Source organism: Jaculus jaculus, chromosome 13 (assembly GCF_020740685.1).
Source record: "Jaculus jaculus isolate mJacJac1 chromosome 13, mJacJac1.mat.Y.cur, whole genome shotgun sequence".
NCBI classification, from domain to species: Eukaryota; Metazoa; Chordata; class Mammalia; order Rodentia; family Dipodidae; genus Jaculus; species Jaculus jaculus.
In genome coordinates this window covers 78,587,411-78,875,768 of record NC_059114.1, presented here as the reverse complement: position 1 = coordinate 78,875,768, position 288,358 = coordinate 78,587,411, and the positions used below count along the sequence as shown (strand labels likewise).

At 36.3% G+C, this 288,358-nt stretch overlaps 1 protein-coding gene and 1 pseudogene across 2 annotated transcripts; both read right to left on the bottom strand.

The window, feature by feature from the left end:
• Positions 1–38,855: 38,855 nt before the first annotated feature.
• On the bottom strand, positions 38,856–39,789 carry LOC101604434 (annotated as a pseudogene).
• Positions 39,790–139,229: 99,440 nt separating this feature from the next.
• Positions 139,230–269,799, bottom strand: Cdh9 (cadherin 9). Of its 2 annotated transcripts, XM_004652528.2 has the most exons (12): positions 269,574–269,799; positions 224,934–225,211; positions 164,488–164,782; positions 160,759–160,878; positions 159,914–160,081; positions 157,288–157,475; positions 155,854–156,107; positions 148,277–148,413; positions 147,646–147,767; positions 144,306–144,423; positions 143,320–143,571; positions 139,230–140,551 (listed from the first exon to the last, which is right to left on the bottom strand). In XM_004652528.2, the coding sequence occupies exons 2-12, from the start codon at positions 225,159–225,161 to the stop codon at positions 140,064–140,066; spliced, it is 2,370 nt and encodes a 789-aa protein (XP_004652585.2). In that variant the 5' UTR covers positions 225,162–225,211; positions 269,574–269,799; the 3' UTR covers positions 139,230–140,063. The 2 variants fall into 2 exon arrangements, with proteins under 2 accessions (XP_004652585.2, XP_044988477.1); XM_045132542.1 differs by lacking the exons at positions 147,646–147,767; positions 155,854–156,107; positions 157,288–157,475; ... (3 more) ...; positions 224,934–225,211; positions 269,574–269,799 and having other exon boundaries at positions 148,277–148,399.
• Positions 269,800–288,358: the final 18,559 nt, after the last annotated feature.

Here is a 288,358-nt window from a genome sequence, read left to right as displayed (position 1 = left end):
ACTGTTAATGCCAAAAAGGGATGACAGAGATAAAAGGGGCTTCTGCTTCGGGGTGTGCTGAATATCCTCAGCAAATGTCCCTTTCCCCCTGGTGCTGACTGATTGCCAGGCTCGCCATCAAAGCAGCACTCTTGATGGTCCCCCCACTTCTTTTGTGGTTTCACCTGGGCCTTGGCTGAAATGTGAGGGATGGTTTATCTACCAGGTCTCACTACTCTCTGAAAAAAAAAAAGAAAAGCAGATTCGACAATGAAGAGTGAAGTCAGCATAGGTTAAATTGGGTAAACATTATTAATTTAGGGAATATTTGATGGATGTAGCTCCTCTTTGAGCCAAAGACTAGTGGGAGCTTGACACTGGAGAGCAGAGAACCAGAGGCTCCTAAGAGCTCATCACTGAAGTAGACTAAGAGTCACTCACCACTGCTCAGGAAATATTGTGGAAGAAGAGGCAGAAAGCTTATAAGAACCACAGATTGGGACTTCAGGCCCACAGGCATTCTCTCCCCCCAATAACTAGTGCGCCCAAAATGTATAGCTGACATCCCCATGGGGAATACCAGCAAGCCCACTGAGGAGGGTCCCAGTGGAATGGGACAGGGACCAGTGAAAGGATGGTGCCAGCATAGTATATATCCATACAATGCATTTCTTAATAAAAGTAAAAAATGAAAAAGTGAAAATTTAGAAAGTGATTAATGGGATGCCCAGTGAAAGCAACTGTTCCATAGTCTGCATCTCCAGCCCAGGGAATATGAGCACGGAGCCCCACACCTCATTGGAAACAGAGAGGCAATGAGAATTTGTCCTCTGAGAGTGTCTTGGGGATGCCTAGAAGATAACACAGAGGTCTTCAAGGAACAATTGTCATCTTCCTGGAAGGATCTCAAGACGTTTTTAAGACTCACAGTATTATGAAGATTTTTTCTTCTGGAATATATATATATATATTTTTTTCATATGATATATATGAATATATATATTATATATATTAATATATATATTTCATATATATTCATATATTCGTATGATATATATATTTATAGGATATATATATATGAAATATATATTCATATATTCACTTATTTCATATATATATATATGAAAGGTAAACTCAGGAAGAACAATTATTAACATAAAAATTGAAGATGAGAGAAAATCCCATTTTTGAGATTGCATATGGTAAGAATATACCATAAAAATCCAGGTAATTTGTTATTAAAGGATTCACTTTTCATGGAATAAAACTGATAAAATACAAAGAGACCAGGTAAATTAAAATGGTTTCCACTCTAAATGTATAAAATTAGTTATTGTAAAATTAGTCACAGTAGCTTTTCCAATAGAAATAGCCATGATCCCTTTTATAGACTGAATTTTAGGTATGATTACTATATTACTATATCTATACTGTATTACTATATATATACCATATACATATATATGTATATGGTATATATATTATTATTATTTATTTTACTAAGGCATAGTGTTAATATTATATGAGAATCCACTTTCATTTGTTATTGAAAAGTTAAAAGTTCAGAAAATAGGAGGTAATTCTTGCTAATTTAGGGTTACATGATTTCCATATTAATGTGTTAATAAGCTTTATGAATAGGTATGGACCAAACCATTTTGATTTGTACCTTGAAGCTATGGTACTGCAGTATAGAGATATGGTGACAAGTTCAACCAGAACCTTACACTCCATCTTTTCCATATCAAAAAGCAATTGCTTTTATTTTGTTTTGTTACATTTTGATTTTCTTATAAAAGCACATTGTCAAATAAGTGTTTAAAAATTTTCTCTTTCTTTAAGTTAAGTATGTGGAAAAGTTAATTAGCTAATAAATTAATGGGATGACCAGGGGTGTGTTATTTTGAAAATTCACTTCTTGTAGCCATGTAAAGATAAGGATGATGGCGCATGAGAGAGCCGTGCTGCCTTAGAGTGGAGTGTGTTTGCATCTCTGTATCTGAACTTGAACTTCAGCTTCATATACTTCTTTGCTATTTTTTTTTTTTAATTGGCCCAGAGAACCCAGACACGAGTTTTTCCTTTGTTTGCACTTGTAGTACAGACAGGCTCTTCAGGATACTCCTATAGAACCCTGTTATTAACCTGTTCTTTGTCAGCTCATGTTCAACCTATTTGCAGCAATAGAAATCCCCGATGTTATGTTTTTCAGTACCTTTGCGAGGGATTTCCAAGCACTTAAAGGTGAAGCTAACAGGTGAATGAATTGTAACCATGAGATACCTGAACAGAGAGCGAAGCTGAAGATGGCAGAATGGATGCCGGCAGCTAAAGAGGAGGTCGAGCTTCCAGAAAACAACTCCTGAATAAATGACTACATGCCCATTTTCATGTTTAGATTACAAGCTCTAGTAATAACATGAGAAACAGTAGAAAGTTTTCACTTCTCAATTTTTACTCAAGAAGTCCAAGTCTGCGAGTAAAAAAATAAGGTTTAAATATAGTGGATATATGTTTTATATAGCCAGAATATGACATTGTTTTCATTATTTAGTCTTTGATAGGAAGAAAGGAAGGAAAGAAAGAAGGGAGGGAAGGAGGAAGGGAGAGCAGGGGAGGGCAGGGGAGGAGAGGGGAGGGCAGGGGAGGGCAGGGCTGCAAAAAGCGTTCTAAATTGAAAAATCTATGCTAAGTGGTTTTCAAGAGTTCCACCATTTTACATAAGTATAATTAAATCACAATAAAATATATTGTGCTTAAAATAATTTATATATATATTATATATATATTATATAAATATATATATATATATATATATATATATATATATATATATATATAATATATATATATATGAGGTTGGAGAGATGGCTTACAGGTTAAAATGTTGGCCTATGAAGCCTAAGGACCCAGGTTCAATTCCCCAGGACCCACATAACACAGATGTACACGATGGCACATGTATCTGGGGTTCATTTGCAGTAGTTAGAAGCCCTGGTGCTCTCTCTCTCTCTTTCTCTTTCTAATAACTAAATAAAAATAAAGTATTTTTAAAATAATTCACATAATATTTTCACTAAATGACAAATTCCTTCTTCAGAACTGCAGTCACTATTTTTTTTAATTTATTTTATTTATTTGCAAGCACAGAGAGAAAGAGACAGAGAAGAGAGACAGACAGAGAGAGAATGGGCACTCCAGGGCCTCCAGCCACTGCAAACGAACTCCAGATGTGTGCACCCCCTTGTGCATCTGGCTGACGTGGGTCCTGGGGAATTGAGCCTCGAACCTGGATCCTCAGGCTTCACAGGCCAGCGCTTAACCGCTAAGCCATCTCTCCACCCCATTGTGACTATTTTTTAATGTGCGATCATCCTCTTCATATTCTCATGTTAAAATTTTAATTAAAATTTTCACTTTTCACCCCCTCATTGTTAGTTGACTAATAAATAAAATGTGTTTTCTGGATATTTTAGAAATTCGTTCTCATCACATATTCAACTAATTCACTTCAATATTCAAACTAAAATTATTTTGCGGAAACCTCTTGAATGAGAAGGTCATTTTAATTTCATCAGAATATGTAACATCCATCTGTATCAGAGAAAGGCATAAAGGAGACCTTTTATTATAGTATGTAAAGTCTAAATATCAACACAGAAAACACTGTAACAATACAGTAAACTATAGTGAAATCTCTTGACAAGGGGAATGAAAGGACCACTACTGCCCCCAAGTGGCCGACTGGAGAACAGTGCTGTGGACACCTGGGGATGAGCAGAAACTGCTGAGAATGCAGCTTTCTAGTTAGGCAGAATCTCTGTCACATAAATACTTCGTCTTGTCTGGGTGGGCCGAATTCTTTGGTGTTACTCAATGAAAGAGCCAAAATATGAAGTCATTATGTAGTTCAAATTTCTTACCCCCACTCGGGAATATCAGCATTTGTCGTTAAGAATTTGCATCAGCGTATTTGTCCATGACTGCAGTTCAGGTGAATCCTAGTGGAAGTCTGAAGTCCGGTATCACCTCCGCTAGGACAGTGTTTGACCGTCTCCTTATTAGGAAACTAACAGAGATCCATGTTTTCATTATATTTAGTAGTACGGCACAATATTTTCTTCCCCGAAATAAAGCAATTTTAATATAAATAGTTATTCATCTTATTTTTTCCAAATCTGCTTTTATTATTCATTGCACAAGAGGCTTTATGATGGTAATTTTCTGGTACTACTGGGTATTCAATGCAGACCTCCCTCATGCTGGGCAAGCATTCTACAACTGAGTGAAAACCAAGCTCATAATATGAATATCTTCAACTGTCATTTGAATAAAGTAAATAAGCATGAATAGACATGTGCTCTATTTTAATCCACAATATGAATGTCCAATGTGAGCAGAAGGCGTGCAGTCTGTAAATCCTCCCACTGGTTGATGTCTAATATAATTAGCTGTCAATTTTAGGTACCTGTGTTATTATGAGGCTTTGCAAAAAGAGCCATTGAGATGATTTTTATTTATTGTCAATTTGACAAGACCTAGAATGACTTGGGAAAATAGCCTGTGGGCCTACCAGCAAGGGGTTATCTAGATTAGGATATCCTCTAGGGATAACTCTGAAGGATTTTTTTTTTTTTTTTCCTTTAGGTAGTGACTGACCTGGAATTCACTATGTAGTCTCAGGTTGCCCTTTAATACACAGAAATACTCCTAGATTGGCCTCCTGAATGTAGGGCTAAAGGCATGCACCACTATACCCAGGAGAGAGAGAGAGATAGAGAGAGAAAGAGAGTGAAAGGGAGAGAGAGTAGATAGAAGATAAATGAGCTAGGCATTTCAGGACTCGGCCTCCTGCAAACAAAATCCAGATGCGTGGCTTTATGAGGGTGCTGGGGAATCAAAATAGAGCCATTGGGGTATGCAGGCAAGTGCCTTAACCACTGAGCAATCTCTCTAGCTCAGTCTTCATTGTGTTGAGGTGGGAAGACTCATGTTAACTACAAATGACACAGTTAAGATCCCATAGACTGGGATCCTGAACTATATACAAGGTACAGAGCTGGCAGAATATCAACCTTCAAAGCTCTCTGCTTCCTTGCTGTGGACTGAAGGCGTTCGGTTGCCCCAAAGTCCTGCTGCCTTCTCGATGATAGACCGCAACCTGGGGTTAAATGCTGAACTCAATCCTTCTTCCCCTAAGTTCTTTTGTCAGCTATTTGATCACAGCCAGTACAAGCACACTGCACGATGGAAGCAGTCCACAGTAGTGCCTGCGTCCACAGGGAGCTCAAAGCATCTGACAGCTACGGAGGCATACACCAACACTGGAAAGGCAGAGGCAGGAGCATTGCAAATTTGAGGCCAGCCTCCTGTTCAAAACAAATTTCAGCCCAGCAAGGTTACATCACAGAAATACAACAGAATAGACAAAGACAAGAGAAAATCAAGTTACACAGAAGGATAGGCATAGTTCACATAAGAGGTTATCACTTTATGTGAATGATTACAGCATCCACAGAGCTTAGTTTCTGTGAGGGGTAAGGGAATGGAACGCGTCTTTAAGGTGATAGCGCTATTTTTAGCTCTTGGCTGGGTTTTTTAATATTAGGAGTTTGGGTGCCATACTGTCACAGCTCCACAAAATTTCCAGTGAGTCAGTGGCCTCCAGGTTCTTATCTTATGAATTAAAAAAAAAAAGAGATACATGCCAGGTGTGGTGGCACATGCCTTTAATCCCAGCACTGGGAGGCAGAGGTAGGAGGATCACCAGTTCAAGGTGACCGTGAGATTACAGAGTGCATTCCAGGTCAGCCTGGGCTAGAGTGAGACCCTACCTCGAAAAAAAAAAAAAAAAAAAAAAGTGAAATACACAACCCATAGAAGGTTCAGAAATATTTTCTTATAGATTGCTGTAGAGTTTAGGAGAATGACAGAAGGCAAATCTCCATAAAACAGGAGGGATCATGAACACATAATATGTCTGCTCATTCTGATCCCATTATCTTATAGGGAGAGGAATTATTTTAGCCAGGAAGAGCTCTAAAGTGAGGATTAAGTTTAAGGTAAAAGAGATCCTGGAGGGGGGGGTATCTTTTAGGGGAAAAAGAAACAGGGAAAAGCAAAAGTATTCCCCTTACGGGATCAAGGACATTTTTCATCCTTGACCACTTTTAGTTCACTTTTTTCGGCCCTGTTTACTCTAAATTGCTTCATGAGGAGACCTGTCACTTATATTGTGTGGATACTGAGCAGCAAGAGTATAGAAATGTGGAAATACATGCATGGCATTATATGTGTATATACTTACAAATGCATACACATAGATGTATATACATTGTTAATGAATGATACTGAAAGGAAAACCTCAAAATCACTAATGTGGAAGCTTTCAATGTAATAGGAAATCCAGATGAAATTGATCCATGGACCTAAAACTTACAGAGAGAAGCATTATAAGGAATAAGCCATTTTGTGCTGTAAAATGAAAAAAACTCTAGTATTAACAGCTAATTAATTTTTTTAAGGGGCTTGAGGGATGGCTTAGTGATTACGATGTTTGTCTGCAAAGCCAAAGGAACCAGGTTCGATTCCCCAGGACCCATGTTAGCCAGATGCACAAGGGGGCACACATGTTTGGAGTTTGTCTGCAGTGGCTGGAGGCACACTCATTCCCTCTCTCTCTCCCCCTCTTTCTCTGTCAAATAAATAAATAAAAGTAAAAAAATAGTTTTAAAATAAAAAAAAAAATGAGAGTCACTAACAAACAAATGAAGTAACAGCATGCCTAGAGACAAATTGGCATTTACTTCCTCCTGACACAGCTCAGCAAGTGTTTTAGATCTGAAGAATTTCTACCGGTTCGTCTGGACAATGGACAAGCCTCTCTACCTAAGTTAAAGTTATAGAACAGAAGAACACATCATTTGACAAACATTATCTTTTGCATGTAAACTGACGTGACCTTGACACGAAATTAATTAGTTTGAAACACCATGAAGAACTCCACACAATATTCAATGTCCTATATACAACCAACTTAAGAAAAACCAATAGAAGGTGATGAGGACAGTTCACTGGAAATAAGAAGACCAGTGGGACCCGAGAGATGGCTCAGTAGAAAAAACACTTGCTGTGCAGCGGTGACAACGTGAGTTTGGATGTCTACAACACACATAGAATGCCAGCTGCTGAAGCATGGGTCTGTGATCCTGGCGCTCTTATGACAAGGCGTAAGGTAGAGCAGCTGCAATGGCCAGCTGCTCCTGTTGTGTGCAATGGTGAACAGCAAGGAAACCCTGCCTCAAATCAATGGAAGAAAAGGACTAACACTGGAGGTCGTCTTCCTAACTTCACATACTCATCGTGGCACTAACATGCTTAAACCCACATGTGAACATGAGCTCATGAACACACACACTCAGGTGAGTGCACACCCAAAACGGGGAGGAAGAGGTGGAGAAACAAAGTTCAAACCTCTGGTCTCTTACATTTGCAGGAAAATAAAAAGACTAAGAAGAGGGCTTGGTATTTAATCCTTTGACTAGACAATCTCCAAAGATATTTAAACTACCAAACAAAGCAAATGTTTTGAGGCATCATCAGAATTGTTCTTGGAAAAGGACTCCTGAGATACAGCCTGTGGAAATAAGACAGAAAGGTACCAGATGTTCATATCTATATTTTTCGATAAAGCAAAGATCATATAGAAGAGTACAACTTCTCCACATACTTGGGCTGTAAGGTCACTGAGAAATCCTGCTCGAGCTGAGCTGAAAACCTGCTCAGTGTAGATCAGCTAACAGAAAGCTGGAAAAAGCTACAGCCATGCTGCATGCTATTCAATGGGAGAGAGAAAAATCACCAGTGGAGATCCTGGTGGATACAGTGGAGATATAGTGGGCATGACAAGGCTTAAATTTGGCCATCCAGTCCAAATGAGCCAGCAGGTACAATAGTGCCATGTCTGTTATGGGGGGAGCCAACTGCTCTCCAATTGGACTGTAGGCCTGCTGCATGGGAGGGAATATATACCAGTTACTGAAAGCCTATGGCAAGGGTGCACATGAGCCCTAGGGTTGTAACATCTGCTGATGTCTGGCTAAATGTATATACTGTGCTCACCAAGCTGCCTGGTAAGCACTTCTCTCAATGTTCATACCCATATGCTAATGGTACTCTCACTTTTTGTTAGAGAAGCTTCTCTTCAGATGATGGTGACTTTGGGATGACTCCGAAGGCGTCATAGTGCTGAGAAGTGACAGAAAAGCTCTCAGCACTGACACATCTTGAAAGAGGTGGCAGAAAGAATGTAAGAGCCACCAAAAGAAGCGTAAGATTCCTTACAACGTGCTCCTCCAGCCACAGAATGGCCTGGATATCCATGACTCAGTGCCTGACACTAACTACACAAGACCATCATAATAGAAGAAAAAGATCATGACATCAAAATAAAAGAGAGAATGATTAAGAAGGGGAAGAGATATGATGGAGAGTGGAGTTGCAAAGGGAAAAGTGGGGGGAAGGGAATTATGATGGGTCATTGTCTATAATTGTGGTAATTGTCAATCAAAAATAAATTTAATAAAAGGTAAAAGAAAGAATAGCACCACCCCTCTTTTCTGGGAAAATATCCATGAGAATTGTTTTAAAAAAATATTTTATTTTTATTTATTTGAGAGAGTGTGGGAGAAAGAGAGAGAGAATGGGCATACTAAGGCCTCCAGGCCATGCAAACAAACTCTAGAGCATCTGACTTATTTGGGTCCTGTGGAATCAAACTTGGGTTCTTTGGCTTTGCAGGTAAACACATTAACCACTAAGCCATCTCTCCAGCTCAGGAATGACTTTTGGCAAGAAGAATAGAATATGATATTTGAATAAGGCCAAATTTTGCTAATTTACAATTATGATTCCAACATGCCTGCTTGTATTGGTGCTAAAGGGGAGGCAGGATGTTCAAGAGATCGAGGTCAGCCAGTGTTTCACATTTTGTGGCCAAGTGGTTAATGCAATGAATAAACTACAATATCCTTTCAAGGATTCTGGGTGATGGTAGAAAATTGTGAGCTGGGAGCTCCAATAAGCACAGGCAGATCATACAGTCAGTGCTCAGTAAGACTGATATACACAGTGATGATCATAAAGGAGAGGAGTATGTTTCTGAAACATGCATAAAGACAACATAAACATATTAGACTGAAGTTCAAAGAAGACTTGTAAATGTAGTATTTATTCACAGCATTAAAAATTGACCTATTAGATGGGCTGGAGAGATGGCTTAGCCGTTAAGTGTTTGCCTGTGAAGCCTAAGGACTCCGGTTCAAGGCTTGATTCCCCAAGACCCACGTTAGCCAGATGCACAAGGGGGCGCACGCGTCTGGAGTTCGTTTGCAGTGGCTGGATGTTTTGGCACTCCCATTCTCTCTTTCTCTCTCTCCCTCTTTCTCTCTCTGTCGCTCTCAAATAAACAAAAATAAACAAAAAAAATGACCCATTAGAGGAATTAAACATCACTGAGAAGCTCAGGAGTAGCAACATTTTTCTGTGTTGTGTGTACTCATGATGGAAATTACTGTCTTGTGGGGGCATATTCTACCACTGAGATATCTGGCCATAAATCCCTCTTGCTTGGTACGCCTATCAGATATAAGGAAGCACAGGAGAACACCTCACCTGCTATTTCTCTCTGGCTTCTGGAGAAAGTATTTTCTATATCTAAGAATACTGTTCAAACTGGTGTGAGGGGTGATATGCAGTGTTGTAACACTTATGATAGAACCAGAACACAAACCCACTCATCAGTGATGAAGATAGAAATACTACCTGCGTGTGCGCTTCAAGTTTGAGGCCAACTGGGGTTTTAAATTGAGTCCCATGATCATATTGGCTACAAGTATGAAACCCTGTCTCGAAGACCAAATCAGTATATGCGTAAAGGTAGAAGGTGTAAAGATGTTTCATGGAAGGTATTATGTGACCTAATGAGTGTGGCCTTAATTGAAGCACTATTCTTAATTCTTTTAGTACTTTAGAACACTGAGCCTTTCTTGTGTTCAGACCATGCCAGAGAAAAATTAATGCCACAAGTGCCATCATCTCCTGGGTACTCCCTGGAGGACTAATTATTGGCTGCCAAGCAGATGCCCTGGCTCACAACATTCGCAAAGTAACGTGCAATCAGTTCCTTTGCTCCTTAAATTAAGATGAATATTAACTTAACTGCCAGGAAAATTATCTTTCCCTTACAGAAAGCAATATAATTTAGAAGCTTCCAAGTTCTGTGTGCAGTGTTCAACCATCATTTCAAATTAGTATACATGTCAAGACAAAGAATCAAGTAACAAAAAAGAAAACAATTAGACATACATATTCACAGATTTTTCAGATATTAAATTATCAAAAGAACTATAAATAAGTAAAAAAAATGTATCATGTGTGATAAGGAAATACAAAAAAGCAAAGCAGAAAGAAACATGGAGAATTCTACCAATAATCTATTTTCAAATCACAAAGATTTCTGTGACAAAAGCCTGATTATATTTCATTCAATATGTGAGCCTATTGGAAAACTGGAATAGAATGGTAGATTGGTATGTGAGGAGATATGTCAATATCAAATGCCTAAAGACAATTATAAATAAAATAAGAATTTAAATAGTGGTGTTATTATGGCTCAGTCAATAAAGTTCTTCTTGTACAAGCTTGAGGAGGTGAATTTGGGTCATTTGAACCCAGGAATGAGAAGACAAGGAGAAGCAGGAGGAGGAAGAAGCCTGGCGCAGTGGCATTCGCCTGTGATAACAGCTCCGGAGAGGTGGAGACAGCAGAATCTCTTGGGTTTGCAGGCTGGGTAGTCTAGCCCATTCAGTGATCCAAATTCAGTGAGATTCTACCCCCCAAAAAAGTGGAGATCATTGTGAAGACATTTGAACCTGACTTCTGTCCTCCAAATGCACAGTGAACACACACGTATGTTCTTTGCACACACATGTAGCCAAAAGTACACAAACATGCACAAACAAAAATAAAAACAAAAATATGAAAATCAAGTAGTCTTCCCAATGGAAGAAAGTCTTTGTCAGTTATTCTTCGGGAAGTGGGCCAATATTCAAAATTTATGAAAAACTGGAAACATGAAACACCAAAACATAAATAAAATAAAATAAACTTGCCCATTACCAAATGCAAATCACAAAAGCAGAAAGAAAAAAAAAATAGTTCGTAAGTACTTTTAAAAAGCTTCACAATCCTTAGCCAAATTCCATCTGATCAAGAAAACTGACAATAAATGCTTGTGAAAATTTGGGAAAAGAGGATCTGTTATTCACTGTTGGTAGGAGTGCAAACTAGTAGAGCCATTCTGGAAATTAGTGTGAAGGTATCTTAGAAAATTAGATCTAGACCTCCCATACAACAATACTATTTGGTTATGTACCCAAAGAACTCTATACTCTAGTGCAGAAATATTGGCACATCCATGTTTATTGTACCTGTATTTATAACAGCTAATAATTGGAATCAACCTAGGTGCCTAGCAACAGATGAATGAATAATGAAAATGTTATACGTACACACAATGGAATTCAATACAGAGGTATGGAGAAATGTGGATTTTCCAGGACAATGGGTGCCTAGGAAAGAATCATATTGAAGGTCCAGACTCAAGCTGGGGAATGACAGAAGCACTTCTCTCTCTGATATGGTGGGCACATAAGGACAAAAACCTATAATTACAGAATGACAATAAGAGAGAGTATAAAAAAATTGAATCAATAATTAGAATACTATTTCATTTAAAAATAATATTTGTAATGTCTTCAAAACATTAAGGGTGCTGGAGAGATGGGCCAGCAGTTAAGGCACTTGCCTGTAAAGACGAAGGACCTAGGTAGACACCTCAGACCATACACATAAGGCACAAGCATATGGTGGTACATGCATGCAAATTTTGTTTTCTGTAGCTACAGATCCTGGCATGCCCGTTCTCTCCCTCTATTTCTAATAACTCCATCAATAAGTAAAATAAAACATTTATGGAACAGCATAACAAGTTTGCCATGATAAATATAATATCACCAACATGAAAAGCATATAACATTTATGAGAAAATTTATATGACCAACATAAATAGAGAAATGCACTGTGTCACTCAATGTCACACTGATGTTTATTTTTAGCTAAATTATGGGCTTCCATCCAAAATTATAACTTTTTCCTCAATGTCAACAATAAGAAGGATAAACCTAGCAGGAAAAAAAATGCCTTAAAAAGCAATTTCAGTTAGAAATTATTTAAGCATATTACTTACCATTCACAAAAAAAAAGTGTTGCAAGTCTGGAAAAAATGGGAAATGTTGACTTGGGGCAATGACAAATAACAGTAAAAGACAAAACGTGCAATAGACTTCTTCCCAGTGTGGCAACATGTCTCTGCTGTCCAGAGGTGGTAAAGGATGATGAAGTGTGAGTGCCTAAAAAATTAAGTTGTATCTGTAGCACAGCTGGAGTAGGATGGGTCTCTGGAATCAATCCACACATTGTGTTATTTCCTTGCTTTACTGGTTACTCATCCTGATGCCGATAACCTCACCTATGATCACTGTGTAGTCTGAAATCTCCCGGTGGACATCACTAATTTCCATTCCTGCAGAGTTGAATCACTTCACTGGTTTGTTGTACTCTTTATATCTTACCAAATGACACTCATCTTTAGTTTATTTATGATGCTTGCCATCTGAATATATTGGTTTTGTTTTCTGAATTTTCTGAGACTCTCCTCCATGACATAAGATCATAACTCTGGTTCTGATAAATCCTCCTGCAGCACCTAAGCCTAATATTTACCTTAGCTGTCTCTAGGGGTCACCTCTGAAGCTGAGCTCTTCCCTCCATTTCCTGTCAAACTAACTCCAGTCCATTACTACACCACCAAGTTCTTTTATCAAAGACTCAAATGCTTTCTGCATAAAGCCATTCAATGATAGACAGGCATTCAATACTTAAACCAGTTTGTTTGAAAAACCACATGTTATACCTACAAAGTAACTCTTCAACTTGATATATATAATTTGATGATGATACAAAAATATTGTCATCAAATTATATGTCTCACAAAATGGTCCAAAAAAACTTATCTTCATAGAGAAAAATATACAGAGTATAACACAATTTCCATTAATACTGCTTTTAATTTTTCCCTAAAATATTGTTTTCAATATTTTGACTGCTTTGTCTATTAATAATATGTCAAATATAAAATATTGCAAACAATTTTTATGCCCAATATGTATGATTTATCATACTTACTTTATTTTGTAAATTTTCTTAGGTTTCTTCATGGGTGTAATTGCACACAAGTGGTTTTGGTTATTAGTTTTATAAATACTAATACCACATTCATCAAAGCTTACACAGGCACTAATTAGGGAACAAAATTTTTATTTTTTATAAGAATGAAGTTGATGACAGAGTGAAAACATACCCAAGTCATATGTGGTACATAAGTTGATGTATTAAAAAGATAGTTTTTCACAAAGTAGTGTGATATTTTAGAAAACAAGGTTAAAGTGGCAGTGATTGTCTTATTCAAAGAACCACCATGGTTTTGGCCTTTTAATAATGTTCCTTAATTACATATTAAACTTAAAGAAAATTCATTTGAAATGTCAGAAACAAAAAATACATGTTAATTTATAAAAATAAAATTATCATTCACTCAAAAAATGTAGTTTTGAGGAATTATGACAGGTACACCTTGAAAAATCACCAAATAATTGACATTTTTTCCATAATTTGAAGCTTAAAATATGTAAAATAAAACAATATATAAGTTAAAATATATAAACATTTAATTATGTTTTCTAACTCATAAATAAGAATTATTCTGAAATGAACTTTGATGTGAAGTGTTTCTATTTGTAATGTTACTTTGTCCCATATTGCCATGCAGACACATTTAATGTTGACAAATTATTTCAAATAGTTAGAGACAGCATGTTAAAAGGATCTAAAGAAAATGTTATATCTCTATGATGAATAGAGATACTGTGAGTTATACACTCCTTAAAATATTCTGGTACATGTTATTTAAAATGACCTTATTATTCTTACATCTTAGAGTTGGACATGTAGTACAGCTCTATTAGGATATTTACCAATGTTCTGGGGATAAAGATATTGATGTGGATCCTTGAACATTAATTCAATAATTTTAAATCTGTTATCAACATTTTAAAAATACAAGATGCTAATAAACTTAATTGAACATTATATTTGCTTATAGGAGAAATGAAACAAATTAGAGTAAAATTTAGGTGTAAAACACAGGAATCTGAAGTTACCTGCCATCGATAATATCAATTTTTCATGTTTACAAAGTAAATGAGATGTTTGAAAATATTATGATGTACATATGTATAATGAAAATAAGTTCTGAATAGTCAGTTAATAGAACATATAAAACATTTATGTTAGTACTGACTCTTTAAAAGCCACAATACAATTTTGAAATTTTCATACAAAATAATGAATCAGGCCTGGAGAGATGACTCAGTAGTTGAAAGCAATTGCTTATAAAGTCTGATGGCCAAGGTTCAAATCCCCAGTGACCATTTTCTTTTTTTTTTTTTCTCTTTCTCTTGCAAATAAATAACATAAAACTTAAACATTAAAATGAAATAATCATTTCATTAAAGGCAATGATATGATTAATAATTTGTTTCATATGATGATCTACTTTAACATTTCTGCACAAAATCATCATGAGCAATAATCTTTTTAAATATCTGTTATAGTAGGGAGTGAGTATTGTGTTAGTATCAGCAACATGAATGATTTCTGGATTTTTCTCTCATTTGGTCTTCCTGAAAATAAAAAATCCTCCACATAATAAAAATTTATTCTTGTTAGCTATATAAGTTTTGGATTCTTTTTTCCTTTTCAACCAAGTACAAAAGGAAAAAATTGAACATGGATAAAATGCATGTCATGATATGGATAACCATTAATTATTTAGTGATTAATTTTAGAAACAGATAGTTATACTTTTTATTTCTTTGAAAGATTCAAAAATTGATTAAAACTTACAATGATTCTTGCTCTCTACTACTACTAAAAGAGTATAAATTAATTACCAATATATATTAATCTGATTTCTTTACAAAAGAAACATGTGATAGTGAAAAAAATGTCAAGTCATTTCAAAATACACTTGCACAAACCTTCCCGTGCAAAACAATTTAAGTGTGTTCTACTTGTAAAACCATGCGATTATTAAAATATTTGCAAACAAATGACAATTAGTACATTACAGTATGGCTAGTCAAATGTTTGACAGGGAAATATTGGAAACATTTAAGTGTTCTAACAAATATTTTGAAAAAAATTGTTTGTGTGGCAAAATTAACATTTTAATTTAGGATAAGACACAAAAAATAAATTCCTTAAGCCTTATTTTTCCAACATAATATTTTCCACAGAAGTAAAATTAAGTTTATATTACCCCAATGTCTATGACATCTAAGAGTTACTTGTTAAACACTTTATCAATGATAATTAATCTTATTGAAACTATTGAAATGAAAGCATAAGTATAAAATGTGAATCACTAAACATGGCATGATGGTAGAAATACTCTTTGGAATAATAGATAAGAGGAGATAAAAGTGCTTTTAGCTTACTGCTCTTGCTCTCAAACCAGCAGTTAAACTTTAGTCCATCTAGGTTCTTGTAAACATGTAAGATGCAGTGCCTGCTTATTTGGAAAGACTTGGGGAAGCCACATCTCACACCTGAACATGCAGCCATTCTTGCCTAAGTCAGAAAGGGATGGAGTGAGTGGAGAACTGTAATAGATATGCAGTCTTAGGGAACTCTAGTTACTGTGCCACATGAAAAGCAATGGGCTATTTGTTCCGCCTGGAAACTGCTAAATGAATGGTCAAGTGCCTGGTGGCACATGAGGCTGATCATGTGTGTGATGATGGATCCTCCTTTCTCAATGGACAGTCTTTTCTGAAAACCTACAGATTTTAGAGGCTGTCTTCTCGTTCCGTAGTTGCACAATCCTATCTTTATGGTTTTTTTTTTTTTTTTGAGGTTTCCTTGAACAACAAATAATAAGTAATGGTTGTAGTATTGAAATGCATTTTTTTATTATAGAGATGAACTATAAGAACAAATTTTAGGAATGAACTATAAAAATAAACTGTGAGGGAACTGAGGGAATATTCCATATGGACCTTAGCAGTAACTTTTGTGATATTATTGCTGTGAGATGCTAAATTCGTTACGTCTAACTTGCCCTAAGGTTCATCTTACAACTGCGTAACCCATCTGCTTAAAAGCAATGTGACTATGTTTCCTGTCTTGGTGTACCTATGTTTTAAAAACACAGATGGCCAATATTAACAGGCAATGCTTATAGATGCTGACTGATCTTAAGGTATGTTCTATATGCTCTGTTCTTCAGAGGCCTTGTTGAACTCTTGATTCAGAACAAACATACCTGCATAAGAAGCGCTGTTCATAGCATTGAAGATAACGAGGTCAGTAACTAAGGGCCCACAGATCTGTTAAAGGCAACAGGGAGGCTTAGTGCGATTGCGCTTGTGACCACAGTGCATTTCGTTCTGGATGAACACAACCCAGCAGATCATACCACTGCATCCCTTCCTTTAAGAAATGGTTAAGGATGCTCCCAGGGGCTGGAGAGGTGGCTTAGCGGTTAGGCACTTGCCTGTGAAGCCTAAGGACCCTGGTTCGAGGCTCGGTTCCACAGGACCCACGTTAGCCAAATGCACAAGGAGGCGCACGTGTCTGGAGTTAGTTTGCAGTGGCTGGAAGCCCTGGCACGCCCATTCTCTCTCTCTCTCCCTCTCCCTCTCTCTCTCTCTCTCTCTCTCTCTCTCTCTCTCTCTCTCTCTCTTCTCTCCCTCCCTCCCTCTCTCTCTCTCTCTCTCTCTCTCTCTCTCTCTCTCTCTCTCTGTCTCTCTGTCACTCTCAAATAAATAAATGAGAATGGACAAAAATAAATAAATTAAAAAAATAAATTTAAAAAAAGAATTCTCCCAGGTTGAAAGTTCTAACCCTCTGCTCATACAATGTAGTTATTTTTTTAAACATATTACTGTTTTTCCCTGTCCAATAAATTGACAGTGAGTACCTGTATGCAAGAGAAAGAGCCATAGAGTAGCAGTAACAGCAGGTTTACTAATCATTTAAAATAAATTTCTCCTCTGTTTCCATTCTCCTCAGGCTACTAGAGGTAGGCAGCCTATTCCTGGAATGGTTCCACCAGTTGCTAACTCTCTCACCTCTCTGGTTATGCTCCTAGAAATAATTTTACTCCTGTGGAAAACTGAGTCACCCAGAGGTGGCACCAGAGACAGTGGAGAATGAGAAAAATGTATTCTGATAGCTCAAAATCTTTATAGACACTGTGGTAGGCAGTTGACATCACCTTAAACTATTGGTTGGTTACAAGTTTCTAAAGGTACAGGATTTGGGGGACATACTTGTTCCTTAACAATCGGTTAGTGAAAATGAAGTACAAAGGTAAGACAAAAATCTGTTTGTTCAGTGGGGTTTGTGCCTGTGCTGTACAAACAAAGTAACATACGAACAGGGTGCAGCTGCATAGAAACGGAGGTGACTCGGGGTCAAGTCTTGCACAACAGAACCTGTGTTTCAGAGTATCATCTGGGTTTGGTTTCTTTGTCAGATTTCTTCAACCACATGCCCACTTCTGGATAGGAAAGTTCCAGAGGCTAATCTACTCTAAATTCAGGGCAGTCCTTCACACTAGAGGGCAACTATTATGATTGAATATGATATTGTTTCATCCAGATATCCTTTATAAATACCTTAACAAATATTTCAGTGCCTAAGTAAATGTGTTTTAATACATCTTGTCGGCAAAGCCAAAGGACCCAGGTTCAATTCCCCAGGACCCACGTAGGCCAGATGTATAACGGGGCACAAGTGTCTGGAGTACGTTTGTAGTGGCTGTAAGCCCTGGCGTGCCTATTCTCTCTCCCTCCTTCTCTCTCTCTAATTCTAATACATGAATTAAAAAAGTATACTTCATTTATTCTTACTATTGCGAACAGATATTTATTACGAAATCAAACATTTTCAACTCCATTTCTTTGTCTCCAAAATAATGTCTGTAGCATCATGTACCACATGTGGTCTTCCCACTTATCTTGGCCCTATAAATTTTCTCTTATAATCCAGAAGTAATTTACTGTCTTTTTTTATTTTTATAAAATACTGCCAGATGTGGTGGCACAGGCCCTTAATCTTAGCAGCAGCAGAAAGAAGAAATAGGAGGATTGCAGTAAGGTTGAGGCCAAACTGAGACTACATAGTGAATTCCAGGTCAGCCTGGACTACAGTGAGACCCTATCACTGTGAAGTTACTGAAGAATAAAGTGGTTCTCACGTGAAACAAGCTTCCTATAGTACATAGGAAGTGCTTAAAATAATCACTAATAATTAGAGGAGAAGGATATGGATAAGATATATCACAATTCAAAATATTAAATTTTGATTGAGTTATATACTTTTAGATAGGGAGGGTAAGAGGGGTGGTGGGTGGGAAAAAATACTAGACCCAAATGGAAATGGCACCATAAAATCCTACTTCCTGAAAGACATACTAAAGAGTCAAACCTTCATTAGGTGCTAAGAGAGAACACCTGATTCACAGGGGTCTGGAGAGTGTAGGACAAAGACTATCTTCAATCATCTCCTGTTTCTCTCTTTCTCTTCTATCTTACCTATATTTCTCTTCCTTCTCCTTTGGCACTGGCCTGTTACTCCCAGTACCAGCATGTCGGTAAGACCACAATGAGGTGTTGATCAGAGAGACCTACAAGGTTCCCCCCCAGAAAAGACAGAATTTTGTCAGAGTACTAGAAGACCCACCAAAGGTTAATGTTATTGTATCTTTTGACTCCCCCCCTTTTTTTTTCTTCCTTTTCTTGCTAAGTGGTGGACACTTTAAGAGAAGCATAGTGGGGGATTATAAAACACTGGACATTTCCTCTGAGGAGACTTTTGAGACTCTGACCTCTTCTTTCTGTTGTTCATTTTGTTGCCATTAGGTAAGCATCTTTGGTCTACACAGTGCTGCCCAACCATTACGAGCTGGTACTTGTCCAGCCTAAATGCAAAGAGGTCCATACTGCAAAACTGTGATATATATATAGCAAAACAGTGCTTTAAAGCTACTCATATATTTCTTATAAATATGAAAATCTGACCTACAACCTAACTGTCCATCAGCAAACAAGTATACAAGAATGTGGAATAAATACATTTTATTTTACCAGTATGCCATGCAAAAAGGAAAAATATTCTGTCATTTCCAGTAATAAGAATGAATGCCCCCAAAATTCTGTTAGATGATATAAATGCAGCCACCAAGTACCAAATGATATGTCATTTCACAAGGAAACTTACAGCTTTCATCTCATAGAAGTCGCAAGTCAAGATTGTCAGATGTCAGAGTTTGGGGAGAATGGTTCCATATGTAAAAGTTTACAATGAGATTACATAAGCTCTGGCATTCAGTTAAATAGTAGAGATAATATGGTAAGAACAGTGGAACACACGTTTCAAAATACATAGTAGGAATTTTGGATGTTTTCATTACAAATATATGATGTTCAAGGTGATATGTGCTATTTTCCCTAATATCTTTCCATGATTTAACTATATTTAGCAAGTTACAAGATAGTACACAAATATGTACAAGTATTTTGTATCAGTTAACATAAAATAAAAATTTAAAAATCACTCATCTAGGTCGCTACTTCCAACATGAATTTTATCAACAACCACGACTTTTTTGAATTATGAATGGTCAATGAATTGCATGATTCTCATAGTGTGCTGATTTAAAATACAAATGAATGCTGCCCCAAAAGGAGTTACATAGCATTGAGGATGAGACTCACTGAGATTTAATTAGTTAATTAATTAATTAATTATATTTCTGGCTAAAAATTACAAATGCTCCTGATAGAAAATACTGTTGAAATCATGTGCTATCAATTCCTTTGATTTTTCAATTAAAATTATTTACTTGTTTAAATGTGAGAATTTTAAAAACAGTAATCTCTTCCTATCAGAATTTTTTAAGATGGTAAATTGTTACTAGAAAAATAAAATCATTCTACCATATACATTGAAGAGATATCCTTATTGTTAAAAATTAATAAAAATCCGCTGCTAAATTTTAATAAACATGTTCTAAAACTTTGTTTTCTATTTATACTACAATATGTGACATGTTGTCTTTAAAATAGATCTGCTTTCATATACTACTGAGAAGTTACAATTTATTTCAAATTTTAACAACCATTTTCAGTGCTTTGAGATTTTATTTTTCATTGCTAATCTTTACATCTGCTGTGGATAAGTTCTTTCTATATCCAGGGTATATTCTCAACAACACTATACCTTTCTGTATTGAATCTCACTTTTTAAAAAAATTATTCTTGAAAACTTGGCTATCTAAGTCTATGCCAACTTCCTCTTTTTGAAATCTGTTTCCCTATCTTGGCCTCCCATAGGTCAGCTATTGTGAAACAAGAGTATTCATCTCAACAACTGAAAGGTCACACTTTTAATACAATATTTTAGGTGGCAGTTGTCCTGAATTCCCACTATTTATATATCAAGTCCTTGCTAACAGTCTGTCAGCACAACATGACTCCTGTTTGATGGAACTTCCTGGACATGTGTCAGTTATTTGAGATTCTGATATTCACTTAGTATTCTCCAAAACTGTGAGAAGTCTATTCTTGCATGCCTCTGATATATTTAATAAACCCATCAAGTTCCACACATTAATTTTGTATAACCTGTACAGAACTGACAGATACCAGAGGCTATAGAAGCAAATTTACAATATGTTATTCACACCAAATATTAATTATTTGTGATGTTAATCATGAATTGATTTTTATTTTTAAACAAAGCTCATACTCTGATGACTATTATAGGTGGAATTAGGAGTAAAATGAGCAATATTCTGTAAATCACAGTCAAAATATTAGCTTTTCATTTAATTACACGAGCTCTTGGAACATATATTGGCATAGCTCCAGTAGTAGGAAAAAAAAATAATATTTACAAGTAAAAAAGAAAACTTCAACCATTAAAATAAATGAACATTAAAACGAGGTCATTTTATTATGTATCATTTAGTTTTCAGATTCTTAGTAGAAAAATTTATTAGTGGTCCAAAATCATGAGCCCTCTACTGTTTGTAAATTTGTAATATTATTTTAAATCAAAATCAAAATTCTATGACTCTTGTAGATAGTTAACTAAGGTAAGGAACACAATTCTTCATGTATTTTCTGTGTCTGTGTGCATGTGATGTATGTTGTAGATGTCCTGTAAGCAGACCTACACATTTCCCCGCCCCACTTCTGCCTTGTTTTCTAAAGCGTTTGATGCCAACTTCATAATGCTTCTTACTGATTCAAATATGTTTTTGTTATCATACCCACTAACTCATAAGTAATGTTTATTAGGTTTAATATTTCTCTTCTATATTTGTTTAGTAGAATGATTTGGAATTACAAATCTCTTTTTGTGAAGAAAATTTTGTTCAAATGACAGTTATTATTTTCATAGGATAGCACTTCTATTTTTTTTTTCTTTCTGACATTTCTTTTTTTTCAGCTCTTGAACATACACCAAAATTGGATGAAGACATTATTGTCTTCTGCTTATGTCTGCATTTTCTGTGATTTCATGACTTACAAAGGAAAGGTTGTACAAGTTAATATCTACATGGAACCTTCCATATGCTCATAAACATTTAATTCATGTAAGTCCCAAACTGAACTCATGGTGTATCTCTACCAATCACAACATCACAGCCTCCATCTCCATTATGAGGACTTTGATTTTCCCACTTACAGATTTCAGTGATCTTGGAATGTCCTCCTTGAGAACAAAACATGAAATTAACCTGCAAAATTGCACATACTTTCCCAGGACACATTCTCTTCAAACCAGATACCAGCTAGCTTCATTAATCAGAAACCAAGTGCAGCAGTTTCACATATGATAACTCCATTCACAAATAGCTAAAATTCTACTTAAGACATTGTATCTGTACTGAACTTAGATTTTTTTTTCCTCATCATTACTCATCATCACCAAAATGGACAACTATGTATAATGCTAGTATATTAGTTATTGCAAAATAATGTACGGATAAAGTACAAGGTTTTGGAGAACATGCTTTACTTTTATACAAATACTGTTATTTCTTTCTAAAGGAACTGAGTATTTGTGAACTTTGATATCTGCTGAGGGTCCTGTAGCAAATCTTCCATGGATACTTACGAACGACCCTATTTTCAACATGTTGTCTGCATGTTTGTGACATATATGCAGTGGCCCTACTGTTAATCCATATAAATAGTAGCAGATCACAAAAATGGTAAATAGGAATATCACAACTGTTCCACATCATTAATTGTTATTGAAATGCAAATCAAAATTACAAAGAAATATCAGCTTGCCCCAGTAAGAATGGCTGTTTTCTCAAAGAGCAAAACACAACTGGGAAGGAAATAGAGAAAAGAGGGTCCTTGCCCTCTGTTCCTAGTTATGGAAATCACTATATCATCATGGAAAAGTAGTATGAGGTGTATTCAGAAATTTATATATATATATATAATCCCACTATGCAGCACATGTTCAATGAAATTAAATCACCATGCCAAAGAAGCAAATGCATGTTTATGCTTATTGTAGCACTATTCACATTATCCACAAGATTCAAATAATCTATGTTCCCATTAGCTGATGAGTGGATATAGTGTGCTTAATGTATATAATGGAAAACGATTCAATCTTTAAAAAATGTTAAAGGTTGAACTTCTGTTATTTCTGACAATGTGGAAACTGGAAAACATTGTGTTTCATTAAGTAACCCAGAATAAAACAAAGCAATTATACTCAAATATGGAATGTAAAAGCATGAATATCAGAATTTGAGTGTGCAATGATGGTTTTTAAAGGGTAGGGAGATTAGAGAGGATGGGAAAGATAGGAGAGGTAGATTAATGCATACTACATTTCATCTGGGCTCAAGGAGCTCTTAACTTCTGGTATGCATTATGGTAACTATAGATATCTATGTACAACATAACTCATTATTTCAGCAACTTCTCACAGAGATAGAAAACATCATCTAAAAATTCATATGGAACTATATAGAAGGCCTGAGATATCAAAAACTACTCTCAGCAAAAGAAATACCTCAGGAGATATCAACATACCTGATTTCAAATTATACTATAAAGCCACCATAGTAAAAACAGCATGATACTGGCACAAAAACAGACATATAGATGAATGAAACAGACTATCCAGGCCTTAGTTCAAGTAACTACAGTGATATGATCTTTGACAAAGGAGCCAACAATGCATACTGGAGAAAAGACAGCATTTTAAACAAATGATGCTGGAGAAATTGGATATCCACATGTATAAAAATTAAACTAGTCCAACTATTTATACCATGAACAAAAAATCAATTCCAAATGGATTAAGGACCTCAACATAAGACCTGAAACTCTAAAATGAGTAGTAGAAAAATAGGAAGAACTCTCCAAGATACAGTAGTGTGGGAAGATTTCCTGAATAGGACCCCAGTAGCTCAAGAAATTAAACAATCACTCAACAGTGAGACCTCATGAAGGTAAAAAGCTTTTTGCACAGATAAACATACAATAAACAGAGTTAAGGAACAACCCACATATTGGGAGAAAATCTTCACCAGCTATACCTCTGACAGAGGCCTAGTATCTAGAATCTACAAAGAACTCAAAAAGCTAAGCAATTCAAAAAGAAAACAATCCATTCAAAAAATGGGGCACAGAACTGAACAGATAATTCTCCAAGGAGGAAATACAAATGGGAAATACTCATTTAAAAAATGCTCAGCATCACTAGCCATCAGGGAAATGCAAATCAATAAAATAAAAAATATTTGCTTCTTACAGAAATGATGTGTAGGAGAGTGAACTTTTTTTCAGATTTCTTTCTTGTACTTTTTAACAGGCAATTTTATGGGTGATTGATTTATTTTTATTGTTTTGTTTCTTTTCAGGGTTGGATATACTGAGTTTTCATAGAAACACATACAGTTGAGTTTTAGTATTTCTGCATGCCAGACCTCAGTATTATAACACTTCTACTACTTTAGCTTACACAAGGCTTTAATAAAAATTATTTTTAGCTAAAAATAACAGGGAAATATAAACAGAAGTAAAAGTTAAAATAGTATTTAAAACAGTGATCTTATCTGGACATCTGTCTGTATGTGTTCATGTGTGTATATGTGTTCATGAATGTGCAAATACACATGCATGTGAGTGTGAACACACAATCACTTCTCTCTCTCTCTCTCTCTCTCTCTGTGTGTGTGTGTGTGTGTGTGTGTGTGTGCACGCGCGTGCGCGCAGGCAGCCAGATTGTGAGTGTTGGAGTCATTACCCATCTTTTGTGACATGTGGCCTCTCTCTGGACTGAAACTCACCAAGTAGTCTAGATTTGGCCATAATCCCCAGGAAATTGGCTCTTTCTGTCTCTCCAGTGTTGGTATTAATATCATTGTTACCACCCTTGTCTTTTTTTTGGGTGGGGTATGGAGATCAAATTGAGGACTTCAGGATTGAAATGCAAGCATTTTATCAATTGAACTTTTTCACCCCAGCAGAGTTATATCCCTTGGGTGATTATTTTGATTCATATAATCTGAATTGGTTTTCATTACCTATGTTTTTATTGAGAGGTAAGAGTTGATAGAAAATTCTCATAATAATTATTAATTCTCATTAAAACAAGTGCCAACATTTGTAGAGAAAATGGCACAACAATTTTCTGAAGAGGGCTACACAAAGAAGAAAAAAATCAAGCTAAAATATTCAAATGATAATATATCTAAATTAAAAGACTACAAAACAAAGATAATGTTTATTAACTTGTCAGAGGGATAACTTCTAGAATAAATACTAAATTGAAAAAAATGTAAAAGTTCTGAAAAATCCAATGAAATAGTCACTCTATGAATACCCAATAGATACATGCAAAAATGCTCAATATGAAATCATTTATAAGGCAAGTGGAAATGAAAAAAATATGGATATAAAGTATCAACCTAATTACAATGTTTATTTTCAAAAACTGAATGATTAAACAAATAAATATCTATTATAATGTGTAGAAAGGGAAGTGATATACTGTGAGGCAGACTATAAATTAGGATACATATGATAGAGAAAAGTAAGGAGGTTCAGAAAAGATTTACATATATATATATATGGTCAGTCCTTCTTTCCATATTGTAAGTAGGGAATAGGATTAGCTGCTAGATACCTAAATGTCAATATTTATTGCAGTATTATTCACATTAGCTAAGATTTGGAACGATCTGTGTTATCTATCAATTGATGAATCAATAAAATTACATGCACACACATGTGTGTGGGTGTGTTAATGTGCTATATTGGCTATAGAAATGATTGAAATACTGCCATCTTCTTCAAAATTAATGGGAAATGAGGACACTATGTTAAGTTCAGTGATCCAAACACTAAAATATAAGTATCATATTTTCTTTTGAATTTAGAAGCCTAAAACTATCAACATGAAAATTCAGTGGGAATTACAAGAGACTGGGAATGCTGTGAGTCAGTAGCAAAAGAATGTTGGATTTGGGTCAGTGCACACTGTCTACATTTAGGTGGTGTTACACTAAATCCCATGAACATGTTAATGTAAGTGGCAATTATTTTCATTCTACTTTCTTGACAAGGTAATATATTTATAACTCATTATAAGTTGGATTAATATTTCTGATCTTAAGTGACACAGAATTGCCTCAAGTACAGCAACAAGTTGACCCATCACAGTTCACCAATACTTGAGCAAACCCTTCTGAAGGCCGAACAAAATGAGGCTCATGTGAACTCCAACCAAGGCACAGGTGTTTTGAAGATGTTATGTATCCTAACAATATTTGGCTGCTATATACTCAATATTATTTCTCACTAACCAGTGAGTTATTTGAAAACAAAGAGATTAATCTGCTAGGCTTTTTTTTCATTTTTATACTTTTTTTGTTTTGTTTTGTTTTGTTTTGCTTTTCAAGGTAGGGTTTCACTCTAGCTCAGGCTGACCTGGAACTCACTATGTAATCTCGGGGTGGCCTTGAACTCACTGTGATCCTCCTACCTCTACCTCCCAAGTGCTGAGATTAAAGGCGTGCGCCACCACGCCCGGATACATTTTTATACTCTTTCGAAGCTTAATAAAATTTTTGCCACTGAAGAGCAGTCATTGAATTTTCAATGCCATAGTATTTCTTCATTTTTAGGATACAGTAGGTGAACATTAGGTTATTCCTTTAATTCCCTCAAATAATGTAAATGCATATTTACAGATATAGGAGACTGATATTTACAGATTAAGCAGGTTTAGCAAGCTGTTCTGCATATTGTAGAGTTCTAGAAACCAGCACAAGTATAACCTAATCACTGTACAATTTTAACTGTGCTGATATTTGCTTCAATTTGTGGAGAAATTGCCAAGCTAAGTCAAGTCTAAGTGCTTGCATATTGTATGGATCATTAGTGTACATTTTGGAAGGAGAGATGGTTAAATAATAGAGCTAAAACATTGTAACTTCATGTTTATTATGGACAAGACAAGTGCAGTTAAAGCAAGTGATCTAGTGAATTGTTGTCTTCTTTTCATCAATACCCTCTAGCAAGTCTTTCCCATCAGCCATAGCTATATGCACATGTGTATGACTTTCTGTGTATATATGGAAGGTTAGTGAGCATGAGTAAATGCAAAATGGTAAGCATAAATAAAGATAGAAAGATAGGAAAGATTAGCCCACTAAAGCTAAAACAGACAAAAAGAGGAAAGTGTTGAGTGAGACACGGATCCTTCTCGATAGAATTGAATAATACATGTCCTTTGAGATACTGTTTTGTATTTGCTGAAAACAATAGCCCAACGTCTCATATTTTATATTGACTCCAGAAACATGCACAAGATTGATTCACATACTGTGAAAGGTTACTATTGAAAAATTACTTTTTAGGTAAGGTGTTAAAATGACTTAAATATTTCTGTTTTTGCTCACGGACCCTTTGCATATTCAGGCTCCTTTGTGTTCCCATATAGATTTTCTTACTTTTTCTATTTATACGAAGATTGCAATTGGGGTTTTATTGTGAAGTACATTGAATTGTTATTTTTTTATTTGTTGACATTAACAGTTTAATATTATTTATCTACCAGTCCAAGAACATGAAAGTTCATTACATCTTATAGTGCCTCTCAAAATTTCAATTTTTTTAAACATTTTTTCACTTCAAGCTCTTAATTATCAATGGTAACATTTATGAGCAAATATTATATTGCATTTTTTCTTGTAGGAATCAAATGAAAAGAGTTTTAGAAAATACAAAGGAAATGGGAAAAATGAAAGTGGAAAGATGATAATACATAGTCATATAGATAAGATAGATAGATAGATAGATAGATAGATAGATAGATAGATAGATAGATAGATGGATAATATAGACATAGATAATACAATTGGATGAATATGTTCTATATAACTTTATGGAAATAATGAAATCCATACTTGTACATTACATAAGTACAGTAATACACATTTAAGAAAAAGAAAAAAATATATATTTGTGTCTTCGAAATAACTTTGACAGTCTATTTTATCAAATGCTGTCATATTTAACCTAACATCTTTTTTTTCTAATTTCATTTTTTTGGAAAGAATTTCATAACGTTTTCCCCAAAACTTTAATTGACGTTTTCAATGAGTTAAGTTTACACAGGAAGGGGTTTCGATAGGTGAGGAGTTGTGGGTGATGCGTTATGAGAGCAGCAGCCTGTCAATCTTGGAGGGCGGGACTTTGCCTCTGGATCTTCCCCCCCACACTGTGGCTCACATTCTTTCCACTCACTCTTCTGCAAACTTCCGTGGGCCGGTGTGCTTTAAGTCTACTTTGTTGTTGAGCTCTCGACAGCGTCTGGATTTCTGCTTCAGTGCATCTCTAGTATACTCAGCATCTATGTTCGTCAGAGTGGCACAGGTGGTTTGAGAAAGCAGCACTCTTGCCCTTCTTGCTAATTCTTCTGCCATTTAACCTTGGCTTTAGCTGCGGGTGGTTCATCTCCTTGGCATACCCCACCCCCGATTTCTCTCTGTCTCTCTCACAAATAAATAAATAAATATTTAAAATATTAAGAATTTAAAAAATATTAAAATTAAAAATATATATTAAAGCCCTCTCACCCCTCATTCTCTCTCTCAAGTAAATAAATATTTTAAAATATTTAAAAAATTAAAAATATTAAAACTAAAAATATATATATATTAAAAAAGAATTAGAATGTCCCTTTGTTTTGTTTTTGAGGTAGGGTCTCTCTCTAGCCTAGGTTAACCTGGAATTCACTATGGAATATCAGGGTGACCTCAAACTCATGACGATCCTCCTACCTCTGCCTTACGAGTGCTGGGATTAAAGGCGTGCACCACCACACCTGGCTTAGAATGTCCCTTGCTTCTCAAGTAAGGTAAATATTCAATCTAATATCCCCTGGTACTTAATGAAAAATTCTATTTCTATTCCAAACTTTGGGATCCAAATATGGTAGAATACACAGGTATCAGCTACTTTTCCATTGATATGAGCAAGTACCTGACAAGAAGCAAGTTATTGAAAGGAAGGGTTTAATTCAGTGTACTGCCTGTGAGGAAAGGTGCATAATGCCAGGAAATGCAAGGCAGGCTAGGCTGTGGGAGAGATCTTCTAGTAGGCTTAGAACTTCCCAAGCCAGTGGCTATCAAAGAATCCATCAAAACACCAAGCAGGGGGCCTTCAAGTGTTTGTCTACTATTTGCAAAGAATTGAAAATATCAGACAAGGAGAAGGATAAATTTTGAAATATTTATTAAGGGAGACGCGAGTAAGTAAGATACAATAATAAAGCTTCCCAGCCAAGAGAAGTTCCCTACTTCCCAGCTATGGTGGGAATGAGGAGATGAAAAGTGAAAGAAATCTTCCAGGAAGGCTTTGATCAAACCTCTTAATGTATTAGGCATCAACTTAGGATGTGCTTCATTGACAAGCTCAAATTCGCCTTATTATGCTATTTTAAATAATGCCAATAATATGTGAACAATATGTGAACAAAGAATAGTATGATATGAGTTATAATACTTGACTTCTGGGATTAACAAGAAATACTATGCTAAAAGATTGAAACTTGTTGGGCGTGGTGGTGCACGCCTTTTATCCCAGCACTTGGGAGGCAGACGTAGTGGATCGCCATGAGTTCGAGGCCACCCTGAGATTACATAATGAATTCCAGGTCATCCTGGGCTAGAATGAGACCCTAACTCAAAAAAAAAAAAAAAATGAAACTTGCATCAATGAAGAATTATATATTTACCAGAATGGGTTTTGTGATAATTGGCCTTCATTTAAAGGAAAAAAAAAATGTGTTGACTGTCTGGGGATTGATTCTCTTCCAGCTTCCAGCCATGACATTCAATTTTTTGTGTCAACTGCATAAGGTGTCTTCAGCAGTAGGGTCTTACCACTAATCTTTGGTGGGTCATCAAGTATTCTGACAGACATCTGTCTTTCTTCTAGGAAACCTTGTAGGTCTCTCTGATCAAAAGCTCATTGTGGATGATAGCCACATGCTGGTACTGGGAGTTACAGGTCAGTGGCCACTAAGAAAAGGAAGAAAAAGATAACTAACATAAAACATTTAGAGAGAAGAGAGATTGAGAGAGAGACAGTAGAAGATTAAGGTCAGTCTTTATCATACCCTCTCCAGTGTCTTGTGGGTCAGGTGTTCCTTCTAAGGGTCTGGTGAAGGTTCAGCCATTTGGTTTGCCTTTTAGGATGTAGAATTTTATGGTACCATTGCCATTTGGGTCTAGATTTATGTTCCCCACCCCCCTTGCCCTCCCCTCCCTCTCCACCCATTCTATTGTGTAGCCCACAAGAAGCTTGCTGGGTATGTAAGGCATCCTGTGTAGATTCAGGTTAGGTGCTATAGATGAGTGAGACTATGTGGTGATTTTTTTTTTATTTTTTCTGTGATTGGGTAAGTTCACTGAGAATGATCTGTTCCAGGTTCAACCATTTTTCCTGAAATTTCATTGTGACCAATATCTGTCCAAGCAATTCGTGGTCTAACCTACTTAGCAGCAAATAACCTGCTGTGATGCTCACACAAGTGTAATAGTGGCACACAGCCATGGTGGGGAACCAAGTGCTCTTGATTTGGCTAACTGATCCCCTCAGTGGTATGGGACCCATAGCTGGAGCTGGGAAACAACTCAGAACCACATCCAAACATAAGTCCACTCTCCATTATCAAGCGATCAGCAATCGTGGGCTAAAAGAATGGCCTATACCTATTAAATTCTCTATAAAAAAGTAAGGGTTATCTCATTTGCCTGATGTTAACTTACTCTTCATTGGAGAATGTGCTTCTCTTTTGCAGAAAGATGTAGATCCTAAGGAGAGCGCCACCCCATCATACCTCAAAAGGGCCCCAGCTGAAACTAAGAACAACTGGCGAAACAAGCAAGGGTTCTGTTTTCTTGATGAACCAGGTACCAGCACAAGGGGGAAGGAGACTAACACAGAGAAAAATCAACTCCTACCAAATCAGAGAGCCAGAGCCCCAGAGGCCCCCAACACCTCATCGCTGAAGCAGACCAAAAATGAATCCAACATGACTCAGGGAAATTTTAAAATGTTTTTGTTTATTTTTATTTATTTATTTGATAGTGACAGAGAGAGAAAGAGGCAGATAGGGAGAGAAGAGAGAGAATGGGTGCCCCAGGGCCTCCAGCCACTGCAAACGAACTCCAGACGCGTGCGCCCCCTTGTGCATCTGGCTAACGTGGGTCCTGGGGAACCAAGCCTGGAACAGGGGTCCTTAGGCTTCACAGGCAAACACTTAACTGCTAAGCCATCTCTCCAGCCCGGCTCAGGGAAATTTTGCAGAAGAGGGTACAGAAAGAATGTCAGAGCCACATGTTGAGTCATGATATGCAGACATTCATCTTACCCATAACTGTGGGCTAATTCCAGCATGCATGACTCATATACCTCAACAAGGAAGGGTCAAGGGGAGGGGATAGGTAATGGATGAGCCTAATAATGGTACCAAATTGACTGTATTTACTGAGTAAAAAACTAATTAATAAAAAAATGTAAATTAAAAAAGAAAAAAATGCATATGGATTACGAATATGTAGTCTCTTTATAGATTTGACAAAATGAAAAACCTATTAAATAGTCTGTCATCATGTTTCTATGATCAAATTATATTGAAACATTCATAGATAAGTGATATTTGTTATTTATTGTAGCTAAAGGACATAATTAATTTGGTTAGTAAACCTGAAGAATATTTATTGAATGAATTTTACTAACATTTTCACTTCTTCACAGAATAAATATATCACTTAATTTTTTATGTTTCTTTCACTCCCTTCTATTAAAATTAGTACATAAAGCCTTAAATTTTTAATGTAATCAGAGCTTATTTAAAGTCTAAGAGTGTATCTCTGAACAAGGAAACAATTTGAGTAATTTTAGCATATACTTTGATATACTATTCAATATCCTTCAGTGAATAATGTACAATTGTGGGAGCATCTGCATTTGGATAATTTATTGTTTTTCTACAAGACAACAAGATTTGAAACAGAAACATTTTGCATTTTGTATCTACAACTAAACAATTATTTCATGCTTCTTTGACACTCATCATGAATATAAATTCTTTTGTTTCTTAAAATCATACAATCATAATTGCAGAAAATTTTATCCCAATCCTCAGCAAAACTGTCAGTATATTAATTGTTTAGCATATAAGCAACTTTCATAAAGTGATAACATTGTTTAAGATATAATGAGCAGAAATGGCATTGCAATGGATAATAAACATTGCTGCTTTCTCTCTTCACAGTAAAAATAATGCTCTTTGATTCGCATTATAGACATGGAATATTCTATGCAGTTAAATAAGAATCTTTTCTTTCTTTACATGCATACTTCATCATTTTTGTTCCATATAAAATATGTTTCCTTTTGTGAATGTTGATATTTATATAACTTGTGGAACAAATATTAACATGTGCAAATATATATATTTATATATATTACATATATATACATATATACATATACATATACCCATACATATCCATATACATGTACATATGCATAAAATTGTTCAACGAATGAAGCTTGGTTTATATCAAAAGATTTAAACCCTTATGTGAGAATACCCAAACTGCAGTGTCAGGATTTAGCTGTACCAATGGCTTGTCTGCTTAGTGTAAAGTTTTATATGTGCAAGTTGGATACATAAACAGTTCTCCATTTTTCTAAGGGGATGAAATAAATGTAGCATCATGAAAACTTATAGCTTTTATAAACAAATAGAATTAAGTTATTTAATCGCATAATCTGCTATGAATTTCCTATTAGAGCTTGTTTTATTTATTTATTATAGCACTTTTGTAACCTTTTATTTCACATGAACAAAAAATTAAATTCAGAAATTTAAACAATAAAGAAAATTATCAAGATTTGAATACAGACTACCTCCAACATCATCAAACTGTGCTACACTATAACACAAAACTTTCCTTGTATCTATTAAAGAAGGGTGTAATGATGAAAATAACAATTATAAAGTTGTGTCAGCTGTTGACACCTAACAACTTGTTACAGCTCTGTAAACAAATGATATATCACGTCACAAGTGAAAGAAACCTGCCTGGGCATTCTTAAAATAAAATGATGATGATTTATATTATCCACAGAGTTAAAATAGATTACATATGTATATACATGCATATATATAATTAATAACTAGAATTCTATAGGGGTATAAAAATCATGTAGTTATTATATTTCTTAGATTATGTAAATATTGCTCAGTTGAAAAGTCTTGAAGCCCAATAAGATGAGCTCAGTGTTAAAGCCCACTAAACAGAGTGCTCCTCCAAAAGTGTGTTAATGAAGTTCTTCAGACTTATGGCAAACATAATTATTACTAGCCAGCATGTATGAACTTGAGTGGGCTAACAGACCTGAGGGAAGCAGAACTCCAACCAAACATACTTGATTGATGGTAGTTGGATGCTAATTGCAAGGCAGTTAGGAATATAATTTAATATCTATTCTGGAATAAAAGAAGGTCTTTGTAGCCCAGTAAAGGCAGTGCCATTGTTAAAGCATGAAAGCGACTTCCAAGGCAATTTGGGAACCAAAAGGAAACCAGTTGCCATGATTATTATGTCCTGGTTGGTTACTTTACTTATACCAATATTGCTTTCTATTCAAATATTCTATATATAAACATTGTATTCCCTGAAATATTGTTTCATTTAATGACTTTAGAACATACACACAGCATACATACAAGACAAATAAACATGGAATAAATTTACATACAGGTACTAATATAGATAATGGCATTTTTACTGAGGGAACTAATTGTCCTTTAGTAAAACATCATTCAAGTTAAGTGTATTGTTACATTTCATTAAATGTATTAGGTATGATATTTATTAAAGGTGTTAAGTAAGATAACTTCAAATTAAAACTTTGTTCCATAAAATCAACACACACACACACACACATATATATATAATTATATTTATTAAATTTTTCATTTGTTAATTAAAATCATCAATTTGTAATTCAACTTAAAATAAACATGCTCCTCCCGACACAAAATGGCCTGAATATCCATGACCTCACAGTGCCTGACACTCCCTACACAAGACCGTCATAACAGGAAAAGAAAGATCATGACATTAAAATAAAAGAGAGGCTGATTGACAGGAGGAGGGGATATGATGGAGAGTGGAGTTTCAAAGGGAAAAGTTGGGGAAGGGAGGGAATTACTGTGGGGTATTGTTTACAATTATGGAAGTTTTCAATAAAAAAGATAAATAAATAAACAAAATCAGTGTTCTTTGGTTAGCAGTATGTTTGTAAAACCTGATGGCCTGGATTTGATTCTCTGGTACCCACATAATTCAGAAGCACAAAGTGGTGCGTGCGTCTGGCATTCATTTGTGGTAGCACAAGGCCCTAGTACGCCCATACTCACGCTAATTTTCTCTGCCTCCTTCTATCTTGTGCTCTCTCAAATAAATAAACAATAATATTTTTAAAAAAGTTCAACTGTAAACGAGAACCTGATGCTGGACACTAAATTATTGTTTCCATGTGTGCGTACCAGGCAGTGTGAATATTATACATGTACTGTGTCAAAATTAGAATTTAATTTGAACATCTTTCAAAACCCAAAAGGATGCTTTTAACTTGATCTTCTGACTCAAAACATTTAAGCTCTATGCTTTAAATTTTTAATGTCTCTTGTCCCACCATTTCTCAGTTGATTATTTTTATAAATGAGAGAGCTTAATGTTCCATTACTTATAACAGGTAAAAATGTAGATATTCCTAATAAACTAGTGTCTTGCATTAAAAAAAAAATGCTCTGAAAGTACACACACAAAATAATGGGCATGAAAGTACTGAAAAAAGAAGGACGATAAAGGGCTTTTAAAAATAGATGGCTTGGGCTGGAGAGATTGCTTAGCGGTTAAGGGCTTACCTAAGGACCCTGGTCCGAGGCTCAATTCTGCAGGACCCACATAAGCCAGATTTACAGGCTGGCATGCCCATTCTCTCTCTATCTGCGTCTTAATCTCTCTGTCTGTCCTTCTCACTAAACAAACAAACAAACACACACATAGATGACTAAATCTATCAAACCACAATAAAAAAATTAATAGTAATAATAATGTGGTTAAATGTAACATATCTCCAATATGTTATAAGCACATACTCTCCAGAGTGTGGAAAGAAGGGGCCTTAGCTCGGCGTGGTGTGCACGCCTTTCATTCCAGCACTTGGGAGACAGTGGTAGGAGGATCACTGTGAGTTCACGGGCCACCCTGAGACTGCATAGTTAATTCCAGGTCAGCCTGGATTAGAGGGAAACCCTATCTCGAAAAACCAAAAGAAAGAAAGAAAGGAAGGGAGGGAGGGAGGAAAGGAGGAAGGGAAGGAGAAAAGCCAAGACGGGTCCTCTCTGAAGGAAATAGATCACTATGGGCAGACCTTGAGGCTTGAAGCTGGGTCCCACTTTCTGTTCTCTCTCTATTTCCCAGCCTGGGCTGCAGTGTGAACTTTCAGCTTCCCACTCTTGCTGCCACACCTTCCTGGCAATGACGGACTATATCCCATTGACTGTACTCCCTCCTTTACTCACAGAGATGAGTAAAATAACTGGTGCAAAAAACAGAGCTGACCTGAAGCTGTAACAAACAATGCAGCAGAGCATGCGGTCCAGAACTGTGTAGATCCTCATTTATACAGATGTTGTTTTTATTTATTTATTTGAGAGAAAAAGAGAGGGAGAGAGGGAGGGAGTGAGAATGGATGCTCCAGGGCCTCCAGCCACTGCAAACAAACTTCAGATACATGTGCACCCTTGTGCATCCCCTGGCTAATTGGATCCTGGGGAATCCAACCTAGGTCCTTTGGCTTTGCAGAGAAATGCCTTGACCGCTAAGCCATCCCTCCAGCCTTAGATCCTCATTTTTGTTGTATGTAAATTTAAGTTACTGTGATATTATAAATAATATGTTAATGAGATAATTATTCAAAGAAGCTATATGAAAATACAAGCTGTGCTTATCTTTGGGCAAATGATTTTATATTGTTCTGTTTCTATTTGCTTATCTTTTCCCTAGCATGTTGGTATTTTCCTGAGCTTTCCATATTCCTATCATTGTGAATGTTTTGGTTTTATAATTAGATAAAATTCATAAATGTTATATTAACCAAAGAAAATCCTCTTTTTCTAATTCAGCCCTCTAGTTTTATGCTTTGCAACACTGCTTAGAGTTGGAATCATACTCTGTATGTCTCAGACTCATGGTCTTCTTTCCCTTTGTTCTATCCATTTATGGTTACTCCACATAATTCCACAGGTTGTGTTACTAATCATGCAGGAACAGAGCCAAGAGAGGGGATATGTATTACAAAGGAGGTTTATGAAATTATCTTACAGGGCTAGGCTGGGAAGTCCAACAAGAGCTGTTTGCAGGCTGTATTCTTAGAGAACCAGGTTTCTGCTCAGTCCATGGGGTTGTATGCCTCAGCAGAAGCTGGTGTGAAGGCGTTGAGGTTTCCTGGAGAGCCACTGGTCTTCGGTTTTGGTTAGAAAGCTGATGAAATTGGGTTCCAGTGTCTGAGGAGGCTTGCAGCAGGACAGATGCATGCACCAGCTTGCCTCATTTTGGAAACTCTATATAGAGAGGCTGGACCAGAAGGGCCACCCACTCTGGGGGAAAGTCTTCCCTGATTTTTCAAACAATTCTGGGAACACCCTTATAGACACACCGGAATGGTGTGTCTCTTGCTTGCTACCTAATATGATCAGGTTACAAGTTGATAGGTCATTACGTTTTACCCCAAATAACACCCCACTATCTTGCTGAGTGTTTGTTTAACCCATCCACACTACAGCACATCAGTTTGGTTCCAAGCTTTGGAAGTTACAAATAAAGGGGTAATAAATGTCCCTGCTTAGTGTTTTTCATGGCTATACATTTTCAAATCATGTGGGTAAATACAAGCAGTGTGACCAGTGAGTCCTTTGGTAGGAGACTGCTCAGTGTTATAACACTGTACCACATGGACTTCCAAAGTACTTGCACATTGCAAAGTCACAGTGAGTAGGGAAAGCACTCCTCTACACACATTTGCAAGCATTTGGTGTCATGGGAGTTACAGATCCTGGACACGGCCCTAGTGTGGAATTAGTTATTATTTATAATCATTATTTGCATTTCTCTATTTCATGCTGAGGAGCACACTTGGCTATGTTTATTGTAAAAGCTGCATGTTTATATGTTGCTCTTAGAACACCTGTTGGGCTGATGATAAACTTTGGTGTTTTTTTTTTTTTTTAATTGTTGAATTAGAAGTTTCTTTCCATATATTGGATAAAAGTCCCAGAATGGTATGTCTTTTGAAAATATTTTCTGCCTTGTGACAGTTCTCCTGTGTTGGTTTGATTCAGGTGGCCCCCATAAACTTAGGTGTTCTGAATGTTAGGTTACTAGATAACAGGGATCTGGGAATTAATGCCTCCTGGAGGCAGTGTGTTGCGGGGGGTGGACTTATGGGTGTTACAGCCAGTTTCTCCTTGCCAGTATTTGACACATTCTCCTGTTCCTGTTGTTCACCTGATGTTGGCCTGGAGGTGATATCCACCCTCTGCTCATGCCATCAATTTTTCCTGTCACCATGGAGCATTCCCTCGAGTCTGTAACCCAAATTAAACTTTTTTATTTTTTTTTAACCACAAGATGCTCTTGGTCAGGTGATTTCTGCCAGCAACCGGTACCTGACTGCAACGCCTCCCATATCATTAATCTGCATCCCAAAGCTGTAGCTGAGGGGCAGGCACAGAGTCAGATGAGCAGTGATTTTCAGGCGTAGCATCCCACAGCAGGATTGAGGTTATAGGAGCATGTGGCCACACCAACTATTTACATAGGTGCTAGGGAATCTAAGTCAGGATGCATCAGGCACTCATGCCTCTGAGTCTAGCACTGTTATCGACTGAGACAATTTCCCAGGCTTTTCTTAACTCCTTTTTAAATATATATATAAATATATATATATAAATATATATATATAATTTACTTACTTGAGGGAGAGAAAGAGGGGGAAGAGAGAGAGAAAGAGAGAGAGAAAAAAAATGGGCATGCTAGGGCCTCCAGCCACTGCAAATGATCTCATACACATACGCCTCCTTGTGCACCTGGCTTACCTGCGTCCTGAAGAGTCCAACCAGGATCCTTTGCCTTTAAAGGCAAGCCCCTTCAAGGCTAAGCCATTTCTTCAGTCTCCGTAACCACTGTTTAAGTAGTATTATTTAATCTTATTTATTTTGAGAGAGGAGAGAGAGAGAGAGAACAGGCACACCAGGGACTCCAGTCACTGCAAACAAACTCCAGACGCATGAGCCACCTTGTGCACCTGGCTTCCCTGGGTCCCGGGGAATAGAACCTCGGTCCTTTCACATCACAGACAAATGCCTTAACTACTAAGCCATCTCTCCAGCCCACTTAACCATTTCTTTTGAAGAAGTGCCTCATTTGAATAACATCTAGATTGCTAAACACTTATTTTATGATTTTTTTACTTGATGTTAAGTCTAAAGAATGTGTTATTTCTAAGATTATATAGATATTTCCCATTTTATTATTGCTGGTAGCCTTTTTTCTTTAGGTTTGTCATTCACTTTGACTTAGTTTTGTAAAACATGTTCTGAATTGGCTGAGTCTAAATGTATTTTTTGTTTGACAAACATTTCAAACTGCTATCATAACAGTTTCTTCTTTTTGGGGGACAGGGACCTGAACACAGCTGGCAAGAAAGGTCACATGTTACACCCCACTTGAAGCAACTATATTCATGCAGAGTGAAGCAGGAAGCTTTCCCTATCGGGGATGGAGTTCTCAGGCCGATTGTTCAGTATGAAGGAACACAGTAGTGGGGCTGAATTTTCTTAGCCAAGCCTTCATGTCTCCAATGGGTACACTCCCTCCAGCAACCGCCAAAGACTGACCAGGCTGCCCAAGGCTTTCTCACAAGCCACTTATACAGGGCTGTTGAGGGACAGGGATGGGCGAAGAGAGGCCTGGGAGGTGGCTCTGGTGGTGGTCAGAGTAAGAGTAAAGATGGCCAGGGGCAAGGGGCTGCCCTAGTACAGGCTTGCAGACGGCCGATGACCAGCTTGGCCAGGAAGAAGGCGGCCATGAGCTGCAGTCGACTGCATGGCATTGACCACCAGCGAGCGGGACACAGCGAAGGGGCGTGTGCAGCTGATGCCATGCTTCATGACGGCTGGCACGAGCTGTCCACGTAGTGCCTGGCTCAGCACCACAAGAGCTGCCCAGCCAGAGAACCCTTCTAGGAGGCCTGGGCCTGGGCCGCTGCTTGCATGCAGACCACGGTTCAGGATCTCACCAACAGGGTAGAGGATCTGGAGGCTCTGAAGTGCCAGGGGCAGCTGCTGTCGCTTCCTCAGCAGCTCGGTGGGAGGGGAGGACCACCCGAAACCAGGCAGTATAGCATGAGGAGCAGCAGCCCCCGTGGAGGGACGTGCAGAGGCATGGGGCTGTTGGCAGCAGTCGAAGGGGGTCCAGGAAGGGTGTTCACAGGGTCCTGAAGTCCACCTGCCTCAGAGCAGGCCCCTGCAGATGTCAGCAGTAGCAGCAGCGCCAAGCCCTGGCGTGCAGTGCTCCCAATCTTGAGGTTGCTCAGCACCTGACAGGTGCTGGGGTCCATGTAACCCGGTAGATGGTAGATGCCTGTTGTTGGCACCACAGAGCGGGACTGATAGTGCAAGGGGTACTGCCTGAAGCCAGGGTGGGGACCCCGGGGCCATGTTTGCCAGTCCACAAGGAGGGAGATGGGGCCCAACAGTGAGCTTGGTCAGCTCAGTGAGCACTACAGAGGAGGAGGGGCGGAAGGGCACTAGGCTATCCACATGGCACAATGGAGCATGGACACCATTCATGGCCCTGGATAGAATTAGCATCAGGGTCCAGCGGGCTTTCCTGGGGTGGGTCAGGCCTGGCATGCCCCCATTCATGGCCACACCAGAGCCTGGGTGGACTGTGTAGTTAGCAAGGAACTGAGGGACTGCGAGGTTGTAGAAAATTTGGGGGAGGTGCTGGATCAGTCAGAGGGACACAGCACGGTTGGGGCTGGAATAAGAGGATAAAACAGTCTTTGTTTGATAAACATCTCAAGCTACTATTTTAACTCTTTCTTCTTATACTACTTACCTAATTTGGACTCAAAATTCTTAGCAGGATTAATCATTAACAACCCACCTAATAAAACAGCCATTTAAATTCAGTAACACCACCATTAGTCTTTGTCAGTAAATGAGAGATGTTGAAGCATGGCCAGCCATAATGGCAAAACACCTGATGAAGAGCAGCTAATGGGAAGAAAAGTTGTTATTTCAGCTTACTGAATCTAGGGGAAGCTTCCTGATGCCAGGAAAAATCATGACATGAGCTGAGGCTGGTCATCACTTGCACCACCGTTGGTGGATAAAAGCAGGATCAGGGACTGAGCACACTTTTCCAGCAAGGCTCCACCTCCGAAGTTGCTGTCAGCTATGGTCCAAGCCTGCAGAACATGTGATTCTACGGAGAGGCTCTAATTCAAACCACAGTACCAATCATGTAGCATATGGCTTATCGGCTTGATATCTTCTTGGTGTTATAAGGAGATATTTATAGTACTGTGATAACAAAAAGCAATCAGGATATAATCAATTATAGAGAACAGCATCCTGTGATACTGAAATGTAATTTGATGAATGTGAATTTATAGAATTCCTTTTCATATCGTTTTAGTTACTTTTTTATTCTCATTTATCAGACTTAGTCAGTTGTTACTACTACCTTACTGTTTCTTTTGTTGATATATATATATTTTTGTTGATATATATATATATATTTTTTTTTTTTTTTCAGTGCTGGAGACTGAACTCAGGGCCTTGTATATCTTAGGCAAGGATTCCACCATTAAGCTACCCCCTTAGATATGCATTTTACTACTATATTATTAATGTTGCATGAAATTATGTTTGATCTTCTCTCCTATGTTAATAAAGGGTAACACCTGGGAAATCAATAAATTTCTTAACATATGAATAGAATGCAAAATTATTTGTAGTTAAGTGTATGATAATGAATGAAATGGCACTTACTATTCCATATATAACAGTTTGATCTTATCTGAAGTTATTTTACAATTTGATATCTGAAAGCATTGGATACTCATAGAATTATGAATATATACACATTTAATTTAAGTTGCTCTCTCTATATAAGTGTGTGTGTGTGTGTGTGTGTGTGTGTGTGTGTGTGTGTGTGTGTCCCCAAAAGAAATAAAATAATGGTAATTTAGAGAGCATTGAAATTTTAGTCTGAAAATTGTGATAGTGAACCCTGTAATCATAAATAAATTTTGAATAAGCCCATGATTAATCATACAGTCATTGAAACCTCAGAGTTATTCAGATATTTTTTCAGAAAATATTTTAACCTTGATCATCAAAATCACTGGCCAAAATTTATATCAATTTAGAAAATTAAATATGTTTTTTTTAATTATTGTTCAGTGAAATTCATATATTGAAACAGAATGTAAGCATTTTATAATTATGTGGTTGCTGTTTCTAGGGCTGCCAGCACAGGTCGGGGTGGAGGGTCTTTTCTGCCATATGTAAGGTGCTAGGTTGACTCCTCAGCATGCTGCCCTAGATCAAGTCCTTGTAATCTTTTGTTTTCTTTTGTGTTATTCCCAAAATAAATGTTATACAATTGCAATAATCCCATATGCTCAGGAAATTATGACAATCATAGCCAAGCAGCATGCTATATAAATAAAATATGGTTACGTCAATATTTTGAACTTACTTTAGAGGAAATTATAGTGTATAAGCACAAATTCATCATTTTTTAGTAATTTTACCCACTTTAAAAAAGTAATATATACTTCCATGACTGTGAATATTTTTCATGTTTCTAATCTGTGCTCTGATGTGTCCATAGTAAAATAGATATTTCATTAAAGATTTGTATTTATATTTGTCTTCCAGGAAGCTATACATTTTGTTTCAGATTTCTAAACTTTTAACATTTCAAATTTAGTAACACATTAAAGTATCTTAGAAAAATTTGAGGATGGTGTTAAAGGCAAAATTAAATTTTTCTAGTGCATAACTTAATTTTAAATACTGCTTACTTCTAGCTATGGTACAGTGTTCATAGCTACCTTCCTCCTTGACAACAACCTCTAGATATGTGCACATACACATCTGATACAAACATCACGAGCACAAATAAACACATACCATGCGATGTAGTTCACCCACTTAATTTCGCTAGTACTAATCTTGTATTCATCAATTAATTAATTTGCATGTTTTAATTGAGAGGAAATTTTCATCATGGGATTATAAGCTTAAATGCTTATCAGTGTGTGCATTTAGGCCACATAAATCTAACATAATAGTGCTACAGTTAAAATTAAAAGTTAAAGTTGAATGTTGCGAGAAAGCTAAACACTTGTTCCAAAACAAGCAGATGCTGGGTGAAACTAAAGTGATGATTTGGATTACTAACAAAGTATGACTGCAATTAAGAAGTTGTAGGTTTATATGACATTATTCTTATTAGCAGCATTAAATTCTTAGCTCCTTTTCTTGTTACGAAGCAAACTTTCAAATTCATCCTCACCCTACTCAGTGACAAATTTATTAAGGTTTTTTTTTTTCTATGTAAGACAGTCTTAGTCCTTAGAGAGATAATTAAATTTAAGAAAGTTTATTTTGAAATTAGATATGTCAGTTTTCAGGCAATTTAAATAGTAGTTACTTCCTGTGATAACATAAAAACAAGCCATTGTACATAATGACTGCATAAAAAATAAGCCGCAATAGATTCAGTTTATTCTAACGCTTTCATCAAAAATTTGTTCTGACTGCTTTGTTTCAATTTTGTTTGTTTTTGTTTTTCGTTTTTGTTTTGCAAGGTAGGCTCTTGCTGTAGCCCAGGCGGTGTCAGTTTTTGAGATGCATGTTTCTACTCTACTTAGGCATATCTAGCATTCATTATGTTCTCCATGTTGGCAACAATTAAAGAAATCCTCCTGTCTTAGTCTTCTGTATGCTAGAATTATAGATGTGAAGAGCTATGCCCAAATTTATTTTGACTTCTTGATCAAAGTAAATAATTAAATCAAAGTAATGGCTCTGGACTATCATTTGTAATGATTGACTCGCCTAACAAAATATTCATCTTAACAATGTTTACATTTAAAATGACTTCATAATTTTATTTTAAAGTACTCTACTCATGTTTATAATGCTTTAAACTTCAAAGTAATTTAAAAAGAAAAAGTAGGCTTTTGATATAAAAAAAAATCAAAGTATATGACCTTTATTTAAAAATTAAAGCCAGGTGTGGTGGTGCACACCTATAATCCCAGTGTTTAGGAGGCAGAGGTAGGGTGATCACCATGAGTTCAAGGCCACTCTGAGACTACATAGTGAATTCCAGGTCTGCCAGGACCAGAGTGAGACCCTACCACAAAAAACAAACAAAAAAAATAAGATTACTTGGCTTTCATTATATGATAATTCTAATTGATACAAACACATATAAATATATAGTGTAGGCTAATTATATATGTATATTGCAGCATAAAAAGATAAATATTTTATTTACTATGCCAAGCAGTGTATACATAAACACATTACAAACTATTCAAATTCAATTGTGAGCTTTGTCAGTTTTTGTGTGTGGTGTATGGTATCTATACGTCTGTGTACAAATGTACACACCTTGCACACACTCATACAGAGGCCAGAGAAGAACACTGGGTATTGCCTTGTATTATAGCTGTACCTTATTTCCTTGTAATTGGCTCTCACTGAACCTAGTGCTAGGATTTTTTAGTTGCACTGACTGAAAAGTGAGTCTGAGTGATTTTCCTGTCTCCTCTCAGCAGTAGTGATACAGGTGTGCACTGACACATCCAACTGAATAGGTGCTTGAGACTGAATTCCAGTCCTCAAACAATATAGCAAGAGCTCATCGTACATTTTGACATCTCCCAAGGCCCTAGATTACATTATTATTTATCAAACACTGTCAGCTGCCTGAAGGGTGTATGTGTCCTCAGATACAAGCAACCAGGCATTAAAGAATAGTTTAAATGTATATCTACATTGACCGTGCATAGACATTGTGTTCTAATTTATTAAACAATCCAAAAAAGATCTGTATGAGACTTTTCTTGTGTTATTATTGTGGATATTATTGAATTATTTAAAGCACACACAACTGAAAGAAAAAAACTGCAGTTACAATGTTTTGTTAGACACTCCTTATACCTCAATATTTCCATAATTGACTTGAGTTTCCTCTAACTACATTCATGGCATACTGAAACAAATCTCCTGGGGCTGTGTATGGATGTCCACCTTTGCTATAACCTTGGTGATTTTTTTTTTAATCCCTCCCCTTGTTTATGGGATTAGTCATGTGACATTACTTGACAAATGAGATATGATTTAGTATGATGTAACCAGATGTTTCTAGCCTGGTTCTCAGGTTAAGCTTATGAATTCATACGTGCTATCTGCTAGAAAGGTTTTCCCTGGATCACTGATGCTTCCATTAGCATGGGCCAAAGACTGAACAAAGTTGCAAGAGACTGAAGCTTGTCTTAACTTGGCTTTGTGATAGCAACAAAGATAGCAATGCACATTCATTAGAATCAGTTGACCTGTAGTATATATAAAGTAGATCTATAACAGCTCTATAGACTCATAAGTCAGGGAAGAAATGCTTAAAGCTGAGTGATGCTGAGTTTTACGGATGAATCTTTCACAGCATTTTGAAACCTAATACTGTCCACCCTGAGTAGTTGCTGAAATAATTCATGATCTGCTCTTAATAGTTTTATGTTTGGAAAGTAAACAGTTAAATTTGAATTCAGATATTAAATGAACTATGTACTTATGACAAATTTTCTGTCCTTAAAAACATTGTGAAATAAAATTAAGAAAGAATAAGATAGAACAGGAGGATTTATTTACAACAGATGTTTTACCTAGATGCTTATGAAAAGAGAGACTGCTGATCACATTGTTTAGGTCAATATTTGATCTCTATGGCTTATGAATAGAATTTGAAGTTTTCAGAGTCCAAGCTACCCTTCTTAGGTATTTCTTAACAGATTTCTCTTCCTGAAGTATGGCAGAAACACCTTTTCTGTAATATAGATCTCATTTATACTAATGTTCTGGTATGATAAACAAGGAAAGATAAGGCTAATTAAGAAGCAGAACAAAAGATTAGCAGTCACACCAGGGCTGGTGGCACAAGCCTTTAGTCCCAGCACTCAGGAGGCAGAGGTAGGAGGATCTCTGTGAGTTTGAGGCCATCTTGAGACTACATAGTGAATTCCAGGTCAGTCTGAGCTAGAGTGAGACCATACCTCAAGAAACCCAGAAAAAATAAATTAGCAGTCTCCATACAATCAGAGAAATTCCCTTAAACTTTCCATAAGATGTTAGGTAACATTTCATTATATAGCATCAGGAAGGACTTTGATTTTCTGTATTGAGAAATTGTAATAGAACTAAATTAAAAGGTTAAGCTAATTTAATTATCACTGGATATGGAGTTATGAAATCTGTATTTCAATCCTTAATTGAATGACTGCCATATTGAAACTCATATCTCCAAATAATGCTGTTAGCCTTCTTCTACTTAATACGAGGATATAAGAGTTAGGGAAGGAACATGATATTTCTTAAAGTATGATGCGGTAAATTTCATTTGGCATCTGATCAAACACATATCTTTGAGAGTTTGTTGATTTAACTATTCAGTGTTCCATTAAAATATTTTATTTATTTATTTGCAAGGAGAGCTAGTGAGAGAGAGAGAATGAGCGAGCATGCAAGTCCCTCTTGTTGCTGCTATTAAACTCCAGGCATGTGTGTCACGTTGTTTTTCTGGCTTTACATGGGTAGTGGGTAAATTAACCCAGGACAGCCGACTTTGCAAGAAAACCCTATAACCACTGAGCAATGTCCGCATCCCACCTATTCATTGTTTCCTGGTTTAATCATCAATGTAGCTATTAACTGAATCCATCAAGAAAAGCAGGAGCCATAAAAGTGAAGATAGACATAGCAAGACTTTTAAAACATGAAAACCTCCAAGGTGCCATATTATGCATTTCTATGAATTTTACATTAAAATTAAATAGCACATGTTCTTATATTTGGTGGTAAGCAATTAGGTTTTACATAATGTTTTTAGTCCTCAGAAGAATAACAATGTTTGAAAGAGGAATCAAAGCCACAGTTCTTCAAAATGAGTTAAGACAATCAGTCTAAGAGAGCAAAGGTATGGTTTTGTGTACACGTGTGTTAGGAATGTGCTCATTGTGTGTTTATGAAGTTCTTGGTGATGTAATTCAGACTAGCTTAATAAGCCTGAAGGCCAAAAATATGTTTCCAGGTAAGTCAGCATGAAATATTATTTCATTCAATAAATGAAAATTGAATTCTATTGGGCATAGTGTCAGCAAACAACCCAAAACAAAATAAAATAAAATTCCTTTGTGTAACTATCCCACCCACTTCTATGGTGTCAAGCTGGTTTTATAAAATGAACAAAGTTTTCCAGTTATCTCTCATTACACATGGACCAATCTATATCCTGTTCAACTGTTCATGCTGGCGTAAATTTTAAGTCTGGGCAATATTTCTTTTTTAACTTTTTTTTCAAAGTAGAGTCTCACTCTAACCCAGGCTGACCTGGAATTCACTATGTAGTCTAAGGGTGGCCTTGAACTCACACCAATCCTCCTACCTCTACCTCCTGAATGCTTGGATTAAAGACCTGTGCCACCACACCTGGCTGGACAAAAGTTCTGTTTCTGACATATCTGTTTCCCCACCTATTTATTGTGCTATTCATGGAAGGAAAAGATTCCAAAAGGCAAGGACAGAAAAGAAATGAACTATGGTTTGTATATAAACCTAATGAGATGACTCTTCTGTCATATTCAGTAAAATTTTTCATACAGTTTTATTGTATTTTTTATCTTTTTGAACTAGGGTCCTAGGGATTCTATAGTGCAGCCCGCTTGCCAGCACTAGCCAGCTCCTGCTCTCCACTGCCTTCCTGCTGCTGGTAGAGATTTAACATCTTGATGCATGCTGCTAGCTTGCTTACCTTCTCTTGAAAGCATGAGCTTAAATGTACCCTTTCCACTCTGGTCAGGAGTGCTGGCCCAGCAAAGAGAAGGTTACTGCATCGCTCCCTTTCTTATCTTCCCTTTCTAAGCTTTCTCCTGCTCTCCCCTTTCCTGTTCTGAATTCCCAACATTTCTCAAACTTCCTCTCCTTTATTCTTCTTATAGCCATCAATCCTGTTTATGAGGTAAATATTATTATGTAGAATTAGAGGATAAATCTTATTTTATGTCTTCAACTTCTGTACACCTTGAATTAACTTGTCTTTCTAAAAGATTAAGCATGGGTTGTTCTAAGCAAATGTTTTTCAATCTTCTGCTACTTTAAATTAGTTGTCTTGATTATTTTATTCTTTGTTCCTATATCAACATTTATCTTAATGTTCTTGAAGTTGTCAAATTGTCTAGGAATTAGAAAGAATAATCAAAGCTCTAGGTTTTGAATTCTTATTATCAAGAGTATTCAAACCTATAATTTTAAATGAAAAACACAGTCAATGTTTATTATATCACAGAGAATCATTCTGGATTATTATCAACAAGAAATTGCATTTCATCCTGAGCAAAATCATTAAAAGTAATCGTAGTGACAGTTGATATACAGGTAATACTTTCACCTTTTCATTGATAAGTACATCCACAGAATACACACACACACACACACACACACACACACACACACACATATCATATATGAAACTTTAATTTCACATATATTAGGAGCTTAATTTTAAAGCAGGAATGGGAAAGTAGAGCTTTGTCTGAAGAAAGAAACTGCCTACAGATACTATATGATATATGTATACATTTAAGTATGTATGCATGTACACATGCATGTATGTATGTTGGTATGTATGTGTGTCATTCCTTGCTCCTCTGACTAATTCTGCATACACATTGCAACATGTAGTAGAAAATATTGCCAGTGTTATGGAAGAACATATTCCTTCTGAATTCAGAAAACCTGTAAGGCTTTGTTGTTTGTTCTGTATGTTGTTATATTCATTTTCTTTAATACTGTTGGCCATAAAATGATTTCTTGGTCAAAATACATTTGAGCTATTAAGCATACAGCAATGTATTCATAAAAAGAAATTCTAATTAATATCACATCCAGAAATTTTCCAAGAACTTGGAACCATTAAATCATCCTTCAAAAGGTTTTAGAATCATGAATCACCCTGCTCAGGAGAGCCTGCAGTAGATTGGACACAGAGAAGGAAGGATATGAGAGTATAACCTGATAGGAATATGAACAAAAACTGATAGAGTCATGCAGTAAAATTAATAATAAATTAAAATATAGTAGAGAGACTATTTGTAGAGTAAAGTATGCAGATCAAGGTGTAGGTGAGTGGGGGGAGCCGAGGGATACAGTGACTATGATCAAAATACATGTTGTACACACATAAAATTCGTTGATAAAAATGGAAGAGGTACTAGCTGGAATGAAGGGACAGTGGAGTTGGCATAGAGAAGGGGGAAAGTGAAGGTGGGAGGGTAATATCATCATGATATATATCTATATGAGCAGATATGTCTGATAAAAAGCTTTCAAAATAAGCCTTAGCATCTGCTTTCCCTCAATCTGTTAGATCACATTTCAGGCAACTACCTACTATGAGCTAACCATAATGTCTCACTTTGTTTATTTTTAATACAGTTTTATCAGAAGTTTAGTGTTGAAGTCAGGTTCGCAGTGCTGGTAGAAAACTATCCAACCAAGAGCAGCCTGTGGGAAAAAGGCACTTATTTTGGCTGATAGGCTCAAGGGGAAGCTCCATGATGGCAGGGGAAAATGATGGCATGAGCAGAGGGTGGACATCACGACCTGGCCAACATAAGGTGGACAACAGCAACAGGAGAGTGTGCCAAGCACTGTCATGGGGAAACTGGCTATAATACCCAAAAGCCACCCCCAACAATACACTCCCTCCAGAAGACATTAATTCCCAAATCTCCATCATCTGGGAACCTAGCATTCAGAACACCTAAGTTTATGGGAGACACCTGAATCAAAATACCACAATTGGCTTTGTTACTGTCCATTATTTTCATATTCCAATGGCACAAATGAGTAGTTACCACAGAGATAGGGTAGCCCTCATGCATATCATGCGGCTTTCTATTGGGGAAAAATGAGTGAATTAGAATTACATTACTATAGAATTACATTATTCACAAAAATCCCAACCCTTATTAAGATGCAGTATCTGCATCTGGTCTGAACTGTCACCTTTGAATATTGCTGAACATGAAGCACAATTATGTTGAAAATCCTCATTTTACACCAGAAACCAAAATATTAAATGTAATTGGCATTTCTAGAAAACAGTACATTTCAGTTAAGAATTTTCTTTCTTAAAACTTTTTTTTTGTTGTTGTTGTTGTTGTTGTTGTTGTTTTTCAAGGTAGGGTCTCATTCCAGCTCAGGCTGACCTGGAATTAACTATGTAGTCTTAGGGTGGCCTCAAACTCATGGCAATCCTCCTACCTATGCCTCCCAAGTGCAGGGATTAAAGGCGTGTGCCACCACGCCTGGCAAAACTATTTTTTATTTTAATTTGGTGGTGTATGTATGTGAGTATGTATGTGTACATCTGTTACGGTTCTGTGAGTGTGTGTGTGTGTGTGTGTGTGTGTGTGTGTGTGTGCATGTAAGGTTAGGCTTCCCCTGAATATACCATCCATTACCATAAGTACATTGAGATATTACAGACAAATGAGCCGTATTATAGCTGGTCATGCACAGATGTTGGGGAACAAACTCCAGCTGTCAGGCTTGTGAAATAAGCTCCTTTACTAAACCATTTTCCCAGCCCAAGAGCCCAAGAATTTCATTTTTTTTTTTTTGAGGCAAACCCAACAGACTAGCCTTTTTTATTTTATGTGTGTGTGTGTGTGTGTGTGTGTGTGAGAGAGAGAGAGAGAGAGAGAGAGAGAGAGAGAGAGAGAGAGAGAGAGAGAGAGAGAGAGAGAGAGCATAAGCATGCCAGGGCCTCCAGCCACTGAAATTTCACTCCAGACTCATGCTCAGGTGAGACCTTGCATGCTTGTATTACCTGGCTTATGTGGGACCTTGAGAGTTGAACATGAGTCTTTGGGCTTCTTAGGTTCCAAAGGCAAGTGCCTTAACTGCTAAGCCATCTCTCTCCAGCCTGAGTTTGCTATTTTTGATGAGTAATTTTCTCCATTAACCTGTACTGGGTCTCAGGATACCTAGGTATCTGTTCAGAGATGGAGATGTTCCTGGAAAGTTATTTTTTTGTACAGGATTTATGTGTAACTGTCATAGTCCCTACAAAGCCTGTCTTCTGTAATGTGAGTTAACCTCAGTCAATGCTTAGAAAACCTTAGTAGAATGCGAATGCTAACCCTCTCCAAGTAAGAAAGAAACATCCCATTTGGTGAGCATCTAAGTAGTATGTCATCTTTGTTTGTGTCCTTAGATCCAAACGACACCATTTGCTTTCCTGGTGTCCAGTCAGTACTTGCCATCTGAACGGTACTGTCCTGGAGAACCGGCTGTCCTCCTCTGCAGATCTAGGGAATTGCCTATCCCTTCCTTGTCCAATCTTTCTCTCTCACTCACATGGACATCGCCCTCTTTGGGATTATTTTCCTGAAGAAGTGTGCAAAAAACATCATTGCACATATTGTAGTCTATTTCCACCTTTCTTCTCTTGGTCAAAATTTTAATTTTTTCACTTGTTTTTGAAAACTACCATCAAAATATAAAGGTTCACTCATACCGAACATTAAATTGTATATGTATTATGCTGAAGTCCTCTGGGCTGAGGCACACAGCAGTAACTAGGGGAAAGGGGAGTGAAATGAACTAAGTGGATGCATTTTCAGTAGCACGTCGTATTTTATTTCATATTTCTTTTGGAGCTTTTGGTCTTCTCTAAAAGTCAGATGAAGACATTGTGAAAAGATTTGATGCTTGGGCATGGTCACCAGTGGGGCGTGCTTGTGTTTTCTTTCCCCACCTTTGATAAAATATCCCTTCTCTCCTCTCCACAAAGGATGTCAACATTTCTCATATCTACTCAAATGCGGTCCACCCATGATACAATCAAAAGTGAAGCCCCTTGAATTATTGTACCTGGGGATGGATTTTAGAGTTTAATGTCATTAGACATGATCTTACACATATTTTATCCCATTTAATTAGCTGCTTTCATCAACAGAAAAACAGTCAAAGGTGACTGAAGTATTTCTTTGTCTCATGGAAACTGAATGTTTGGGATGGTATTTGACCCACAAAGCTAACTGCTTATTGAAAGGTAATTTTTATCACATAGGTTACATATACAGACCTAAAATCTCCTTAATTTATATTGCTCTAGAGTTTAAAATGTTTCTTACTATATTTGGAAATAAGTTGTTCAAGACTATGTGCATACACACACACACACACACACACACACACACACACACACACACACACACACTAATGTTAGGATGTTTAAGTATGTTTAGTGTTCAAAAAGTAGCTCATAAACGTAGGTATTCTGAATGCTAGTCTCCCCAGCTTACGGCAATTAGAAATTAATGCCTCCTGGATGCAGTGTACTGTTGGGGACAGGTTTATGGGTGTTATAGCCAGTTTCTCTATGCCAGTGTTTGACACATTCTCCTATTGTTATTGTCTACCTGATGTTGGTCAGGGGGTGAAGTCCAACCTCTGCTCATGTTGTCATTTCCCCTGCCATTGAGTCTGTAAGCCAAAATAAGTCTCCCCCCCCACAAAAAGTATTAGCAGAAATTTTAAGTAAGAAATAGGAAAAAAATTAAGAGAGTTGATTAAAATTATTAATGAAATTACCTCTTTGTTGAAACATTTCATTTGTAGGATAACCCACAAATTTCAAGTTATGGAAATAAAACATATATGCCTTCCAGGAAAGATATACCTTGAGTTACATTACACATGATATACAAGTGAAAACAATTACGCAGAGAATTACATAGAGCACCTAAAGACAAATGAGAGCGTTAGAGTATATATGCCTGTGTGTAGAGGGACACAACTATTTTGCTAATAAAATAATTTCAGTTTTGAAAACTTAATTTAACTTAAGGCAAAAATCTAATTATATTCATAATATTTATATAGCAACTCACAGCTTTCCTGCCTTTTGATATGTCTTATAATAATGTAAATGAAATATGACCAGCATGTGAGGATATATGCCATGAGAAAATAAAGAAGTAGATAGGTAATTTCTTATCTATTCACTAAAGTTGGGACATGGGATATATGACTTATACCTGCACATTTATCATAACCACTTTAATTTTTGTAACAATTTTAACATACTTTGGAAAGCTGAACATCTAATGGGGAGCAGATATTATAAAGGGTTTGCTTCAATTTTGTTGATAGGTTATTTTGCTTATGTAATAGAATATGTAGGAGATACATAAACACATTAACATCTGTGGGCAAATACTGTCTGCAATTTTTATTCAACTATTACCAGGTGGGAACTGTAATGAATACTGACAATTGTTCAAGTTAATTTAGGTGAATGGAGTACTTATATTATTCTGTGCACCATTAGGTGTGTCTGAAAATGTTTCTACTCAAAATTTAATCTTATAACAAGGTTATTTAAACACCTTTCCTTCTTCCCAGAAGACATACAATTTCATTGTATGTTTCTCAGAAAAGTACATACCACAATTATTAATGAAGACTTAATATGCAATAAGTAATTATACTCTTCTGAACAAACCTCATTAATTTTTGTTTCAGCAATGATTAGTAAAACTACTAAGGTTTTCTTCTGTACTTTCTGAACTTTATAATCATGTGGAAGCACAGATTTCTGGTTTCTGTGAAGAAAAGAATTGAAGGAAGTAGATGTGGTAGTAGAGTTGGAGAATGGCTACCAAAATACAGGTACATAGGAGAAATAACATTCATTGCTCCACAGCACACTACAGTAACTTTGTGCCCATCCTGTGACATATGGACATAGAGAAGTGACCAGGTTACCTGAGGCAAAATAATTTTCATGATAATCTAAGCACACCAGTGCCTCTATATCTGTGCCAAATTAATTTATTTTTAAAAACTGTGCACTCTACAGCAGCCTTAAGGAATAAAATAAACCATTATGGAGTTATTAAATTATTCTTTTCATGCCGTTTTAAATTTCAAAACCTATTTTTGTTTGATATCCCAAGGAGGTTTTATACATACATACATGTATACATTTGATATTTATATTTGTTTTATTCTGCAAAATAATTGAATTAAAATTATTCATCTGCCTTTTTCAATAATACAGAAACATGGGAAATATAATGGCTACCTAACACTTAGGCACACTACCTGAGCCATATTAATTTTGATCCTCTCCAAACTTGCTGTCTGTCTTTTAATGTCTCTCGGGGATACTATGCCGTCCATTAACAGTGCCACTCCGTTTACCCTCTGGTGTCTAGTGACCACCTTCCTTACTCCTACTTACATTTTTGAGATCTTGAGGGCACTGATCTCTTGGCTGGCTCATGTGGAAGCTGTGGTGTTCTCCAATTCTGCACCAGTATTGAGGATAATGTTAAAGCACAGCAAATGCACTGTTCATCATTAAAACAGCTTTCAAACAACTACACAATGTTCAGGTAAAGCCTAGCTTTTTGTATTTTGCATTCATTATTTATATCCATGCTCTTCTGTACTTTTTGCATCACTTTTTGGTTTTATATTCACAGGGTGGCACGTACCGGCAGTACACACTCTGGAGTAGAATGAATTTGTTGGCTGAGTTTTGATTAATCAGGAGTTTTGCCAAAGACTTTTCTGAGAGACAGCAAAAGGCAAAAGGGCTTAGCAAGCCCACAAGTCTCACCTTTAACATTTTTTTTTTCTTCTTTAGAATTATAAACTAACTTCTGGCATTGCTCTTTAGCAATCCTCTAAGCCTTTAGCACCAGATTCAGACTTTTACGTGGAACCATGCAGCTTCATGGACTGACCAGCTACCTAGTTATAAGGCTCTCCTGTATGTAGTCAGCCACTGTTGGGCTACCCAGCCTGTGTCCTGTGATCCAACCTAATAAATCTGCTTTGTAACGTATTCATGCTATCAGTTCTGTTCCTCTGCAGAACCGTAACACAGAATAGGAATATCCAGGCTGGACGTGGTGGCACACGCCTTTAATCCCAGCACTGGGGAGGCAGAGGTAATAGGATTGCTCTGAGTTCGGGACCACCCTAAGACGACATCGTGAATTCCAGGTCAGCCTGGACTAGAGTGAGACCCTGCCTCCAAAAACCAATAAGTCAATAAATAAAAAATAGGAATATTCAGTACTAGTGTGTGTTTGAGGCACATAACATTGTTTTAATTTACTTACATTTTATATTTTAAGTTTTTGCCTGTATATGTGTGCTGTCTGGGTTTGTGTTCATGTGTGTTCAATTATATGTGGGCACATACATGCTTGTGGGTGTGAGGGCAAGAGGTTGACATCATGTTTTTTCCCTCTATTATTCTACATATTTTAAATATTTAATTAATTTATTTATTTGAGAAAAAGTAGGAAACCATTCTTCAAAGTCACTGATTTACGTATTCCCTGAGTTAAGAATATGGCTGTGTCCTGCACATATGGTATTCATTCAGAAGCATGAACAATGCAAGGAGTGGATCATGGAAAGCACACTGTCCCAGCGGCCACTGGTGAGAGTCAGCAATGGGAAGGGCATGAGGACTCTGAGGAAGAGGCTGGTGAAGCCATTACATGATGGGCTGTGGTCTGTATGGAGACCCAAAGACGTTTTAGATATAGCAGGATTGTGCAAGGGCAACCGTGGAGCACTGTTGACCTGGACTGGGAATTTTTTTCTGGGCTAATCAGCCGAGTTGGAGGGCAGAATTGGAAAATCAGGAGACTGTCAGTCATTTGTCATGACACTGGAGTCGAACTGTGAATGCTTCATGTTTGCGTGATGTTTACTCCACACTGGTCCAGTATCTCATTGCTGTGCCTTATAGCAATTGGAAATGTTTGGTCTGTGCCTTTATATGTGGAAAGTATATAACTTATTTTGATTTACAGGGCTTACAGCTAAGAGACTATCTTAAATCTCAGGTAGACTCGGGACTTTGGAATTCTCTTAAGCTGGTAAGGACTGCATGTTCCTTTGATGTCAGAGTGAAGACAATATACACTATGAGATGGCTTTGAATCTATTGTGGTCCAGGGGCAGGATATGGCAGGTTGAATGGATGTCCCCCAACAGTTACAGGAGTTTTGTTCAAGCTTTAACTTAGATGTCCATGGCCTTGGCTGGAGGAGGTGTCACTTTGGGCAATTCCTAGAGTCCAACACCAAGGAGTGTTTGTGGATGGGCCTGTTTTCAGTCCAAAGCCATGCAAAGTGCTGATGTTCTGCTATTATGGAGTTCTTTAGTGCACTTGCTTGTGCTGGGGGTGGTGTTTTTTTCTCTCTGCCTGGACCTGTAAGACAGTGCCAACTTCTTCGGCCATCATGGAACTTCCCCTGAATCTGCCAGCTTCAAGTAAATTCCCTTCCTCTCATAACTTTACCTGGCTTGGAAGTTAATCACAGCAACATTGGAGCTTAATGAGGCAGTTATCATTCTAGCTTCTAAAGTTTTCCTCATGCTTTCCTCTTTTAACATACATACATATAGATATTACCAGCCATAATCCATTTATGATAGGCAACATGAAATAGTGGGTTATTTTATTTGAGTCACCACGGCAGGGCATCCAGGTTAAAAGACTGCTGTGCATCTCAGAAAAATCTTTGTGCTAGGTTTTAGAACACTGTGGTCATTTTGTCCATTGTGAATTTTGAAATTGCAATGAATGCATTTTTCATTATGGGGTAGCCATGGAACTGTGGGAACAAGGGGAGAAATTTTTTTTTCATTTGAAGTGATATGTTTAGGTGTCACAGATCCAAGCTGTCATAGTTCTTCATGAAAGTAAAACTGTCAGGATTTTTCATTGTCTAGGTGAAAACTTTCTGGGCATGTACGAGAGGGAGTTCCTAAATTAGTTTAATGAGGTAGGAAGACTCACCATAACTGTGGGGAGTATCATGCCCTGAGCTGGGATTCTGGACTGAATAGAAAGCCAAAAGGGAGCTGAGCACGAGCTGTCCAGATTCATCTCACTCTGATTCCCTACTCAGTATGGGATGTGTCTAGCTGCTTCATGCGTCTGTACCACGCCATCTTCCATGAAGGATTGCATCCCCTTGGATTAGAAGCCAAAACAAGCCCTTCATCTCTTAAATTGCTTTTGTCAGGTGCTCTGAACATTCATTTTGTCAGGTACAGAAGCAAGAAAAGGGACAAACATACTTGTAAAATATTAAGCAAAGGGGAGTTATGAAATGTACAGAAAAAAATTGTCTCAATTCACTATTAAAGAACTATAACAACAAATTATAAATTTAAATCTAAATGAGAGAGAGAGACAAGGGTTGAAATTTGATAAGTGCAAACCAAGACTTTTCTGAGTTTACTGACAACTTAATATTTCACAAACCTATAAATAAGTCTGCATTCTGAGAAAGCCAATGCAGAAGCTTGTCTGAAAGATTTTGTAAGTACCTAATAAATACTTAGTATAAAATTAATGTGAAAGACATTTAAAAGCCATTAAAAGACTATTGAATTCTTTGTGAGTTATAAACTCTACATATACATTTAATTGTGTGTATACTTACTTCTATTTCACCTGAATTTCTTGGTTGAAATGGAAAAGTAAGCTATAATATATAAATCATTGTTATCAATTATAGAAAACTGTTTTATCTACAAGCTATTACTCACTATTTGAAGTAAACTTAAACATGAGAGAATGCAGAAGAATTAATGAAAATAAAATGTAGGAACATGGCTATGCTGGTAAAGACTAGAATCATAACATCTCCTGGCTGCATTGTTAGTTCCATTCACTTTAATCATGTCTTTTTATGCATTTTACTCAATTTCTACTTCAAGATGAACATGTAAGCATAATATTGTGAAGATAAATTACAAAGTTTGAAAATTGTCACAGTTATAACTGTAGAATAGAAAGGCAGAAAATGCATTTAGCAAAGAGAAAATTAAACAAAGAAAGTTCTCTTTCAAAACATAGGCAAAATTCAAATGCAGAGAAATAGTCCTGAGTTATCAAAAACAAGATGAATAGAGAAGAAAAAGTTCTACCAAACACATTTTGAAGTGATATTCCTTTTATGTAAGAAATTCTACAAAATTGGCAATTAGCAACTCTTGTTTATTGTGCAACTGCACTTCTATTTTAGTCTTGTTTGGAAGAAAGCCCAATGCCGAAATTGCATAGATAAGTGCCTTTGAAAGAAGAGTAAGATATTTTGATAACCCTGAGAAAGCATATGTTATGCTTCAAATGTCTCGGTTAAATGGCTTTTTATTTAAAAGGCTTAGGAAAACAAAATTAAATGTTCCACCCAGTAACAGCCAAAGGGCATATAAGGGGCGTCATCACCTAGAGGAATGACAGAATTGTGGTATATAACCACTGTGTCTTCCCATGCACATGGAACTGTTTCTTATTTCTACATGTAAATCCAGGATTATAAAAGATTTTAAGAGCACATTTTGACAGTAGCATAATTAATGCATTTTTATTACAAACATGTATAGCGTTTTCAGACTAGGTATGGCTGGTTAATCCTTAATACCTGCTTCACTCTTCTAGAAGGTTCCTACTGTAAAATCAATCAAAATAATATAATAAGTTAATATAAAAGTATGTATTTTTGCTCTAGTGCTTCAAAAATTATGTTGTTTTATGTATTTTACTAGTCACAATTATTACTGCTTCATCTTGTTATATGACTTATTTTTTAATTCAGCAGAATAAAACCCTGGAACTATAGAACATTTAGAGATAATTTCTGAAATTTTTATAACTATATTGAATTGAAAAATTATTTCTAGGGGAAATGGTGGCGATTTTGCTTATTATAATATTACAAAGGTCAACAACACCTTCTACAGGATTAGGAGTAAAGACGAAGAAGTTTTGAGAAAAATGTATTTTGATAACCCTGAGAAAGCATAGGTCATTTCTGTGGAACATAGCCAGCATTATTTCATAGGTAGAAATATCTGTCTATGAAAATATGATTATATCTGTAAATATCTCTTATTCTACCAGTGTATATAACATTTTTATCTTTCCATGTTTTATTATGATTGAATAAAATCAATCTAAATTCTGATTATAACCTGAGAGTTTGAATGAGGATTATATTAAAGTAATGGACTAAATTGTTTAGAAAAGAACCTCAGGACAGGACGGCAATTATCCTTTGTCACGTGTACTGCTCACTGCAGAAAGAAAGAAAGAGAGAGAGAATAAACAGGGAAACAAGTTGAGCAAAGGGATCTGAAAAGTTAACTTGTTTCAGTGGAGGAAGAGTAGTTTAAAGTTATGAACAGGTCTAGCGCTGAGAGAGTGAAGTTAATTGTCAAAGAGATAAGGGCATTTATATATAAACTCCCTACACACTGCGACAATTAGAGAGGTGCTCTCTCAGATCAAGACTCCACTCATCAAACTCTCAATATTGTAATAACCCAAATTCAATTGAAGAAAAAGAACTTCAGTACAAGATGCTGCTAATGAGCTAACTCTACACAAACACATAGGCAAATTTGGTCCAACAGGATCAGGGATCAGGCTATATCTCAAGGTGAGAGCAGAACATGCCATCATTGCACCCATAAAGCTAGTTTTGCATGTGAGGAAGTTCAGGATTGAAGGTGAACTGAGACCAAATATTGTGGATCTGTTGAGGCCAGAAAATATATGGCAGTATTGGATTCTCAGTACATATGTCAAGAGAGACTGATGTGTGAAAGCGTAAAGATGAAGAGTAAGGTTCTGTGCAGACTCCACAATGTTGGTTGTCAGCAGCTTGGGACAGCTGTCAGAAAAAGCTGCAGCCGCACAGTCCAGATGGACAGAATGCTTTTGAAGTTGGGATAAATGCATTTTGCATTATAAAGTCGTCGTGAGACTATGTGGTCAAGATGTGGAAAGCTGTGGCATAGAAATGATACGATTGGATGTTAAGTTTTACAACACATAGCCTTGTGCTAGTTAGTCTAGATTATCAACTTGACAAAAATCTTGGGCTGGAGAGATGGCTTAGCGGTTAAGCGCTTGCCTGTGAAGCCTAAGGACCCCAGTTCGAGGCTGGGTTCCCCAGGTCCCACGTTACACAGATGCACAAGGGGGCGCACGCGTCTGGAGTTCATTTGCAGAGGCTGGAAGCCCTGGCGCACCCATTCTCTCTCTTTCCCTCTATCTGTCTTTCTCTCTGTGTCTGTCGCTCTCAAATAAAAAAATAAAAATAAAAAAAAATATAAAAAAAATCTACAATCCCAGAGGAGAGAGAAGCTTCTCCTTGAGGGATTTCCTAGGTTAATATGGGAAGACCCACTCCAATAATGTAGGTGGGATCATTTCATACTCTGTGATCCAAAACTGAACAAAAGGAAAACGAAAGCTGATGATGCGCATTTACATAGGTGTGCCCCGTGACTTTTAATTGGATATGCCCATTTCCTTCAGGCCCCTGGTGCCATGACTTCACCACCATCACAAGCTGTCTCTGCTCAAACTGTAAGGCGTAATACACCCTTCTTTCCCTAAGCTTTTTCTTTTCAGGGGTTTTATCAGAATAACGGGAAGAGTAACAAAAGATGAGGGAACTAAAATTCAGATTTTGCTAAATTATTTTTTTTTCATTTCTAGTTTGTGAAGTGGAATGAGTGTTTTGTCTTCATCTCCTGCAATGATCACACACAGTTTATTTTTATTTTTAGGTTAATAACATGATGAACTATGAAGACAGATGCTGATGACACTTTGTATTCTTTGGATGAAATCCATTTTATCAGCATGTACCATTTTGAAATTTCTGATTTAGATTTGTTAATGTATCATTGTTGGTGCTCATTGAGGATAGTGAACTTAGGTGCTATATTTTTCCTTCCATTTTTTAAAAGAATTATTTTTATTTGTTTATTGGACACACAGAGAGGGGGAGAGAGAGAGAACCTGAGGGCCTCAAGCCAGTGCAAATGAACTCCAGACATATGCACCTCCATGTGCATCTGGCCTAGATGGGACCTGGAGATGCAAACCTGTGTCCTTAGGCTTTGCAGGCAAGAGCTTTAATTGCTAAACCATCTCTCCCATCCTCCTTCCAACTTTTACCCTTGCTTAGGTGTTTGGTAAGTGGCTTTTCAGATAATCCATTATGATTCCAAAGATTGATATCCATTAACTATCAATCCCATATACATTTATTTAGTCACTTTCCCTTTGACAATTTACTGCTAACTAGTAGAAAAATATTGAGGAATGCCGCATCCATAATTAAGGTCAAAGTACCATGCAATAACAAGACTCATGCATTCCTTCTTCCTGGTTTTCTTTTTTTTTTTTTAAATTAATTTATTTATTTATTTGAGAGCGACAGACATAGAGAGAAAGACAGATAGAGGGAGAGAGAGAGAATGGGCGCGCCAGGGCTTCCAGCCTCTGCAAACAAACTCCAGACACGTGTGCCCCCTTGTGCATCTGGCTAACATGGGACCTGGGGAACTGAGCCTCGAACCGGGGTCCTTAGGCTTCACAGGTAAGCGCTTAACCGCTAAGCCATCTCTCCAGCCCTTATTCCTGGTTTTGATGATGCAAACTTTCACCTTTTTAGAGGTTCATATGGCTGAAACAAGAGGGTGGCTTCTAAATACCTCTCCATTATCACTTTTACTTGCTGGAAATGCCAGATAATGAGTAGATAAGGAAGAATGAAATTCTTTAAAATAAGACATGCATATAATGAAAAAAAAAATCACAAGGGCCAGAGAGATGGCTTAGCAGTTAAGGCACTTGCCTGCAAAGGCATGAGACCCCCAAAACAATGTAAGCAGTTGCCAAAATGCTTGGTTACCAAGCAGGATGAGATGGTGCAATCTTATGCTAAAGACACCACAGGCTGTGTGGTTCCATTATACTGAGAAATCAAGAAAGAACTGTGATGGAATCCATCTCCCTTGTTTATTGCTTCTAAAGAGTTGAAAGTTTGAGTAATTGAATTCTCCTATGTGAAAAATCACTCAGTCAGACAAGGTGTACACATGGGTGCAATAGTTGCACATTAGTTCTGGGGTAATCAATTGATACGTGTTTGGATGAAAAGCCTTGTTCAGTGGGAGAGAAGTCATGTCAGGTACAAAAATATTGAGTCAGAAACCTACAGGATGGAAGTGCATCGACCCCCAGAGGGAGGCTTCCACCATCCTCTGGTTAAATGCAGACAGTTATATACACCGACTAGCTTGTTAAATGTGTGTGTTTAAACCCTTTTATAATCCTGATTTCACTTGGTTTGAGGATTTTCTTCTTATAGATGTCAGCAAATACCAGGGAGACCCAAGATTCATCAAGATGACAAGAAGAGAAAAGCGAGAGCTTAGCACTGGCAAGTCATCTCTGTCATAGCTGTAAGGCCTCGGGGGACATTGTTGAGATGGTCACAGGAAGTGTATGAGTGCTGCTCTCACTGCTGGTCAGACACGGGCACTCGGGTCTCACCCTGCCATCGATGGATTTTAGAGTTTCATGAGCTCCACTTGTGCCGACTGTTATTTTTATCTTCTCAAATGATCAAGGGCCAATGTCATAACAAATTTTGAATTGCATGCAACTTTATTGCCATTTTTTCTGATGATTTGTAGAGTTGATTTATATTTCAAATACACTGTGAAATATAAATAGAAATTACAGTAGCAACATGAAGTGCTAAGAAGAATCCCTTATATCCCCAGTCACATGAATGAGTCCCATTGGAATGAATTTAGTCAAGCAGAAAAAAACAAACAAACCAAAAAAAAAAAACAGAATAAAATCTTCTCACTTCACTAGTATTTTTAACCACTAGATGGTGTGTGTCCATGATCATTACCCTAGTATCTCTTTCCCTAGACATAAGCAAACCTCAAAGGAACACATGTTGCTATAAATCTAAAAAATAATAAAACAAAAGGTGGAACATTTCCAGGGTGTTTAAAATTCCAGATGGAAAGTGATATACCTGTCTTGTTAACACAATTCTACTTCATATCTTTAGTTAGCATTTCCTAACTATTTCCAAGTTTACAGTTTGCACCTGCCTGTAAATCACACTGTTATTCACCTGAACAGCTTCTTTTGGAAGCCTTCCCAGAATGGACGCACTTAGACGCAGAATTGCCTTTTTGGCAGGAGATGTTCTAAATGAAGTAAGTAGTCTTGATTGGTTGGTTCATAAAACCCACAAAAGTACAGTTAGAAAGAAGACTCTATGCTGTAGTTGTCCAAAAAGGCAGTCCTTGGCAGCTGTAGAAAGTACCTTTATTGACTCTTCCCATGCTAAAAGACAAGATTGTGTTTTCAGTTGGTAAGTTGAATAAATGCTATCCTTATAATTTCTTTTTCCCTTGGAGGTGTTTGTTGGCAGGGTGTCATAAGAAAGGTACCCAAATTGATTTCTTTTCTTTTTTTAATTAATTTATTTTTTATTAGTTTTCTATTCAGCCAATACAGGCAGTTTGGTACCATTATTAGGCTCATCCATGACGTACCCCCTCCCCATTGGCCCCTCCTTGTTTAGGTATATGGGTCATGCCTTGTGGAGTTAGCCCACAATTTTTATTCTTGCAGGTAAGCCTCCCTAGGTTTCAGGAACTGCACAGGGGCTCACTGACTGCTTTTCTTTGTGTATTTATATATGTAAACAAATTCATATACATCTGGGGCAAATCATGGTAAGAGGAAGACTACTTTTAACTGAAGTATCTTCATTCATATGTTACTCAAATGGGCAAGCTGGAGTCAATGAGGCAGCAAACGTAAATGTAATTTGACCCTAGTAGAAGGGGTATCAGTAGACATAATACGCTATATATTTACCTATTTTAAAGTTATAGTCTTATTAAAACCTTTATTTTCTCAATAGTTAAATAAAATTCATTAGTACAATCTTATTTATTAAGCTGAAGACATAACCTTTTCTTACTTGTATTTCAAGTGACTTTGTTGCTTCAGTATACATGACAAATTGATCCCTCTAGGATGAGTCATATTTCTAACTGGGGGAAGGAACTGTTTGGTCCTACAGTAAGGAGCTGGTGAATGGTGCTCTATCAGAATCAGACGAACTTCAGCATTCTCATCTGTTGTGTTCCTCTCTAGATGTTTGAGACAGCAAATGCTTTCTTAATTAAATGACAGTCCGGAAGACCAGGAGAGAGCCTTTTGACTTGTAGATTTGCAAGACTTTATCACCCATCACAAAACAGAACAAATCCCCTACACACTCACTTGTGCAATGCCATGTAAGCCAACAGGATCACACCTATTTGTGAGAGACTCACACCTTTCTTGGCCAGTTTGTAAACCTTCATGCTATCTGATGTCAACTTCACCCAGGTGGGGATGCAGCAGTCTTGTAGAGCCAAATGGGGCAGGTGCCCACAAGAATACCAGGATGGCCAAAATCTCCTTTTCTGGCATATGACTTAGTAACAAGGAGGACATTCAACATTTCATCCTTGTTTTCATTTCAAAAAAGGAAACTGATGACAATAATGTGTCTCTTTATTTGCAGTTCTGCTAACAACAGCCCAAGTGTTCCCTTATTCACATCTTCACCATTATTCGTAGCTTTTTTTGGTAGTCCTACAAATATTCAAGTCTTAAGTGACTTGTATTTTCCATTGTACAAGCTTCACATTACATATTCACTATTTATGTAATCATAAGTATCAAGTAATTAATTCTTCTATTACATAAAACTATAATAGGAAATTCATTTTAATAACCTGGAAAATATTTTAGAATTATTTGAATTTAGAGTAGTAATTAAAGGCATTTTTAATACACTCTCAATTTAATGAGAATTTGGTGATATATAATACTGAAGTTCATATAATGAAATATAAATAATATTTATATTATAAATTTGATTTTTTCACCAAATAAGTAAGCAACAGCATGAACACAGAAATTTATCAGCAAGGAAAACAATTGAAAATACTGACTTAAACATTTTCTGAAGTCTATCCTTGCTCATTAAAAGCATATTCATTTCAACAATTTTGTGTTGCCTTTTCTTGAAACAGGGTCATGTGATATAGCCCAGGCCACCCTGAAACTCCCACTGGCCTTAAACGCACAGAATCTTCCTGCCTTATCCCAAGTGCCACTACAAACAGTGTGTAATACCAAAAGCAAATCATGTTCAATACTTTAAATTGACAAAGAATTTAAATTAGCTATTAATTTATCAACATATCTTTAAAATCATGCTATGTGTAAAATGAAATAAGTACAACTACTATAAAAAAATACATAGCATTTTACTTTAGAAAACACCTATATCCAGAACAGTTATATGATAAAAGATCTCATAATGGACACAATTACAAAATGGACATAAAATAATGACAATTTCCAAATAAGTAACTGTGAATGTCCTTGAAATGCTCTAAGGCAATAATATAAAAAATAGCCTATTTTGGACAGGAAATGCATATCTGACAGTTAATTAAAGCACTCATTAATTAAGGAATTCCTACATGAAGGTGTATCAACAATATTTCTTTCTGCAGATGGAAGAGGAACAATCCTCAGTGGCTGTAACTTTTAGCCAAATCGCTATTTGAGTTAGATATTTGACCATGAATTAGATGATTTTGACCATGAACTGCAGATCCTGTCATTGCTGGGTGTGCAAAACTGGGTTTCAACAGCTTATCAATAAAATGGTCCTTGATTGAGTTTCTTAGAAGTTTGCATAGAATAGTACAAAGCAAATGAACTAAACAATATATGATAGTTGGGAACTTTAATTGGTTATAAGTCCCTGTCAAAGATGAGAGAAGAAATGATTGTGTGGAATTTGTGACTTAGGTTCAGAACCTTTTGAAGAGTTTAAAATAATTTAATTATCTCATTGTTTTTCTTAGTCACTATGAAATCTGAGGTATCTAAATAGCTGAGTAAGTCTGTCTTTCTTAATTAAGCCTTTTGAAGTAATGCAGACTTAGTGGGTGAAACAACTTTCATTAAAATGTATAAATGAAAATTTCCAAATCATGCAATAAATGTTTGAGAGGATGTGGCTAAAATGTTACTCCAATTTACTGCAAGTGTGAGTGCAAACTTGTACAACCATTATGGAAATGGAGACATGAAGGTGCCTGAAAATGATGAAATTGTATCTACCAACTGATCTAGCTATTTCTCCACTGAGCATGTACCCTAAATGCTCCCCTTGTTACTGAAGAGATATGTGCTCAACCTTGTTTATAGCTACTCAATTCACAGTAGCATAGACCTGGAATCAATCCAGATGTGCATTGTTTGGCAAATAGATAATGAAAATGTGGCACACAATGGAATTCTACTCAGCAGAATTCTACTCAGAAAAATGAAATAATGATATTCACAGAAAAATGGTTGAATTAGAACAGATCATGCTAAGTGCATTCAAACAAGCACAGAAAGACAAATTCTGCGTGTTGTCCCACATCTGTGGTTCCTAACCTGGAACAGCTTGAGTTGCAAGCATAATGGTTAGGCAACTCAAGGGATTGGGGGAAACAGAAAGGGAGAGAAGGCGGAGATACAAAGCTAAATCCGAAATACATTGGTATCATAGAAAACTTCCTTCTGGATAGTAGACAAAAGTTATAATCCTCAATAAGAGTATGAGGGGCATCATCTGGTAAGAAGGGCCCTGGGAAGAGTGGGATGAAGCCTAGCCCTGAAACATTTGGCTCTGACTTATAACTCTCAGTATCAGAAATCAGTTACAACTCATACTGTGCTGTTGATAAGAGAAACCTGTGAGGCTCGCAAACAAGAGAGATTTCTCCATAGCACTTGATTATTCCCCTGAGGTCAAAGTTAAAGCCATATTGCTAAAGACACCGTAAGCTATTAACCCAGAAGAGGGATGAGGCTGGATCCTGGAGCAAAGCTAGTTACCAGATGGTTAGCACACATAGTATTGGAAAGAGCTATATGAACTGCTGAGAGAAGTGGCTAACAATGTTGTGAGCAAGCAGGGGACACTGCTGTACATAAGCAATCAGCCAGACAAGACATACACACTTATGCAATGGTGGCACCCAGCCTAAGTGGGTAACCACTTAGTGGGCTCCCTGATTGGCTAACAGAGTCACTCAGTGGAAAGAAACCTACAGCTGGAACTGGGTCAGAATCCTATAGAGAACAAGATTATGGACTACAATGAGAAACTCACACTATTCTTTGACCAAAAGAGAGGCTACACCAATCAATATATCTGCATATTAAAAATGCCTGTCACCTTTAGCCTATGCTGGCCTCACTCTCCATTGGGGAATCTGTTTTTTCTTTTTACAGCAGGCAGCAAGAACCAAGAACATCCATAAATTTATTAACAAGACAAGGGGAGGGGCTTAGTAGGATGGTATTATATGTAGGTAAGTAGAACAGATTAATGGGGGTGAAAAGGCCTAAGTGAGGTCAGGGAAAGAGATTGAGTAAAGGAAAGGTGGAGAGAGGACCAATCAAAATCTAAGAAAATATAAATACTTCATAGGGAATCCTACTTTGTTTGGACAATGGAGCACTCAGGAGCCATCGATTGTTACTAGAAAATTTTCAGTGCCAAGGATGGGATACATTCCAGTGAGTTGTTGGCCAGGGAGGTCCCTGATGCCCCCCAAATATTACAGGCCATTGCCGAAGCCCTTGGTTTCCCACCAAGAATAGATGATAAGACCATATTGCTGAAGAGTGCAAATACAGGGCTGCAAGGCCACTGAGAAATTCTGCTGGTGCTGGGTTGATAAACTCCTCCATGTAGACCAGCTGACAGAAAGCTGGAAAAAGCCACGCAGCATGCAGTTCAATGAGAGAGAGAGAAATCGCCAGTGAAGATTCTCAACAGCAGACACTGCAAGCCTTATATCTGGCCACCCAGGCCAAATGAGCTAATGGGTGCAATAGTGGCATGTCTTGTATGGGGGAAATCAATTGCCCTCTATCTTGACTGGAGGACTGCTCCATGGGAGGGAATACATCCCTGATACTGACAATGTACAACAGGGGACATCATGAGCCCTAGGAGTGTAGTGTCTGTTTGTGTCTGGCTAAATGTATATATTATGCTCATCAAACTGCTGTAAGAATTTCTCTCAATGTTCATACCCACATATTAATACTACTCTCACTCTTAGTTAGAGAACCTTCTCTTTTCAGATGACAGCGAACTTGGGATGACACAGAAGACACCATGGTGTGGAGAAGAAGTGACGGAGGAGTGTTCAGCACTGAAATATCTCTTTCATACCTTCCAAGGCTCAGAGTACATTGCGGAAGAGGTGGCATAAATAATGCAAGATCCAAGGGGAAGTTAGGACTCCATACAACATGCTCCTCTAGACACAAAGTGTCCTTTATATCCATGAACTCACAGTGCCTGATACTACCTACACAAGACCTCCTATTATGATGGGAGGAAAAGATGATAACATCAAAATAAAAAAGAGACTGATTGAGAGGGGAAGGGATATGATGGAGAGTGAAATTTCAAAGGGGAAAATTGGGGGAGGAAGAAATTACCATGGGATATTGTTTACAATCATGGATGTTGTCAATTAACATGATAATAATAATAATAATTAATAATAATAATAAAAGACAAGAAAATATAGCTGACTCCCTGGCAGGAGATGAACAAACTTTTGCACATCAGCCAGCGCCCGGATAAAACCACACAGGAATTAGCAAAAGGAGCAAAAGTTCTGTTGCCATGGTGAGCCTGACAACCTGAGCCAGGGTAATTCTGATAAACACTGAGGATACTCACAATGTTTCAAGGTAGAAATCTAAAAGATGTTAAAAGCTCAACACTAAAGTATGCTTAAAACATACCCATCATGACTCAGGGAATTTTGCAGAAGAGAGGGCAGAAAAACTGTAAGATGGGAGGGAATATCCAGAGGCATGTTTCCCTCCGCCCATGATGACTGCTTCTCTAAGAACTCCTAACACATAACCCCATAGTGAATAACAGTAATCCCACTGAGAAAGGCCTTTGGTAGAATGGGAGCAGGAAGGAATGAAATGATTATAATTATACCAACATATGATGGGTACATACATACTTAGTTCTTAATTAATAAATCATTCCTAAACAAATTTGAGAACATACACTGAATTAGGAGATACCTTGCGTTTCAGAAATAACACAGATAAATTAGAAAGAAAACATTTTACATTCAAGGAAAAGTACATAAGTGAAGAATGGAAAAAGCATGAGCCATATAAAGAAAAGAATTTAGAGCAACCCATCTAGGAATACAATGCCCATGGAAGGATGATGCTAAGCTAAGGGAAGGGAAGAAAAGGCCAACATGACTGTAAAAGAAAAAAATCAGTGGAGGAGGTAGAGATATAAAGATTGAATTAGACATAGATGGACTGAGAGACACGGCAAGAGAAACTGACAGGACCAAGCTCATTTCTAGATCGTTCAATGTTAGTGTTTAATGTGTTGCAAGCAATAAAGAAATGGAGTGGCAGTTTTTTTTTTAATTTTTTATTTATTTATTTGAGAGTGACAGACACAGAGAGAACGACAGATAGAGGGAGAGAGAGAGAATGGGCACGCCAGGGCTTCCAGCCTCTGCAAACGAACTCCAGATGCATGCGCCCCCTTGTGCATCTGGCTAACGTGGGACCTGGGGAACCGAGCCTCGAACCGGGGTCCTTAGGCTTCACAGGCAAGCGCTTAACCACTAAGCCATCTCTCCAACCCAAGTGGCAGGTTTTGTTAGCATTTTAGTTACTATAACTTTGAGAAATGATTAACCTGGGGTAAATATAATTTCTATACATAGTTGTAAATTTTAATTATCATATTTCAGGAAAGGAACACTGTTATTTTTGAATCAGGGAATTACTATTGGCAGAATTATTGTGGAAAATATTTGCATTTAATTCACAAAAGAGGATTGCATTATGTTTAGTCTTTGACCAAAGTTTGGCCATTGGATTGTATGCATTAGGTATCATTCAACCACAGATGCTACCAGAGTGTTTTCTCCTATTGTAATAAGGATAGAAACATTTCACAAAGAAATTTGTCAATCTGCATTCTTGATTATGTTTTTAAGTACAGTGGCTAGAGAGATGGCTAAGAAGTAAAAGATGAATACTTGCAAAATGTAATTAACCGGGGCTTGATTCCACATGCATTTGGAGTTCGCAGTGGCAAGAGGACTTGGCATGTCCAATTTTTCCTCTGTCTCTGTCTCTCTTATCTGTCTTTCCTTTGATTAAGTAAATAAATAATATCTTTTTTAAAAAGACTAAAGATTAATTCTAAAGCCAAAATGATTTTCCAAGAAATATAAAAATGTTTATATTTTTAAGCCACAAAGAATTTATAATTACATTTAGCTGACATATTCTCTTCATACTGAAAAACATGGGTATGAAGATAAGTGATTGAATTTGAAATAAAAAAATATTCTCATGCAAAATGAATTACAATCATGATGGACTAGATAATAAAAGTTTGTCAAAAAATGTGACATACAGCTCCATCAGAAATTACAGCTGAAGTGCTCAATTTTGAAGCCAAATGGATGACAGAGATGCCTGAACTTGGGCAGCAAGTAGTAGAAGGTACAGTCATTGACCCAGTTTAATTCTGAAATTATATTCCTTGAGACTATTCATGGGCATTGTCTGTATTATCCCCTTCCTTCATCACATCTTATCTAAGTAAGAAATCCTTCAGAGGAAAGATCTTTGGATTTGAAAACTGTGCTTTTCATCTTTCTGTCACTATGATAAAATACCTGAGAAAATCAACTAAAATGAGGGGAGATAGATATATTTTGGCTCACAATTTCACAGATTTAAATCCACTCTTGGTTGTCTTTTCTGCTGTGAAGCTGTGACAAGGAAGAATATCATGTTGATAGCAGCAATTGACAGAGACTATTCAGTTCTTTTCAGCCAAGACTCAAAAAAAAGCAAAACATTAAAATTATAGGAACAAGATATAACCTAAAAGGACTAGTGACCTACTGCAACCAAATAGGCACTGCTTCTAAAACTTATACCAGCTCTCAACAAACTATGTAATAATATACCCAGCAATGAAATAATTCAGAATAATTCATTGATAAGATTGAACCTTTATAATCCATTCATATCACAAAAGTCACACCTCTGAACATCACTTCCCTATGTTAAGTCTTTTGGGAGTATTTCATATACAATATACATATAACAATATATAGTAATTATATTATGGTTTTAACTCTTTCTTTATAGCATTAATTATAACATACTAATTAAAATAAATTAAAGGAATTAAAGATATTAATATGGTTAGATATTGTAAAACATAATATTTGGATATTTTTAAATGTTGGCAAAAAGGATATGTAGAACTTATCAAATTACCTTCTAAATGCATATGTTTATGCACATTGATTAATGCCATTCCACTTTTTGTTAGAATAGCCTCTTTTTACAGGTGGAATGAATAAGGGGGGAACCAAGATTCATCAAGGGAATAAGAGAAAGACCACTTCTTAGAACAATTCCTAGGAGGTAGCAAGATGAATGTGCATGTAGATGACACTATTTGTCAGAATAGCCTCTCTAAGGAGACATAGCGAACCCTGAGGTGACTACACACTCAACGAAGCTGGAATATATATATATACACACATACATACATACATACATACATACACACACACACACACACACACACACACACACACACACACACACACACACACACATATATATATATATATATATATATATATATATATATATATATATTTGGGACAGGATCTCATGTAAGTCAGCATGGACTTAAACTTGATATGTTGCTGAGGATGACCTTGAACCCTTGAACTTCACATCCTTCCATCCGCAGGTAGTGCTAAACATGTCCAATTTTAGGTGTAATGAAGACCAAGCCCAGGGTCTCCTTCCTAAATGCTTGGCAAGCACTGTGCAAACTGACCTTTACTCAAGACCATGTTGTGAGTGAGGTTTTTTAATTTAAACCCATTGAATATGATCATTACACCTTGAAATATTATTGTTGGAAAAGGTCAGACTTGAATATCTCCTTTTGAATAATTGCATGTAATATTAACAATTATAGTTATAAAAACCCTCTGATAAAGGGGGTGGGTATTTAATTTTCTTTTTCTTTTTCTTTTTCTTTTTTTCTTTTCTTTTTTTTTTTTTTTTTGAGGCAGAGTCTCATTCTAGGCCAGACTGATCTGGAACTCACTGCTTTGTCTCAGGCTGGGCTTGAACTCGTAGTGATCCTCCTACCTCTGCCTCTTAAATGCTGATATTTAAGGCATGCACCACCATACCTTGCCAAATTAAGGGAATGATTTCTAAACGTTGTGTCCTTCCATAATTCAAAACTGAAGGTGAGAAATGCTACCTCTGATACTCTATGAGGGTTGCTGTCATTGATTGATATTAAATAAAATCTATCTTCCCAGATGCCCCCTGTTTAGATGCTTTGCTTTCTTTTCAAAGGCAGAATCTGTACTACAGACTACAGACCTGCCCTGTCTGCACAAAGGAGAGCTGGACACACAATTTATATCATATAGAAATGAAGGTACAGGGTATTTAAAACAGTAGCCTCACTCCCACATGCAGATCAAACTTCTTGTTTTTCTTAGGAAGATGTACCCACTTACCAATTACAACTTCATTGACTTGTTAGGAAATGAATCCAGCAGCAGAGCATGTGCATCTCAATTATGAAATTGAAGCTCCTTAAAGTGACTGCATAAAGTGGCTTAGCAATGTGATTTTACTGCTAGAATAGTCATATATGAAAAGAATGTAGTCAGTACATTCCTGACTAATTCATGAATTCTTTTATTTTTTTAAACAATGTTAGACTTTGAGCTTGAACATGAAATTTGTATTCATTGTGAGACAAGTTCCAATTTAAGTGTGCCATGGGATTTACTTTTTCCATTTATTTACTTGGTCATTCCTTGTTTCCAAACTGAAGCAACTATCTACACGAAAGATGGATGGATGTGTTAAGGAATCAGATCACTTGCACTCAAATTATCTTAGCTTGTTTTTTGCATTGTTAATAATTTGGTAAAGAGTCCATCATTTATTGTGCACATACATGGAATTCTCTGAAACATTTCCAAGCAATTCTTCACCATTACTCTTCCATCTGAAACAAGTATCTTCTCCTGGGTAGGAGAGGGTAGGGATCTTCGCTTAGCTATATGGTCCTGCTTTGCCAAAGAAAATCTTAATTTTCAAGATATCTACATCAAGTCTTCAGTAATTCTGGTGGGCAATACTTCCTTTTTGAATTGCATTTTTTATTTTTTTTTCATTCTTATTTATTTGAGAGTAACAGAGAGAGAAAGAGGCAGATAGAGAGGGAAAGAGAAAATGGGCATGCCAGGGCTTCCAGAAACTGCAAATGAACTCCAGACGCGTGCACCCCCTTGTGCATCTGGCTAACGTGGGTCCTGGAGAATTGAGCCTTGAACCTTAGGCTTCACAGACAAGAGCTTAACCACTAAGCCATCTCTCCAGCCTCTAAAATTGCATTATTTATTATAATATGCATTCTTAGATATTTAATACTGTGAAAGATGTTTAAAGGAGAACTTGCTGAAAATATTATGTTCGCCTGTCTTCCAAGATGATCTAAGAATTAGTAAATATGCCAAAATATTTTATGGAATATATTTTTCACAAGATTTAAGAGAAATTTGCATATTATTCATCATTTCCTTGTTGGGTCACAACACCATCAAATGTTGATGGTTTTAAAAGCACAATTTTTTATGTGCTGCTTTGTTCACCTGAACTTGATTCTTATGCAAGTAGGTTAATCCCATGCATTTAATTTAATGTACTATTAGTCCACTTACTTTTGATGCCCCAAGGACAGATAAGTGGAATGCTATATATATACATACATACATACATACATACATACATATACATATATATTCATATATATATTCACATATATATATATATGAATATATGGGATATGTATAGTGATCAAGTATAAATTGTTTGAATGTTGAATGTTATGCATATGGGCACAATCTTACAGGAAAAACTCAAATCAATGAATCAATGATAAAATAATTTTATTGCTGCAAGAAACTACTTCGTTTCCTTCCTAATCAGTGCTGTTCAAAACTTCGTCATTTTTCAACAGGCTAGACTTCATGATCAGGAATCCGTTTTCTATTCTGTTTGGTTTTACCTGAGTTATGCAAAACTTTAAAAAGTTCAAAATTAACTTCATTGACACTGCAACAATTATCCTGAGGCTAACAACAATCTGGAGTGCATATTGAAGAAAATCACTTGGATTTCAATAAAAGGAATAAGGAAGAATTGTAGCATTTTAAGTCGACTTGTTTATATACCTCTGCTGAGATATTTGGTAGATGGAAAAATAAGTAACCTGGAGACCATGGGAGGAGGGCAGTAACATTGCCCACTAATTTTCCCAGTGAAAACTTTGAAGTGCATTGATGATGTTTCATAGTGGTGTTATTTTCAGATCTTGTTTCAGAAGTCATTCTTCTCAGAGAGACTTACAGTGTTCTTCTCTAAAAAATAAAATAAAATCACTAGCAATTTAGCAGCAATTATTGAGCACTAAATTTTCATGTGAAAGTGACATTGGTTGAAACACTTGATCCTTTTCTAGGATTATACTAAGTGAGGTAACACAGGCCTAGAAAGTCAAATGTCATATGTTCTCTCTTATATGTGGATCCTAGCTACAAATGTTTAGACCTGTGTGTGAGCTGGAACCAGAGGCCAGTAAGTTAGAAAAAGGCTAGAAGGGAGGGAGGAGAGGAGAAATTGGCATCAATATCCAGGACCTTGCAGTGCCTAGCAATGCCTTCACCAGACCCTCATAATAGGAGAAAATACAAAGACAACAAAATAAAAGAGAGACTAATGGGGAATGGGGGAGGATATGATGAAGAGTGGAGTGGTGAAGGGGAAAGTGGGGGAGGGGAGGGAGAGAATTATCATGGTTTATTATATGTAAATATAGAAGTTGTCAATAATTTTTTTTTAAATCTTGAACTCTCCAGAAAAAAAAAAATGATGTGAAAATCTTGAAATTCTGCAACTTATCCTTATCCATCTAAAACCATGCTCATATCTATAGTTGTGAGTATGCTCACAAAAAAGATAAAGGCATTACTAACTGTATGTCTGTTTGATCTTGAATATCTATACCAACAAAACTTAAGATAATGTTGGGTATTCATGGAATTTTAAAAGATGCATACATATGCACATAAACTCATGTACACACACACATGTGTATGCAGAACAATTAAGCAGGAAAGTTAATTTTAACGGAAAATTCAATTTAAGGGAAATCTCAAGAGAGGTATTAGGTCATGAGACAAATAAGGTGAAAACTTCAACTGTTGTTCTTGACACCAAATGCACATGGCCACTGGATTAGGATGAGAATGACACACACAAATTCAACATAAGCAACTATTACCAACAACAGTCAAAGTAAAATGATTATGTGTGGTTTCCAGAATTGCCAAACATATTAACATAAGGCCTCGTTTTAATAAAATAATTTCAAGACTTACAATGGGAATCGAATGTGTGGACTCTAGACAGGAAGAGAAAAACAGTCAGCCTTAATGTTGCTGAAGCAACTTCAACTTTTTACTTAGTGGATAAATAGTTTTTCAGTCAACACTGATATTTAACTTTAAATCATGAAAGAGAGCCACCTTTAGAGAAGCCAGTGAAGACACATGGTAGTATATGACTGGTATTGAACTGGATCTCCATCCCTGTGGGGGAGATCCAACTTGTCTCTGGGTGAGTCTAAAACGTTCACCCAGTGTTTCTCAAATCTCAAGCTCTTGCCCACATTTAGAAAAGAATTGAAAACCTGAGAAAAAGGAGAAAGGTAAACCATATAATATTCCTTCAAGTGAGAGGTAAGGTAAAAGGGAAGAAATAAGAAAGCTCCTTATCATGATGAGTTCTACCTCCCAGCTAAGCTAAGACCAGATAGAGGAAAACCAGGAGGTCTCACCTGCAGGCTTGGATCAGGTCCTCTTATGAATTAGGAATTCAATTTAGTTGTGGCTCATTGTGCCGCTCAAATATATATGAAGGATTTGTTTTTTCTGGGCCCAAGAGGAGCCCACATTCTGGAAGGGCCCACCCATGGAAAGTGCAAGCCACAGAAAGCAGAGGAAGAATCAGGAACATCCAGGAAACTGGGCGCTGCTCCTTGTCACTTTTCTGGATGAAACTGAATCTCAGTGGAGTCGCAGTCTGGCCACAGCTGAGGGACGCAGTATTCATTTGAACCTTAGCTCCTATACTGACTAAGTGCCAAAGCAAGCTGCCTTGTTCCTGGGCCGCACCACAACCAAGTAGATCATTGAAATAATGACATGTGTGTTAAATGTTTTAAATCATATGGAAGTTTTTGTGATTGAAAGGAAATATTACATCCTGGGCTTTCACAGGGCACTTTATCTAGCAGAAAAAAAGACTTGGGTAATTCAAAATTTTTCAACCTGAAAAACTGAGAACAACAGTTGAAAAAAATAACAATAACAACACAAAATGAGTACATCATGATACACAGGATCACTGTCTAACCTGACAAGAAACAAAGAGAAAGATAATATCTGATAAAATAATTATAAAAATATTTCCTAAAGTTAATGAGAAATATGCATTCATACATACTAATACATACATACTATCATATTGTATATAGAAAGTTTTGTACATATCCATAAATATCAAAATGTTTGGGCTCAATAAGATCTAAAACTAAAAATTATAGTAAGATGTTGAGGGAAATCAATGAGAAATATGACTAATATAAAGAAAAAAAAGAAGCTACTTGCATTCAGCATGTTGTCAATAGGGTTAATATCAATATCCAACTTCCCTTCCAAAACATTGAATGTCAACTAGAAATGAAGTCATCATAAAAGTCCGTGTTTTTACCACTTGTGCCCCTGGAACTAGAGGAACTCTCTGCACAAATGCCCTAACATAAATCACAGAAAATCCTAAATATCTCACATATGCAGACACAGAGGTAAAGAAAATATTAGAGCTAACATTTATTCAAAAGTTACAGAATTTGAAATTAATGTATAAAATTTTCTTACATTTGTATATATCACCTATTAATCTAAAATAGATATGTACAAAACTTTCTATATACAATATGATAAACAATACATATGCTGAACACACGATTGTATAAAGGATATATAGTAAAATCTTCAAAGTTTTCTTGGGTTGGGGAGATTGCCCAGGCATTAAATGTGCTATTTACAAAGACATTTGGCCCGGGATTCATTCTCCAGTAGCTATGATAAAGGCAGACACACAAAGTGGTTCATGTGTCTGAAGTTTGTTTGTAATACCAAGAGAGACCTTGGCAGACTTTAGCCTACATACTCTCTCTTTCCCTCTCTTTCTATCTGTCTCACAAAGAAATTTAACAAAAAAAAAAAAAAAAAAAATAATTTAAACCTTCTTGAAATATGTGAAAATGCCTGAACAAATGGAAAATCTTCCTGTCTATTTGACCTATATAACTTAAGAGTTTGGAAATGTCATTACACCCCAAGTTATTTCACAAAATCACATGAGGGCTTACAAAATTTCATAGCATTTTTTTTTTCTAAATAGACAAATTGATCTTTAAATTTATGTAAAAATCCATAGTATACATATCTGCCAAAAACTAATATGAGTGAAGTATCAAAAAACCAACAAGCAAGCAGAAAGAAAGAAAAAGAAAGAAAGAATGAATGAATGAATGAATGAAAGAAAGAAAGAAGGAAAGAAAGAAAGACAGAAACCTACTTAATCAGAAGTAGCTTATGGAAGGAGACAGGTTATTTTCGAGTTTCAAGGGAAATTTTTATGGTGGGAAAGTCATGATAGGACTGAAAAGGAAGGTAGTGTTAGATCTCACCACAGGAGGTGCGGCCAGGCTACGACACCTAAAATCTCACCATTTTGCACACACTTCCTCCAGCAAGGTTCTATCCAAAAAGGTTCTTCAACCTTTCCAACCAGCACTACCAGCTGGGGTTTATGTATCCAAACAACTGAGAATATGGGGGTTCATTGCATATCCAGTTCACCACACCGGATGAGAACACTGTTTTCTCACTTTAATGCTTAAGCTGCACACCCTGCACTGCGACAGCCATCTGCTTCTGTGGTTGAGCCGTCCCATAAGACGCCAGTTGCCTTACCAGACAGACATTGTAAGTGCTCAGTTCATGGGTGTGGGAGCTGGTTGGCTTTGATTCTCCTTCCATTTCAAAGACTTATATAAATTTGCCATAACACTCTATTTAATCTTTTGGAAACTAGAACTTCATACATGCAAAACTTATATTTTCCCACTAAAGTTATGCCCTAGAATGCTCTACAAATTTATAATTTATAGCTAAATTATAACATAATGAATAGCAGTCTCTGGTTATCATTGTATTCCTACTGTGACTGTAAAGCCTGATACTTTCTTGGACAATAGTATTGAAAACATTATTATTAGAAATATATAGTGAGCACTGCACTTGCTCAATGATACTTAGGGAGTGAATTAGTCTTGTATCATTTAGTGCTACATTTTTGTTTCTAGGCATCTGTGGAGGATTTGTAGGAAAAAAAAAAAGGTTGCTGTTTGGTTAGATTATGTTTTGAAATAATGCCAAAGCAAGCTACGTAACAGTGTCCCTGATCAAACGCCAAACCTGTCATCTCTCATTTAGGTTCTTACACATTCTCTATGAGGAAACGTTCATTTCCTTTAAATCCTTAGATGTAATTAAAAAAAAAAAAAACGTAATGGAAAAAGCTTGTGAGTTTTGTATGTTTGGCAGTAGGATTCTGTCCAGCAACTACATCAGAGGTGAGCCTTTCCTAAACAATTCCATGGCCTCCCATTTATGTCTGTTGCAGTTAATGTTGCATTGCTGGGACAAAGAACCTGGCTTAACACAGCCAAATGGAGAACAAATTTATTTTGGCTTACAGTCCTGAGGCCAGACATCACCTCTGTCACAGCAAGTGGAAAAAAGCAATTGAGTTAACTGAACTCTAGCAAAGTGGAGCTTGCCATAACTCCTCAAAGCCCACCCACAACAAATACCACACCTTCTTCAGCAAGTCTCCAACTGCCAAATGGCTGACAGCACATAAAGTTGTAGGGGATGTTTCATTCAAACCACCATAATATCACTAGAAGAACAGCCTTGTGATCTCAGAGCAAGATGGCAAATATATATAAAAACTTGTTAAAGTTCCATAACGCATGTTTCTAAGTGTCATTCTTCATTCTTACTGGAGTCAGGCAAGAAAGGAATAGTGATTTCCCATTTGCAATGTAAAAATGAATTTTTTTATCAATTTACAGTCATAGAAAATAGAGATAAATATATCTACATATCAGCATGGTATCATAAACCACGTGTGTAAATATGTAAAATTCAGCCTGAACATAGCAGTTGTGATTATTACTGAAAAACATATCCTATATACTATTTTTTATCTTTTTAAAAATTTATATTTGAAAAATTATCTTGGCTAAAATATTAAAAGTTATGTTTACAAGGAAGCTGCAAAAAATCATGATATTCTCAAATTACTTTAGTCTATATCAACTAGTAAGTAGTGTACAATCAGAAACATACATGCAATTTTTATATTTGCATACTATATATTAACTTGTATTGTGAAAGATATTAATTGTGAAAATTACCATATAACTAAACATTAATCTTTGAGGAAAGTTGTCATAAGAACTTTAAAATATTTTAATTTAATACATTTTAACTTTTGATCTTGAAATAATATAATCCTGTTTTAGTGGGGAGCTTTTTAATATTGAAAATGTAAGCACCTAGCAAATTATTTCTCAGCCTTCCAAATGTAAACATTAATTGAGGTAGAAAGTACTTTGTGTGTGTGTGTGTGTGTGTGTGTGTGTGTGTGTGTGTGTGTGTTTGTGTGTAATTGTTTGAAGCACTAGAAAATATTTTGTGGAAATAGATGAATATATGAATTTTTCTCTAATCATTTGTCCAAGAATATCTTGCTATGGAGTCTGGCCTTTATTGAGAAAATATTTAGTTATTATCTCTACTAAATGATTGCTCATAGAAAAAAAAAAAACACAAAACAAAACAACTCTGAGTAACGGGCCAAAGGTAAACTTTGTGAAGGAAACAATTTGCCACGCTATTCCAAGTAGAATGTATGTACATGATCCATCACATCTGATGACATTTGATGCAAGCATACTATTTTTAAAAAATAAATAATAAAACTTAAAAATGCTAATTACATTTTTCATATCTTTTTTTTTTTTCTTGAGATGTTATTCATTCTAGGAAAAAAGCATAAAGGTAAATTGGGCTTAAGTGGGATCAGGTAGTGAAGATCTCAGATAGGCAGGTACAGTTGTGAGTGACATGCATTTTCAAACAGTAACAAAAGCCAAAGAAATTTTTATACCTAAAAAGATAGCACCAAACTCTGGAAAATGCTGTTAATGGTGCCAGGCGAAAAGTGAAAGTTTTTCCAATGTGAAATGGCATCTTAACCAGGTGAGGACTACAGTTAGAAATCCAGGTTGACATTTGGAAAGACAAATCAATAATTTTAAGTAGTTTATATTTTCTGGAAAGAAAGTACAAAGCAAGTTCAGCTTCTTTGTCTAGGAAAGGAAAGAGAAGAACATATCTGGGAATTGAGAAAAGGAAACTTGAGAGTTAATAAAGCTTCCATGATGTGAGGTATGAAATAGAACTGGAACCATAAGGCAAGGCTTAGCATCCCCTTGTGGTTTGCACTCATGGGCTGTCAATGAATTAGCGTGCCAACATTAGTACTTCGAATATGAATGAATGAAAGTAGACAGCTATTTCACCACGCTTTCCAGTCATCTGTTAAAAGTGCACTATTTACTTAGCTTCAGAAAATGTTTGATAATTCCTCCAACTTCTATGAAGATTTGTATCTTGTGTAAAGGTTACTATTTTCATATTATATTATGTCATTTTTATTATAAACATCCATATTAAAGTCAATGTTACTATTATAAAAATAATGAAACATTAAAATATATAAATATTTTAAATTAATTATACTTAACATAGCTATATTTACTTAATATCTCTAAGTATAATACTTATTTATTTGACATAGAAAGGTGGGGGAAGGGAGGGAGAGAGAGAGAATGAGAGAGAAAGAATGGGCACGCCAGGGCTTCTAGCCACTGCAAATGAATTCCAGATGCACACACCCCCTTGTGTATCTGGCTAACATGGGTCCTGGGGAATCAAACTAGGGTCCTTTGGCTCTGCAGGCAATTGCCTTAACAACTCAGCCATCCCTCCAGCCCTGAATACATATAATAAGTATGGGTTCTAAAATATGGTTATGCAACGGCATGGTAAGTTTAGTAGTCGTCTGAACATTACAAAGTAAGTAAGTGTTAGGAGACTATGTTATGTTGCTAACTGAAGAACAGGTGATTTATGTCATGGGAACAGCTATGATGGACTGTTGCAGTGATTCTGTATAAATGTGGCACACGTCTCTAAAATTTTACATATAATCTTATGCCAAATAAATTGTTTAAAATGAGTAAGAATTTTTTTTTATTTATAAGGCCACTCTTTTCAAAAACCTTATTTTCTTTTTCATCCAGAATGGACTATATATATGTAGAAGTGTACTTAGAAGTGTGTAATGTGTTATTCATGCAGTTTTGATTAACACTGCTATGTAGTAGCATATTTGGCAATAAGTAAACATAATAATTTCTGATTTATTATTTCTGCTCAAGAATATACTGGCTATGGAAATTTTTGGTGGTCTCATATAAATTTTATGATAGTTCTAGCTCTGAAACCAGAGGTGTTGGTGAGTTAAGCAGAGTGTTGCTTCCAAGGTGAGCCTTACAGCCGGCATCCAGGAGAGAGACACTGAGACACTTGAGCTGTGTCAAAGCAGAAATCCAGAAGCTGCTGAGAGCTTCACATTAAAGTAGACTTAAAACTTACCTACCAAGTGAGGCTCAGAGAATTTTCCAAAAGATGAGACAGAAAGACTGTAAGACTCACAGGTTGGAAAGGGGTGTCCAGAGGCACTGCCCCCAGCCAAGCATGACAGACCACTGCTCTCATTACCTGTAACTCACGATGAATTAAAGCACTCCCACAGAGGAAGGCTTGCAGAGGAATGGGGCCAGGGAGGACGGGACTTTATGGTACATGATTGTTACCACACAAAGTTTCTACCTACAAGAGTTTGGGGATGGAGTCTCTCAGGTCTCTTACATATACAATCATGTCATCAGTGAATAGAGCTAACTTAACTTCTTCCTTTCCAAATTGTATCCCTTTAATTTCCTTCTCCTGTCTTATTGCTTGAGCTAGGACTTCCAGTACTATATTGAAGAGCAGAGGTGAGAGAGGACAACCCTGTCTTCTTCCTGATCTTAATGGGAATTCCTCCAGTCTCTCTCCATCAAGTATTATTTGGTCCTTCTGAGCTTGGTATAGTGCCTTTATTATGTTAAGGTATGTACGAACTATGCCAATTCTCTCCAATGTTTTGACCATGAAGTGATGTTCTATCCTGTCAAAGGCCTTTTCTGCATCTATTGAAATGATCATGTGGTTCTTATGTTTAACCTTGTTTATGTGGTGTATTACATTGACAGACTTCCATATGTTGAACCACCCTTGTGTTCCTGGGATGAATCCCACTTGGTCAAGGTGGATGATGCTTTTGATGTGTTGTTGTATTCGGTTTGCGAGGATTTTGTTCAGGATCTTTGCATCTAAGTTCATTAGGGAAATAGGCTGGTAGTTTTCTTTTCTTGTGGCATCTGTGCCTGGTTTTGGAATTAGAGTGATACTAGCTTCAAAGTTTCTACCTAATAAAAATAAATAAATATAAATGTCATTAGTACATCAATCAGTATTCTAATATGTTCATGTTGTTTAGACTTTTGTCTGTTTTCTTATATGTTTGTGTTGTGCTTAATTTATAGACCACTGACCTTGAAATATTGTCCTATGTCATGTCCAGTTGGACAAAATAAAACAACACATTTTGTCAGACATAGAAAGGAATTGGATGGGGAAGAGGAATGCAGATTGCTGCCTTCTGGGTATGACATGGCCCCTTCATTCAGCAACTCACACCAGTCAGCAGTGATCTCCTGAACAACGCCGAGCCTGGCAACATCTCATCATGATGGGAGAAAGGTTCCTAAGACCACCCAACTCCGAGTGTAGCTAATAGGTGCTGGGCAAAGGGGGACATTCTTTTCTGGTGTAGCCACTGGTAAATTGCTTACTCTTCAGTAAATTCTTCCCACGCATGACCGTGCAAGTAAGCCTAGTTTAACCCAGTGTTAACCAAAAATAGGAGGGTATTAATGTAAGGTGGGGATTAGTGATAAGTGAAAGTAATTGGGGGGATGAGATCAGAAGACTTTATGTACATCTACAAAAGTATCAAAAAATTTTAAAAAGCAAAAAGACGAAACTATATTAAAAGTAAAAAAAAATCAACTGTGATAAACTTTTGCCTTTTTACATCAATGACAACTGAAGCTAAATTTATCATATACAGTCTAGTAACATGATGAGGATATTATCATCGATATATGTATGGTAATATATTAAAATTCAAATGAACCATTGTAGAAGAGGTGGCAGAAAAAAATGAGTCAAAGGAAGGGGAGAAGTGCTATAATGCTGTCATCCAGACACAAAGTGCTCTTGATGTTCATAACCTCACAGTAGCTGATGCTACCTACACAATAAGAGGGGAAAATGATGGCATCAAAATAGAAGTGAGACTAGTTGAAACCCAAGTAGGGATTCAATGGAGGAGACAGATGTGAGCTGGAAACTGGGAAGGGTGGGAGGGGATTATGATCATCATACATTGTCTATGTTAAGGAGATTGTGGACAGAAACTCAAGAAATAAGAATAAAAGTATCTTCTTAAAAATTCAAGCAAGCTGGGTGTGGTGGCACACGTCTTTAATCCTAGCACTTGGGGGGCAGAGGTAGGAGGATCTCTGTGAGTTCGAGGCCATCCTGAGACTACATACTTAATTCCAGGGCAGCCTGGATGAGCATGAGACCCTACTTTGAAACCCCCTAGAAACAAAAATTCAAGAAAATGATTTCTTTTTTTGCTTACTTTGTTTTGCATTAACTTTGAGATAGAACCCCACTTTATAGCCAAGGCTAGACTTCACCTCACAATCTTCTTGCCTCAGCCTCCCTTAAATTAGGATTACACACATATGTGACCGTATAACAAAACACTGGTATTTTCCATTTATGATAAAAGAAAAAATGTATCATCAGGACTGGAAAGATGGTTTAGTGGTTAGGGTACTTGCCTACAAAGCCAAGGGACCCAAGTTCAATTTCTAGCACCCACATAAATCCAGTTGCACAAGGTGCCATGTACATCTGGAGTTTGTTTGCAGTGGCAAGAGGCCTTGGCACACCCATTCTCTCTCTGTCCCTATATGTGTCTCTTTCTCTATCTCTCAAACAAATAAGTAAAATAAAGTATAAAAGCTAAAAACAATGTATCTTCAAACCCCTAAGGAAAGCTCTTATATGTATGATGTTAGGGAGATCAATACTGTGCCATTATACTTCATGTAATGCCTTGTGTTTATCAGGTACCATATATTAATATAATTTTACTAGCATAAATATTAACTATAAGTAAAATAAGTGAAGTATGATTTTGTATTTAATTATATTCACTTTATCTTACTAAATTTCACTGTTACTATGGATGTTTTGTTTGTTTGTTTGTTTTGTTTTTCTGAGGTAGGGTCTCACTCTAGCCCAGGCTGACCTGGAATTCACTATGGAGTTTTATGGTGGCCTCGAACTCACAGCAATCCTCCTACCTCTACCTCCCATGTGATGGGATTAAAGACATGTGCCACCATGCCTAGCGATGTTTATTCTTTATAAAATATTTTGTTTGCACATTGTGTGTGTGTGTGTGTGTGTGTGTGTGTGTGTGTGTGTGGAGGGGTGGTGTGTGTGTGTAATGATGAAAAAGGGATGCCATAGACTCACTCTATTTTTGTATCAATAGTTTGCTTAGGGCCTGAATCTGGGCTGCATGCCTTTGCAATCAGACAAACGACTGAACTGCGGAACTGTGTCCCCAGCCCCCTAGAAGAGCTTATTCTCATTATGGAAGTCATGTAAGACCAAAACTGTCCTCAAAGTAATTTATCTTAACATTTTTAGTAAATTGTTTCTTACAATTGTAGCCAGTTTTTTTACAGAATAATACCAATATATTTAGAAAGTGTAGCATAGTATTTTCCAACATATAACTCAAATTCTTATTTTCTGTATTTATTGTATAAAACACTATAAAAACTGATTTCTGGAAATATCTTCACTTTTTTTTTTTAAATTTTACTTTGCTTTATTGGTTTTATGAATGAACTACAGGTATTTTACTCAGAACAGTGATCTGATAAGAAAAATCTGTCACCACCCTTTTGAGTAACCAGAGAACTGTTGTTAATTTGACACAGAGGATCAAATAGTGAGATGGACAGTCACACCTCCATCCTGAGCAGAGATTCTTCATCGCCTGATGGCGTTTACAACAGTCCTTGATCAGAAGGTGGTATTTTCAAAGGTCACCTTGCTCCTCCACAGCAATCAATTACTGAACAGCAGGTACTACTGACAGTTAAGCACTATTGTACAATTAGCTAAGGTAAGGGATACTTCTGAAGGTAACATTCTACATTTGGGAAAATGTCCTTGGTATATTCACCACATCATCTTTTCACTGGTGTCAAAAATGTTCTAATTCTATCACCTAGGAAATGTCTATGTCATAGGTTATAGAAAAATAGTCAAAGTTTTAGTAATTATTTCTTTTCTGTGGACTTGTGGTGGATTTCTTCCTTACTGCCTGTTATAATTACAGTTTTTAGGAGATGTTTTTAGAGAGACTGGGGAAATAGCTAAGTGGATTAAACAATATGAATTCTTGCTATGACCCCTAGGCCCCATGAATAAAGCTGCAAGCTGGGCAGGCTTCTTTAATCCCCACACACTGAAACACAAAATTATCTAGAAGTTTGTGGAGAGCACAGTCAAGAACAGCAGGGAGGGGATTCAGAGAGAGAAACCTTTTCTTAAATGAAATCAAAACATAAGAACTGACCCAAAAGTGCTTATCTGACCTCTACGTACATAGTGCGGTATGGGCACATCTACAGTCACTCATATGCACACTAAATAAAATAGAATAAATGAAATAAAATCATGTCAAAATATAAAATAAGGGCTGGAGAGATAGTTTAGTGGTTAAGCGCTTGCCTGTGAAGCCTAAGGACCCCGGTTCGAGGCTCGACTCTCCAGGACCCACGTTAGCCAGATGCACAAGGGGGCGCACGCGTCTGGAGTTCATTTGCAGTGGCTGGAAGCCCTGGCGCACCCACTCTCTCTCTCTCTCTCTCTCTCTCTCTCTCTCTCTCTCTCTCTCTCTCTCTCTCCCTCTTTCTCTCTGTGTCACTCTCAAATAAATAATTTTTTAAATAAATAAAATGCATCAACAATAAGCTGATTTTTATGATATATCAATAAAAAATCCATCCTTAAGTATGTATATACATGTACACAATTATATATATGCCAGTGAAGCGATTAACACAACGATTTAGTCTTTACATGTATGTCAATCTGTCAATAAACTAGGTTTTATGAGAGCAGAATTTCTGCCTAGCCAAGGCTGTATTCCCATGTGACTAGTCCAGTAAATACTTAACAAATATCGATTGAATTAAGTAATAAAAGTTGAATAAAAATAGGGGACATAAATAATCTAGTTATTGTGTTGTTAGAATGAACATAAAGAGATGGGACATAACAACACTCCTATTCCAAAAGGGAGCCAACATAGTGAGATAAAATTGAACCAAAACAAGACCGGAACCTACAAGGCAAATATCAAAAGTGCTATAACACCCTTCCGTATCTGGGATTCATGATGAAACCATCTGTGTTCCAAAAGTTTGGGGAAGCTCTGGTTCTTCTTCCGACTCATGTATGCTCTTCTATGCATCTTCTCCTTTATGAACACATCAATTTACTCGACAGTTATTTGATGGTCCTGGCATTGCCAACATCCACTGTTTCATACTGCAACTTAGGGTTCAACTCCACACGTGTATGCAGTGACCTCTTAGGACCTCATATCAGAGATTCCTGCCCTGACATACAATGTCCATCAGTTGTTCTATGGAACCATGACAAATTGCTCCATGACCCTCTCAAAGCTGTATTTTTTCGTGCTTTCAAAGCCATCATTGCACGGATGACACTGGTAAGTTCTGCTACCTGCTTGGGGTCCAGTCTCTGCACTCCGACTTTAGAGAGCAGACCATTCCTTTAGGATTCTCTTTCAAAAATAATTTGTTTTCTTGTAAGATAGAGACCTCAAGGGGTTGGGCATTGCTCTCTTTGTCTCTTTCCTTTTGTCCCAATGCAGAATAGTCTTCTTTTTATTGGTGTTAATTTCTTCAACAATCACAGCTACCATGTTTGGAACCTCATGATTGCTTATATTTTTCTTTTCTTTCCAAACTTTATATATTTTTCATCTTTCTGCTCAGCATTTTGCCCTCTAGCTTGTAGATCTGAATAAAGGCATCTAAGTCAAGCCTTAGAATTTCCTCCATAAATCATATTAGTCCAGTATATTTCAATTCACCTTTATTCAAGTTTTCTGGATATGGTATGACTGTGTAAGAATCTCATATTAAGTACCTCTGGCTCAATACCCAATAAAGTACTTGTTTCTATGTGAATCCTTATAGGATGAACCACTATAGCCCACATTTCTAATAGCTTTCAGATCTTCTGAGCACCAAGAATGGCCTATTAAGTTCTGTGTACAGCATTTTAAGCCTTTTCTAAAGCATACTTGCAAATTTTTCCGCCTGCCTCTTATAAGCCATTTCCAGAAGTTATGAGCCATTCAGTCACATTTATTTTATTAATGATCCCAATCCTGGTATAAATTTTATATACTGATTACTTTCTCATTGCTGTAAATAATTGCCCAATAAGAACCAATTTCTGAAAGGAAAAGGGTGTAACTAACTAGGTGCAGATTCAAGGGTAATTTCATGACAGAAATTGTCTGAACGGAGATGTATGAAGAAGATCTGGTCACATCATCAGGCAGGAAGCAGAGGCAGATAGGAAGTGGGACTTGGCCTTAGTGACCAACTTTCTCCAGCAAGATTCTCCCATCTAAAGATACAGATATACTATGTAAAATTGTGCCATGCGTCTATTCTGAAACCAAATGAATCTTCTCCATTGTGGTGCTTGAGGCACATCTTAATTTTCAATGTAGATACTACGGTAAGATTAAAACTAAAACAATATTTTATAGAAAATATGAAATTACTGGGGGTGGAGGAGAAGCCTCAGTGGATATGTTGCTCACTACCCAATCTGTATACCAAAGTTACATCTCCAGCTCCCACATTAAAAGCCAGTGACATGGTGAGCTTCTTTGATCCAAGTACATTGGTGCAGAAGCAAGATGGGAAGGGAACACAAGAGAATTTTCCAGATGCTCATAGCAAGCATAGCAAAGAACATCAGAGCTAGAATCCTTGCCTCAAATGAAGTAATGAAGTGTACAGGGGAGAACCAAACTGAAAGGTCTCCTTTTTCCTTCTCACCATTGCCATAGCACACACATGCCTGCACATACATGTACACACACATAAAAGGACACATAAATAAACAAATAGAAATATTAAATTATTATTCAAAATACATTCCTTTCTTCTTGTGCTTCTGGGCCTGCAAGAAGCTGCCAGTGAACGTCATCTCCTATTGTTCAAATCCTTACATCATCTGCTTATGTAGTCCTAATATTTCATAGTTGAATTCTTATGTAAATGTTATAATATATAAGATATAGTGAACTATAATTAAGTATCTTTAAAGTTAGTTACTCATTTTCTTGCTTTAGATGAAGCCTACTGAAATATTTTAAGTCACTTAAGCAGTCCTATGGGAAGGTTACATTGTCAGGAGATGTGACTTTCTGTGAGCAAGCAGGCAGGACCAACCTGCCGACCATCTGAATAAGCCATTTTGACAACTCCTCCTTTACCATACCCATGCCTTCATAAAACTGCTGTCTTGAGCCTGCTTCTTTTATGCAAACTCACAAGACAGTGAATTCACTAATTGCTTTAATCCTCTGCCTCATGAAGAACTTGAGAAAAAGTAACTGATAACTTCTTGTCATTTCCCATCTTTTTATGTTTATGTTTTGCTTCTTTTTTTTAAAAAAAAAATAAATCTAATTAAATGGAATAACACCTTGTTTTCATCATCTGTGACCTGGATCATAAATATGCATATAACTTGACCCATACATTTAAATGTTCTTGCATGAGTAGCTTGGCACTGCCTCAGGATTCTGCTGGTAAGAGCAGGTCATGATTACATGTATCTTATGTGTTTCCACAGTTTCATGTAATGGGAGCTTAGTTCTCAGCCTGTGATGGTGGTGCTATTTTTAACGTGGTAGAACCTACAGAAAGGAGACCATGTAGGTAGAACATTCCTGTCTTTGGCAGCATGCTTTAGGATTGTACTGAGACCTCATTACTTTTCTTTATCCCTTATGGGACATGAGGTGAGAAATGTTACTCCACTGTGAATTTCCCCAGACTGAAATTCCTAGAAACACCCAGAGCAACAGAATCAACCCAACTTGGCCTGAAACTTCCAGATATCTAAGCTGAAATTAACCTTTCCTCTTCAGGAATCTGTATGTGTTAGGTTATTTGTTATAGTAACAGAAAGCTGATATACACAATGACCACCACCAGATACTGGATCTAAGTGGCTCACCTCAATCATGAGCCAAAATGAGTGTCTCACTGCAACAATGAAAGTTGGGTGATAGAAACACTCATATATCAAATGTGCCTCATGAAACCATCTCTTTCAATAACATTGAGTTCTTTCTGAATGTTGAGAAATATTTCATACTGTCCACTTACTATGGAGGGATAGAATGCAGTGAGAAAAGATGAGACAGTGGTGACTTTGATAGAGAGGAAAATAAAATTAAGGATCCATTTCACATTCCTTTATTCTTAGCAGAGAACAAAATAGAGATAGAAGAATGAGACTGAGGAAAACTGAAGAGGGATTGAAGACTGAGGAAGCCACTTAGTGTGGGCTCATTTGATATTGCTTTGCAATTGAATGAGGAATAACATGTCTATTGACCTGCTAAGTAAAGATTCAGAGATATGTGAGTAGGAGGGGATAATATAATATATGGGAAGCCCTATATTACACATGACCACTTCTAGTAACCTATGCTGTTATAGCTTGTATATTTGGGTTCTCATTGCTTAAATGGCTTAGCAATGAACCTTTGCCAGTTGATTGGATCCTGAGAGCACTAACTGCAGCTATTGATTAATTTATTGATAGAATGAAAGCTATATTAACTATTACATAGTAGGTACTGGATGGGTGAAGTCAAGGCATTCTTTTGAAGTATGCATCCTTTCTCTTGTTTCTTCCTAAATTTTCTTACTTTCCATTCATCTACCATATATATATATATATATCTCCACTAAGATTAATAGACCATAGCTGAACAAGTTATGACTTTGGCTCTATAATTTTAATTACATTTTTTCAGCTTGATGCTATGAAAAGGAATTAAAAGTCTGTTTTCTCAACTCAAAAAATATTTATTTAAAAATGGCAGCAACAATAGTTTACAATATATAATTTTCTAAACAGCTACTGAACTTTTCCTTTGACTTGCACTACATACTGACATTTTAAGCTTTACAAGGTTTACTTATAATATACCATTAAGATGAGTAAAGGCTCTCATTAAGATAAAATGAAAAGATGGGCTGGAGAGATGGCTTAGCGGTTAAGCGCTTGCCTGTGAAGCCTAAGGACCCTGGTTCGAGGCTCGGTTCCCCAGGTCCCACATTAGCCAGATGCACAAGGGGGCGCACGCGTCTGGAGTTCGTTTGCAGAGGCTGGAAGCCCTGGCGCGCCCATTCTCTCTCTCTCCCTCTATCTGTCTTTCTCTCTGTGTCTGTCACTCAAAAAAAAAAAAAAAAAAGATAAAATGAAAAGAAAGCTGTTGCAAAAACAGAAAAGGCAATGTACAACAGTATCAACTTGCATATAATATGAATAAAGCACTTCAGGTGTCATTGACAGGTTGATGTGAAGTGCTAATGTCATGCAAGAATGAATTAATGCTCTTTGCTCAAAAAGAGACTTATGATTTTAATCTATTTCTCATTTATCTTTGTACTCGTGGGCTACTTTTCAAACTGACATGATATTAATGTGCTTAATAATTATTTTATTGCACTTGATATGTATTTTTTTTTATTTTATTGTATTCATTTGCACATGAGTATGCATCCTTGCACGTGTGTGTAACAAGGCCTCTGGAAACTATAGTGCATGAATGCCAGATGTTTGCACCACTTTTTGTGTCCAGCTTATTCAGGTGGCTTGGGGACGTAACCTGGCCCTGCAGGCCTTATGAGCAATTGCTCTTAACCATCATCTGAGCCATAGTGGATATTTTATTTAAAACTTTCCATGTATGCTTTGTTACTATTTGTTAAATTATTACTTTTTTTCTGGTTATTGGATTGATAGACTGCTTACACTAACTTTGTTGTTTGAAATCAATGCATTCACTTTGTTTTGTTTAGCCCTCCCCTCCCTTCTCAACCACTTCCCTGTCCCTGCCCCCTTCACTTCCCTTCATCTTCCCACCCCTGCAGTTCCCCCTGGGATTTTCACGTCACTGTTTTTGTTGCTGTTGTTGTTGTTGTTTCTTTTCTTTTTTCCAAGTCAGGGACTTGCTCTAGCCCAGAGTGACCTGGAATTCACTATGTAGACTCAAGGTGGCTTTGAGCTCATGAAATAGTTCCTGCTTTTGCCTCTTGGGTACTGGGATTAAAGATGCCTCTGTTGCTGACCTGCTGCTTCCTTCCCTACCCATTTCCTTTGGAGCTTGTTTTTCACCCCCTCTCATGGGTACCTTCTCTAGTTTCCTGGCATCTACAAACTCTCACTCACAGAATAACGTACATATATAAAGATGCAAAAACTAAGATCCACAGATGAAAATTAACACATATTTGTCTTTCTGTACATGAATTACTTTGTTTAATATTTCAAGTTCCATGCATTTTCCACCAAATTTCATAATTTTTGTTTTCTTTGTAGTGGAATGGAATTGCCTAGCATAAGTATATCATATTTTTATTATATATTCTCCATTGATAGACCTTTAGGCTGATTTTATTTCCTTGGTATTGTTTTAAAAAAAAAGATGGACTGGAGAGATGGCTTATTGGTTATGCACTTGCCTGTGAAGCCTAAGGACCCTGGTTCGAGGCTCGATTCCCCAGGACCCATGTTAGCCAGATGCACAAGGGGGCACATGCACCTGGAGTTCATTTGCAATGGCTGGAAGCCCTGGCAGGCCCATTCTCTCTCTTTACCTGCCTCTTTCTCTCTCTGTCTGTCACTCTCAAATAAGTAAATACAAACTAAACAAAAAAATTGAAAAAAGAGTACAGCGATCAACATGGATATCCTATTAAGAAAGTCCAATCAATTTTTTTGGCACAAAACTGCAATCCCAGCTACATAGGAGGCTGAGAGAAGAAGTTCTCAAGTGTGAAAACAGTCTGGACAACAAGGGAGTCTAACTCAAATAAAATTTAATGGGTCTGGGGTTGTAGCTAAATTATTCACTGCTTAGCAAGCTTAAACATGGCCCTACTTTCAATCCTCGACATTTTAATTACCCAGGAAATCTTCATACTGATTTCCATAATAGTTTACTCTCCTCAAGCAGTGAATAAAGATTCTTTTTATCTAAGACCTTAACCAGCATTTGTTGTTAGTTTTCTTGAAGATAGTCATTCTGTCAGGGGTGAGATGGTATCTAAAAGTTGGTTTAAATACAGATGCTGACTTGTAACACTTGCTGCCCATTCAGCTGCAATTGTTTGAGAAATTACAACCATTGAGATTGGGCCAGCTGATCTGTGATCTGTATTGGGACAGCTGGAAGAATGGTGCCTCTTTTGAAGGATGGGTCCTAAATGCGAAAAGTGTCCTGATTTTCAAATCACTTTCATTCCCTGTTAGATTAGAGATGCTTTGCAGTGCTATAAGTACAGTTTGATGGACTACTCTGTCCAGAACTGAAAGACCTGAATATAATGAGAACTATATACTATGAGGTTTGGCTTATGAGGGTACAAAGAGCTTTGCCTGCACTGGGCTAGAAGCAGTTTGTGTGAGAGGTTTGCTGTTATGCTTATGTCCTAAGAACTTGTGCAGGGTTGCATTGCATAGAAATGGATTGGTTGAGCAGAGGGATATGGCATGGAAAAAAAAAAAAAAAAACATGAAATCTTTGAGCCAAACTGTTACCTGTTCAGTTACAATTGTTTGAGAGAATGCAACCATTGAGGTTATGTCAGCTGACCTCCACTGGCTCATCAGGAAGAATACAAACTCTTTGAAAGGGTCTTGGATGCTTAAGGAATGTCCAGTTCTTCAAAATTGATTTATTCCCCCTGCCAGATAAACAAGTTGGTAGCCCACCTGATACTAGGGAGTATAATAAATGCAAGAAAGAGAGGACCATTGAATTTGCAATGCTTTTTTTTTTTTTTTTAATGGCTATGGGCAGTATGAAGCAGGCTTTTGAATAACCTGTGTGGAGACCTAATAACAATAATAATAATGAAAGATCTCCAATTACTCCTGTGAAATTTAATCACTAAAATCACATTAGAAAGAAAGTGTGAAATAATCATGCCCTAAAACCATGGGGGATGCTTGATTCTAGTTTTTAAATCATTCCCATGATTATTATGCATCAATGCAAGTCAGCCACCGTGCTCTGAATTTGCTCTGAATGAGTTATTTAATGTTCTACCCTTTTGTTTCTTCATTCTGTAAACACAATTGAAAGCTCTTTGTAATGAGGATATCAGATATTGGCATTCATGCATTTTAAAATCCTTTTAATGATTATATATCTAAATCAATGTCATGTCAAAATATAGCTAAATTGGACGGTACTTCAGTATTGCAGAACTACCACAGCAGGCCCAACCCAGGATTATCATTCTCTACTGATGATGGTCCCTTCATACCTCAGGGACTTGTCTTTGCTTCACTCCCTTGCCGTCCCTGAATCATCTCCTACTTTCTTCCTATTACTGGAGTTTCCTTACCCTTATTCTCCTCTAGACCATCATGTTGTCTTGTGTTTGACATGTGTTTAATAAATTATTTTACAGATGTATGTGCATGTGTGACTTAACAGTATCCTTCCTGTTTATTACATAGTTTGTCATTTCTTATGACTATAAAGGCACTGCTTCTCAAATTTTTTGGTCATAATACATAAGTGACTCATGGCACACTGCAGTCCTAGCTCACTGAAATATTTGCACAAAAAGACAAAAATTTTGGTAAAATCCTAAGCTTTACTTTTCAAATGAAAAGTATTCTTTCTGATGTTGATATTTCAATATAGTATGTGTTTGCTACATCAAACCTAATTCAGGGCTGGAAAGGGCTTAGAGGTTAAGGACCTTGGCCATGAAGCCTAAGGACCCAGGGTTGATTCTCTAGTACCCATGTAAGCTAGATGGATGTGGTGGCACATGTATCTGGAGATTGTTTGCAGTGACTAGAGGCCCTGGAATGCCCATTCTTTCCTCTCTCTCAAATAAATAAATAAATAAATAAATAAATAAATAAATAAATAATACCATTAACATTAACCTTTGACTATTCTTCCTGTCACTTATAAAAATTAAAAAAAAAAAAAACCTAATTCAGACTTTCTAACTAAATGTTGAAATGCCTGCTAGGCATGATGCTACATGTGTATAATCCACCTGTTACGGATAAGGTATTGCCATTTGATCTTAATCCACAGAAATCCTTTTCAGTGGGTTGCTTCCAGGCAGATTTAATTGAAGGAGGAAGTCCTTCCACAGGTGTGAACCCTTCCCCCAGAGGTGGCTGTCCTCTTAGAGGGGGACTTTATGTAAGGAAGCTCTGCGTGAAAAGAGCCCCTTCCTTCCTCCCACTTGGCTGCTGGAGCTGCTTTATGCCATTCATTGTGGACTGAAGACCAGCACGAACTTCAGACACATGTGGATCGAAAACCAGCAGCTCCTCAGGAACCTCTAAGCCCTCAGTGCTGGATTGGGACTGCTGAGACATCTGGCCACATGGACTGAACAGCTACCGGGTTCCTGGATTCTCAGACATGCAACTGCAATTTGGACTGTCGTAAGCTAATCTAATAAATTCCCCTTTATTATAAATTGTTATAACCGTTCTATTCCTCCATAGAACCTTGACTAATACAGCAACCATGCTAGAGGTTGCAGCAGGAAGACTGTGAAAGGCAAGCCTGAGATACTTAGGTATACATGAAAGAAAGAAAGAACGAAAGAACGAAAGAACGAAAGAACGAAAGAACGAAAGAACGAAAGAAAGAAAGAAAGAAAGAAAGAAAGAAAGAAAGAAAGAAGGAAGGAAAATAAGTATGCAAGGAGGGAAGGAAGGAAAATGAAGGAAGGTGAGAAAAGAAAGGGAAGATGGAAGAAAAGGAGGAGAGGCTACAAGAAGAGAATTAGAAATTCTAAAAACCAGATTATTTCTTATACAAGAATGCCAAAATTAAAGTAAGTTGTATGAAGCTTTTATTGAGTTAATTTTATTCACTTAGAATATTATTTTGTTGTATGCATATGATGTATTCTGAATAATGATCAAAAGTATATAGTAGAATGATCAAATTAGGATACTGAAGTCCACAATTTAAAACATTGATTTTCATGAGGTTCCAACCTATGCAATGTGACCTGGAATCAACTAAAATACATAATCTTTTTGCTTTATTTGCAAGTATAATTGTGTCTTTTGAGTTTCTCCTGGTTAATTATCTTGTATGTGGAGGTCAGAGTAAGGGCTAGGTTAATAACACCCTGTTTTGTGGAGAAATTATCTGCATTTTACAAATGGGTAATGAGTGTGGGTATTAACCCTACTTTGCAAATAGAGAGACTCAGACAAAAAAAAAAAAAAAGATGGAATAGCTTGGCTAACTTGGTATCCATGGGTCTCCAATGCATTTCAGCTGGGGACTTTCACAGCAATCATATCGCTGCCTTATCTCTATTCTCCAAAATCCCTATAGCTTTGACTCTGACAAAGGTTTTTGTTTCAATAATGATGTCAAGCTGAGGCATCCATGAGTGATGAGAGCTTTTGGAAATGCCAATATTTTATCAGCAGTTTTCAGATGTCTGTAATAGAGCAACAAGGCAAGGACCAGTGAAGACATGTACTTTGTTTCATATATTACTCTACCGTTCATACTTTCAGAGACCAGCATGTGTTTTGTGCAGATCAATGCTAGATGACTTTAGGCTGCAAATATTTCTGGGAGGAAACAAACACCATGTTTAATTTATTGATTCTTATTTGGTAGTCTTGGCTTTCCTCATGTGCTAGTTTAGTACACAGAAGAGTTTTCAGTAAGATTAAATACATTTAGGATAGCCTTTTTTTCTTTCATGTTTTGCCAAGGCCTGACTGAAGTGAATAGATACTTACATCTTCCCATGTAAAGTTATACAAGACACCTCATTAGGACTTTACATGGTAGGTCTGGCAAAATGCTACATGGCTCATCTCAAAAATGTACTGATCACATTCCTGAGGCTCTGACCTCAGGACCAAATTGAATCACATTCCAGTACATCCCTTCACCAAATTCAATCACCTTCGAGGTTAGGGTACCAATTTATGAACTTTAGGGTTAAGTATATGCATTTAAATCACATTCACAATCATATAGAAATAACATGCCACATGAAACTTCATACTTATATTTAAAATATTTAAGAGGATGAATTTTTGAGGATTACAGTATAAATGATAGATGATTAAGGTGATTGATAAATTATTTATTCTGATTGCATAAGTACACATCTTACATCTGTCTTAAAATATCACACTGGCAATTTATGTAATTTGTATGCTACTTAATTACTGCCTTTTAAAGTTACTATTTGTTCATTTGAATAAATAAAAATCACATTAAATTTTATATTTGTTCTTAGGAGATTATTTTTTGGTTAAAGGAGTTTTGGAATTTGTTTTTTATAGTTAGTTATTTACTTATTTTGATTTAAAAAAAATTATTCAGCTGGGTGTGGCACTCGAGAGGCAGAGGTAGGAGGATCACTGAGTGTTCGAAGCCACCCTGAGAATACATAGTGAATTCCAGGTCAGCCTGAGCTAGAGTGAAACCCTACCTCATAAAACCACCATATAGGGCTGGAGAGACGGCTTAGCAGTTAAGCGCTTGCCTGTGAAGCCTAAGGACCCCGGTTCGAGGCTCGGTTCCCCAGGTCCCACGTTAGCCAGATGCACAAAGGGGTGCATGCGTCTGGAGTTCGTTTGCAGAGGCTGGAAGCCCTGGCACGCCCATTCTCTCTCTCTCCCTCTATCTGTCTTTCTCTCTCTGTCTGTCGCTCTCAAATAAATAAATAAATAATTTAAAAAAACCACTATATATATATATATATATATATATATATATATATATATATTCATTTGACAGCCTGTTTTCTTTGAGTTGACCCCTTTCACAACCCTTCCTGGATGAAATTGGTGAAACAGCACAGGAGAGAACATATGCAACAGATAGCTTGTATGAGGGGAAGTGAGAGGACTTCCAGGCCAGCTTTAAGGTCCAAGTATTTATTGTCTTGGCCAGTGGGAGGGGACCTGGAATTTATATTGACTTATTTTTAATTACCTATTTGAGGGAGGTGGAAAGAGATGGAAACAGAGGCGAAGACAGAAAGAGAGAGAGAGAGAGAGAAGATGGGCACATCAGGCCCTCTTATCATGGCAAACAAATGCAAGACATATTCACTACTTTGTACATTGGGCTTTACATAGGTACTGGGAAATCAAACCCACATCATTAGGATTTGCAAACAATCATCTTTATCTGCTAAGCCATCTTTTCAGACCTGAAATTTGCTTTTTTTGGTGTCAATTCACTAAAAGTGACATGTTAAAGTAATTTGGTGATGCATGGAAAATGAAGGACTATTAAAAATATATTTAACTATGCTCAATAGTAATATGTTAATGTGGTATTGTTTCTTTATATTTAAAACACACAGTTCAAAGTTTTTATGCATTGCATTTGTAGAATAAAATATTTCCCTAATAACAGGTTTTGAAAATTTAAAGTTTTGCTTGCTTACAAATGGCAAAGTGTTTGTGAGTTAATCCTCCAAGAAACTGTTTAGTGCGACTATGAAGTGTTTTCTGATTGGGAAAAAGGATTCAGTTGTTGAAAAAAAATGATGTTAATAAAAATGGAATGGATTTTTAGAGCTAGGAGCCTTGTACAGGTTGAAACATTCAGTTTCCATTAGCAACCTCTACCTCCTCCACATGGGCACTGATGATTTTCTGTTGGAACTGGGCTCCCTATGTGAGTGCAGGTGCTTGGCATCTCCCTGCCACCCCTTCGCTTCCCGTTGAGGATGCTAATGATCTGCTGTTAGAGCTGGGACGCCATTGTGAGTCTGGGTACTTGACTTCTCTCTAGAAACCCTGCCTTCACTTTCCTGTTGGCCAGTATTTTCACCATTAGAGCCAGGGACTAATGGATAAGAATGGGTGAATTTGCAACCAAACTGAGATCACCTTTCCCACTCTGTGTATGAAGCAACACGAAGCATACTCAGGACTGAAATTCTGGCCCTGCAGAGTAAAGACCAGCAAACCCAAGGAACAGTAGGCGCTAGGGGAATACGCACTCCATATATGTCTGCCCACAAACCTGACCAACACACCACTTTCAGATGGATAAATCACAGCCCCAAATGGGAAGTACAAACACACACACACTCACACACACACACACACAAACACACACTATGTCTCCTGAAAGGACTATAAATCTCATATTAGAGATAATAGAGGTTAACTATGAGATATATTTAGAAGGTCCAGAAAACAAACTCAAAGGCCAATTAGGAATATCTAGAGAGAACCCAAGTACATGGAAAGATGCACGAATGAAATTCTTACTAAATTGAAAGGGTTAGAAATAAATACCTAAATAAACTCTGAGACAACAGAAATAGCTAGATGACATGGGGAAACCAATCCAAAGTTATGAAAATGGAATTATAAAAAAGAGATAAATATATTATAGACAAAACCAGCAGAAATAAAGCTGACAATGAAAAAAAAGCTCTATAGGAATTTGTGACAATATAATGAAACAAACAGAAGGTGGAACATCAGGCTTTGAAGACAAAATAGAGGAATTGGACCATTTAGAAAAAAAACCTGAAATTCTTTAAAAATTCATAAATGGAGCATGATATATTTGGGACATCATAGAAGACAAAATGTTCAAATAATGCATACAGAAGAATAATTTCATTCCAATACCATATAAAATACTTTCAAATATAAGTTTCTTCACAATTTCATGAATCGGAAAACATGTAATTCATTTACTCTTTATCAAAATGTGCCAAGAGTAATGATATTTCAAATGCCTACTGATAACATTTATTTAGAAACTTTGTCAAAATTCTCTGCTCTATCCCAGTCTTTGGTGGTAGAAAATGTACCAAAACGAAATATTCTCAGTTCTTGTAGTGTGGCATTGCTAACTACAATTTGATCCAGATCTTTATTCAAATAGAATTTGAATCTGGGTTTTGGTACAAGGGAATGAGAGTCAAGAGCAAAGTTGGTGATTATCTAAAGCACAACTTGATATAAAACTGTCACATTAAGTCTCTTTTCAGAAAACTGGAGATTTAAATAGCCAGAGTTTTTATGTAAGACCAAACCACTAAGTAGGAATGTTCTTATCCAAAACTTATGAACAATGTCAAAATTATAAATCATGAGGCTATGAATACAGTGACCTGGCAAAGTAAACATCACACTAGTCAAATTAATAGGGAGGAATAAATACATAGATGTTTAAGCACTAAATACAGGTAGTAGTAACCCATAACTAAGGAAATATTACAGTTAAAAAAGATCAAGGCAAACGCATATGTAAGGAAACATAACCCAGGATTAGAGCCAGCATTTGCCTGGCATGTACGTGGTGCTGAGTTTGATTCTCAAAACATGTATAAGTATACATAATAAGTATACAACACACACACACGTACACACGTGTGTACACACACATGCACACACATCCATATGAACAATAAAAACGGGAAAACAACCAAAACAAAAATCAAACTCAGGCTGGAGAAATAGCTTAGCTTTTAAGGCACTTGCCTACAAAGCCCAAGGACCCAGCTTTGATTCCCCAGTGCTCCACATAAGCCAGGGACACATGGTGATGCATGCATGTGGAGTTAATTTGCAGTGGCCAGAAGCCCTGGAAGAACAATTTTTCCTCTTTTTCCACTCCCTCTCTTAAAAAAATAAAATAAAATAAAATAAAATAAAAAAAGATCAGCCAGGTGTAGTGGCACATGCCTTTAATCCCAGCACTTGGGAGGCAGAGGTAGAAGGATCGCCATGAGTTCAAGGCCACCCTGAGACTGCATAGTGAGTTCCAGGTCAGCCTGGGCTAGAGACCCTACCTCGAAAAATCAAAAAAAAAAAAAAAAAAAAAAAAAAAGAAAAGAAAAGAAAATCAAACTCCATGCAAAAGAATATATTTCTAAAAGTGATTTACTTGTGGAGGGATTAGGAAATTTAAAGAATGTAGAATAGGATACTAAAAATAAAATAACTTCATCTAATTTGACTATATTTAGGTTATATAAAATATTACTAACATACACTTGGACTGGCCGTCTAGCTGAATGGTGCTGTGTTTGATGGACAGACCGGAAGGAGGTCCACAGCAGCAGCACAGTGAGGGGAATCAAGCATTAGCTCTTAGTCTACCTGAACAAGGCAGCCTCAGATAGCTCCCGTAAAGAATAGGGTTACCTCATATGTGGATCCTAGCTACAGATGACTGGGCTTCTGCGTGAGAATGAAAATACTTAGTAGCAGAGGCCAGTAAGTTGAAAAGGAGACATAAAGGGTGGAGAAAGGAAGGGAGGAGGATACTTAATAGGTTGATATTGTATATATGTAATTACAATGATTGTAATGGGAGGTAATATGATGGAGAATGGAATTTCAAACGGGAAAGTGTGGGGGTGGGGAGGGAGGGAATTACCATATTTTATAATCATGGAAAATGTTAATAAAAATTAAAAAAAATAAGGAATAAAAAAAACATAAAAAAAAGAATAGGGTTACCAACATTAACATAGCGCAAGAATAAATTTGCATACAGTATTTATGAAACCTCTTATATTAAAACAAGCCACGTTGTTGATATAAGGTTATGCGATATGTTAAAAAATATTAAAAAAAGGATATACTACCTGTAAAAATATAAATTCAGAAAAGCAAACTAAGCAGGCACAGGATGACAGAGTGCATTACTTTTGGGAATTGTATTAAAATGGCAGACAGGAAAGATTCAAAAGTTTTGTTTTCACAAGGAAAGCAGAAATGTGTTCAGTGATACAGTATCTAATCCAAATGCACAGGTAGTCTAACACAGAAGGAAAACAAACAAAACCACCACATTTTTTATGTAAAGAATCATGCCACCATAATGAAGCCTAATTTTTGTGTGCTGCTAAAAATAATTGTAGGGGGCAGAAGAGAAGGTTAAGGCACTTGCCTGTAAAGCCAAAGGTCCCAGGTTCTATTCCCCTGGACCCACATAAGCCAGAGGTACATGGTGGCACATGAGTCTGAAGTTCATTTGCAGTGGCTGGAGACTCTGGCATGCCTATTCTCTCCTCTCTATGTCTCTATTTGCTCCTCCATCTCTCAAATATATAAATAAAACATTTAAAATATAACAATGAACAAATTTAGGAGTCTGACTGTAAGGTGTGCCTGAGTTAGCCTGACACCTGGATGTTCTCTTTCTCTGTGGGCTATGGATGTATAAATAGTGATCTATCTTCTTCTACCATGAGGAAGCTTCCCCTGGAGTCCATAAGCCTGAGGTAACCCCTTTCTTTAAATAAGAGGTTTCTGACCAGGTGTTTGTCCCAGCAAGGAGAAGGCCACCTGACAAGAAAACAAGGAACATGTGCTGAAATTTTCCTGTCTCCTTCACCTATGCCAAGTGGATTTCCTTTTCGGGAAAGTTGAGGTCTCTACTACTTACATAATAAGACATTTATATATATATATATATATGAAGGTTAAGCAATGGCTTAACAGGGAAAAGGACTGGCTAAGTAAGTATGAACCCAAATCTGCCTCATCTATTCCCCAACAGCCATGTAAAAGGTATGGTTACAGATACCTACACCCTCGGTCTTGGAAGAACAGACACTACATATTCTCAGAGGCTCACTGGTCAATCATTCTTACCCAAAATGTCCACACAAGGTTCAGTGAGAGACCATTTCATGTAAGCATGCCCTCAGGTGAGCTAACAGAACCATCTGCACACACATGCACATAAATATACATACCTATCAGAAACACACAAATATGCTTGAAAGTAAATATTAGGAGTTGTATGATTACTGTATAAATAATCTGAGTTTGAAACAGTGACTGAAAATGGACCTTACTGTGAAGCCTATCATTTGACTGCTGCATAATTTATCAAAATGTAGTTTTGTGACCCAACCTCATGAAATACTATCTATATAAACAGAAAAGGCTATTTATCTAAAGATAATGCTTTATTATTTTTAATAATAGGGAAGTGCCGTCCTCACAAATGAAAAATTAAGAAACAAAAAGTCAATCTTTATCAAAAATATAAATAAATAATTTTAAAAATTCAAAATTTAAAATCAGGATCTTAAAGAGGCATTAACACTCTTGTGTTCATTACAAACATATCCACATGTAGGGAATAAAAAAAAAAAAACAGCTAAATGCCTCTTATGAATGAAGAAAGTGTGATATATGGAAAAAGAAACAAAAAGAGCCATGCTTATTCACAAAGTGAGTTAGACATTGATTAACTTACCCAATAGGAATCTGTGATTTGTAATACCCTAAAACACTATGTTCAGGAAAAAAAAAAAATATTCAATGATGTATGCCTTAACTACATAACAAATATGAACACAAGTACATAGTTCCATGCATTTCAATGTATGTATAAGTCATAGGAATGTAATTTGTTTGACTTACAGTGTAGAGGTTAATTTTTAAGTTGAAAATTTTCACAGATAAACTGAACAATCTGTATTCAAATAAAGAAGGTGTTGATTTTTCTTGGATTTAACTTCTGCACAAAGAGTATTTTTAATGGTCTCTAAGGAAAAAATAATGATGTAGTATCCCTGAGTGATGACTGCTTCTTGAGAGAGCAAAAGATTATAGTTTTTCAACAATAATGACTTAGAATTAAATTCTGGCTCAGTAATGACTTTACTCCATTTCAAGCTTTGTCCTTGTTTCAATCTCTGTTTTGAAAAGGAAGTGTAAAACTGTTAACAGCTGATATTGTCAGAGCAAATAAAGGTAATAGAGACATCTTTTACTGGGAGACACTGACAAAATGTGTACCATGGAAACAATCTCTCAGCAACAGAATTATGGACGTTGGAAAATAATCCCCCAGCCTGCATATCTTTTTTGCATATACTTTTCTATTTCCTACAAGGCATTTTAATTTCCTAATTATGTATTCTGTAAAATATATATGATATTGATATTCTATTTGAATTAGAAAATTATACCAGATAATCCTAGTTTGGGCTATTCTGTTAGAAATAAGCAAGGGTATGAATTAATTTTAGATAGCAGGCAAGCAATACCTTCAAGTCCATGTGAGTTAGCCAGAGAATTGGAAAGAGTTGCCTTCAAAATCTCCAAGGGGAGGCTGGAGAGATGGCTTAGCGGTTAAGCGCTTGCCTGTGAAGCCTAAGGACTCCGGTTCGAGGCTTGGTTCCCCAGGTCCCACGTTAGCCAGATGCACAGGGGGCGCACGCGTCTGGAGTTCGTTTGCAGAGGCTGGAGGCCCTGGCGCGCCCATTCTCTCTCCCTCTATCTGCCTTTCTCTCTGTGTCTGTCGCTCTCAAATAAATAAAAAAAAAATAAAAAAAAAAATCTCCAAGGAGAAGACTTCCTCCTCAACTTTGTCACATGCTCTAATAAAAGATATAAGCTAAAGGAATTATGCACATAGCTATACATATAATTTCATATAGTAATCATTTCAAAAATGTTTTCTATGAAACATTTATCTTAGGAGTCTTGGATCGGGAGGGAGGGGGGAAGTAATCTAGACCCAAACGGCAATGGTACCATAAAATTCTACTTCCTAAAAGGCAGACCAAATGGCTGAACCTTCACCAGGCCCTTACAGGAAACACCTAAACCACAAGACACTGGAGAGAGTAGGATCAAGTCTAACCTAAATCTTCTACATCTTCCCTCCCTCCCTCTCCCTCCCTCCCTCCCTCCCTCTCTCCCTCGCTCTCTCTCTCCTCTCTCTCTCTCTCTCTCTCTCTCTCTCTCTCTCTCGTCTCTCTTACTCTTGGATATTAGTTATCTTTTTCCTCATTTTCTAAGTGCGCAATGACCTATAACTCCCAGTACCAGCATGGGGCTATCATCCAAAATGAGCTTTTGATCAGAGAAACCTACAAGGTTTTCTAAAAGAATGACAGATTTCTGTCAGAGTACTTGATAACCCACCAAAGATCAGTGGTAAGACCCTATTGCTGAAGACACCATATGCAGCTGACACATGAAATGGTACAGCATAGCTGGAAGCCAGGAGAGAGTCCATCCCCAGACAGTCAGCGTGTCTAGTGCCAGAAGGTGCTACATGGGCGACTGGGGGAAATGACCAATATCTGTCCAAGCAACTCATTGTCTAACCTACTTAGCAGCAAATATCCTGGTGTGATGCCCACACAAGTGCAATAGTGGCACAAAGCCATGGTGGGGAACCAATTGCTCTTGATTTGGCTAACTGTTCCCCTCAATGGTATGGGACCCATAGCTGGAGCTGGGAAACAAGTCAGAACCATATCCAAACACAAGCCCACTCTCCAATATCAAGCTACCATCAGTCATGGGCTACAAGAGGACCTATACCTATTAAACTCTCTTAAAAAAAAAAATAAGGGTTATCTCATTTGGCCTGGTGCTTTCTTACTCTCCACTGGAGAATCTGTTTCTCTTTTTCAGATAGATGCAGATCCTAAGGAGAAAGCCACCCCATCATACCTCAAAAGGGCCCTGGCTGAAACTAAGGAAAATTGGTGAAACAAGCAAGGGTGCTGATTTCCTGATGAACCAGATACCAGCACAAGGGGGAAGGAGACCAACACAGAGCAAAATCAACTCCTACCAAATCAGAGAGCCAGAGCCTCAGAGGCCCCCAACACCTCAGCACTGAAGCAGACCAAAAATGAACCCAACATGGCTCAGGGAAATTTTGCAGAAGAGGGGGCAGAAAGAAAGCCAGAGCCACATGTTGGGTCATGATATGCAGAGACATTTATTGTACCAATAACTGTGGGCTAACTCCACAGTGCAAAACCCATATACCTCAACAAGGAGGGGCCAATGGGGAGGGGGAAGGTCATGGATGAGCCTAATAATAGCACCAAACTGTGTGTACTTGCTGAATACAAAATTAAACAACAACAACAACAAAACTAAAAGTACTCAACCAAAACAAAAAATAAATAAATAAATAAATAAATAAATAAATAAATAAATAAATAAAATAACAAAGCTTAAGGGCATACAAATTGGTCTAATTAAAAAAAAAAAATAGCTAGGTGTGGTGGCACATGCTCTTGGGAGGCCAAGGTAGGATGATCATTATGAGTTCAAGGCCAGCCTGAGACTACATAGTGAATTCTAGGTAAGCCTGGGCTAAAGCTAGACCTTACCTTGAAAAACAAACAAACAAACAAAAAAAATTCAAGGGGCTGGAGACTTGGCTTAGCAGTTAAGACATTTGCCTATGAAGCCAAGGGACCTCAGTTTGATTCCCCAGGATTCACATAAGCCAGATGCACAAGGGGGTGCATGCACCTGCAGTTCATTTGCAGTGGCTGAAGGCCCTGGAGCACCCATTCTCTCTCTCTCTCTCTCTCTTTCAAATAAATAAATAAATAAAGCTTTTAAAAATATTTCAAATAAAGTAAAATAAAATTTATAATTGATATTGACCAGAAAGTATAATCTAAAAATTCTTATTAACAAAATTGAATCTCTATTAAGTGGGTTGCAATGATTATAATACTTCACATAGTTTTCTTGGAAAACACATAATTCATAGCATGTCAGTTGTGAAATGTATTGTTTCAACTATATCAATGCAGTGAACTTTGAATAATAAGTTTTGAAAAATCACTGGATGGATAAATGTTTCTTTCAGAGCCTATCATCCAACTGAATATAGTTGATATAACTTTATTTCATGTTTTTTTTATATATAACATGTAGTTTTATATGAGCAACTGCCATCTGTTCAAAGAAAAAAATAAACTGGGATGTCCTTTTAGTTTGCAAAATTCTGAGCAATTGGTTCCAGGAGTGGCTCTGACATAATGTAGAAGGGATGGATAGACAGATACTTAAGTAAGTTAAAATAAGAACTTTTCCGTAAGTGTAAACATGCTGTTAGTGTGAGATTGTATGCAGTCAGCTAATGCAGCTCTTCTATAGTTAGTGTACACATGTGCTAACATTCAACCTTTATGGCAAATGCTTAAATAAGACATTTAATTACTGAGGTTTTACTAGATAATGTGGAGTTTTTGTGAAAAGGACCATGGCTGATTCTTATCCTAACCACTTGGTATTTCAGCCTAATATAATAAGTAATAATCAACCAAATTATGCCCAAACATACTAGAACATGTGGTATAACTAAAAATAGTGTGAAAGTAACCAAGATATTGGTGAGCTAATCAAAAGTCTATGGCTCTTCTGGAGAAATAATGTGGTTATGTTTTGAAGAAGGTATTTTGGGGCAAAGAAAATGATTCATCTGTTCAAGCGCTTGCTGTGCAATCAGAGGATTTGAAATAATATCTCCAGAGTCCATGCTAAAAATGATGGGAATGGACATGAATGCCTGTAATTCCAGGACTGGGGAGGCAGCGTCAGAAGAATCTTGGAGCTTCCTAGCAATCTAGTATAGCAGCATTTGTGGATAAAAGTCCAGTGAGGGACTTTGCCTTAAGAATTATGTGGAGATGGTTGGAGAGATGGCTTAGACATTAAGGCATTTCTTACAAACCAAAAGGACCTGGGTTCAATTCTGCAGGACACATGAAAGCCAGATGCCCAAGGTGCCATGTGCATCTGGAATTCATTTGCAGTGGCTAGAGGCCCTGTTACATCCATTCTCTCTCTCCCTCACACTCTGCCTCTTTCTCTCTCTCTCTCAAATAAATAAATAAGTAAATAAAAACAAAGTATTAAAAAATTAAGTGGAGAGTGTCTGAGGAAGGCTTTCACACATATGTGCTCATATGTGGTAGCTTGAATGTTTGGCCTCATAGACCCACATTGACCTTCTAACTTAAGTCTCCAGCAGTCTGGTAGGACGAGGTATCACTGGCAGCATATTTTAGAGTCTAGCCCTAAGACATACTTAGGACAGATTTTGGGACTGGCTCTAAGTATGTGGAGAGCAGTTTGAGCTGACTGTTGATGCTTACTGTTGGTGTGGTGGTGATTTTTACTTGCATCAAAAAAATGAGACAGTTTCTTCTGCCATTGAAGGTATTCTTCTGGAATTTGTAAGCCTGAAATAAACTTTTTTCTCCTACAAACTCTTTCTCATTGGGTGTTTGTCCAGTAATGAGAAGCTAACTTAAAGAACATGTATTTGTGCAAACACAGTTACACATGTGCACACACACACACACACACACACACACACACACCACACTTAAAATAAGACACTTTTGCAAATAGAAAACATATATTAATTAAATTTAGGAGAAAAAACAACACAACACAACATCTCAGATTAAGAATGACCACTACAAGGAATGGTGACAATATGCTTTCTGGCTTTTATTACTGAGTAGAACTAACTGTCCATTATAACTATAAGGATGAGCCCAAATGACAACGTTGGAAGGATGAATGATCCTCATTTCACTTTTATTGGATCTAACTTCTGTTTTCTCAGCCTGTGGGTAGTCAGTAAAGCTTGTATGTTATAGGTCTGCATCTAGCTAAGAGTATTTTTATAGTTAAGTTAAACATGGTAATTTTCTGGCCAGAAGAAAGCAAAATGAAGAAAGTAATTTTAGCTGACAGTGTAGAAATGCTATTTAATTTGTGTTAACCATAGTCAGAATTCATGAAATCACATCTTAAATTCTACTCTCAGCTATTATATGAGGGGAAATTTTTACAAACTTTTATTATGAAGTTTTTGCTATTTCCTAATTAACCAGCCATGGGTATATTGGAGTTTGATGTAAAACTTATAAAATAATTGACTTAAAATCCTAAACTCTGTTAAGAATGTTCATGTATTGATTCATGGATTTGAATGTATACCAAAATAAACTTCATCCTGAAGAGCAGGGAATATTAGTAAAGATTCAATTCTCAGAGGAATCAGAGATTATTTTAATAATTTGAAGTATGTAGTCATTGTGTATGATTTCATGGACTTAGGCAAAATGTTTATTAATTATGTTGTGGAAATTCCCTCATATGTGAAGAACAAAATACTGCTTTAAATGAAATATGCAATGACTTATGGTTTTATTAATTATAATTGGTTTCTTCAATGAAATGAATAAAAAAGAAAATCTTATAAGTAAGTACTGAGAATTCTGTGACTAGAAGAACACAGTTCTTACCTTTGAGGCACTGGTAATATTCTATTAGAGGAAGGTAATTACAAATTTAAGTGTCCATTTATATTCCAGATAAGCCCAAGCTAGAAACTCAAGTATTTTCCCACAGGAAAGTATGGCCAATTCCACATGGAGCTGGATTTTAGGGTCTTTGAAGAGTAAGGACCCCAGCTCGTTATTTAGGTAGGACTAAGGAAGTACTCTGTTAGAGACCTGTGTGACTCCTTTTCCTAAATCAGTTAAATTTCTCTTCACAGCATTGCTACCAGGTAACATTTGATCACTTTCATTAAGAAAATACAATCATTTCAAAAGGAATATACCCACAGGTATCCATCCCCAATCTAGCAAACAGACCTTAACACAATCCTCCCATCACAATGAATAAACAATTTTATTTTATTTCTAAGGCAAAACAACAAAATCATATTTATTTATGTTTCTCTTCAAGATTACATTACCACCTTTCCTTTCTTCCTACTTCCCTTAACATTTTTCTTTTACCTTTTCCTGAATTTTTTATGGGCATTGACAAAACTGATAGGGAGTTTAAACACTTGATCTTTGTTAACAATAACAAGCAGTTGACAAAATCCACAATGTCCTTCCAAATCCTTTGGGTGTCTTGACTTTTAAAATAAGCTTAGTATTGATGAACTGCCATCGATTTCATTCCAGTTGGTTGCTCTTTGGTGGGTATGATACTCTGCAAACTAAATGAGTACAATATAACTTCGTACATGACATGTCTATTAAAAAATACCACATTTTATAGTACTCAAATCCCAGTGAAAGCCACATCTATTTTGTTAGAACCTTCTCCATATCACTTGTATAATTAATAGCAGTACTCCCAGTTGTTCCCTTTAAATTTATCCCTTTTCTGAACAATTCTCATAAACTTCACTGAAGCCATCCATGTCTACGGTCACATGTTTTCTTTTTTGGTTGGTATATATAACTTCTTTTCATCCATACATATGTTCAAAGTACCTCTTTATTGTTACTTCCTCAAGTGGTATAAATCCTAAGTCTTTAACACATTATAAACACTACATCTGTACTTGTATTACCATACATCCAGAATTAGATGGTTTTTGTACAACACTTACAAATACATTTACCTAAATACTACAAATACTGCTGTTGAATGTTGATGGTTGTAGTGAATGCCCAATGCAGATCTGAGGTTGGGTTCTTCCATTTAAACCTATATATCCCACACAGTAAGTTTAAAGCCAAGCAGTTCCTACTTAATTCCTACTTATCTTCACTGTAAAAGCTGTGTTGTTCCTCCTCACCAGTATCTATACTTGAGACTTTGTGGGGAGATAACCTGGGGATGGTGAGGCAGGAGCACAGTTCTGTATGCTGTATGTGGTCTTCATATAGGCCTTTGTCAAACAGCATTTTGAAATCTTGAAGATGGATCCCAGGTGAAAATATATAATGTGCATACTGTGAAAAAAGGAGTAAAATAATCGTGACTCAAAAAAAAAAATTGAAGTTACATAGCAACCATTACACAATAGTGTATCTATTTTGCATTGATGTTAGCTTTACAAGAAGTGAGATAGAAGTAGAAGAAAAAGACAGACATATTGGCAGAAGCAGAATCTTCAAAGACCCAAATAAAAGAGTTAGAAAAAAAAAGATACAAGGACACAGACAGACTACATTTTATTCTCTGAGTACAAGAAAGCTTTATTGAATTAATTATTTTTTTTATATTGAAGGATTCAGAAAAAAAAAAAAAAACATTGCAGAATGAACCCTTTCAAAGCACATAGAACATGCCATAAGTCAATCAAGGAACAGGGAATAATTTCAATAGGTGGATCAGAAGAAAGAGATTTTTAAGAAGCCATCCTGAAATAGCCTTTACAATCTCCCTAATGAATACACTTTAGTATTAGACCATGGTAGTTTAAAGCATATACATTATAAAAAAAATATTTAACGTGCTGAATTACTAAATGTAAATACAAATAAAATCACACTAAGTACTTGGCAATCATATTCTATGCTTGGTAAATCACACAGCATATTTTGACTGCCTCTAAACAGGGACATATGCCAATGAGATAGACATAAGTCAGCATACATGTTATAATTGGCCCTGATCACAGGTGTCATGAAATAAACACTTTCTTACAATTTCTAATTGAGGATTTGTAATGATATAACCTGGGGATTCTGAGGTAGGAGCACAGCTGTATATGCAGTGTGTGGTCATACTGCATACAACCTAATATTTTATTGGCTCTTTGACATTAGGATTGTTGATTAGATTCTTTATGTATTTGATTTGTGAACAATTCTTATATGTTTATATGGTGCCAGGCTATGCCAATTTTTGTAAATGTTAAATGATAGGAATTCAATAACTTACATAGTATAGGCTTATGTATTGTATGATTCTAAGAATTCAGAAGAAAACAAGAATTTAGATGTCAATAGAAACCCTAGATTTTTCACAGTCACGTTCTTGAGTGGTATTAGACAAAGCATCTCCTGAGTTTAAAATGCTGAATTAAGATTAAATAGAAAATGTGAAACAAGGATTATCTGATTATGAAATGACAAACTATGACTATAAAGCATGCTTTATATGACTGGGTAGCTGAAGTTGATGAAATCATTTATTTTCTTAAATTAGATTATTTGCATGCTTTACTTAACAAATACACATAGAATGTGACAATCTTCAATAGTTCATGCTCTGTTTCTTCATTGTTTTATTTTCTGAAATGGAATGGTCAACCATTTCAACGAGGGCTCAGATCAACTCATCATGTGGGAAGAGAACCAAGATATTTCAATCACATCTGGGAAAAAAAAAATATGATGTATGACATTAAGTGATCTGATGGTAGAGTTTATATTTTATAGGTAAAATACGCTTGCCTTTGCTATCACCTTTTTTTTTTTTTTTTTCCCAAATGTGGTCTCCCAGGAAGGTGGAAAGTGAGTCAGTTCATATTAACGCCTATGGCCATTCACCATGATAGTTTTAAGGCTTGAAATAACTTTGCTTGATAGACATATGTGTGGAGAGAGAACAAATGTGATAGACATTGTTAATCTGTTTACTTTGAGAATGCCATAAAATTGCTAAGAGTGGGAAATGTGTCACGAACAGTAGCAAGTTCTCTTGTGTTTCTTTGCAAAAAGATGTCAAAAAATGTACAAGGCTGTCTTGTGCTGCTCACATGAAATGCATACTTCACTGATATTTAAACGGATATAATCAAGGGATGTCATAACCATAAACATTTTCTGAGGATTATTTTGTGGTTTTAATTTAATCTATATTACTATAATTGTGTAATACCACTTACATTACAACATGTCGTTGAGTCTTTAGATTGGGAGTTCAACTATGAATATTAACTTGACACATAATAGTGTTCAGCCATAAGGAAAGTCAGTAAACAAAAGCATATTCAAGTTTGTATCACCACAAAATTACTAGTAATTATGTAAACTTATTTTATCACTTACTAACCTTAAAAATAACAACATAAGAAAAACCAAAATCATAATAATGCTCTGAATTCCACTTCCTTTTACCTTCTCCAAATTCTTCTAACTTTTACATATTTAGCCTCTTTAATTTCACTCATTTTTATCTCAATATCAGTTTGAAGTTTTCTTGGAAAACTTTATTAATAGATATTATTTTACACAGTAATGAGTTCATTTGGATAAAGAAGGGAGTGTGCATTAGTAAAGGTAAGCAGAAGGAACTGGAAGATGCTTATCAATAAAGTAGATATTACTTGTACAAGGATAAAATTCTTACAATGAGACCTTATGAACATTTAAATATACTATTTTTCTATATATTATTTGAACAGTAATATGTTAAAATTGCCATTCATAACAATACTATAATACAATTTGTACTTCACTTTAAATCACAGGATCAATCATATATACAAATATAAATTATTGGCTTGACGTTCTGCTATGAGAACAGTATCACTTCTGCAGAGATCTCTATACAAAACTGAAGTAATTAAATTCATAAAAGCCTTAATTAGTAGGTAGGAGAAATTGCTTTGGAGAATGTTTGAACTGCACTATTTAAGATCTTATAAAAAAAACAAAAAACAAAAACTCTACCTTAGGAGTCTGGAGAAATGGCTTAGCAGTTAAGGCGTTTGCCTGTGAAGCCAAAGGACCCAGGTTCAATTCCCCAGGACCTATTTAAGCCAAATGCACAAGGGGCACATGCAACTGGAGTTCATTTGCATTGGCTAGAGACCCTAGTGCACCTAATTTCTCTCTGTCCTTCTCTCTCGTTCTCTCTCTCTCCTCCCTTGCAAATAAATAAAATTTAAAAAAAATCATTAAAAAAATCTACCATAAAGAAAGATAGAAAATACTGTGTAGAGCAAAATAGTTCAGTCAGACCAGAGAAAGAGTCCTAGACATGTCACCAAAAGTTTGGGAAATAAGTGAATTGTTTTAGTTATTTTCATTTAGGAATACAATTTGAGGAGTTGGTGCTGATAATTAGGGTCTGCTTTGTTCTTTCCCCAGTCTTCTCTCCCTACCTCTCCCCGTTTTCCTCTTCCTCTTCCTGTATATATGCACACAGACTAGATTTCTGTAAGGGCTTAATGTTCTGTAATTTACTTTCAAAACTGTCTGCGGAGATATTTGCCCTTGCACGTCTATGTTCATTGGTGTTCTTTTCAAACTAGCTCTTTTCAGGGCTGGAGAGATGGCTTAGCGGTTAAGCGCTTGCCTGTGAAGCCTAAGGACCCCGGTTCGAGGCTCGGTTCCCCAGGTCCCACGTTAGCCAGATGCACAAGGGGGCGCACGCGTCTGGAGTTCGTTTGCAGAGGCTGGAAGCCCTGGCACACCCATTCTCTCTCTCTCCCTCTACCTGTCTTTCTCTCTGTGTCTGTCTCTCTCAAATAAATAAATAAAATAAAATAAAATATTTTAAAAAAATAGCTCTTTTCAGTACAGCAAGGGAATGACATGAGCTTAACTGCCTACTAACAGATGAATGAATGATCATTTTTGACATATATATGTGTGTGTGTGTGTGTGTGTGTGTGTGTGTGTATATATATATATAGATTTAGTTTATTCCTAAAATATGAAATTTAAATTTTTCTATAAAATGAATGGAAATCATAAATTTTCTATTACATGACCTAAGTCTCAGAAAGAAAAATACTACATGTCCTCTCATGTGCTGATCTTAGCTTCTTACTTCCTCTTTTTCTCACACACTGTGTGTGTGTTTATGTGAGAATAGATTGAGTAGAGTCCAGGAAATGAGAAAGGAGCCTACAAAATGGGATAAAGAGGCTTTAGCAGAATGTTTTGGGGAATGCAATATACAATACATGATATAAAAGTCAAAAGTAGAATACCGGGGGAAGAAAATTTCTGTGAATGGAAAGGGGATCAGGATTGTGGGGGAGAGATATGGAGAAGAGAATCAACCAAAATTGGGTATATATGAAAATTTGAGAATGAAACACATTATATTGTTTGCTAATTAAAATGATCAAAATAATAAAAGTAACAAAAATTTTAAAGCTCTGTTTGTTGTAATGACTTTCATCAGTTCAATGACCACAAAATAAATTTAACTTAAACTGAATTATACTACTAAAATATAAAAGTTTTATACTGTTATTAACAGTTGATTTCAGCCTCAGATATTTGAAAGTCATAAGTTACACTAATGAGAGAATATTTAAAAAATGAACTTTTGAAAGAACTTGTTATACCTGGAAGTAAATCCATATCCAACAAACATCCAAGTGTGTATATTCACTTGATTATATGTGTGAAATCTGGAACAAGCAGAGCAGAGTGATTAGCTACGTTATAGTAAGTTGACTTGGATGGTGACATTTTTGTCTTTCCCTGTGGTGTTTAACCTTGTTTTCTTTTAAATTAAAAATGGTTTGTTTATTATCTATATATTTATTTATGAGGGAGAGAGAGAGACTGGTGCTACGGGTCCTATAGCTACTGAAAATAAATTTCAGACCTCTAGGCTGGTGTGCCGCTTTGTGTATCTGGCTTACATGGACACCTGGTCCTTAGACTTCACAGCTAAGCTGTCTCATCAGCCCTCACTTGTTAATAATTTAATTGGCAGTCTCCTAGGAAGTTACAGGAACAGGTAGTTTGGTGTGTGTGTGTCGGTGGGGGGGGGCATTTCCAGAGAATACTAGATTATAAAGCCACTCAATACTTCAATGTATTAATGAATTTATAGACTACTGAAAATAGTGGAATTGTGAAAAATGAGACACTGTATGAAGCGATTGGATGAGGTAATTGCTTAATAAGATCTTCCTTTGCTCTGACCCGTTCCAACCAAACCCCATCCTGCCTATGCAGCATGAGGAGAGGTGTTTTGTCCCAACCAGCTCCCATCATGTTCTGGCTACTCACAGCTCGGTATAAATGTACTGAAATACCCAAAACCAAGAGCTGCAACAAATCTCTCCAATTTTTGATTGTTTCTTTTAGGTATTTGTCACATAAATGAGAGGTTGTCTTCCACATTTCCTCTCCTTATTAACCTTTTGTGGTCAAGACTTTTAAAGGTCAGATATTTTAGCTACCAGGTTAAAAAGGAAATAAGTAATGTGATGGGCTACACTTCACAGCATGTGAGTAACTCACAGGAAACTCTAGAGTAAATGGGGGCACTTAGCATTAAAACAGGTTCAGAGCTTCAATAACTATGATCAATTTTAGTTATAAACTTAGATGGGAGGGCTGGAGAGATGCCTTACTGGTTAAGGTGATTGCCTGTGAAACCTAAGGACGCAGGATCAATTCTCCAGTATCCACTTAAGCCAGATGCACAAGGTGACTGTGCATCTGTAATTGGTTTATAGTAGATGTAGGCTTTGGTATGCCCATTCTCCCTCTCTCTCTTTCTCTGTCTATTTATCATCTATGTATCAATCTCTATCTTTCTCTCTCAAGTAAATAAACAAAATATTTAAAAATCTTATGTGTGAGCAGTTATTCTTTCAGCATGTGATATTTTAGGCAAATTTATTAATTATATACATGTCTATGTGAACATTTATATCTATGTAGGAGTCTTTGTAGGAATTACTGAGTTAGTATGGGATTGCTACGCTATTTCTTGATCCCTCATTCTAGAAGTTTACTGTAGTTTGTATGTGTTTTTCATTTCTACACTAGAAGGCATGGGAGGGGTAATTATGTCACAGGTCCACACTGAGGACACTATAAAATTAGAACAATGGTTGATATTGCAGATATATCATATGTGTGAGAAATAATGTTTTTGTGTGATCCTATTTTCAGTTGATGATACTACCTGTTATTTTGGCTCTTACTAATATTTCTGAATTCAATATTAATGTACAATGACAAGTAAATATATATATATATTCACCTTTCAAATATTAAACTAAGATTTGCAGAAAGCTTTAAATTTGTAAAATACAGTTGCAAGGAGCTTATGAATAAGCTATTTTGAAAATGACCTGACCAACACTGAATGATAGAAAGTATTCATAACTATGAAGGTGAGTTTTCAGTCCTGGGAAGGGTCTGCATGATCTCATGTCTGAATGAAACTCAGAGTTGATTAGATAATATGACAGCTTCACAGCAAAAATGCACATCACAAGAAAAATTCTAAGTGTGACATATTTTACTTAAAGGTCAACAAGCTTCTGTTCCACTGAAGATGGCATAACACTGGTTAAATGCCCCAAAATCTATAAACACCCTACACTATTACAGGACAACTGCAAATCAATTGGATTTGTTTTGTTTTTTTTTTTTTTTTTCCAAATAGGCACATTGTTTGGTTTTATAGTTTATTATAACCTTTTGCATCAGAAGTATATATATAAATTATTCCATAATCATTTGAGAAATCCTAGAAAAGTTAGGATAAATTAAACAGAAGACACAACAAGATTCTAGTTATTTTAAAAATAAAAACCAATTTCTCTTGAAAACATCACTTCAAAATCATTAGTGTAGATGGCTAACAAGTCTGCAATATAGAAGTATGATTCTATTGTATATGGCCAGTAGTTTTACATATTTTTAATTTTTTTTTATTTATTTGACAAAGAGGCAGAGAATGAGAGAGAGACAGAGACAGAGAAAATAGGCATGCCAGGGTCTCCGGTCACTGCAAATGAACTTAAGATGCATGTTCTCCATTGTGCATCTGGTTTATGCGGTTCCTGGAGAGTTGAACCAGGATCCTTTGGCTTTTCGGGCAAATGCCTTAACTGCTAAGCCATCTCTCCAGCCCCTCCCTACCCCCCAGTAGGTTTCTATTTCCGGTTAAACATTTGTGAAGTTTAAAACTCATATATTGAATCTCTCCAGACACTATTGCCTTCTTTAGATTCCATGCTCTAACCAATCCTTGAGGGGTATATTTTGTAGTTGAGTTAAAATAAGCAAAATCTTAAGTAAGTTATCTTAAATAAATCATCTTAAAGTAAGTTCAAATCTAGGATAGCCTTTGAGTAAAATATTTTTGGGTTGTTATATGTGATTATATTTATGCCTTTTTGAGGCAGATTGACAGGAGTAAATATCCAACTCTTATTTTTTAACTGTGAGCAATGAAGCAATTTATTTAATCTTTTGGTGTCGTTCACTTATGCCAACAATGTAAGCACAGAACAGTAACAGAGTCATGGTAAACGTTCAAGAAGCCATACTCAGTACTAGAAACTACAATAATAAGTACTCTGAGATGAGGTAAGCAGTAAAATAAGATGATATTGATAATTTGTTTCCTCACTATCCAAACCGCATGGAAATTTTAGGTATATGAAATAGTTATTACAAAATAATTGATACACAAAGTATGGTTCAATGAAATTAGTAAATACATACTGTATTAAAATAAGAAATCATAATGGTTCTGACCACTTGAATTCAGAATCCATCACTCCCCGATGTTTATTTAACCTCCCCAGATTCATTAAAATGACAAATAGAATAGGATTGCTAAAAGTACACACTTCAAAGAATATTTGTAAAATTCATAGAACAATATACCAAAAGTTTTTGAGATAATGTTTAGAGAACGACAAATGTACTATGGGTACAATTGGCATTATTTCGATTATTGTTATTTATTGTCAGATCAACCATTAAATGATACAAATATCCTATGCTGTAATTACATTAACATTCACTAGGTTTAGTTTATCCTCTTTGTTGTTATGTCTTTCATTAACATTTAACATTCTTGTTTGCTCAGTAGATATGTTTAATACCATTTTATATTCCATCTGTTCTCACTAGTATATGACTGCAGTGAATGCCAACTGGTGATTCATCTAAGTGATTTAGAGAAACAATGTTCTTTAGATGTAAAACGAAGTAAACCATTTTCTTAGCGATGTTTCCCACGTCTCCCTTCCTCAAGGTATTATCCCTTAGATGTGATTTAACAGGGAAGCCGCAGTAATCTCTCAGAGGCATGTTCTCCTTCAGATGTCATCTTCCTGGAAGTGTTTCTCAAGGCTTTGTTTTTGGAATCGTAGCCAGGAATAGCAATGCTTCCCCGAGGAAATGTTGTCTGGATCCTCTAAGCACAGTTGCTAAGAAAGTCTTGACACTTCTTTGCCCTTGTCCTTTAGTTCATTGTCTCTCCTACAAAGGACAGAAGTGAGCATGGAATTCATTGTCATTAATAATTCTTTTATTGGACACCTTTTTTGGAAACATTACTCTCTTCTCTCATTTCATTTTCTCCTTTAGCACCACTGAGAACACAGAGATTGAGATTTTGTTTCAGAATTTTCTTTTTTAATATATTTTATTTATTTATTTATTTATTTGTTTATTTATTTATTTATTTATTTATTTGAGAGAGAAAGAGGCAGAGAGAAAAAGAGAGAGAGAGAATGGGCACACCAGGACCTCTGGCCACCGCAAATGAACTCCAGATGTGTGCACCACCTTGTACATCTGGCTTACTTGGGTCCTGGGGAATCAAACTGGGGTCCTTTGGCTTTTCAGGCATATGCTTTAACTGTTAGACCATCTCTCCAGCCCAACACAGAGATTTCTTTTTTAAAATTATTTATTTATTTATTTATTTATTTATTTATTTATTTATTTATTTATTTATTTATTTGAGAGAAACAGAGAGAGAGAGAGGGAGAGACAGGGAGAGAGAGAGAGAGAAAGAGAATGGGCACGCCAGGGTTTCCAGCCACTGCAAACTAACTCCACACGCATGCGCCCCCTTGTGCATCTGTCTAACATGGGTCTTGGGGAATCGTGCTTTGAACAGAGGTCCTTGGGCTTCACAGGCAAGGGCTTAACTGCTAAACCACCTCTCCAGCCCACAGAGATTTTTTATGTGGGAATATATTTCTAGTTTCCTCTACTATTTTAAGGCAAGGGAGATTCATCCTAAACAGACAGCATTCAGACAAATGCATTCTGATTCTAAGCATAGGTGTGTTATGAGCTAAGAAATAAGGGAAAAGCAGGGTATAGACTTCATTCTTCTGAAATTAGCACTGTAGTGGGAGAGAGAGCTAAACCTAAAGTGTGTGTGTGTGTGTGTGTGTGTGTACACATCAAGTTTTAATATACTAATTTCTAAAAATTGGAGAAAATAGGTATATAGCACAAATGATTTGCACCACATAAATGATCTTGATTTGTCTTCACTGTATTTAAGACTGCTGGCTGTGCTACCATGAGATAGAAATCATTATTCTATTTTAAACATATAAGGTATTTTTTATATATTTGACGATAAAACAATGCCAAGATAAATAACTCCTTTAAATCACTAGGGCCACATTTCATAAGATTTTATTTCTCCTAAGGATTTAAGAATTGAATAATATTCATATTGGTTGGAGGATTATAAGCACCTAGAAGATACTAGCATGTTTGTTACAGTTGGACATTTCCCAACACAATCAGTTTTTCTACCACTGTATTATTTATTTGAGACTCTTGTTAATTTCATAACCTTACTTTGACCTTCAAATGGTTTTAATAACCAATTTCCCTCTGTATAGATTATTTTCCTAACTGTTTTTTATTAGTCAAGACCTATTGTCATTAATGGGAAGTAATTATAATTCCCTCCCTGAAAGTTACAATGTCACAAATTGCTTCCAAGTTTCTTTTCTCAAAATTGACATCTTGAGAATTTATGAAAATTAAGTGGCTTTTAAAAGGGTCGCATGACAATTTCTTCCCCATTCACATATTCCCACTTGAGCACAAGGAATCAGGAAACCAAGTCTGGGACAGGCCACAGACCCCTCCCCATGCCTATGTAAAGTTAAGACTGTTTAAGAAGAGTTGCCATCCGAGCTGCCTGCCTGTCTGGCAATGTGCTGCAGACTCTCCAACCAGATGGTGCAGTGGACTCCAGAGATGCAGCTTCCAGGAGTCCTCTCCTGATCTAGGGTGGACTTTCTGGTGATACAGTGACCTTTGAATCATCCATTATTCCTGTAAACAACCCCTCACACCCTTGCTCTGGATGTAACCCTAATAAACTCATGGGTCTTCAAAACTGGTTTTGGTGTAGTCATACTTTTGGCCTGTTATGTAAGCCTTATCTAAGGTGAAGACCTGTGTTCATATCTCCCCAGGGAAACAAGGATTCTCTGACATATACAAAGCAATTTGGATATATTTTTTTTTCTCTTTGGGTTCTTCTGTGATTGATTGCAACTTTGAAGAAATCGATCTGCAGAGGTCAGTAATCTTAGCCCTGTCCTATAATTCCAGGCTATTATACCAGGTACTTTGACTTATGAGATGCTTAGCAAGGTTGAGGTTTGGGGAGAGTTGACACATCATGTTATCCATCTTGTTCAGAATCCCCTTAGGAGGAAGAACCAGAATTTACATCAGCTGAATGATGTGAACTGCTTCCAGTCATGTATTGCAGTTTTATTACAAGGTGTTATGTTAGAGTTTGCTCCCTGGACACAGAGGGGCATCTATGGAATCTTCTGAGGGTCAAACGAGCATGGAGTTATGTGTCTAAAGTCCCTGTGGCTGAGTTGGCTCTGTGTTTGGGGGTGGGGAGGGGTGATTGGGTTATTTCCCTTCATTGAGATTCTCTTTGAAAATCTGATTTAACATGCGGTTGTAAATTGCCGTGGTGCTGGTCTTGTCTGTCTTGTCTAGCTTATTTCAGCAATCGTGGCTTGATAAAAACTTTTTGAAACACAGAGAATCGATCACGATACAAGTTCTGATATGAGGATATCTTTCATTGGAATCTCTAATCTTCCCTGCAGCTCTGGGGACAAACAGATTTGTGAGTCTTTATCAAGTGAAAAGTAAGAATAACAATAATGCCAACTTTACAGTATTCTCATAAAACAAATACACATATATAGAAAAATATACTGGACACAGTGCCTAGTAAATAAGACCACTCAGTCGCCACTGGGTTTATGAAGTTAGAAACTATACCATGGTTGCATACTTGAATGATAACAGACTCTTTCTTTATCCATCTGGACCAATTTTATATTTATCTGATCTGGGTTGTGTTGATCAGCATCAAACTACTGAACTTCCTGACCTTTTAATACTTCCTTGAATTCATGGAGCCTAGTCAATTGAAAACACTTAAACAAAAGCAAATGGTGAGAGAAGCAAATCTCTCTCTCTCTCTCCCATTCTCTCTCTCTCTCTCTCTCCCTCTCTCTCTCTCTCTCTCTCATTGGCATGAGTGTGGTTTTAGATTTTTAATTCCATATTCTTATGGGTGATCCTACTTCAAAATGATCTCCTGACACTGCTTCTTTTACTGCATCTTTTTGTAGTGTGTATAGAAAATATTCTCTCACAGAAACTGGTCACTGGGTATTTCCCTGTGTCTGGTTGATCTCCTGAATGCTGTAAACCCTTGACGGTGATTTGTGAGTGACAGGTGAATGCGGTGAACACACTCAGTATGACACCTGTCCTTGTGAATTCATTATGCTAATAAGACAACATATATCATTAAATACTATTTTGATGCTGAGAATGGCTAATAAGTCTCCATTCTCTAGTTGTAAAGTACATACCCTCATCTATTTGTGTGTTCTTATGCTTATGGAGAAGTAGAAAGATAATAATGAAATATTTCTGTTTAAAAAGTATATTTTTAAAGGGAAACTTGCACTCTGAATTTGGTATCACTGTGCACTGGGCTCCTTTGTAACCTATTGCTGACCAGCAAGCCACCCAAAAGCTTAACAGCATTCCATTTTCCTTGGCATTCCTTTGGTTAAGGAGTGGACCTGGTCTCTGGTGACCCTTTTCTTACTGCCCCCATGACAAGGCTTGAACATTGATTCCGTTAAAGAGGAGAAGGAAGAGGCTGGTTCCATGAGAAGCATGAAACAAAAGGCCCTTTCACTTTTGGGATCTTTCTGGGAGAATTAGAACCTGTGGGTGATAAAGTTGGGTCTAAAGTCAGAGATGGAGACTCCAGAAAATCAAAATAAGGTTTCTTTTCTATGTCTGGGGGAAAGAGGCATGACTGGCCACTGACTTTGTGAGGGAAGTCACAGAGGCAATGGGGAACAAAGGCAGAGATAAAGAAGGCCCCTGGTCCTTGAAGATCTCTAGAGAGAGGGGCGGTTTTATGCCACTCTGCTCTTAAATGAGGCCCACAATCATAACACAGCTCCATCCACTTTGGACTGAGCTGGTAGCAGGAGACTCTCTTGTTTTTCTTTCCCTCTCAAGATATTGAGAAACTAAGTTCTCTTAAAATAGCCACGTTTATGCTACAACGTGGGCTCCTTTTATAGAAGTGTGGTCTGTTATCCACCATGGGTTCATGGGATTAGCTCAGGTCTTAGAAATGGGTTTGTTAGATTCTGGATAAACTCTGAAAGTATTCTTGAGCTGTGAGTTAACAGTCAGTTAAAAGTTACCTAACTAAATTAAGAAAATGTTAGTCTAGATTAAATACATGTAGAAATAGATTTGAAATCAATTCTGGGTGACATTAATTGTGGAGAATTTATGTCTAGGTTTTCAGTCTATCATGATTGAAACTCCCAACATAGGGAAAAGAATGCTATAAAAGTAACAGTTATTGTTCCCAAATTCCTTTTCAGTTATCTTTAAAATGTGATCTAATTTTCTTTTGTCTCCTTGACAAACATTTTCTAACCTACTGATCGTGTGATTAGTCTCCTGCTTTCATTAAAGTAGGACAGACAGTAGATGCATCCTTCTTTATATATTTCAAAATGTGCTTGTGAGGAACATGATTATACAATTGTTTTCAGTAAATATTCAGGTGTTGACCACCATGCTACGTACTAAAGTAGTTCACTATAGTATGACACAAATCAATGAGTAACACTGTGCATGTCAGAAAAGATTGAAACTGACTCCCATATGTTTTACCCTGCCCATCCGCCACATTGTCCATTCAGATCTGTGAAGAGTGACAGAGAACTTCTACTGATTTCTGTAGTCCTAGATGGAGCAGAGATACATAAAAATAAAGATATTTTATCTATAGAATGAGATAATATTGAATTACATGAAGAAAGTTAGTGAAATAAGTAAATACTACCTTACAAAAACAAAAGTGACTTCAAAGCCACACATTGGGTCATGGCACACAGAGACATTTCCTCCTACCCATAACTGTGGGCTAACTCCACAATGAACGACCCACATACCTCAACAGAGAGGGGCCCTGGGGAGGAGGTAGGACATGAAGGAGGCTAACAATGGCACCAACTTGATTGTATTCACTGAGTACAAAACTAATTAATACAAAAAAGAACTGAAAATTACTAAAAAATATAAATAAATTAATTTTTAAAAAGTGGGGACAAACCAGTGAAAGATAAGCTGTAATAGGTCCATATGTCATTGGGAGATGGGGCTGAGCATGGGGGTAATATGCCAGGGGTAGATGCCATGCCAGGGTGGCTGTGTGGGACAAACTAGGGAAGGTCAACTATCTCATCTTTAACAAGGAAACAAAAATACACACTGGAAACAAATACAATATCTTCAATAAATTATGCTTGATAAGTTGGATAACCACTTGTAGAAGAAGGAAATTAGACCCACTTCTCTCACCTTACCAAAAGTCACCTCTAACTGGATTAAGGATCTCCATATAAAACCTGACACTCTAAAATGACTAGAAGAAAAAATGGAAAATATCCCATGATGAAGGCATACAAAAAGGACTTCCTGAGTAGGACAGCAGTAACACAGGAAATCAAATCAACACTTAAAAATGATGACCTCACTAAATTAAAAAGCTGCTGTAGAAACAAGCAAGCTATCAAGTTCAGTAGACATCCCACAGAATGGGAGAAAATCTACACTATACCTCCAACAAAGGTCTAATATCTATAATCTACAAATAACTCAAAAATCTAAACAATAAAAAACTGGACTACCTAATAAAAAAGGGGATAGAGATTTAAACAGATAATTCTCAAAGGAAGAAATTCAACTGCCATTACACACGTAAGGAGATGTTCAACATCTTTAGTCATCAAATCAAAAGGACTCTGAGATTCAATCATCTCCACTCAGGACTGCATTCATCAAAAAATCCATGACAAACCAGGCGTGGTAGAGCACGCTTTTAATCCCAGTACTCGGGAGGCAGAGGTAGGCCATGAGTTCAAGGCCTCCCTGAGAATACAGAGTGAATTCCAGGTCAGCCTGGGCTACAGCAAGACCCTACCTTGAAAAACAAACAAACAAACAAAAAAGTCCAAGACAAACGCTAGTGAGTCTGTGGGGAAGGACAAACTCACTGTTTGTGAGGGTGCAAACTTGTAAAGCCACTATGGAAATCAGTAGGGAGCCTCCTGAGAAAAATCAAAATGCATCTCCCACTTGATCCACTTGTAACAGTCCCAGGCATATGTCCTAAAGCCCCTCCCCCCGCACCTTCATTTACAGAGATACTTGTTCAGCCATGTTTGTTGCTGCTGCATTCACAATACCTAGTAACTGGAATTAGCCCAGATGCCCATCAACTGAAGAATGGTTGATGAAGATGGGGTGCATATACACAATGGAATTCTATTCACTGGTAAGGAAAACTTAAATATTGAACCTGACAGGAGAGTGGATGGAGCTGGAAGAAACCATTCTCAGGGACATCACTCAGGCACAGGAAGACAAACACCACATGCACTTTCTCACTGTGGTTTCCAAGGGGGACTCATTGGAGATGAATGCAAAAGGTAACAAGCATCAGTGACATAGGCATAAAACTAGAATGAGGGCTGGAGAGATGGCTTAGCGGTTAAGCGCTTGCCTGTGAAGCCTAAGGACCCCGGTTCGAGGCTCGGTTCCCCAGGTCCCACGTTAGCCAGATGCACAAGGGAGCGCACACGTCTGGAGTTCGTTTGCAGAGGCTGGAAGCCCTGGTGCGCCCATTCTCTCTCTCTCCCTCTATCTGTCTTTCTCTGTGTGTCCGTCGCTCTCAGATAAATAAATTTAAAAAAATTAAAAAACAAAATCTAGAATGAGACAAAGAGAAGAAGTAGGGAGATGGGAGAGGAGGAGTTTCCAGACAGATGGGGAGAGGGGCAGCGTTTAAGGGGTTGGAGTGGCCTGGAATAGTAGGGATGGGTAGGGTGTGGAGGGAACTATACAGAAGTTAAGACAGCAGTTTCATAGACACCACCATTCTGAGTAGCGTCCTTTAAGATATAATCACTAAGCAAGAAGGGGGGAGTGGGGACTTTCTGAACACTAGGGAGGAAAAGATTAATCTTAAAACCCTGGACTCTGGCTAGTAAATCTCATGCTCAGAATTCCCCCCCCACACCCCTTCTACAGTGAGCTGTTGGTCCTGGAGACTTATGAGGTCCTCACAACAATGTAGGTTGCCAAAAACTTGATTACTTGCCAGAATTAAAATATAAGACCCTATTGCTGAATATATCCCAAGCTGCGGTCACAGGATATTGAAATACTATGGTGGAGGGAAAGGGGAAAATGGCTAATTGTCTTAGTGCTAGAAAACCCTATAGGAGCCACTGAATAACAACAGTCATCCGCAGCATGAATAAGCAGGAGACTCTGTAGACTATGAAATCAGCCAGCTGGACAAGAAGTACACACTTGTGCAATAGTGGCATGCAGCCTCTGCAGGTAACCCACTGTTCTCTGATTGGATGTGGTGTCCCTTTCTGCTCAGTAGGAAAACAAACAAACAAACAAACAAACAAACAAAAAACTCTACCTGAACTGAAAGGCACATCCGAATAGCATGGTCAGGAAACTCAGACTTCAGTGTGGAGTCCCCACTGCTCTCTTGTGAAGAAGAGTGAGTTTGCAAACCAAAAATATCTCTAGTGCTTTTCCATACTCCTCTAACCCAAACTGCTCTCACTCTTGGTTGGAGAGTCTGTTTTTATTTTGCAGGTGATGGAAAAAACTGGAGGAGAGTCAACATTCATTGACATAGCTGACTGCCCTCCTTGAGACTTGTCACCTCTACCATGTACGCTAGGGTCCAGTAGAAGCTTCAAAGAAGTAGTGACATGAATACTGCTCTTAATGCTGTCTGAACAATAACCCCCTGGGTGATTTGTGACAGACATGGTGCTCAATCTAGACCTCTCAAAGCAGAAATGCAGAGACCACAAAGAACTAACCAGTAAATCAGACTGCCAGCTAGCCTTCCATGGCATAGGGAACATTGTGGTAGAAGGGGCACGAAGATCGTAAGAGTAACAGAGTGGGTTTAAAAACCTTGAGGGACTTCCTAAGGCTTTCATGACCCTATAGTGATTCCCATAACCACAATGATGAGGGCTCGATGGTCGTATGGGAGACAGGGCCAGGGAATAAAAGAGTAAAGCACACACATATAAGTATATATCATCTGGGTAAGACACTTGTTCTGAAAGCATGACAACCTGAGTTTAATACCCAAGATCCATTCAACAAAAATCAGTCAATTCTACATATGGTTGTGATTCTGTGTTGTGGAAGTGGAGATGGGGGAAGTGCTGAGGCATATTGATCAACCAGTCTTACCTGAAAAAATTGGGGAGTTTCAGTAAGACAAAACAATGACAGAGGAGGATATTCATTATCTTTCTCTGGTCTCTGCACTCATATGAATGGGTCGGGCTCATTTACACCTGTACAAACATACACACATACACTAATAACATGATTCATCATTACCTTAGTCAGTACACATGCTTATGTGAAACATTGAGTCATATTGTCACCTTTGCTGACACCCAAACAATTGCCTGCTTAGTGCTTGGCTCAGAGGAAACTTGCAAATAAATCTCTAACAGGTATTATTAAAAAGAGTATGTCCATATTGAGGTAGAAGGAAGTCTTCTGGGCAGTGAAATTGAGAGCCCATGGTAAACTAGGAACTGGTCATGGAACAGGAAGACAAAGAGGAAATCATTGTGTGAAGTGAGCAGAGTTAGACAAATAAAGAATACTTTGGCTGGGAAAGAAAGCCAGTGAAAGGTAGAGACCAAAGCTACATATATATATATATATATATATATATATATATATATATATATACACACACACACACACACACACACACATACATGCATACATACATACACACACACACACATATATATATATATTATATACACATACATGCATACATACACACACACACATATATATATATTATATACACATACATGCATACATACACACACACACATATATATCTCAAAGATGCATAGCCAGAGCATTCAAAGAGTCATTATGTCCATAAGTGTAATCATGGCCTCTGTTGGGCCAAGGAAACATGACAGAAGCATGCAGACCCCTTATTGGCTTAGCAATAAGCCCAGAGGATAAACAGCTTCAATAGAATTATCCAAGCTGTTGCACAGCTGTGACAATGAATCTTAGAGCAAACCTTAACCAGGCACCCTGTGGCAGACCCCTTCGTGACCCCTCTCACTGCCAGAGACTTTGTTTTTTCTGGTGTTTTCCTCATAAACACACTTTGCTCACTCTTCTGTCTGCATCTTTTATTCTTCAGCAATGTGAGACAAAGAATTCAAGAGCAGCTATCCCGGATGATTTTTTTTTTTTTTCTGGCATGATAATCTTCCATTAAAACTCATTTGGGCCAAACAAAAGACCTCTTTGCTTTCAAAGAGTCTTCATTGATATGAAAGGCCACAGTTTAATATGGAATGTAGTTTTATTAATAAGTATTTAAAAAAATATTTTATTGATTTACTCGAGAGCGAGAAGCAGGCCTGGAGAATATGGGCACACCAAGGCCTCTAGCTGCTGCAAATGAACTCTAGATGCATGTACTACATTGTGCATCTACCTTATGTGGGTACTGGGGAATTGAACCTGGGCTATTAGGCTGCACAAGCAAGTGCCTTAACCACTGATCCATCTTGTCAGCCCCAATTAATAATTACTTTAATTATACATGTGCAATGTGATAATTTGATAGCATGTATTTAATCTATAATGAACAATTTGGGCAGTAAATAGTCCATGTGCTCAATTTTTTTACAGTTTTTATTGACATTTAATAATTTTGTGTATGTAGGTGCTACAGTATGATATTTCAATAGATGTACACACTATATAACTCTCAAATTACTTTTCATTTAAAATAATTTATTATTTATTTATTTGAGGGAAAGACACAGGAGGAGACAGAGAGAAAGAGAGACAGAGGGAGAGAGAGAAAATGAGTGGGCCATGGCATCCAGCCACTGCAAACAAACTCCAGATGTATGTGCCACCTTGCATATCTGGCTTATGTTGATACTGAGGAATTGAACCCGGGTGCTTTGGCTTTGCGAGCAAGCCCCTTAACTGCTAAGCCATCTCTCTAGCCCATCAAATTACTTTTCACGACTCCTTATCCTTACCTGGTACTGGGACTTTGCACTCCTTTGTTAGATAGTCATAAGATACAGAAAGCTTAATATGAGCTTCAGTCACCCCTCCTGTGTACTACAAAACAGAGGAATGTTCAATCTCTCTAGGTCTTGGAATATTTTTGGGACCTTCCTCTGTTATGATCCTATTTGACAATGCACAAATGGTGCTAGTCTCTATTTTATATTGAGTTTGAAAAATTTTGCATCAGTACATGATGGAGAACATGATTGGCTTGTTGCAAATAACAGGATTTGATTATATTAGTGGTCTGAATGATATACCTATACAAATATTACATACACAATATATATGGTCAATTTTCTATTACATATAAGACTTATACATACTATATAATCATATATGTATATGCATTTTTTTACCATTATCATTCACATATTTTCGTTAGTTTGCTACCATGTCTTATACATAATTCAGCAATAACAGGAAGATCAAATATTTCAATTAAAAGGACAGAAAACATGAGTAGGTACCTCTGAAGTGATGAAATATAAATTTTCAACAAACTTATGTTCAATTAGCTCAACATCATTAGGCATCATAAAAATGCTTGTCAAGACCACCACAATAAGAATATTCTCATCACATGGACTAGAAAGATGGCTCAGAGGTAAATTGCAGCTGTTGGCAAAGCCTGAATACCTAGGATCAATTCCCCAGTACCCACATAAAGCCAGATACACTAAGTCGCACATGTATCTGGAGTTCACTTACAATGGGAAGAGACCCTGTTGTACCCTTTCATTCTCTCTCTCTCACTCTGGAAAGAAAGAAAGAAAGAAAGAAAGAAAGAAAGAAAGAAAGAAAGAAAGAAAGAAAGAAAGAAAGAAAGAAAAAATAACCTCACCACAATATGAAGTTGTAATATAAGACAAAACAAAAATATACGTGGATGAAATTGTAGAGAAAAGAACCCTTATATGTTTTTGGTCTGAAAGTAAAGTAAAAGTATATTAGGATAGCTATTATGGACATCAGTAGGAATGAACCTCTGAAATGTCAAAAAGTATAAAAACAACATATAATGTGATCCAACCTTCCATTTTACATATGACCACAGAAAATAAATGTATATGAAAGGTGTAGATGCACAACCATATTTTAATTACAATTTATGCTACAAAATGTGTTTCTGTTTCTTTAAATTAGAAGCTACTGACAAGATTACAGCTCTAACTATTTTGCTTGCTATAAAGGAGTAACTATGTCTAGAAAAGCTTCACGATGATTTTGAATCCAGAATTCTTTCCTACCCCATGGGTCTAACAGAGTCACCTTGCATGGGTCTCTCTTCTTACGAATCTCATTTGGCTATGCATACTGCTGAAGAATCAAGGAGGCTGGGCACATAAGATGTTCACATACCTTCCGTAGATAAGCTGGGTGAGACACACGGGGGAGCGCCTGCGGTTTCCCCGTGGTTTGCTGTCTCCCTCACTCTGTGTTATTCCCACTACCAAAATGCACAGCTGGCTTTGTATTCCTAAAGTAAGTTGCCTAGGAAAATGATTCACTCATAAAAAAAAATAAATAAATAAATAAAAAATCCCACCACATATGCACCTTCTATAAGCTAATGATTCCTAAAATCTCTGTCACTTGGTTGCTCAGTGAATTAGAATTTACTTCATTTCTATGTTTGACTTTCCTCTATTTGAGATGTGGTTTTAAATTAATTTTTATTTATTTATTTATTTGAGAGCGACAGACACAGAGAGAAAGACAGATAGAGGGAGAGAGAGAGAATGGGCGCGCCAGGGCTTCCAGCCTCTGCAAACGAACTCCAGACGTGTGCGCCCCCTTGTGCATCTGGCTAACTTGGGACCTGGGGAACCGAGCCTTGAACCGGGGTCCTTAGGCTTCACAGGCAAGCACTTAACCACTAAGCCATCTCTCCAGCCCTTTAAATTAAATTTTAATGAATGGGGGCTTTCTTCTCAAAAATGGAGAGACATAAAAGTGAACTTTCCTCTTTTTCTTTTGGAACAGACTTCTGTGTCTACTAGAAAATGCAACTCAGTCGGGCCTGGTGGCTCTCACCTTGAATCCCAAAACTGGGGAGGCAGAGGTAGAGGATTGCTTTGAGTTCGAGGCCACCCTGAGACTGCATAGTGAATTCCAGGTCAGCCTGAACTAAAGAGAGACTCTACCTCAAAATATAAAAATAAATAAAAGTAAAGAAAATACAACTCCCTTTGGAGATTTTGTTTAAATTTGTTATATTTACATTGAGGCTTTTCTTTTTGATCACTTACTTTGACTATTTTTTTCTCTTGGATAATTTATGAAAATTTGTAAAAATAGCTTTTTTAAATCAGTGATGAATAGAATTTGCACATAAACTGAAATTTATGTCCTTATTCTAAACTCTCAAATCTGTTGCAGAAATTTATCAAAATTGCTTTCCTAAAAATTAAGCACACATTTGTTTTCCTTGTGAGATATTATTTATCTGTAGGCTTGTATTGCTGGGTGGCATATATATTTATTCATAAGTTGGAAATTCATATACCATTTGATGAAAAATAATGTACTTAAGCTGCTAAAAATAAAAACAAATCATAATAATTAATTTGTCATATGTGAACTAGCAGCAAGCAGTTTATATTTATTAGTTCCAATTGAATTAGCAGCAGATTTTTAAATATATTTTAGGTATTCAAGTCATTTTTAAATTTAGCAAAGATTAGCATTTAAATATCCTTTAACATTGTTTTTAAATTATTTGTTATTCAGTGAGCAAAACTAATGGTTATTGCATTGAAGTTTTAATGAATAAAGCTTGGAATACTTAATATAATTTCATGATAATATGTATGAGAGTAGATTAATAATGGAAAAATGCAGAATGCAATCTTTCATTATAGCTGGAAGGTTAAAGGATTAATTTTACAGACCATGAAATGGAAATAACTTCCCTACTATTTTATTAACCAACACTTAGAGCAGGATAATCAACTCACTGATTCAGAGCATGTCTACTATTTAGTGGCAGCAGCTCCAAATTTCCATGAGTTCATTAGGTTAATATAATTGAATAAGTAACATCCAAGTAAAATCTAGATTATTACAAGATTATTTCTTGACGAGATGTCATAGTTCATTAATGAAATAACATCAACACTTCAGAAACTGAAAGGAGAGTAGACTGGTTTCAAGTTGGCAATTTGCTGTCATCAGCAAATATGATTGTTGGGGGAGCTTTAAGACAATTCCTAACCCACTCATGTAAGCTGGACACAAAAAAATGCTTTGACAGTCTGGTTTGAGAGTTCTTTATTGTGACAAGGGGCCCTGGAATGCTCATGTACATCCAAATAAAAGTAAAATAAATGATTATTATAAAATTTATGTTTTCTATATAAATAAATATAAATGTGCTCACAACATACAAAAAAACTTTCACCTCAAAATATATTGCTATATATTCAAATGATGAGAAAAGAATAAATGAACTTTTCATGCAAAGTTATCCTCACTTCATGGAGCTAAATAACAATGCTATTTTAGTTCTTCTTTTATTCAACAAATATTTATGGAATGCAATAAATACATCAATGTTATTATTCTCAGGAACTTAAAATCTCAAATGTTCTTCATAAGACTGGCCTCGGAATCCGAGTTGGTTTCAGATTGAACTGATCCCACCTTTAGAGATTACAAATCACAACATAAATTAGTTATTTCCTGTGGCTGGGACAAAACTGGGATTACATTTCAAGGGATATAGTCTCTCATGGCAGGGGAAACTGCCAGGCTGGTCACACTGCAGCATTGTCAGGAAGCAGATAATCAACAGGAAGTGGGGTGATTTCACAACCTTTTCAAACAGGACCTCTATCAGGAGACCAAGTGTTAAAACACACGAGACTTGGGAGGACATTCTACATTCAAACCATCACACACAGGCCCGAGCTGTGGTAGTAGTCAGACCCATACTTTAAAAAAATTATATATATATACATATATATAATAAATGTATGTATATATATATAATTATAGATATAGTAAATCATATATATATATATATATACACATACATACACACACATATATACATATATGCATGCATATATGTAATAGTATACATTTTTAATGCCCTCAACCCTGCTTCTGTTTATTTGTGGTCCTCCCTCTTCTGTGGGGCTAGGGGATTCACTTTGGGGTCATGAAGCCTCAGTCCGTCCCTACATGGTAGTTGGGGAACCATGCATACCTCTCAGTGTTCCTACACACTCTGTGGCTCTTGCAGTCTTTCCACCCACGCTATCACAACACTCCCTGAGTCACCGCAGGCCTGTTGGCAGTCTGGTTTAGTTTTGAGTTCTTTGCCATCTCCCCGGCACTCTAATGCTGTTTTCTCAGTGTGAACATGGACAGATAATTTATTGAAAATGTGACTTCACTCACCCACTTCTCTTTTACTCATTTTCCCAAACATCACATTTCACTACTCAACCTGACTTGTTTCTCACTTAGTACCTGGGTCTGTCTATGTCTCCCATGATGATCAAATGTCTCAAAGATTTTCTGAATTTTATTCATTTAAATTTTCGAATGCATAGATAAGAGTTGCATATTTTTTGTAATGAATTAAATATATGTCAAATGTTCGATATTTATAACAATTGATGTTGACATTGTATGTTATTTCTATTATTTGGCATAGTTTTGAAATATTATGAACACATACAAATGAATAAAATAATTCTAAATATAAAAGGAAAAATACAGCTGGGAGTGGTGGCTCATGCCTTTATTCCCAGCACTCCCTTGGGAGGCAGAGGGAGGAGGATCATCATGAGTTCAAGGCCACCCTGAGACTACATAGTGAATACCATGCTGGGACTGAGAGGGGAACTAGCTCTGTCCTCACTAGCCCTCATAGAGCTGGGAAGTCCCATGGGACCTGTTGGAAGAAAATGATCATCAACAGTATGTATTCGCAGGGGACCCTCCACACTATGAAACCAATAAGCCAGGCAAGAAGCACACAATTGTGCACTTGTGGCATACAGCTGCTGTGGGTAACCAAGTAATCAATTGTCCTCTGAGTGGGCATGAGGCCTGCTCAGTGGGAGAGAACTTATACCCGGTACTGGAAACCAAGTAAGAATTCCATACTCAGGAAACTCAGACAACAAAAACTTCTGAAATATTATCCTCATTCTCTAGAAAATATTTTCCTTTTGACAAATTTAAAGTTTTTTTATTAATTTTGTTTTGTTTTTGAGAGTGACAGAGAGAGAGAGAGGCAAAGAGAGAGAGAGGAGAATGGGTGCACCAGGGCTTCCAGCCACTGCAAAGGAACTCCAGACGCGTGCGCCCCCTTGTGCATCTGGCTAACGTGGGTCCTGGGGAACCGAGCCTCGATCCTGGGTTCTTAGGCTTCACAGGCAAGCGCTTAATTGCTAAGCCATCTCTCCAGCCCCCTTTTGACAAATTTAAAGTCATGCTGGGAACTTGAGATTCATGAGCAGCAGTAAGGGCCACCAAAATGTATGCTTAGCTGATACTGTTTTGATTTAATTGATTTAACTTTTCAAAGTGAAGATAAAATAGAGAAACACACCGAGACAAGATTCTTTCTGTTCGGTGTCTAGAATTTAAAGGTCATGTGGTTTTATTGCCTTACTTATTTCTCACATCTCTGTATGGACAATATTATCTGATTCCAGCCACCATGTTTGTGATGAGTATGGGCACGGACGGGTGTGTAATGACCAGGAAAGTGTGGACTGGCCTTTCATGGACCTGGAATTTCTTATAGTTTGACTCCGTCTTCCTTTCAGCTATGCACAGGTTAACCCAAGAGTAGTGTTTAATAGGTTCAAAACAGAGCAAATAAATTCAATATAGATGTTTCCACTTCTGATCTTAAAACTATGGTTATTTTATAGAGTCTCTGAGGCCAAGTCCCTGGGCATAACAGCTGTCTGAATGGAGGGAGAGAGAGAAAGGAAGCATGAGACATAGTCAGAGAGAGAGAGAGAGGCATAGAAATAGACACAGAAACAGGGAGAAGAGAGAGAGACACTCATACAGATTTATAGCAACCAAAGATTTAAAATATATCCTCTCTACTAGAAATTGAGAGATACTTATTAGATTTAGTGTGAATATTTCAATAACCAAGACTTTTTAGATTCCATTCAAAATGTAATAAAATTATACCATCAGACATGCTTTGGCAATAACATTATTTGAGGCTCTCAATATGTATCTATTTAGAAGTAAGAATAAATGAAAATGTGTACAGAAAATATATATAGAAATGAAATATATAGAGAGAAATATAAATAGAATGTTTTTAATAAAAAATATTACCTGGAGGGGACAATTACATAAGTAAAATAAGCATAATTTTATTGGCCAGTTCTTCAGTAAAGTGCATGAATAATGATTTACAGGTGAAATATGTAAATTGTGGATGTTAGCAATTTAGTAGCATTTTAGTTTTTATAGTCTATGAGCTAACAAGACTCTAAAACAATGACTATGATTTTGATGATGCCCATTGTGTGTATGTTGAAATGAACATGTACTTAATTTTTTTGTCTAGTTAATATATTTATTTGAGAGCAACAGATCGAGAGAAAGACACAGAGAGAGTGTGAGACAGAGAGAATGGGCACATCAGGGCCTCCAGCCATTGCAAATGAATTCCAGATGCATGAGCCAATTTATGCATCTGGCTTACATGACTCCTAGGAAATCGAGCCTTGAACCAAGGTTCTTAGGCCTGAGAGGCAAGTGCTTAACTGCTCAACCATCTCTCCAGCCCTATTTATTGTATTTTATTGTTTATTTCTGTTTTTTTTTTTTTTTTTTTTTTTTTTTGAGGTAGGGCATTGCTCTAGCCCATGCTGACCTGGAACTCACTATATAGTCTCAGGGTGATCTGGGACTCATGGTGATTCTCCTACCTCTGCCCCACAAGTGCTGGGATCAAAGGCATGTGCCACCATACCAGGCTACTTTTTTTGTTTGGTTGTTTGTTTAAATGTGTACTTTTCAATTGCTAATATTTCTAAATCATGTAACTTAGCAACCAGTAAACCTATTCCTAAAATTATGTGCTTTTCCTTTTGTTGTGCACATTGCTGGAGCCCATTTTCTATTACCCACAAGTAAGAGAACTGTGGGTAGATGGGGTCCAAAGATGACTCTACTGAAAAGGTGACTGAACTTGTATCAGAGAGAGCTACTTCATTTTCTGTTATGTTAGGTTTTGTTTGCATGTGACATTTAGAATTGATAGCCTAAACCTCTTCAAAATCTCATCAGCATATTCTTTTATAGATAAAATCATTGACAAAATATTAGTTATTTAATACTATAACAAACCTTGAAATTTATTTTCATCTTTCTTGGAATATTGAGAAAATTCCAAATAACTATTCAGTTTTATCAACTAGATTTCAGCAAAGAATTCTTAAATTTATCAGCTTAAGTGTATATTATTAATTATTATACAGTCAGATGAGGACATATTTGATAAATTTTATATTATTCCTTATTTTTCTGTTTTTCATGGTAAAGTTTTACTCTAGCCCAGGCAGAAGTAGAATTCACTATATAGTCTCAGAGTGGCCTCAAATTCATGATAATCTTCCCACCTGTGCCTCCCAAGGGAGTGTTGGAAATAAAGGCATGAGCTACCACACCTGGCTGTATTTGTCCTTTTATATTTAGAATTATTTTATTTATTTGTATGTGTTCATAATATTTCAATAGTATGCCAAATAATAGAAATAATATACAATATTAACATTAATTGTTATAAATTTTGAACATCTGACAAATATTTAATTCATTCCAACAAAATATGCAACTCTCATCTACATGTTAGAAAGTTTAAATGAATAAAATTCAGAAAATTTTTGAGACATTTAATCACCATGAGAGACACAGCCATACCCAGGTACTAAGTAAGAAACAAATTATGTTGAGTGGTGAAATGTGATGTTTTGGAAAAATGAACAAAAGAGAAATGGGTGAGTGAAGTTACATTTTCAAGTAGATTATCCATCAATGTTCACACTGAGAAAATAGCATTGGAGGGCTGGGGAGGTGGTTTAGTGCTTAAAAGAAATTGCTGGCAAAGTCAGCTGGGTCAGATTCCAATTCCCAGCACCCAAGTAAAGCCAGGTGCAAAAAGTGGTACATGGGGCATGTTCCTGACATTCCTTTGCCACATCAAGAGCCTCTGGTGTGCACACACTTGTGTGTGCATGCATGAAAATGAATAAGTATGTAGCTAAAAAGCATACAATTAACTTCAAATGCCTGGGGAGAAAACCTTTCAAGAAAGAAACTTGTCAGTCCTTTAGGCAATTGTTTGTTTGACATGTTTGAGGAAATAAAAAGATCTTGGAAAAACCAGAATGAAAGGACTTAAGAAGCTAACACAGATAAGGATCAGAGTGATGATGGGAATCTGACCTGAGATAGTTCCTTCCAAGTCATTGTCAAGATTGCCACTGTAGGAGAACAATCCACAAGATTTGAATGGAAAAAACAACCACACTCAGATTACCAAATTAACAAATGAATATATATTCTGTTTCGATGAAATTAGTTGGCACAGAGGGTTGGTAAGCATTAGCAGCTTGGATCTCCTTGCAATTATTTAGGTGAAGAGACTGGCTACCAGTGCAAGCAGGAGACATCATGAGCAGTCACTGAGAATCAAGATGATGATGCTATCAAAATACCTTCTAAAATGTTAGCTATGAGAGTAACAGAATGAGAAAAATCCAACTTGATTTGGGTTTGTTAGAAGGATAGAGATGACATTACTAATTTACTGTTTCTAGTAAAAGTGAACTATTGTCATTGAGAAAGTTAAAAGTTGATAGAGATTTAGAGGTAAAATTATCTGCAATAATGGGCATTACTTTTTAAAAATTTTTTTGTTCAATTTTATTTATTTATTGGAGAGTGACAGAGAGAGAAAGAGGCAGACAGAGAGAAAGAGAGAGAGAGAGAATGGGCGCACCAGTGCTTCCAGCCACTGCAAACGAACTCCAGACACATGCACTCCCTTGTGCATCTGGCTAACGTGGGTCCTGGAGAATCAAGCCTTGAACTGGGGTCCTTAGACTTCACAGGCAAGCGCTTAACTGCTAAGCCATCTCTCCAGCCCAGGCATTATAAATATAGATGAGTTAGTTGGGTAGGTAATAAGAACGAGACAAAGATACATCTGAGAACTTTCAATTTGTACAACAGCTGCATAGTCCTTGTAAATATAAATACAGAAAAAGTGCAGCGTTGCAAGTGGCACAATGCATTCGATGTGAAGGACCTGACTTTGATCAGATGAAGAAGACTACTAGACTATATAATTCACGGTGTCTTTCGTTTTCTGATCGAGGAAGGGAGGGGTGAATTCTGAAATTCTCCTCATTATTTTATTGCTAATAATGTCAATAAATTCACACTGCTCATCAATTAAGTTTAAGAATTTCATATGTCTTTTTTTTGTGGTATTCCCTATATCACCTGATAGACTGTAGATCTATAGTGTGAGGGAAGCCTGTTAAATTATGTAGTTTTTAACACCTCATTCATGGCAATCCGAGCAAGCTATGTAATTGGCACTCTTCTGTCCCCACTCTACAGTATGTGATCAAACTTAAGTATTCACTACGTACTACCAGGACAAGCATTTTTGAATTTGATTATTTATTGGCACTTAGCCCCCTAGTGATTATAAATAAAGAGATTATGGAAGCCTCACTGATGCCTGGTCCTTTGTGGATTGCTTCAAATCACCCTCCTCTTCATCTCATAGTTCTCTATTCCCTGGAAGATGAACAGCATTGTGCAAATATTTTATAAGGCAAATGGGAATGTTTCAGAATTAAAACCAAGAGGAAAGTCTTTGTATTCTTGCACATTTCTAATCAGTAGGATGATTTTAAATAGTTCTTAATTATCAAGCATGATTTCTTTCCCAAAACCTTAACATGTTTCCTCTTGCTAATAAAGTGATTTAGTTATCAACACTTTCCAAAATAGTATCACATAAATACTTCTTTAGATACTGTAAGTACATTTTACATTAAAAAAATGGAAAATCTTGGGCAGAGAGATGGTTTAATGGTTGAAGTATTTGACTTCAAAGACTAAGGTCCCTGATTCCATTCCCCATGGCCCACAGGAGCCAGATGCATAACGTGGAGCACGCATCTGCAGTTCATTTGCTGTGGTTAGAGGCCCTGTTGTGCCCATTCTCTCTTTCGCTTTCTGTCTTTCTCTGTCTCACTCTCTCTTTCTGCCTCTCTCTCAAATAACTAAGTAAACAAAATATTTAAAAAATTCTTAATCACAAACAAGTAATGTTAAATTTCCCCAAATGTGAACTACATCCAGGACCCATCATGGCTGTAGCACTTGCTTCATGAAGGCAAATATAGAAAATCAGAAATTCTGGGTGCAAAACGTGGTTGATATGTATTTTCACTACGATATGCCCATATTTTGGTTTTGGCTTAACACCTTACAAATGAGGAGGATGTTTGCTGCCTGGTCTTATTTCAAATATTAGCAAATAATATTTATGAAACTTTATTTTACAGGCCAGACCATCTTCTATTTTTCAGACAATTCCAGCAAACTTTCTCAAACTATATGAATGCATTTCCTTAATAAAATGACTCTAAATTTAAAAACATGAATTTTAAATGTATCCCATATCCAAATATATAGTCTACACAGTTTCTGATCCCAGTTATATATGCATATGATATTGATGAAACAAGAATTATCACTTCCCCAGGATGCAAAACCTCCCTGCTCCTTACCTTGTGCTCTGGAACCTTAAAGAGGAAGACACTTCTCATTGTCTGTCGAAACTCAGCGCATTTGTCTGCAGCATAAATAAAGTTCTCTCTGAAGATCATTTGACTTTTCTGAGAGACCTTCCCCTTTCCTTCCTCCCCTCCCCAAAGCTAGCACTTAATATCACTGAGTTGCCCTTCATTTACTGTCAAAAACAATCCACTGTTTGATAAAGACTTCCAAAACTTGGTTTATTGTATATATCATAGTTATATTCCAAATGTATCTCATATTCTATCCATGAGTAGACATTAGTAGTTCAATAAACATTTGTCCATATGTAAGTCATTGAAACAGAAAAGTAACATTTTGTACTACAGCTCTTTATAGCTCCACCTCATTTTAGTTCTACATCCCATGCAGTGACTCCTTAGCTGCTTTGTCCCTGAGTAAATCATGTTTCACACTCACAGATGTAAAACATTTCTGTTGTAATGAGATCAACAGCTCCTAGGAATTAAATAAAATGAAATTTATTTTATAAATACTCGTTTATTTCATAAAAATACAAAAATATAAATATACATTTATAAAAATATGAGTGAATTAACACAAAGACATCCTTCAACTAAATAAATATGGCAGTAATAGTCATTCTCATTTCATTTAGGGAGATATCTTTTTCATATTGACTTACAAAGCAGTTGCACAATGTTTAATTTAATAGTAAATGTGACTGTAAGTCAGTTAAGAAAACATTTATAAAGTTCCTATACCTAAGAAAAGGCACAAAAAGCCTTTTAAAGTATTTATTGATTATTGATGTGATACACTTTCCTTCCAAGATTATTAGGCAAACAGGGTGAACTGGTTATTATTACTCCGATAAAATATATATCATTCATATTCATTCACGACAACTTACTGAAGAAGCAAACCCTTACTAAGACAACACCTATGTATTGTTGTGATCTTGAGTTTTCAAAACCTTCCCCCAAAGAGGACAACAGAGGCCACTTAATCTAGTAACAAAGACAGCTCCCACTAAAGTTGATGCAGTCACAGCAGCTCTCAGTCTCGGTCACTGTCACCCCCCGCGTACATGTCTGCAAGCTTCTTAAATCGGGGTCCCCAGTCGCTCAGGTAGTCGTAGTCCTGGTCGCCGTCGTTGGCGGCCGACTCCAGCGAGCTCAGCGAATCCGCCACGGAGTCCTCGCCCTCGTAGGCGTAGGTAGCCAGCGAGTCGTACGGAGGGGCACTTGGGTCCGAGTCATTTTCTTTTAATCTCCGATGGATAAAATCTTGTACATCAATGTTTTCCCACAGGGGCACAGTCCTCCTTATCTGAAATATAGTTTCGGGCATGACGTCCCTTCGCAGTTTACTGTCTTCTCTCGCTTCGGGGTTCCTCAGCGCGCCGATGTCGAAAGCCTGGGTGTCCTCCTCTCCCCCGCCCTCGTCATTGTAGGTCACCACGTTGTCGCGGACGTCATCCTTGGAAACGATCAGGGGCTCCTTTTTGCGCTGCCTCTTCAAAGCGGCAAACAGCACGACCAGAACTATTGATGGAAGCGCAGCAAAGAGTGAGATTCCATGATTAAACACTGACTACCTAGCTGGAAGTGTGAAGCTTACGAATTTCATTGGATAAATGGAGATAGGACCTTATGCAAACTTTGTGACTGCTGACAATGAGTGTGTATGTTGAGATCATTTTTAAAGGTATAGAAAATATTAAAGTATTATTAATCTATTTTCTATGGCTTGTAGGCGTGTTCCACCGTAAGTATATGATAGCCAGTATTACAGAGCTAACTTAATCGTTCCTCCTAAATAAATATTTATTTCAAAATTTAAAATTATTAATGATATAGTTGGTACTTTCACCAAACTGAACAGAAATTGAATCTTAAAAATATAGGAATATACATGTAAATTGTCACTTCTATATAGATGCATACATTAATATATTATGTGTAGTTGCGTATATAAACCTTTAAGTACACAGTTGTGTGAATGGACCATAAGCAGCTGTCCACATACGTGCATACACAACACATATGCCACATGTGCATGCATGCATGCATCCCTGCACACACACACACACACACACACACACACACACACACACACACACAGACATGCAAAGTCACACCAAACAAATATAAAGTGCTTCATAAATGTGTTTATATTTCTAGCAGCAGTGGGAAGTGGGACTGTTCATGATAAACCTGCATTCTTAGCTACTCAGAAACTAATTTTTTTTCTAGATAGTTGGTTCATCATAACTGAGACAAATGTTTTCCCTCACTTTCATCAACCCCCCCTACTGAAGTCCTACAAGGATGTGTGGCCAAAGGAATTTCATCCAGAGAGCTTGAAAGGATTTTCAGTGGAAAAAAGCCAGTGCAGATGAGCACTGCACAGTAACTTGGCCAGCTATCCTGCCCTAAGCCTAAGAAACTTGGATGAGGATTTCATGGAAATAATTTTTTGGAGTGTTTTACAGTGAAACAACCGCTTAATTGAATTAAATCGCTGTCCTGTTAGTATGGGCTCAATAACATACGTGCTATTGTAAGCACTGCTTTATTTAGAAAACATTGAGGGTTGCTATGACTGCAGTGTCACAATGACATTTAAAAAAACGCAATCTTAACTTTTTAAGTAGAATTTATTTCATAACAAGTTCTCGTGAGGAAAATGCCTTATTGTGGCAACTTTAAAACATTTGCCAATAAACTCCTAATATATACACATAAGTAATTCAAGATGTGGTAGCAATATTTTTGTATAGATAAAAGAGTATATGGTGTTTTGCATCAGCTGCTCCCCAGAAACGTGTGTGCTTTCAGTGCCTAGACCCCATTTGGTAGCAATTTGGGAGGCGGAAACTTGTTGGAGGGGGTCTACTGCTCGGGCAGGCCTCGGGGTGTGAGAGGCCCGCTTCTGTTCTGCCAGGGCACAGCTCACCCCCTTGCTGCTTCCTGGCTGCTGCTGCTGTGGCAAAAGTGATGCCCAGACTTTGCTGCACCATCCTTTGGTTGCCATCACGAAGCTTCCCCTCAAGACTGTAAGCCAGAATAAGCCCTTTCCTCCCACTGCTGTCGGCTGGGAGCTCTGTTCCAGCAACAAGAAGGTACCCACATCGGAGTCTCCATGCAGAGAAAGACAGGGAGGAAAAAGCAAAAAAAAAAAAAAAAAAAAAGACTTCTAGGGTAGAAAAGTCTGTGTTAGAATACCCAGCAAGAGACTTCAGAAAGATTATTTGTCATATTATTTTGCCATTGTCTCATAGAACAAAAATTATCAACATGATATGAAGATCAAGGTAGTCATTAAATCAAATAAATCAAATGCCCACATTAATAGGAACCATGGTGAGTCCATGACATAACAGTGCTATCAACGTGCACAGCACTTGTTATCATATCATCATTTTTTTAATCTGTAGAGAGTAAGACCTGTCCCCTCAGTTGAAAAAAAAAATCCTGTCATAATGATTTTAGCAAAAGGCAAAGGTCCTGACTGTTGATGGGAAAGAGTGCTGATTTCTGGCCCGCCTCTGGGAGATGGGAGGGTGTGGTGGCAGAGGAGGAGGAGGAAGAGGAGGAGGAAAAGGAGAAGGAGAAAGAGGAGGAGAAGGAAGAGTAGGAGGAGAAGGAGAAGGAGAAAGAGGAGGAGAAGGAAGAGGAGGAGGAGGAGAAGAAGGAGAAAGAGGAGGACGAGGAACAGGAGGAGGAGAAGGAGAGAAGAAGGAGGAGGAGGAAGAGGAGGAGGAGGAGAAGAGGAGGAGGGGGAGGAGGAGAAACAGGAGGAGGAGGAAGAGGAGGAGAAGAAGGAGGAGGAAGAAGAGGAGGAGGGGGAGGAGGAGGAGAAAGAGGAGGAGAAGGAAGAGGAGGAGGAGGAGAAGGAGGAGTAGAGGGAAGAGGGGGAGGAGGAGAAGGAGGAGGAGGAAGAAGAGGAGGAGGAGGAGGAAGAGAAGGAGGAGGAAGAGGTGGAGAAGAAGGAGGAGGAGGAGAAGGAGGAGAAGAAGGAGGAGGAAGATGAGGACGAGGAGGTGGAGAAGAAGGAGGAGCAGGAAGAGGAAGAGGAGGAGGTGGAGGAGGAGGAAGAGGAGGAGGAAGAGGAAGAGGAGGTGGAGAAGGAGGAAGAGGAAGAGGAGGAGGAGGAAGAGGAAGAGGAGGATGTAAGAAAGAGGAGGAGGAAGAGGAGGAGCAGAAGGAGGAGGAAGAGGAGGAGGAGGAGAAGGAGGAGAAAGAGGAGGAGGAGGAGGAGGAGGAGAAGGAGGAGCAGTAGCAGCAGCAGCGCGGGAGAGGCAGCTTACCCAGCAGGATGAGGACACACAGCAGAATGGCCACCAGCGCGCCGGTGCTCAGGCCTGCGGGCAGCATCAAGGCCTCTGCGCTGCAGGACTGCGCGTTCCCGCGCTTGTCGCAGGCGCACACGCGGATCGTGAGAGTGCCCGTGCTGCTTTGGATGGGGTAGTCATTGTCGAAGATTAAAACTGGAAGCAGGTAGGTGCTCATTTTGTTGCGGCTATAACCATCTTTTCTAGTAACGATTCCTGCTGTGTTATCTAGGGAGGAAAAAAGGTGTTAATAAAACATTTACACACACACACACACACACACACGACATATACAAAAAAAAAATAAGAAAATAAAGGGAGGCAATGGAAAGGAAAGGAAAGAAAGAAAAGAAAAGAAAAAAGAAATGAAAGGAAGAGAAAAGAAATGAAAGGAAAGGAAAAGGAAAAGGGAAAGGGAAAGGGAAAGGGAAAGGGAAAGGGAAAGGGAAAGGGAAGGGAAAGGAAAGGAAAGGAAAGGAAAGGAAAGGAAAGGAAAGGAAAGGAAAGGAAAGGAAAGGAAAGGAAAGGAAAGGAAAAGAAAGGAAATGCCCGGCATGGTGGCACACACCTTTAATCCCATGATTGGGGAGGCAGAGGTAGAAGGATTGTCGTGAGTTCGAGGCTACCCTGGTACTACATGATGCATTCTAGGTCAGACTATGCTAGTGTGAGACCCTACCTTGAATAAAACTACAAACAACAACAACAACAAGACATTTCTTTTACTCTCCCTTTCTTCTATCCCTCCTTTCACCTCCTCCTTCTACCTTTCTTCTTTCTCTTATGCGTATTTTTGGGTCATGATTTCAGACTGCCCTCAAAGGGCCCCGCAGCTGAAGATGCCCTTGGACCCCTGATCCTGGGTGCTGGATTTGAGGAGCACACCACCATGCCTGGCCTCACGTTCCTCCTCAGTTCTGTAACTTAATGATGTAGTATTCAGGTCTATGCATGCTGTATACCTTTATTGTCTACAATGGTGAAGTTTGGGTTGAGAGTGAATTCTGGCACTGGTTCAAAGAAGAACTTGTGCCCTCGGGGAGGATCGTCTTTGTCCATTACACTGATGGTCTGAATCAACTGAAACCAAAGCAACATGGATTAATTAAATCACACCAACCAAAACACAAACAACCCCGCTAGGACAAGGACTTTAAATAGGTGTGCTCTGCTTTGGCTAAATGCTTCCATTTACAACATTTAAGCCATTAGGTTTTCAGAAATTCATGTCAAGGATATTTTATCTGGTTTGTTTGAGACAATAATTAAATAGTAATCAAAATTCATTCTGAAGAACAAGTTGACAGGCAGTCTCAGGACACTTTTTTATTTTTATTTATTTTTTTCTGTGCCCTGGCAGCTACTGAAACATTCAACCTTAAGGAAAAGGAGGATGACTTTAGTAACTACCCAGTTTTGTCATTGTTGTGAAGAGCTAGTTCATCTGGCTGTTGCATCTATCTTGTTAAGAATTTGGTTCTACCAGTAGAAAGTAATTTTTCAAAGCCAGAAAACATATCTTTACAAGATGAAAGTGCAAAATATAACTATGAGGCAGTAAGGTGAGTACTCATGGATTTTCTTTTTTTTTTTTTGCCAAGTAAACAATTTATGGCAGCATGAGGCAGATTTTATAGGTCAGGGCATCATAGGAAAAATTACCACAGGCTTAATTAAAGTTGCTTGATTTTCTTTTTATTTTTGAGAGACTGAGAAAGAGAGAGGGAGAAAGTGGGAGAAAGAGCCAGAGAAACAGAGAATGGGCACACCAGGGCCTTTGTGCCACTGTGAACAAACTCCAGATATGTGTGCTCCCTTGTGGGCTTGGCTGGCATTGCATGCTTTCGTCATTTTCATACATGGATCTGGAAGATTCCCACAGTTCATAGGCTTGGCAAGCAAGTGCCTTAACTGTTAGGCCACCTCTCTAGCCCTGCTTTTTTTTTTAAGCAACATTTTTAATTTAATTTGCAAGGGAGAGAGAGAGAGAGAGATGGCGGGGGGAGGGAGGTATGTATGTGTGCATGCAGAAACTTATACCAGGGCCTCTTCCTGCAAAAGGAACTCCATATACATTAGCCATTTTGTGTATCTGGATTTATGTGTGTACTGGGAAATCAAACAGGGGCAAGAAAGCTTTATAACTAAGCACCTTTAGGAGCTAAATCTTCTTTATATTTTCAACATTACTTCCAAGGATGAATGTAATAAGAAATCCCTCTCCTAGTTTTAGTACTAATGTTGAAATTGTAAATGTGTAGCACTCCTTAACAAATGTCAATCTAAGTAAAACTTGTGTCAGAATGGAAGATGGGACCACAGACAACAAATTGAGCAGATAATTTTCCATGGAGCATTTTATAGGTGGAAAATCCCTCAGCTACATACTAATGAGCCTTATGTTTCTATTTTGAATGTACCGTCTGTAAGATTTGAAACTGAAGTCACCTATTTTCTCTTTACCTTGAGCTTTCCTTCAAAAAAAAATGCATATCTTTCAGGTACAGTCATCCAACATATCTGACGTTCTGTGTTTTAAAAATTTGGAATTTCACAGTATTTTAATTAATCCACTCTTTCTGGTAATGTGTACCTTATATAGCAACACAAGCCTGTATACTCACTACTCAATACTTTTCTACTTCAATTTGACACTAACTATAATTTTCATTCATTTAGTTGATAAAGAGCCATGTGACATTTTTCTTCATATGGTACTCTGAATGTGTATATGTGATACAAACCCTGAGAAACATTTTTCTTAGAAACCAGAATCACAGCATAAGGAAAAAAAAAAAAACAAAACTACATGATAACCGATGTTCACTTCAGCTTCTTGACAAATCTAACATTCACTAATATTTTGTCATAAAAACATACTGCTCTTTTGGTTGCATGGCCTGTGTTCATGAAATGATCAGATAGTTATGGTTTATACATGTTCTAAAAAGAATTATGCATGCCAGTGGATTAAAATGTATTGGTGTGTTTGTTGATATTATTAGTATACCAAAAGTGTATAATTAATTATAGCATGAATATAGCAATTAGACTTTATGAGTATCAAGTGTTAATTAAATAAAAGAGAAAGACACTACTATAGAAACAATTAAAGAAGATAATTAGGTTTGTGTGGATTGCCATGTGTTCCTCTTAAGAGACATGTTCATGTCCAAAAACATAGTGTTTTTTTGTAGAAATAAACTCCGCAAATGTTATCAAGTGTAAATGAATTCATAGTGGATTAGGCAGGTATGGTGGTAAATCTCAGTTGTCAATTTGACAGGACTTAGAATCACTGTGCAAAGAAATCTCTGTGCATATATGTCAGGGATTTTCTGGATTAGGTTATTTGGGGTGGGATGAAATATGGCTGGTGCCACTCCATGCACTGGGGGTTCCAGATTTCATAGAAAAACACAGCTCGCTTAGCGCCAGTGTTCATTTCTTTCTGTTTCCCTCCTGGGGATTAAATATGTCCATGTGCCTCAGCCTCCTTCCCCCATGACGGACTGTATCTCTTCAAGCAGTAAGACACAGAGTCCCTGGCTGCCTTCAGCTGCTTCATGTCTTGTATGTCGTCACAAGAAGAAGAGTAGCTGAGAGTAAAGATCCCTAGCCCAGTCAGTGCTGTCCACTTCAAAAGAAGCACAGGTAGACACACAAAGGGCAGTGTAGGGATGATATATATTAAGAGACCTTGATAGTTAAGGGAGGATGGATTGTAATATTCTTAAAAGTTCTTTGGAATAGGTATTTCTATTGGAATAAAAGAAAGACTTTAGCTTCCAAATATTAAAAAATGAATTTTAGATGTGTCTTTGTCTTCAATAAGATGCATACAGGTAATGTTGCTAAAAAGCATATTTTTTTTCAGAAAGGTATGTGTTCCACATTAATTTACAATTACTATAGATACACTAGAAATACTGTTTAAAATAAGAATTTTTTGTTTCATTTTTATTTATTTATTTGAGTGTGACTGGGGGGGGAGTGGGCGCACTAGGGCCTCTAGCCATTGCAAATGATCTCCAGATGCATGTGCCCCCTTGTGCATCTGGCTAACATGGGACCTGGAGAATTGAACTGGGATCCTCAGGCTTTGAAGGCATGTGCCTTAACCTCTAAGCCATCTCCCCAGCCCCTGCAAAATTGCTTTAAAAGCCATCCTTTAAAGTTCACTTTGAATTTTTTCATAAGCAGACATAGAAGCAAAATAACAGTGTGAACAATTTCCTGCCCTTACTGCAGTACCTTCATGTAGTGAAACATATCCAGAAGGATTATCATAGCGGTATTTACCTGCCCAGGTTTTGCATTTTCACAAACAAACGTCTCATAGTACATGGCGAATTCTGGAGCGTGATCATTTATATCTAGTATTCGGATGAATACGGGAACTTGGCTACTCTGTTTAGGGTTATCTGCAACAAGAACACATGCGATAGTTCAGTCTTGTTTGCAGAGAAGCAGGAGAACCACTGGCACCATTTATAACTTAGCAACTGCTCAGTTCGGTGGAGTTCATTGCTCATTTGGATGGCTGGTGAATATCTCAGCTTTTGGGCTCCAAGAGAAAAGTGTGGTAAAAGGAGGTACATCTAACAGAATAAAGCTCTACTTCTAATAGACAAATACATAGACTACTAATATGGGATTATCAAGAAGTTTTATTATAATTCTCTTCCTGATTGCTTTAAGTAAGTCTGCCCAGCCTTCCTGAGAGTGTTCTAAGGAAATTGAATTAATACTGAATGACTTGATAATCTTTAAGCAATCATTAACATAACTTAAAATCCAAGATCTTCTGGATTATTTCTCTCAAATCTTGCTAATAATGCAGCTTCACTCAAGCAAGTGTCTATTACAGTGCCATTACTCTATCTCTTTGGCAAAAGAGAGACATTTTCAGATGGATATGTCTACTGCTTACTTATCTCAGCTGCTGTAATGGTGATGTTGTGCCAAGGGAATGATTCCCGGTCCAGGGGCTTCAGAGTAAAAATAGAACCATTTTCAGAGTGGATACTGAAAACCCGGTCCAAGTCAGTGTGCCGATCCACAGAGTATCTGGTGAGAAAAGACTCACAGGTTTAGGCATCTTTTAAACATTATTACTTCTATGAATGCTTAAAATTCAAGGAAATTTCCATCATGATCCAACAAAGACAAGACATGTAAAGTGATGTTAGTTTTTTTCAATTTTTTAAAAAATATATGGATTTTTTTATTGACAAACTTCTATACTTACAGACAACAAACCATGGTATTTCCCTCCCTTCCCCTCTCCCACTTTCCCCTTCATAACTCTGCTCTCCGTCATATCCCCTCCCTTTATACATTAGTCTCTCTTCTAATTTGATGTCATCATCTTTTCCTCCTATTATGAGGGTCTTCTGTAAGTACTGCTAGGCACTGTGAGGTCATGGATATCAAGGCCAAGTTCTGTCTGGACAGTTGTATGTAAGTAGCGGTACCCTTCCTTTTGCTCTTACATTCTTTCTCCCACCTCTTCTGCAAATGACTCATAATTTTTATATAAATAATTTTGTATCTTGACCGTTTGCAATATTATGACTGTATTTGTGAGTGAATTTTAGAGATATAATTTACAGGGATGAATCCTTGCAACAAATTTGAGTGGCATTTTATAGTTGGTGTCCCATGTTTTATTGTAGGCCTATCAGCACACTTGAGCCATATTAATCATTTTAAACTTGGTAGCAAATAATATTGAATAAACTAAATGCACTATTTATCTGTCTCTGTGAATGCATGTGTATATGTGTGCATGGTGTGTGTGTGTGTGTGTGTGTGTGTGTTTGTGTGTGTGTGTGTGTGTGTGTGTGAGAGAGAGAGAGAGAGAGAGAGAGGGGGGGGGGGATAAGAGAATGCTTATGCCATTGTGAGCATATGGAAGTCATAGGTCCATCTGATAGTGTTGGTCTTCTCTTTCCAACTTGTTCAAAACAGGGTCTGTCTTGTGGTTTGCTGCTTGCAAGTCCAGACTACGAGAGCCGTGAGCTTTGCTATTCTAATGGTTCCATTTCTCAGCACTGGAGGCACATTGGGTATTACAAAGCTCTGGGCGACTTTTCTGTCAGCTCTTCTTTTCTGTGAAACTACAGCCAGAAGTCTGGCAGAACAAGGGCCTTTAACCACTGAGCCTTCTCCACAACCCTAAATGTACTTTAAATCAAGAAAAACAGTTTAAAGTCTTGTGTGCTCAGGATGTATGGAAATATAAGAGAGATTATTATAAACTACACTTCTATTGAGGTGACCTTTATTTAAAGCACATCTCAGCTGAAGATAATGTCTCCCTGCAACATATCTGTCCAATTAACTCCAAATATAAATGAAACACAATATTACTACAGAACTGTATCATTTTCTTCTCAATACTACATACGGAAGATATGGCTAAAAGCTTTGCATCAGTCTGTAGAAGACAAATTAACCTGTTTTTGCAAAAAGCCCTAGAACTTATAAATAGTTATTTGCCACAGTATAATTTACTTCAATGTGTGCTTAAAGTTGAAAGCACTGAGGTCAAAGACTAGCCTTAATTACGCAGATGTGTACACTCTAACCCTAACAGCTCATGTAAAAGTGGAGGCAAAGCAGAGAAGATGGCTTTGTGGATGACACAAAAGGAAACACAAATATGAAAGACTTAAGTCATTGTTGCTGGCTTTAAAGAACAAGCACAAGAGTGATCTAGTTTCACTGACTTGAAGTGCTCTCAGATTTATCTCCCCCAAGGTACCAGGGCACTCGCTTCCAAAGCTTCAACCATTTGAGATTTGTCAACAACCTGTATTTGCAAGAAAACAGCTGTCTCCTAGCATCTCAAAACCTCATGGCCTTGTCCAGCTCTGTGCCTTTAACTTTTGCTCCATAGAGTCATGCTAAATTTCTGACAAAATGAAATGTGAAACAATAGATTGATTTTAGCTGAGTTAATTCACTACCTTGTGATGTTAGGTATGATAGCTAATATTTTGCATCTGTTTGGAATTTGACTTGCGGCAGTTTATAAAGGACTCATGTATAGAGAGTGTGGACAGGGTACATACATATACGTGTCTGGGGTGCTGGACAGAGAAGAACTTCAGCTGTTATGCCCAGGTCCTTTGTTCAGCTTTTTATTATTAATAAGCACAAGCTTTGTATGGGTCCATCATGCATTGGCATGTGTTTGATTTGTGCTGAGACTGGACTCTGATACCCTGGGAGCTTTTCACTTAGCCCAGACTCATTGCCACAAATGCCCCAAGGATGTTCCTGCATCTGCCTCCACAGTGCTTGGACTATAGATATGTGCAGCTCTGTCTAGTATTCCTATGTAGGTCCAGGGAATCAAACTAAGGTCCTTATATTTGCAAGGCCCACAGTTTACTGCCTGAGCCATCTCTTCAAGCTTTACTCCACAGTTTTGATAAACTTTAAGTTTTAGTGAATCCTATGCTGCATGTCAATAAGTGAGACTACATACAGAAGGACACCATTAATTCGATTGCAGTGGTTGATTGATGATACAAAAGGGATGAGAAGTGAAGAACAGAGAATAGGCAAGGTAATAAATACCTGATGTGGCCCTCATTTTTTTTCTATATATGTTACTAAAGGCACTAAACAAAAGAACTCCTGTCTGATGTGTTGAATTAGAAACAGTTAGCTTTTACTATAACTCATATGATAGCATCTGTCACAGGGTGGATGCATATTACTTATATTTGTTTCAATATTGAGCAGTCACTTAATTATAATTTTTCATTGGGTTTCCTATTTTTTTCTCTAAACAGTGCTATGCTTTTTCTATCAAGTGTTACACAAGTAATTTTAGAAATTAAAACAAAATTCATCCATCATATGATCACAGCCCAATGAAGTAAACATTTGGAATGGTGGATACTGAGGAGTTGCAGGGAAATTCGAAATCTAGTAATAAATAAGTGTGTAAAATGCATAGTCGATTGAATTTTAGCAAAAATTGTATCAGATTGTACCAATATTCACTGTCACAGAAATACCTGTAATAGAGCTAATTTCAAAGCAAATAATATTATACTGAATTTAGGATGCCAGACATAAGGGATTTTCTTTAATATTTGCTAAAATGTACTAAAATGAACCAAAACAACGTGTTTCCCCACAGCTTGTATCAGCCATGCTATGATCTGCTTCTTAATATGGGCTTCGATTATATGTGGGATCAATTTTCCATTCAAATCTGTTTAGAACTGAAGCAAAGAGTATGACATCCACTCAGAAGAGACTGAGGGCTGGAGAGATGGCTCAGAGTATATGGTGTTTAATTGTAATGCCTGGCAGCTTGAGTTCAATTCTCCAGCACCCAGGAAAAGCCAGACTGATGCACAAAGTGGTGCATGCATCTGGAGTTTGCAGTGGCAAGAAGGCCCTGGTATGCTTTTTCTCTTTCTCCCTCTCTCTGTTTTCTTTCTGTGTTGGCAGATAAATAAATACTTTGTTAAACTTATGAAGAAAGATAAACTTAAAATAAGCACAGAGAAAGCAATAGAACACCACACATATTTGTAATGAATGAAATGCAATTCACAAGGGTCACCTGGAAATCTGTTTCTCCATTGGTGGGAATGTTCCATAGTTACAGCTAAAAAGAAAGGTCTTTTTATTTATTTATTTATTTACCTACTGTTTTCCTTGAAGATCAAAAAGTAAAACACATTTTCCTTTTGTTCCTATTGCTACTTCTCCTAGAGCTTAATGTGAGGACTCCTGAAGCACTCTTTCTAATATCACAAAAGCCACACATTCACTCATTTGTCCTTCCTATAAGATACAAATTTGTTCTGATTCACTGGATGGCCAGCACTTTGATATAAACTTGAATGGCACTGTTTTGAAGTTAGGAATTTGTAAGGTAGAATCACTTTGGCAATGTTGAAAGAGCCCACTTTTTATCATTAACATTATAAACATGTAGCCCTAAATTTAGACATTTTCCTCAGTACAAATGATGTCCCATAATTTGTCAAAGTTGAGAGATGATTTTCTTTTATTTAGCAGCCAAGTTCTATTTTCAACACAGAATGGGAACATTCTGATTTACCAATTAATAATAAATACATTGAAGTACAAGTGACCAGAAAAAGCCCAATAAACACTTAACGTGGAACAAAGCTATCTCTAGGTCCCAGCAGATGGCTTATAAAAACAATGGAATGTTATTGATTTCCCTACATTGAATTTTGAACAATAAGTACAAAATGACCACTGGAATCATGCTTTCTGTGGGCATATATCTACAGAGACAGGGTCTAGTCTTATGTGTGACAAATAAAAAATTGATGTAGAGGCTGAACCCAAATCTGTCTTTCAGGTTGGAAAATTAAACATTAAACATATTGAGATGCTCATCTTTTGATACACAACACATAGCAACATATGGCATCATCATCATTTTGTGCTGATAGTTCTTCCCCTCAGATTGAACCAAGTCAATCTAGTCAGCATGTGGTCAGGAATTTTCTTTTTCAAGTGAATGTTTCCCAGATATCTATGTTTTCCATCTCTGGCTACTAGCAAAATCTCATTGCCCCTGGAAACATGGGGGTTCTGACTGTATGAGGCTACTTTTATTTTGCTTTCAAATATACTGGGACTGTTTTTGCCGAGATGAGTAATATCACTGTAAATCCGTAAGTAGCATCCTTGTGAGGCTGATACACACTGTGTATTCCTTGCCACTGTCAATAATGGTGCATTTATCATCCTTGTCTCAGTCTCCTGGGCCCAGTGCCCATTTTTCCTGAGGGCTTTGGTTAGCACCTTCTACCACATCTGATGCAATGACGACTATCCTACATGAGCCAAAATGAAAGGACCACAGTTGTATGGGAATGCACTCACACTAGCTGGGGCTTGTGTTGGAGCCCACACACTTTACTTGGATATAATGAAACCCTTTCCCAGTAGATGAGCTTTGGTCCATACTTTGAGCTTCACAATAGCAGAGTATTTCTTCTAGAATTCAATTGAAATTTAAAATTTTAACCACAGAATAGTTGTTAAATGATGAAGCTTTAATCAATCCACGTAATTTAGGAGATCAATGATAAGTTAGGAGGTACAGCACAGGTGACAGCAGCTGATAATTGTAAGCATAACTTCATGTTTCAAGTAGCAGACAGACACCTAACAAAATATATTTGATGAGTGAACACCTTTCTTGCAGGGTGAGAACATGATACCGTAATAGCCATGGTAGCCTGTTTCTGCCTTGGCATCAAGCCATCTTTCCATTAGGTCAGAGCCAGCAAGACTCATAGAATAGTGCCTCACCCTTGTTGAATTATTTCTAGTTTTTCTTCTTACTATAACAGTAGATCTAAACATTGTTTTTTTGTTTGTTTGTTTGTTTTGTTTTGTTTTTCCATTTGCATTCTGACAGGAATCAGCCTAGATGCTGTATTTGTTGGGAGAGTTTTATGCATTAACAGGTTTGGTAGAATATAATTGCAAAAAAACATTCCATTATGTGAGAATGGTCTGTTCTCTTTTTGTTGTTTATTATAATTCTTGAGATTTTAGATGAAGCTATATAACTCATTCTTTTTCTTCTGAAAATTTTATAATATAATCATTTTGAAAAGAAAAAAAAGACTTCAAAATATATCAGCATCTTTCCCAAAGTCTGGAGCAAGGATACACATTTTGTTCAGTCTGCAACATAGAAATTTTCTTTTCAAATTGTATCTTAGAACATTATCAGATTTGAAAAAGGCTAAGTATATTCAAAAATTCTAAATTTTGATGAATATACTAATATATGCATTCTTTACATTATCAGTCATTGATACAGGAAATCTTTATCATGATAGTGTTACTAGTACTGAGAATTAATAAGATGCATGGATATATGTGTAAATGAATATAATCTTATTAATTATAGTAGGCTGATAATTTTTTTGATTAAGAGATATAATAATATAATGAAAAGACAAAGAAAAAAAACTGGGTATACACCTTTATTCTAAGTACTCAGAAGGCAGAAGTTGGAGGATTGCCATGAGTTCAAGGCCAGCTTGAGACTACATAGTAAATTCAGGTCAGCCTGGACTAAAGCAAAACCTTATCTTGAAAAACAAAACACAATTAACAAAAAAAGGGGGGGGGCAAAAAATGAGCAGAGAACTACACATCTTATTTACAAGAAAATTTATTTTTTAATCTAAAACAAATTACTGTAACTAAATTATCACAAATTTTAAATGAAGCTTACTCTATCTTCTTTCAGATAAGGTATCTAGGATTGATACCTAAACACTTACATGCCAACACAATACCTGAAGGAATGGTCTTTAAGAATCGACCTTTGGAAATCAAGCCAAAACAAAGAAGAAACACTGAACATGGTTCTGGAACATTCTCAGTGTAGTATCTATTGATGAGGTGATGTGCAACACCAAATGGACCACTATAATTCATAGTAATTAAAGTGGGCTGTCCAGAGAGGCCTGGTCTGTCTAATAGGACAAAATTAAACCTAGGTGAAAGGCTATAAATTAAGCACAAAATCAAGTTCTAAAATGGTCATACTGTCCCAAATCCTTAGTAGAATTACAGGAAGAAACTTAATGACATTCAAAAATGAAAAGTTGTCCAGCAATAAACGTGGTATGACTTGAAATACTTGAAATACAATAAATAAAGTTTCAGGCACAGAAAGAAACAGAAAAATGTGAACACAAAATAAAATTTTAAAATATACCAGATAAAGGAAACCTAAAAATAACACAATTTATAGGATTGGTCAACTGTTGACTCTAAAAAAAAAAGTATTTTTTTTCATTATTCAACCATGTAAAAGAAAATAAGTTTGAAAGATAAATGTGTTTAGGGTGTATGTATGAACATATACAATACTTATACATTCTTAATTTATATATATTATATATATGTATGTATATATATGTATGTATATATATGTATGTATATATATGTATGTATATATATATATGTATGTATACATGCGTACACACAACACACACACGTATATATGTTAAGCAACTTTCCCAAGGAGAAAGCAGTAATATCTGGTGTGCTGGAGAATAGAGCTCCTCTGGTCAGATTGTGATGTAGTTAATTTCTGTTCTCTGGCTATTGGATAGAAATAATGCGATGTTTCTAATTTCATCATATCAGTGATACTAAGTAGAGCCCTCACTAGCAAATTTAATTAACCAGCTTTTGTCTCATACCTTGACCTGTTTTTCACTCTTTTTCTAACTAAGTATATTTCCTAAGCTGACACCAGTGACAATTTATCTTAGAAAGCTTTCATTTCTGTTAGCATTGAGCAGTTTTGCTAAAGCATAAACAACACACTATAGATTGGACAAATTTTAAAACAGGAGTTAAGGGCTGGGGAGAGACAGCAGTGACGATGCCTGCCTGTGAAGCCTAAGGATCTGCATTCAACTCTTCAGGTCCCGCAAACATAACTTATCCAAATATACTTACTTTATTAGATTGCTCATGGCGTCGGGGTCATAGGCTGTCACTTGTCCGATGATGCTGCCCTCTTTGACATCCTCGTCGACGTCTATCAGGTAGGAGAGCTTACTGAACACAGGGGGCTCATCTACGTCTTCCACAGACACTTTCACCGTGGCTGTGTCGCTGAAAGGCCCCATGTTCATGAAGCGAGGGTCAGGGTAAGTGTTACTTGCATCCACTCTTAGAGTATACAGCATCTTTTTCTCAAAATCTAAATTCTGAAGTTAAGTAAAATAAGAAAAATAAGTAAATGTTTGAAAAACAACAATAGTCGACAACATGATTGCTTTGTAACTTATTTTTTACTGATAGTAACAACTATGGCTATTACTGTCTCATAGATAGGCTCAATAAATTCATTTATTTTTGTTTTATATTATATATTATATTATATTATATTATTTATTATATTATATTATATATATTATATATTATATTATATATATATTATATTATAGAGGTGAACTAAATATAGTGGAGTGCATATTAACATTTACTCCCAATAATATGTTTCAACTTTTCTAGCTAAAGGTAAAATATAGTCTAATGGGTATATAAACTATGTAGGTCTAATATTAAAGACAAATATATTTAAAATTTTTAAAGTTGAAATAAGCACAAATTATTTATAGTGAGTTAAATTGAGTGTTTGTGGAAGGAGAGACATAAATGAAAGAGTTATACATAAAATAATATTGAGCTAAATTGATCTATGTTAACAATCAAAATAGTCCACATATTCTATTAAAAATCAAGAAAAATGGGCTGGAGAAATGGCTTAGTGGTTAAGGTGCTTGCCTGCAAAGTCAAAGGACCCAGGTTCAATTCCTCAGGACCCACATAAAGCAGATGCACATGGTGGCGCAGGCATCTGGAGTTTGTTTGCAGTAGCTAGAGGACCTGTTACACCCATTCTCTTTTTGTCTGTCTGTCTCTCTCACTCTCTTTCAAATAAATACATAAATACACAAATAAATAAATAAATGCTAAATAATTTAAAAATCAAGAAAAATTACATACAAGAGAACACATTTTATTTAAGTAGACCATTACACTTACAATTAAGAGATTTCGAGAAATATGTAAAATCACATTGATGAATGTGTGATTATATTTTTTCTCCCATACAGAAATACAAACAAATATGCCTCTGCATGTAAGCCAAGTGTGATTGCTGTCTACAGCAGACACAACTGCAGGGATTTTGTACCAGCTTATAGGTATTGGTGATGAAATGCTTCACTTATTTGAACTGAAATCACCTTTTCTACTTATATGAATGGCAGGCAGAACATAAAAGGTGGTGAAAAGTAAATCCAAAGATTTTCTTCACTATGCAGCAAAGCACAAATAACTACAGAGCATGGAGTGAAAAGAATGAAGACAGGTGAAGGAGACCTGTTTGACAGTGATAATCCCTTCCTGGGTGTCCTTGTCAGTGATGACGTCAAACAGGGCTGCACCATCCCCTCCCGCAATGCTGTACTCCACCTCAGCGTTCTTCCCCACGTCTGGGTCGTTGGCTTTGATCCTTCCAAGGTGGGTTCCCAGAGGTGCAGACTCTGGAGAATTAAACTGATATGTACCTGTAAATTAAACCACAGCTGCTGTGACATTTCATATTTAGATGACAAAGTTTTTCATTTCTGTTCCTTTCTACTTAACTAAGGTAATTTTAAATTGGGAGACTTTTCATCATATTGCATTGTAAGTTGTCAAAAATTATAGATTTGGCAAATAGAAATATAATGTATAAAGGCACAACACTCTGGATTTATAAATGGGAAATCTACGATGCAGTACTACTAAGTGAATGTCTATTGTTATTTATGCAGTGCAAGGAAGGCCGGAAATTGGAAGCCAGAACTCATTTTTTTATAGGGGAATATGCAATCCAATTATTTACTGCTTATCTATGGTTTTAAAAAGAATAATAATATTTTCACATATATTAATTTAAAACTAATGCAGTTCTTCTTTTATATTAAACTGGTGATAGAAAAATAATTCCTAAACAATAAGGATTTTATTGTTGCTTCTGTTTATTTGTTTTAATGTCTTTAAGAAGTGCATTTTTCCTGATTACTTCAAATCCAGTCAAATATACTGAATTCTACTATCTGTATAAACATATTAGTTTGGACATCTCTATAAAAATGATAAATAGAAAAATACAAATAAATGACTTAAGAAATGATATTTAAGCATTTATTGTATGGAAAGCTCCTTGTAAGGCCCTAGGTCCTCTGGGTTAGATTATTTCTCCTCCTCACAAAGGACAATGGAAAGAAAAACTCATCTTCAGGTCCAGGATAAAGGAAATTATTTTTCTGCTTTGGGACAAAAAATACAAAACAGTCTCGCTGCTTTTAAAATCAAATCTTTTTTTCTTAAGATTGTCTGGTGGTTAAGAACAGGAGTTGAGGGCTGGAGAGATGACTTAGTGGTTAAGGCACTTGCCTGGGAAGCCTACAGACCCAGGTTAAATTCCACAGCACCCACATAATCCAAATACACAAGGTGGCACATGCTCGTGGACTTTGTTTGCAAAGGATACAAACCTTGGGCAACCATTCTCTTTCTCTATCTGCTCCTTTATTTCTTTCTTTCTTTCTTTCTTTATTTCTTTCTTTCTTTCTTTCTTTTTTTCTCTCTCTCTCTCTCTCTCTCTCTCTCTCTCTCTCTCTCTCTCTCTCTCTCTCTCCCTCCCTCCCTCCCTCCCTCTCTCTCTCTCTCTTTCTATCTCAAATACATAAATGAAAAAAAATTATTTTTAAATTATAGGAGCTTATAAATCCAACCGCATGCATTTCATTTCTCACCACTGAATATTAAAAGCTGTAAATTCTGATGTTGATGTGCTCATCAGTAAAATAAAGGAGATCATGTTAACAGTCAATTCATAAGTTTGCTGTAAGGATTGCATGTATTGTCTGCAGTTCATTTAGTTCAGGGACAAGACCTTAGCAATTGATCAGAATTATGATAGATTTAATTCTTATACCTCAGAATTACAGAGTGGCAATCAGGAAAGAATTCATCAAATTATATTAGTTTATGGCTAAAGAATCTAAGTTTAAATTTCAGGCCACAACTGCAAGAGAATATCAGATTTACTCTTCATGCCTCAGTAAATTATAAACCACTAAAGTTTAATAACAATCTAAAATATATAAATATCAATGCGATACAATCAGAGTCAAGATTTTATGGTTTCAAGTTAAACAGGAAAAAACAAATATATAACATTTTCAGTTGAACCCACTTACATTGGCTTTCTAGAATTCCTAATTCCAGATATGTCAAAACGTCAAGCCAGTGTTTTAGATTCCAATATTGAGGGGCTTATGATGTTGGTTTATCAATGAGAAAGCTAAACCATGGAGCCAAGGTAGGAACATAAGGACAAAGCACGAAGAAATATTCCTAATCAGAAAGCTCAGAGGGAAAGAATAAAAGGGCCATAGTGAAAGTGGTGACATTTGTCTCGAAGCTTTCTAGCTTATCAAAAGCGAGAAAAAAACGAAATTGCAAAGGGCCTCATATCTTTGTGTTTTCTTCTTCCAACCCCATGATGAAAACTACCACTGTTAATTTGGAGGGATTTGTTATTTAATTTGAATAAATGGGGTTGAGACATGAATTTACTTTCTAAAAGTATTTTATTTATTTATTTGCAAGCAGAGAGGGAGAGAGAGAGAGAGAGAGAGAGAGAGAGAGAGAGAGAGAGAGAGAGAGAGGAATAGAGAGAAAGAGTGAGATTAAAAGAATGATACACCAGGGCCACCATCCACTGCAAATGAACTACAGATGCATGCACCACTCTCTGCATCTGGCTTTCTGTGGGTTCTCGGAATCAACCCAGTGCTGGTCTGCTTTGCAGGAAAGCTCCTTAACCTCTGAGAAATCTCCCTAGCCCATGAATTTACTTGTGAATGCTAGCATTGGAAGGTCAGACTTTAGACTAGAGTTGGTGGGTTGTCTGTCGGGTTTTCAAGTATATGATCACAGTAGTCATTCTTACTTTGAGGGAATCGAGGGGGGTTGTTGTTGACATCTGTGAGAGTGATGTTCACTGTGGTGGTGCCAGAAAGGCCTCCCATTTGGCCACCCATGTCTTTGGCTTGAATAACCACTTGGTACTGCTCTCGGTTTTCTCTGCTCATGTCTGGTAATGCAGTTTTTATTATGCCTTTCAAGAAAAAAAAAAAAAAAAAAGAGGAGGATTAAACTTTCAGTTGACTTTTGAATTCAACTTATGCTATGCACAATCTATTTACAGAAGTGAATCACAGCAGGAGGATGACTTCCTGATGTATTTAAACATGGCCTTCATTGCCAATTTAGCAGCATTCCCCAAGCAAGAACACTACTACAATAGGTTCTCCTTCATAGAGTGGGTTTTCTTAAATCAATATAAATATTATTTTCATTAATATCATTTTAGTTAACATTCTTGATAAATAACCAAGCTTGTGTTTGAAAATTGTTATATTCCCATGAGGTTATTTTTTGTCCCTCTTTCCCTCCCCCAATCCTCTAAGAGCCCTCTCCAGTGAGGGCATAGGTTATCACTGTGGCATCATGAATGCCTGGTACTGAGAACCAAGTCTTTAAACTTTAACTAATGTCTTGTTTCTGGAATATGTGTTCTCCATGAAATATTGCTGTAACTATGTCAAATGTAAGCTCAATAAGTAATTCAAATAGAAGAAGTCAAACAGATTGTAACCTTAGGAAGTCTGCTTTCATTTTCCACAAATAACTGTGACACAAATACTCATATGAAAGAGACAAGAACATACCCAAAACAATGGTGCATGCAGACACTGTGTGAAGAGAAACTGAACAAGACATTGATGCTCTTACCTGACTCTGGATCCACTGAAAAATACGGCTGCCCTTGCAAGATGCTGTAGACCACTTTGGCACTGTTTCCATAGTTAGCATCGTCAGCGTCTGTGGCTGTCACTTGTATAACAGATGTGCCTACATTGAACCCACCCCAGACAGATACCTGTAAATACTTCCAATTTTGAAACACTTTTTTTTTTCTGAAAAATACACAACATGACCTCAAAATGATCACTTCTCACTATATTCTTAAACTAAAATAAAATTCTTCATTTTTTGTTCAGTATGTATTTTGTAACATAGATGAATGGGATAAATTTAATGAATTGAAGTGTTATGTTAATCTAAATGTGGGGAAGGACTACCAATTATCATGGAATACAACAACCATAAAATTTGCAATCAGTACACGTCTTGCTAAATGAATGTGTGCCAAGTCAAGTCCAATGTTTCTGACTCTTGTGTTACTTTTCACACTGGTGAGTGTGCTGTGTTTTATAAGCTAACAAAAAAATGTATTGCTACTATGAAGAATCACATAAAGCAACATAAAATAACACTGTACATTTTTGATTTCCTGATTAGAAGGCCTGGGAAAATCTTAGAACTTAAACAAATATTTAAAATAACATAATTGAACATTTTGTGCATGTGTATGGGTCACATATAAATGTACCTAATTACCTAGTATCTATGCCTAATCTGTAAAGTATGTACTACAAAATTGGTATAATTAAATCTCATGATATACCTCATATGTAATTATATATATTTAGGTACTATAGTATCAATTATTTAGTGTTAAATTGTAAATCAGTAACATATAGAAGTTGTGAAGAAGTAGACACTACTGTGCCACATGATTGTTATACATTATCAATATTTTGCTTTTAATTTAATATTACAAAATTAAAATAATTTAAATGGACAGGAATCATGTTTTACAAAGTAAAATGATTTAAAGATGATAGCTTTGGGAAATAAAATGAATACAGCAGAATATACTGATGGATGTTTTAAAATTGTTCTACAACAGTATAGAGTTTCATGGCCTAGTGCTAAAATTACCTTCAGCTGAAGTGTACAGTGTACTTCCATGGTCAAAATAGGTTGATACAACATTGTTTGTATATTATAAATAATTTTTAAAGGTTTGATTCTAGGTGTTTAATTTCATCATTCTTGAGGACAAGGAAAATTCCATATAGACCTGTTATCTATTTTAATATTCCATGTATATTATTCACTCATAAGGTTGTTTCAGTTATAATGGAGATTTCTCAAATTTTCTGTCTATATATTTGTGTAAATTCCAACAAATAATATATCAGTCATTGAGATAAATATTAAGAAGAGAGCTCAGTTTTGTTTTGTGAAAGAAAACTACAAGTGTGTTCCTAATGGGAAACTCTCTTGGTATGGATGCCTCGATAGGTCTTTTAGAGTACACTTAGGGACATAAGCAGAAATTAAAAACTTATGCATCCTAACCAAAAATATATACACTACCAATTTGTATAGAGATGATTGAAAACAAATGTTGAAAGTTACCGGAAAATCTTTACTAACTAGTATGCTCACCAGCAATACAAACTATGATGTGTCAGGATCTCCCATTATCATTTCAAAAACAGAATATCTCACTTTCCACAAATATATATCTTTCCACATCATCTGCATTGTGTTTTCTAATCAAAAGGTATAAATGCAATTTAGATTTCATGAGGTCATGGAAATAATTTAATTTAAATAGAAAATGAGGGATACAATTTTAAAATGAAATATAAACTATGGTTTTCAAAGAATAAAACAAAAACAGAGGGAAAGTCAAGGATCTTGGTTGCCACAGGAGTTAAAATACAACAAATATTTAATAAAACAATAGAAGAAAAAGGTTGGCTGCAGATCATTTAAGATTTCAAAAATTTTTAGTTTATTTCATTAGCATTTCTTTAAAAGTTAATATTTTTAAGTTTAAATTATTTATTTAAATGAAAATCACACATAATCATAATAATATTTGATGGAAATTATATATTGTTTTAATTATACTTGCATTCTTTATTGTTTACTTATGTATATGTTTAAACTGTTAATGTACAGGTGATATATGGTGATTATATATATTATATACATGAAATATATTATATATATACATGAAAGTCCTAAATTCTCTGTAACATATGATAATATATAATTTATAAGCAGTAAATCAGTAAAGGGACTTTACAAAGCATATTAAAGTTTTAAAATTGCATCAGTATTGATATAGTTAGGTATTCAATAAAAATTAATAGAATATAGATTTTCCAATAATCTATATGAGAAGGTCCTCATTTGAATTTGGTAGATACCTAATCATAATTTATAGAATAAAAGATAATAAATAAACATGATTGAATAATTACCATAAAACGTTCTGTAGAAAATTTTAGTAAACTGTGAAAGCAATATTTCATTTTATTAAAAAGTGAATAATGCTTCAAACTTTTAGAAAACATTCAGTGTATATCAATCATAATCAAATTTGCTTACATTCAAATATTTTGGTGTCTCCATTGTGCTGTTTTCTAAGTACAGAAAATCTTTCTTATTAAAGAATAAATATAATATTTATTTATGCATTTATTAGAGAGAGAGAGAGAATGGGCATACCATAGCCTCTAGCCACTGAAAATGAACTCTAGATGCATGTGCCACCTTGTGCATCTGGCTTTGTGTAGGTCTGGGGGAATGGAAACTGGGTGCTTTGGCTTTCTAGGCAAATGTCTTGGCTGCTAAGCCATCTATCCAGCCCAAATAAAATATTTTTAAGATGCCAAAAAATCTAATGGAAATAATTATATATATATATGTGTGTGTGTGTGTGTGTGTGTGTGTGTGTGTGTGTGTATCAAACTGGTTTTGAACTAATATTCTAATAACTCATGTTAAATTTCAAAATTTCCTTTCATATTTAACTTTTAAAAACATTTGATCACTATTTACTCAAAAGTATTTTAAAACTTGAGAGTCAGTGCTTGTTATGATATGTAACAATTTAATATTAATAGAGTTACATGTAGTCCAAATACAGGTACGCATTTTGTATATTTAACAAGTGATATTTAAAATTGTGAGAACTCAAAAAAAAAGAGAGCAACTTTTTTTTCAGTATGCATGGAAAGCCAATGATCAGTATCATAAAATATAGAAAAATAAACTGTCGAAATCTTGGAATAATATTATGCTTTCAAGGTATTTGATCTTAATTCAGTTGTTAAACTTTTCTGAATTCTGAATTCCTAATTAATATGATGGGGATGTATCCTTTATCTTCTATGCCTAAAGATAAACTTTTTTAATAACAAAATAATATTTTTCTTTTCTGTCTTTAAATAAAGAAATTTTTAGGAAGCAATATGTCAAATGAAGCACTACTCTTATTCCCCACATAATGTAATCAAAGTTTCCCTAAGCTGCTGCCACTGTTAGTATTTTCATTTGGAAAACAATAAATTCTACCTGACTATCATTTGAACACTGGGGTCAAGGTGTTGATGACAATGAAATCATATAACTGTTTTCAATAAATTGTACCATTGCAGGCACATTAAGATATTTAGACTGAATGATAATTAGAAAGGAGTAACTTTATACTGATAATTAAGAGATATACCTCTTACCTTGAAGAAGGATATATACCATAAACACATCAAAGCAAAACAGTACAGGAGTTAATTTAATGGCTTGGTATATACCTACCAACTCCGGACATTTCAGGAATGCTGGCGGTGTACACGTCTTTTGTGAATTTGGGCTCATTGTCATTGATGTCGTGAATTTTAATGATAAATTCTGACTCTGGTTCCACCTGTCTTCCAGTCTTTCTGTCAATAGCCTTGGCACGAAGGATATACAGGGACTTCTCCTCTCTGTCTAATTTCTTGGCCGCATGGATGTCTCCTGTATTTTCATCTATTACAAACAGATTGCCAGCCCCGTCTCCTGTCAGAATGTATTTTAAATTCCCATCTCCTTTATCTTGGTCAGTGTGAAGCTTCAAAGAGGTAGAAAAGAAGAATTCTGTAAATATATGGATGGTTATTGCAGTAAAAGTTATTTGGCAAATTTGTGTTTCCATTCAATACCACTTCAATGGAGATCTTAAAGAGCATCTTAGATATCAATTGGATAAAGTAAATGTTAAATATTTTAGGAATAAATTTTAAATAGTTATTTTTGGTTATCACAAGGGAATATATTTAAAATAAAAGAAATAACATACAATTATTTCAAACCACAGTATTTCAGAGATACGTATCAAAAGGATGTTACCACAATTTAAACTTCTAGTGCATTAAAATAGAAAAAATATAGCAATCTATGTTTGTGTATAGAAAATCAATAATAACTAAATTTAAAATAACTAACTCAAATATAACATACAAATTTATTATAATTGCATATTATAGTCTATGAGAAATATTCCAACCTGTTTTTCTCCCTTCTCAGTATAAAATTGTAAAAGCACTTGGGTATGTATTTAAGGAAACAATGGGAGAGTGGGAAAATTTAAAATTCATGGATCAATTTCCACCTGACTTTGGAAGGCTACTTTTTGGTCTACTCTTTTATTTGGGAGAAATGACATAGCCACTTTCAATTTTAAGTATCAGAAAATAAGTGATTCATTTATGTTGATATAAAACATGTCTTAAAGAAAATTTTGGGATTTTTTTTTCCTAAGTACACTTTATTTTGTAAAAATGACTCCTTGATCAAGAAAGCTTAGAGCTAGTTGTAGAATATAGTAGGAGGTTTTTGTAATAGGATTTGGGATTAATCCCTTGCATAATAATAACTAATGATAATAATAATGATGACATATGTATGCATACAGAAAGCTAAACAATTGGTATTTTCAAAAACTGGAAAAATCTTTGGCCATACTAACGCTGTTCTGAAATTTGAAATAAAAATTTAATTAACGAAAGTAATTGTATATGTGTGTTTGATGTATTTTTAACACAGAATTATTAAGTGGAGGCAAGCAGCAAACTGGTCTCTCACATATTTTTATTTCTCTGGTCAATATATTTACAAGGGAAGGATGAAAAGAATTTGATATCACCCAAAAAGTTAAAAGTTTCCAGTTTGGGAGGAAGACTAATATAATACTAGCACATTGTTCAATCTAATTTGCTAAAAGTGTATACATTAAATAAAATTGGGGCCTTAAACAGTCTCCTATTCTTAAATTGGCTTCCATCACAGACTTCACAGTTCCCCATATATCCTGCCCCATCTCTTTTTTCACAGTTCTATTTCATCTTTCAATTTTCTACTTTAATATTTTTATGGTATTCAACAAATCAATGAACTTGCTTCATGTTATTACCGTTCTTTGCTCCTAACACCATCAAAATGATCACACCACCCTCTGCATATCTTTGAGAAATAGCCTAGAGATCCATCTACCTGGTTAGGCTGAAATAGTGAGCTTTCCTGCCTTTATATTTTACCTAAAACACAACAACCATTTCCTCATGATGCCTCCACTCCTGGCCCATCTGAAACAATGTTTCGTACTAACAGAGAGATTTTCCTACATTACCATGATGGTCATGGTAATAATCAGCAACAAGGCACAAAGTTTAAGAAGGAATTTAAAACCTCCTAAATCAAAGAAGGATACCTGGGCACATGGGTTGGCTTTTATTGTCAGCTTTTCATCTAATCTTATAGTATCATAAAGTATAATACTAATTTAAAGTATCCTATCCTTTTTTAAAATTCTTTAACTCTGCTATATATGTATCCAAAATTCTACCCTTCAGTTATGGATGTATCTATGACACCTTTCCACTCACATCTGTATTTGATAAACAGCATGTTTTGTTTTCCTAGTGGCTTCTATTTGCTTCTACCTGATATATGCATATGTTTGTTTCCATCCTTCCATCTCTCTTAATTTCTTCTTATTTCCTGTCCTATCCAGTTATTATAGTCCCTTGTGAGGGACAAATTCTTTGAATAAGGTGAAGAGAACCTGCTTTGTATTTCCACATCACAAATCCATCACTCGCTCTCAGGATACACAGAAGACTTGGTGTAATTGGTAATTAAGGTCAACATACTTTAAAATACATTAGAGTACTATCAGCATATGTTTTAAATCATTCAGTATGTGTTTCTTGAACAATAAATGATTATTCATTATTTTAACTGAAACTTTTCAAATATAAAATGATTATAATTTATTAGTTATATCAAAATTTTATCATAAATAAAATAATCCTAAAACTCTTATTTAAAGCTGTATATATGAATGAATTTATTTTAATTACTTCCAGCCTAAAATATTTTATTACGTGAATTATTACACAAATTATATTTAAATATGTTTATTATATATTTAAATAAATATCTTTATAAATGCACTTGTAAAGCTATTTATGGTAAATACATTTATATTTAATAATGATAGCCTACAGTATACCCTAGGAGGAGTTAAACAAATGTAATTTAAATGAAAAAAAATATGTTTTTCAAATGTTATTAAATTGGTAAAATATTGTATTATCAACTTCATACTTTTCCTTATCTGATTGGGCTAATTAATATATAACTGAATCATCTCTAATAATTATGATCATGACATAGATATATATTGTTGAGTGAAAGTCATAGTAAAGTTTTAATATTATGTTTGTATTAAATGCAGTGTAGAGAGTATTATCACATGGGTTTCATTCATAAAAATAATATCATAGGTTCATATGTTAATAAATTGTATATTTAATATAATTTTAATTTTGAGTATGTTACATTATTAATTATAATATAACTAACATATTTATATTTAACATTAAATATTTACATATTCATAGCTTAATAAACATAATATAGTTTATCTATTTAATATTAAACATACCAAATGTAGTTAGTATAATTAAATACTTGATATAATTAACAAGACTATATTATATTAAAGTTTTAAACTTTTTAAAGTTTTAAATGAGTTGTATTCATTTTAAGAATAAATTTATATATTTCTTAAAACAAATAGGAAGGATACATGAAAGGAATTATATAGAATTTTTTCTGTATATATTTTCTCTACTTTTTCTATATGTACATCAATAGAGAAAGAAGCATCAGAGATGTGAATTTTTTATATTGTCAAGTACATTTTAGCACCAAGAATATAGGAATCAAATGTTGATATTGTAATTTAACAAAAAAAAATTATAATTTTCCTTTGGGGCAAATTCAATACCCATTTAAGTATAATCAGCTAAAATCAATAAGATGAGTAGTACTAAATTATTGTAATAATCTCAATAAATGCATTCGAATGTATGAATTTATGCAAATGAGAAGTAGTTTATGGCCCTCCCCATTAATGTATTTAACATAATTGTGGGATTATATTTTCAGTCTTTATTTGAAAATACATTTTATATATTAGCATGATATACATATCTCATAGAAAACTGATTATACATTCATATCACACAAAATTAATTTATGTAATTACATACTAATAGATATGTTGATACATAATACTTAGATTCATTTCTACACACTTATTAAAACAACTCACTTTTCTGTCTTTTGAAAATATGGAGGAATATAGAAAAATGTTTAGCTAAATATGGTAGGTATCGTAATGTACACATTTTTTAATAAACCAAAGGAAATTGATCCCTAAAATTATAAATATTATATAAATAAATAAATAAACATATATATATATATATATATATATATATATATTATATGCATTAAAAAATCATGGAATTAAGAATATTAAAACATGAAAGTATTTAATTTAACTTTTTAATTAAATATTGAAAATGGTTAACATTATATTTTTTACTATAAAGAAAACATATATTAATTAATCTTTGCTAATATACTCTCATACTTGACACAATATCTTGTGTGCACATTTTATAAAATTTATAACAAAAATTCTTAGTTAGAAATAGTAGGACAGACTTCTAATCCTAGCCCTTGGGACACTGAGGTGAGGGATCTTACATTTGAGAGCATTCTGAACTACACAGTGACCTTGGAATTAAATAGAATTAAATTTAAAGATGCCATTTTAGAAGCTTAATGCACTATTATTAAACATATTAAAATTTATCATATCCACGATTTAAGGGATTGACATTTTTCAAAAATTAATGAAAATTTTAAAAAATTACAACTCAGTTGAGCACTGTGTATATGTCTATGCATGCACAAACCTACCTTAGATTTGATCATGGGAGAGTTTCTGTGTGAGAATGGTATTGAAATCAGAAGAATAGTTAAAGCACATTACCTTTTCTCAGTTGGGATGGTCTCACTTAATATTTTGAATTCCTTATATAAAAATTTTCAAAGTCCTTCCTTCTGTCTTTTTGAAAAGGACCCTGCCTTGTTCTCCAAAATCATCCTCCTATACAATAGAACGTCTTGGCTTCCTGCTGTTGTCTAAGTGTAACTTAGTACCCATCCATATTCTTCTGCACTTTTCTAGTACATGTGGGCATATTTTTTTACCTAATATTATTTTTTAAGGTTAAAATCTCACAATCACTGTTTCTGCTGCCATCCAACAAAGATGTCACTACTATGTTAAGATGGTCTGTAGTTTAATTCATTATATTCATTTTAATTTACTAAAATTACTGAAAGTAAAACTAATTAAATTATAAAATTCTCTATAACATATAATCATCTATGTAATGTACCTTTAAAAGATTGATTCCAAACATCATCTTTTCTTTGAGTCTACAGAAACCACCTTTTCCTCTTAGGATACAATTTATTTAGCTATTCAATCTTGAAAAACCATCCTAGAAATCATAATGAATGCTAAAAATATGAAATGTTTATTCTGATTTGTGAAATGCATGATTTTTTGCTTTATTACAATGTTATTTTTAGATATTTGCATATACAAATCTGAATGTAATGATGAAGTCAAAATTTTAAAATGTATCCCTGATTGTTATTTGTATGTGGCAACCTGACTTTGTCATGAGATGCTTAGATATATGTTGAAGTGTTAGCCTAGGCTTGCTCTTGAGGGTGTTTCTACATGAGAATAGCATTGAAATCAGTAGAATGAGCAAAGAAGATTATTCTTGCTCAGGTAAGTTGGTCTTATCATATCTTCCTCAGGTAGACTATTTCTTAGGGTATTGGACCAATGACTCATGATTTTTTTAATACTTTCATTTATTTATTTAACAGACATGAGGAAAAGAGAGAGAGAGAGAGAATGGGCACACCAGGGCCTCCAGCCACTGTAAACAAACTTCAAACATGTGCACCCCCTTGTGCATCTGGTTAACATGGGTCCCAGGGAATCAAACCTGGGTCGGTTGGCTTTGCAGGCATATGCCTTAATCACTAAGTGATCCGTCCAGTCCCAAAGACTCATTGTTTACTGCAGATAATTTTTCTTCAGGAAGTAGATTTAGATGTGTCACTGAAGGTTCGAGGTTGAATACTTCCATGACGGTTGCCAATTTTTTGTGAGATCTTGGCTCCCTTCAAACCATGGACTATAAAGTCTCTGACATATCATGTCACAGACCTTAGAATGCTTCATCCAGTGGAAATCATATATATGAAATAAGGTCTAAGCAGACACTAAAAGCACAAGTAAATTAAATGAAATTGAAATACCCAGATAGCTATTATATTCTAATTTGCAGCCTGTAGTTAATGATTTTGGTATTATCTTTAAGAAACATGGTTACGCATTTCCTATAAGGATATTTGGTGAAGATTTGTATAGTTATATCTTTCTGACTGGGCAAAAGAAAAGTACCTAATTTTTGTCTGCAAAGTGTATGCACTGAACCAGTCATGTCGGCACCTAGAATTTCATAGTTAAGTAGATCTATTGAGCCATAATCTTGATGTAGATTAATTTTTGTACTAGTGTGGTGGTTTGAATATGAAATGAGTCACATAGGCTCATGCATTTCACTAACTTGGCTTTAATGGCTGGACTGTCTTGCCAGCTTGTACATACTTTAGGAAGTAGTATCTTGTTAGAAGTGTGCCACTCAGGACAGATCTTAAGGATTTATACCCTAAATTCATTTACTGTCTCTGTTTTACTTCTTGAATGCAGACACAATGTGACCAGCCACCTCACATCCTCCTAGTATGTCTTCCCCATCATGATAGATGTTATTTCTGCATGTTGTCAGCTAAAATAAATGCTTCCTTCCTAAGGCTGATTCTTGCTATTAAGTGAGAAAACTAAAACAATCAGTGAACTCTGGGGTTAACCAATGGGCTCATGAACAAAGTGGCCAGGATGTCAGAATGAGAGATTGTGATTGAGCTCAGCCACAGACATTAACGCTCTAAGGCCATCTTGTCTACAGTCAGCGCAAGCAATGGAAACCATTAGTAAGTCACTGATGTAACTCCTTTTGAGGGATGATTTATTGATCTGCTTACATGGATAAGTATTGTGGACAATCTGCATGTAAAACTTCTGCAAAGACTTTTCTCCTAAAACCTACAGAATGCTTTAACAAAAATATCTACAGGCAGTTGTTTGTGATCAAAGAGTATATAATGAAAAGAAAGAAATAAAGGAAGGTAGCCCTGGCATAGTGCCCATACAATTTACTGATCTTTTATACTTATTCGCTCAGAAACAGCTGGATTAGGCAAAAAATAAAGGAGCTGATAAAGAATATCAGGAGTAGTAGATAAGACCAAGTATCATTCAGACATCAAGAATTAAAAGAATAACGCTTCTAAAATCTCTGGGATATGACAAAGAGCTCAAGCTTCAAAGATAACAATGGAGAGAAGAAGCTTCTGAGAATAGAAAGAAACAGGGAAGAAGGATAGAGGGAAAGATGGGAAGAAAGGAACAAATGAAGGGACAGAAGGGAAGAAAATTCTTTGGAAATCTATTTAATGGATTGCAGCAGAAAATTTCCCAAAACTAGGAAAAAAAAATACCACCTAAGCATAACAGGTATCGAGAGAGCAAAATAGACAAGACCAGAGAACAGTTTCTCAATGACCCATTATAAGCAAGGTGCATAAAGCACAAAACAGTGAAACAGTATTAAAAGTTTTTAGAGATTAAAATCCAATATATATATATATATATATATATATATATATGAAAAACATATAAGAATATGAACATGCCTTATATCAGAAAAGCTAGAAAAACCTAAAGCTAGAAAAGCCATGAATGACATATTTCAAGCTTTGATAGTAAAATAATAATCAGGATTAATAACTCTAGAAAATGTGTCTTTTAAAATCAATGAAGAAACAAAGACAATTCAAAACAAAGACAAAGTAAAGTAATTCATGAACACCAAGACAACATTGCACAAGATAATTTGAAGCAAGCACCCTAAGCAGAGAAAAAATATAATTTTGACAACAAGAGCACAAGAAAGAAGTAAAGGGCTGGAGAGATGGCTTAGTGGTTAAGTGCTTGCCTGTGAAACCTAAGGACCCTCGTTGGAGGCTGGACTCCCCAGGACTCACGTTAGCCAGATGCACAAGGGGATGCTCATGTCTGGAGTTCGGTTGCAGTGGCTGGAGGCCCTGGCACACCCATTCTCCCTCTCTCTCTCTCTGTCTATCTCTTTCTTTCTCTGACTGTCACTCTCAAACAAATATGTAAAAATGAACAACAAAAAATTTTAAAGAACAGAAGTCAACATACGAATAGATGAACAAACACATATCAGGGAAGAATGAAATGAGCAAGCTTTTAACACAAGGAAGGTAGAAATAAAAGAACTCACAATAACTCAACCAACCAGAATCACAACCCACAAAGTCACAGAAATCAGCAACCCAACATCAATAAAAAGCAAATGTCTGAACTCCCAATTAAAAGTGAAGTTTGGGCTGGGGAAATGGTGTAGCGGTTTGTTTGGTTGCAGTGGCTAGAGGGCCTGCCATGTCCATTCTCTCTTTCTTTCTCTGTCTCAAATAAATAAATAAATCTTTTAAACCTTCCTAGGTTTCAAACAAGGTCCCAAAATATCTTATTTCCATTGAAATTACCTCATGGTAGTAGTAATGCGGTTTAAGCAACAAGACCATACTAAATACATCAAACATTTAAAAGCTTCAAACCAGCCACCCTAGCTATTGTTTTATTTCATAAACAATTGTGCTGGAATCAAAGAAATTTTTTCTATCTTATCCAATCAAAATGGATAAAAATTACATCTATACAAAGAGAAATACAGAAAATAAAAAACAGAAGAGTGAAGAATACACCATTGGATAACCAATGGGTCCCTGAACACTTAGAGAGCTTAAAAATCTAGATCAAATTGTTGGTGGGAATATAGGATGGTACAACCACTTTGTAAAGCAATGTGGAGACTTCTGAAAAAGCTTACTATAGAGATACCAACAGACGCAGTTGTTCCCTTACTGGGCATCTAACCTAAAACATCCAAACCACAGGCCAGAGAGATTTGCTCAAACTTGTTTGTAGTGGCTCAATTCCTAATAGCTAAAATCTGGAATCAACCCAGATGTCCATCACTAGAAGAATGGATAACTAAGATGTGGTATATATACACAATGGAATTCTATACAGCAGTAAGAAAAAAATGACACAATGAAATTTGAGGAAAAATGGTTGAACCTGTAACAGATCATTTTCAGTGAACTTACCCAATCACAGAAAAAAAAAATCGCCACATAGTCTCACTCATCTACAGCACCTGACCTAAATCTACCCAAGATACCTTACATACCCAGCAAGCATCCAGTGGACTCGACACTAGGATGGAAGGGGAGGGAGGGGAGGGCATCGAAAGGGTGGGAAACACTAATCTAGACCCAAACGGTACCATAATACTCTACTTCCTAAAAGGCAGACCAAATGGCTGAACCTTCACCAGGCCCTTAAAGGGAACACCTGAAACACAAGACACTGGAGAGGGTATGATGAATACTAACCTTAATTTTTTACATTTTTCCTCCCTTCCTCTCCCTCACCCTCTCCCTCTCCCCCTCCCTCCCTCCCTCCCTCCCTTCCTCTCTCTCTCTCTCTCTCTCTCTCTCTCTCTTTCTCTCTCTCTTCTCTCTAACTCTTGTATATTAGTTATCTTTTTCCTTCTTCTCTTAGTGGACACTGACCTGTAACTCCCAGTACCAGTATGTGGCCATCATCCACAATGAGCTTTTGATCAGGGAGACCTACAAGGTTTCCTAAAAGACAGACAGATTTCTGTCAGAGTACTTGATGACCCACTACAGGTTAGTGGTAAGACCCTATGACTGAAGACACCTTATGTGGTTGACATATAAAATGGAACGGCATGGCTGGAAGTTGGAAGATAGTCAGTCCCAGACAGTCAGCGTGTCTAGTGCCAGAAGGTGCTACATGGGCGACTGGGGGAAATGACCAATATCTGTCCAAGCAATTCATGGTCCAACCTACTTAGCAGCAAATAACTTGGTGTGATGCCCACACAAGTGCAATAGTGGCACACAGCCATGGTGGGGAACCAACTGCTCTTGATTTGGCTAACTGATCCCCTCAGAGGTACAGGACCCATAGCTGGAACTGAAAACAAGTCAGAGCCATATCCAAACATAAGCCCACTCTCCATTATTAAGCTACCATCAATCATGGGCTATAAGAAGGCCTACACCTATTAAATTCTCTATAAAAAGAAAGTAAGGGTTATCTCATTTCTCCTGGTGCTAACTTACTCTTTGTTGGAGAATCTGCTTCTCTTTTTCATATTGATGCAGATCCTAAGGAGAGAGCTTCCCCAACAAACCTCAAAAAGGGGTCCGACTGAAACTAAGGACAATTGGCGAAACAAGCAACGGTGATGTTTTCCTGATGAACCGGATACCAGCACAAGGGGGAAGGAGACCAACACAGAGAAAAATCAACTCCTACCAAATCAGAGAGCCAGAGCTCCAGAGGCCCCCAACACCTCATCACTGAAGCAGACAAAAAATGAACCCAACATGGCTCAGGGAAATTTTATGGAAGAGGGGGTGGAAAAAATGTCAGAGCCACATGTTGGGTCATGATATGCAGAGACATTTATATTACCCATAACTGTGGGTTAACTGCACAGTGGATGACCCATATGCCTCAATAAGGAAAGGCCATGGGGAGGGAGTAGGTCACGGATGAGCCTAATAATGGTACCAAACTGACTGTATTTGCTGAATACAAAACTAGTTAATAAAAATAAAATTAAATAAATAAAAATAAAAAAGTATACAACTTGGAATCTTCGAGGTAAAGCAGAGGCAGTGGCAATATATATTTGTATATATATATATGTTTACTTACCAGTATACACAATGAAGGAAAAGTTTCATCTGGCTCAGACACTTTAAGTATTTGAAACCAAGAACAAACTAAGAGGATCTGGGCAAACTTGACTTCCACTCTATCACCTGCTAGGAAGGTTACTAAGGCACAATTATGCACACCTGTGACCCCAATGCTTTTGGAAGCAGATGGAGGGAAACCATTGGTGTTCACTAGTCCTATGGTCTAAAAAACAAAATGACAGCTCTGGGTTCAGTGACAAACCGCCTCACGGTAAATACAGAGATGAGCGACAGAGGAGGGACTCTGCCATCCTTCTCTGGGCCTAACAGGTCTGTGCACTGAGAGAATGCATCTGCTTCTGCGTGTACATGTGGCACACAAGTGCCTGCCACACTCACACTATACAATGCACACCACTACACAAACAGCACGCACGCATTTTGTTTCATTAGAGACACAAACTGGCTGTTAGAATTGTTTTTGAAAATATTTTATTGTGTTTTATTTATTTGAGAGAGAGAGAGAGAGAATGTGCACACCAAGACCTTTAGCCATCGCAAACAAACTCCACACTCATGTGCCACCTTGTGCATCTGGCTTATGTGGGTCCTGGGAAATTGAGTATGGGTCCTAAGGCTTCACAAGCAAGTGCCTTAACCACTAAGCCATTTCTCCAGTCTGGTAGTTCAAGAAACTCTTATTAAAAGTAACAAAAATACAATGGAGTTCTACTCAGTGGTAAAGAAAAATGAAGTTATGAAATTTGCAGAAAAATGGATGGACCTGGAAAGGATTATACTAAGTGAGGTAACCCAGGCCCAGAAAGCCAAGTGCCACGTATTCTCTCTCATATGTGGATCATAGCTACAGAAGATTGGGCTTCTGCCTGAGAAGGAAAATACTTAGTAGCAGAGGCTAGTAAGTTAAAAAGGAGATATAAAGGGAAAAGAAAGGAAGGGAGGAGGGTACTTAATAGGTTGATATTGTATATATGTAAGTACAATGATTAAGTTGGGGAGGTAATATGATGGAGAATGGAATTTCAAAGGGGAAAGTGGTGGGGGGAGGGAATTACCATGGGATATTTTTTTTATAATCATGGAAAATGTTAATATTTTTTTTAAAAAAGGGAGAGCTATGAAAAATAACTAAATATAGAAATGAAAGTGGAGGACATCACAGCCAAGGCCAGTGAAACCCAGAACACCATTAGGGATATGTTGAAAACTTAAATTTCAAAGGGATTTAAAAAATCAGAAAGTGGTTAAATTAATTGAAATATGCAGTATACCAAAATTACGTTCCTAGGACATAAACAATGTAAGCAAGTCTACAATGAAGAACAAGATAGAAATAATATTAAAGAATTCTGGTCAAAGAAAAGTCTTTGAGCAGGCAGACCCTCTGCTAAATTCTGCTAGACTTTTAAAGAATCATCCTTTCTTCTCTAATTTTCATTGGATCATATATTCCTCTTGTGAATTTTACTGTTCTATTAAATAGAAAGGGAAGAAATACTAGGAAACTCATTGTTGGAAACTTATGTGACCCTGATACCAAAACAAGATGTAGATAAAACAAAATAAATTTTGAGCAATTCTACTAGTGAACATAGATAAATATATTCTCAGAAAAATACTTGCAAACTAAGTTATCCAGCATGTATAAAGGTCATACACTAGGATAAAACTTATTCAACTGCAGAAAATAAAGATTGTTTTAACATCCAGAAATCAGTAAATGTGAATCAGTATATAAACATCCTAGGGACAGAAAGTACATGATCACTTCAATAGATGAAGAAAAATCCTCTGAAGAAGTTCGTCATTATGATAAAATTGTGAAGACTCTAGCAGGATTAAGAGTACATTTCAATATAAGAAAGGCTCACCATGATAAACCCATAGCCAGTAGTACACCAAATGAGAGAACTTGAAAGCATTCTGTGTTTGTTTGTTCTTTTCAGTACTGAAAGAAGTTATGCTTTTTTCTGTGGAACTATTCAATGTAATGCTTGAAGTCTTAGGTAGAGTACTAATGCAAGAAAAAGAAAAAAATGTACAGAAATGATATATGTAGAAGTGAAATTATTATTCTTTTTAGACAATGTCATTGTATACTTAAACATCATTAATATCTCCATGAGAAAACCAGTGAATTAGCAGAATATAAAATCTACGCACAAGAATACACCAATAATGAACTTCAACAAAATGAAATCAGGAACTCAATCCTACTCACGATTCCAAGTTCTGATATTATCTAGAAATAAAACTAATCAAGATGTGAAAAATTTTCCCAGTGAAACTTATGTGTTGAAGAAAGAATTTGAAGATGTTCAGATGCTCCTGCTCATGGATCAGTTGGAGTGATATTGTGAAAACAGCCATGTTAGGAAAAGTGAATCTAGTGATTCATTCAATGCACTAAGTATCAAAATTCCAATGACGCTCTCCCTAGAAAATAAGAAGTCCCAGAGTACACACAGAAGCCCAGATGTCCCCCAAAATACCAATGTAAGTCTAGGCAGAAGGAACAGTGCTGGATGTATCAAATAATTGATTTTCTGTTCTACTGAAAAGCCATAATACCAAGAGCTTCATAGTACAGAGGGGTAGAATTAGAGCCTAGAGAATTTGTGTTTGTCTCCCTTGGAATTCCACGATCTGATGTCTGTCTTGCTTGTTTTTCATCTTGCATTAGTTCAGTCTTTACTCACTATGTCCATCACCAACTTTTGCAATGTGAATGTTTCTTTTCTTTTCTTTACTTTTCTTTACTTTTCTTTTCTTTTTTTTTTTTTGTGCCATTAGTGATTTTTGTTTTACAGGATCACAGTTAAGAGATCTTGGACTATGGGTATGGGTATGTTTCAACTGTCCTGGAATTGATTTAAAATAACACCATTGAAATAAAAAAAAAGAAAGAAAAAGAAAAAAAATCTAGGGGGGACTTATAAAGTTGGATTTAATGCATCTTACGTTATGGTCGGTCATGTGTTTTTGGGAGTGAAGGGAACAATGTAGTGGCTTGAAACCCCACAAAATAATATGTTTATATACTTGGTCCTCAGTTGGGAGATGAATCCTGGCTGGGAGAGGTGTGTTGCTGGGGGCAAGATTTAAGGAGTTATAGCTAGTTCCCTATTATCAGGGTTTAGCTCACACACCTGCTGCTGTTGCCTACCTAATATTGACAAGGGGGTGATGTCCAGACCCTGCTTGACCATCTTTTCCTGCTATCATATAGCTTCCCCTGGAGACTGTAAGCTAAAATATAAAATAAATAGTAATAATAATAAAATTCCTTCCATCAGCTGCTTTTGGTAAGTTGCTTGGTCTCAGCAGTGAGAAAGTAACTGCAGTTGACATGCTAGTCTATAACTTTAGTCCTATGGCAAATAGAGACTGGAAAAATCCTTGAAATAGTTGGTCAGCCACTCTGATAGGAAATAGCAGCTCTGAGTTTAGTGAGACTCTACATCAAATAAATATATCCAACAAACAAATCAGTAAGGCACAGTCCTCCTCTGGGCATTGGACACATGACTGTGAGATCATTGAATCTGTATATACATGTATAGGTACTATAGCTTCCCACACCCCATCATTGGACACATGACTGTGAGATCATTGTGTCTGTGTATACATGTATAGGTACTATAGCTTCCCACACCCCATCACACATATTGCACATGCTAAAAACAAAGATGAGTCCCTAGTTCTGTATACAACATGTAAAATATTTGTTTATTTGAATCTCAAAGTGACATAGTGACAAATACAGCAGAGAATTGATAAAAGGTGCAGAATGGAAAACAAAAAAGTACACACACACAGATATTACCACCTGATACTTGACAAATGTGTCAAAAACATACACTGGGAAAATAAAGCATATTCACAAATGATCTTGCCAAAATTGGCTACTCATTTTCAGAAGAATTAAATCAGATTCATATATCTTACCCATTATAAAAATCAAAATAAATTGAAGGCCATACTTAAAAAAAAAATGTTGAAGGTTCAACCGTTTGGGTGTGGAAGAGGGGAGGGAAAGCTGAATTCACAAGGCCCTAAAAAGGGTATGATGAAAACTGACCATTATCTGCTCCTGTTTCCCTCCCTCTCTCCCTCTCTCCCTCCCTCCCTCCCTCCCTCCCTCCCTCCCTCCCTCCCTCCCTCCCTCCCTCTTCTCTCTTATCTTTCTATTTTTTTTATATCACTTACCCTTTTCTTCCTTCTCTTCTTGGGTGCTGACCTATAACTCCCAGTACCAGCAGGTGGATATCATCTACAAAGATCTTTTGATCACATAGACCTACAAGGTCTCCCAAAAGAAGACAGATTTATGTCAGAGCACTTGATGACCCAACATAGGTTAGTGGTAAGACCCTACTGCTGAAGACACAATACACTATTGGCACATACCATGGAGCAACATGGCTGGAAGCTGGAAAGAGAGTCAGTCTGGAGACAGTTAGTGTGTCTAGCTCTGGAAGTGGCTACATGAGCCACTGGAGGATAATGACCAAAATCTGTACAAGCAAGCATGGTCTCACCTAGTTAGCAGCAACCAACCAGACATGATACTCATACAAGTGCAATAGTGGCACATAGCCATGGTGGGAAATAAACTGCTCTTGATTTGGCTAACTGATCTGCTCAGTGGAAAAGAAGCCATAGCTGGAGCTGGCAAACAAGTCAGAACCATATCCAAAAATGAGCCCACTCTCCATTAAACTCTCTCTAAAAAACAATGGTTATCACATTTACTTGGTGCTAACTTTACTCTCCGTTGGATGATCTGCTTCTCTTTTTCAGACAGATGCAGCTCCTAAAGAGAGAACCACTCCCATAATACCTCAAAAGGGCCCCAGCTGAAACTAAGAGTAATTGGGGAAACACAAAGGAATGATGTTTTCTTGGTGAACTGGGAACCAGCACAACAGTGAAGGAGATAGACACAGAGAACAATCAAGCTCTACCAAACCAGATATCCAGAGACAGAGAGGCACCCAAGACCTCCACATGCAAGCAGACCTAAAATGAACCCAATATGGCTCAGGGAAATTTGGGGATGAGGGGGCAGAAAAGAATTTCAGAGCCACGTGTTGTGTCATGACATGCAGAGACGTTTCTTCCTACCAAAAATTAAAGGCTAACCCCACCATACATGACCCAAATACCCCAAAAAGAAGGGTCCCTGTGGATAGGGGAGGACAGGGAGGGAGCTAACAATGGTACCAACTTGACCATATTAATTGACTACAAAAATTTTTTAAATAAATAAATAAAAGTTGAAACTGTTAAAGGGCATACAAATCAATATTGGCATAGTTTTAAACTTTCATATAGGACTTGAATATCACAAGATATACCCCTAAGAGGAAATACATAGGAATACATACTATTAAGGTCTCTGAACAACAAAGAAACCTATGAAGTTAGTAAATGGCCCACATAAGTAATGAATTATTTTCCATCTCCACTTTAGACAGAGTTCATATCTATAATCTATAAAATCTGATTTATTAAGAAAACCTACACAGGAATTTTATGACCAATTGCCAAGTAACAAATGACTAGATGTATAGGAAGGGATGACAAAAAGCCCATCACATGAGATGATAGAATGAATATTTATGTTTAAAGTATATTATTTATTTATTTATTTATTTATTTAACAGAAAAAGGGAGAGAGAGAGAGATAGAGAGAGAGAGAGAGAGAGAGAGAGAGAGGGAGATTGGGTGAGCCAGGACCTCTAGCCACTGGAAACAAACTCTAGATGCATGCACTACTGTGTGCATCTGGCTTACGTGGGTCCTGAGGAATCAAACCTGGGTCCTTTGGCTTTGCAGGCAAGAAACTTAACCACTAAGCCATCCCTTCAGTCCCATGAATAATTATTTTTAAGGCTGTGTCAAGGTGCCATGGCATACAACTTTAATCCTAGAATTAGGGAGGCTGAGGTAGGAAGATTGTTGTAAATTTGAGGCCAACCTGGGTTTCAGAGTGAGTCACAGGTCAGCCTGGGCTAGAGTGATACTCTGCCTCAAAAAGGCAAAACAAAAATAGAATGAAATTCTCTTTGAACAATCAGGTATAATTAAACAGTTCAGAACAATTGACAGAAAAAAATATATTGATAAATATTAATTAAAATATCAAGGACATCATGATTACTTAATAAAGCTAATTCAGAAAGAAAATAGAGGCATCACATTCTTTCTTTTTTCCTATACAACTGAAAACAAATTGAGTTACCTGATTCACACATTTGTAGTGGCTGCAGGCCCTGGTGCACCCATTCCCTCTCTCTCTCTCTCTCTCTCTCATAAATAAAAATATAAATTATTAAAATGATCATTGTGTGTGTTCTACTAAAGCAGGAACACATGTAAATTTGCTATAATGCAAGTCACGTTTAAATAGCTTCAAACAACTGATGATTTTTATCTCTACAAGAATTAAGGACACATGGTCATCAGGAGGCACTCTTGCTAGACGCAATCAGTGGTGGAGAGTTATTTCCCAGTTCTGAAAGACTTGGTACTCATGAGGTGAATGCAGATTAGTTTGATGCATTAGGTCTTCACAATCCTTTGTTAGGTTATCAAGGGCCATTAGCTGGAGGTAACTTTCACAGAGGTGATGTCCCTGATCTCTTAAAACAAGGAAATGTCAGCTCCTTTTATTGTTTCTTCAAAAATGACATGCCAGTTATCACAAGTCAGAGATTCTCTGTCACTAAAATCCTGTGTCTATTTCTCCACTTGACTGCCCTTTGCCTATGCACAGACAATAAGAACTAATCTGTTATATGTGTTAGTAGAAGGAAGTGGCAGTGTTCATTTTCCTCTCCTGTCAAATGCCCAGTGTGATCACTTCACTATCCTTTCATTAAGTCTCAAGAGCTCAGCTAATAGAATAACTGATATAGCAACAAAACTGTTACTAATATTCAAACACTTTCAAATAGCATGTGATTCTCTGAGATTCTGCAGAGATCTGTGGATGCTAGGAAAGAAAGCAGCAATGGGAGTGAGGTATGTTCTCCTTGGGATGTTTTCACCATTACATCTCTGTGGACAATAGTCATCTTAGATCTGGATCAGGTGAGTTCCCTGATTATTTTCTTGATGCATCAACATTGGGTACTGGCTTTTCTCTCAAGAAAAGATAAGCAGGAAGAGCTGTGGATTTATAATGATTGTTTAATGATCTAAACTCCCAGGTAGAACAAAGAGTTAGATTGTATGTAGTATTTAAGGTACTGAAAACTCATGACTACTGCTTGGTTTAATGTTACAGAGTAATTTACATACAGAGTCAAAGTATTATAAGTATCCTCTCTGGAAACTTTTGCCAAAACTACTGCAATTTCAAAAACCTTGAACAAGCCGGGTGTGGTGGCGCACATCTTTAATCCCAGCATTTGGGAGGTAGGCAGAGGTAGGAGGATCGCTGTGAGTTCAAGGCCATTCTGAGACTACATAGTGAATTCCATGTCAGCCTGAGCTAGCAAGAAACCCTACCTCGAAAAACAAAATCAAAACCAAAAAGACCTTGAACAAATTTTAATGTTTTGTTTCATTTTTCAAAATCTATACAGGATAATTTCTCATACTTACAAGACTGCAGTGTAGGTTAAAAGTTGAATAGTAATGAATATCAAAGCTTGAGAGGTCACATTAATTAGTAACTTTGTTACACAAGGTGAGGTCAAAAATAGAAAAACATAGTTCTGTGGATTAATATGTAGTTAACTTTGTGTCAATATAAGTAACAAATAGACAGTTATTAACCAACATTATTAAGAAACAAATAAGAATCAGCAGTGGAAACAAGAAAACTTTATGCTTCGACTCTCCACAGAGACAGTTCTGAACATTACCTCTAGTGGCCTGAGCGTACACACTCCAGTCTTCACTGGAGTTCCAGCGACACACAGGAACTCAAGAGGCCTTAGAATGGAGAGAACTCGGCATGTATTCAGAATTATTAAGGACAGGCTTATACTGGACAAAGGTTTCAAGGAAGTAAGACTTCTCCAAGTCACAAAACATCAATGGAAGCTGAGAGCCGAGAAAAATGAACAGAAACCCACCCAGGAGCACATACTGAAAAGCAGAAGTAAGCTGCGTGGTATGTGAGATGATAGACTGATGGATGATGTACCAAGTATTCACTAAGACACTTTATTCCAAAAAAATACCGAGGCGACTCAAGAGGCAAATATGTTATAATGACATTCATACAACATTATCTAATGTTTAATAAGATTTGTAAAGTTAAACTAAATGCCATTCATTCAATAAAGTTTGTGATTAAGATTATTGTTGATTCTTTATTAAAATTTTATTGTTAGATTATTACATTCTTGATTGTTTTAAATCATATAAATTTTTACATTTTTATCTACATGTCTAACTATCTTGTTTGTGTTTTGCTACTGGTAACTTATTCTAATTTACAATACATTCTTTGTCATGTTTTTCCTTCTTCTTCTGTAAATGCTATTTAAGTTCTCGTGTAATTGCATTTTGAATTTCTTTGTATTTCTGTTTCATTTCACAGATTTCCCTCATTTCCTGTCCTTATATTTTATCTTATTTCTCTCTTAGTTTTGTTATCTCTGATATGATTTTCTATAGAGATGTTTTTCTTTTGAAGTTAAACAAATAGATTTTTAAAATTTTTATTTCCCTGAAAATGGCAAATTGTTAAATTCTCTTCCTTTGAAATTACTGTACACTTACACAATCACATATCAGTTATATAGACCAAATTTTCTTTGCCTATGCTTCTCTTTATATTTCTAAGACTATGCATTACAGCACTGTTTCCCATTATGCCAAACATCTTCTCTGATATAAATCTCTGAGTACTTTTTAACCAAATAGCTCAATATTAAAGTGATAGCATCATACAAAATGACAATAAGAGGAAAAAGATAAACTTGTAAAAACTATGAGACTGTCTATGCTTGTGGGAGTCTCTAACCCAGGGAGAAGAGATGGTCTTCTACATTCCACTTTCTGTATGCCCAAGTGTGTTACATTTTCCAACGTACATGTTTTAGAGGACAAAATTGAAATAAAATAATTTATTTAAATGTTCACTTATTTGTTAAGCAAGAGTGTAAATTTCAAATTATATCATTCTGTTTTAATTACCATTTAAAGAACTAAAACATGATATTTTATTGTTTTTCTTTTTTTGTTTTCTTTTTCCCTCTGACTCTCTTCTTTCAACTGAATCAATCATATAGCTAACATATAGGCTGCTAAGAGTTGTGCAACCATACATGACTTAAATCTAAATGCATTCAAACTATGACTGAACTGATAATTTTTCACAATAAGTGAATAATTGATTAACCTTTTTATTTTGTTTGATTTTATTTTAAATTGTTTATTGGCCACATCCTATTTTTTAATTGATCTTTCTAATATATCTTTTTATTTCATCAGATAAGTTGTAGTAATTAGTAGCAAGTCACTTTTACTTAGGTAAGCATTAAACTTGCCCAAAAAATAGAACACAGTATTCTTCAGCCTAAATATAAGACTTTCCAAAAATTTTTAAATATTTTATTTATTTGTTACAGAGAGAGAGAATGGGCACATAAGGGCCTCTAGCCACTGAAAATGAACTCCAAATGTATATGCCACCTTGTACATCTGGCTAACTTGGGTCCTGGGGAATCAAATCTGCATCCTTGGGCTTCGCAGGCAAGTGCCTTAGCTGCTAAGTCATCTCTCAAATCTGACTTTCCAAATTTTAACAAAAGGAGTTACAAATTTATGACAATGAAGTAGTCATAGCACATTATATTTATTACTATTTTATTATTGTCCTTATGATGATCACAGATTCCAAACTCCCAACTAAGGAGTATCGATGCTAACTGAAAACCTGATAAGAGAGGAGTTAAGGGAAAAGTATGAAAGAATTTTACACAGTGAAAAACAGTATCTATGTAGCATGTTTATCATGAAATTTATCTATTACCAGAACAATATTCTTGGGAAAATAGAAAAGAAAGGAATTTCTTATATATATATTAATTAATAATAATAGAAATGCAGACTAAAAAAAGACCTAGATCCATGGAGGGATTTACCAGAAAATTTGTGATTAAAATAATATGCTTAAATTTCCAGACATGATGAAACATGATTTATTATTTTTTGTCACACAGAACATGCAATTGTTGGATGATATTATATATTTTATCCAGCTTGTCTATCCCTGTAAAGGACATGATCACACAACTTAGAAGCCTTTAAACATGGGCAGCAGAGAATTCTCAGCACAGAAAGAACTATTTGTTGATTTACACTTTGTCTCCTGTGCTTTGGAATTACTTGAATGATTGAAACTCATCATAGATCCTAGCACTGAGCAGGATCACAGAGACGTTGCATCTTCTTTGTGAACCATCTTTAAATTTGCATTACTGCTATTGGCAGGATTGCAGTGAACTCTGGATGAATAAGTTCCATGAATTGAAAAGAGAAGAGTTAGAGAGAAGATAATTTTCTGGCAATTGATAGAATCTTTGATACAAGCCCGACTTATCAAAGAGTAGTTGATAATCAGACCCTACCCTCATTCCACAGCTATGTGAATAATTGACCTGTATACTCTCAGAGTCATGAAAGACCACTGATTACCTAAAATACTGTGTTGCCCCATATACCCTCAGAGTCATGAAAGGCCATTGATAACCTGAAAAACTATGTTGGTTACCTTAAGTCAAGAACAAGTGATTCCTGGACTTAGGAGGTATAGTATTAATCAGGTTACAAATTCCAGAGAGTATCAGTTAGAACACATTTCTAAAATTAATGGTGTTGGGAGATGTTAGAGTACATTGCAAATTGCCAAGTAAAGATAATGATATTTTCTAATGGCTATATGACTTTTACCTGACTCACAATTTTCATAGATATTGCTATGTGTGAATAGGGCATGCTGGCATGTCCCTTGTCACAAGTGGATTCTCAGTATATTTGCCATTCAATCATATTTAATGGGTTTTTGGATTGTCCTAGTGGCTTTTGATAGAAAATATCAAGAAATATATCATACTAGAAATTAAGCAGTAAGTCACTGATATGCTTAACAAACATGATTCCAGTGACAGATTTGTTCCCACCAACTCCCTTTTAGACAATCTCTCTGAGTCAGCAAACATAATTTCTATTCAAAGAGTGAAATATGGATCCAAGTGAGGCCCTGCAGGAATAACCATTAAAGTATTTAAAAAGAGTGGCCCACAAGCAATTCCAGACAGCTATTATAACCCTACTGCTAAATGATATCAAAAGCAGCTGTGACAAAAACATGCACAGGCCACAGCTTTGGCAGAAATCAATCACAGTTTCTTGATGGAAACCTCTGAACTCTCCTATTTCATAGGTTTTCTGGAGGATTATGTTTTTTTTTTCCTTCTTTTTTTTTTATTACGGTTTATTTGAAAAGTAACTGCTAACATGAGTAGAAAGTTCAATCAGCTATACACACAGAAGCCAGGAGATAATCTCAGTCTTAGCCATTGACACTGAGGCACTGGTGTAGGAAAATGCAACGTGGAAAAGTCACTTAAGGAAGAAGTGTTGCATTAAGAAGCATACCACAAGGGAGAAAGAAGTTCAGGATGAATCTCTCCAGTACACATATTTACTAGCAAGTTGTCTTCAATACCTTCCCACTGAAGGAAGTGTCCCATTCTTTTCTCTAACCCATTATTTTATTTGTCTCATTTTTGTTCAGCATTCATGTATTTTATATTGGCCAAGTCCAAATGCCTCCTTGCTCTTTCATGAGAACTCAAGGATCAAAGATTGTCTTGGCCTTTAACAATCAGCAAAAATATCTGCAAAGCCAGAACACAAAATGTCACATGTTCTCTCTCATATGTGGATCCTTGCTACAAATGATTGGATTTCTGTATGAATAGGAATAAAATTCAGTAGCAGAGGCCAATAAGCTAGAAAGGAGACATAAAGGGAATAGATAGGGAGGGAGGGGGACTTATTAGTATGGTATTATATATATGCAAGTAGAAGAACGGGAATGAAAAGGCCTCAGTGAAAATGACAGGGGAAGAGGTTTTGCAAAGAAAAGGTGGAGGGAAGACTAATCAAAATCTAAGAGGATATAAATAATTTATCTGGAAGCCTACTTTTTTAGACAATGGAACACACAGAAGCCATAGACTGTTACTAGAAAATCTTCATTACCAGAGATGGGATACCGTCCAGTGAGTTGTTTGCCAGGGAGGTCCCTGATACCTCCAAAACATTACAGGCCATTTCCAAGGCCCTTGGTTACCCACAAGGAATATATTGTAAGACCCTATTGCTGAAGACTCCACATACTTGGGTTGATGGTTACTGAGAAATCCTGCTGGACCTGAGCTGAAAACCTCCTCCATGTAGACCAGCTGACAGAAAGCTGGAAAAAGCCACAGAGTATGCAGTTCAAGGGGAGAAAAATCATCAGTGAATATATACAACAATGGACACTTCAAGCCTTAAATTTGGTTAACCAGGCCAAATGCACCAATGGGTGAAATAGTGGCAAGCCTGTTATGGGGGAAAAACAACCACACTCTAGTTTGACTGAAGGCCAGCTCCATGGGAAGGAAAATATCCCTGATACTGAAAACCTACAACAGGGGTAGTCATGAATCCTAGGGGTGTAACAACTGCTGGTGTCTGGCTAAATGTATATACTATGCACACCAAACTACCCAGTAAGCACCTTTCTTAATATTCATACCCATATATTAATGCTACTCTCAGTTGTGGTTAGAAAAGCTTCTCTTTTCAGATGGCAGTGACCTTGGGATGACTCAGAAGGCACCATGGTGCTGAGAAGAAATGAAAAAGGAGTGCTCAGCACTGAAACATTTTAATCACAGCTTCCAAGGCTCAGGGTCCATTTTGGAAAAGGTGGCATAAAGAATGTAAGAGCCAAAGGAAGGGTAGGACTCCTTACAACGTGCTCCTCCCAGACACAAAATGGCCTGAATATCCATGACCTCACAGTGCCTGATACTACCTACACAAGGCCATCATAATAGGAAGAAAAGATCATGGCATCAAAATAAAAGAGAGATTAATTGAGAGGGGAAGGAGATATGATAGAGAGTGGAGTTTCAAAGGGGAAAGTCAGGGGAGGGCAGGAACTACCATGGGATATTGTTTACGATTATGGAAATTTTCAATGATAAAAAATACCTGCAAATTATAAACCTTGTTTTCAACAACATAATTATGAATACTGAGTATTCAGAGATATCTATGTAGCAGGAAAAATAAAGTTATGTCCCTACTGTCAGAAAAAAAAAAAAAACAATGTTTGGATATTTATATTCTGTCCAGAGTTCAGACAGTGAAAGTAGTCTTTTACTTACCACTGTAAATGGAAATTTAATTCATGTACACTTATGCAGTATCATTGTTTTATCAAATTTCAAGGAAGATAAAATGGATTTATATTATTCTCTTGAGATACCCCAGACTAAGAAACCAACAATAAACAAATGAAAATTCATAAAGAAAATTAAACTCTAAATTAACACCTTATTCAGTCAAGAATTACCTAGGTAGGTTCCCAACCAAATTTCCTGGCATCCAACACATTACAAGATGTATCCATAAATGTCACTCCAAATTAAAAGCACGTGAAAATCTCCATCTATTGAAGGGTAGCATAAAGCACATGCTATCTGACCTCTATCAGTCCTCTTCAAATTACAAATACACTCTACCTGGTGCTGTCCATGATTCTGTCAACTTTGTGCATCATGTAACAGGCGCAACATTTCAAAAATGTAGTTAAAGTTTCAGGATATCAAGTTCTGTCCATATAACCTACATGAATATATATCTTCTGGGAAAATACTTCTTGTTATTAAGGTGTAAAGCCAAGGAAAAAAAACATTTGGTGAACATGTATCACATACATATTATACAGAGAAGTGTTCCCTGTTCAAGAGACGATTGCAACAGTCCAATATTGAGAATGCGGAAAGGCTCTGACAGTCTCCCACGTGGAATGTGCGGGGCCTATGTTTCATCATGGCAGGACTTGAACCAATGTCCTTAGTGAAATGACAACGCAGTGTTGAGAGCTTGGAGAGAGGGAACGAAGGAGAAGGAAAACTACAGTTAAATCACACCATGCCTTTCCATCTGACAGGATTTTTTTTTCCTTTCTATTTCTTCAGTTTTTACAGTTATAACCTTATTTCTTATAGACCTGAAGGATGACTATCACCTACAATTTTATGCCATTATATTTTTCAGTGTGTGTGTCTAAAGATATCTTGAAGGGATGCAGAACTTGGGCTCTCTAGTTTGCTTAGCTGTGCTTGTGAAAATAATCAGTTTCTATACAAGCAGAGACTTTTCCCTGTGTTTTCTTGCTTGTAAATCTCCCCATGGCCTAAAGACTCAGGAGGGTGAGAACTATTATTAGGACTACTTGTCTATTAGTTTTTGCCTAAGTAATACATCTGCTTAGTATATATGGAATCAAAATATAAAATTAAGAAATGCATCAAGGGCAGAATCCATCATACAAATTGATATCATACATTATATGTAATTTTAACATAAGTACATAAAAACAAATAAATAGTGCCCTTAACTGTTCTCCTCAGACTTCATCTTAGGCGGCATTAAAGTTCAGGTCTTTTCATTGCCATTGAAGAAATGATGGAATTCCTATTCTTTATTATGCTATAGGAAAAATGCTTATGTGGTAATTCATCAGAAGTGGCCCCCACTGTTTCAAACATTCAAATGTCTCCCATGGGCTCATGTGTTGTAAAAATCAGGCCCAGCTGCTGGGGCTGTTTTGGGTTGTAGAATATAATTACAAAAGAGTATGCAGCTAGGAGAAACAGTTTGCTGCAAGACTGGCCTTGCCAAACTTCCTCCTTCCTGACTGTGGACAGGATATAGACAGCTTCCTCATGTAGTGGCATCCACAGCCATGGGCTGCCCTGGCTGTCATGCCTTCCTTGCCGTGATGGGTAATACTCACTTAACCATCAGGTATTTTGTCACAGAAGTTTACACAGTAATTGTAGTAGATCACTTAAGATTATGACTAGGAAGGAAATAATATTCCTAATATCATGTTGGCCTGAGGGACAAGTCTTGAGGACCAGTGACTATTGCTTAGCAAGACAGAGCTATTCCAGCTATTTGAATACTAAATTAAGTCTATATGAATATTGAGGAACCAGAATAACAAACTGTTATTTTATCACCTTTTCAAGTGCCTCATGTTTCCCCAGTAAAAGTGAACTTTTTTCTTTCCTATAAATCACTATATATGTACAGCTAGGTAGCTCAATCTATACTCCCTCTGCCAAGGTAATAAGGGGTTTCCTATGCTAACATAGAAAGTGCTATGCCATTTGAGCCTCTATCCGAATCAATGGAAATACGTGCTGCTAATATTATACAACAAACAATGTATGTTAATATTCATGGATAGCACTTAAAATAAAATATAGCAGCTGTGTTCCCAGTGTTGGATGAAAACACCCAACGAGAGGCAGCCTGTAAGAGGAAAGCGCTGACTTCAGGCTGACAATTCCAAGGAGATGTTTCCCTGTGGTGCTGACCATTTCAGCAACAGGGCAGCAGAACAAGAAGACTGTGAGGTTTGTAGCCAGCGCAGTGACAATCCCCATTCCCAATAGCTCCACCAGCTGGACACAGAGTAGGAAGCTTCTGTCACAAGTACTTATGCCTGGGTGGGCCATTTTAGTTTCAAACCATTGCATTCTGCCTATGGGCTCCATAGACCCATGATCATCTCACAATGCACAATGCAACTCAGTCTAAACTTAAAAAGTTCTCCATAGTTTTGGCCAATTCTAACACTTTTCAAATGTCCAAGGTCTAGAGTCTTATGCTGGACTCAAGAAAGTTTCTTAACTTGGAGCCTGGTATGATCAAAACACAATTACATACTTCTAATAAATAACAGTATAAAGGAAACATTCTCATTGCAAAAAAGACAGCATTATAATAATAATAAAAAAAAGGGACTGGATCAATGCAAGATAAAAAGCCAATGAGGCAAACATCAAATCCTGTAGCTCCATGTCCAGCCTCTAGGACACATGATGAAGCCCACTGGTATAAAACACACAGGTTTTCCCCTGCATTGTGCAGCTTGTTCCAAAACCAGTACTAAGTGGAGTTTGCCATTTTAAAATCCAGCTTAGAATGAAGTTTTGACTTAAAGCAACAAGAAGTTCCTTCAGGATTTTATGTCAGGTCATTTCTTAAAAAAAAAAAAAAAAAAAAAAAAAAGCAGTCATATTAGCGTGAGCTTTCAGTGGCCAGTTTTTTGCCTTCATAGACTCCTATTGTCCTAATGAAGCATAGATTTTTGTTTTGTTTTTCCAGGTAAGGTCTCACTGTCGCTCAGGCTGACCTGGAATTCACTCTGTATTCTCAGGGTGGCCTAGAACTCACGAGAAGATCCTCCTACTCTGCCTCCTCAGTGCTGGTATTAAAGGCATGCACCACCATGCCTGGCTCAGTTGGTTCATTTTTAATAGTGGTAATCTCCTTAGCAATTGCAGCCTTAGTGGCCCAAAACCAGTCTCTATGATGTGAATTTAAACTTGTTTAAATTTATTTCTGTGGTAAAATTTATATTTTTCATTCCCTTCTGCCCCACACTTCATTTCACAAAACACACTGGTCCATTACTCTTATACTCAGTTTTGTTCAAATTCTCAGGAAATAACCTGAACACAGTCAACCTTTCTGCCTGCAGGCCTTTTCTAACAATGTTTCTTCTTTTCCCTCTGAAACCTCATAAGCCAAGCCTTCACAGTCCACAATTCATTCTGCAGCTAGGTACTTTAAACTTCTCCCAGGATGGAAAATGTAAGCTCTGCTTACAATACTGCAGGCCTTCCATAGTCCTCCAGTCCAAAGCTGCACTGTATGCCACATCCCTTCCATACTCCTCATACAAACAAATTCCAAAAGACCAAAAATCACAGTCAGATATCACAGCAGTGATTCCACATCTAACAACAATTTTCTGTAGCAGTTATATTCTCCTTGCTGGGAAAAAACACCTAAGCAGATGAAGCCTAAGGGAGTAATGGGATGATATTAGGCTTAGAGTCCAAAGTGGAAGTTTCATTGTGAGGGGGAAAGCATGGCAAATGAATCAGACCCAGGGTGGTAGCGTAGAAAGAACAATGTGGCTCTGAAATCCCAGAGAGTTGGGACCTTCCTCCTCCACCTCCCAAAGCAGCCAGCATCTTCGGACACAGTAGAAAGCTTAATCACAATTGCTTTCAGCGATGGGGGCCATTTTACATTCCAACTTCAGAATAGGAATTATTCTGCATATTCTCCAAAAGTAAGAAAATGTGCTGCAGTGTGAAGTCTTCACTAGATGGTCCTTCTCTATAAAATGTCCAAAGTATGAACTAAATTTGGTCTTTCCAAAAGTATTCTTTAAACCGTGGGAGACAGCTCAGTGGTTAAAGGCACTTGCTTGCAAGCTTGGTAGAATAAGGCTTATCTTCCTTAGCACCTACATAAAACTGGGGTTAAAATGATTCAGAAGTCAACATCTATGGCAACGGCAGGGGGAGGCAAGATAATTTAAAAGTTCACAAGAGCAGCAGCAGCAAGAGAGAGGCTGTTTCAGAAGAAGATTGAAGGAGCGCTGTCCAGACAGAAATCGGTCTTGAAATCCATGACCTCACAGTGCCTAGCAATACCTACACAAGATCCTCATAATAGGAGAAAAAGATGGTGGCATCAAATTAAAAGAGACCAACAGAGAGATGGAGGGGATATGACAGAAAACAGTTATGAAGGAAAAGCAGGGGAGGGGAGGGAAATACCATGGTTTGTTGTCTATAATTATAGAAGTTGTCTATAAAACTATATATATATATATATATATATATATATATATGTATTTATTATTTACATATATGTATATATATGTATATATTATATATATATATATATATATATATATATATATATATATATATATATATAATTTTTAAAGAAATGGAAGGAGAACAGAAATATCCCAGTGTTGTCCTCTGACTTCCACATGTGCTATGACATGCATGTGATTACACATGCATGTCCATACACAGAAATATACATGCACACACACACACACACGCACGAACATACACAACTCATAATAAAATAAGAATTACGTAAGTGATAATGTACATGCATATAATAAATTCTGACTATTTCAAGTTATTTAAAGTTTGATTAATTATATTGAGAAAAAGTATAGTAGAATGTTTCTGTAGTAATATTGAATTTACAGAAAGGAAAGCATTTCAGTGGTAATTTTTGTTATGTATTACATGAGTGTTATTGTTCCGATATGAAGTGCTCCACCTTTAAGGCTCTGGTGTTGAGACTTAGCTCCTAGCAGTTAATATGTCACTGAAGGCACTTGGGTCATGAAGGTTGTGCTCTAATCAGAGGATTATTCCACATATAGTGTGATAATTCATGGTATTGTTGAGAAGTGCTGGAAACTTCCTGAAATTGAGTTAGTTGGGAAAATAGTTTGAAGAAGGCACACATTGGAGGATATATCTGCAGTTCCTTTGCCTCCCAGCTCAGCTCTGTCACATCTTCCCCTCCCAGACAGTCTTCCTGGCCTCAGGCCAAAAGCAAGCAGCCAGCCAACACTGACTGAAACTTGAAACCAGACAGAATAATCTTTCCTCCTTTATATTGTTTCTCCATACATATCTCATAGTGATGAAAAGTGTGATTAACACAATCAGTCTAAACCAACTCATTCTTTTTTTTTAAAGAATTTTTTGGGTTTATTATTTATTTATTTATTTGAGAGTGACAGAGAGAGAGAGAGAGAGAGAGAGAGAGAGAGAGAGAGACAGACAGACAGACAGAATGGGCGCACCAGGGCTTCCAGCTGCTGCAAAAGAACTCTAGATGCCTGCACCCCCTTGTGCAGCTGGCTAACTTGTGTCCTGGGGAATCAAGCCTCGAACCCTGGTCCTTAGGCTTCACAAGCAAGCACTTAACTGCTAAGTCATCTTTCCAGCCCCAACCAACTCATTCTCAAGTTAGTGGAAGTAACATTTTATTCAGAAATACAGCACACAAAATAGTGAAGAAATGCAAATGTGTCTTGGATACATATAGTATGGAGGTATTCAAAGAAAATAGAAGCTAGGTTGCAAGGTAAACTAGTGGACCTACAGTATATTTATTTCCCAACTTTATCCTGATTGATAATTTCAGATCTAGCGACTACAAACTAATCTTGTGAACATGGTAGGAACATATATCCTAAAGACTAAGCAATCAGTTTTGGCCAAAGGAGCATACTTACCTTTACCATGCTTTAAGTGGAATAGCTCTGCTTTGGGGTTCCTTTTAGGAATTAGCAAAAAGAAGTCTATGATTACATACTTCTTGAGTGACACACTATTTATAGGAATAAAATGGAGCAGTTTCATGATGTGAATAAGCTTACTAAAGAAGATGACTCTTGGGGATCCTTTTCCAAAGGCCTTTGTAGGGTTATACATCCTAGGTTGGTCCAAGAAACTGCATGAGATTTTCTGAACATACCTCATTCACATTTTTTTCTAGGCTGTGTGTCCTTGATATTTAATTATCATGGTGCATCTATCTCTGAATCATATAAATCTCTTCTCAAAAATTCCATAAATTGGCTTCCTATACCTGTATGTATGATTTTCTTTTCATTTTCACAAGTCCTTAAGACCTTCATTTACTTCTAGGACATAGTTCTAATTAAAATCATTTATCTGATGCTGACTTGACTCTCCCTTGGAGAACTTGCTCCTCTTTTTTAGATGGATGCAGACCCAAAAGAGAGAACCAGCCCATCACACCTCACTAGGGCCCCAGTTAAAACTAACAGTAATTGAGGAAATAAGCAAGAACACTGCTTTCATGGTGAACCAGGCACCAGCACAAGAGTGAAGGAGATAGACAGAGAGAACACTCAGTTCCTACCAAACCAGAGATCCAGAGACACAGAGGCTCCCAAGACCTCATCGTTGAAGCAGACCTCAAATGAACCCAACATGGGTCAGAGAAATTTGCAAAAGAGGTGGTGGAAACGTTGGGTCATTATGAACAGAGACTTTGCCGCTTACCCATGACTAATAGTTAACCCCACAATGCACAACCCACATTCCCCAACAAGAAAGGTCCCTGCGGAGCGGGGAGGGCTGGAAGAAGGCGAAGGATGGTATCAACATGACTGTATACACACTGTGTTCATAACTAATAAAAATAAAACAAAATAAAAAAATTGGCTGTCAGCTGCGCAATATTGAGCCTATCAATACTTTGACATGGGTGATAAAGGAAGGCAAAAATAAAACCTACAAAAACATAAAAAATAGTAGGGCAAATGTGTGGTGGTTGAATTAAGTGTCCCCCAAGAGCTCATATTGCCCGCTGGTGGCAGTTTGAGCAGTGTAGTCTTGCTGGAGAAAGTGCACTACTGGGAATGAGTTTGGGACGTTAGCCACTTTGCCAGAACTCAGCTGTCTCTCTCTCTGGCTATCATTCATCCACTGCAGTCAGGCATGATGTCTGGCCTGTGCTCAAGATAATGCTTTTGCCTGCTATCATAAAGCTTTTCTTTGAGCTGATAAGCCAAAATAAAACTTCTTCTTTCATAAACTGCTTTTGGTGAGGTGTTTTGTTCCAGCAATATTAAGGCACCCTGCACCAGACAAGTTGGGGAGAAAAAGAGATGCAGAGAATGGGTTACAGAGAAATGGAGACGAGAGCAAAGGATGAAAGGGGACTATTATCAATTACATTTTGTGCCTATATACATAAAAAACTGTTCATAAAAAATTTAAAAGAAAAAAATCTCTATTAATTTTTCTGTTCCAGAATAAGTCTAACTTAATAAACCAAATGGTCTTATTCCTAAAAGAATATAGACATGATTTTAAAATTAAATCTTAAAAGCTGAAAGTTGAGTGGTGAGACATGTTTTTTTAAAAAATAAATAAATGCATACTTAGAAAGCATTTAATATTAACATAAATGATATTCTTTATAATACCAGCATACAACATTTTGCCTGCTGTGCATTTTTCACTTTAATTTCAGCATTTCCTCAGTATTTATAGACACTTTTATAATGCTGCCACGTTTTCCTTCATTTTTATTGTAAATCATTAAAGTTTATATTCAGCACTTTGTCAAACTCTTCTTTAGAAAACATACTGAGGCATTAATTTGACTTTTATGTATACACTATATAATTTGAATCAATTATTGCTTAGTGAATTTGAAAATGTATCTATTAGTCTATTAAATATTTCTCTATTATATTTGAAAATACTTTATAAACAACAAAGTAACATGTATGTGCGGTTCTCCATATTGCAGTCATGACTCACTTTCTTTTACATCTCACCATACGTACCTTCTCAATGAATAGTTATTGATCAAACCACAAGGAGCCTTTCTTTTATACAATTTACACTTTAGTCATACATAAATATGTTACTTAAATGGCTTCAATAATAATTTTACTTGATGATTTTCACAGTCATTTCTCCACCCTTAACATCTCAATAATATTTGAAATCTGATATTGCAGAGTCTGCCTTACTTGCCCGCCAATATACCATATGCTCTCTTTCACCCAGCTATTCTCTCAGGAAACTAGAACCCACCCGACATCCAGCCTCATGGACTGGGTGACTACCTGACATTGTGACCTCTCTGTACTTTATCCATCTTCAGAGCACCTTTCTGGTTCTTTAATTTTCCTGTCTGCAAAGCATATCTTGTAAGCTGATGCAGTAAATCACCCTTTTAATAATAATAAAAATAAACACAAAATATTCAGGTGTGGATATCTTTAATCCCAGCACTCATAAGGCATGGTCAGTCGATCACTGTGAATTCAAGGTCAGCATGAGACTACATAGTGAATTCCAAGTCAGCCTGGGCTATAGCAAGACCCTACCTCAAAATAAATGAATAAATAAATAAATAAATACCAAATCCAAGCAAATAAAAGCTTCATTTGATTGCACTTGTCTATTTTCCATTTACATAGCAACTTATCCAAGGCTATGTTGTTTGTAAAGAAACATTTATTCAGCCCATTGAGTTGCTGGAAGGAGACCCCACATGTCACAGAGTGGGGCTGTGAATGGTGCGGCCAGCTGCATGCTATGATGGAGGGAACCACCCAGAGCACAAGCCATCTCTGATTTCATGAGAGGCACATGGACAGCAGCAAAGAGCCTGCCTTGCTCTTTTGCAGCAACCTCTCCAAGGAACTAACAAACGAAAGTCCCAGGAGAACCACATGAATCTCTTCTGATGGCAGAAATTAGAATGAACTAAATTATCTGGCACTAAGGCTGGAATTACCTGTGACTATTGTTCATGCTTCCAACATGTGAATACTTAAGAGGACCCGTCCACTGTCTATCCCCTCGTTACTTTTCTAGCACATTCCATGGCAGTTTTACTACCCTTTGTTGATTAACCATTTCAAAATGCTTTCCACTCTTTCTCTCATATTCATCGGATCTATCTGTAGCTCCTACTTCTCTGATTCTTTTGATAACACCTAAGTGAAACCCACAACTGTTCAGCCACCTGAACTATTTCCATGGCCTCTCAGCCTGTATCCCCAAGTCTCTCCTCTACAAACACAACAACCAGACTTACCACTTTCAAAATATGTGCAGATTGTAAAAATCTTTGGCTTAAAATGCCCCCACAGCTTTTATTGCGCTACAAGAAATACATATTCAAATTAAATAAGCAAAAAGCCCAAATATTCCACTTGCTTTCAAAAACTATGTAAGTTTGTTCCTTCAACCTCAAAAATGCTCATCACTATTTACTCCCCAATCATTCACTGTGAGAGAGCTCAGTAGAACTTGGCCAAACACAAGCCACCAATTTAGTCCCGGGTTGAGAATCTTGTCCATATTCTTGTTTTAGTTACATCGTGGAAATGTATGTGAAGATTTTTTTGACTCTTCATAATGTTATTTCTTTCTGTAATTTGTAAACTCAAACTAATACTTTCTATGCTTTCTTTCTTTTGGGATAAAAAAGTTAATTTTGACAATTGGGTTTTGTCTAGCTAGAGGTATAGAAATATATTTAAGCTCTATCTTTTTTTAAATTTTTTAAAGTATTTTTATTTATTCATTTATTTATTTGAGAGCGACAGACACAGAGAGAAAGACAGATAGAGGGAGAGAGAGAGAGTGGGAGCGCCAGGGCTTCCAGCCTCTGCAAACGAACTCCAGACGCATGCACCCCCTTGTGCATCTGGCTAATGTGGGACCTGGGGAACCGAGCCTCGAACCGGGGTCTTTACGCTTCACAGGCAAGCGCTTAACTGCTAAGCCATCTCTCCAGCCCAAAGCTCTTTCTTATTGGTAGCTTCACTTTGTTTTCCTAGTCTAGAAAGAAGATAAATCTTTGTATTTTAAAGACTTCCCTCCTATGATAATTGACAATAATAAGTAAAATTACTCTGCAAGAAAAATAACTATATAAATTTTTAAATTACTGTAATTCTGATAATATTTCATAACATCAAAAGTTGACTTCCAGCTGGGCGTGGTGGTGTACTCCTTTAATCCCAGCACTCAGGAGGCAGAGGTAGGAGGATTGCTATCAGTTCAAGGCCACCCTGAAACCTGAGACTCCATAGTAAATTCCAGGTCAGTCTGACCTAGAGAGAAACCCTACCTCGAAAAACCAAAAAAAAAAAAAAAAAGTTGACTTCCATGTATGTCTTCATACAACTCAATTTATTTAATTTACAAAGGACTAAAACCTCATTCTAAGAATATTTTAACTGCAAACTAAAAAAGACCAATATCACAAAACATAACTCAAATACTATATTCTCAACTCTTGTATTACTCTCATTTCAAAGATTAGATTGTTTGGAATGCTTCCTCCCAACTGCTTTGAAGTACAGATTTTTCATAGTTTACAAAGACTCTGAAATTTTATAATTATGAGATCTTTTTAAAGTTTATTTATTTATATATTTATTTGAGAGAAAGAGTTAGTCACAGAGAGTGAGAATGGACATGCCAGGGCTGCTTGCCACCTCAAAGGAGCTGCAGATGCATATGCCACCTTGTGCATTTGGCTTCCATGGGTACCGGGGAATTAGACCTAGGTCATAAGGTTTTGCAGGCATGTGCCTTAAATGATGAGCCATTTCTCTAGCCTAAAATAAGTTTATACACATATTGGTTTTCTATTGCATCGACAATAAAAGACATTCATACTGTCTGAACAAAACACAAATGTATTATATTTCAGCATTTCAGGAATTACAGTTGGTTACACCAAAAGATCTAATTAGGTTAATTTAAAAATAAAAACTTAATTATCTTATGGAGGGGTAGGAATAATTTATTTTCTTCCCTATTTTAAGGTATTAGGGATTATTTAAACTCAATGACTCAAATGCTTCCTCCCTTCCTTAAGCCACCCACAGTGGAAGAGTGGGTTTTCTCTCTCTCTTTCTTTTTGTTTTTTTCAAGGTATGGTCTCACTCTACCTCAGGCTGACGTGAAATTTACTATGTAATCACAGGGTGTCCTCAAACTCATGGTGATCCTCCTACCTCTGCCTCCCAAGTGCTGGGATTAAAGCCCTCTCTGGATCTTGGATCTATCTCTCTTTTTCTCTCTGTCTCTCTCTCACACACAGAGTTGTCATCATCATCATAATCTTCATCCTTCAAGGTCAGATTATTACCAGTTTAAAATACTAATTCCCATTTGATATCAAATGTGTTTGTATCATTGATGCTGATTGAGACATAAGCTTATGGAGGGATTGTCATTCTCCATTTCATCAGTGTTCAGACAGTTTTTTACATGTCTTTGTGTATTTAGTACATATCCTCTAGGTAAAGTTTCATAGACAAAGTATAATATAGATTTCAGAAGCCTGATTTTTGGAGGAAAACCAACTGTATTTAAATCTCCACTTAAAACAATATTATTTGAGTAAGTTATACAACATTTCCATATTTTTATTTCCTCCAAAGAAACATCAGAGTCACAGCAATGATTCATAGTACTTGAGGCTAAATTTATTAAAACACAAGAAACACTTATAACCAGTCTTTGGCTAGGGTTAGTGGTCAGTAAATTATAGTGATTGACTTTCCATGTGGCAGTTATTTTTCATTTTATTTCAGTATGTATCCATTAGTTCCTTCCAATTCTTTGTATATTAAGCTATTTTTTTGGTTTCCTTGAATATCATATTGCAATTAACTGAATTGCTTATGTACTTATGTATTGACTTATTGCTGATTTTGACTTCATTCATTAATTTCTTCAATATATAAATTTAGTGAAAAAATTCTGATTTTGTTTACTATAGTTATGAATTGTTTATGTTCATTGTGATGTGAGGCGTTTATATTCACTGTAATAAAACACTTATACTGATGAATACATAGGAGTGACAGAAAGATTGAAATCAGTAAGTAAATGTACAAACATATAGATAATATTGTTATAAATAAAAAATTAATAATACCAAAATTATAATAACCTATATTTCAATACTGAAGAAAAATAGTAAGATAAGGTGGTAGCAAGGAATTATGTCCATGTGGATAAATAGATAAACTTAATATTGCTAACATGATCATCCTACCAAAAGTAATTTTTACATTTAATGCGAACCCAATCAAAATATCAGACAAATTAAAAAAATGCTAGTTTATAGAGTAGAATAAAAGAAAACAAATAACAAAAACAAATCGAAGTAGTGCAAAAAACAAACAAAAATTAAACAAAAAATATTTGAAGTATTAATAGAAGATATTCTAATAGACTACAAAGTCCTTACAAAAGCTATATGATATTGAATAAAAAATACACATGTGGGGAAATAGAACAGTATAGACGACCTAGAAATAAGCACACAAAGATATGGCCAGTTGCTATTGGTGTTTTGACAAAATATATCAAACACATGTGTTAAGTGACAAAACAACTGTTTTTTTTTTTTTTAATACATGCGTCTGGGCAAACTGTATATCCACACAAACTTGTTAAAAGTAGATTACCTCTCACTTAGTACAATTGACTCAGAATGAATTAAAGAGCTTAATGTAAATCCAGAAACACAGAAATCACTATAGGAAAGCTTTAGACTCTTTTACTACAGGACATAAAAGACTAGACAAATAGGATTGCACCCCACTAAAACAAGTCTGAATAGCCAAGGGTGCAATCAGCAGAATAAATGGATGGGATGGGTTAAAATTTTTGACATCTATTTGTACAACAGAATATTAGAGCCCAAATTACAAAAAGAACAGAAAAATGTCAGCAACCCCAAATCAAACAATATAACCAATTATTGGGTAAATTATAATAAGCGAAGTATGAATGAACAATGCATGCAAGCAAAATTGCTGAACAGTTTTATTCATTAAGGAAACAAATACTCTTGCCATGGGTGGAAAAAATTGCAGAAGGAAGGAAAGGTAGGAGGGAGGAGAGGACAGAGGGGGGAAGATAGCTGGGGAAAAGTAAGGGGAAATCAAAGAAAACAAAGTATAAGGTTTATGAAGAAAAGAAAACATAGACACTGCTGTCAAGGAAATGTTAGAGTGGCATGCACTCAATGCATAATTAATATGATTGAACAATAATAGTAATAATAAAGGTATGATAATGATATTAAAGAGAAACATTATGAGATATAACCACCTAATTCTTTCTAGTACATCCCAAATAACTAAAAACGTAATAAAACAAAAAGTTGCACATAAAATAAGAACTCAAATACACATAAAAGGGTTAATGTGTAAACCATAAATTATAAACTTATATAATGAAATAATATTAACCAAATAAAAAAGAAGAAATGACATGCTATGCAATGTAAATGAACTTTAAAACATGTAAAAAACCAAGTTTAAAAAGCTAGAATATAATGGTCATTTACCATGAAAATCAATTAATTTGAATTACCCGGAAAAGAAAAACCTATATTGATAGGAGAAAGGTTAATAATTTTTAATTGCTGAGACATAGTTGCTGTAAAGTTACTAGTTTGTTTGTGGTGACGTATTTTGGAACCAAATAGGGGAGATGCTCCAACATTGAAAATATAATAAATTCTGGTGGGTTCTGTAACTGAGTAGTTAATTCCATGTTACAAATCCCTCAAAATACAAAGTATCAAAACATAAAGCAAGTTGCTCTTTCATTTGGCGTTCTTATCACTGAGTAAGCAAGTGAAGGAAGAAATGGGCACTACTGCCATGCTCGAAGGACAAATTAATTTAAATCTTGAACTCTGTACTGTAAGAGGAGAAAGTAAGGCTGGAGGAATTGTTCACCAGGTGCAAGCGCTAGGGGCCAACATGGCTTAAATATGATCCCTAGCACCCATTTAATAATATGGATATAGCCCCCCAAGTCTGCAACCCCAGTTCTGTGTGGAGGTATGAGACAAGCCCTTCCAGGCCTCACTGGTCAGCCACTATGATCGAAAACAGCAGCTCTGCATCCAGAATGAGAGAGAGATTGTCTCGAAGAAACAATGAGCTATAGAGGAGAACACCAAACCTTCTCCTCTGACCTTCCCACTATATATGACATCCAACACACACGCACACACACACTTGGTTTCTTTTTTTCTTTTCTGTCTTTTTTTCTTTTTAAGTTCTGGGGATCAAACTCAAAACATCACATGTAAGACAACTATATTTTTCATATGTCCTGCCTCTTAAAATTCCAGGTGAAATTGTATATAGCTCATGTGTGTTTTATGCATGAGATGATTCATGATTATGTCTCTCTAAATTTCAAGTGATCTCTCAACCCAGTGAATCATAGTCTACCAAGTCTATATCCACTGATTTTCACTCTTTTCCTCTTGCCTATATTCTATTTATTTCCAGGCAGCATAGCATCTTCTAAACAATATATTGGTTTAATAAATTTTTACTGAAACTAACCAAAGCACCTGAGGAAGTAATCATATGCATATGGATAATGATAGCAGCAATGATTCATTGCTGACATTTAAGACCTGCCAAAATTTATCCTCATAGCTGACTAAAAAGACATAAAAGCAGTAAATAAATATCTGCACTTGGCCTTATCCCAAAAGATTATTTTTAAAAACTGATGAGTATTTTTATGAATTATTTCTCTAAAATGATGGACATGTATGCCAGCTGACCCTCCCATATGATTTTAAGTATTATTGCACAGTAAAAACTATGCCAGAAGCTCTATTTTAAAAGGATGTCTCACATCAGTAGACATAGTGGCATGTCACCCAGAATTTAGATTAATTGCTAAATTCTAATTTAACCAGTGAGCCAATTTATGGAAAAAAAAAACACATGTCATTGCTAGAACTTAAAGTTTAGTGGAAAGCAATGTCATAGATTTGGAGCCTTATGAACTTTCTTAAGTTTTATGTGGTCTTAGAGAACAAAAATAATACAGTAAATTTAAGAGCTTCTACCAATTGTCTCTAGGTGCTATGGAATACTCAAAATCCATACAATTATAAAGAAATTATGAATGACTATGTTAAACAGAGTTGAGAAAATGTAAAAAGTATGCTTGCAAGTTTTGTAATAGAATGCCCTTGTGAGTTTATGTTATCAATTTTGCTTAAGAAAAGCTCTCTTGTTGTACAATGTTTAGCTTCAGTATAATGCAGGGATCTATGATGGACAAGTACACAAAAGCATACTATGGAATGATAAGAAATGGGAAACATGCACAGCTTTTAAAGAGCACCACACACACAGTTTTTCTGTACCCCAACAGTTTTAGGCACTATTATGTTAATTAATTAAATAGACATATTTTACTTTCATGAACAAATTTCTCCATTAATAGTTATTTGTGACAAGTGTGATATGATTTAGGCTTAATAACCATACCAGTGAGGTTGAGGTCTAAACTTTGTTAGTGGGAGTGAAATGGCTATAATGTAATAGGACACAGGTGGCCCTGGTTAGAGAAGCTTTCTTAATAAGTAAAATAGGTTCTAACTATGGCTTTTAAGACAGTTTGCCTCAATGGCCAGGGGCCTCTTTGTTTCAATTAAATAAGATAGCCAGTATGCCCCTCACATCTGTTAGTCTCTGACTTCCCAGCAATGGGATTATTACATATGCTAGTGTGCTTTAGGATGTGGATTGCCACATGTTCCAGTGTGCTGGAGGCCTGGAAATACAGCATTTTCCACTGTACTGGAAGACTGGATTATAACATGTGCCGCTGTACTGTAGGAATGGGATTACTGCATGTGCCAGTGTACTGGAGGACATCCTAAGGTGTTAGTGTTTCTGGGTTCTGCCTACTATTTTGTAAACATGGTAAGTAAATTGGACTGCCTGTACAAGTGTCTCCAAGGATCCTCCTGTCTCCTCTGTTCCCAGTACTTAGGTTAGAAGGGTATGCCCCCAAACTCAGATATTGATGTGAGTTCTGAAAATCAAACTCAATACTGCATGTTTGAGGTAAACACCTTACCAACTGGATTTCCTCCTTCACCCCCTCACTATTGTTCTTAATATCATTATTGTGAGTAAAAGCAAAATATGCTAACATTAATTACTAAGAAAATAATGGTGATATTAATTCATTGGACGAATAAGTGTGAAGAATTAGAACATGAAAGAAAAGTAAGGAGTCTTCTTAGAGGGCTATTAGAAACTATACAGCACCCTGTGGTGCACAGATGCCTCTGCTCAAATGCACTGGGACTCCAGTTCCTGTCACCATCAACTGTAAATCTTGGGTGTCAATGCACAGTGCCGGGAAGGAAGACGAGCTCAGCACAGAGCTGTGTGGTTTCATTGCACTACTGCTCATACTTAGAAAATTCGCAATCCCTGGATATTTATGGATACTATCCAATTTTACCTTTTCCCCTTGTTTTATTTCAATTAAAAATTACACATTTTCATTCTCTTTTCTCTGACTTCATTGGTTATATAAAACTGTGAACATTGCAGGTCCAAAAGGACGTTGTTAAGAATAGTCATATTCTCAAAACTTCTACACAAAATGAATTTCCTTTTATTGCCATATATGACATTTCTTTTATTTCTTAAACAATGATGAAATATAATGTACTAGGAAAGCCTGACTTAATAATGTAAGATGCATTTGTTCTTAATTTTATTTTATAGACTGTTGCGAAACTCAATTATACTTATATATTTCTTCATACACAGTTTAAATTGTAGAATTTTTCTGATTGTTTTTAAATAGTTATATAAATAAATAGCCACTAAGTACTTACCATTTGTCTAATACATTACATAAATTATACATCAAGCCAACTTAACTATATCTGTAGCTATTCATGCTAGGTACATATACATGTATGAATGTGTATTGAGACTACATGTGCTCACTCGCATGCGTGTATTTGCATTATTCCCTGTACTGTATATTTTATTTCAACAGCTAATGTTTAAAATAGTATCAAATTATACATTCGTTTATTTTAATTATCCTAAAACAAATATTGGAACTAAATAATCATGGTAATCCCCAAAGAAACAGAGTGCAACAACTGAGCCCCTGAAATTTATTTTTTAACATGAACACTGCTTCTCAATTTTGACTGAATTTTCTTTCAAAACTTTTCCCTAGGTTAGACCTCTCAACTGAAAATAAAGAACTCATTTAAAGATTTAACCTTGTCCTGTACAACTATATAAATATAAGCAAGGCATTTTGTTTTATCTCATAAAACTTGCAAGTCCTGCAATGACTGTGATGTCTATAGAAAATACAGTAAGAATGGTTTGGGGATGTCCACATGTATTTGAATTGAATGCCAACATAACCTTTCATTTCCTGTAACTTTTCTGATCCACAGAGGGGAGAAAATGTTAGCAGTAAATGCATTATAAAAGCTCCTGACATAGAAGAGGCCATTCTTATCACAACTCACACATTTCAGCTACCTTTTATCCCATGCAGCTTCTTTGACATAAATGCAAACTCTGCTTCTTTTCAGCTTTATGCAAAGCTAAAACAGGAGCCTCTATTTCTATCCTTGACCAGAAAATCAGAAAAGAAAATATGTACTCTATAATTCCAGCGTTATTCACTGCAAAAATGGCCAAGATGAAGCACGCATTACCTGGAGTGAAATGACATGTGAGAGAATGAGGATTCACTCACTGGTCATATTACATCTCACACAACACAGGCGAGGTTAGAGCCTTGGACACATCGTTTTCAAAAGGCAATTTTTATACCCTGGAGAGTGCTAAGTATAACAATATATTTCATTCCAACTTTAGAGAAATAGCTACTAAGTAGAGCAACCTTTAAATGATAATACTTATTTTGTTTCAATGCAGAAAATGTATTAAATATAAGATTCAGTCATAAAGAAGAATTAAACCAGGTGTGGTGGTGCATGCCTTTAATCCCAGCACTTGGGAGGCTGAGGTAGGAGGAGGATCTCTGCAAGTTGAAGGCCTTCTACTTGCAGAGATCCTCCTCCTACCTCAGCCTCCCAAGTGTTTTATATGTACACTATATATATATATATATATATATATATATATATATATATATATATATATATATATATGGAGAGAGAGAGAGAGAGAGAGAAGAGAAATTTACTGTCATGTCATGTTATCATGTGACGCATTGTTGTACATGCTCTTGAAATCAACCAAACTAGTGGAATACATTTTAGCAGTTATTAGCTAAGAATAATTGCTTCTGGGGCTGGAGAGATGGCATAGCAGTTAAGCGCTTGCTTGTGAAGCCTGAGGACCTTGGTTTGTGGCTCGATTCCCCAGGACCCATGTTAGCCAGATGCACAAGGGGGCACATGCCTCTGGAGTTCGTTTGCAGTGGCTGGTGGCCCTGGTGTGACCATTCTCCCTCTCTCTATCTCCAGCTTTATCTCTCTGTCCTCAAATAAATAAAAATTTAAAAAAACAATAGTTGCTTCTCAACCTTTATCTTCTTATAATTGCATCCTGTTTTATTATAGTTACAACTGTGTATCTTTGAGAATGTGTACATCTGACTATATTGTGCAATGGGTTCGGTAAACCTAAGGAGACAAACTCATTTTTAAGTTCATAGGTCACATCAACATACAATTTTACACACACACACACATACACACAAACACACACACACACACACGGGGCGGGGGAGGGAGACAGAGACAGAGAGACAGAGAGAAAGAAAGAAAGAACTCCGTGACAAGTGCAGAATGAGTCTGGGTACTGCTGTCACTGTTAGCCAGAGAATCCCCATTATTGATATGGTTATGGACACTGAGGAGATTCAAACCTCATTAAAGCTGAAAAGAAGAAGCTATGAAGTGTTTGCCACTAAGTGAGGCATCTCTCTCAAGCCTTCCATGTCTCAGGGAATAGTGTGGAAGGGAGGGGGGTAGAATGGAGGTAAGAGACACAGGGTGGAAGGAATTCTTTGGGGTGCTCCCCACCCCCACTTACTGCTGCATTCATGACCTCAAGTTAGTTGCTGGTACCCACACAAAATCTGCATTGTTCTGCACCCATCTCCAGTTTTATAATGTAAGACTAAGGTGGACAAAAGAAAAGAGGCATCAGAACAAAGGAAGAACTACTTGGAAGAAGGGTTCTCCGGTGGAATGGAGATCAAAGAGGTGGGGCAAATGAAGATAAGAATATGGGAATATAATCAAAGTACGTTATGTTCATGTACTCAGCTTCTCAATTACACAAAGAAATGGAAAAAAAGAAAATGTTTTAAATCATATATTGACAAAGCAACGAGGAAACCAGCACATTCAACTGGGAGGTAGGAACTGGCTTACACAATGTTAAATCCTATATAGACCTTTAACACTTTTAACTCTGGACAATTTTTCACCTTCAAAAAATAAAATAAAATGAGAGATATGCACGAAGTGTGTAGGTATGAGATTTAAAGATGAGCATGATGTGAGCATTCTGTTAATGGTAGTGGGTTGACTGAATTTACCAACTAAAGTGACACATATAGTAAACATCCATCTAGGCTGTGCAGTGATTATAACTTCAGTGGTCATGGAAAGCCGAGATGTTACAGATCCAGAGTCAAGTTATCTGGGACCTTCTTAGCCCCCTTATTTTGTCATTTGTTTCCCATTTCTGAGTCATAACATGTTTGTGACTACCAGATAAAACCTTTGGAATGAACACACAGACACCTAGGTTCCACTAACCTAAAAACTAAGAATATCATCATCATCTGGCACCTGAGGCTTGTAGCAGACTTTGGTGACCCCTAGACCTGCCTGCTTGATGTTTCAATCAGGGTAGTTGAAACATGACTTGGTCTATGACTTTTTTTGCTCTGGTACTGCAAAGACTTCACGATAGTCTTATGACCCCAGAACACAGAACCTGTGGTAACCTGAATCTGTGTTCCAAACCTTGGTTACTCATGTTCGGCTTTGTAAGAAACGAGTGTGTGTTCTCTTTGAGGGGAGACCTGTGCTTTTGCGTTGAGAAAATAAAAACCCTGTTGGGAAGAATTGGAAAAGAATGGAGGGCACAATATAAGTGAACATTTTCCCTTGAAATATACTTGAGGAGATAAAATGATACATTCCTCAGGAGAAGAGCTGAAGTGAGAAGGGCAGTGGGAGATAGGAGTACATGGATCCATTAGGAACCAAACACAGAACCTCAGATATGCTTAATTGTGCCAGAATTAAGGAATATAAGTCAGTAGAACCAGATGAGTTACAATTTTTTAATTGTGATAATGATAAACAAAGCTCAATGTGCTTTGTTCCCTGTGTAATTTTCTTTTCATATACATGAACATATTTTATTTATTTATTTGAGAAAGGGAGCAGGAGAAAGAGACAGAGAGGAGAGAAAGAGAAAAAAGGGGATGTGCCAGGGCCTCCAGCCATTGCAAATGAACTCTAGACACACATGTCACCTTGTACATCTGATTTTACATGAGTACTGGGGAATTGGACTCAGATCCTTTGGCTTTGCAGGCAAGTGCTTTAACTGCTGAGCCATCTCTCCAGCCCATCATATACTTTTTATTAGATTCAATTCAGTGTTCATGTGACAGAAAGGATTAAAATAATCATATCATATGGCTCATAACATATGACCAAGCTTGGGGAAAAAAAAATCTCCACTGGTGGAAAGATTCACCCAGGGGTAGACAATGAGAGTTGCTCTTAGGAGGTCCAACTGAAGTAACATAACAGAAAACTCAAATTTTATCCATCTTTGAAACAAGAAACGATAACTGAGTATTAGTGCCACTTTAAAATTGATTATTAAGGCTTTGTGACTTTTTTTTTTTTTTTTAGTTTACAGGGGCTTTGATTACTAAATGTATTTTTAAGTTCATTCATATTATGATTTTCAGCTAATAGTAAAATGAAGTGGAAATGCTAACTTAGAAAGTGATGATATATTTGACCCCTGGAATTCCTGGAATGCATTGGATGCATAAAGGTGTTCTTTTATTTCAAAAATTAGCTTTATACTAGTTTATAAATATTTCATAATCTTATAATATCCCATGAAGATTATCAATGAAAGCCATACTATCTACCGCTATACAGTTAACATCAGAGTTAAATTTACCCTTCTCGTGTAATTACAGAATATTTTCCATCAATTTCTATGTCTTTGATGAGTACAGCTTTTCTAAAAGAGGAAATTTCTCGGTTGTAGGATTTTCTATACATCTTGGTGTATTTTAAAAAGTATACATTGGGCTGGAGAGATGGCTTGGCGGTTAAGCGCTTGCCTGTGAAGCCTAAGGACCTCGGTTCAAGGCTCGATTCTCCAGGACCCACGTTAGCCAGATGCACAAGGGGGCACATGTGTCTGGAGTTCGTTTGCAGTGGCTGGAAGCCCTGGCGTGCTCTCTCTCTCTTTCTCTATCTCTATCTATCTATCTGCCTCTTTCTCTCTCTGTCACTCTCAAATAAATAAATAAAAATGAACAAAAAACTTTAAAAAAAAAAAAGTATACATTAATTTCTTGGAACAGACTTTCTTTCACGTTGTCATGCTATCTAATTCTGTTTTAATATTACAATATATTAAAGGATTTTAATTTTTTGTTTATTTTGTTGATTTTAATTATTTATTTGAGAGCTACAGACAGAGAGAGAAAGAAGCAGAGAGAGAGACAGAGAGAATTGGCGCGCCAGGGCTTCCAGCCACTGCAAATGAACTCCAGAGGCACTTGCCCCTTAGTGCATCTGGATAACGTGGGCCCTGGGGAATCAAGCCTCGAACCGGGGTCCTTAGGCTTCACAGGCAAGCGCTTAACCACTAAGCCATCTCTCCAGCCCCTACTAAAGGAGATTTTAAAGCAGTGATTATAATGTATCTTTTCCCCTTTAAACATCAACAGACAATATAATACTTATATTGACAGTGTTCTGGCTGTTGTTTATTTCCTTGTTAAAAGAAAACAAACAAATACACAAAAAAACACAAGTGTCTCATAGCCCATGATAAGTTCGAGCTCGCTAAGTAGGCCAGGCAGATATTGAACTTGCAACCATCCTGCTTTAACCTTATGAGTGCTGTGGCTTATTTTATTTTGTGTTTTTTTTTTTTTTTTTTTTTTTTTAAGTGTGGTCTGAAACTGTCCTCTAGCTATCCTAAAACTCATCACCCTCTGCCTCACTGTCCTCCCCTGACTACTGCTGTTTCCTGAGCTGTGGCTCTGTCTTTACTGAATATAGGTTAAGAGAAGGTAGCTTCAAGTGGAGCAGGATAACCATTTACTACTTGTTAAAATAAAAATTATGCCTGGTTTACTAGACACCTGAAATCCACTTCAGCATTTCCTTACCTATATCTATATCTTGAGTCGTACTCTCTATTTCTACCTGTTTTAGAGTTTCATGATTTCATGATATCATTGATCCACTTGGAGTTTAATTTTATACAGGTAGAGAGAAAGAAATCTTGTTATATTCTTTTACAAGTAGATGTCTAATTTTTTGAGTACTGTGTTGTAAAAATAGTATTTTTTTTCTAAATGTGTATTTTTGGCATAACATAGCAGGCATCTGTAGTTCCCTGGAGTTATCCTTGGGCCCCCTATTCTATTACAATGCATGATGGCCCTGATTTTGTGCCAATATCATACTGTTATTACTATGGCCCTATAGTATACTTGAAATCAGATATGATGATAACTCTAGCAGTGTTCTTTTTGCCCAGTTGCCTTGGTTATCTGGAGTCATTCATGATTCTGTATGCATTTTAAGATTTTTTTTTTATTTCCATGAAGAATAAAACTGGAATTTTGATAAGGATTACATGAACGGAAATATTGCTTATTTTAATATGATCATTCTCACACATATTGATTCTTCAAATTCATGAGCTTGAGACTTTTCATCTCTTAGTATGTTCCACAATATTTCTTTCAGTGTTCCAAAATTTTCACTGCAGAAGACCAAAATAAATTTACATTGTATGTTATGAGTTATACCCCATTCCTACTGTGAAAAAAGTCAAACATCTTAGTAGTTTGGGAAGACACCTGCCATTCACTTAGCTGTGATGCTTAACTAATATTCAGTCGTCTTTAAAACTAAAGGTTGTAACCAACATTTAATTAAATTCTGAATTTTTTGGTACAGGTACTGAATTTTGTGTGCCAAATTTTTCTATTAAAGAATGAAATATTCCGAATAAGATAGCCATAATATTGAGTTGACAAGGAAATAGCGCTAAGTCTGCTCATATATGATTGGCTGAGTATACATGTTGTAAAGTCATCATCACTAATTAGCCTAGCATATATACATCACCTACCATAACTACCAATCTATGTGTGTGCACACATATGAGAAAACTTATAATCTCTGACTGATCAAAATACAAGTATAAACATTATTATTATTCACTTTATTTCTCAAGTTGAATATTTGCTGCCTGGAATTAACTGATTTTATAACTGAAAATTTGTATTATCTGATCAACACTTTCTTGTTTCTATTTCCTATAAATATTTGAAAGAAAAATAAAAGAATGGAAAGTTCAAAGGAACAAGTCTAGTGAGTGGCACCTGATGCCCACTCTCACAGTTGCATTGTAAGGTGTGAGGAGTGGGTAGAGCTGCCCATAAGGCCCTGGGGGAAGAGAAGCTATGCTCTGAGTTCATCCCTAGAAGCATTGTTTCAGGAGCCCAAGTGCTGCTGCTCTAAGCTCTAAAACTTTGCAAATCAGGAAAAAGTGAGGTGGAACGGATGTTTTGTCTAGCTATAAGTTCTCGCTCTGAACTGATACATGAGCTGTGGTGGTTAAGCATTGCCTGACTTCACTAATGCACTATTGGTTTGAAACTTCTTAAATTGTTCATGCCATAAACAACAAAATTTTTTCTCACAAAGAATACATATTTCAACATTATCAAAAAGTATATACATTCAGGGCTGGAGATATGGCGTAGGAGTTAAGGTACTTGCCTGTGAAGTCTAACAACCCAAGTGTGAATCCCCAGGACCCATGTAAGCCAGATGCACAGGGTGATGCATGCACAAGGTTGCCCATGAGTACAAGGTGGCACACTCCTCTGGAGTTCAACTGCAGTGGCTGGAGACCCTTGTGTACTAATTCTCTCTTATTTCCTCTCATAATAAAAAAAAAAAATTAGAAGTATATGCATTTATATAAATTTGTTTATAAACATTTGCTGCATTTATGAGTAAAATAGCTATGAAGAACATTTCTATTGCTAATGGTATGCAGCTAAGGTCACAACCCCTAAGGCATGGTGCAGGGTAAACATGATGGTACACGTACTAGTCATATGTGCAGAAACTCCTGGACCTTATCTCACAATAACCATTGCAACACAGGATTCTGACCTCAAGATTATATACTTGTTTACTACATCACTTAGTGGTGCACATCTCTCCTACTATTTGGAAAATCAGATGCGATGTAAACTTCCTTTCCTAAATAAATTATATTCCAAACTCATTCGTTGAGTAACTATGTCTGATTTCCCAGAAAATACCTTCATAAATTCATGGAAAATAAATAAAGGAGGCTGGAGAGATGGCTTAGCAGTTAAGTACTTGTCTGTGAAGTCTAACAACCCAAGTGTGATTCCCTAGGACCCACGTAAGTCAGATGCACAAGGTGGCTCATGTGTCTGGAGTCCATTTGCAGTGGCTGGAGGCCCTGTTGCACCCAATCTCTTTTGATCTCTCTCTATCAAAATAAGTAAATAAATAAAAAAAATTAGAAATATAAGTAAATGCTATTGCTACTACTAGCTTAATTAGGAATAAAAAAATACTGGTTGATTGTCCCAAACTGTTGATAGAGGAAAAAGAGCATACTCTGGAAAAATGGGATATACAAGGAAAAGTTAAACCCATGTGTATACTTATTTTTCTAAGACAATATCATTAATTTCTTATAGTATCATTCTTACTACATGATAATTACATTTTTTTTTCTTAAAGCAATTTCTTATTTGCAGCATTCTTATGGAGAATAGGACTTTATTTAAAAAAAAATCTTAAGGGAGAAAACTACAACACAGATTTAAAAGTTACTGTGTCATATTCTTAGAGTTCCTCACCACTGAGTCTTATAAATAAAATCGTCAACATCCAGAAATCTGTCTTCACATGTTAATTTGTATGACTCCCCTTAATAAAAATCATTTCCTATATGACACAAGTAACTATGTCACTATCAAGTTCCTCTTTAATCCTGATAATAAGAGAAAGGAAATCATTCCAAAAAATATATATAGGCTCCTAATTTTATGTCAGTTATCAGATATTTATTTATTATTATAGAAAGTATTAAAAATGAAATATGCCTGTTGGTTCTGATACTCATGGTGCAAAGGTTTTTTTGTTTTGTTTTGTTTTTTCAAGACAAGTTTTTTTTTTTAATTTTTTATTTATTTATTTGAGAGCGACAGACCCAAAGAGAAAGACAGATAGAGGGAGAGAGAGAGAATGGGCGCGCCAGGGCTTCCAGCCTCTGCAAACAAACTCCAGACGCGTGCACCCCCTTGTGCATCTGGCTAACGTGGGACCTGGGGAACCGAGCCTCGAACCGGAGTCCTTAGGCTTCACAGGCAAGCGCTTAACCGCTAAGCCATCTCTCCAGCCCTCAAGACAAGTTTTAATGATGTTGATGAAGGATTTCAGTGAGTTCCAAATATGCTCAACCAAAATGCATCTAGATCTCCAGATAAAACTGGTAAAAAGTAGCCATATAAAACAAGAGGCACTTCATATAAGCGCAACAACAGTGAGAATTATAACTGCTGTTTTATTAAATGTTGTGGCATTAACAATAGTTTGTAGCAACAGTTTAAATTTAAGGGAAAAAACAGAACTGTCAGGCCAAACTACGTTGACACATCCCCAGGTAAAATATGTTTAAGAAAGAAAGGGAAATAAAGACACTTTTCAATAAACAAAACCTGAGAAAATTTGTGCATATATGAATAAATTTACACCAAGGAAATATCAAAGATTCCCCTACTTGAAAGAAATGTGTAAACTAACTCTGAGCTACACACATTACAATAAGTTATTGTATCAACAATTTAAATAGGATTAGACAGAAAGGCTGAGAACTGAAGATGTAAAAGCCAATTCAAACACATAATCATGAGGGTATTGCTGTGGAAAAATAGGCATGAGGTAATGTCCAGGAGGACTGTGATAGAGCACTGCAGTTATCTGGCTTGCTAGGATGCTGTGTGCTGTGATCAGTAATCTAAAGAGAGGGAGACAACAGGGTATAATTTCCAGGACAGCCTGGCCTACATGTAAAGTTGGGCTAAGAGTGTAAAGCTCTTACTTAACATGTGCAAGACTTTGAGTTCATACCTAGCATGAATAAAAGTGGGGTTTTATAATGACAAAATGACATTTAGCTATAGCTCTATAAGAATAAATGGAGAAAAGAGAAAAAAACTAAAAATGGAATTTTACTTATCCCTCTTCCATTAAAAGTTGGTTAAAAGAAGCATTAAAAATAAAGGAGAATTATGAAACAATTTTATATTAAACTTATCATAAGATAACAGAATACTTAGCATGTATAGAATAAACATTTCTTCATGTATATAATTTTTATCAAAACACCTTTTAAAATAGATCATTTTCTAAAGGTATTTACAAATGTTTTCAGTAGTTATTTAGTAATTCTGAGAATATGGTGAATAGAATAAAACATTATAGAAGAATGTGTTGATAAGATTTTAAGAAACAAAAACATTTGACATAAAATACTTATGGTACATGTGCTCTTTATTATAAAATATTACTTTCCCTTTCCAATGTCCTTAGTTAATCTTTATTTATTATTTAATCTTGAACAAGTTTTGTGCCTATGTTTCTAATGTGTTTGAGTATAATAAAATTTTGCACTGTGCAAGTTTTTCAACAATCAACAACATAGAATTCAAAACTTGTTAATATTTTAGACAAATAATTTAGTGCATTCCAAATATGAAAAAAATGTCAGTTCCAAAGTGGATGAGCAAGCATCATAAATTTAGAGAATGAATTTAGTGTCAAATTGGATAAGATAGGATTAATCAGTAAATCAGTCATTTTATCTTCTTTAATTTGAAACTGGCATTTTTGCATAGATACGTGTGTGTGGATGGCATAGGGATTTTATCTGTATACATAGGTGTATGTACATAGCTGTTTGTGTAGGTGTGTGCACACAGGCCTTATATAAGTGTCAGATGTCTTCCTCAATTGTTCTCTATCATATTCTTTGAGAAAAAAGATTTTTCACCAAGCCTGGATCTCATTATTCTGGGTAGGGTAGCTCATCAAAGAGACACAGGGGTCTGGTTGTCTCTGCATCCATAGTACTAGGATTACAAGTGCACGTGTCATATCTCTCTTTACATGGGAATCAGAACTCTGTTTTGCTTGCTTGTTCAGCAATCACCTTACCCATTGAGTAATCACTTTATTTAAGAGGACTTTCTCATATCTTAAGAACTTTTTTTATTATTTAACATAGAAATAAATTCAGAATATTCTTCCCAAATAGTAGAATTAACTTAGTGTTCCATAGATTTTTCTCACATTTTACAATTAATTAAATAACAATAATACACATGACTAAGATGAACACTACACTGTACTCACAAAGTTACAAATAGATGTTGAGAATAGTGATGCCTTACATAGGTGGTTTATTGTTGGTGTCAGAGTAATTATACTAACTATATACACTGAGACCTTAAAAACTGTTGGAGTTTAACCATGAGAATCCCTCCTTCATCAATTTAACATGAAAATGACAAGGGACATGATACTAAGAAAATTAAGACTATCAGACAAAGTACTTTCATGCCAGATGTGCCTGTATGAAGGAAAGCAAGAAATCCATATATATTTTATATACTATATTTGACCGAAGCAACATTTAACAGCATGCAAAAACACAACACTTAACTAAGAAATGCAGTACAAAATAAATGTACAATAGAGAAATCAACAGTGTGGGCTGGAGAGATGGCTTAGTGGTTAAGCGCTTGCCTGTGAAGCCTAAGGACCCTGGTTCAAGGCTCGATTCCCCAGGACCCACATTAGGCAGATGCACGTCTGGAGTTTGTTTACAGTGGCTGCAAGCCCTGGCACACCCATTCTCTCTCTCTCTCTCTCTCTCTCTCTCTCTCCCCCTCCCTCCTTCTCTTTCTCTCTCTCTCTCTCTCCCCTTCTTTCTCTGTCACTCTCAAATAAATAAAAATAAACAAAAAACAATTAAAAAAAAGAAATCAACAGTGTTAAATATACAACATGTGAATAAGTATGTGTGCATATAAAACTATTTTAGTGGTAGAATTTTATTTATCTCAGATTTTTTACATGACTTCCAGTGATTTTCAGGACCATGTTTTCCACAGGGACTACCCACTGCTTGTGAGTGGTGTGTAACACAGTAACAATAATGATGATGATGATGGTAGTGATAACAATGATCACAACTGCTGTCTGTGCCTTATGATACACCCTGTTAATCTCTCAGTACACACATTGAGTCAAATCTAATGCTATCCACTTACATCTCTCCTTCCTATCTTCCTTTGTTTTTCCTTTTTAAAATGGTTACAATTATGTTGGGTAGAATGATCACCTGTAAGCTTTGAAGTAGAGGAAAAGAATATGGGAAGAATAGAAATAGATTTATGAAAAGTAGCATTTATAATTTATTGGACCAACTAAAACATTTTACCATACTTAATATTTTAAAGTGGTTTTCCAGTTACTCATCCTTTAGCAATAAATAATACAAAAAGTCTTTTTAATTTTTTGAATTAAAAATGTAGGAGAATTGTTATAAATCCTAACTGGTTACTCTTCTAAGTCTAAACACAACATAAACGTTTCTCTACTGAAATACATAGATGATTGTGGACTAGATATAATTCTAAATACTGTGGTGTTTGATGAAAGAGAGGGAAAACATAATTTAGTTGTGATCCAGTGGAAATAGAGAGGAAAATATAAAACAAAAATGCAAATCACATCTCCTCAGTAGGTTTGTGTTGGTGAAATCATATTTGGGAAAATGAAGATTTTCCTATGAAGTTCTTTCTGACCTTTCTTACTTTTATGACATCAATCTTTCAGAATTGAGACTGATGAAGTATTTAATGATTTTCTCTAAAAAATGTATTTTTTTTCCTTTTTATCATTAAAAAATAATTATTAACTCTACTATAGGAGCAAAGTGTGTTTTGGTCATATTCCCCTCAGGTTATATTCTTAAACCCCTCTCCCCTTCCCCGGTTCCACAGAGGCCCTTCTCAGAGGGGTTATTGCGATTCACTGTGCATTAATGATTGCATCCGTCACTTTCTGTGGCAGTGCGGACAATGCCTTATAATGCTTTTTCCCACACTGTCACTGGTAACAATCTTTCACCTCCCCCACTCTTTCCCAATGTGCCCTGAGACTTAGCGGGTATAATACAAGTCTTCTTTAATGCGAGGCTCTCTTCAATCTCTGGATTTCTGCTTTGATGAGGTTTGAGTGTCCTCAGAGTCTATCTCCATCTTCTTGGAGGAGCTTATTAGGATAGTGAGAGCAGCACTCGTGTTTAAATCGCTACTTCCTCTGTAATGTCTCCCAGACAGTGGGAAATGTGAAAGAGGGGGCTCTTCTAGTGTGAGGTTGTAAGATATATGTGCTTGTATTGATGGGTCTTTGTTATTTTCAAGTGGCCATGTAATTTCAAATATTTGAGGAAAGAATAAAAATACATCCAGGACAGTTTCAAGTGTAGAAATCCAGAGATTCCCAGTGCTAAAAGAGAAGATTCCGCAGAGTAACTGAGACTGTGCACGCCCTGAGAGATGGACGATCTGAGATTCTCTAAGGGGAGTCAGAATGTGTTATGTGCAACGGTGTGACTATGTAATGGGATTTAGAACAAAAAAGTTAAAAATCTACAAAAGATATTTAAATAATCAATGAGAGGGAACACGTATGCAGGTATGCAGAACAGAAAAAATATCCAGTTAACTACAATTAAGGATTCATGGGGGGGGGAACACAACACAGGACTGAAGAGTTAGACTGTGGAATGCTTTCAACTGTAAGTGGAAGTTTATTTTTATTACTTCATATGGTTGTGCAATGTATAAAAAGTTCATCACATTTCCATCCATGTCTATAACATACTTTGCAAATGGTCATCAATTTTTGTCCCCATTTCAATTTTCTATTATGTTTTGTATAATAAATTGCTTTTATTCGGAGAAAATTTCAACAGTTATCATATTTTAAATTTCAACGTACTTAGACAATACTTTAAATAATATTTGACAGAGAAGCACAGAGAGAGAGAGAGAGAGAGAGAGAGAGAGAGGAGAGAAAATCGGCATGCCAGGGTCTCCAGCTAGTACAAACGAACTCCAGACACATGCGGTACTGTGTGCATCTGACTTAAGTGGATACTGAGGAATCAAACCTGGGTCCTTAGCCAAAAGATTTAACTGTTGACCCATTTCTCCAGGCTTCAAAATGAGTTTTTATTCTCCACCATAAAGATATGAGGACATTTAATGTGATAAGTGTGCCAATTACCCTAATTCTATTACTATATTGCATATCAATATATTAAAACATTTTGCATTGGCTGGAGAAATGGCTTTGTGGTTAAGCACTTGCCTGTGAAGACTAAGGTCCCTGGTTTGAGGCTCCATTCTCCAGGACCCACGTTAGCCAGATGCACAAGGGGGCGCACGCGTCTGTAGTTCATTCGCAGTAGCTGGAAGCCTTGGCGTGCCCATTCTCTCTCCCTCTATCTGCCTCTTTCTCTTTTTGTCACTCTCAAATAAATAAATAAATAAATAAATAAATAAATAAATAAATAAAACTTTTTTTTTTTTGTTTTTTTTTTTTTGGTTTTTCGAGGTAGGGTCTCACTCTGGCTCAGGCTGACCTGGAATTTACTATGTAATCTCAGGGTGGCCTCAAACTCTTGGCGATCCTCCTACCTCTGCCTCCCGAGTGCTGGGATTAAAGACGTGCGCCACCACACCCGGCTCAATAAAACTTTTAAAAAGCATTTTATAGCACTGTATAAATTAGTAAAAAGCATCATTTAAAATAAATTATATATTTAACAATTTTTAAAAACTTCAAAATAAGCAAGTAACAACAACAAAATACCTGTAGAATCTGCTAAGCTGCAGGTTAGGATTGTCGGAGTGGTAATACTGTACTGTACTGCCAGGGGTGATATAAACAGTAAAAATTAGAAGACAGGTTCTATTTTAAAAGTATATTTTTATAGATTTCAGTGCAAAATAATCCTTTGTAGACTGTCTTAAGAGTCTAGTTATGATGCTTAATATTTTTCTCATGTGTGCTGAGTTTTAAATAACCAAGCTATAAAGAGAATTTTGGAGCAAGATGTATTCCTAAATCAGAAGCAACTGCTCTGTGCACTGCCCCAAAAGTAATCACAATCTGTAAACTTTGTGAAGATATTTTATTTACATTCTGAAAAACACTGTGATATACCATAAAGGCTCACCAAGTATCCTTCAGTGAATTTGAGACCTCATTTCTTTCTGTAACAATATGCCTCCTTGTTACTTGCACATATCAAAATGTCAAACTTTGAAAGACTGATAAATTGGCCTATCTATTTGTTATATATATATATTGATGATATACAAGGAGTTCAAACAAATATCAGCTTATTTATAACTATATATACATATATAGTTATAAAAGTTACAAAAATAATACTCAAGAGTCTGCTTGATAACAAAGATCATATTGTATTCTGATGAACTTAAATCATAAGAAGGTCATGTCAGACCCCACCCATCAATAATTTTCACTACAGCTTTTGACAGGATTATATCTTATGCTTTTAAAGAATGGGCCTCGTTATGGAAATCTGTGCTTGTTACAGTGGAGGTTTAACATCATTAGACTAAGATTTTTTGACTTTCATTTTTCATTCTACTGATATATTTAACCCCTCCTACCTTTTCTGTTCACATGTAGTTTTATTAATCTTTTTACTTGTCTTTTCTGCTCAAAATTGCAAGCCCCTTCTATTTCTTTTTTTAAAAATCCATAATTTTAGTTAAAATATTTTAATAACAACATAATTTGATATAGAAGTTTATGAGAGCTAGACATTTAAAGTTTCAAAGGTTTATATGGTTAGAGGGGAACATAGTTGGGATTGTATCTTACATCTATCATGATGTGGTGTGTGTGTGTGTGTGTGTGTGTGTGTGTGTGTCAGTGGGAATTTGGATGCTCCTATTTTGTCTTTCTCAAAACCACTCGTAAATCCAAGTTCAGCCCTAGGATTTTTTTTTTTTTTTTGAGGAGGTAGTGTTTGGTTTTGTTTCATTAATTTCAAAGTTTATATGCCTGTGGTTGTTTGCAATATATACATATATTTTTTTGAGGTAGGGTCTCCGTTTCTCCCAGGCCAACCTGGAATTCACTCTGTAGTCCTCAGGGTGGCCTCGAACTCATGGAGATCCTCCTACCTCTGCCTCCGGTGTGCTGGTATTAAAGGCGTGCGCCACCACACCTGGCTCTGGTTGTTTGATTTTAAATGTATGTCCCCCATAGCCTAAATTATTTTTTTTAATTAAAATTAAGGTTTCTACTTAAGTTTCCAGCAGGTAGAGCCCTGCGGGCAGAGGTGTGTCACTGGGCACAGACCTTAAGTCCAGCCTTGAGCTGTGCTGAGGGCCAGCCTGGGCTCTGACCACTGGTGCTGGCCAGTGCTGACGTGGGCTTTCTGTCTGTCTCTCTTTGCTACTGTGCTTGCTGAAGTAAGGCATCTTCTTTCACCATTGGGAAACTTTCCCTGCAGTCAGCAAGCCTGAAATAAACCTGCTCCTCCCATAAGCTGCTTCTGGTGGGTGATTCCCCCAGCTTTGAAAGGTAACTGCAACAATGTCTTTGCACATTTATGTAATTTTATATTTCTTATGAATTAGTTTGGTTATTTTTTTCTGTGACATCTATCTTGAACCAAATGTAATGCAAACTATTATAGTCTCTGCATTAACAGCCAACTGTCCCTTACTCATCTCAGCCTGTGAGGAAAATAACAGGCAGTGACTTCACAGGACACACTGTCCCTTCCGCAAGGACCCTGGAAGGGTCAGTTTGCATTTACCCAGAGTAGCTGTAGATAGCACGTTCTTGTAGAGACTGATTATCTTCTGTTCAGGAAGCTAAATCTTTGTTGGAATTCAAGAGTTTGGCAATGTTCAGGGTTAAGGCCCTGACTGGTTTCTGAATAGCCCAATAAATAATGTCAAAAACAGCTAGGAGAAAAATAATTTGGTATCAATAATTTTTTTTTTTAAATTTTGTTTATTTATTTGAGAGCGACAGACACAGAGAGAAAGACAGATAGAGGAAGAGAGAGAGAATGGGCGCGCCAGGGCCTCCAGCCTCTGCAAACGAACTCCAGATGCGTGCGCCCCCTTGTGCATCTGGCTAACGTGGGACCTGGGGAACCGAGCCTTGAACCGGGGTCCTTAGGCTTCACAGGCAAGCGCTTAACCACTAAGCCATCTCTCCAGCCCTGGTATCAATAATTTTAAAAACTATTAGAAGACCCCTTCTAATAGGGAAGACAAATGTAAGAGAAGGCCTATAATGAAGTAGAAAAAGTAGTTTTCATTCTTTCCCCAAACCAGTATAGACTTGTATTTTTGAAGTCATCCTTTTGTATATTCCATAGGAAATTGGAACATTACTGAAAGACAATTTTTTGTTTGTTTTTGTTTTTTTGATGTAGGGTCTCACTCAAGCCCAGGCTGACCTAGAATTAACTTTGTATTCTCAGGGTAGCCTCAAACTCATGACGATCCTCCTGCCTCTGCCTCTTCTCTCCCCACCCCTCATCGAGTGATAGGATTAAAGGCATGTTCTATCACGCCCAGCGCCCAGCATGAAAGACAATTTTCATTCATTTTCTAGACAAGAAATATAACAGTTTTGATGGGTTTTCCATGTTTGACTCATTGTCTTCTTTTGTGAGGAAAAATAATAGAAAAAAAAATAAAAACATCCTAAGTTGTTCACTGGAACACCTTGGAAAAATAGGTCATTTTATGAGATGAATGATAAAAGGCATTATGAAAAATAACCATGTAGCATATATTTTAGTCATTGTCTATGACAGACTATAGAATGCATTAAAACTAAGAAAGGTAACATGCATAGATATAAGTATATAATTGAAAATTAGCATAGAAATAGTAGTCCTTCACAATCGAAGCAATGTACATCCAGAGTTCAGAAGGAAATTTTTTTTTTGTGTTGTTTTAAGTTAAAATTACATGAGTATAATAGAAACGCTGTGGTCTGAGATTATGGGAATCCTATTTTATCTGTGACTATTTTCCTCTGTGAAACACCAAGGAAGGAACCATGCCTTTAAGGCCCTGTGACCTGAATTTGTTCTTTATACAGTACCTCAGAAAAAAGAATCATAAGGCAATTTCGAGTCCTCAGACACAAACACTTTGTCGTTGAACTTGAAATGTCCTGATGATACCTATTAACTGTAGTAGGAAAGTGATGTTAAATGAGGGGTGATGAAGGACGCCATAGGGCTAACCTGAGGAAAAATAAGCAGAGAAAAAGAATCATCAAGTGAACTGGACAAGTCAAAATGTGCATGCCCTGTGCAACCACAAGACAGGGATCTCAAAAGAGGAGGAAATAATAGGCTTCTGTTAACAGATGCTGGGTTTGAAAAGTGTATTGGCCCACACAAGATGAAGTATAGCGAGATTTGGTCAATTTTACAGAATAAATGTATTATTGATTTGAAAAATATAAGGGCATGCTTGGCTCTACAATTTTTTTTTGTCTTTTTACTTTTGGCTTATTCTAATTTTTCTAATGTCAATGCCAATTCTCAGATCATTAGAATCACTAACATTTATTTCAATTATTAAGATACTATAAGATCTTAAATTAATATAAATCATATTGGTAATTAAAACGCATTATACATTTTTAAACAAACACTTTTGAAAATATTTTTATTCTTTTAAGAGTGAGAGAAAGAAAGAAAGAAAGAAAGAAAGAAAGAAAGAAAGAAAGAAAGAGTAAGTATGGGCACACCAGGGTATCTTTCCACTACAAATGCATGTGCCACTTTGTGTATAAGGCTTTATGTGTGTACTAAGGAATTGAACCTGGGCCTTCAAGCTTTGCAAGCAAGATCCTTTAACCAATGAGCCATCTTTCTAGCCCACCTTTAGAATTTTATTTAAAAATATGATCAGGCTCAGCATTGAGATTACCTTAGGGAGAATCAGAGTGCACTAGTGAATTATCATGAGAACAGCAGAGTATCATGAGAAAGATAATGCCACTGTATGAAACAAAGGGGTCATGAACAAAAAAGATACAGATAATCAGTTGAAGAAAGAGAAGCAAGCTGATAAGCACCAAGAGGCGAGATATCATGAACCAGTGTCAGAGCTGCATACAAGCACACCATGAAGTTCTCGATGAGATTTGTTCCTGACTGAGATGAGCACCTGTCACACTTGCTGTAGAGACAAAGGATGACCTATCCGCAGTGCTAACACTTCTTTCCTCTCCTTTCATCTTTTCTCCCTCACATTGCTTATCTTGGTTACACAATTAGAGGAGAGTTCAGCTAGACTTACTTCAAGACACAGATATTTTATACTATATTTTATTTTCTTTTTGTGCATTGCATACTACTATATATTATAATGACTAATCAAAGATAGCAATAGATTTTAGTAAACTATGGTATATTTAACTTCATTTTCATCCTATAATGTATGATATTATTTAGTTATAATTTTAAATTGAATTTCAGGGACAAATTAATTTTATATTTGATTCATACCAAGCTAATTACTTGTGAACCAAAACCACATGCAGCATCATTTTGGTATTGTTTGTTTCCTTTCTATGTCTTGCAAATGGGATCAATAATGGTTTGCTTTTAACTCAGGCTTCTCTGTCTCTGAATGACGGTGCTGGGATTGTCTATGTGTACCACCACACTTGAATGATTTATCCCATTGTCATGTTTGTAACAAATAATGATTTACAATATGTGCTTGGTTATATCACATTCTACACACTGTCATTCTGCACAGATTTGCAATGACATATTAGTTGAAATGTTTATTTATAATGTGGGAAGTTGCTGTAAAAGAGAAAGGACCATCATTTTTGGCTACTGAATTCATCAGAAAAAAAATTCTTACCTTCCCTACATACTGGGTGTCACTACCTGTGTACTCTTCCAACAAGAAGAACTGGTTCCACATCCAGCCACGCTTGGTGCGATGTAGTATTTTACCATCATCTTTAGTCACATTCAGTGTCCTTTTTCTCAGTAAGTGACTGTTATCTGTTTCTTGTAATGGGCTGGTAACAATTATATGGAACAAGTAGGTCCAGATGATCAGTGGTAGACAATGGTAAGCCCTCATTATCTTTGACTTCAGAAGGATGACAAATTTCAATGTATTTTCTGTTTCTCCTGAAGAGTGAGAGGACAAAAAGTGCTGTTATTAGGTTGTGTTTAATATTCACATAACGTGAAGCCTGAAAAAGTTCTCTTAAGTGTTATTTAAACATTATAGATAATACATATCATTTAATATAATTCAATGACTCAAAAAGAAAATTGTGGTGAGCACTTGCTGGCATGAGTAGGCCTGCCTCCCTGTTCCCCAGCTCCTGGATCCCCATCTCCTAGACCCCTGTCACTGACGTGTACCTGCTTGGATCTTGTTCTTTTGCAGCTGGAGCAGGTCTGGGTTTGTGGTTTTTCTTCTCCCAGGTGCCCAGCTCAGCTCCCAATATTCCTACTGCTCATGCGGGGCTACCTGGACCCTGAACCCATGGTGCAGGAGTAGGCCTGGGTTCCTGGTCAAAAGCTCTTGGTTCCCAACTGCTGGTTCCTCTGCCGCTGGTGTGAGGTTGATGGGAACCTCAGTCAGGCAAGATTGAGCCCAGCGATGCAGGGATGGTTCAAAATATGGAAATCAATTAATGTAATACATGACCTAAATAAACTTAAACACAAGCACCGCGTGATTATTTCAGTACATACAGAGAAAGCTATCAAATAGAACATTGCTTCATGATCAAAAGGCTGGGGACACTAGTCATGGAGGGTTTTTATTTAAACATCTCAAAGGCTGTACACAGAGCATCTAGCCCAAATCACACATAATGGGGAATGGAGCAAGGAGTTTCCATTAAAATCAGGAACAAGGAGGTGGTGTCCACTCTCACCACTACTCTTCAGCACAGTACTAGAAACCCTCGTCTAAGCAACACGACAGGAGAAAGATATAAAAGGGATACACATAGGAAACGAAGACGTCAAAGGAGCCCCATTTGCAGATGTCCTGACCCTAAACATAAGTGACCCAGAAGTCTCCATTTCAGAGCTCTGAAATATGATAAATTCTTTCAGTAAAGTGGCATGATACAAAATAAACACACAACAAGCAGTGACATTCCCATAAGAAAAAAATATATAAATACACGGAGAAAGAAGTCAGAGAGGCTGCTCATTTTCAGGAGCCACTATGTGCATACAATGTGCATACATGCACCTTAAAATAACAGTAACAAAGGAAGTGAAATACCTATGTACTGAAAACATAACAATGGTCAATAAAAAAAAAAAAAAAAACAAGTGTGGATACATGAGAAGACAGAAGGTACTTTCATGACCTAGATAGGTAGAATTAATATTGTAAAAATGGAAATCTTACCAAAAGCAATATACAGATTCAACATAATACCAATAAAAATCCAAGCATCAATCTTCACAGAGATAAAAAACAATCCAAAAATTTATGTGGAATAGCAGAAGGCCTCAGATACCCAAAAATTTTATCAGCAAAAGAAATACAACTGGAGGTATCACCCTACCTGATGTAAAGCTATACTACAAAGCCATAGTAATAAAAACAGCATGACATTGGCATAAAAACTGATATATAGAATAATGGAAAAGAATTGAAGAGCCAGCCACTTAGTTCAAGCAACTATAGCTACTTAATATTGGACAAAAGGAACTATCGTTTACTGGTGGGAATACAAACTTATACAACCACTATGGAAATCACCATGGAAACTCCTGAAAAAATGAGAATAGAGCTACCAACTAACCCTAGCTCTAGAATATTTGGATCTGGCTTGTAGTTCCCTGTACCAGAAATCAATTACTTTTCACATTGGCTGTTCATTGCAGAGACCTATGAAGTCCCCCAAACAGGGCAGACTTTTGTCAAAGCACTTGATTACCAACCTGAGGCTAAAAAAAAAAAAAAAAAAAAAAAAAAAAAAAAAAAAAAAAAAAGACTGTGGTGTGAGTATACCAAATTCAGCCAAAACAGAACACTGAGAGATATTTCTGGAATATGGTAGGGAGTCAGATGGTCTCCCCACATAGTGCTGAAAAGCACTCCTTGAGCATCTGTATAAAACTGGCCAAGAACCTTGTGTGCTAAGTGGGGACACTGCTGTACAAAAGCAACTGACTGACAAGTTTTCCATACATGTGCAATACTGTCACTCACCCTAGGAGGGAATTCAGTGACTCCCTGATTGGATAAGAGATCCCCTCAGTGGAAAGGGACCCATAGCTGATACTAGGAATCAAGTCAGAATCCTATGGAGACTGAGATCATGGACTCCAACAAGAAGCTCCCAACTAGTGTTTGGCCAAAAGAGAGGCTACACCCATTTATCCCATTCAGCCTATACTGACCTCAATCTCTGTTGGAGAATCTGTTTTTGTTTTTCAGAAGGCAGAGAGAATAAAGGAGATAAACTGCCTTTGTATATCAGCCATGTCCCAAGTGAAACCATGGAGCAAGATGAACAAGAGGGCATCTTTGATGGCTAGCCTGACAACCAGTGCCAGGAGGATGTAGACAAACACTGAGGAAAATGAGAGCACCACACGAACGTAGACTTAAAACACACTTACCATGGCTCAGCGAATTTTGTGGAAGAGGGGGTGGAAAAAATTCATTAGCCGTAGAGTGTGTTTGGAGGCATTTTACCCACCCCCCATTGCCCATCACAATGACTGACTGCTGCTCACATTTCATAACTCACAACCTCATGGTGAATACCAGCAATCCCACTGAGAATGGCCCTCAGTGGAATGCGGACAGGGAGGACAGAAATGATGGGACCAACACAAGATATGTCCATATGTTTCTACTTAATAAAAAAAAATATATATATATATGTGTGTGTGTGTGTGTGTGTGTGTGTGTGTGTGTGTGTGTGTATGATATACCACCACATATATAAGTAAGGAACTTACATGTATAGATTTATATTTGTGTGTGTATGTGTATTTCAAGTAAGGTCATTTTATTACTTAATTTAAGATGACTATATTATAATTATAAATTGTAAATTTGTGTATAATTTAAAGTACTAAGTTGCTAACTGATCTCCACAATAAAGCAATTATAACATTAACTGTTAAAAATCCATAGCTCTATAGAAGTAGGATCATTATTAATATATATCCACTTCATAAATCCATATATATTAAAGATTATTATCTCCTCATCAATTAACATTTTTATGATGTGTTTTTTCTTTCTCCTCCTTCCTTAGAAATTGAGAGTAAGTAGGTAACAAAACAACTAGACATTAACTGATCATAAAAACTAGAATCAGGGCTGGAGAGATGGATTAGTGGTTAAGTCATTTGCGTATAAAGCCTACAGACCTGGGTTCAATTCCCTATATGCACCCAAAGCCAGATGCCTAAGGTGCATATGAGTCTGGAGTTTGTTTGCAGTGGCTGGAGGCCCTGGTGCACCCATATTCTCTCTACATATATCTGCATTTCTCTCTCTCTCATAAATAAACAAATAAATAAGATATTTTTAAAACCTAGAACCAGCAAATTCATGAGACAACTTATGGACCCAAAATTTGGAAACTACTAGAAGAAACCATAACAGAAACTATTTGGGACATTGAAAAAGAGCAATTTTTAGAAGACTCCCCCAAAGGGAAACAGGGGTAAAAATAGACAAAAAGTATTACAACAAACTAGTATGTTCCTTTCAGTAACTCGGATGCAACAGTATACACAGCACAGAGACAGTTTGTAGGAAGCAAATACTTGTAACAGTTCATGTGCTATGGATTGTTATCCGGAATATATAAGGAATGCTAAAATTTCCATAGCAGAAGGAAAATAATCTCATTAAAATCAGTAATAAACGTAATAAGTATTTCTCAATCAAGACATAAAATGCTGAGCAGATGTTGCACATCAATTATCATGAAAATTAAAGCCAAACTCTAACAAGGCATTACATCACCCCAGTAGCAATAGATGTTATTTTTCAAAGAAAGATGTAAAATAACTAGTGCTGGTGAGCAAAAAGAGAAAAGGGATGTATGAGTCTGAGTGAAAATTAATATAGCCAGTACAGAAAAATGTCGCATCATATGCCAGGCTAACTCTCAGAAGAAAATGAAATTTGAGTGTATATTCTCATGTATATTCAAACTTTATTCATAGTAATCAAATAATGAAATTAACTGAAATGGGCATCTGTTAATGAATAAATCAGTTGTATGTAACTATAGAAAATTATTCAAAAATATGTAGTGAAACTTTACCCATTGTGAAAATAAGGATGGAAGTGTCAATAAGCATGCTGAGTGAAATACATTCACATGAGACAAAATTCTATTTAACCTCACTCGAGTGTTGAATCAGAAACATTTTTCATTAAAAATCAAAACTAAAAAGGGAATGAGAGATGACTCAGCATTTAAATGAGCTGGCTTGCAAAGCCAGTAGCCAAGTAAAGCCAGATGCAAAAAGTGGCACATGTATTTGGAGCTGGTTTACAGAGGCACAAGGAACTGGCCTGACCATTCACTCTTTATCTCTCTCTTTCTAATAAATAAAATGCATTAGAAAATGAAGACTAGAGGGGCTGAGGAGTTATGGAAACTGTTCAAGTCTACTGACTGGAGTTGGTATCCCTGTTAAACATGTCAGCTGAAATGTGCAGGGTGCAAGCATGTTTATTCCATCATGACTGTGGCACTGTGAGAGTCAAGAGAATCCCCAAGTTCATGGACCAGGTAGAGTGACCCACCCAGTGACAAAGAGCAACACAGCAGAAGGAGAGGATTGACACTCTGACCTTCACACACACACACACACACACACACAAACACATGCATGCTCCGATACACACACAAACACACAGACTCACAAATAACAGCCATCATCGTTCTAATCAGGATTAGAATTCATCCACAGAAGTCAGCGGAGGGAAGAATAGGAGAACACTCTGGAGATGGAGGGATGAGAGGATCGCTGTGAATTCAAGGCTGGCTTGGGACTACAGAGTGAGTTTCAGATCAGCCTGGGGTACAATGAGACCTTACCTCAAGAAACAAAACAAACCAACCAAGAAATAAAACGTCAGGAGTTTGAGTACTATACAGTAATTCAAACTTGTTCCCTACTGTATCCCTTTCTCATTGCTGGGAGAAAAATGCTCCATCAGAAGGAGCAATGGAAGGAATGCTCAGTGATTTTTTTACAGCTTAAATAGAAAGTGTTCGTTGTGCTGAGAGAAAGGTTGGCAGGGGCAGACAGCTGGGGAAAGAACCCCAGCACCAAACAGGATGAGGAGGTATAAACCAGTCCTCAAGTCACGTCTCTTCTCCTACAGTCCCTGCGAACATAGCCCAAGCCATCCACAATTAGGGGTTAATTATGACTAGGAAAGAAATTTTACATTTAAACTACCACACCTGTCTCCTCTCTCTCTCTCTCTTTCTCTCTCTTCCTTTCTCTCTCTCTCTCTCTCATTGCTTAAGACAGGGACCCACTATTTAATCCATGGTATCATTACCCTCATACTTCAGCATCTCAAATTTTGGAATTAAAGGCCACCAAGCCAAGTTATGATACAAGTTACATAATTTCAATTTTTATAAACAGGGAAATTGGTTCTGACTTATTTGGTTCAGATAGCAAACTAATGCTAGGAAGAAAACAAAAAGATCAATTAACTAATGAGGTTTGTAAGAAATAAAGCTTAGGCATCATCCCCTAAATTGACTTCATTGCTCATGATACCACAACATTCTAAAATATATGCTTATGTCTCTTGATCTCAAGTGTTCCATTTATAAAAGGAGAATAAGCAACACTTGCTTCAGGGTTTATTATCATTGTGTCTTTAATTCTTACCAATGCAATACTCATGTGTACTTCAAGAAATAATTTTACAATATCATGGATATGAAGCAATGAGCCTAGATGTATTCATGTAATTTCTTTTAGGTCATAAATGTAATAGGTATTGGAACACAGTTTTAAACTCACAATCATAGAAATATGTTATTATTTGTTTCTTATTTTACATTTTTATTACTTATTTGCAAGAAGAAAGAGGGTAGAAAAAGTGAGGAGGAATGGAGGGAAGGAGAAAGAGAGAATGTGTGTAATTATTACTATTGCAAATGACCTCCAGATATATGTGCCACTTTGTACATAATGCATTTGAAAGAGAATTTAAAATTCAGTGTGTTATTGTAAGCATATCATCATCACCAACACAGTCACCACATCCATCAACATTGTCATTATTTTTCAATGGATCAGTAGGTTCTCCCACTCTGTCTTTAAAACTTAAAAAGTACTGTGCAGCAAAAAAAAAAAAAAAAAAAAAAAAAAAATATATATATATATATATATATATATATATATATATATATATATATATATATATAGAATGTAATGTTACAGAAGCTTCCTGTGGTGCCAAAGCACTGGCTGTTCCCAGCATAACTATGTAACCTAATTACTTTAAAATGTGTTAATCAGTAGAAGGCATATGAAAATTTATATGCATATACATATATATATATATATATATATATATATATATATATATATATATGTATATATATATATATATATATACACATTCAAAATTCTCAGGTGATTTTTGTCAAATATGAATGTTTTATGACAATTAATAAACCTATATACAAACAATGTAGACTTTTTTTCTTTTTTGGTTTTCTGAGGTAGGGTCTCACTCTAGTTCAGGCTGACCTGGAACTCACTCTGTAGGCCCAGGGTGGCCTTGAACTCACAGAGATCCTCCTACCTCTGCCCCCCGAGTGCTGGGGTTAAAGGTGTGCATCACCTTGTCAGGCAACCATGTAGACTTTTGAAACTCACATCAAGATCTGCGAAGTCAATTTAGAATCAGGCTTGTTGAAAGCAACATCTAGTGGCTACTGTTCCAAAACAGACCTGTATTCTGTTCAGCAGTGCTCGTGCAGTGGACATGACCAGTAAGAGAACCTCAAAGACAGGTGCTAGCTTACTGCATGATGAAATAAAAAGCCTCTTAACCACCCCAGTGCTTTCCCTGGTGTAACCCACTGGGATAATTTTCTTTCGCCATTCACCATGCACATTAACCTTGCAAGAGGAGCTGAAGCAACTCTGCATTTTCTTTGGCATATTTTCATTTTGATGTACCTTTATTTTTGTTTTGAAAAAAAAAGGAGATATTTGAAGAGGAAAAAAAATCTAAACGTAGTGGATTTATATCAGAGATTTCGGTAATGGCTAGAATCTGTCTTTACCTTTATATGCAAAAATAAGAAATTCATAATTGTGTTCACTGCAATCAAAGCCTCTGAAGGATTTTATCTAGAAAAGACAAGTCTGGCTAGCTATAACACAGATGAGGACAAGGAAGAGACTCGGTCAGAAGAGAGCAACCTGTTGGATCTGTTACTTTAGTTCAAGGAGAGATGATAGTACACAGAGAGGTCGTCCTGTCTGAATAATGGTTGGTGAAAGTCTGCTTAACTATATCTACTCCTCACGCTTCAGCCAAGCCACAGCTGAAACCACAGAAGAATTGAAGAGACAAGCAAGAGTGCTGCTTCCATGCTGAACCTGAAAATCAGCACTAAGGTGAAGGAGACAGACACTGAGGATTCTTGGCACTTACAGAGATCCAGAGGCCCCTAAGAGCTCACTGCTGAAGTAGACTTAAAACTCACCCACCACGGCTCAGAGAATTTTGTGGAAGATGGGGTGGAACTATTATAAGAGCCATAGATTGAAACATCATGCCCAAAGGCTTTCACTCTCCCCCAAATTAACTGTTTCTACAACATATAAACCACAACCCCATGGGGAATACTTGCAAACAAACTGGGGAGTGTCTCCAATGGAATAGAGACAGGGATGAGGGAAAAGGGGGTACCAAAACATGGTGTATCTTGTTAATAATAATAATAAATTAATTTTTTAAAAATCTTCTTGGGGCAGTTAAGTGCTTGCCTGTGAAGCCTAGGGGCCCTAGTTCATGGCTCGATTCCCCAGGACCCACTAAGCCAGACGTACAAGGTGCTGCATGCATCTGGAGCTCGTTTGCTGTGACTGGAAGCCCTGGCACACCCATTTTTTCTATCTCTCTATCTCTCTATCATCTATTTATCTATCTACCTATCTATATCTATCTATCTATCTTTCTCTCTCTGTATCTGTTACTCTCAAATAAATAAAAATAAGCTAATTTTTTTTATTTATTTATTTGAGAGCGACAGACACAGAGAGAAAGACAGATAGAGGGAGAGAGAGAGAATGGGCGCGCCAGGGCTTCCAGCCTCTGCAAACGAACTCCAGACGCGTGCGCCCCCTTGTGCATCTGGCTAACGTGGGACCTGGGGAACCGAGCCTCGAACCAGGGTCCATAGGCTTCATAGGCGAGCGCTTAACCGCTAAGCCATCTCTCCAGCCCAAAATGTTTTCTTTTAATATGCTTTATCCTTCAACAACACCCACCTGTGTGTAAGCACACACACACACACACACACAAAAAAAAAAAAAAAAAAACACTATTCTTTTGTATGCTTTTGCTTAAATGTTTTATACTTGCAACTTGGCTATTGCAGCTCATCTGCCTCACTCACAAGGATTCTTCAATGGGGACTTATTTGCAAATGTTCTCCATCAAGTCCCTTAGCCACTGCTTACAGCTGCATGAGTGTGAAAATCCACACTCCCTTTACAGCCCAGAGAACCCGACAGAATCATAAAAAAAAAGCAGCACTTGCCTTCTCGTCCTCACCTACTCAATATTCTCTCTCTTCCTTCCTTCTTCACTCTTTCTTCATTTTAGCTGAGAATATTTTCCTATGCTTGCGCCTTCATCATATTTCAAATGCCTGTACTTAGTTTGACTTCATAGGTCCAGTACCAAAGAGGAAATTTTCCTTATAACAATTCATACTTTATTCTTCTGTATACTGTAGTTACAGTAAATCAGGTGAGATTATGGAGGTTAGACTACAGTGCCAGTGCTGAAATAAGAAGTGTTGGACATAAAATGACAATATTTTACACATAAGACTGGAATCTGGGGAATATAATAATTCTGGCCTCCAAGTTTGGGGCCCTCAAAAGTCCTCTGCTGAGATCCTATGTCACCAGGTAGTGATAATTAGGAAGTGAAGAGGGGAAGAGAACAGAGGCCCTCATGGTTAGATTCATTCCTTCCATGTGCATGGAATGACATGAACTCTCATTAGCTCTCAGCTTTGTGGAGGAAAGTGAAATCTACCTGGAAGAAGGGACACCCCCACTCTGCACCTGACAGATGGGCTCAACTTGAGATAAATGTTCATTATTTAAGACACTCAGCCCAGGTTAGTTTTGGTGGAGTTAACCAGAGTTAATTAGGACAAAGTCATTTGAAAATCTTCAGCTCTATGCAGGAAAAAAAATGCTTTGCAGAAGCATTTCCTTATATCATGACCTGGCTCAATCTTCCCTGACTCATCCCCTAACATTCCAGTCCAATTTGTACAGTTTTTTCTATCACATTCTATTTTTTAAGGTCTCCAAGTAACCATTTGAAGAATCTCATACTTCACCTGTTTCTTTTGCTTTCTATCATAACATGTCTTTATTGCCTTCACACAGTTTAGCAATTTGATGATCTCTTTCATTTAGTGCATTAGTCTACTGATTGCTTCCCTGAGAGGTAATATAATTTGTATGAAAGTTACACATTCCTATACCATTATGTCCTGTGCTCTTTTAGGAAATGTGCATGCTTAATGCCCGAGCCAACTTAGCAGGTGCTTACGTTTTTGTAAAGGTAATTGGCTGACTGATAACTATGAAATATGTGCATCCGTATTTGGGCCTGGAATGACATGTGAGTATGATGCAATACCTTGCTACAAAAGTAAAAAATAAAATAAATAAATTAATGGAGAATTTGACCTGGGAAAGTATATATTTTGAAAAATTCAAACATCATTTTTTTTTTCTTCTTAACTGCTGAAATTAGTAGTGGTGTCATTTATATTCATTAAAAAATTTATAGGAAACAGGACCAAGTAATAACTTTCCAATGTGGCACACTAAAGGATGTCAACATGAAGCTCACAACTCTTGCAACAGATCACTTTACTTTATTCTGAAATTTTCTTGTACTTATTTCACATTTATTGAACAAGACAGCGAAACTCTTGTGATCAATTTAACACCTGAACATTCTTTGGTCTGAGGTAAAAATTCCCGTTTACCTGCTTCAATAGTGTGCCTGCCAACCAGCACTAGGCTGAGGGAGACACACGGAGAACACTCAAAGCACACCACAGCAGGACCCGCGGAGAGCACAGCGCTAGAGCAGGCTTAAAACGCACCCACCACGGCTCAGGGGATTTTGTGGACGATGGAGTGGATAGAATGCAAGTGCAACGGAGTGGAAAGTCCAGAGGCACTGTCCCCCCACCCCTAAACAATGACTGACTTACGATCTCACATTTCATAACCCACAACCCCAGGGGGAACATCAGTAATCCCACTGAGGAGGGTCCACACCGCAATGAGGGCAGGAAGCTGGGCAGGAAGCCGGGAAATTATGGCACTAACATATGATGAATCCATACAACTGCAACTGTCTACTTAATAAAAAAAATAAAAAAAAATCCTACCACAAAGGGGAAGTTATTTAAATTACTAAAGGGGAAGTTTCTAGGGGAGGAGAGACTTATTGCATCATTAGAAGTGGATTGCACAAGCAGCTTGATACAAGTGGGTGTCCCAAGTTGCCAACAAGCTGCTAGGTATGTTTGTAGGAAAAGAATGTGCTTAGTGCCCAAGACAAACAGTGTCTTCGGTGGTTTGATTCAGGTGTCCCTCATAAACGTAGGTGTTCTGAATGGTAAGTTCCCAGCTGATGGAAATTCGGGAAATAATGCCTCCTAAAGGCATTGCATTGTTGGGGACAGGCTTATGGGTATTATTGCCAGTGTTTGGCACATCCTCCTGTTACTGTTATCCATCTGATGTTGGCCAGGAGGTGGTGCCCACTCTCTGCTCATGCCATTTTGTCCCTGCCATCACGGGCTTCCCCTTGAGTCTATAAGCCAAAATAAACCTTTTATTTTTTTCCCCACAAGCTGCTCTTGGTCAGGTGTTTTATGCCTCAATGGAACCTGACTACAGCAGTGTCCTAGGTTACTAAGGTAATACCAAGTGCTTGCCTGCCTCACTTCAAGCTCCATTGATGACATGTGAAGAAGGCAATGTACAAACATTCACGTACATCCTCCCCCCTTTGCCCTACATTTTGCAGCTCTAGCACCAAATCCACCCTGCCTACATTGCCAGTCTAACTCCTCATAGCCCCATAGTGCATAGAAACCAGACTCACTTTCGAATCAAGGTGTGCCCATAGAAAGAGGGTCACTTTCCAAACATCAGTTCAATGCCACCCCACAAATGATCTTTTATTTGATGGACATTTATGGTGCACATTCTATTTATAAGAGTTATACTACCTGCAAGGAAGGTTTCAAATGACATAAAAAGTGTATGTTTAAAAAGTGTTGCTGTTGAATTTAAGCATGGTATAAGTGAGCTTTTATCCCATGTGGTTTATTAAACATTCCTCACATCCCTTCAACACTAAATAACAACAAGCTGCTTACTAAATTGTGTATGCGTAATTATCCCGATCAGCCTCAGATAGTTAGCATTTTAATCACATTTTGTTGATAAATAAATGGCACCAACTGAACTATAAACTACAATATTTTAAAGCTAGTTTAACTTTGATTTTGTAATCAGAGAATTCACTTGAATCTTATTAACTTTAAAAACAGAAAATCATTGCATTATTATTTCCTTGTTCTATTAATTATATTTCAATTGTAGTTAAGAAAAATACTTAATGGCTATTCATGAATTGAAAACCAATTATACATTGCTAGAACTAAGTAAGAGGTTTATACGTTAATTTTATATATATATATATATATATATATATATATATATATATATATATATATATATATAGTTTTGCCCTTTTCAATATCCATATATGATTTCACTATTAACTCAAATTTTAAATTCTGTTTTAGGCAAGTTTCTCAGGTAAAATATGCACATGAGTGTATGTTAGCTTTGCACTCTTATATAATCATCCAAGGGTCTTTATAAAGGACATGTTAGCTTGGTTCACTTCATTTAATATAATTCAAGTGTATGCATATAGCAGGGCAAATAAGGGTAAAATCTATAGAGATAGAATGCTAGCTAAGAGCAAGTATAAGGAGATGCACTGGGCTGGAGAGATGGCTTAGAAGTTAAGGCACTTGCCTGTAAAGCCAAAGACCCCAGTTCAGTTCCCCAGGACCCACATAAGCCAGGTGCACAAGGTGGCTCATGTATTTGTAGTTTGTTTGCAGCAGCTGGTAGCCCTGGTGCACCCAGTCTTTCTCTTTCTCTCTCCCTCTCTCCTTCTTTCTCTGTCTCAAATAAATAGAAATAAAATATTTTTTAAAGATCTTTAAACAAAGAGATGTGCAGGAAGAGGGGTGAGGAATAGATTAAATGACACAGGTGGTATTAAACAGAAGAGATTGTTGAGGGGGAAGTGGAAGTGGAATTAAGAGAACAGTCATGAATGATGTTTATGGAAGTAGCATTCAAATTGTAATGGGATGCTAAGGGTCCAGGAAAATACTTGAATCCCAAACCCTAGTTTGTTTTCAAATTTTAATCAAAGAATTGAATAAAAAAAGAAAACTTGGAAGGATAATTATCTAATTATTATATTTATTGAGGGAAGTAGAGCCAAAGAAAGGCATCCACGTGGCTAGAGTTCCCATGGGGAAGGCCTGAGGGGAAAAACATGGAAAGCAGAAAAAAAACAGAAATTTCAAGTAGAGCAATGCATGGTGGCATATACCTTTAATCCTGGCAGTAGGGAGGCAGAGGTAGGAGGAGGATCACCGTGAGCTCAAGGCCACCCTGAGACTACATAGTGAATTCCAGGCCAGCCTGGACTAGTGTGAAGCCTTACCTCGATTTAAAACAAAGAAAGAAAGAAAGAAAGAAAGAAAGAAAGAAAGAAAGAAAGAAAGAAAGAAAGAAAGAAAGAAAGAAAGAAAGAAAGAGAGAAACGAAAAGAAAAGAAAGTTCAAGGAGTACCTGCTATATGGAGAGAAGGAGAGGATAAAGACCCCATGTGGAGATTAAGGGCTAGCGAGCCTTCCTGGCTGGGCCTGGGATTGGGCCATACCAGTCCAGGCCCCCCTGAGGGAAAATCTCACCCACAGCTGGAAGTTCCCAAGGGACCAGAGAGACAGGGCCTGCCGCCCCTTGCAAAGGTGTTCATGACCTTATGGGGATAGGCTGACCTGAGCCAGAAGGACCGTACAATGGTTAGGGCTAGAGAGAGTCTCAGGAAGAGGTTAGCCCTGCCATCAAGTTCTGGGGGTTGAACTTGACCAACCACAATGTTTAAATCCATTGAAAGACCCCCTCCTAGGAGGAGCCCTGACTGTGGAAAAACAGTTCTAAGGAACTAGGCAAGAGAGATAAGAAGGCTGATGATCTTGGATTTCTAGCAAGTTCAATCTTTCTTGTATATTCACTTTCAGGGGTCACCCTAACTTTACCCTCCTCTCAAAATCACAGCATTGTAGCTACAACTGCGTGGATAAGGAAAGCTAGACAGGCAATGTGGTCCAAGTGGATGCTGGTTTCTGATACATTTAAAGGTGTAAACAGATTGAGTGCTCATGATAAGCATATTATCATGTGTATTATTTTTTCTGCAAAGTAACTTTAAAATGTCCTAGTACTTAGAGTAGGACCAAGTTACTCAAATTCTAGTGTATTTATTTTAAGAATTACACATCTGAAAGAGAGATTTAGATAGAAGTTTATTACATAATTATTTAACATTAGATTCACCAAAAATATTGTCTTTTGAAACAAGCCTTTAGACCTTCAATCTTCTCAGTTTTGCAGAACATAAACCATCAAGTATCAACTCTGTGGACTCACTAGTTCTGGGGTTATTCTCCCCAGCATGAAGTGAGGCAGGAGATCATGGTGATAGGAGGAGGCCTGGATCTAAGACTGGACTACCTCTCTCAAACAATCACCCACAGGTTTGGATGGCACCCTGTCAGAATAAGACGATGCTGTCTGGATTAACATCAGCCTCCTAGCTCTGTCCTTTCAGGCCCATGAAGTGCAATAGGTCCATGCTGCTAAGAACTCCTGCTAAGACACAATACCTTGTCTGTTCCTTTCCATATCCAAAACCTCAATTACATACTTCCCAACCATTTCATTAGATCATGGTATCTTCCTTCAGAAAGCATTCTGATGGGCTCATGGAAAAAAAAAAAAAGTTGTATACATGCTAAATGCTTATGAATGTAAGAATGAATAAATCATACTAGTTATATAGGATGTGCTGAGATATTATAAAATAATGAAGAACCCTGTACATATTCAGCAAACACAAATGAACACACTTTCATTAGGCATTTTCTCAAGGAACAACACAAAAGTAAATGTTTAGGATAGAGTTCCCAGACATAGAAAGTAGTCTACATTCATAAACAAAGGATTCAATGCATACCTCTGGAGAAAATACCATCAGTAGAAGTCACGTACCCAGTAATATTTTATCAACTAAACAAAGAAAAGAGAAATTTATTTTTAAGTCAAAATTTTAAGCAGTAGCGAAAAGCTATATATATGAATTTCCAGCCCTTGGTTCCTGTCAGCTTTCAGTGTCACAAATGAGCATCAGATGCCAGCTAATGAGGGCCTCGCATGAGTCAGCCTCCACCAAGCCCTTCTCTATAAGAAAGGCCTCACAAGAGAGAAAGTGGGTGACACCCACACACCTACTGTTAGAATCTCCAGGGAATAAACCAAAGATGGCTGGTGAATAACTTCTCTATGAAGTGTTGATGATGGAAAAACGTGAGTTTCCATAGCCAGGAAAAGACTGGAAAGTAAAGGCAGCAACAGAAAAGGAGAGATGCCAAAGTCCACTGTGGATTGCAAAATCCCAGCAGGGAGTGAGTGCTCTGTCTCCAGAACCAAGTTCAACTGCACAGCGTGCGACCATTGATGAAGACAAAGAAACACAGATACAGTGCTCTCTGTTTGCAATCCCAGCTAATTTACAGAGGAGAAAAATGGGGGGGGGGAGGGAGGAGAAGAGAAGTGAGGGCACACAACGGAAATGCGGGAAGAGCGAAGGATGTGGAGAAAAGTGGGGTGCAGTAGGGGAAAATCTCTCTTCTTTGCAGCTGACCACTGAATAGAGATCCCTGCTGAGACAGGTTTGCAGGTCAGTAACAAGGGTCCTTTCCCGCATAGTCCTATCCAGACACCCAGATAAGAATTAGGGACTATTCTGCGAATCCTGCCATGCAATGAAGTCTAGCTGGAGGAGGGAAACAGTGAGTCAGTACCACGCAGTAGTCTAAGTGGCGGAATCTGGCCCTGCGTAGAGTGACGCTGCTAACACCTCAGCAGAGGGACAGTGACCAACGACTAAATATTCTTGAGCCTGCCACCTTCTGTTCCATGAGCTAACATGATTCCATCCCACGTAGAAACGTAATACCACTGAGATTCTGCTCGAATCAGACGAAAGCCGCTGTTGAGACAGCCAGAGAAGGAAAAGGAAAATAGTTTAGAGGCAGAACTTAGCAAGTGATGACAGACAGAGACGCTCAGGAGATAATGCAGCAAAAACAGCACCCGCAATAGGGTAAAATGAATACACGGAGGCTGAAACTAAACTAATGAGGATGTGATTTTTGCCTTTTATTTATTTGTTTTTTTTATTTTTTTTTTATTTTTGTGGTTTTGCTTTTGTAGGCTGCTCTCTGTGTGTGTGTGTGTGTGTGTGTGTGTGTGTGTGTGTGTGTGTGCACACGCACATGCGGGTGGGCTTTCCCAGGTAAGAGGCACAACATGGTCTGGGACTGGGGCTGTTTGTGGAATGTTAGGACGCAAATGTGTTACCCTTTTCTTTCTCATTCTACGCCTACCCCGAGCTCCTGTAATCTTTGTTGTTTCCTCCTGATATTTCTGGTCCTCCTGTAATTACATTACTGGTCTACAGTTGTTTGCTAGTCTGGTTGGACTAACTTACTTCTTATTCCCTCTTAGCAACTAATACCACAGCAGATGCTGCACTACCTTTGTTCCGTTATTCATACAGAACAATGAAGTTGAGTGGACTTACTTCTAATTACCTATTACTGTACTTTTCAAATCAAACGAGTATCATTATGGTCAGCTGGTATTATGCTCCCAATGTGATGGTGGAGATCACACCCATAGCCCTGAGCACATGAACTAAGCATGAAGATACTGGCAATTAGGTCCTAGTACGATGGTGAAGATGACACCTTAAACCTATTACAGAACAGTCCTGTTGAATATTGTAATATTCAAACTGAAAGAAAGATTTAGAACAAAGAAGAAAAAAAAAGCTAAACAAAAACCTATCCTATATATTTGAGTTCTAATGCAGAAACACAAATATCATGAAAAATAAAGTAATATGCATGTGCCACAATTTATTAATTATGTACTTGAGAGGCAGGGGTATGAGGATAACCAAGAGCTTGAGGCCATCCTGAGCCTACATATTGCACTTCAGGTCAGCCTGGGCTAGATCAAGACCTCATCTTGAAAAAAAAAAAAAAAAAAAGAAAAGAAAGAAAAAAATTAATTATAAAACTTTGTACTATATTGAATTAGACATTTTTAAATGACTATATGAATATTCAGTAACTCAAAAATACATAAATTCCTGAAAGCTTCTAAACAGGATATAAATATATAGATGAATGAAATAATGAAATTAAGACATGATATGAAGAAGAATTTAATACAATGATAAAAATACAAGGAAGAAAAATAAAATAAAAATATTAAAATGAATACATAAATCAAGTGAAAAACTGTGGTGTAAGTCTTCCCCCAAAGGATTAAGTTAAGTAAAAGATGGAATACCAGGGCTTGAAGCAAAGTATTTTAATTAGAACATTTGTATAACAATAAAGATAAAATAATGAGAAAGAATGTGACTGAAAGAGGTTAGTGGAGAATGTGTTCATTTTTGGATTTGGTTCTGACTTGTTTCCCAGCTCCAGCTGTGGGTTCTGTTCCACTGAGCAGATCAGTTAGCCATGTCGAGAGCAGCTGGTTTCCCGCCATGGCTATGTGCCACTATTGCACTTGTGTGAGCCCCACGTCAGGTTGTTTGCTGCTAAGTAGGTTAGATCATGTGTTGCTTGGGCAGATATTGGTCTTTATCCCCCAGTCGCTCATGTAGCACCTTTCGGCACTAGACGCACTAACTCTCTAGGAACTGACTCTCTTCCAGCATCCAGCCATGTCACTCCATGATCCATACCAGCCGTGTATGGTGTCTTCAGCAGTAGGGTCTTACCACTAACCTATGGTGGGTCCTCAAGTGCTCTGACATGAATCTATCTTCTTTTGGGAGACCTTATAGGTCTCTGTGATCAAAAGCTCACTGTGGACCATAACCATCTGCTGGTACCGGGAGTTACAGGTCAGCACCCAAGAACAGAAGGAAAAACCAGATAAGTAATGTAAAAGAGATAGAGAGATGAGAGAGAAGATGGAGAGAGAGAAAGAGAGAGAGAGAAAGAAGCAGAAATAGGAGGAGATAATGGACAGTTTTCCTTGTACCCTCGCCAGGGCCTTGTGAATCTGGTCTTCTTTCTAAGGGCCTGGTGAAGGTTCAAACATTTGATCTGTCTTTTAGGATGCAGAGTTTTATGGTACCATTGCCTTTTGGGTCCAGTTTTGTGTTGTCCCTCCTTCCTTATCCTCCCTTCACTCCCCACCCTCCCTATTGTCCAGTCCTCGAGATGCTTGGTAGGTATGTCAGCAACTTGGGTAGATTCATGTTAGGAGCTGTAGATGAATGAGACTGTGTAGCGATTATCTTTCTGTGATTGGGTGAGTTTACTGAGAATGATCTGTTCCAGGTTGGACCATTTTTCTTCAAATTTCATTGTGTCATTTTTCCTTACTGCTGTGTAGAATTCCATCGTGTAGTAATACCACATCATAGTTATCCATTTGTCTAATGAAGGACTTCTGGGTTGATTCTAGCTCTTGCCCATTATGAATTGAGCAGGTATAAACATGGTTTAGCAAATCTCTCTGAGCTGAGGTATGGAGCTTTTAGGGTACATATCCAGTAAGAGAATAACTGGGTCTGTTGGCAACTCCATAGTAAGTTCTTTTGAGGAGTCTCCATATTGCTTTCCAAAGTGGTTGTACCATCTTACACTCCCACCAACAGTGGATGAAGGGTCATATTTCTCCATATACTCGCCAGCATTTGTCTGGCTTTGATTTTTTTGATGTTTGCTATCCTTACTGGGGTAAGGTGAAATCTCATAGTAGTTTTAATTTGCATTTCCCTGATGATTAGGGATGATAAACATTTCCTTAGGAGTGTGTGCCATTTGTATTTCTTTGTCTGTGAACTCCCTGTCCAGTTCCTTGCCCCATTTTGTGAGTGGGTTGTTTGACTTTTTATTGTTTAGGTTTAAACTTCTCTAAAAAACAATATTTATCACATTTACTTGGTGGTAACTTTACTTTCCATTGGAGAATCTGCTTCTCTTTTTCAGATAGACACAGATCCTAAATAGAGAACTACCCCATCATACCTCAAAAGTGCTCCAGCTGAAACTAAGAATAATTGATGAAACATGCAAGAATGCTGTTTTCTTGGTGAACTGGGAACCAGCACAATGGTGAAAGAGAAGTAACTGCCATCAATCAGTGACCCTGTCTAACTTGCATGGATTTTCCCACATGCAATCAACACAACATGAAGCAGGGACGGTAGAAACACAGTAAACTTTTTCTTTTTCTTTTTCTTTTCTTTTTTTTTGGCATGGAAGAACGGGAAAAAGTGTAGTCAGGGCACTTCAGATTTTTTTTTTTTTTAAGTTTTTTAAGGAGCCTGGGCTAGAGTGAGACACTATGTCAAAAAAAAAAAAATAAAAATAAAAATAAAAAAGCTGTGTTGAGAGGAGACTTTCTACATCATATTGTAGTTAAACACATTTAATATTTAGGGGGAAAAAAGGAAAGAAATGAAAACTGCAAGAAAAGGAATACCAGGTCAAGTAAAAAAGGAAAACTCATCCAAGGAATACAAGATTCCTCAAGATAAATTCTGAAAACCAGTGATGCTTGAAACTATGTGCTATAAGCTGTTAAGTTCAGCAAGTGGCAAAGGACAGTACTGTGCTCAGCAATGCTACCTTTCACAATTGAGAGATAAAGTAAAGCATTCCAATATACTGAAGAGGCGTGAAGGAATCCCACATACTAAAAAGAAACATAAACATATCCATTATTCCCTAGGGAATAAGGAAATGAACCAGAAGAGTACACTATAAGATAAGAATTAGAAAATTATCAAATTTTACCAAACAACAAATTACACAGAAAATAATAAATACCTTTAAACAATAACTCTGAATGTTAAACATGTCAAGTTAATAATAATAATATACACAAGCAGATTGGATTGAGAAACAGGACCCATTTGTTGGTTGCCTGTAATAAATATACCTCAATGACATAAACATACTCTGCATTATGGTTAAAGGTTGGGAAAAGGTACTTCAAGTGTATGGAACTAGGGAAAATAAAACCATAAACATCAGATGTAACTATACCATAAAATATGACATAGTAGAAATCCCATCAAAATAATACATAATTCCAAATTAAGATATTAATTCTAAGAAAGAGTACACAAAATTATTAAAGTATTGTTAAGAATATATATTAATATACCAGTGCGAAAGTACCATATGTAGTTTTAAGTGCAATGAATTACATGAATTAACAATGTAGCTGATCATTGCATACTTTCATAAAAAGTAAGATATACATTACGAAGGATAATACTTTACTGATTATAAATTACTAGTATACTGTATATTGACATAAAATATGATTGAGTGACATACTTAAGCTTAACTTAAAATTCATTAAAATAAGGATACTTTCTTCTTAGCTTATGGATTCTAAGAATGTTTTGTTTTCAGAATCCATTATTTTGAGAAAAGTTTTTTTTTTTTTCCCCTTAGACAATGTAGAAGAAGAAAAGAAAAGTGGAATGAATAGTAAAGTTGGCAGAGATAGGGAAGAACATCTATTTGTCAGAGTATTAATGAGTTGACAGGAATTTTTTAGCTAGATTTTTTTTTCCAATTTGACCTAAAATGACACTCATATTCTTATCTCATAAGGGAATTAAATAAATAAAAATCCATGAAAGTTCTTGAAATACAATAGACTCATAACATATAATTACCGCCATCCTTACCTTCAAACTAAAGCTATCGATTAAGTAATAACATGGTAATATTCTCTTCTGGGGCAATAAAACAATATGATTTTACAAAGGGATCTCTGAATGTAATTTGAGAAGGTCATTATAAACTATTACATAAACCATTTTAAAGACATAAACATACTTTCAGTTTATAGTAAGTGTTGATGTGATTAAACCGCAGGTGTTTCTCCGCTTTATGCCAATTGCATTTGCCAAACCAGTCACAACATTGGGACCCAGAATACTTCAGCTCTTTGTAACACAATTGCAAAACTCACGTGTTTCAACTTTCCTATGGCCAGAAACAAGCCATGCTCTGTGCTCAGTTTTAAAGTTCCTCAACCCAGAAGTAACAGCCATCAATCAGTGACCCTGTCTAACTTGCATGGATTTTCCCACATGCAATAAACACCATGTGAAACAGGGGCAGTAGAAACACAGTAAACCTTGTCGATGTGGAAGAATGGGAATTAGTGTAATCAGAGCAATTCAGACATTTTTTTTAAGTTAATCCTATATTTTTAAGTGATACAGAAAATATAAAACTTTTGAAGAGGTATGATGACTACATGACTTTCCAATATATGTTATAGATGCTAGTATAGTGTTTAAGTAAAGTCATGCATACTGTATACTCACCCATCATTTGTGGTAAAAACTTACAAAATATTGTCTTCTAAAATCCGTACACAATTTGAATATTATATATAGTTTATGGAGCCATGGATATAACTGAATAGGGGAGAGTGCTTGCTGCACAAGCATGAGAACCCAAGTTCAAACTCTGGCACACCCATGAAATGCTGGGCATGGCCATGCATGCTTATTATTTCAGTCCCGAGGTAGGTAGAAACAGGAGGATTTCTCGGGCTTTCTGTCCACATGTCTCACTGCAGAATGTTGAGTTCCTGGCTCCTTTGCAATTCTGTCTTAGGGCACTAAGGTAGAAAGGCAATGGAGGAACCCAACCAACTCTTCTGGCCTCTGCATCGGGCTGCATCCATGCTCATACATCAGCAAAGAGCATAGGCACATACATATTCCCCATACTACATACCATAACACACAGGCAAAATTAAAAATTCAATATATTGTCATTATCTATAGCCACCCTGGCATGAAATGACACACCATAGCTTCTTACTCCCATCTAACTAAACTCAGCATCCATTGATCAATATCTTATCAATGCTGCCACTGGCTCAGCAATTTGGAGAATCTTGCAGGATACCCTAAGCCAGAAGAGAAGAATCAGGCTGTAACTTGGGCCTCATGAGTGGGGATGGGGTCCTGCTTTACTGTTTATATGGCTCTTAACTTTGTTGAATTTCCTTTTCATTAACTGCATTGGCCACACATGAAGGCAGAAGGTGGTATGCTCATATTGCTTGAGAGATGAAAAGAATGCTCAGCCAACTTTCCAGATATGTAAATTAATGTCACTAGGATCACTTCAAATTCAGTGAGAACCGCATTGAGGTAGCAGAGTTTCCTTGAAAGTTATTTATGCAAAATAACTCTACTAAAATCACACAGCTTCCTTATTTGACTGCAGTCTATTCATATGTCAAGAGACATCCCACAGAGATGAGATCTTATAAAGTATATTTCAATTTTCCGTAATTATTGTCTAATTGTCATTCTAACCCTCATTGTGTCTACTTAGTCACTGGATCTATGGACTTTATTGAGTGAGTCAGGACTTTAACAGAAGAAATTTTCAACATTCTAATCTTAATCTTATAAAATACAATTAGAAATTTAAAATTAGGTGCTCTTTGTTAGGAGAGTATAATCCATTTTCATACAAAGGCATTTCTTTTACCGCATATTGATGTAAAGACACACAATATGATATCTGTTTTGTTTTTGTTTTTAGGTAAGAGTATGTACTTGTTAACAAGTGCAATTCTACAGCACATCTCTTGAACATATTCAACTTTCATAGCTGAAAATATCCACCATGTTTATATGCATTCTCCATTTCATCTGGTCTTTTGGGACCACTATTAAGCACCTTGTTTTTTAAATCTGACATTTTTGATTCTTCTTCTAAGTACAAATGTTCAGGATTTGTCTTCTGCTGAAGAGAAATATGCCAGATGCACACAAAGGTCTTTATATTTCTACGTTTTCACAAGTGTCAGGAAAAAATAAAAGTGCCTCGTCCTCTTCCTCATTCATGCTTGCTTTTCTTCCTTCCCTTACATTCTCATGACTAACCCAGCCAAAAGCTCTCTGAGTTGAGCACTCTATAATACATGCTGAACATGGCACATTAGTAAAACAGCTCTCCAGCCTATATTCTCTTTTGTCATATTTTTGCCAGTTGTTACCCATCAGTCACCCAAGGATCTGTCTTCCAAGTTCTCACATTTTGGAATTTTATAAAATAACAGCCTTGGACTCTGACCAGAATTTTTTTTTTTTTAATGCTTGGTTTTGATTTTCAAGATGCAAGATGATGCTAAACTTATAAATGCACATACTTTTTTTGTTTGTGTTTTCAAGGTAGGGTCTCACTTTAGCACAGGCTGACCTGGAATTCACTAATGTGCACATAAGTTTTAAGAGAGTATATCACTTCTGTAACAGTTAGCCTCAGAGAGTAAAGGGATATTGTTGTAGCAAAGTTTTCAAATTCACGGTCCTATTAAAAGCAAAATTCTGGTCCTGTTTGGTGTATGGGAATACCATGTTTATTCAGGGAAGCTTGGTGTAAGTTTGAGGCCACCCTGAAACTTCATAGTGAATCCCAGATCAGTCTGAACTAGAGCGAGATCCTTCTGCAAAAAAAAAGAAAAGAAAAGAAAAAAAGAAAAAAATAGTCTAAACTATGAACACATTTTGATGTAAAAATAGGTTAATATTTCTTTTTGCAAATCTCTGACTACAACACAGTATAGTTAAATAATATCCCCTTACAGTCTATTAGAAACATTCATATTTAAATGAAATGTTTATTTTAGCTGGTTTCTCTGAGTATTAATAAACTTATATATGAGATATAAAATCTACTATTATTAAAAGCTGCAGGAGGGCAAGATGAATAGGCAGATAGTAATAATCATAAAGTCATTTATTATGATGATAACTAGCATTTATTAAGCATGGGCAAAGCACTATTTTAAGCACCTCACCGTTTGTGGTAGTCATACGTTTGTTATAATAATTAACTGTAGGTCCATGAGGTTCAGGCAGCTGAGTCACCTAAGTGAGCTTAGTGTGAACAGTAATAATGTCAGAAAATGGAACACACATAACCAGTGAAAATATCAAGTAGTCTTAAACTGGGAAAGTTGAGGATACCTTTCTTGCCTTAAATATCAAAGGCTTACTTTCTCTCACTTCAATGAACACCTTTGAGAAGCACGCTCTCATGCTTTCCTGTTGGAACACAACATCCACAGGTACCCTGTGCCTAAGTAACTCTTAAATAAGATCTTTAGAATTTTGTTGGGCCTGCTTATTTGTCTTATCTGAAAACTCATTTATAACTTCATTTTAACTGAAACATAGCAACAAACACTTTACATTCTAATGTACTTGGGAGTATGTTGCTTTGATGTGTATATAGATTTTTGTAATGCTCAAATCAAGGTAAACACTTCTAGCTACTCAGGAATCTGCATTCCTTTCTATTCAGACTTAAGTATTATCTCAGCATTCAGTTCCAGTAGTGTGCTACACTTTGGTAGTCAGCTCTCACAAAAATACTTGAGGTGGAAATTTTAGCTCACTGTTTCAGAACACAAGAACATGTAAATTCGTGTATTTGGTTGTTTTGAGGGCCTTGTAGGAATGACAAGAATACAGTGGGAGAAAACTCTGAAGGAATCCCTTCAGAACAACATTAAGCCAGGCAGATATGGGAGCCAATATCACATGTTTGTATGACAACTTGCTCTCATAGGAGTCAAACAGGATTCTGAAAGAGCTATGTTTCTTCTGAGGGTGACACTAATGGCCTGTTTCTCACTAGTGCTACCTGCCAAGGAATCCTACATCTTCCAGCTCTACAGTACTGGGACCCAATCATCCAGCTGCAGCACACATGTCAATCACAGCAATGACATGTATGTGCATAACTGTGTTTACAAATATATCAGAAAGCAATCCAACGGGTATTGATAGAGAAATACAACATTCAGGCTTAGGTAAAAATTCAGTCTTAAAGTGTGTATAAAAATATATGAGGAAAAACTTAAGAGAACAGGTTTTTGGGAGGATTAAACCAATTATACTCCCAGCTTATGCATTGTCCTCGCTGTTATTTCATACAGAGGACTTCTCTTGTTTCATTGTTTTATTTTTATCCCCATCTGCTAATCTCAACCACTTAACTCCCATGAAGGGTGTTAGAAACATAAGAACCTATGAATATGAAGTGTTTACAATAAAAATTAATTGTCCTTATAATATCCTAAGAGGTAAATGTAGAATTATGATCTGTTTAGTAGGAGGAATGAGGCATGAAGAGTCAGAAGGTTCTACTGGTCCATCTGTGCTGTATGAGCCTCAGAGGACATGGAATGCCCGTCGGTCAGGGAACATCCTAAGAAACGGAGTCTGTTACTGTTCAGTGCATGCCCACTAAATGTAAATTCCTTCCATGTAACCTGGATCACTACAACAAACAAAGAAACAACAAACAGAAGAGATGAATGGAAGACTACTATATTTCTGCTATAAGCCAATCAACTTTGCACTGAGAACGTTTTCTTTGTCCTAAGAAGTTTTCCAAGTAGAAAAAATGCAGCAGGGATAGGCTCCCAAATCAGGCCTTAAAGAATTTTTTTTATTCCTCTGGCCATGTGTGAATCCTTCTTTCTGAGAAACTCATTTAAACAATGTAATAAGAGAAATTCACTATTTGTGTTCTGTCAAATATTTACCAGGGCACATTTTCTTATGCTTGAAAAAAAAAAAAAAAACCATTACTAGGCCTTACAGATAAAATGAAATGTATTTATCCAGTTGAAATAGGCAGCTTCACATAGTTGCCTATTTGGATGCTGCCTTTTACTAAACATAAATTCTAAAGTATAAACTGCCATGAGTATTAATAAAGGTTCCAAGAATAAGATTATGTAGGCTTATTCAATATAATATTATATCCATGTACTCTGCCAATAACTTCACAGAAATTCATTAGTAAATGAAAAGTTTCTGCCTTTTATAACTGTCTTTTCAGAAAAGTTTCTGCTTATTTAACATATGCAAGACATCTCTGTCCACAACATTATTTACAGCATTCACTGTGCCATTTTTCCAAGATAATAACCTAAGATGAAACAATTTCCAGCCAATGATTTTGCTATTCTAATCTAATGGTGATATCATCATCATTACAACTGATTGTAGATAAACAGAAAAGATCAAGTAGACCTACACCTTTCTAAAACAAATTCAAAAGTGTACTGACATTGCACACAGATATTACTGACATATCCCACCCTTTGACAGATCTACAATTTTAATATGAGTACTCACTGGTTTCAATACTTTAAGTTTTTTATTATTTATTTATTTATTTATTCGAGAGAGAAGCAGAAAGGAGAAAGAGAGAGAAAGAAAGAGAATGGGCACACCAGGGCCTCTGTGTAACCACTGCAAACAAACTCCAAACACATGCACCACCTTGTGCATCAGGCTTTATGTAGGTACTGGAGAATCCAACTTAAGTCCTCTGGCTTTGCTGGCATGCACCTCAAACACTAAGCCATCCTTCTGGCCTTTCAGTTCTGTATCCTCTCTTTCATGGTAAGCATCCTCAGCAATAAAATCTTGGTTGGTTGCTCATAATAAGTTCTAGTACACAGTGCAGGTAAACAAGTACCTCATATTAAAACCAAACAATAAAATCATTGCCTTGGCTTTTCCAAAATAGGTGTGTAATGTGATGCTGAGATATTGCTATGCATTCACAATTAATTTCTCCACTAGTGATATAAGTCATGTACTGTACTTGAGGGGGTGATGAATGAGTGTGACCTTATCTTTTGATAGAAAATTCATGTTAAGATAAATTTTAGCAAAGAAAACACTAATAATTATACATTATGCCCAATAAATGTAATAATTATATATTTTAGAATCTAGCAATTTATTTTGCAGGTTTTATTAATAATCTTTGCATTGGTCACCTCATTAGAATGTACAGTGAAGGTTTAGTTGTTTGTGAACTTGTACAGAGAGAAAAATAAATGCAACATATTTTGGTCTAGATGGAGGTAAAATTAGTGACAAACCAAATCAATACCCTTTGTTTTTATGATTTTAATGTAAGAAGATTTTCTTTGTTTCTTCATGAAACTTCATGGCTTTGGAAATCCCTTTGAACCTTACGCATGCAGTTTAGTTGGAGGCTTTCCGCTTTCTAAGGAACAAATCCCAGTGGTCACATATCATAGAAAAAAGGATCCTCTGTAGTATAGTGCATTTGGTTTTAATGCTGACATCTCTTGACTTTTTTCAAAGTATATATTTTTTAAGATTCCAAATGTTTTTCTATTTTCAAAGAAAAAAATTAAGATTCTGTCTCTCATATTGAAATTAATGCCAGATAATATATATTGGTTACAGAAATGAATACCAAGCCTGTGCATCAAGCTTAGATCAAAGGTGGCAACTGAGTCCTGAGACAAGCCGAAAACAAGTTATCATACTGAGGTCTTGCAATGATTTTTAGATGTTTTGTTTTGCCTCTCTGTCTCCTGTTTTCCCTATAATCTGCTTTACATAACATGTTTTCCCCTGTATTATTTCCTTCCATAATCTTTATTCTGTTTTCTCTGTCTGTTAAGTGTGTTTTTAATAACTTAAATGTTTATTATTGTTATTATTGTTGTTAGTATTATTACTCCATTCTAAGTCTGTAGTAGTTTTGGAAGTACTGAGGGAAATAATAGGAACTGGATTTTGGTTAGGCTTTGAAAACACCAAAAATAAATTAAACACATAAATAAACAAATAAATAAAACATGGAGCAAATTTATGTATGAGGCAGCTGATGAATATGACTAGCAATTTTAAATAAATAATGTGCTGTGCTCAATGCCCTTTGATAGTACATCAATTGAGTAGAGTACAAAGTTTAGGTTTACAATAGTGATTGCACAATAGAATACAAGTATGGAGGTAAAGACATTTACAGGTATGGAGGAGGAGAGATGGATCTATCTTTGACACATACATGTGTTCATGGCTCAGCCTATCATCTCAGTGTTAGAATGTTGGCATTTACAGTTTATGATTTGGGGTAACAAACAAGGAGAGGGGAATTAGAGATGATGAGAAGTGGGAAAATAACAAAAGGAAACTTTTAGTATGAAAGTAAAATGGAAGCTAAATTTGGCAGGAGGGACAAAGAACAAGAAAGAAATATAAGAAGAAAAGGAACAAAACCATTAGTTTGAAAACGCCATAACCTTGTATGCTAATTAAAAATATAAGAAGTAAAAAGGAAAAATAGAGCCAGAGAGATCACTTAGCAGTTAAGGCTCTTTCCTGAGAAGCTTAAGGTGTCAACTCTCCAGATCCCACGTAAGCCAGACACACAAAGATGAGGCAAGCACAAGGTTGCCCACACCCATACCCACTAGATAGCACAAACTTCTGAAATTTCATTGCAGTGGCTGAAGCCCTGGAGTGCCAATTCTCTGTTGCTCTCTGTCTCTAAAATAAATAAATAAATGGAAAAATGAAAGATAAAAAAAATTTGGTTTAGCCAAGTAAGATAGCATTTGCCCATAACCCAGATTCCCAGGAAGATGGGAGAGAGAATCACAATTCAGTCTTGCCTAGGCATTTACTCTAGTATGCATAAGGCCCTGGATTCAACCCACTGTACTACAAAAATAAAACAAATATTGCTTGCATGCAAGATAGTTGGAATGTACAGAGCAATCTACCGGTGCTACATATGCCTATAATCAATCAAAAATACAAAATTAGTTAAAATTCTGCTAAATATTACCATGACAAAAAGTGATTATTTGGGGGCTGGAGGGATGGTTTAGAGGTAAAGACATTTGCCTGCAAAGCCAAAGGACCCAGGTTCGATTCCCCAGGAACCATGTTAGCCAGATGCACAAGGAGGTGCACATGTCTGGAGTTCGTTTTCAGTGGCTGGAGACCCTGTCATGCCCATTCTCTCTCTCCCTCTTTCTCTGTCAAATAAATAAATAAAAGTAAAATATTTTTAAAGTGATTTTTTTTTCTTATAAAGATTACACTTCCTAATCAGTTCACTGTAAACTCAATTAAAAACAATCATTTTTGTTAAAAATGTAATTATATGAAAAAAATGTTTGATTTTCTAAAATGCTTAAATCTTATTGATTGGCTAATGGCATTACAATTATATGATATTTAACATATTTTGTAATGGACAATTAATCTCAGTAAATATGCCATCCTTTCCTTAAACTTGAGTTTGGAAACGTGATAAAATTATTACTCTTAAAAGAGATAAAATTAAGGGCTAGAGGAATGGCTTAATGGTTGAGGCATTTGCTTGCAAAGCCAAAGGACCTCAGTTCAATTCCCCAGGACCCATGTAAGCCAAATGCACAAGGTGGCACATGTGTCTGGAGTTTAATTGCAGTGGCTGGAGGTCCTGATGAGCCCATTCTCCCTCTCTCTCTCTCATTCTCTCTCTCTCTCTCTCAAGTTAATAAACAAAAATAAAAATATAATAAAAAGAGATAAAATTATCTTTCATCTTGATCACATTGTGGTTACATTACCATTTGAGGTTATTTTCCAAATCTTGAAAATGGCATGAGCACTTCAGTATGTAAACCATCTGTCACATCAGTAAATGTGTCAATTGTTACATTATTTTTAGTATAAATTACTACAGTATTTAAAAGGCTAGTTATTATAATTTTCAATTTCCAATATATAAGCCCAGCAGATATATTTCACTCTTCAGGAAATAAAAATCGAAATAACCTACTTAATTTATACTTTTAGATACCAAAAATGATTAACTTACCTTTCTTTTTGTCTGCAGAGAAATAATCCCATCCATTCTAGCAATTAAAAAATTTAATAAAGATTATTATTAAATAGTAAATATTCATAAGTTCAAAACCACTACTGGAAAAATAGAAAATATTTTAATCAACCATGATAATTTTTTTAGGGACTTTCATGGTCTTCATGATTATATTCAGTTCTTTAAGATGATTTGTATTATATTATAGGAAATATATATTTTAAGAATTTTATATGTGTAAATCTTTAGACAAATAAATATCAAATATTTTGCTTTATATGTCTGGATGTATTATTGTCTATACCATTATAGAGTGCTATAATTAATTTAAGGAAATAGTTTAGAACATTTTAAAAAAGGATTCCCTAATATACAATATCTGGATGTCATTATTATAATTTTATGTTTACCCTGTCCTTAATTTATGGGATATTAGAATTCAGATATTTCAATGGTGGAACACATAAAAAGCTCTGTATTCATAAATTTATCTTAAGCTCTACGTATAAAAATATTTGCATCAAAATGCATAGCTAATTTTAAAATAGAATATTCAATGAATGAACAACTACATTAGGAAACTTGCATCCCAATTCTGTTTTACTAGATGTTCATTTAAAAGCTCATTAAAATTATTACTCTTGTAGGGGTTAATAATTGGATAGATATAATTCTATGTATTGAAAGGTACCTATAGAAATGACGACATATTAGGGCATCTTCTTTCATGTTCATATTATAATCTGTGCAATCCAAAAGAGGGAGCTAAAGCATTGTGACAAACAGATTAGTTTAAAGAATGCGATATTTTCAAGTGTTTCACATCTGAACTGAAATGGGTATTTAGTTGTACTTTTAACAGTGCCAGTGGTTCACATATTAGTATTTATATATTAATGGGCAGTACTTAAATTAAGGTTCTACAGTTCTGTATTCTCTCAGTGATAAATTCAATTATGCTGAATTAACAATAAATCATAAAAGTTGGAAGAAATATTGCATATATTTTTTAATTTAATTTTATAGAAAGGGAAAATAAATAAAAATAAACAAATAAAGTGAATGACATGAATCTTCTCCACACTTACATAAATAGGAATGATAATATTGAGGTTATTTCCATCTAATTGAGTACCCTTAGCACTAATACAAAATGATCAAATATTTAGAATAAATAAGATTTTGTGTAATGTCAGGAAATTCTCTGGGAAAGAGATCATGTGTACTAATTATGCCTTTGGTTTATCCAACACAGGTGCTAAACATTTTCCCTGCAGACTCAGTCAGGATACTATTTATGAATAAAAGTCCATTTCCAAATAAAATAGATTTTGAAGTGCTTAACTGCATAAAAGATGGCATTAATTTAATTAAGAAATAAATTAACTTCATTTTTCAAATCATCAGGAATAAGTCTTTAACTCCAGTAGGAAATCACAAGAGGAGGAGATAATTTACCTATAAATAATTAATTTTCATGTAAATAGGCTGTGAAAGCAAACTGTTTAATTGACTATCAGACAAGCCTATTGTTATGTTTCCCCAAGACAGTGTGTTGAAGCAGAGGGCAAAGCCCTATTACGGTTTAAGGAAGCTTATCATTCACACTTATGTTTTTATTATAAACCCCATTACAAAACAGGTAAAACATGGTTAAGAATAGTAATTTCTTCTAGGGTTAACTGATGGTTCTATTTTTAGAAATCCTAAGAGTCTTTCTTTTTCTCCAAGACATGAACTGATGGAATAATAACCAAAAAGAGAATTATGAAAAAGATACTGAAACAAACCCTCTTATTGAAATATCTGATCACATTCCCGTACATGTATATATATATATGTATATATTTTTGAGAAACCTGTGGATTATGGAGAATTTATTTGACATCTTTAAAATTGTCAGTGTGTTATGTACTTACTTATCTAGAAAGAAGATCCATTTCATTAACAAATTTTTGTGCATTATGATATAATGAGATTGGCTGATATTTCTATTTTTGACCAGATTTCAATAGATGAGAATAGATGTTAGATTACTTTACACTGAATGATACAACAAAGACCACAATCCAATACATTTCTGATTATATATGAAAATAATGAAACTGCAAGTTACAATGAGTTTTACATGAATAAATGTTGATATCGGTTCTAAGAACCTTAGGCAACGTGGGGGATGAAGAAGAGTCAAACATATCCCTACTACCCTGAACCTCTACGTAAGGAGCCTGTATTTCATAAAAGGTCTTCAAAAGGGCAAATTGTTCACCCCCATTCACTCATTTGGGAGAATTCTTATCTAGCTCTGGGAATCAAGCCAGATTCCCCAGAACAGGAAACCAACAGGCTCCAGAAAGAACCTCCAGTGCTCTTTAACTAAGAAGAGTGGATACACACAACAATGCACCCCTCTACACACTAGGCATGTGTTCTTTTATTTACATGGTCCTCACTTTTGGCTGGAGAAACTCTTCTATTTTGCAGATGGAGGAGGATCCTGGGGAGAGCAAGGATAGATCCATACACCAAAGAACAGAGATGGCCCACTAGGCGTTGGGTCACCTCCACCCCCAGAAGTCATTAAGGGGAAGCAGCGACACAACTACTGCTCTCATGGTTAGTCTGAAAACCTGGTCCAGGGAAATGGTGACAGAGGCTGTGGTCACTCAAACCTCATCAAAACAGAGAGGTAGAGAGTCTACAGAGAAGGAAAGGCTAAATCAGATCCCTATTCTGCCCACCAAGGCTCAATGAGCATCACAGAAGAGGAGGGAAGAGATTGTAAGAGACTCATTGTAGGTGGGAATAGTCTGAGACACCATGTTTCCCCCATCCCTGCAGAGACTGACTGAGGGCTCTTGGTGCCCACAATGAATACCAGTAACCCCACCAAAGAGCCTCAACAGAATAGGGAAGAGGGGAGCCTATGTGTGTAACCATTTTGTGAAAAAAATTTTTAAAAAAAACAATAACAAACTGACAAGTTGTTGAGGGTTGGACAAATTAGGCATTCAGATATTTACAAGTACTTCAAGCTATTTCACTTTTTAAGTTTTTTTTTTTTTTAATATTTTCTTGAAGTTGCAAACTTATTGCAAAATAAGTTGAAGGTTAGAATAAGATTTTCAAACACTGAAATAGCTTTTCAACTAAACATTCCTTAAACATCATCTAGAATCTCCAACATTTCTTAAATTAAGAGGTGAAGCCAGAGACTGGTGAACTCAATCACCAAGGAATGAAGAGTTTGCGTGAACATTGTGGACACAGAGCTCTGGCTCTTTACCTCCGTAGTAAAAACTTAAGCCTTCTTGTGCTGTTCCCTCCACATACCTCCCTCCAAACAACAGCAAATGGATCTGACTTGAAAAGTGATGTGGTAAATTAGGAGCTATCAATTTTATATCAAACCAATACTGTAAATATCCTCTCATTTCTAATACAGTGCATAAAATGCCTTGACAGTAAATAAGGTACCAGTTATTTGTAAAATTATATTTCAAGTCACAGTTATCCAAATCAATCCCAATATTGTAACTGCTCTATTTTGAATGAGGTGATAATATTATTTTTTGGTTTGTTTGTGCAAGTGTGTGGTATGTGCGTGTGTGTGTGTGTGTGTGTGTGTGTGTGTGTGTGTGTGTGTGAAAGCCAGAAGTTAGCACTGTCCTGTCCTACTTCCCTTTACTGAACCTGGAGCTCTCCATTTTCTAGTAAGACAGATAGATCAGTGTTACTTAGCATCCTCCTGTGTCTATGGCCGTCTTTGCTACGGATATCAGCATGAGTGGCTCTGCCCAACTGTTTTATAATTTTAGTGCTAGGGATCAAACTCAAATCCTCATGCTTGCCCAGCAACTGTTCTTACCCTCTAGACCATTTTCCTAGCCTGAATAATAAACCTTAAAAGCTCTATTTGAGCATCATCTTAAATTACTATTTAATAACATTTCACTCAAAATGTGTAGCATTATTTTACAATGAGATAAGAAAATCATTTACATATAATCCTGGGGAAAAAATACTGTCATTATAATGATAAGCATCACATAGAATATCCATTGGCATTTCCATATGCACTGCTCACTAATGATAAAGGATATCCAGCCAGTTTCTTCTAAAACTCAAAGGTCCATGTTAAATTCAGCTCATTGTGCATTGATTTTTCTGATCCAGATATTGTTAGAAAGGCGGTTGTGCAAAAAGATGATGGGGCATTAATACAGAACAAAGAAGCCTGTGTTTTCTTAGTACAATTATCTCAACAAACTCCACTGGAGATTATCAAACACAAAACTTACTAAAAGTAAAGACAAATTTAAACATAAAAATTAAAGATGAACATGGTATTATAAATTATAATAGGGAAGAAAAGTTTAAGAAAGCAGAAAATTGAAAGCACAAATGATCTGTAGTTATGAAATTAGGATCCTACTTATGAAAACTGAAACAAATAATAAATTTACCCTCAAGATAAAATTAAAACAAAAACCACAAGACATGAAGAGGAATCAGTAATTGGTGATATTTGAAAGAATCTGAGAACAGCAGATCCTATATTCATTCATGCCTTAAATAAAGTTACAACTTCCTCCAGCATTCAAAGCATACAGGCTCAACCCTTCTATTTAATTATTTTTGAGAGAGTTGAAAGATGGAAGAAACCTTATCATTATAAAGATACAAAATAAAACAGAACTATACAGACACACATGCCCTCATATTATCTGTCTCTGCTATAGTTTGAATAAGTCTTTTAAATATGGCCAGAAAATAATAAAGAACTTTTGAATATTCTTAGCTCATAATTCCATATTTCATCTTATGAGCAGTCATATCAAAAATTCTCTAACATTGTAATCACAGAAGGATTAATTTTTATCAGAGCCACTTATTTGGAAGGAATAAAACTGTAATAATCTAGATTATTTAACATGGAAACTGTCTTATCAAAATAATATTACTAATTTTGTCAGTATTGTAGAAACAAATATTGAGAGGAAATTAACTTATGTATTTTCTAAAATAAGTGAATTTTGTTGATCTCCCATATATTTTACATCTGTCACTTTTTCTAACTCAAATTTTGTTGCTCATGTGTTCTCACCATTTAGACTCAATTCCAATGTCACTCTGTAGAAGGCATTTCTCTGAGACTTCACGAAAATTTACCACTTCCTACTACCACTATCCATCAGTCTAACTCCACTGAATCCAACTGAGATTTGCTGTTTATTTAATGTAGTTTCTAATTATGTCCTCTTATAGAAAATACTTGTAATAATAGACGTATTATAATACAACATTGATTACTGTTACTTCAACACACAAAAAAGTGTCATGCAAAGTAAGGCTAAGTAAGTATTTGGTGCTATTACTTGATTAACATAAGTATAACTTCAACATTTCATATATTATTAATAAAAAAGTATTAAAATTAGGGATAAATCACCAAATCATTACTATTAACCATAAATGTGACATTTAAGTTAATTATAAAAAAATACACAAACGACCCTTAAAAACTTAGTTTAGGGTTGGAGAGATGGCTTAGTAGTTAAGGTGCTTGCTTGCTTAACCTAAGGACCCATGCTCAACTCTCCATATCCCTCATTATCCAGATGCAAAAGGTGAAGCAAGCACAAGGTTGCACATACCCACTAGGTGGCAGAAGCCTCTGGAGTTTGCTTGCAGTGGCTGAGGCCTCATGCACCAATTTTCCCTTTCACAGTGTCTCTGTCTCTCTTGCTCTGTCTCAAAACAATAAATAAACCCATACATAAATAATAATAATAATAATAATAATAATAATAATTTAAAACACTCAGTTCAGGGCTGAAGAGCTGTTTAGCAGTTAAGTCACTTGCCTCTGAAGCCTAAGGACACAAATTCAATTCACCAGTACCTACTTAATCCAGATGCACAAGGTGGAGCATATATTTGGAATTCAGTTTTGCTGGAATTGGATGGGACCTATTTTGAAAATAGACTCAAAGTTTATTCATTCTCTCTAATATTTCTTAACAAAGTTCTGTTATATCTCTCATTACTGGCATACAGATATAAATTTAGAGTACTAAATAGAAAAAAAAATCAAATATACACAGGCACAGTTTGCTAAAATCTTGGACACAACACAGAAGAATGCTGACTTATTTGTGGATGCTATTAATATTACTAAGGGCAAGTAGTGAAATGATTATTTGTACTGGATATTAATTCACAGATTTTTCACTGTCTTAAATCAGTGGTTAATGGAATGACTGACCACATGAATGCATAATGTATAATGAAAATAATATGGTGACAATTTATTAATTTTAAGAAACAAAAATGTGCCCAAAGTATTAGATGGCAGGAACTTAAAGTAAGTTATGACCAAGGTTATTTCTTGGAACTTGAAGCTTCTGTCCTATAAGAGGTGTTTATAATCAAAAAGCTTTTATTCTAAATACCTTTGTGTGTGTGTGTGTGTGTGTGTGTGTGTGTGTGTGCGCGCGCTAACAGTATGGAAAAAAGGAAAATATGGCTTTCAACTGTTTTGAAAAGTAGCTTTTCCAAAAGTCTAGTGGCTTTTCTGTATTTGACATTTAGATCACTGATTTTAATTTTAGACACAATATTAAATGAGAAAATGCCACAAAAAGTTATTCCAGTGATAGAGGGAGCTATAAAATTCCTCTAATTATAAAGTGGAAGTCATTTGAAAAGTAACTGGAGGGCTGGAGAGATGGCTTAGCGGTTAAGCGCTTGCCTGTGAAGCCTATGGACCCCGGTTCAAGGCTCGATTTCCCAGGACCCACGTCAGCCAGATACACAGGGGGCTCACGTGTCTGGAGTTTGTTTGCAGTGGCTGGAAGCCCTGGTGCGCCCATTCTGTCTCTCTCTCTGTGCCTGTCAATCTTAAATAATAAATAAACAAACAAAAAAAAGTTAAAAAAAACAAATAAAAAAAAAAGAAAACAAACAGCAGATATACACTGGGAATACTTTTCAGTGAATTTAATGCTATTAGATTAGTTCATAAGTATACAGACAACTATGTGTGCAGGTGGGGTGGCTGAAGCACGTGGATGAAGGGGAAACACAGGGAAAAACACTGCCATCCTGCTAAGGTGCATGGCTGAGAAGTGAAGTTGTCTGGAGCCCACGGCACCTCAATCCGAAGACCATCACCTCAGCACAGCAGGTGCAGCTTCAACACGCAAGTATTCGAGTACAGCAGAAAATCAAAAGGGCTACCTTCACATCTTGAAAAGTGCTTTAATCAATCAGGACATGGATCCACAAGTTATTATGCATAGTGTAAGGGTCCTTTCCACAAGGACAGGAAGATGAGCCGCTGATCGCCAGTCCCCCACATCTGGGCAAGTTGAGGGGGCCGCACGTGGGTGGTGTTGGCTTCCACCCGCTCAGACAGACAGACGGAGACTCCGACTGTCATTTCTGAGACACAGACCCGGACGATGAATCACGCTTTCCTAAACGTGAACACTTGGATGCGTTGACTGTGCTGCCCCTGAACCAATCCGCTAGGGTGAAAGCCAGCTGACCTTAACCTCCCGCAATCTCCTCCTCTAACAGCAGTTCCTGGACAATATTAGCCGTAGATACTCAAGTCCCTAGTTCTGTTTCCCTGTAGCTGCAAACGGCTCATGGCTGCACACCAGTGTTTGTGCATCTTATCGGAAGAAGTGGTTTTCCTCGTTGAGCACGTTCTCCCTAAAGAATTCAACTTCGATTAACACCCAGCTCCTTAACCATACGTTTCCAATCAGTGAGACAGTGAAAAGTAGGGAAAGGGAGCGGGACAGGAGATTTCTAAAATGGTCGTGAACCATATTGACAAAACATTATTAGTTCCCGGCATCTAAGGAGTTTCATGGTGGAAACAGCTTTTCCTGTTACACATTGATTCTGCTCCCAGAATGAAAGCCAAGCTTAAAAGGATAGGCACTCAAAGTTAATGCATTGGGTTTTGAAGTGGAAGAGGAAAGTGGTGGGAAGGATGCTAAAGGGAATGAAACAAAACAGTTGCAAGAAGGATGCAGGAAGAACAGTACCAGGGGTCAAAACCAAGAAGACAAATTACTTGTAACAGTTCATTTCCCCGGGCAGCATGTGTAATAATATGACATTTGCTCTACTTCATTTCTATACATTTGCTGAGAAAATTTTAAAACTTGTACTACATAAAAAGACTGATGGCCTTGTATTTTCCATCCATTATGTTACAGTTGGTTTTAAACTTACTTTGTATACTTTTGAATTCTTCTCATAGTGAATATAATTAAAGATCATAGTCCTTATGAAATATATTACCACAACATAAATAATATTTAACAAAAGAGATAAAGCCTAAAAACTTTATATGTGGACAATTGAGAAGCAACTGAAAGTTTAATAAAATATATATTATTGATGATTCTATATGTTTATATAATCTATAGGTAGAAAAAAATTACAGACATAGGTAAACATTGCTTAAAAAGTCCTTTTCATGAATATATAGAGAAATAGGGAAAAATAGATGTCACTCTACAATTAGAACTATAAATTCCTATTAGTATTATAAAAACATATTTGTTTGTTTGTTTGTTTGTTTGTTTGTTTGATTGATTTTTCAAGGTAGCATCTCACTCTAGCCCACCCTGACCTGGAATGTATGAGTACTATGTACTCTCAAGATGGCCTTGAACTCACAGTGATCCTCCTACCTCTGACTTCCAAGTGCTTGGATTAAAGGCATATGCCACCATGCCTGGTTTGTAAAGACATCTTAATCACTTCCAAAATATGATTATTGGAAGAATAATAAGGCTATTGATTATCTTTTATCAATAATGGCATCACAGAGCTGTATTGTAAATAAAGAACAGAGGAACACTCCTGGGAAACATGAATACACACATTAAAAAAGTGAGCTACTTAATTCTGAATGGACATATACTGTTACAAATACAACCTGAATCTCACACATTGTACTGATATTAAAAAGATAAAAGCTGACTTTAAAACACAAAGCAACTCAGGGCTGGGGTATGTCTCCATGGCAGACTTTTGTCTACCATGGATAAGGCCCTGAATTTCATAACCACTACAGATAAGAGAAAGAAAGAGAGGGAGGGAGACAGGAGAAAGGGATGGAGGGAAGCAGATAAAGAAAAGAAAAAAAGAAAAGAATGATGAATTAAAAAAAAAGTGGAAAAGGTTGTATATACCACAATTTCAAGATAAACAGGCATATTTGGGGGAGGGATAAAACTGTTAAATTGCCTCAAAGAGTTAATCCTGTTTGAATCCAGGCTCACATGTCATGTATAGTTTCTTTAAAATATACTAAGTTGTAACATTAATCTAGAATACGTAGCGATAATACAAGTGTTTTTATTCCTTTGGTTGTTTTATTAGTAATTATGTATATGTGACTAGGTGTAATTCAATACTATTTAAGCTTAATGACATATTTTTTACATAAAATAGTCCTGCACTTAAAATTGTCATTTTACTCTATTAATTTAAAGAAATTTCAAGCATTTGTTGAGAAGATACTCAGAGAAAGTGGACACATAAATTAATTTGAAATTCACAATGTAATAAGTAGGTTTTATACTGAAACCTGTAAACTTATGCTTTTATTCTGTTAAATAAATAGTATCTGAATAGGGAGTGTGGCTGCATTATAATTCCTACTTTATATAACACTATTCCCACCCACCATTTGTGTGGGCAAAAGATTATATTTTCTAAGATACTCAAGAATTGTGGAATTAAGTGGAAGTAATTACTTCCAGGTATAGCTTTTCAAAGAGTTCAATTCACTCTTTTCACAAAACTACCTAAATCTACCCTAGCTCATAAAACATAAATAAGTTTAACTTTTTCTTAAAATGAAAGAAGCTTTCATGCTACTGATGTTATTCTTCAAGATACAGTATCTATAAGTACCTGAGAAAAAGAATGTTAATGGTGAAATTACATCATTGTAATAATTAATATCATAGTTAAAGTACATATGCAAATAATTATTTTTTTTCCTCTTCTATTTTTTAAACTGTTTTGGGCAAACACACAAGGATATAGATAAAGATATGATGTACAGACAGGTGTGGTGGTGCATGCCTTTAATTCCAGCACTTGCAATGCAGAAGTAGGAGGATTGCCCTGAGTTAGAGGCCACCCTGAGACTACATAGTGAATTCCAGGTCAGCCTAGACTAGAGTGAAACCCTACTTTGGGGAAAAAAAAAAAAAGATAAGATGTACAAAATTTAGATGGAGACACAAATAAATGCAGATAAGTTGCTTGACAAAAGATTAGTAATTTATATGTAATTTGAACCATACTGAATATTCTATGCATTCACCCATATAAAAGTTAAAATAGACTTTATTTTACTATAAGTTGTAAATATTATGGAGTATTTTACCACATGCATATGAATAGTTGGGAAATTATTAGTGGCACATACCTTAACTTATTACAGTGAAGTGCTTCTATAGAAAGGTGTATATCTGTTAAAGGACTTTAGGAAAACCTACCTGAGAGAAATTTTAGGACTGATGATTCAGTCAGTACTATATATGTCATGTCATGTCCTTGACCCAAGTTATAAATTTTTGGTATTATATGCCTTGAGTACATATCACCATATGTTGGTTTTCTCCTTGGCCCCACTATTTCCTATGAGCATTTTTCTTTGTTTAGTAAGCATTTTCCAAGATCCTGCCTTAAATAATATAAGACAATGTTCTATTATTCATAAACATTTTGGTAATGATATATACAATGTGATATGAGCTGTATATTTCAATATAAGTTCTGTCACATATATCTCTTTCCAGTGTACCTAGGAACATAGTCTTTGAACTCAAATTTCAAGTAATAACTGATAGTATGTCCATCAAACATTGAAATAAATTTTGGGATAAAAAACTAAAATGAAGTCATCTATATTTTTCACCTGTAGGGACTCCATTCTCAAAATGGTATGGGGTGCAGGTATTTTAACCCATATTTATAAGATAATCATATTTTAGAATTTAAAAGACCAAGAATTGTCTTGCTCATCAAGCCTAATAAAAATTGTGAGAGCACTCATTTGTATTGTGAATGATTTATAATTTGTCAAAGTAATAATATAGGCAAAGCTAAATTTTGAAAATCAGTTAATTATTTAGCTCTTTTTCCCCCCTTGCATCTTGTACTACAAGTAAAGTATAACAAGGAACACAAGCCTGGTATGGTCACATGCTCATTTAATCCGAGCACTTGGGAGGCAGAGATAGGAGGATCTCTGTGAGTTCTGTGCTAACCTTGAAGTACTGGGTGAGTTTCAGGTCAGGTCAGTCTGGGCTACAGTGAAACCCTACCTGACCAAAAAAAAAAAAAAAAAGTCAAGGAACTACAGTAGTTACTGACAACAATGAAGCTTCAAGGAATTTCCATTTCCCTTATAACCCATTATCATGACTTCCATATTTAGGGAAGTATTTCTTGGTAGTACTCACATAAAATCTCTTGGTCATACTCTAAAATCTGCATGCATTCCTGCACTTTGCTTTTGTAATACAGCATAGCTCTAGGATATCTCTAAGAGTGCTAAATTTAAGGATAAGTACGTTAACATGTTAGGACTACAATGGAGATGTTTCAAAGTTCCACAAAGATGCTCTTCTCATTGTTCACACTTTAGTATATGTTAGTGATGAGGGTAATGGTGGTTCCAGGAAGAGAAATTAAAGTTACACTTAGAAGCAAGTTTGTCAAGACATTTAAAGCAATCAAGAAGTCATTCCATTTTGTCTATCATATATTCATCTCTTTTGTTCCTACCTATCATCTACCATGTATCTGTCATCTATCACTATTTATTTATCTATCATCCAATAGCTATCATTGATTATTGATTAACCAAAATCTATTTAAACTATCATTTATCTACCAATAACTATTTAGCATATATCTATTGAATAATCATTTATCCATCCAACATGTCTGTCTATATCTATATTCCTAATTGATTTTTCAGGATTAACATGATGAACTTATGCATAACATTGCAACTTTTTCATATGTAATTAGATTTTCCTAACCTTAGTTTTTCATGCATAAAATTGGAACTAGAGGCATCTAAAACCTTATTTCTAAATCTACACTTCTATAATTATATATAAGATCCTAAATAAGATAATATCATAGACATTAATTTAGCTTAGCTGTAATTAAAAGATAACATATCTGAAAACAAATATATGAGATAGGAAGAAATTGTTATATGTAGAGAAAATTTTCTAGTATTAAAAATGACCTTAAGTATAAATTAGGAATCATTTAAATTTAAATAAAAAAAACACGAAAATTAATTTTATATCTGTATTCCTTAGTTGTGTCCATACTTTCTTTTTATCCAGGAAAACTTAACTTTAAGCAAATGATTTAAGACAAAATTCCCAAGAAGCAAAATATTGTTTTGTTTCAAATACTATCAACTAAACTTATTCTATTATTGTATTGAGTTATATGCAAATATATATATACTCATAAACTCAAAATAAGTACATGTAAAATATAGCAAACTTTTAAAATTATCATACTTTCTATTTAATTACACATTATGGATGAATGTGCATTCGATAAAAAAATGAATCTTAAAAACAAAGCAAATTATGATAAATTGCATTGAACCATCTACATTCATGCTCAGTAGGAACCAATTAGGCTCTTCCCTTCCATAGAATATAAGGTGTATCCAGCATTTGTTTGTGACACACTCATGTTTTCTTGAAATAAACGTTCACTTCAAATTATTATATCACATAAATTTCACCACATTACTCATGTATCTTGTGTTACATAATCTCAAGCATTTGCCAAAGCATCACAGTAAGTTCCCCTCATATATGTTAGAAATATGGTGAGGATGGAGTATGTGTCTCACATTACTACTCCTGCCAAACGAAAGTTTAACATACAGGGAAAAATTTCTGTAATATAATTTAACTTGATGAATATGACACAAAAGGGTTATTGGGATGAAAAGCTTTGGGTCCAGAGGAACACAGAAATTTGAAATCCGAAACCCCTTGTTTGCAAAGGGACATTTAAGAACCTCTGACACACACACACACACACACACACACACACACACACAATCAAGTCAAGCAATAAAATATAATTCAAAGGCAAAATTTTATGATCAACTATCAACATTGTGTGGATACACACAGGCAATGCACTTTACATTTTTCATTTCTATTATGCAAAATATATCATAGTGATGGCACAATTATATAAACTACTTCAAACTGTATGGTATAGGAGATCTATATTCACCAGTTTATAAAAGAGTGTCATCCTGTGTAGCTTTTGCTTTGTTAATTTATCAAGTCTAACTTGAAATTTATTACTTTATACTAATATCACCACTTGCTTACTCTGAAGTATTTCTCCATTGATTCTTGCTAATGTTAGATTTGCTTACAACATGTATTTTAAATTTTCTCATAATTGAAATATATAAGTATAGGTATGAAAGTATTTCAGCATGTCAGCATAGTTCTAGTAGATGCATACAATTATTAATGTACTCTTCATTTGAGAAAACTTTAATTGAACCACGATATATTTGGTGACAGAAAAATGAATACACACTTTTCAAATACTACCTAAGTTCTTTGGCGAAGTGTGTTGCCATAGCCTAGTATCTCATTTGCTTTATGGAGCCAATGATCTGTTCAAGCCAGCATTAACTACTTTCATGGTTACACAAATGTGTTCTACACTTGACATAGCATTGCCTACATAATGAGTCAGTGCTAAATCCAAAAATAGCACTCATTCTTGATTGAATGTAAGATATTATTTTTATCAACTTTAGAACACTGAGGATGGACAACTCTTGATTTCATAGGTACAGCTAAAGGTAGCCAAGTGATTGATTGTTCCTTCCTACCTCACAAAACTTAGCATTTTTTTTCTTAATGTGACAGATTTAATGATTATGCATGCTGCTAGTTTGGGATAGTTTGAAAAAAAAAAAAAGAAGGTTAAGGATTCTCCTATATGTACAACAATGCAGCAAGTACAACATAAATCTCCAGAAAAGACCATTTTTTCTCTTCTTTCATCTGAAATTCACTCCCCCTTCATCCAAACAGTTGACCAGACTAATCAATGTAAATTTGTCTCCTGGAGCTGATAACTTTCCATTGATTATGTCTTTGTTATGTAAAACAGTTTCTGAGAACTTCACTCTGTTAACAGTGCTCAAAGATACTACATGATTGTAGAAATATTATAGGCAAGATAAAAATCCCTTCTTGTAAGACTTATTATGCTTACAAGAATTATTTGATGAAAATGGTGATATTGATTGTACAATGGAAAAGTGAACTTACAAATGCCCATTTTGCTTTTAGCAGATGCTTTTCATTAAATCTGCTTTACACTAAGGTGCACTTACTTATCCCAGACAAGAGGCATATATGCATTTAGAATGTTTCTGTGAGAACCACAAATATTGGATGGAAACTCACTCATCAGATAAAAATATTGTTTTATTCATAACATATTACATGAATTGAAATATGTGACAGACTTATGACTTATGTTATTGCATTTTTTACATTTACAACTGAAACATCACTTCTCATTAAATTATTAATAAAAATGCCTATATGGCTTCTTGTCTTGAGTCAAATTACTTAAAAGTTAGGAGAAAACAAGAAGTCCATTTCAAATAAATATAAATAAACCCATTAATATGTGAGGCATTCAAAGCCACTAGGTAAAAAAAAAAAAAAATACAAAGATTTGAAGTTGTGTATTTTTATAATGACATTCCACATGGAATTTTGAAGTCTGTAAAAAGAGCTTGTGGGTATGAGGTTTATTAAAAGTAAAATAAGAAATAAATACTACATATATCATCCCCAAATAATATGATATGCATTCATGCTTCCAAATATTGAGAGAGAGCAACGGAGGAAAATATAGCAAGTAGGAGAAAAGCAATATTCATCTTTCTTCATTATAAGAAAACAAAACTGAATAGCATATGTTTTCAGAAAAAAATAACTAGCACTTACCTTGTTTAGTGATGGAGTGGATTTAGCCTTGCTCTGCACTGATAATTCCGTTGCTCTGGTCTCACTCTGCCTTTTCTTTTTATAGTGTCCTCATCGCTGAATCCTCAGGCATATAGCTGAGCCTCTCTCCTCAGCATCACTTTTAACTCAGACAGGCACGGATCTGAAGCCAGAGGAAGTATCTGATTGGCTCGCACTCCGCGATTCTGATTAATAGGAGAGGAGACGTCCCTCAACTAAAGAGATATTGCAGCTGATGGCGCTGCAGTGCTCCAGGTTTGAGGCTGGGGCAGAGAAGACACGTGTTTGGGCACAGAGATTTGCAAATGAATAAGGTGGGCGGGCTCAGGGAGAGGCTTTGCAAAGACCCCCATAAGAGAAAATAACTCAGTGTTTATAGTCTTGACTAATCACCTCTCTGTTTTCAATCGGGAGAGAAAGGTCACAGCACATCTGTAAACCTTAAATCATCCGCAAGATATATGTATCACAAGGAGCTGGTATTCAGAAGAAATGTTATTCTCTCTCTCTCTCTCTCTCTCTCTCTCTCTCTCTCTCTCTCTCTCTCTCTCTCTCTCTCTCTCTCTCTCCAATTCCCTGCTCCGTATTTCAAGTCAGTGCACAAATTTAAAACTTAAGAAATGGAAGAGAAATAACTCTGAATATAGTCTCATTTATAGTAATGAAATAGTATTTGTATAACAATGGGATTGTAATGTAAAATAATCTTTCATAATCAGTAGTTATAAACCTAATACTTCATGTCATGGCTTTTTTTTTTTTTTTCAGCAAGAAGATGCCTTTCAAGTGTAGTTTTAAATTTCTAGATCACTCTGCTTCTTACGTACGGATGCAATTGAGAGGATTTAGACTTCCTTGGTAACCTTCTGAAATAATGATGACCACAGCCTATCAGAAAATGATGAGCTCCACCAGTGATAATTTTTGCCACACAATGTGGATCTCTTAGAGAAAGTGAACCAGTAAACCCTGCTTCACAAGGGAAGTCTCTTTAGTACTTCTGGAAATGGCACAATAAGAAAGATATTGATTGGTAGATAAATCCTTCTGAAAAGAAGTTCTAGTAATAGTTGTGTGAAATTCACAGTGGGAGTACAGCTCACTTTATACCGGCTCGTTAAGTCACAGTAAGTAAATAGCTTAAGTGCCAAAAATATCAATATCCTATTTGATGCTTCAAAGGAAGACAGACAACAGGAAAAAAAAAATCCACATTGTTTTTAATACTGACACTTATCCAAGAAGATCACATGATGAAGCAAATTAACTGTAGTGTGTGCAATATGAGTGTATTTAGTAAAAATAAAAAAAAAAAAAAGATGACAAATGCCTAGAAATCTCAGTGCTCAAGAGGTCCTCCGTAAACTGACACTACTAATATGATACAATGTGGACTTAATGGTTGTGTACTTAAAACAATGTGGATTTCAAATGTAGTAGTTGGGAGACAAAGTAGGCTTGAACATTTTGTACACAATGGAAGTAGACGAAATTTTATGAATATTTCTTGATCTAGGCAGATTCAAGCATTTAAGACAACTAAGTTCTTCATGTAAGGGGAATGTTTTCTTGAAGCAAAGAAACTTAATTTGAAATTTACAGGTCCCTTGAGACCTATTTCTTCTAGGTCTACTAGTTTCCTTAAATAAAACTGCATGATATAGAGAACTTTTGATAATATGGAGATAAAAGTAAATTATCTGGGGAGAAATGAGGTAAACAAAATATTTTATAATGGTTTAAGGTAAATATTCATAAGTGAAACCTTTAAATCCCTGATGATGCATACATTTGACTTCAAAATGAAACTGAACTGTAAGGAACAACAATAAATAAATAAATAAAAACTGTTTTGTATGAAATCTCCAATCCAACAGAGTATTCTAGAACCTAATTTGAAATTATTTTTATTAATTCTAGAAAATAAAGAAAAAAGAGTTAGCAGGTAAAAAGTGGCAAAAATCTCTGGAATATTCCACCTTTCTCTGGTTTATAAGCATATTCTGAAAATGGAAGAGGAAACTTAGAATGATCAAAATGTTTTCTTTATTTTTATGATTTTAAATATTAATACCATTCTATCATATGAAAACGCTCATTGCTGTATGTTTGTTCTTTCTTTTTTATTTTCCTGGTTTTGAGAATTAATACCTGGACCTAGCACACGAGAAGCAAATACTCTGACACTGAGCTGCATCTCCAGGCCCAAACTAGTTTTTGGTGCTTGCAGGTAATGAACATTACTGTTCAGAAGCCAGTGTTATCCATGCATATTATGCTCATCTTTAATAGTATCAGCAGAGTATGTTACCTCTTATTCTGTGTTTCTACATTAAAATCAATGGAAACTTGGAAGGCAGGCTCAATAGTTGAAATTGCTTGCTTGCAAAGCCTGCTTTAACAGGTTTGATTCCCCAGTACCCACATAAAATCAGCCACACAAAGTGGCACACGTTTCTGGCATTTGTGTGTATTGGCAGGAAGCCCTGGGATTCCCATTCTTCCATCCCCTTCCTCTCTCTCTCCCTCTCTCTTTTCCTCTCTCCCTCCTTCCCCTGCCTCTTTTCCCTTTTGTCTCTCCCTCCTCCCACCCTCTCTCTCTCTCTCTCTCTCTCTCTCTCTCTCTCTCTCTCTCTCTCTTCCTCAAATAAATAAATAAATAAATAAAATTTTTAATAAATCATTAGCAGCAGACCTGGGAAAAAGTGAAGTTTTGCCAGCCACGCATGAAGATCTGGGTCCAATCACCAGTACTCACATAAAATTACTAGGCATGGTGGTGACACAAGCCTGAAATTCTTGCACTGGGGAAGTGAACACAGGAAGATCCCAACGTTTTACTAGCCAGCCTTCTAGATGGTAAACTTCCTGCTAATGAGAGCTAGTTTCTCAATGATAATAATAATAAGTGGTGGGCAATGTTCCACAGGGTGACACTATAGGCTGTCCTCTGATCTCCATGTGCACACGCGCATACACACACACATACACACACAAACACAAGCACACTGAAACACATCTAAAAAGTTCATTAACATAAACGCAAAATAATTTCTGGACTATTCTTTTCAAGAGAGCTAACACTTCAATTTCCCTTAATATTTTGACTTTGAAAGTTATTAATGGCAAAACCTGATTTGAAGTAATGCATCTTTGTACTTTATTAACTGCTCTTCAAACAACGGAAGTGTCCCTGCCATATATAAATCGTCAAAATTGTTTTGCGTTTGATTCCTGTAAGTAATATTCCATTATCTAAGAGTTCTTTTGTAAACTAAAAGATTGATGATGGAATGTAGACCAAATTCTATCTTTCTTTGTGCTGAGATATAAAAAGGTAGGGATGAGTTAATGAATCATATATTACTAAGTTGGAAATTAGTATGCAATTGTGCATGCATTGACCAAATAGATTCTTGCAAACATACGTATATCCCTGGAGCAAGCTTGAGACAGAAGAGCAAGATGTAGAACTGCCACGAGCCACTCAGAACCTAACAACAACATCTGTTCTTGTCAAGCCTGGTTCACCCATTTTCAACGACAACTGAAATGCTTGGCAAATAACCTGTGCAAAGCAAGATTATGACTCTCCCTCTCTATGCCTTAATGCCCAGAGTTTATTCTTATAATATGAAGATTAGACTTTAGTAGTAATTGAGCAAAATTATCAATTTTTTTCTGTTACCCAACAGAGCATTAATATGAACCTCATCCTTGTCCTTATATCAGGCACATGGGAGTTACATATTCTCCAACAATCTACCATAGCCATAAGTCTTCAAATTACATGATTTGAGAATTCTCATATCTCAATGGAATCCTGTCACAATAATCATGTCCAAGGAAGGACCTTGGTGATATAGTTTGCACAAAACATTTGTGTCCCTCGCTATCTCTTTGAGTATTACCTTAAATACTGCTCTAACTCATAGTGGGTTGTTGTCAGTGCTACATTTCTTTTTGTTGGTACAAGCCTGCACTCCTAGGGGAAAAATACTGATAAACAATATTTTGGTAGTAATTTTTTTGGTTTTGTACTATGATTTCCTAACTTTTATCAAATATATTTCTTTTCTGTTTATTTTTATTTATTTATTTGAGAGAGACAGAGAGAGAAAGAGGCAGAGAGTGAGAGAGAATAGGCATGCCAGGTTCTTCAGCCACTGCAAATGAACTCCAGATGCATGCTCCCCCTTGTGCATCTGGCTAACATGGGTCCTACGGAATAGAGCCTCAAACTGGGGTTCTGAAGCTTCACAGGCAAATGCTTAACCACTTAGCCATCTCTCCAACCCATCAAATAAATTTCTTGATACCAATAGTCTTAAATTTTTACAGGTTTACTTTCACTAATTATGAAAAGCTGTAGGTAGGAAATTCATAGACAACTGTGACGTGCACTTTCTTTTTGCACAGAGTAGGCCTGCCTGTCTCCGTGTTGAGGGGGGTGGACAGGGGGCAAAGTCATTACCACCGAGTTACTTAAAGCCTAGAGCAGGAGTGGGATATCACCTTCTTGCCACAGAGGTAGCAAAGAGCAGCAAGAGAGTGAGTTGAGTTCTGGCAAGTGGGAGCCAGCTGTGATACCTAAGTCTGTCCCCCAAGAACACACCTCTTCTAGTAAGGCTCCACCTCTCAAATTGCTATCAGCTAGGACCAAATATTAAAAAGCACAAGATTTTATGGGGAATACTGCAATGACAAATTTTCCTATATGCAGACCTAAAATCCCTACGATAGCAATATATTTATCTCCTTTATTGTTATAGAAGTCTGAAAAAATAAAGGTGAATAAATAATTAAAATGGTGTTTTTCTATTTTAAATTGAAGAAATGTAGTGAGAGATCTGAGGCATAACACATCTATTTTTAATGATGGCAAATCTTTTCACAAATAATGAAGACTATAAATCACATTGTTGAGGGTTGGAGATAGATCTCAGCATGCATGGAACCCTGGCTTCAATCTCAAATTCTGCAAAATGAAAACAAACCAAAAAGTTATCTAGGGCCAAACATGGCATTATGGTTAAAGGCCCTTGCTGTATCAGCCCAATGACTGGAGCTTAAATCCCCCTAACCAACACAGAGCCACAGTCAAGTACTGCAGGGAGCTGTAATCTCAATGCACCTAATGCAATGGAGACAGTCAGGAGAAATTCAAAACTCATAGGCCAGCTGGTCAGGCGTTCACACTGCCACTGCAAACAAGAAAGAGGCCTCAGATGATAAAGACCAAGACCCATGATGATTGGCTGACTTTCATGTGCCAGCGACACGTGTTGCTTCATACCTAACCATATGCATAAATACACAAAGTAAAATTTGAACGTTACTCTTACCTTGTAAACCTATCATATTTGATCTATTCCATATCCTAATCAAATAAAAATCAGGTAGAGAAGGACTGGTCATGAGCTGTTCTAAATTAAGTTGTAAAATCTGTGTTTTTCTGGTTAAAACATTTTCTCATCTGATTTTGAATACCAAAATTTGGTTGCTATTCACTTTTTTACTAATCTTTCCTCCTCTGGGTATTTTTGTATTAAAAATAAATTAAATATTGAAAAATAAAATTACATTTTCTATTAAAAAGAAATTGAATCTCTGTTATAAATTATTATACTCACCCAATTTTCATATTGATTCATATTCTGTGTTTAAGTTGTACTTTGCTAGTAACCCACATGAACAAAAACAACAACAGTAGCCAAAGATATGGCATTTCCTTCAAAAAAATTGAAAAGAAAAATTTAAGTTCAGAGTTATTGAGATTAAAAATATTGGTGTGAGGGTTGAGAGATGACTCATAGGTTAAGGTGCTTGCTTATCTGAGAAGTCTAATGAGCCAGGTTAGCTTCCCCATTACTCCTGTAAAGCCAGATGCATGACGTTGCACATGCATCTGGAGTTTCTTTGCAGTGGCTAGAGGCCCTAGCTCTCCCATTCACTCTCTCTCTCTCTCTCTCTCTCTCTCTCTCTATTCCTCTCTCTGCTTAAAAAAATGAATAAATATAAATAAGACTGCATTAAAATCCTTGGGTCTGGGCTGGAGAAAGATGGCAATGGTTATATATATTTGCTAGCAAAACTTGTCAGTCTGGGTTCAATTCCACATGTGAAGTCAGATACACAACATGGCATATGCATCTAGAGTTTATTTGCAATGTCAAGAAGGTCTGGTATGGTCATGCTCTCTCTTTCTCTCTCTCTCTATCTAGCTTATTCTTTCAAATAATTAAATAAATAAAAATAGTTTTCAGTTTGTTACTTGTTGATTTTAAATATATATGATACACAGTGGTCTCAAAGCTTAGAAAATAAGTGTGTCCCTGCAAAGAGCAGAGGTTACACAGTTTGTCTCTGCTTTGGTGTGGTGCTTTGATTTAGTTAGTAGCATCTCACAGTTTATCATTCTCAAGGAATTCACACACCATATCTTAGGTTCAGCTAATAATATTTCTAGTGATTATTACTTTTCTAGTCTTGGTAAGACAAATTTATCTAATCAGTACTTTTTGGTTTTCATTATTCATTATTTCATTATTCATTAGAAAGTATTTTTTGTTTGTTTGTTTGTTGTAGTCCAGACCAGACCCAAACCCAAGACAAGTCTACCTCAGTGTTCCATTTGCTGGGATTAGAGAAATAATACACTGTACAGCACAAACTTTTTTTTAATATTGTTACTGCACATTTTTAATCTTTTTAAATTTTATATTTTGTATGTAGTATATGTAATATATCAGATTGCATCATAATATAATTATGGCAAGCATATTTTAACACACACACACACACACACACACACACACACACACACATATTGCAGGTCTACAGCAAACGCCAGATTGCAAGCCCTGAATTAAATGCAGACTAAAATAATATGCATACACATGCATAAATTTCATCAGTAGACCATGGCCAGCAGCCCCGGCAGACAAGAACATAAAGGCTAAGTGTCTGACTTTAAGATCCTCAAGATTGAATTTATCACTGCAGAATGATAATGACCTTGAGCATTTGTCATTCAAACCAACTAGAAGGACAACTATCGGGTCAAGTGTTGTTTGTATAATGAGCCTGTGGAAGAGGATGGTGCTTCAAAGCCTTGGCCACTCAATTCCATGGGACCTGAGTACCAGATTCCTTCCCTAGAGATGCTGATTGTATTTTCTAGGCTGCAACACAGACCTCAGCCATGTCTATGCCTCATGGGGAATCCAAGTAATGGATAAGGCAAATAACAGCTACAGATAAGGGTGAACTTCAGCCATGGTTAGGTTCAGGATAAGTTGAGCATATGAAGTCTGGAGGCTTTAATGTTTCCGATCTCAACATGCAATAATCAAGGCTCCAGGATTGTCCAGTTTTTAAGTGTCTATGGTTATCTGTTTTCAATATCTTCATGCTCTTTATATACTTACCCACAGTTATTTTGTCAAGAAAGTCCTGGGCCCAGTATTTAGTTCTGTCTTTCAAAAGATGGCAGTTGTACATTCCTCATCAGGCATTTCTAATATGGACACATTCTTTCCACATCAGGTGTTTGTTGTTGAATGGTCCATGACCCTCACAGTAACATACCTATGCTTTCTGCCTGGCATATAGCAAGGGTCAAAACAGGACATACTATCTTTAAATTAGTCATTTTGCTAAAGTATGTGATATTAAGTTTTTTCATCTTCAAGAAAGACTATCTATAATCACATGCTTGTCTATAAACTAGCAGAATAACTATCTAAATAGCAGAGTTTAACTGTCAAATTTTGTAACTAAGATCACAAACATGCCTTATAAGGGAATAAAATATCAATCTAGACTTCATTTCACAAATTCAGCTACCTGTAGATCAAGAGTAATTAGGTGATATTGAAATATTAATTTCAGATCTTAGTGTTACTGAGATGAATCTGGCCATGTGGACTTTGGTCTTGTGGTACTTTTGTTTGTTTGTTTCTTTTGTGTGATGGAGGAAGTGGAAACTTTTTGCTTGCAACTGAAGAACTTCCTGGAATGGTAAGCCAAGTATTTTGGATTATTCTTATGTGAGTTGGAAAATACTAAATGCAGAATGAGGTGTATTTGGAGGTTTGGCTGATGAGCTTTCTAAGGGGAAGGAAAGATTGCAGAGGGCTTTGTTGGAACTGGACTATTGGCATAAGGGCTGGCTGAATTCTACAACCCATCCCTGAGCATGTGATCAATGCTACATTTCAAATTAACTGATGTACTTGATTAAAGATATGGGACTGAGAGATTTAAGAATTAAAGTTGGAAAAATTCAAGTAAGTTTATAATTTACTGGCACAGAGACTGGTTTTTGTTTAACTGGACCTGTTATTGTCAAACATATGAGCAATCTTAAGGAAGAAAGCCCACTGTTTTGCATTCAAACAATGGAAAGGATGCATGAGAAAAGACTATGATAGAAATTCAAACTCTTTTCAAAAAGAGTTGACTGGCAAGGGAACCCGTACTTTAAGGTTATGATTTATTGCGTCCCTGAATTGAGAACATGGTTATGAGCTGCACAGCTGGATTTAGAAGTGTGAAAGTTGAGTTGAGTGGGCCATGATGTGCACAAGGTTCCAAGAGCAGGAATACAGATTGGGTGTGATGACCCTGAGGCTGCTGAAGACATTGGAAGGTGGACTGTGGTTTGTGTGGAGACCTGACGATGTTTTGGATATACAAATACTGTGGAAGGGCTACCATGAAGTACTGTTGGCTCAGAATGGAAGTTTTCCCTGGCTACTCCGCCCACCTGGAGTGGCAGAATTACAAGATGTGGAGACAGTCAACTGGTTATATTATTGGTCTTAAACTGCAGATGTTTGATGGGTATTGAGCTTGCATTGTACTAATGTATCCTTGTTATGCCATATCACACTTGGAAATGTTTACTCTGTGCCTTTACTATTGGAAAGTATATAACTTATTTTGAATTTACAGGACTCAGAGCTAAGAGGCAATTTTAAATCTCAGATGAGACTTGGGACTTTGGAACTACCTTGTGTTGATAAAGATTACAGGGACCTTTGATGTTGGACTGAACACAATTTACAATGTGGGATGGTTATGAATCTGTTGGGGGCCAGGGACATAATGTGGTGGTTTGAATGTATGGCTCCCAAGTTGACTCAGGAGTTTATTAAAACATGTAACTTAGATCAGATCTACAGCTACCTGGTTGTAGGAAGCATTACTGCGGGTGGAACCTAGGGCCCAGCCCTAAGGTATAGGGGTGGATTTGGAATTCCAGTCTGAAGATCTGCAAAGTACTGGGGTTTTGCCTCAAGTTGCTGAAGTGTGCCAGTGGTATTGTGGTGGATTTCCTCTTGGATTGAACGTGGGAAAGTGGGCCAGCTTCTTCTGCCTTCAAGTAACTTACCCTCAGTCTTTCCACTTCAGTAAATCTTTTCCTCCAACTACTGTGCATGGTTTGGAATTTTTTCCCAGCTACCTGACACTGTCTACTACAGATTGCTGCAAAAAAACATAAAGACTTGGGTCACTTTTGTCATTCTACAAATAAACATGTAGAGAAATGGTCAAATGTAATGGCTAAATTATCATAACACAGGACAGAAGCATGTGAACTCAGTTCTGTGTATTTGCCAGTATACTATAAAAACTTACAAAAAAAATTCCATCTTCTAGGCACAAATATTTTGATTTTACCTTTGTTCTGTGCTCTTCAAAAGATGATAACATACAATTTGCTTAATTCACAATTCTGCCACAAGCCCAAAAAGTACAGAAGTGGGCAAGTTATTCATAACCTAAGTTTTCACTCTACTGAGAAGTAAGTAATGCTATGAACACAAATATTTTAGACAATGAAATAGAGAAGTAACACTGTAACTAAGAAGACATTGCATCAAATATACAGTTTTATTAATATCTTCATTTGTTTTTATGATTGGCAGGTAACAGAAACATGGCTTCTTTGGCTCCTTATGGTATTACATTCTCACTGAACATATGAAAGGGCCTGAGTCATTTGATTTGATTATTTGTTAGTTGAATACACCACTGTCATTTTCTTTTTATCTCCATGTATTGTTCTACCTAACTAGAAACATTCCTATGCATTTTAATCTTCTCTCAGCTCTCCATTTCATCTTAATTCTTAATTGTCATGAAGAAAATAGAATGCAAACCTGAAGACTTAGTTCAAGTATCACCTGATCTAGTGCTGTTCTTCCTAACCAAGCAAAATCAAATCTTCTTACTTCAAGCTCACATAAACCATGGAAACCTAATGCAGATCAGTATTTTTACTTTAAATATATTGTATTCAAGATTGTATTCTCTCATTGTATACATTCTTATGTCTTCCAATAATAAGCATATGAGTAGAATTATCAACACTTGTTAGTAAAAAAAAAATGAGCATATGAAAAAGCCAAGATTTTAAACATTTATTATCATGTATCGGTATAATGTATTTAATTTGTTAGATGTAATATCTGATATCATAAGTATCCGCCAAGTGCAAATTAAAACATGGGCCAGGGAGATGGCTCATTGGTTAAAAGTGCATGCCTGTAAGCCTGTCTCCCTGAGTTCAATTACCCAGCACTCACATAAAACCAGATGCAAAGTTGCACATGCATCTATGGTCCCAATGTGCCTACCTCAATAAGAGGTGGAAGCAGAAAAATCCAGAAGCTCACATGCACCACATCACATAAATCCATGCACATAAATCACAGCAACTGATTTGACTGGTACCCATGATGGCTACTTTCTATTCAAAAGCTCATACTTCAACATTCTTGAATCTATAATTGGATTTCCAAATTTTTGATATCTACATTAATAAAAACTGATAATATAATCCCCCATTTGAATGGAAATTGTAGCATAAATATTTAATTTTATATTGTGAAGATAACATTCTAAGGCAAAAAGCTTTTAATTTTATGTAATAAACTCAATCTAGGAGAATAGAGTCATCAAAATGAGCTAATTTGAATGTCATATGTACATGCACACACAACTATAATGCTCTAAGAAAATATAGGTTCCTGATTTTTATTATAGGAGTCATAATTTATAGAAACAGTATAATACATGAAAGAATAAATAATATACTGTGAATTTCTTACAGGTAGATGGTGCATATGGAAAATGTTTATGCTTGACTCATGTAGTAAGTAGGTGACTCATGTCAGTATCATTTTTAGAAAAGTTAAACAATCTCATATTTCTTATTGAAATATGTCTGATAAGCCTTTACAAGCAAGTATATTTTAATTTAAGTTTTCATTAAAAGTCAAGTATAATGATTTATACAATAGATGTAAAGAAGTTATTTGGTAAGAATAGCAATTCATGCCATCTAGATGTAATTGTTCTTTCACTAGTCTCTAATGCAAAAGCAGAAAAGGCACTTGTGACAATATATTTAATTATGAACTGTACGGTGAGACAAATTTAAGCAAAATTGCATGTCTCCTATTGTTCTATCATAAAAGTGAAACAAGGCTCCTTACTGATATTGTATTTGACAATAGAATTAACTTTTCTGTTTCAAACAGGTTTTATCAATCACACAGTCATTAAGTCAAAATTGTTTCTGATTTCAACACCCTGAGACTTTTCTCTTGCTATTACATAATACCACTGATTAAACCAAAGAAATAGAATGCATTGGATAAATAGTGATCTGAACTTAAATTACAAACCCACTGAGACTGGACTTACTGTAAAATTGATTTACATAATTGACATAATACAAAATTTCTCTGTGAAGTTGTGTCATTCTCTTTCACCTTTCTCATTATCTTGTCTTTCTATTTATCTGTCCTTTCCTCTTTCTTCATTTCACTTTTCTATCTTTCTCTCTCTCTTTCTTCCTTTTCCTTCTTCTTTCTTTCTTTTTTTAAATTTTTAATTTTTTAAAAATTTATTTGAGAATGACAGATAGAGAGAAAGAGGCAGAGAGAGAAATAGAGAGAGAGAGAATGGGCGTGCCAGGGCCTCCAGCCACTGCAAACAAACGCCAGATGCTTGCACCTCCTTGTGCATCTGGTTAACGTGGGTCCCGGGTAATCGAGCCTTGAACCACGGTCCTTAGGTTTCACAGGCAAGCACTTAACCACTAAGCCATCTCACCAGCCTTTATTTCTTTTTTTCTTTCCTGTCCTCCTTTATACTTTTTCCCTGAATCCCTTGTTAATATGTATGATGGAAATAAATGAACGAAATAAAAATACTTTTTGAAAAAGAATGGAGAGATGGCTTAAGTGGTAAGGATGCTCACCTGCAAAGCCTAAGGACTCAGTTTCAGTTCCCCAATACCCACATAAACCAGATGCACATGGTGATACATGTATCTGGAGTTTATTTGCAGTGGCTAGAGGCCATAGTGAGCCACTTCTCTCTCTCTTTCTCTAATAAATAAATAAATAAATAAATAAATAAATAAATAAATAAATCAAATAACATTGTGCTTAGAGGCTGAATCTGTTGAGAAATGGCTAATAAAGAATGCAAAGTCTTGAGATTTTAAACTATAACCAAAAAGCTTAAATATTCATCAAGCTGTGATTTGGGAAAATACTTGAATAAAGAGGACTATCCTTTCCAAATGCATAAATTCAGATAGTTTAAAGAGGATTACAGAATACATGCAAATATATGTGAGCTGTTTTCTTATATCTAAGTCATCTTGATAATTTCAAGGAAAAAAAAAAGCAGCTACTAGGCACTTTGAGAGACAAAAAATTACTTTGACCAGTTTTGCTTGATCACCATCTCTGCCACCATCACTGTGGAGCTGAGCTGGTTGTGTCCCCACGTTACCCCAGTGGGACAGACAGAGGTCTTCATGACCCCACAGTGAATCCATAACCCTGATGAGGAGGGCTGTATTCTTCACTTTAATATTTCTGGTTTGGATGGCCTTGCCATAGACAACACTTTAATACACACGGTAATGGAAAAGTGAAAGTTGATAAATATCCTGCGTTACTCTATTATTATTATTGTTCCCATCCTTACATTTAGACACACACATTTCTACAAAGAGACGTCTGACACATTTTGTGCTAATGTTGCCACTGAAAGTTTAGACAAAAAAGAAGGTTACAATGGTGAGTTGGCTGATCCTGACTGGGTGGAAAAATAGAGCATAATCATTATTATACAATGGGAGGAAGAAGTTATATAGATAATCACTCATAAAATAATTTTTAAATGATCATTTTTGGTTTATTTATTTGAGAGCAACAGACAGACAGAAAGAGGCAGTAAGAGAGAGAGAGAGAGAGAGAGAGAGAGAGAGAGAGAATGGGCATGCCAGGGCCTCCAGCCACTGCAAACGAACTCCAGATGCCTACTCCCCCTTGTACATCTGGCTAATATGGGTTCTGGGGAACCAAGCCTCGAACTGGAGTCCTTAGGGTTCTCAGGCAAGCACTTAATTCCTAAACCATCTCTCCAGCCCCAGAAAATAATTTTTGGTTTTCATTTTTTATGCCATGACTGTTGAAGATGAAGTACTTATTAACAGGCAGGTTGATTAAAAAAAAAGGTTAGAGGGCTAGATAGATGGCTTAGTGGTTAAGGTGTTTGCCTATAAAACCTTAAGGACTCATGTTCAAATCTTCAGGTTCCATGTAAGCCAGATGCACAAAGTGGCACAAACACACAGGACATACATGCTCACAATGTTGCACATGTGTCTGCAGTTCGAATGCAGTTACTGGAAAGGGGCCTTGGCATGCCCATTCTCTCTTTTCTCTCACTCATTAAAAAAAAAGCAAAGTGGGGCTGTAGAGATGGCTTAGCGGTTAAGCGCTTGCCTGTGAAGCCTAAGGACACCGGTTCGAGGCTCAGTTCCCCAGGTCCCATGGTAGCCAGATGCACAAGGGGGCGCACACGTCTGGAGTTCGTTTGCAGAGGCTGGAAGCCCTGGTGCGCCCATTCTCTCTCCCTCCCTCTATGTGTCTTTCTCTCTGTGTCTGTCACTCTCAAATAAATAAAAAATGAACAAAAAATATTTTAAAAAAAAGCAAAGTGTCACTGTGAAGAAATGATTTCTACAACAATGTAGATGCTATAAAAACAAATACAATATAATTATAGCCCCACACATACATAGTCCACTGCACAATTGACAGTAGTAGGGCTAAGCATATTTTCTCTCTCATTATGTTAATTATACAGTTTATATCACTATAAATTGTGTCTATGAAACTTTATTGCTATACAATTGCAGCTCTTTTAAACTTGATGATTTCTTTGATCTTAGTATCACTAACATTTCTAACATTACAGGAAAATCTACACATTCTATCACTTTTTCTAAACTAGGGATACATCTAAAAGCTTTTGTTTCCTTGTGCAAAGTCTGATTCTCTATCTAGCATTTAGAAACATATTTTATTTTATTTTGTTCATCTTATGAGGCATTTCTTTGTGTGGTGTTGAACTTATGTTCTTGGTCTGTGTCTTTATATAGATGTACAAAGTCTGTGATATATTTTTCTTGGTCCTCATCTGCAAGTGATATCTGCTTTTTTTTTTCCTTCACAATCAAGACTCAGTAAGCCAATGAGCTCTGAAAAAGTTGCAAACACTGTACCAACACATTGTGTGAATTTAATATTAACATTTACTGATAACTATTTTTTATTCAAATAAGGTGTTTTACTGTAACAACAAATATGCAAGAGAACTGTTACTACTTATTATTTTATTAAATTGATATTTCATGTTTTAATTACAAAATTTAAACACTGACGTTATAAATTTAAATAAGTATTCTATCTCTTTAAAAAATTTAAATTAATTTATTTGAGAAAGAAAAGAAGGAAAGAAAGGAAGAAAGAAAGAAAGAAAGAAAGAAAGAAAAAAAGAAAGAAAAAAGGAAGGAAGGAAGGAAGGAAGAGACAGAGAATGGATGCCAGGGCTTCCAGCCATTGCAAATGAACTCCAGACATATGTGCCACCTTTTCCATCTGGCATAGTTGGGTACTGGGGAATAGAACTTGGGTCCATTGGCTTTGCAGGCAAGTGCCTTAACCACTTAGCAATCTCCCCAGCCCAATCTTCATGTTTTGAATATGGCAACATTGTATCTTCTTTCAAATCTTGACTGAAGGGATGCACGTTTAAACAGGTTGAGCTAGTTTATAACTGCTTGTCTCCCTGATTGCACCACACCCTGGAACAAGGAAGGGCAGTCTTAGGCCATGTTAATACTTTCAGTAGGATCTGCCATCCAACTGAGTGAGTGCTGGAGGTATTAATATGAGCAGAACTGATGAAATGGAAACAAATTTAGAGTCAGTCATCTATGCAGGACTCCACACCTTGCATATATTTATATCTCCCTATTTTTGAAAGATGAGTATAGAGGGGAGGAAGCATAAAAGGTTGTATGGAGGAGAGGGATCATGATGGGTTTGGACAAAGAGTGATAGTGTACACAAAGATAACTAGAAGTCAGTCCAGAGCTGCAGCACGCCACTGTACCACAATGGGCCAGTGGACAGAAGCAACTTGGGTAGTCTGATCTGGACATTCACTGAGCCATCATTTTCTTAATACCATTGTTAATTAACATGAACAGAAGAGTATCAGTGATCTTTTCTTCTGGATAATTATGATGCCCTCATCATTTTCTGCATATTAACAGCTGGAAGTTGGAAAACAAAATGTTCCCATATGCATGCACTTCAGCAGTTTAAACATGTTTTCATGCCCTAGTTGAGTGCTTATTTTGTATGTATTTTTATCCATCTCATTTTTGGACTACCCAGCTAATTATTTTTAGGACTAATACAGCTATTTCTGCTTTGCCTCTACCTTTGTATTCATCAATCAAACAACAAATTAATCATTTAATACTGTGTTGAGTTAGACCACTAATCAAGTAAAATAATTTTTGTGGGCAGATAATAGAGTAAAAAGTAAGTTAAAATTTCAGCTCACACCTGTAGATTCCTCTATCATTTTCTTTCCTATAATCTTAATTCTTATATAGAGCTGTCTGTTCATAATATTTTCTTTTTAATCTGAAGCACACAAAAGCTCTGTTTAAAATATATTTTGTTTATTTTTTGATAATTTTATTCATGTATATAAAATACTTTATTCTGAACATATTTAGGTATATTATTCCCCTCCCCTTTCTCCTGGACCACTTTTTCCCAATTAGTCCTCTCCCAGACTTTCATTTCCTTTTCTTTTATTTTCTTTGGGACACAGTGAATTTAATTAGGGTTTCTTGGATGAGCATGGGTGGGATTTATTTACTGGAACATAGCAACACGCCAGCGGCTACTGTATTAAAAATATGATTCCCATTTCTCTTTAGCTATCCACTGTCCATAGTTTTTCAAGGAGGGCTGGGATCTCATGAAGCTCTCCTATATCCATGATGGAATGTTGAGCAGTCCAACCTTGTCTGTGTCTTGTGCAGACAACCTCAGCTGTTATGAGTTCAAGCATGTAAGGATATATCATGTCCAGAAGACAGCACTGCAAAGCACTCCTCCCTGTCGTCCAGCTCTTACATTCTTCTTGTCCTCTTTTCCATATTGCCCCCTGACCAAAACAAAACAAAACAAAGCAAGGCAACTATGTTCCCTGACATTTTTAAACCATGGCTTTGAATTTGGTTCACATTGTTGTTTTAGTTCTGTGATTTTCATGTGGCTAAAATACCCTTGTCCTTAACCATGTTATGCTAGCTCAGCAATATCTATTAATACTTAATGACAAAAAGATAAATTTTCTGGCTATTCCGCTAATCTCACCTTTATAAAACTTGTGTCTTCAATCTTCATCTACTACTAGGCAAAAAAAGTAAGAACTCAAAAATCAAGTAGGTGTCTAAGTGTACTGCGTGGCTAGGTTAAATAGATAAACACAAGGCACAGGATATGTGGCAGTGCAATCAGGCATATAATAATTTCCTGCACATATAGAACATTTGACAAACATGAGAGACTACTAAGGTTCTCTTCAAATGTCATCTGCAGGGAGGCATGCAGCCTAATGATAATGCCCACCTTTATGTCCTATGGTAGCAACCAGAGAATTTGAGACTAAGATATGCTTTCTCCAAGAATATACCTGATGATTGTGGGCTACTAGCTTCTGGCAATTTATTCACAGTGTCATTGTGGCCTAATGGATGATTTTTGCTTTAGGACTACTATAGTTTGGAATGCCTGAAACCTTATTAGAGCTGCTACATGTGGAGAATATTTGACAAAAACATCACCTGTTCTACATTCATCTTTGTCCATAACTCCTATTCTGTTTTATCTGGAATGGGCCTTGATGAGAGAAAATCACTTGCCTTTCTAAGTTTCTTTTGGATTGTAGATCCTGGAAGACCCAAATTGACATGATTATCTTACCAAAAGTTATCTGAAGCCATTAATATATATGATGGAAATAAATGAATAAAATAACATAAAAAATTAAAAAGGTATGGAGAGATTGCTTAGTGATAAAGTTGCTTATCTGCAAAGCCTAAGGACCCAGTTTCAATACCCCAATACCCACATAAAACATGTGTACAATGTGGTATATATATATATATATATATATATATATATATATATATGGAGTTCATTTGCAGTGGCTACTGATCCTAGTGAGCCCATTATCTCTCTCTCTCTCTCTCTCTCTCTCTCTCTCTCTCTCTCTCATTCTCTCTCTCTCTCTCTGTGTGTGTGTGTGTGTGTGTGTGTGTGTGTGTGTGTGTGTGATCCTCTCTAATAAAATACAATAATATAGTGCTTAGACACTGTTGCCTTTGAGAAATGACTTGTAAGAAATGCAAGATCTTTAGGTTTTATGCTATGATTAAAAGTTTAAAGATCCATCAAGTTGTGATTCTGGAAAATACAGGAATGAAGAGGACTATCCTTACCAAAGGCATAAATTCAGATGGTTTAAAGAGGATTACATAATACTCACAAATATATGTGAGCTATTTTCTTATAATTAAGGCATCTTGATAATTTCCAGGAATAAAAATGGCTATTGCCGGGCGTGGTGGCACACTCTTTTAATTCCAGCACTCAGGAGGCAGAGGTAGAAGGATTGCCATGAGTTCAAGGCCATCCTGAGACTCCATAGTGAATTCCAGGTCAGCCTGGGCTAGAGTGAGACCCTTCCTCGAAAAACAAACAAACAAAAAAAGTGGCTATTAAGCACTTTGAGAAACAAATAATTACTTTGATAGTTTTTGCTTGGTCACCAAGTCTGCCACAATCTCTGTGAAGTTAGTTATGTCCCTGTGTTTTTCCACTGGGGTAGACAGGCCTTCATGACCCCACTGTGAATCCATAAGCCCACTGAGGAGGGCCCCAGGGAAACAGGAACAGGGGTGAGGGAATAAGAGATTATAATCTACATACCCACACACATATACATACATGCAGTATATATAGATGTATATAAGCAGAGTAAATAAATGCAGAATATAGATATATATAGTATATACGTATGTATATGTATGTGTGTGTGTGTGTGTATATATATATATATATATATATATATATATATATATATAATTGTTTCTTTTATCTTCCATATTAAAAGAAGCAAAATTGAGGGGATTAGTAATAATCTAATAGTTATGATAATATGTCAAAGTTTAGTAAACTACCATCCAAGAAATATTTGCAATCATAACAAGGGCCCTTATAAGAATAAACCTAGGTCTGTTAAGCATTAGATGTATACATTGGATAGTTTCTAGTAAGATTGTGGCTTTACTAACT

Excerpts from the sequence above, each read along its gene's own strand:
- Cdh9 (XM_004652528.2), bottom strand. The coding sequence starts at position 225,161 with ATGAGGGCTTACCATTGTCTACCACTGATCATCTGGACCTACTTGTTC. Across the intron at positions 164,783-224,933 it reads ACACCCAGTATGTAGGGAAG|CTTCACACTGACCAAGATAA; the intron begins GTAAGAATTTTT and ends ACCTCTTTGAAG. Across the intron at positions 157,476-159,913 it reads CCCCCCTCGATTCCCTCAAA|GTACATATCAGTTTAATTCT; the intron begins GTAAGAATGACT and ends TTTAATTTACAG.